General features: G+C 48.9%; 1 protein-coding gene and 2 long non-coding RNA genes across 4 annotated transcripts; 1 reads left to right on the forward strand and 2 right to left on the reverse strand.

The window, feature by feature from the left end:
* Positions 1–6,590: 6,590 nt before the first annotated feature.
* On the reverse strand, positions 6,591–18,449 carry LOC142862392 (uncharacterized). Of its 2 annotated transcripts, XR_012913443.1 has the most exons (5): positions 18,187–18,449; positions 14,585–14,637; positions 13,937–14,284; positions 9,812–9,927; positions 6,591–7,132 (listed from the first exon to the last, which is right to left on the reverse strand). It is a non-coding gene; the product is annotated as an uncharacterized LOC142862392 (long non-coding RNA). The 2 variants fall into 2 exon arrangements; XR_012913444.1 differs by lacking the exons at positions 13,937–14,284; positions 14,585–14,637.
* Positions 18,450–18,590: 141 nt separating this feature from the next.
* On the forward strand, positions 18,591–19,740 carry LOC105868511 (uncharacterized). Its single transcript, XR_012913445.1, has 3 exons — positions 18,591–18,776; positions 19,006–19,094; positions 19,300–19,740. It is a non-coding gene; the product is annotated as an uncharacterized LOC105868511 (long non-coding RNA).
* Positions 19,741–23,026: 3,286 nt separating this feature from the next.
* CARD11 (caspase recruitment domain family member 11) lies at positions 23,027–129,438 on the reverse strand. Its single transcript, XM_020281496.2, has 25 exons — positions 129,222–129,438; positions 65,319–65,463; positions 54,517–54,729; positions 52,763–52,900; positions 51,592–51,917; positions 48,510–48,689; positions 47,399–47,551; positions 46,803–46,928; positions 45,956–46,153; positions 43,708–43,884; positions 42,344–42,395; positions 40,405–40,496; positions 39,251–39,348; positions 39,004–39,056; positions 37,126–37,258; positions 36,678–36,879; positions 36,220–36,346; positions 33,719–33,959; positions 32,930–33,026; positions 32,341–32,436; positions 30,625–30,760; positions 29,537–29,716; positions 26,843–26,967; positions 25,420–25,535; positions 23,027–24,928 (listed from the first exon to the last, which is right to left on the reverse strand). Exons 2-25 carry the CDS (start codon positions 65,323–65,325, stop codon positions 24,724–24,726), a joined length of 3,471 nt encoding a protein of 1,156 aa, XP_020137085.1. The 5' UTR covers positions 65,326–65,463; positions 129,222–129,438; the 3' UTR covers positions 23,027–24,723.
* Between the last annotated feature and the right edge of the window lie 153,324 nt (positions 129,439–282,762).

Below are 282,762 nucleotides of genomic sequence, written 5' to 3' on the forward strand. Positions count from 1 at the left end.
AGTCACACGCACACATGCACAGCCACACACACCCACGCCTCTGCGTAGTCACACAGCTTCCCCTCACACCTCTGGCTCCCAAGAGGTGGCACATACCCAGGGGAGTCTGCCTTGGTGGGTCCCCCAGGAGGAAGGAGCAGGGCTGTGGTGGCCCCAGGAGTCCCGTGGACAGGGCCTGGCTGCGGTGGGCAGGAGGCTCAGGTGGAGGCGCAGGTGAGGGACAGCCCCAGACACAGCTGAGCGCCTGATCTGGGCCCAGCTGGGCTCCATGGGGGCTTTTTGAGATACTTGAGCCAACAGACTTCACTGCTTTCCTTCCCTTTGTGGGCAAAGAGTGCTTTGTCCCAGTGCTGTTCGTGCCTGTGACCTCTCGCCTGCTCTGGGCCGCCCTTTCCCACATGCCCAAGGAGCGGCTGATGGTCTCCTAGGACCCCTGCTCTGACTCTCAAAGGCAGTGCCCCTTCCCCAGGGTGTCACCACCTCCCTTCCTGTCCCATCCCTCCCTGGGCTTAGCGGGCGGGCAGGTGGGCCTGTGCTCAGTGTCGCCTGGGCAGTCAGACAGCCTGGGTCCTAATCCCTGCTCTGCCACTTCCTGGCTGTGACCTCGGGCAAATTACTGAGCCAAAATCTGCCTCAGCTTGCTCATCTGTAAAATGGGGATAACAGTGGTCCTTAGCTCATAGGGTGTTTGTGAGAATGCAAAGTTAGCAGGATTAGGGGGCACAGCTCAACCAACCCCCCACTGGGTGGCTGAGCTAATGGTTACCATATTGGGCAGAGCAGGTCTAGAATATTCTCTCCTTCTCCTGCCCCCAGCATGCTTTCTCCTCCTCTCTTGCCTGGCTGACTCCTCCCACCCCAGCAGCTCTTACTTCAGGGACTGCTCCCAGCCTCCTCCGCACTCTCCAGCCCCTGGCTGTGGGGCTCTGACCAGGCCACCAAGGGGTGGTGGTGCAGATTTGCTTCACAAATAAATGACTGTGACTTTAAGGGGCGTGGAGAGTCACTTTGGGGATTGGGCCTGGATCTTAAAATGAGGCTGCAGCAAAACACATTTCTGACAAAAGACTTGTATCCAGCATATATAAAGAGCTTGCAAAACTTGGTAATTAAAAAAAAACCTAATAAAAATTGGGCAAAAGATTTGAATAGTCACTTCACTAAAAAAATGATTTTTGGACGGCACATCAGCATGTGAAAAGACATTTGGCATCATTAGCCATTAGTGAAAGGCACCACAGTGAGAGACACATCTGTTATAATGATTAAAATTAAAATTAAAAGAAAAAAAAACTACGGCTAATACTAAGCACTGACAGGGACGCAGAGCAACTGGCAGGAATGCAAAACGACGCAGTCACTTTGGAAAACAATTTGGCATTTTCCTATAAAGTGTCACACAGACACTATATATACCCCAGGGACCCCACTCCTAGATATATACCCAAGAGGGATAGAAACTTATGGTCACACAAAAACCTGCATGGGAGTGTTTACGGTGGCTTAGCACACAACAGCCAAACAGCAGAAACCACGTGCTTCCACCAGGAAACGGACAAACACCCAGGCAGTGGAACACTGCCCAGCAACAAGAAAGGACAAAAAGCTGGCACACAAGACATGGGCTGATCCAGGCCCAAGGGGTGGGTACAGTACGACTCCATTTACATGACATTCTGGAAAGGACAACTGTAGGGACAGAGCAGATGACTGATTGTGTGGGGGTGGGGGAGAGCATGCTGTTTTGGGGTGATGGACTCTTCTGTCGCCTGGTGGTGGCAGTGCTTGTACGTCTGCGTCCATGCCTACCTAGAGCGCTACATCCAAAAGAGTGAATCTTGCGGTGTATGAATTACACTACAATGAAGAATAAAACACAATGAAGCTGTGTGTCCAGCCCAGTTAATATTTCTAGTGTCTCAAGTTTTGGACGTTCACCACATGCTAAGTACTTTATACCCATTTGTTGAGTCTTTACAACAATTCTGCAAGGTCAGTATCATCATCCTCAGTTTACAGATGAAGAAACTGAGGTTCAGAGTGTTCACAAACTTGTCCAAGTTCATCTATCTTATAAGTGAGGGAGTCAGCATCTGAATCCAGGTCCGTACGAAGCCTGTGAGGCCCACGGTCTGCTGCCCCCTGCCTCCTCCCCCGGTGTCCTCATTAACCGGCTGGGTTATGCAGCAGGTGGTTGTTGGCACACACGGCCTGCGGAGCTCTGTGCGAGGTGCTGGGAGTTCAGCGATGAGCGAGAAGGATGCAGGCCCTGCCCTCACAGAGCTCACAGTCTATGGAGGGGACGACTTGAGGAAACTCATCAGAGAGTTACTAACTTGGTTACTTGTGTCAGTTTGGTTGTCTGGGAAGCAGATGCCAGGACAGGTGGATGTGCAAAAGGTCTATGAAAGCCAACACCTGTGCAAGATACAGGCAGAGGGCACAAGGGTGGGGAGGGAGCACCTTTGGGCCGTGATGCAAGGCTGGTAACTGTGGGAGGAGAAGGGGAGGGATCACTGAGAAAATCCCATCCAGGCTCACGGGGAGCTCTAGCGAAGTGCTGGGTAGGGCAGTAATGGCCAGGGCCTGGTCCCCTGCACGTCCCAGGTGCTGCCTCCAGGGGCCATAAGCTCATGACACTCCCATGGCAGTTGGCTACGGAAGGCAGATCTGAGCGGCACACTGCCAGGGTCACCACGGTATGGCAGCATTGCTGCCATGGGAATGATGCAGGGGCTGATACAACACACGTATCAGGGCACTAAAGGTCTGGGAGTCTTCCTGGGGAGGTGGCCATGAGTGTCAGAGGGCCAGGTTTACGCAGAAGGGACCCGGCAGCCCGTGGTGGGCAGGAGGTGTGGTCTGAGGTGAGGCTGTGCAGGTGGCAAGGGCCTATGGGTCCTGTCCATGAATTCAGTATGATTCCAACGCACAGACTGGCTCAAACCCAGCTCCCCCATGGCGGGCCCTAGGCCCACCAGCCAGTGTTGGGAATGCGGCCCAATGCTCCCTCTGGCACTGCAGCCACTCCTGCCTGATGCAGCTGGCTCGAGCCCCAGAAGAGGTGGAAGAGATTTCTGTCCGATGCAGGTAAGAAGGGGTCTGGGGCTGGAGTCCAGAGCGATCTGTAAACCAGTAGCCACACCTGACAGCTTATTAGAAATGCAGATTCTCTGTCCTCATTCCAGACCTATAGAATCAGAATATCTGGAGGTGGAGTCCAGGAATTTGCATTTCACAAGCTTTCGTGATGATTCTTAAGACCCACTCAAGTTTGAAAACACCCTGGTCTAGTGTAATCTCCTCATTTCACTTAGGCTGAGGCTTGCTCTGGGCCCCACACCCAGACAGTGGCCAAATGGGGACAGAGAGCACATTAGGCCTTCAGGCCGTGAGGCATGTAGCCAGGGTCTTCGGTACAAAATGCATCTGGGGACCCAACTTAGGACTTGTCAAAAACCACCTGGGTGATTGTCATCATGAAATAGAGCTCATGTGTTCATTCTGCAGGAAAAGAAATCCATCCATCTGTTCGCAGTCAGAGGAGCATGTTCATGTGGTGCCAGATGTGGCGTTGGGTGCCATGGTAACGGCATGCTTCGGTCAAGATGGTCGGGCCCTACACACAATTTCTGAAACAGACCAAAAAGAAAAAACAGAAAAAACCCAAAAAAATAAAACCAAAAAAACCCAAAACCTGCTATGTAAGCTGTGCATGCTCAGGCCTTGTTCCTGCTCTGCCCAGAACATGCCCTTCTGTTCCCCTCCTCTCCTGCCTGTCAGGCTCCTATGCACCCATTGATACCCAGCCCAAATGTCCCCTCTTCTCGACCTGTGGGCATTGCTTTCCTTACTCTGTCCTTAAGGCTCTGGGGAAGATGGCTGTGTCTTTGTTCCGGAACTGATTTTGTTCCTGCATGGAGAGTGGGCTTCCCTGTCTCCCCCATTAGGCTGTGGCCATGGGAGGCGGTAGGAATCTAATTATTCATTGCCATTGTGAGGTCTGTCACCGTGATGTTCCCAGGGAATGCCATGGATTGAATGGAACAACGTGCTGGTGAAGACTGAGGTTGGGAGTTGCTGACCACAGCATCTCTATCCTTGCAAGAGGCCAGACTAGAGTGACACCCTCCGGGAGAGCAGTCAGGACTTTCTTCCCAAAAAGCTGATCATGCCTGGTCTTAACCGTTGCAAACTCAGTCAGCAAGCTTATGCTTTGATGAGAACTAGAGCAACAGATTCAGGGATCTGCACATGTTGTGGGGTGTGGTAGGTAATATTATCATTCACAACCGTTCACTTGTCTACATCTTGACTTTGGGCTCTGCCAAGAGACTTGCTTTGGCCAGTGGGCTGTGGAGGACGTGGTGAGGGCAGAGGCTTGAGGTGCACTTCATGGTGGGGCTTGCCTTCTTGTCCTCCTCTTTTTTTGCCTTGAGAAGAACAGCCCTGTCTAGCCATAGGCTTGAACCTCACCCATAGCTTGGGACCAGTCCAGGGAACCCAGACTAGATCAGCAGGATACAAGAAATACATACTGTTTTCTGCTGCTGAGGTTTTGGGGCTGTTTGTTATGCAGCCAGAGCTGACTGATGTAAAGGGCCTAAAGTGGTGGTGGACACAGTGACTCAGGCCTGTAATTCCAGGATTTGGGGAGGCTGAGCTGGGAGGATTGCTTGAGGCAGGGAGTTAGAGACTAGCCCGGACAACATAGTCCAACATAGTCCTATCTCTAAAAATAAATAGGAAAATTAGCTGGGCGTGGTGGTGCAGGCCTGTGGTCCCAGCTACTGGGTAGGCTGAGGTGGGAGGGTGGCTTGAACCCAGGAGTTGGAGGTTGCAGTGAGTTGTGATGATGCCACTGCACTTCATCCTGGGTGACAGGGTGAGACCTGGTCTCTAAAATAAAAAAAGAGAAGGACCTAAACTGGGGAATAGCAGAGTCAGATTCACCAGCATGTGGACTTAGAAAATCCTTCTCTTTTCTTTACTCCTCCTAGCTTTAGCCACATCCTCTGATATGCACGGGACACAGGTGTCTTCTGGAAAAGTGGAAGCCAACCTGTGGGGAACAGCAAAGGGGTCCCTCGAGGAAACAAAAACTCCCCACAATTAGGAGAAGAGTTGGGCATCATGGAACACTCAGGAAGCAGGCTTGTGGGAGGTGGCGCAGTGTCCTCAACTGTAGGGGTGCTGAGCTGAGCGAATGGGCCATGTGTGCTCCTGGTCAGGATGCCCCAGAAAGCTTGTGTGGGGACTGCCTGCAGGTGACCTCTGGGTGTGGCCAAGGGGACGTGGGTAGGGCACCAAAAGCATCAGCCACAGGGGGCTAGACCGGTGCACACCTGGATCTACCCTCTGGCTTCCCAGTGGGTGAGCCAGCAAGGCCCTGCCCGTGCACGTGAGCAGCTGATTGGCTCGGCAGAGTCCCAGGCCACACTGACAGGTGTGGCCAGAGGGCACAGTGCATTATCATAAGAGAGCCCGTGTGATTTATGGCAGTGGCAGCCCGGCCAGCCCCGCCTGTGGACAGCGGGAAGATGGAGGAGTGCTGGCAGGATGCTAACAGGATGAGGGATCTGCATTTCATTGAGACAGTGTGTTGGAGTCCACGCAGCTGAGATTAAATAGCCTGTCCCCTGAATGCAGAAAACCAGAGATAAATCAGGCTTTACTGCAAGCAGGGTGGCAGGGAGTTAATTAGGAAAGAGAAAAAAATACATTTCAACTTACAAAAAAGCCAAGTGGGTGAGCAAAGGACAGCTCAGCCCCTCCAGGGTTGCTCCTGGGGAGAGGCTGCCATCCCCCCCTCCCACCAAAGGGCGCACAGGATGGGGAAGGATGTCACCTGGGAGGTGCCAGGGTCTGGTGGAAGGGGGTGGGACTGAGGACTGCCCGGTGGGGCTGAGCTTAGCCTGTGCCCTACCAGCGAGGTTAGTTGGGCCCTGAACGTCCAGGCTGGGGACAAGTTCTCGGGATTGTCCTGGTGCAGGGTCAGGAATCGTGGGCCACGCTGAATTAGTGCTCAGTAATACTCACACGGGGACTTTCACTCTGAATCTCCCAGCTCACCTCTTGCCACTCCCCACCCGGCCAGGCGGGGCCTCTCGCAGCCCAGGCACCCTCTTCCTCTGGCACCTTTCTGCCTCTGTGACTGCCCATGCCGGCCTCCGCCTGGATCACCCTCCTCATCTTCTCCCATCTGATGGCTGCCCCTCGTCCAAATCTGTTTCCAACTCTTGGTTAACTCATACTTTCATCCCTCAGTCACTTACTGAGCCTCCACCTTCTGCTGGGCCCTGGTAGGAGCTAAGACCCCAAGAGGCCAACTCCTTCCTCTTGTGAGGGTACTGTCTGGGGGCATGGACCCGTGCACGGGCAGTTCTAGGACAGGCTGGGGGTGTTAATGGAGGAAGTTCAGGTTGTTCTGTGGTGGGGTGGGAGGGATGGCCATCCAGGAACACTTCTAGGAGGAGATACCACCTGGGCTGGTGTATATGATAGTCAGGTTAGGCTACAGTTATGCTCCATAACAAATGCTCTCAAGCCTTAGTCGCTCAGGACAACAAAACTTCATTTCTTGGTCACACAAGTTGGCCGTGGGTGCCTGCAGCTCTCCAGGGCAGCTGTCCTTGGATTTCTGGTACCTATTGTCAGTGTGTGCTGGTCTTTGGGGGAGATGACACTGGAGGGTCTCACGTGGTCCATTGGCCACATGGTGCAGCCAGACTTCAAGGGGGCAGGAAGTGTGAACTACTTGTGTGTCTAGGAGAGGGAACCTGGGGCAGGTGTCACGGGCAGCCACCACCACTGCTCAGTTTTGAAGGAGCAGGAGATAGCTAGACACAGGAGGGGCATAGCCCAGGCACAGGCAGGAAGGGGAACAGCAAAGAGTTCACCATGGCTGGAGCATGAGTGTAAGTGTGTGTGCATCTGTGCGTGACTTGAGTGTGTTTTTGCATATGTGCAGGTTTGCACATGTGCATGTGTGTCTGTGTGCACATATGCATGTCTATGTGCAGCACACATGTGCTGCCCAAGCTGGGCAGCTGCCCCCCTTGGCGTGAGCTCTCCTGGGTCCTCCTCTGACTCCCTGCAGGTTGGTTCTGCTTCTCCTCCAAGCTATGGGTCCCTGGAAGGCAGGAAGGTAGGGAGGGTGTCTGGAAATTGCTCATAGCCCTCAGGGATACAAAGGAGACCATAATTGACACTGGTGCTCAGAAAAGAAAAATGCCAAATGGGAGGGAACCACCTTTTATTGGCCCCTATACAGGCAAGTACTTGCTGCACGGCCACCAGTCCGGTTGGTGGAAGCTGCAGGCAGAAGTGCAGGCCCAGCCTGGCCACAAATGACTCAGAGTCCACAGTGTATCTGAGGAGGTCAGGAAATGCTGCCTCGGGCTGCACTTTGGATAAGTCCCAGCTTCTCCTGGGGGCCAATGCCCTGAAGGAACCATGAGTCAGCACCCCTTGCCCTGAGGCTGCCAATGGGGTCAGAGGTCAGGGAGCCTGGGCTGGTTGCCCCAGCCCTTGTGGGAGGCGCCCAGTGTCCCAGCAGGTCACACCCTATGTATGGGTGGGAGTCTGGCATGAATAGCTGAGCCTCCTCCATGGACCAGCAGTAAAACATCTGAGGCCCAGATAGGGGTGTGGAAACTTCCAGATGCAGCCAGATGCCCTACGCTGAGGAAATACGAGTCTGGCAAAAATCTTTATGGTTCCCAGAGGTAACTGTGGAATCTATATTTCCGGACTTCTCTGTGCGTGCGCAAGCCTGCACATTCGGCGTATGTGCTTCCTGCGTGCATTGTCCACACGATAGTTGGGCAATGTTCTACTATTGTGTCTCCCTTGGGCCACTGTCTCCAGGACATGCTGGGACCCACCGGGTTGCCCTGCTGTTTTCCACAAGCCCAGAATTCCATGGGTCCCCTGTCCATGTGCTCTGTGGCCTGTTGATGGCTGCTTGTTCTTTTTCTCTGACTTTGGGCTGTTATCAGCAATGCTGCAGTGGGCACTCACAGGCACCACTGCTGTGCCCAGGGGCAGTATTTCTAAGGTGCAGAGGCTTAGCATTGACCCACAGGGTCCTCAGACAATCTCTCTATGCCTCAGTTTGCCGATCTGTGAAATGGGAGGGTGGTTGTCAGGTGTGGGTTGAGTTCTCTGACTGTGGTGTCCTGCCTGGGCGTCGGGGGCTCAGAGCCCTGTCCTAAGAACCCCCTACACCCAGGCCTGGCCAACCAGAGGACAATGCCCAGCTTGGGAAGACAACAGGCCCTTCCCGGGCTGTCAAGCGTGAGGATTAGATGCAGAATAATGCAGTCCCCGATCAAACCTGCAGCTGTAACTCAGGCCCCAGACGCTGCCAGTGCCATAAATTTGGGCGGAAAGTGCAGCTCTAGCAGTTTGCGAACAAGAGCAGGGGAGGCCGAGTGAATTACAGCCATGGAGGCAGCAGAGGCCCCCTGCCCAGCATTGTTAGCTAGAGCCAGGGATTGATTGCTCACTGGCTTTAATGAAATTGAATTTTAATTTATATCCCAGCTCACGGTAGGGGGCAAGGGTGTGCCCAGGCAGGGGTGGGCTCAGCCCCAGAATGGGGATTCCTTCTGCAAGGGGGGCCTGAAGCCAGTCCTATAGAAGGGAAGGATGAGCACCCGGGTGGCGCCTGCACCCCAATGTTTCTAGCACCTGCAAGCCTTGGGCAATGGGCAAAGTGCACCCCCCATCTGGTCACTCCTGCCATGCTTGGGTATAAGCCTCCAGGAGGCTGGGGTGAGGGGTCCTCATCCCTGCCCTCTGCGGGAACTGGAAGCTCTGCCAGGTGAGGGGGAGATGCTGGGGGAGGGGAAGGGTAACACTTCTCGGGACTCATTGGGAACCTCCGACTCCTTCATCTCTCCATGGCATCCAAAATGATGCATTAAAACCCGCTGCTCCTAACTTCGGTATTAGCATGGTGTTTCAGGCTTGTGGAGACTTGGGCGCTGCTCCCAGGGGCATCTGTGTGGCCCTCACCCATCTGCATGTACCTGCTCTGGGGGGATAATGTCTTTGGGGCAGGCTGGCCTGGCTTCAAATCCCAGTGGCACATTTCTTGGCCTTGGGAAGCCCCTTCCGGTCTCTGAACCTCAGTTTCCTCATTTGTAAGTTGGAAAGATGAGAGTATCTGCACTGCAAGCATTTCACAGACGACATGAGTCATGTTGGTGGACATCTGGCCCCAGAGAGACGAGGTTTGCAGTAGCTGTGGTCCCACAGTGGAGCTTTCCCAGACCCTGTGCCAAGCTCACCAGGCAATGTGCCATCAGTGGCCAGGGCTGGGGGCCAGGCCAGCATCCCCCACAATGGTCTCCTCAGGGCCCAGTGAGAAGGCCTCCCAGAGGGGCTGGGAGGTATCCTGGGAGCAGGGATCATCCCTACCTGGCTCACCAGTGTTGCACCTGCCTGGGGCAGGGGCTGCATGGAGGGGCAGAGGTGCCAATGAGGAGCTGTCCCCCACCCCCGACCTGCCTGGGAGGCTGAGGCTTGATCCCTGCCTCTTCCACTGTGGAGACCCCATCAGGGCACCTGGACATTTGTCCGGGCCCTGCCAGTGGCCTCCTGTGTGCCCCTGGACACGCCGTCTCAGCTGCAGGCCACAGGTCCCCATGAGTAGAGTGGGCTTGCCTGGCTCTTGAGGGCCTGTGGGTAGACCCCTCCCCACTCCGTGCTCTCCCACGTGCCACCCATGAGCACCCAGAGCCCCAAGGTCCAAGTGCAGGCCTTGGCTTGGGGCTCCCTGGGCCAGTCCTGCTCTCAGTCCCACCTGTTCTGTGCCAGGGCGGTGGAGAGGCCGGTAGGCAGCACTGTCAGAAAGTTGGGACAGGTTGATTAGGCTGAGGCTGGTGAGCGAGGCATAAATCCATTGGCTCCAGGTGGAATCTGTCAAGGAGAAGCCATTGGTTTAGATGCAGAAACTGGTGGAGAAAGAGAGTCTCAGACTGTTTGTGCTGGAGGCACCTTCAGAACCCACTAGGAATCTTCAGCTCCCACTCTTTGATTTTATAGGTGGAGAGACTCCGGCCCAGAAAAGGAAAGGCACTTGCCTGAGGTCACACAGCCCGAGAGTGGGAGAGCTGGAACCAGCCCAGAGGCATGGGCATGGCGAGGCGTGGTCAGACCTGGGTCTGGGAAGGAAGGGATGGGAAGGAGGTAGGTTGCTCTGGGCCACGAGATGGAAGGGGGCTGGGTTCTCTGCTGTCCCTCTCTTTTCCAGACTTCCAATTCTATCCTCACAATTTTTAGTGAGCAGGTGCTACCTTGGTGTATAGGAAAAGGTGCCAGTTCTCCGGGTGGCCCCACCAGCACCAGGCATGCGCCCGGCCAGCAGGCACAGGCAGGCTTGGGCCCACTCAGACACCTGGCTGTGTGCAAGAACCTTGACTGGCACCGTGTGCCATCTCGACCCTGCTGCATCTTTCTTTAAATCTAATCACTTTGTTTTCCCAATTCAAACAGATTATAAAAGGAAACTTTATAGCCTTGATTTATGGGACAGCAGCAATGCTTGCCAAAACAGATGATAATACAAAAATAAATATGTCTCCAATATACTTCATATTATATTATATGGTATGTAATATATACAGATATGGATATATATTATTTATATATATTACATATATACTTACCTATGTATTATTTTTACAAAGTGTGTGCACCCTCTAAAATCACCTAGCAAGCTGGGAAACACTGCCTTAGCCCAAGCCTGCAACTGAGTTCTTTTGGGCTGAGGTCTGGCAGCAGGCTATTGTTAAAATGTGCAAACCTCAAGTGAAAGCAAACCCATTTGCAAGACTGACTGACCATGGGGCTCTCCTGGGGTTCTGGGAAGGGACTGGGAATAGCTTGGCCTTCACAGGGATGAAGGTCCAGGGTCAGGGCTAGGCCAGGTGCCGTGAGGTGGGGTGCAGGGCCGCAGATAGCAGGGATGGACTGGAACAAGCACCCACTGAGCCAGGCACTGGCTCAATGCTGGCATCCATCCTCCCCGCAGCCTTCAAGGGGGCCTTATGTCCCACTTCCTTTCACTACTGTATCTTCTTGAGAACTAATTCCAACACAGAGCAGCAGAATACACCTGCCTTCTACCTCCGCTGCATTCCAACACTTCCTGTGCAGGTACCTTTTCCGGACTTCCTCAAGGGTAAATGGGACAGACATTCCTGAAGCCTCCTCCCCTCATGTTCTGCCCCAATCCTTCCCTCCTCTGCCTCCTGGGGAACAGCCACATCCTCAATGGATTATTAATTTTTTTCCATGGCAAGAATTTCTAGTTATCACATATGTGCTTAACCATAAGTCACTGCATAAATATGTAATCATATATGCAGTGTTGGTTTTCAATTTCATGCATCTTGGCCCATTTTACAGTTGGAAACCTTGAGGCCCAGGGGACTGAGCCACTTGTTCATTTGCACATGGTCATGAGTGGTAGAGCCAGGCCCGAGCCTGGGACCTTTCCCCCAAAGCCTCTTTCATGGGAGCATTCAGTGACCACACGGCCCCTGGAGATGAATTTCCCCTCCACACAGCCTGCCCTGGCCAGGGATGAGGATGCTTGGATTGCATCCAGGCCTGGGGACTTCCAGGGTGGTATCAGGCCTCAGGAAGCCCAGGTCACTTGGGGGCTGGGAGGAGAAGCAATAAGAACCTGCCCTTTGGCTCCCTGTTGTTTGCAGAAGGGAGATCAATACCTCCTCACTCCAGCAAGCTGGTGCATGAAGTGGTGGCCTGCGTGCGAGGTGACCAGGATTGGGCTGAGTCTTTGCACAACACGGAACAGCTTAATCCTGGGGCATTTATGTCACTAAGGATTACAGGACTCTGGATCAGGGGATGGGGTCCCAGTTGCTCCTTCCTGTTGCTCTGGCTGAAGGTGGGTCATGGGCCTGGGGTGGGGTGGGGTCTACTGAGCTGGGAGCTGGCCTTTTGGGTGAATGTAAAGAGGGTGGGATGCTCTGGGGGGCAGCACAGATTGGAGGGAGCAAGGCCACCAATGGGTGAAGGGAAAGTCAGAGTGGGGTCTTCATGCATGCGTGTGGGATCACAGTGAAGGCCCAGCACTGGCGCGTGCCCGACCACAGACCTGACAGCTCACACTCCAGCAAGCTTGGACACTCCAGTGTGCACAGCCAAACACACATGTGCACATGCACACCTACACAAACTCACAAATGTGTGCAGGCACACTCAGAGCCCAGCGGAGCCCTTCCCACCACTAGAGGGCACTGGCCGTCTTCCCAGCAGAAATTCATTAGCTGAAACTGATGCATGAACACACACAGAGCCCCTAAAAAAAAAAAAAAAAGAAAGAAAAAGAAAAGAAAGTCCCTCAAAAAATATAGCCGTTGATAGTAATTCAAGCAGATGACATCGTAAATCCTGGAGGCTGATAACAATAATAATAAAGTGTGAGCGGCACAGCGCCAGATTAACAGAGATATTTAATGCATTCCCTCCCAGATCAATAAGCCGAGCTGAGCTTTTTCCCGACACTGGCATCCGAGTTGGCCCCTTCTCCAGGTTTGTGGGTATCGTGCACACCTCCTTCCCAACACCCTCCTGCACCACTAAGAGCCGCTTTGGTGGTGGTCGAGGGGTAGGAAATCACATTTCCACAGCAGTATCCCTGTCCCTTAGCTGGCCACTCTGCTCCCCAGCTGTGACCCGAGATGCAGCAGGACATTGGTCCTGCCAGGGTCTCTGTGCAGCTGGCCCAGTCCCTTTCTGTCAGTACCCCAACCTCAGCTGGGCTGGTGCTGCCCCCGGCTCAGCCCTAGGAGGGGCGACTGCAGCAGAGGGACCCCAGCCTGCATCCCCTGCGCTCACTCGTGGGGAAGGACCAGCTCCATCCATTTTCCTTTGACTCCTGTTCACAGCATAACTTCCCTCGCTCTCAACCAGGACAAAAGGCAAATGTGTGTGTCTGTATAGCTGTGAATTTTAAGCTGTCAGGGTCTCCTAGGACAGAGAACGATAGGCTTTTAGGGGTGAGTTCTGAGCCAGACCTCCCAAGCTCGTTTTGTTTGAGCGTCTGTGTTCCTGATTGTTTTGGGGGTCTGGGAAGCCTCCCCCAGCCATGCTCAAGGTCAGAGCCACCTGTGAGATGGCCAGAGGGGCCTCGGGTATGGGGCCCTCAGCCCTCACAAGGCCCTGACTCCAGAGCGTGCCCAGAATGGGCCCTGGCTCGCTGCTCAGTACCTGTCCCCACACCACACCTTGATCTCCGAGCTGTGTGGCAGGGCTGGGCTCCCTGGCCCTGGACCCTATCTCTGTAATGTTCCTTGAGAAGGGTGTGGTGGCTTATGCCCATAGTCTCAGCTACTCAGGAGGCTGAGGTGGGAGGATTGCTTGAGCCTAGGAGATGGAGGCTGCAGTGAGCTATGATGATGCCATTGCACTCCGGCCTGGGCAACAGAGCAAGGCTTGGTCTCAAATAAATAAATAATAAATAAAAAGCAACAAAAAACATTCCTTGATCAAGCACTTCCTACATGCTCCAGGCTCTGCTGGGTGTGGAAAGGGAGGGCGAAGGAGATTCAGGAAGGGTCCCGATGGGGTGGGAGCAGCCGGGCCAATCCTGACTGCAGACCCACATGGTGATGTCTGCGGTGAGGTGGATGCAGTGGCTGGGAGTGTCAGCATTGAGACCCAGGAGGAGGAAACAATGTCTCACATGTGGACGGACGCTTAGGTGTTTGAAAACACATCTACCCTTCTAATAACACTTCCTAAGTCCCTACTGTGTAGCAGGCATGTGAAGCAGTGACTATGAGGCAGGGTCCCTGCTCTTCTGAAGTTTAACTTCTAGTCTGGGTGTGTATGAGCTCCCTGCGGCTGCTGTAACAAATCACTGAAGGCCAGGTGATTTAAAACAATAGAAACTTACCCTCTCACAGTTCCAGAGGCTGGAAGTCTGAGGTCAAGGTGTCAGCAGGACCTCACTCACTCCGAAGTCTTGGGGTAGGGGGATCCCTCCTGCCTCTCCCAGCTTCTGGAGGCTTCTGGGGTTCTTGGCTAGTGGCCACACCACTCCCATCTGTGCCTCCCTCTCAGCTGGGCTTCTCTGGGTCTCTGTGTCCACACCTCCTTCTCTCTCTTATGTGGACATTGCTGCTGGATCGAGGGCCACTCTAACCTTGCATGACCTCACCTAACCTGATTATATCTACAGAGACCCTATTTCCAAATAAGGTCGCAGGCACAGGTGGTGGGGGTGGGTACATAGTTCCATCAGCTGCAGGGTGAGAGACAAAAAGAAAGAAAAACAAGGCATCAAGAAAGAAAGAGAAAGTGCAGGGACAAGCTGGCGCTAAGACCTGCCCTAGGGGGAGGAGACGAAGGGAGAAAGGGCCAGGGAGGGAACACACAGGCCTTGGACAGAAAGAGTTCCCCAACCCAACAGAGGGCCAGGTGGCTGGATGTAGAGGGTAGGAGGAGGAAGGTTCTGGAAGGGGCTGGGCCATGTAGGCAGGGTAAGTTGTTTTCATTTAATTCCAGCAGCTTCCAATCGGAGGGTATAAAGCAGGACAGTGACCTTCCAGTTTGTGTTCCAGAAAGATTCCTTCACCAGGGGTTCTTCACTGGAATCTGTGAATGGAAAACCCAGGGGTCTGTGAATTTCGACTGGAAAAAATGACATCTTTATGTTCCCTGACCCCTCATTGAAAGTTGGCATTTCCTGCCACAATGGATGGAGGCAACAAACCACAGGGTGTGGGGCAGCACCTGGAACTTGTTCCCCCCACAGAACACGGGTTCTTCCTATCCCACCGCAGCTGTCGCAGGTACCTCTGAATGAACACCACTTATGCTCGTCACGACTTTGAAGTAACGACAGATGTTGGCCCCGTCACTAGAGCTTGTTATTGAATCTTGTTATTTAATGCATTCACAAAAAAGCACATAAATTACCAGATCGCGAATTTGCTCTTTAAATATTTTGATAACTGTATTTCAACAAAGCTGGTTTTCTTTGCAATCCTATGTGTTTTACTTTACACATGTAAAAAGGGGTCCCTGGGCTTTCACATTTCCAAGGGGTTCATGGCTCATATGGGGCAGGTGGTGGGGCTGGGGAGAGGCAGGGGATTCGAAGCTTCTGTCTGGGGTCAGCTGGGAACCGGGGCTGAGTCTTGGGTTTCCAGCCTGAGTGGCTGGCGGGTCAGGGTGCCATTTGTGAAAGGGGAAGAGGAATAGATTTCCTCTTTCCAGGGAGAAAATATCGAGTTTGTTTGGTTTTGGATGTTGATTTTGAGGAAATCCATGTGGAGAAGTCAAGGGGCCCTGGCTTCTCTAGGCTGGCAGTTTAACCCAGCTGGGCTGGAGGTGCCAATTTGGCAGTTTGCTTGCATGAGCTCACTTGGTCCTCACGGAAAGTTGTCTCAGAGCTCAGATGTCCCCTTCCCATTCCTAGGATCCCCGTCATCCCACGTCACAGGTATCTCCCAGCCCACACACACCTGAGGACTCCTTACTGCAAAGTGATGCATGGCCAAGCACAGCTGGGGCCAGTTCTCATGTCACCAAGATGCCTACAGTCCACCTTGTGCTGGGCCTCTGGCTGGGGACACGGTGTGGTAAGAGCTAGTCTTGTTCTTGGGGAGCTAATGGCTTCCCTGATTCTGTGTCTGTCTCTTTTTGTTTTTCTCTCTCTGTTCTCTTTCCCTCCCTTCCTCTCTCCCTCTCTGTCTGTCTGTCTCTCTCACACACACACGCACAGGCGAATGCAATTTCACAGCCTTGTACCCACATTCACATCCCACCCCTCAGACAGGCTGGGGGAGGCATGCAGCATCGGTCAAAACAAGATCAGAAGCAAATATGATATGCGATAGGAAAGAAAGAAATTCCTGTATTAGAGATTCATTTCTAGTCACCCCAACCAACGTGGAAACTTTCAATACAATTTTTAGCCAAGCACCTGGGGCTTCAAAGCAGCCTGTGCTGAGAGGAGAGGGCGTGCGCTCTGGCTCCCTCATTCACAAACGGCTAATTTTAGTATCCACACAAACCAGAAAGCCAAAAATCTTTTCTCCTCTTCTCCCCATGCCCCCTCCTCACCCACCTCTGCCTGGTGCAGATGCAACTCCTGCCTACGCCCAGGAGCCCGTGGATTCCCGATGCTGGCCAGGACAGCCTTGTGTGGCCCTGCCTGGAGGGAAAAGCCTAGGTGCTCCTGGGGGCAGAGGGCGTAGTTGACACCAGGAGCAAGGCAGGAAGTGGACATGTGGGGACACTCAGCCGCAAGGAGGAGTGGCTGGGGGGGAAAGGCTGAGCCAAGTCCCCACCTGCAGCCCAGTATCATGGCCCATCCCCCTCCTTTTTCAGCACTGCTTTCTCAATTTTGTCTGACCTTGGCCTCTGCCCTTGGAAGGAAGCCAGATGAGCCTGTGCCAAGGAAACCCCGAGGCAGGGGTGGGAAGCACTTGGAGGTTCCCCTCTTTGAGTCTTAACTCTGTTTCCAGCTGTGAGACACACCCATGAGCCTCAGTTTCCCCAGCTTTAAAATGAGGGTGATGAACACCAGGTTTGGAAAGGACACATGTGAATGAGCCAGACACACAGTAGGTGCATTAGTCCCTGGGAGGAGATGTCTCTCTTTGACTAGTTTGGAGGGTCTTCTTCAAGGCTAGAAGACCCAGAGGCCCAGAGAGGGTGGTCCCTGCCCTCCTCACCCAAAGTAGGCGCTCTGAGATGCACGAAAGTGATGGACGGGGCTGGAGTATGGAGGCAGGTCAGTGGGACCTTGGGCAGCTGCCTGTGCAGGGTTGAAGCTCCTCCAACCCGAGGCCAGGCCAGGTGCCAGGGTGGGAGGGGACCTGCTGAGGGCACAGGGACCCAGGCCTGTGGGGAGGGAGGCCCTGTGACCCCTTAGGTGGAGGACAGCTCGGCCCTGCTCCCCAGAAGCCCCTGTGAGCTGGCTAGGGGCAAAAATGCCCTCTGCTTTCAGTTTCTGATTTTTTAAAAAGTGCACAGAAAGTCAATGAAATAGTTGTATCAGGAGAAAAGTTAGATGTGAGCCAAGGAAAGGTCACCGAGGGAGCTATCTATTGCGTGCGTGCTCACTCTCTCTCTCTGAGCTGCCAACATATAATGTCATCCTTCTGGTGTTTTTCTTGGATTTTTTCTCCTCCTCCTCAGCATACTTACTGGTCGGCTAAGGCTTCAGGGAATGAGACCAGCCATGAGAAAGGCCTGAATCACGGAGCAGGGATGGCCTTGTGGACTCTCAGGAGTGGGTGTCCCTGGGGTGCCCCCCAGCAGTGACCTCTGAGAAGGGCCAGTTCCTTCTGGAAGCCACCTTCTGCCATGTGAACCTGCTGCACCCAGAGTGGGTCAAGCCTGAAGCAGGCTGGTCCAATACTATTCCTCCTGCAGGGATGGGAAGCTGAGGTCCCAGGCTGGAAGGCATCTGGATGTGAGTGACTCAAAGTGGACTGAGAGGAACCCAGACTGCAAAAGGCAGAGATGTCCCCTGGCTGGGAGACAGGTGTAGGCAGAGATATGCCAGGAAAGGTCCAACACCACGATCGGATCGCAGTGGGGGAAAAGCCCAATTCCCAAGTACAAACGTTCCTGCCACACCAATACAGGGCTACTAATGTAACCTCACTAAGTCAGGAGCTGGGAAGAGACACCACACTCAGCCCTGGCTGGGGCAGGCAGTCTCTACCACACTGCAGGTTTCCCTGTCCCCATGGGGCCTGGCTGCTGTCCACCCCCTGGCTGTGCACATTCTCAGCCCCTTTAAAACTGAGACCCAAAGGCAGTCTCTCAGAAGTGTCTGAAGCCAAGAAACATAGTCCAGCCACCAAAAAATGAATCCCAAGACTTGTTTCTTGAATATTATGAAGCAAACACATCATTCATAGTCACACTCGAAAATGTGCTCCTCTCCTCTTCGCGTACACGTCTCTCACACTGCCCTGCCTCCTCTTCTCTTGGGAAATTCCCCCCAGACTTTCACCCCCGTTTTTGCCCAAATGCCTCTCGCCCTCCTCCCGGCATAAACGCCCCAGACTGAGGGTAGAGCCTCCGCAGAGGGGTGGCAGAGGGGAAGCAGCCGACCGGGCAAAGCCAGAACCTCAGCAGCGGGGGGAAATCTCCCCTGCGTGTGGGCGCCCTGCCCCGTTTCACCTGCGTTTGCCTGGACGGGCTGTGTGTCTGCCTCGGACCGCTGCACTCGTCTCCGGTGCTGAGTGCTCTTCCCCGCGCTGTTGCGCTGCTTCCACTCCTCGTGGGCCTCTGCTCCGATGTCACCGCCTCAAAGAAACCATGCCATCTAAACACGCTCCCCTGTGGCAGATATGTTGTTTGCCTCCCCAGAGACCAGTCCTGCTTTCCGCGTCAGCATGGTAACGCGCAGAGCTCCAGCGGGAGAATCGTGCTTGGTCAAAGCCTGTCATGGCTGCTCCTTCCCCTTGCCAGTGATTGGCCCAGGGGCGGGCATGTGACTCGGTGTTGGCCAATGAGATGGCAGGGAAGGACTGGGGGCTGCTGGGAAGGCTGTTCCTCCGTGGTGAAGGAGAGACTGCACGCGAAGAGGAAGGTCTCCATTTCCCTCCCTCCCTGCTGTGGGCACCGCATGTGGGGATGTGATGCCTGGATCTGTGGCAGACATCTTGTAGTGATGAGGCAACAGGCCTGGCAGAGCAAACCAACACTTTTCTTGAACAGTCAGCTCTGGCGAGACAGAGCTGCTGCCTGCATGGCGCCAAGCACTCGAGGTCGAGTACTGGTCGAGGTCGAGCCCCTTTTATATGGGTCGTGCGCTCCAGTTTGCCAGGGCCCTTCTGTCCCTACTTCATTACTCTGGCTCACTTCACTCATTTGCATCCTTGCTGGCCCCTGGGCCCCTCCAATAGCTGTGCAACGGCTTGTTTAATTGTGTCTGTCCCAGCAAGCTGCGGGCACCCTGAGAGTAGGTACTGGGGCTGATAATTTCCTGTGTTCCAGGACCCAGCACTGCGCCAGGCAAGTGGCAGGAATGTGGCAACTGTCTGAGGCAGCGGTCCAATAGAACTTCTCGCAGTGATGGACATGTTGTGAGCTGCACTGCCCGATACAGTACCCCCCGGCCCCATGAGGCTACTGAACGTTTGAGATGTGGCTAGTCTGGATTTTTAATTTTATTTACTTTTAATTGATTTAAACTTAAATAGCCATTTGTGCCTAATGGCTGCCATTAGTGTAGTAGAGAATCACGCCCATCTCTGTAGCTTCTGAAGCCTTTTCTGCTCCTGTTTTCAGAGCCTGTTGGGCTGGTGAGGTGATGAATGAAACTGCTTCCAGACACCCTGGGGCTCTTCTTTTTCCCCATCTCCCTTGCCTGGTATTGTTTGAGCAGAAGGAGACCTCCAGCCTTTCTGAGTTCTGAGAAGCTGGCATTCCACACAGCGCACCCAGCAGGCCCAAGCCCTCTCTACACAGCTAGGATCACCTGTCAGGCAAGTGACACTTTGCCCTGAGCAGCTACAGTTTGTAGAAAACAATCTGTTGGCTCTGTAACTGGCTTAGGACATTTACTACTATTTCAGCCCAGAAGTTCCCAGAATATGGGCTTTGGGGATGAGGTGGATTAAAAGAGGCTTCAAGTTCTTTGGGACTCCCCCGATAGAGTAGGAATTTATTTTCCTTTTCCTTGAATCTGGGCTGGTCCTCCTGACTCTCTTGGGGATGTGTTGTTCTGAGACTCCTGAGGCTAGGTCATAAGCAGCTTCTGGGGACGCTGTTTCTGGAAGCCTGAGTTGCCATTAAGAAATCCAAAACCCTGAAGCTACCAAGCTGGGGATGGCATGTGTGGGCACTGCGATTGCCAGCCCCAGCTGAGCCTGGCTTCCAGCCATCCCCACAGCAGCACCACCAAGGACCACCTGCGTGGACTAGTGTTCCTGAGGGTGGGAGGAGGAGAGGATCAAGCTGTGTCCTGCAGAGGTGGGGTAGTCCCAGCACCAAGTGTCCCTCCAGACCCCCAGGAGAACCACAGTTCACAAACCACACACACCACTTTGCAGTTTAAAAGAGCAGCTCCTGGGTCAGGTTCTTAGAACTCAAAGCACGACTGGGGCATGGAGGGGGACAGGTGAGTCCACCATCCATTCATGACACCTGACTCCATGAGCCAGACAGGCCAAATGGAAACCCACCTGCCTGTGTCCAGGGGTGCCACCCCATGGAGGGCTATGGGGCTCCATCCAAGGGAATAAGCATGTAGTCCTTGGTCCAGTTTACCCTGCAGAGAGACTGCACAGATGGATGCTCAGGCAGTTACTCCCTGGAGACAACCAGACGTTCATCAGCAAGGCCGGTGAAGCAAAGGTGGACAGCCCTTGGCGGGACACCAGACTGCTGTCAAAAGGAGGAAGTACATTTGTTTGCTCCAATTTGAGCCCCAAGATATGCACTGATCAGAGCTCCAAGATACACGTTTAAACAGACCAACCCAAGCAAGGTAGAGCACAGCATGTACAATGTGCTCTCTGTGGTATCATGACGAGAGGAGGGAATGGAGTTGGTACGTGAATATGGTTTGTGTGAGCATGAAGAGCTCTGGAAGGACGCGCTGATGCTAATAAATTTGGTTTCTTGTGTGTGTTGGGGAAGGATGGGGCTGAGGGATGGGGAGAGGCGAGGATTTTAAATGTAAGCCTTTATAACGAGCAGCTTTTGAACTTTGTGTTTTACCTATTAAAAGTGGATACAAAATTTCAAATAAAAACAAAGCCTCTCTACCTTGAAGCTTCTTTCCTCTCTGAGGTTCCTGGTGCTGCGCACTTTTTGCCGTGACTTCTATAGATGGTAGGGCCAGTCTGAGAAATGATAGGCCAATACTCTGTGTCCTGTGGCCACTGTGGATGGTCCTGGGTTCTACACCTGCAGCTTCATTCGATCTCATGACAACCTCCTGAGGTTGTCATAACTGTTATTGGTGTCTCTCTTCTCCTTTTTCCCAGCAACCAGCAGCATGGTGACCACAGAGGGACCACCTGGGCCTATAGCACCAAGAGGAGCTGGCCAGGGTGAGCATCCTGGTCGGCATGGCGGAACTACCACAGAAAAATCCCGTGGAGAAAGGGAAGTAGGGGTGACTAGGACGCCAATTCAGAGAGAAGCACTTCCAGGAAAATGAGGCCAGTGGATATGGTGGCTTTTGAGGGCAGCATGGTGGCATGATGCCAAAGCTCAAAGACTTTCCCTTCCTGCATTTGCCCCTCCCCAAAGCAGCTCCTTCCTGGCTTGAGCTAGAGAGCCTGCGTCCCCAGATTTGTGGCCTGCTTAGGTAGAAGCCCAGGGCCTGCTGGGCTGGTGCTGCAGGGGCTGAGCAGCTGCCTTGTCTGAGAGAGTCTCAATCTGTCATCTTGTGACCCCAGCCCCACGCCAGCCACTGCCCAGGACAGCAACCACTTCCCCAGTTACTGGAAGAGCAGAGGAGATGCATGACCAACACTCCCGGGCCCCAGACAGCAGCTCTGGATCGGAAGATCCAGCTGAGAGACTGTGGTTGGCAAATCCACCAGACCTGAATGCAGTTCCAATATACTGGCTGTGTGACCTCGGTCAAGTTACTTAACCTATCTGAGCCTCACTTGTCTCCTGTATAAAACAGAGAAGAGTTTGGGAGGTAAGTAAAGTAAAATAACATTTACAAAGTGCTTGGCACACAGAATAGAAGCTCAAAAAAATATTTGTTCGTATTTGCCAAACCCAACAGCAATGGTTCTTAACCTTTTTGGGATTACAGGACCCTTTGGGAATCTGAGAAAACCTGGACAGAAAAGTGTGCACGTGCACATAGGACACGATTGCTGGGGCTTGCGTCTTGCAGTGGCTCTGAGCTGCTTGGCTAGGTCCTGTGAGGTGGACCAAGCACCGTCGAGGTGTTATCAGCCTGGCACAGGCTCCGGCTTGCTGTGCGGGCAGCCTCCCTGCACCCTGGGCCGGCTCCAAAGAGCAAGCTCGGCGTGCAGACCCTTGTGCGATAATTGGAGCTGCAGCCAGACCTTGCAGGGAGCTCTGTGCAGTCTTTCCCTGGGACCCCAGGCCCTGCTTGGTCCTGCAGGCAGCTGCAGGGGTTGTCAGTAGCTGACGAACAGGACCCGGGAGCTAGAGCAGATGTTGAAGATCTCCTTTGAAATCCGCATGTGGACAGGTTCCTCGGGCGCCAATCCCAGCCTCCTGCTAATTTCACCAGTGCATCGGGGGAGAGCCGGGCACAGGGAGCCTCATTCCTGCCCTGCTCTGGTCTCCTCCCACCCCTTCTCATTAGCAAGTATCCACCCCCCAGCCCTGCAATCTGGGGCCTGGTTACAATCACCTGGGCCAAGGGGATAAAAACCCACCACAAATTCTTTTCAGATATCTTTCCCCATGGCCTGTCTTCACCCCCTCCCCCCAAATTACATGCAAGCCACGAGTTTGCACGACAAGCCCAAGAATTCTGAAGTTAAAGAAATAAATATAAATCAATCAACAGGCCTTTTATCTGGGACTCTTTTCCAGTCACGTCTGTCCACTCGGCACTAAGCACTTTACAAGGAAGCCCGGCTTGCAGGGAGAAACGCGATGGCCTCGGCTTGGGGGAAATTTACTGTTTCACTTAGGGCTTTAACAAGATGGACGCAGAGGCCTTCCAGCCCCCGCATCTCCTGGCATAGCGGCTTCCCCGGCCCTAAATAACTGCAGCTGGGCCGAGGAATCATGGCCTCTCTATACCCGGTGCATCCAACTTGTTTCCGGGGGCTGTGTTGGAAAAAGCTGCATTGCTAAGTGGCTGTTGGAGGGATGCTTTTGTTTTCAGAGGCCTCGCGTTCCCTGCAAGCTCAGAATCGGTGACGTAGGGATGCATCTTTAGAGAGAACAAGGTGCCCTCTTAGGACCCCTGTCCATTTACTCCCATCTCCCAGTGCTTTGGTGTGCTTGTTTGTCTTCCAGGGGTCAAAATGCCAGAAAATGCTACAGGCCACACAGTATTGTTTTTTAGGTTGGGTCTTTATTGAGTTCTTTTATAAACAATTCATACCTTGCCTATGTGGCAAAAACCTAGCAGAGGACCAACTCCCATGCTTGTGGTATTTGAAACCATTGAGAAAAGGGCTGCTCCTATTATTTTTGAGGAATTGCTGTAGGCTGCAAGTAACAGAGAACTGAACTAACAGCCACTGAACACAATATAAAAACTTCTTTGTCTCATGTGAAAGAAATCCAAGCAGTAGTCCTGGGCTCCTGAGTGTCACCAACGACTGTGACTCCTTTCATCTTTTTGCTCCACCATCCCCTGCTCAGGGTTCCTGTTTTTCACCATCACCTCAAGATCCAAGATCACTGCTGGAGCTCCAGCCATCATGTCTGCATCCCAGGCAGAAAAGTGGTGTTTGTCTGCTTTGTCTCTCCCTAAAATCTCCCCCTTCGTTTCCTTGATTACCCTACCTGCAAGGGAGGCTAGGAAATATGTCTTTTTAGCTGTACACAGATTCTCAGAATAAATCTGGATTCTGTTAGGAAGAAAGAGAGTGTGGATATCGGGCTGTCAACTAGCACTTGCTCCCACAGTTCCCACAAATGGACCAGCAGACCTGGGTTTGAATCCAAGCCTGCCTCCTACCAGCTTCCTGTCTATACAGTATGGTGCTTGGCCAAGAGTATGACCTGGTCTGGTTTGGCTATGCCCGTGAGGTCCATTCTTGGCAAGGTTGCACCAAGGGGTTCAAGGAGAGGAATGGTTCTAGAACCCCTAGGGCCTTTGCTACCTGCTGCTGAGGAAACACAGCTCTCCTGCACTCCCCCGGCTCCTGGGCAATGGGGCACAGACCCCCTCCTGAACTGGAGGATGAAGTGAGGCTGCATGGCAGGGACACTAAATGCAAAGGGACAGGGACAACAGTGTGCGGCAAAGTGCTGAGTAAGCGGGTCCTGCCTCGTGGCAGGGGGGTGCAGGGCACAGACAGCAAGAACTCCCCAGAGCCTACAGAAGGACAGGCCCTTCCCAGGTGAAGGTATAATTTAGCGTCCAAATCAGGACGTGCTGGTCAAAGTGGGTGCTTTCGTAAGCATGCCCCAAGCCCAGTGCCAATCAGGCCTGTCCGGGGAAGCTGGGATGCATAGTCACCCCACCTTCATCCCACCAGTGAACGTGGGGCCGGAGCCCTTCTGGGTGTCAACTAAGCTTGCTGGGAGTGGTTTTCAGGTTAGGAAGGTGACAAGAACTGAAAACCTCTGCAAACTATTAAATACTAACAACAACTTAAAAAATCAAAAACAAAGAAATGGAGAAGTTTTAATGCAAGAAAGAAATAATAGCACGGTGTACTCCCCCTTCCCCGATCTGTCCCGCCTGGGAATGTGCTCACGGTGTGTCCCCAGGTCCTGTGGGGAGCACTCCTGTCCCATGCGTTACATTCAACTGCTGCTCCGGCTTTTGAGGGGCCAGCTGGCCTCGGGCCTCTGGCTGGCGCCCCCTGCGCCCCGTCTCCCTGCTCGGCCAGCAGGGCCGAACGGCTGGGCCCGGCCTGCCCCAGGTGGAATAAACTACGCCCTGCTCCGCCCCCGCCTGGTGTATCTGTCCCCGGGGGCTCCAAGGAGGGCTCCACCACCGGTAGGACAGAGCCCCTGGCCGGGCAGCTCCGTGGGCAGCAGGAGGGCCGCGTGCCCCCGCGGTGTCACAGACTGGGGCCTGCCTCACAGCTGGTCCTCGTCCACCCAGATGGTCTTGCGCTGCTCCTCGCCGATCTTGTCCTTGATGACGCGGAGCAGCTCCTCCACGCTGCCCCACATGTCGGCCTCCACCGTGGCGTACAGGCACGGCAGCGCCTCCAGCTCCTTCTCCTTCAGCCGGCACACGCGCAGGAACTCCTCCTCCGTGTCCGGCCGCGGCAGCAGCTTCCTGCAGGGGGACACTCGTCTGCTCAGAGCGTCAGTGGCTTCCCACTGCATCTGGAGTAAGGAGCCACATCCATCCCGAGGCCAGCGTGGCCTGGCCCAGTCTGGGTCCGCCTCCTTTCCCCATGCGCCCAAACTCTGGCCCGCTTGGGGCCGTCCCTGCCTCGGGGCCTGGGCCAGCGGGTCCTCCAGCATCCATCTGCGGGGCCCCTCCCCGCAGTGGTGGTCGCAGGTTTGTCCTGAGGTCTTCCGCCACCCCGGGTCATGCAGTGCGCCGCCCTGTCCCATCAGCACTTGTCCCACACGTGTGAGTTACTGTCTCTGAGGCTGCGCTTAGTGTCAGCTCTGTGATCGGGCCGGGTCTGCCTGGGACTTGGGTCCTGTACTCAATGAGGACTTGCTAAGGGGATGGGTGGGTGGGGGAACAAAGGCTCGGGGAGCCAGGGGCCTGGCGGGTGTGTGGGGGAGGGGCAGCCGGGACTCTGGGAGCCCTACCTGAACCTCTTGACGTTCTTCTCCGACACCCGGACGAAGAGCACGATGGGGAAGATGTTGGACTTGATCAAGTCTCTCACGCAGCCGATGCCGGCCTCCAGCAGACAGTGCTTGTTCTGCGAGCACAGTGGCTGCGGTCAGCGGGGGCCCACCTGCTCTCCCCAACCTGTGCGGGCTCTTGGGCGGGCTGGGACGCAGGGCCAGGCTGCACAGGTGAGACCTGGCCTCTGTGAGGCGAGCCGTAGGACTCTGCCGGGCACAGCAGTGTGCTGTTGGCAAAGGCCAGGCCCCTCACCTGGGTGAATAAAACACCTGCTACTCTTGCAGGCCTGCAAGGGCATCCTTGGCACTAGGCAAGAGGATGGAAAATGCACGAAGGTGAGGGGCCAGGCTGGGAGCATCTGCTAGGGTTCTTAACAGTGAGAAAAAGGACAACCCCTGCTCCAACAGAGGCATCACTTTAAAAAGCCACCAAACTTTGCACTGAAAGAGAACATACGTACAGCGTCCTAAGCGTGCAGCTCAGTGAAGCTCACATGCCCAGGCCCAGCGGTGGAAACGGCCAGCCCGGCGCCCCCCAGACCTCCTGCCACTCACTACCCCCACACCCCACGCTCTCCACACCCCACGGCGTGGCCAGTGCCCAGTGTCTAGCAGCACCGCGCCGGACAGCATCGCCTTCTCAGCCAACACGAGCTCTCGGCTCCAGCTCTGCCAACTCATTTTCTAGCCACTCCAGCTGTCAGAATTTCCTAAACTGCTGCGGCCCAGACTTTAAAAAACAACAGACTGTTCCAGGATGGCTGAGGGCTCTGCCTGTGCTCTTATCTGCATGTGTATCGCAAGGAGCGGGCAGGAGTGACCGCTGGCTAGACGGAGGTCCTGGCTGGGTGCCTGCTCCTGCCCTCCCCAAGGTTCTTGTCCCCACAGAGCTGCTCCCCCGCCCCGCTAGGACGCTGAGGTCACACTGCCCTGTCTCGGATCTGTCAACTGCTAGGACAAGAGAAAACTCCTTCAAGGCACCTGGCTCCAAGAGACTCGGCCTTGCATGGGGACAAGGTCTCTGCCGCCCCGACAGCAACCTTTCTGACGCCCCATTTTCCCGTTCGGTGAACGCGGCGCCTGTCACCTGCTTGCTCGCCCTGTCTCTCACCCTGACACGCTCGCCCTCTATGTCTGGCCCTTGTTATCACAACCAGACACACACACGTCCCTGAACAATGTGAGCCAGCACACCAGCACCAGGAAGCCACCAAAAATAGAAGGTGGCTCCAAAATATAAACCCACATCAGAGCCCAGAGAACAAGGGCGGAGAGAGAAAGTTAACAGGGGCCATGGGGAGGTGAGAGCAGCTCTCCATCCCACCCTTGCTGGGGACAGGGGGCTTCCCGGCCCCGCCCAGGCCCCCAGCGCCCACCTCACCTTGGCTGCCACAGCCTCGATGTTGGCCGGAACGATGCACTCAAAAGTGTTGGGGTTCTTCTCTCGGGAGTAGATGATGGTCTCCGTCTTCTGCTTTCTGAGGAACTCATCCCTCGTGACAATGTCTGCAGACAGAGGGACGAGTCCTGAGGCAGCACGAGGGGGGCTTGGGCTGATCGTCCCACCCAGGCCCTGCCCGCCCCTGATGGGCTCTACACGACTCGGTGTCTGACCCCCTTCCAGCCATGTTTAAATGAACTCTGTCTCCTCCACTGGACTGTGAAGCCCCTTGAGGGCAGGACCAAGGTCACACGTCCTCACACTCCCCATGGCAGCCCCCAGGGCAGGTGTTTAGTAAATACTCATGGACCACGTAGCTCAGACACTGGTGCAGTGCTGATCTCCAGTCACCAACCATGAAGAATTTCCTGTGCCACCCCTGATCATCTGTCCACCCCCCATTCGCATCATCCACCGATACATCCACCCACCCATCATCATCCGTTTATCCATCTGTTTATCTAACTACCCATCTACTCACCCACCTATCCATCCACCCATCATTCGTTTGTTTATGCATGTGTTTATTCACCCATCCATCTATTCATCATCTATCCATCAATCCATTTTCCTACCCACCTACCCAACCATCATCTGCCCACCCATTCTCCCATCCATCCATCCATCCATCCATCCGCCAATCTATTCACCCACCTATCCATCCACCCATCATTCATTTGTTTATGCATGTGTTTATTCACGCATCCATCTATTCATCATCTATCCATCAATCCATTTTCCTACCCACCTCCCAACCATCATCTGCCCACCCATTCTCCCATCCATCCATCCATCCATCCATCCATCCATCCATCCATCCACCCACCCACCCACCAATCTATTCACCCACCTATCTATCCTCCCATCATCCACCCACCCAATCAACCCTACTAAGGGTCAGGCAGTAGAAAGAAAAATATGTTAAAAACACAGCTGTTGTACTAACAAATCTGCAATCTAGCTGGGTAGAAGAATGTGGGTGACAAGATAATTATATAATAAAACTTAGTGGGTACAGTGATGGGCTATTTAATGTGGGGGCACTGAGGAAGTGTGGGGGAGAGGTGTGCAGGCAGGCTCCCTGGAGGAGATGGTGTGTATCAGAGGCCTTACCTACTTGTTGGATGACCCTGAACATGTCTTTAACCTCTCTGGGCCTCAGGTTCTCCACTGGCTAAAGGAGGAGTGTGGAGTAAGTTCAGTTCTGAAATTCTCTGCTCAGGTCCAGTCTGGCCCAGGGGAGCTCACGCCAGCTCCCAGGTACCAACTGCAAACTCAGAGCATGCAGGGAACCAACAATAGCCTCTGGCAGTGAAGACACAAGGCAAAGACGAGATATGTCTGCAGAGTTTAAAAAGGCTAAGTGGGGTTTTCAAATAAGGCTTTTTACCAAGCCTCCCATCGGCCAAGGTGCCAGGGGAAAAGTGCTTGGGGCTTTAGGCAGGAGTGAAATCCCTCTCCCTGAGCCTGTCCCTGAAGCGGCAAGTGGCTCCCAGGGGTCAGGCAGGAAAATGGCATTGGTACACGCCCTCCAAAGATTCCTGTGCTCCCGAATGCTGGGGCCTGGAGGCTGCAGGGCCACTGAACCCTGCTAAGAAGGGAGGTGGGCTGCAGCCACCACTCAGAGAGCTGTGGAACCCATGTCTGTGCCCTGTCTGCTCCACCCAGGGGGCACAACCTGAGACCTAGGCTGGACTCTGCCACCTGCAACCTCTATGAGAAGTGCCTGCTGGGTTTTACAGAGGAGAAACAGGTTGATGACTTACCCCCAGGCACAGAGACAGAAAGTATAACTGCTGTTATACCTGGGGCTAGGGAAGGGGATGGAGAGTGTTTAATGTGGACAGGGTTTCAGTTTGCAGGTGAAGAATTCTGGAGATGGAAGGTAGCCATCAGGCTGCACAATAATGAGAATGTACTTAATGCCACTGAACTGTACACTTAAAATTGCTAAGATGGTAAATTTTGTGTTATGCTTATTTTACCACCATTAAAAAAAAGAAAAACCCCTAGACATCTGATGTTTAACTGGTCTGAGTGGGCATGGGCATCCAGTTTGTTTTGAGACAGGGTCTTGCTCTGTTGCCCAGGCTGGGGTGCAGTGGTTCGATCACAGCTCACCGCAGCCTTGAATTCCTGGCCTCAAGCGATTGGCCCTCCAAAGTGCTGGGGTCACAGGCTGGAGCCATCACGCCCGGCCTGGCATCCCTGTGCTTAAACACCAATGGTTCTGATGACGGGTCTAGCACAGCAGGGCTGGGCCTCGCGATCTGCGCCACCTCGGGTGGGCGCCATCGCCCTGCTGTGCATGAGGACACCAAGCAGCTGGCTAGCCTCGAGCCTAGGGCCTTGAGTGGGGACCTGAACTCCTGGCTGACCCTGTGACCTTCGCCCTCTCCCCCTGAGGTGAAGGGAGGCAGCTCTCTCGGCTTGCTGGGCCACGGGGACAATGTGGGAGTGGATTCACTCCCTCACGGTCTACACCTGGCGAGGAGGAAGCAGCTTCTCCATGCCCAGGGATGGAGGAGGAGGAGGAGGAGGAAGGGGGTGGGAGGGGTGGGGGTGGAGAGGGAAGGGGTGGTCGCCTTGTCCACAGCTTCCCTCGGGGCCCCCAAGGCAGCCACCTCTGCTCACCCGACTTGCATATGGTGAACTCCATGGCGCCCCCCGAGTTGAGCAGCTTCTGGACCAGCGTCTTGGCCAGCACGGTGGGCGTGAAGAGCACGGGCCGGCGGCGCTCGCAGTGGAAGGCGCGCACCAGGCTGTAGGGGATGAGGCTGAGGTTCTTGCCGAGCTCGCTCTCTGGGTCCAGCTCTGGTGGGGGCAGGAGAGAGTGGCTGTCAGGACCCTGCCCCCCACCTCCAGGGTGCCCCCTCAGCCCTAGGGCCCGGGAGGCCTTCGGGGGGATGTGCCACCTGGGGCTGGGGCCCAGAGGCCACTGCAAAGGGCAGCAGCCGAGCTCCGCTGGCCGTGAGCCATGAGGCTTGGCCGGAGCCCTGGGTATCCAGCCCTGTCTTCAGGAGCCACATCTGTGGGGACCTCGTGCGGGGGTGAAAGGTGGGCGGAGGCAGACAAGGAGCACATGGATCCTCGGGAGGGAGGGGTTGCTGTAGCAGCTGGTCAAGGCTGCTTCTTGGAGGAGGGGCACGGCCTGCGACCGGCAGGCGCCATCCGGCAGGGAAGGGTGAGGTGTGGGAGCCAGGCCGTGGCAGGTGGTGGTGACGTTTTGCCAGTTCCACTTTGTCAAGCCCCATCTGGCTGGTGTGTGGGGTGCTGGGCAGAGACTCGGGACTGGGGGTCTGTTAATGTTCCCCAGAATCCAGTGCCTCGTCCCTTGACTTCTTCCCTGGCTTCTTTCTGATTTTCCCCTGGGGCCTTGGCCTACCTTCCCCTGAGCTCAGGGCCTGGCTGGCCATTGGCCGGGCCTTGCTGTGGGGGATGGTGTCCCGGTGTCCCCTGGTTGGATGGCTAAATAGCAAGAGGTGCTCAGTGGGTGGAGAAATCAGTCCCTGACACTTCACAGCAAATAGCCCCGTTAATGTGGCATCTGGGCTCAGAGTGACCACAGCGCCATGAGGGGTGAGCTTGGTGGACGTCACCCCGGGAGGCTGCGTGGTCCTCCTGGTCAGGCCAAGTTTTAGGCCCCTCACAAGACCAATGTGCCCTCAGGGGGTGCTGTGTGGCCCAAGGCGGTGGGGAGGGGTCTCGCAGTCACCATGTACCTTCCTGCTTCTCGGTCAAGAGCTTGGTGGCGTCCAGCGAGTTTCGGGCCAGGCTGCCCAGCGGGCTCCCCGAGATGATGCGGACCCGCTCGTTGCTGTTCATTCGCTTGTACTTGTTTTCGGACCTGCTGACGAACTGGAGGAACACAGGGAGGGATCAGTCGGTCTCCTGCTTCTGACCAGGCGGAGCTGCCTTGATCCTGACAAAGCCAGACCTCTCTTCAAATCCCAGCCCTGCCCGGGGGTCCCTGGCCCAGTCAGTTCCCTGTAAGAACTGGAGCTGCCCAGCAGGTGGCTCGAGTAGGTAGTAGGTCAGTAAGTGAACAAATGCTCGAGCTCCCAAGCCTCTTTCCCAGCCAGACCCTTGATAGCATCTCCATCAGTCCCACCTACACTCCTGTGGGGACTTTGGGTGTAGCCTCTGCTGGCACTTGGGACCCGCTGTGCCCTGGCTGGTGAGGACCCCTGACGGACAGCCCACACACTGTACATGTGGTGGTCATGCTCTGGACAGCTCTGTCTCCCTCGACACTGCTCACCATGGCCTGACCCCTGCCTCAGTATCCCTGAGTCTTTTGGGGGGCACCCACTTCCTGCTACAACTCACAGGGTTCAGTCCTAGAGGGCAGACAGGACGCCCCAGCGGTGGGCAGAGAGGCCAGGTTCACACCATGTTCCCAGGGCTACACTGTCCCCCCACACCCTTCCTTTGCAGGAAGGAGAATGCAGGCGAGCTGGGGTCTCAGCCCAGCCCTGGTGCTGGCTGGCGGCACGCCCTTGTATGAGACTCAAGGTTTCCAGACTTATGCATGACATGTGGGCGAAATGGTGTGTCACTGTAGATGTCCTCCCTTGAGGAATATCTCAGACTTTGCCAGGGTCCCCTCCCACCTGGTGTCTCTCTGCCACCTGTTTGTGTCCACCTGGGTTTTAGGTCCCACCAGGAACCATTGCTCTGGGTTTCCTCTGTTCCAATGTCAGGATGGAGCAGTGGAGTGTCACACTGGCTCTGCTGGGGCCCAATTAGCATGGCAACTACCCAGATACACGCTCATGGGACTACATTTTAATATAACTAAAACTTAGCTATTGTCAACTGGTAACATAAGAAATGGTCATAAAAAGGCTCCCGTACTTATGTGAACTCACTTCTGAACATACCACACATTGTGCTAATCAATTTTTTAAATGTAATTATCCATGCAAAAAAAAAGTTTGTTTTTGTTTCCTTTTAGAATTAAGTAAAAGGGAAAAATCCTTTCTGGTCCTGAAGAGCTAAAATGTTTCTGTAGATAGCACCTGCTGGGGTTCCCTTTTCTCCTTGGCTTCCAGGATGCTCAGATAAATTTAATGGTTAAACCAAGGAGCTATGCTGGCCTAGATATTGGGAATGTTTGTTTTCTTCCCCTGATACACTGTTGCTGATTTTTCTATTAATATTTGAACAGCTGACTTAAGTTTCTTTTGGCCACAAGTTTCCTCAAATCTTTTATGAAAGTGGGACTTGCTTCCAACAGTCACTGTCTACCGACTGTCTACCGACCTGTCGCTGAGAGGATAAAACGGGACAGCAGATGTGAGGCCCTGTGAAAAGTTGCAAGTGGTGTACAAACACAAAGCATTGTGATTCTGATGCAGGCGTCTGGTCTCAGTAGGCAGAGGGCAAGGCCACAGCCAGCGTGATTGCAAAGTCAGTGGCTCGCTGGAGAGCTTTACCTGAAGGAGTTGGCCGAAGAGGAAACTCGCTCGGGAGAGGCGGGGACTGACCCGGGGGTCGCTTGTTGAAAGCAGCTCTTCGGGCTGCAGGGTGTTCTGAAACGAGTTTATCAATCAGTCAGACCCGGCTGGGCTTGGCAGGGCTGGTGAGATCAGTGATGCTGTTGAGAACCGGCGACCTGTCGCCAAGCCCCTCTGTGCCGAAGCTTCAGTTGTGGGATCAAAGGGTTTCAGAAGGGGGTGGACGGGGAGGGGTAAGAGGAGTCATGAGACTTGGAGAAGGTGACTGTTTGACAGAGGCCAGAGACAGCAGAGCCGACAGTCCAGCCGGAATGGGAAACTGGCTCAGCCACCACCCTTTTCCCTGGCAAAGCTGGAGCCTGGGGAAGGGCACAAGAGGATGGGGCTCCATCTAGAGAAGGTGTCCCCTTCCTAAAGATCCGTGCCCCTGTAAGTCACTGTCTCAATAATATGAATGGATCCCGCCGCCCCCTGCTGTTATTCCCGCCAACAAAGACCTGGGGAGGCGGGTTTGAGGCTGGCGAGGTCCCTGTCCTTGCTGCCCTGCAGGGCCAAGGGGCAGACCTACCCGGAGGGCCCGGAGGGTGTGATGGGCAGGGTCTGCCTCCTCGCGGCCGCCCCGGTGCATCAGGCGCTGCAGCTTGACCAGGAGGAGTTGCTGGGCTCTGGGGAGGCAAGCGGGGCAGAGCCTCAGGCCGGGCCTGGGCCAGCAGCGGCTCTGCATGGTGCCCGTGCGGGTGGGGCCGTGCCCGGCCCTGTGGATGGTGTGAGCTCCGAGCCCCAGGGCACCCCGGGGAGAAGACAGTGCCTCGAATCTGAGTCTGAATCCTGCCTCTGGCTCCGACTGACTGTGGGGCTGTGGCAAAGTGGCTTCACTTGTCTGAGCCTTGTTTCCCTCGCCTGCAGGCCTGCCTGGCGACGCCTGCCTGGCGGGACTGGCCCGGGAAGCAGTTTCCAGTCTCACAGACACTAAGGTCTCACAGATGCTTTCCAGATGCCTGCTGTGCTACCTGACGCGCCACCTGCACTCAGGACAGCCAGGCCTGCTACAGCCACCTAGCGTGGCTGGCACGTGGCCTACGGAGGAGAAGTGACTAGGGGACACAGCGAGGGCACAGAATCGAGTGCCAAGCTGTCTGGTTACCACCAGCCTGCAGGAGGTGCTGGGCGAGAGAAACGTCCCTGCGGAGGCAGGAAAGGCTTCCTGGGGAGGAGGGACTGGGGGACCTCCCTGTTCAACAGCCACAGGCGTGGCCTTTCTGTGGCCTGGGCTCCTCTGTGGCCCCTTTGCCGATGCTCACGGCTTCCTCAGCCCCTGCCCTGCCTGGTCCTCCTCGCGGTCAGGCTCTGGCCTCACCGGCTGTAGCTGGGTATCGTGCCCACGTCCAGGTCCTGGTCCGTGAAGAGGTCCACCCGCGCACACAGCCACTCGTGCCTGTCCTGATACATGGTGTCTCGGACGTGCACGACGTCGTCACACTTCAGGGACATGGTGCAGGCGTCCAGCTGGCTGGAGATGTTCAGGTTCAGCCGGATGTAGAACGAGTCCCCCGACGTGATCAGGCCCTCCTCCACGTCCTTCAGCAGCTTCCGGTACCCTGCGGGGGGAGGGGGGAGAAGAGCCGGCTGGCTGTGGGAGCAGCTCCCAGAGCAAAGTCACTCACCACCGCCCTGAGATAATGTGCCCAGGTGACACGTGCCTCTAGAGTTCATGGCTAGGGAAAAGTTCTTCCCTGATGAATGGGCAGCCGTGTCATTTACCTGTTTTCCTTTTTCTCTTGGCTGCCAGGCAGTGCGGAGCTAAAATCTGTGCAAAGCTGCAGCCATCGCCTCTACTAGCATTTCCACTACGACCTCCACGCCTTTCCCAGCATGGCACAGCATTTGCTTTTTTAATTTTTTTAAATTGATGTACAACTTACATATGGCAAACTGCATACATTCTTAAGTATTTAGTTTGATGAATTTTCACAGATGTATACACGGGGTAGCCGCCACCCAGAGAGCTCTCTGTCAATGCCCTTCCAAAGGCGCCTGTCCCCTAACCGCTGTCACGGCGGATAAGCTGCGTCTCGCGTCACGTACAGGGAACCCTAACAGTACTCGCTCTTTTGCTTCTGGCTTCGGCTGCTCAACATCACCCCCCTTGGGTTTGTCCCTGACGCTGCCGTGTATTGGGAGTGCGTGCGTTTGCATGGGTGTGTTACACTCCACACTATGCGTTTATCCATTCTCCTGTGCGCACATCTGTATTTTGCAGTTTTTGGCCACTGTGGATAACTTACAGTGAATTATTCTTACAGGTTGCTTTTGGTGCAATATGCTCATTTCTCTTGGATATGGTGGAATTACTAGGTCATGGAGTGCATATATATTGAGCCTTAGCAGATACTGCCAAATGGTTTTCCAAAGAGATAGGACCATGGTACGTGTTGTTTTAACCTTACGTGTCATTGTCTTTGCAAGTAAAGTTTTGCAAATGTTTTGGAAGGAAGCAAGCAAGGTGTAAACCATGAGTACAATAAATACAGCAAGCTCTCTGCAAATGTCCATGATATAAATTCACAATATAAATCCCCAAATCAGCCCCCCATGCAGAGGGCTGTGTAACGCAGCAGAAGCTAAACCAGTTCTAACAGCCAGGCCCAGAGTAACCCGCCAGGTGTCTATACCACACATTCCAGGGACGTTTCAGCCAGCAGTTGTCTGGCCCATGTCCCCACTGTGTGTCGTGGAGGAACACGGGTTCTCTGGTGGGTCCTTCTGGGGGGTCTGACTTTGTCCAGTGCATGTCAGCGTCCTTCCTACCCACCCAGCTGGGTCAACAGCCATCACTCTCTGAGCTCTCTGCCCCCTGTGAGCAAAGGGCCTACAAGCAGGTCCCTGCAGAGTGAACCTTCTCTTCCTGGAGTTCCAACTGCGGGGCTCTGCCCCCGCCCACCGCTGGGGGGCGCTGCCCACATCACAGTCTGTGGTGCTACCCGCCAGTGGGCAGGGCACTGCCCAGAGATTTTCCGCCTGGCCGGAAAGCCAGGCCTCGGGAGCGGGGAGCAGCCTGCCCTGCGTGTGGGGCGACTCGGCCTGCGATTGGGGACAGAGTGTCATTATCGTTTTCCCCATGGGCAGGACGCTGCTGGGAAGGAGCCGAGCAGGCGGCACTGGAGGGCGGCTAGAAAGAAACGGCTATTTATGCTCTGTTGAAACATTCATGAGCCCTGGTGGTTAAAAATAAAATCCAGCTGCAGAGATGATCATGCAGGAAAGCCCAGCGGTGAGAGATAGAACTCAGACCTCAGGGACACAGGAAATGGAAAACAAAGCTCAGGGCTCTGTCCTGGAGATAACAGAGGAGATAAGGAATCAAAGGCTGCTGGGCCCAGATGGGAAGGGAGGGTAAGGCCCACCGTCCTGGGGGGGTGGGGACCACACAGCAAAAGGCCTGGGGTAGGGGATGTGGCTCGAGGGCCTTGCTCAGAGGTGACGCCACCCTGTGGGGCCACCCCAGAGCTGCTGCCACCCATGAACTTCACCCTGGCAGGGAGGATTGATCCAGGCCAGGGGCACTGCCTCCTCCTGCCTGGGTCTGACACGTGTGCTTGAGGCTGGGGATGCTGTGTCCCCTGTGCCAGGGCAGGTGCGTGGGGACTTGGCGACAGAGCCCAGTATGAGACAGCAAAGCCATGATCTGGTTGCCAGCATCCTGTCTGCTCTCCCAGACCTGCTCCCCGGACCCTCCTGATGGAGGGTGAGGGTGAGGAGTCGGGGCTCTGGGCGGTGGGGTCACTTGTTTGGTCCGGGACCTGCCCCGACCCTTGGCCAGGTCTGGAGTCTCCTAGTCTCTTGTCGGCCAAGCCTCACCTTCCTGGTTGACCTTGTAATGCAGCGTGACGGGGCCGCTGCACCTCTGGATGGTCCAGTGGGCCTCTTCCTTTGTGCACGTGTCCAGGGGGACACTCTGCCGCTCGCCTCTGATGTAGCCTTCCAGCTAGACAGCAAAGACACACCGTTCTGCCCCAGCTCCGTGGGCAGCAGAGTCTCGGGGTGAGACTACTCCCCTCGGGGAGTCAAACATCCCACTCAGGCTGCCGAGGGCAGAAGCATCCTGGGAGCAGGCATGTGCTGTGTGTGTGCACGGGCTCCAGGAACACGCGTGGGGAGTTGGGGAGAGGAGCGCCTGGAGGCTGATGGTAAGGGCTGCTTCCAGCTCCCACCTCCCACCCAGGGGTCTGCAGCTGGACACAGGGCTCAGGGGCTCCTGTCAGCAGGGGGCATGCGTTGTGACCTCTGGCCCCCCCCCCCAGCCCCCAGCGCCTCACCAGCAGCAGCTGGTGGCCCTTGTGGAGGCCCGCCTTCTCGGCCAGGGAGCCCGGCTTGACTGAATGCACGAAGCTGCCCCGGGCGTTGCCCCCCAGCAGGGTGAGCTGGGTGATGAGGCCGTCACCGTTCAGTGTCGTGTGCAGCACTGAGGGCCCGGGGCCCCGCACGTGCCCCACAGACGTGACCGAGGGCCGGAAAGGTCTGCGGCAGGAAATGAAACGGCAGTTAGGCAGCTGCGCTGAGGAGAGAAAGGCTCCACCAGGACACGCCAGGGTGAGAGGGGCGCGGGGACCCTGGTGGCACAGCCTCCTGCGTCCATCAGGGGCTGGGGCGTCCTGGCCCCCTTGCTGGCCACGTGGCGTGACATGTGGGGGAGCGAGGGGATGAGGGGCCTTTGTCCCGCCCCTGCCCCACCCCGGCTTCCCCTGTGCGCGATGGCAGAGGCACCTTTCCAGAGAGAACTTCCTGAACATGAGGTTGACCTGCTCCAGATCGTAGGCGTCCAGGCCCTCAGACTGGTGGGAGGAGGAGGAGGAGTGGACGGAGGGGGGTCCAAAAGAGCAGCGCTCGTGACTGTCGTCTGCAAGGGAGCAAGGGCCTGTCAGCACCCGAATGGAGGGAGGTTGGCCCTCCCACCCCTGCCTGTCCCTGAGAGTCCCCGAGGCCCGGGGGCACAGGCAGTCCAGCCCTGCGTCCTTTCCGCGAGAGCCATTCCTGCCTCTAGGAGTGCCCGCTTACTAGGGATATGGTTTTTAAGAATCCTTTTTTATCCTTTTCTTGTATCTGGAAAGGTGGTGGGGTTTGGGGGGGTGTCTTTCCATTAGCAGTAGCTGGTTCTGCCTTTCAATTGAGTCCTCAGATTTTCATTTTGGGGCCACCCTGGGTCTCCCCAACACCCACCAGCTTCCACCCTCTGGGCCTGAGCAGGGCAGAAAGAGGAGGCTCTGGGCCGGACACAGAGGCCCCTCCCCACATTCTCACATGGCCTGACTGGGGGGCCCTGGGGGAGAGACCCCTACTCCACACACCCTGGACCTGCGAATGCTGCTCGGGGCTGATAACAAAGGCTTCTTCTCTGCAGAGGGATTTTTCCCCGACACTGCAAAATACCTTGGATGGTTGCCCAGGCCTCTCCTCCCAGCTCTCCCCTTTCCAAACTCTTTCAATTCTTCTCATTACCCAGCCTCAATGAGGTGCTAACCTCTCTTTAACACTTGGTGGCTCCAATGGTCCCCATTAAGGAGGACCACTAATCTTGCCTCTCATCTGCTGGCAGCCTTGGTTGGCACGGGGTGGGGGCAGAGTGGGGCAGCCTGGACCCAAGGGGGCTGGCAGGACATGCCTGGGGGCTTCTGAGCTGCAGCCTCCTGCTGCCACCCTCCGGAGGCGAATGTGGAGTCATCTCCAGAGAGCCCCGATCAGCACTTCCTCCTTCTCTCCCTCCCACTGACCCATCCAGATGCTCCTCGGGTCTGGGAGCCTGCATCCGTCTGCCCCACTGGCTCACAGCTGTAACCTCACTGTCTCTGCCAAGGCAGGGACTTGGGGACGTGAGTTTGTGTGTCTCCTAACGTGAGTTTGTGCATTTGTGTGCTCCTAGCACGAGGCGGGGAGAGGGGTGCTGGGCCGAGCTGGACTTCCTGGCTGGGGGGAGGGTGGCTGGTGCCTCACACACGCTCTGCCCTGGAGACCGAGCCCACGGTCCTGGCTCTGTGCGGCCTCCTCACAGCACCAGCCCTGCCTGCGAGGGTGTTTTAGGACCATCCCATAGCCTCAGCCCTGTCTGTGTCAGCCTGCCTTACACCCCCCCATTTCAGGGAATGAAAAATAACCTGGTCCCCTCACCCTATACTCATTTTATGCAGGTTGGTTACCAGCTTAACGTACGGATTTCTTATGAGCACTCCCTGCGTCCGCGCCACCCTCCACCCTACTGTTCTTGCGTGTCTCTAAGACTCCCTTTCCTCATCTGCGGAATGTGATAACAATAGTATTTCCAGAAGCAGCCGTTGGATTAAACTGGAGCTGGTACATGGGCCAAGCATCTCTGCAGGGCTTGGCCACGACTCACGAGAGCATTCCTCCTAATTGTGTCCCCACTGCCCATGAGACAGAGAATGTGCTCCCAGGGCGTCTCTGGCCACAGGCAAGCCTGGGGACAGAGGCTCATCTCCTTCTCTTTGTCATTCCACAGGCATTTCCCGAGGACCTACTATGTGCAGGGCCCCTTCCTAGGCAGGCCCTGCTGTCGGTCAGAGGTGTGTGCAAGGTGCCCTGCTCTCGAGAGAGGCAACTGTGACCCTCCCAGACCCGACAGACACCTACCGTCCAGGTCTAAGGCGTCGAAGCCACCGCTGTCGTTGTCTTCTTCGACTGTGCTGCAAAACATGAGGGGGGCAGGGAGGGCACTCGTGTGAGTTGAGTGTGTGTGAGTGTGCATGTGTGTACATGGGTTGGGGGAGGGAAGGACGGCTGAGTTCTTGGGCCCAGACTAGCCGGGGGCAGGGTGAGCAAACTGGCACATGGTGGGGCCCTGCAGATGTCCCACCTCCTCCCTCCACCTGCCACCCACCTGCGATGAGGCGCATCTTCCTTGTAGCGCCTGACGATGGAGTCGTTTCCCGGGGGCTCGGCGGTGATTGACATGATGCTGCTGCGGCTCCGGTGGGGCTGCTTCAGACACACACAGACGTGTTGCTGGAGCCGGATATGCATGCGCCCGGGCTCCGCGGGCATAAATACCATATACACAGGGACTAAATTTAACTCGGATTGGTTCTGCCCCCTGACTCAGGCAGTGTGGGCGCAGCGACCCGGTTCTCGGCAGCGACCTTGGCTGGAGAAGGCTCGCGCTCTGCCTGGGGTGCCGCAGCCGCCGAGCTAGGAGCACATCTGCTCACACATCTGCTCACAGGGAGGATGCAGGCGGGAGGGAACCAGCCAAGGCCCTGGAGGCCACGGGGTGTCTTGCCACCCGCACAGGCTGAGCGCGATGTCCCCCAGCTGCGCCTGCTGTGGGCATGATGGACACTGTGGGGCTGGAGTGTGGTCGGGAGGGCAGCGGATGCCCCTGGACAGCACAGCTGCTGGAGGGTGACCTCTGAAACCAGGCCTGCCGGCTCCTGGCAAGGGCTGCCTTAAATAAGAGCCTTGGATTTTGCCACTCAGAGCCGCCATCAGACAGGCATCATTCGTTATGAAATCTCTGCCTCCCTTAGGGGCTGATTTTGTAAGCTGAGCCGACAAGCTTCCTAGGGCTTCCCCTCGGGGTTAGAATTTCCAATCCTGTGCCTTCTGTTGCCTGGCTGGGGGCGAGTGGCACTGGATGCAGTGGCTGGGACCCTGCCTGGCTCTGGCCAGGTGGGCTGCAGCTGGGGAGTGGGGGACGCTGGGCCAGGAGGGGGCCCAGCCTGGGCTCTGTGGCGGCTCCTGCAGCTTGCACTGCCCCCACCCCCAGCCCTGAGCCCCCAGGCCTCCGGAGCCGCCAGGGGCGAAGCTGTGGCAGAATTTTCAGCTGCCTGCTCGATTTGCTACAGCCCCTCGGAGGCCGGCTCCTCCTCCCACCAAGTGTTAAATTGGGAAAGCAGGCGGCAGGAAGGTGTAAATACATTGTGAGGCTGTGGAAAGGTCTTTAAATAAACATAAGGCAGGCTGGGCTGCAACCCAGGAGGGCGAGGTGGGGACCTGGGCCGGGTGCTGGGGGTGGGCGGCAGGGCGGAGACGCACCATCTTGGAGAAGGAGCTGCTGACGGGCAGGGAGGGCAGGGAGTTGGAGGAGCGGGGGATGGCGTCGGCGCCTTCCTCTTCATGTCCCTTGACTGTCCCCAAGATGCCGGAGAGATGGAGAAGGGAAGTGTCCAGGGGGGTTGAGGTGGAAAAGAGAGAGGAGAGAGAGAGAAAAGGGAGGGAAAGGAAATCAGAGCAAGGCGCACGGAGGGCAGGGCTCTCCCACCAGGCCGTACACCCTGAGCCGCCTCCTGCCAGGTGGGGCACGGACCCCCCTCTGGCATCTGCAGGAGGAAGAGTGCTCGAAACCTTCTCTTCCCATCCCACCCTACATGGAGGCTCCTGGGAGGGCCTTCTTCACCAACATGCCCCTGCCCCCTGCCAGGGCCAGCCCCAGCAGCCCGGGTCAAGGGGGATGACGTCATTTGCCTCTGGGGACATGCTGCGCATTCTCTGGGGACAATGGACAGCTGGGGGCACAGGTCCCCCTGCCCAATTCTCCATCCTCAGAATGGATTCCAATTCACCCTGACAGGCAGGGCTGGCCAACCAGCGAACCAGGGCAAGTGGGGACGGGGCAGGTTTGTCCCCCCTCAGTAAAGCCTCCCTTGGCGTTGCCCCTGCTGCCTGGGAACTCTGCACACTCCTCTCGGCTCTCATCTGATGGCTTTGTCATCTGTGTTCTCCTGGTCACCTCCTGTCGTGCTGTGCGTGCGTGTGTGCGCACAGACACAGACAGCCATAGACAGATGCACATACGCACCTCGGTTGGTGTGCACCTTGTTGTCCTCCCCCGGGTCCCTGGCACCTTCCAGTGGGAAGCCTGCCAGGGTCTGGTGAGGAGCAATGAAGCCCTGTGGCTGGATGCACCTCTCCCTTCCCTTTGGGACAAATGCCCTCTCTACTTCCCACGGGCCCCAGGCCCTTTGCACTTCCCTCCTGATAGGAGGGCCACTGAGATTCCTGACGAAGCCATGAGGGATCTGGACTGGGCCCCAGCTCTGGGCCTCTCCCCTGCCCTCCAGGCTTGACGAGAACTGCCTGAAACGAGGGCTTCCTCATTCTCTTGCCTTCCCCCGAGCCATCTAGAGGTCCTCCCTGTGCAGGATGGGCCATGTCTCCAGCACGGTGCCTGAGGTCTCAGCCCCGGCACTCTCCTGCTCTGTGCGCCACGTCTGCAGGGCAGCTTCTGTGCTGCACACTTCCTGGTCCACACCTCTGTTTACGTGCTAAGATCCGTCCTGAGGAGTCTCTCCGGAGACTGCCCGTTGGCCAAAATGCTGCCTTTTCCAGGCCCTGTTTAAATGTTCCCTTCACGAGGGATCTTTCTCCAACCTTCCTCCACATGCTCTCTCAGTGTCCCACGCACGTTCCGCCTCCTGGCTATGGCCCTGCCTGAGTGTGTGGGCTCCATGGGCATCTACCAAGACCTTCCAGCACCTGGCACATAGTAGGTGCTTGATTTGCCTGCACCAAGCCTTGCTGGCCGATCACGCAGACCAGCACGAGTGGGAGGGAGGATGCTGGAAGCAGTGTGTCTTGGAGGACCAGAGGCTTGCGGGTGAACAGGCAGCCTCATGAATCTGGGGACCACCCAGACCAAAGTCTTAAGGGAAGGGCACACAGTCCTCCAGCTGACAACCTGTGAGCAGAGACGCACAGTCAGCAGAAGAGTCAGGGGCTCTGGACAGACCCACCAGGTACAGTGGGGTGGGGTGGAGGGAACCACAGAGGCGATATGCCTGCCATCCAGGCTCCTGCTCGCTTTGAATACCGATAAACATTAGTTGCTATCTGGGCAGACCCCACCACCGGGGGACCCCCAAGGCCTCTCCAGGTTAACCCTGCAGGACTGATGGCCCCAGTGGGAGAAACAGATGGACCGAGAGAGCTGGAGTGACGGATGAGATGGCGAGAGGGATTCAGGCGTCTCACTAACCTTGAAAATCTGATGCTCGCTTCAGGCTGATGGGGGATTTGGCTCTCTGCAGCTGAAGAGAGGGGAGGGGAAGAAACAAGACGCAGGACACAAATCAAACAAGGCCCCAGACACATGTCACCAGAGCTAAGGAAAAAATGAAACGAGGTGCGCCATCCTGCCCCTTGTCACGTGGCCGCCTGGGTTGGCACAGAACGAACGCAATGCCATCTCCCGTGGCCGGGATGACAAGACGCAGCGGCTCCCCTGGGCTCGAGTCAGGCAGCTGCTGGTGCAGGCAAACAGCCTCCCAGGGAGGCCGTGCAACACGGTGCTGGCAGAAGACAGGACGAGAGCCAAGAGCGGCCGAGGGGAAGGGGTGACGCACGGGGACACGAGGCTGAGCAGAGCTGGGTACGCAAGGAACTGCCAGGACAGGAGGAGGCTCTCCCGCAGCTGCCCGCCACCCTCAGCATGAGGTGCTAAGGGTTCCCCGGTTGGGCTCCGATGTGCTGCTTCAGGGCCCTGGCTCATGCGTGCGGGGCTGGGAGAGGCCAGGGCACCGCCTGGGAGATGGCCTCCCTCCCTCGCTCCCTCTCTCCCTCCCTTCCTGCGTCCTTATCAGGAGCCGGCCTCTGCCACGACTGCACCAGGTCCTGAGGAAAGCCACAGGATTACTGCTGTCACTCCGGCTCCCCAAATGGTGCCTGGCAAGTGATGGCACTCCATACTTATTTGGTGGATAAACAAATGAATGTGGACATGATGCTTATTTCATTCTCTTTCTCTCTCTCTCTCTCCTTTTTTTTTTTTTTTTTTTTTTGAGACAGAGTCTCACTTTGTTGCCCAGGCTAGAGTGAGTGCCGTGGTGTCAGCCTAGCTCACAGCAACTTCAATCTCCTGGGCTCAAGTGATCCTACTTGCCTCAGCCTCCCCAGTAGCTGGGACTACAGGCATGCACCACCATGCCGCCTAATATTTTTCTCTCTATATATTAGTTGGCCAATTAATTTCTTTCTATTTATAGTAGAGACGGGGTCTCCCTCTTGCTCAGGCTGGTTTCAAACTCCTGACCTTGAGCAATCCGCCCACCTCGGCCTCCCAGAGTGCTAGGATTATAGGCATGAGCCATCGCACCCGGCCTCTCTTTCTCTCTTAACTTCGAGAGGGATTTAGCAAAAGTAAATAAATAAGCAAAAAGCATAAGTGGCGTGATTTCTGTTCACAGGGCTGGAACTGGTGGAGCCACATCTGAGTCCCGAGCCCCGCCCAGAACAGGCATGGTCGTGACACGCCCTTGTCTGCCTGTAGGGCTGGCTCCCCCGTGCCTCCCGCCCAGGGGCCTGACGCGGGCACCTGTGCCGCCTGCCCTCCACGCCCAGTACCTGGATGCCCTTCAGGTTCATCCTGCGCCGGGGCGGGTGGTAGGGCAGGAAGTACTTGCTGTCTTCAGGTGACTCCTCCGAGGTTGAAGAATCATCTGCTTCTTGGCCATTGGTCCTGGGGCTGGCGTCCCCGAAGCTCTGTGAGATGATGGTTACGGGCAGGTTCCTGGGCAGGCTCTGAGGACAAAGAGAAGGTGGCGCTGGTGACATAGCTTGATGGGCAGCTACTACTGGTTGGCAAAATAGTGAGGCCTCCCAAGCCTGACACTCAGGACGGCCACTCTTTTCTGAGCCCGCCGTCCCTGAGGCCTCTCATTCCGGCCCGACTGGCCGCCTCCTCCTAGGCCTCTTGTCCTTGCCGCCCACCCACCTGCGGGGGCCTGGACCAGGCTCTCGTCTTCTTTAACAACAGGAAGGACATCGCCTCCTACCTGGTCTTGGTCACTTAAAGCTGATGCCATCACTATATTTCCAATTTCTAGCTCTGTTCCTAAGCTAAAAATATTACAGATATTGCTGAATGACTGAACAATGATAAAGAACAGTGCCAGGTACCGTCCTGAGGGCTTCACATCTATTATCTCACTTAATCCTCCCTGACAAGTACACACAGTTTTTTTTTTTTTTTTTTTTTTTGAGACAGAGTCTCACTCTGTTGCCCAGGCTAGAGTGCTGTGACATCAGCCTAGCTCACAGTAACCTCAAACTCCTGGGCTCAAGCAATCCTTCTGCCTCAGCCTCCTGAGTAGCTGGGACTACAGGCATGCACCACCATGCCCGGCTAATTTTTTTCTATATATTTTTAGTTGGCCACTTAATTTCTTCTATTTTTAGTAGAGCGGGGTCTTACTCTTGCTCAGGCTGGTTTCAAACTCCTGACCTTGAGTGATCCGTTCGCCTCAGCCTCCCAGAGTGCTAGGATTACAGGTCTGAGCCACCTCACCCAGCCTACACACAGTTTTTAATAATCACTTTTTACAAAATAGGAAGCTGAGGTGCAAGCGCCTTAAGGAGCTTCTGTGTGACCCCCAAAGCCACACAATGCTCTCATGCTATGCTGCCTCCAAACCCAAAGCTTTCTGTCCTATTTTCCTGCATGAACCTTGCGGTATGGAATCAGAGCTCCCCTAACCAGGTGCCATCACAGCCTTCCTGTGTGGATTTGGAAGGTGCTCCCCAAGAGCCCACCCTGTGCTTGGCACCATGCTGGGCGTTGGAATCAGAGGGCCCTTCATGGAGCTCATGCATGATGACAAACTGTGGCACATACTCATGTCACAGAGGGCCCTGGTTCCCATGATGGGGGCCAAGGTCTCCCAGGGGAAGTGGCATATCAGCCAAGAGCAGAAGGTGAGTGGACCTGGCCAGGTGAGGTTGGGAGAAGAGCATCCAGGTAGAGGTCCTGGGGCCACTGAGAGCCCCCTGCCTGCTGCAGGGGGTCCTTCCTGAAACCCAGAGGGAAGGAAGACCTCCTCCCCTGAGCTCCCTGGAGCCCCTTTAACCTGGAGTTTACAGCATTGCATTGAAATGTCATGCTGCTGCATGTGTTCCCAGTGCTGGGCTCTGAGTCCTCTGAGGGCAGGGGTGTGCTTTATCACAGCACCCCCAGGCCACTGAGGAGCTGGGACCCCTGGCAATCCCCCCAGCTACATGTATCTGGGTCTCTTTCTTTATAAATAAGGATAGTGTATGCCTTCCTTGCAAGACAGTTCTCTGTGTTAAATGAGACAATGCACAGAAAGCACTTTGCACTGCGCCTGAGTGACGGCACCATTCGTTTATTTCTGAGCACCTGGGCCCTGCTGAGAAGTGCACGCTGCAGTTCACACTGTCCATAACGGAGAGTTTGTTCATGGGAACCAGCAACTCTAACAAGAGCAGGGTAGCTTAAACCCAGCGATGGTTCAGAAGGTGGGGGAAGCTCCACTGGGGGTCAGTGGCTGGCTGTGGTCAACAGAAAGGGTGCCGAAGCCCGTATGGGAGAAGATGCCCAGCTAGGAAGTGGCCAGGCCAGGCTTCACCCTGCATCTCCTAACTTGCAAATGAGTGGCTCCTATGTGTCACTACACAGACAAGTACAGAGGGTTAAAGGACGTGGATTGTCCAGGGTGTGAGAGGGAAGGGTGTACTTCTGGCTCCCAGCGTACGAAAAGCCATTGCACGGGGAGGTGGTGACCCTGGCCAGCTGTCCACTGGTGCAGGGAGGGTACCAGCTTTAGCGAGTGGGACCCAGCCCAGCCCGGCCCACCTGGTCGAGGCAGCCGCTGTCCTTGGAGAGGCGCCGGAGCTTGCTCTCCAGGTTGACGATGCAGGCTTCCCGCCGCACCATCTCGATGCGCATCTCGTCGTTCTTCTCCTCCAGCTCGCGGATCTGCTTCCGGTACTTGTCCTTTTCAATCAAGCACTGCGAGTACTGCGTCTGGGCTGCGTCTCGGGAGTGGAAGGCCTGCAGGGAGAAGCGGGGCGAGGGCTGCTTGGCGCATCACCTCAACCCACTCAGATCACGCCCGGGGACACCCAGGGTCTCCCAGCCAGGGGACAGCCACATCGGCGTGGCTTCTGTCTTGACCTTGACTCTCGGGCGTTTCAGTCACTGCCTCCTTCGTCAATACCATCACAGAGCTGTTTGTCCAGCCCGGAGACGCACCAGGCACTGTGCTGAGAAATGTGACACAGCATCTCCAGGAGCCCACGCTCCGAGCCAGCGATACTGTGATTATCCCCATTTTACAGATGAGGGCACTGAGGTGTCAAGGTGGTGACAGCTAGCCTGCGGGCACACACCTTATGAAGGTGGGGCTGGGATCTGAACCTGTCTCTCTCACTTGAGATATCATGCATTTAAGGACCACACTTGGTTTTGGAAGCCACTAGAGCCCAGCTGAGACCTCTGTGATACCTGAGGGGGTATGAATTCTGAGAGGCTCTAAGAGTGGAATTCATCTTTGGAACAGAAATAGGAAAGAGAGATTCATGAGGAATCCCTGCATAGTCAGTGACTTTACACTGGACAAAACACACTGACAGGCCCTGTGGCCTGGGGCCTAGGCCCTGCTGTGCGACTTTGGGCTCCCTGTGCTCAGGGATGTCCCTACCTGGTCCCGCTCGTGCTCCACCTCCTCCAGCTGCAGCATGACCGTGTTCATGCGGTGCTTGTACATCTCGCAGTCCTTCCCCAGGGTCGAGCACTTGAGCTCCAGGTCTTCCTTCTCCTCCAGGTACTGTGAGTGACACGGAGAAATCAATACGTGCACTAGGCAATCGATAGGTCAGGGCTCACGGCTGTTTTCTGGTCATGCCTTCCCACTGGCTGGAGCTGGCTCTTCCCTCCCTGAGCCGGTATGGTCAGGACATGGCCTGTCCCTCCGAGAGCCAGCTGTCTGAGTGCAGGGGACCACGGTAGTATGTGCCAGGTAAGGTAGGGAGGACAGGACAGGGTAGTTACGGCACTGGCCCTCCTGTGGCCTTTGGCCAGGAGGGGAGGACAGGTGCTGAGCTAACACGATGACTCACACATAACTGAAAGGAGCGAGATGCTGGGAAGTAGAGGGAATTTATACCAGGGGTCAGACCGGTCCCTGGAAAGGAGTGTGGGGTCAGTAGTTCCTGCTGACACACATCAGTCAGTGCACCCTGGTGCAAAGGGGCCAGCTCGAGGGCACTGGCTGGGGACACTGTCCCCCACTCCCACCTTGTCTCGCAGCTCCTCTGCCTGGCGGACCTCCGCCTGCAGGTTGTAGATCTTGTTGACCAGCTCCTGTCGGTCCTCCAGGGCTTCCTTACGGTCGTGCTCCAAGATGTCCAGGATGGCCTTGTCTGAGTCTGGCAGGCTGCGCTTCCCGGCCTGGGCGGGCAGGTGGGAGGTTTGACAGTGTCGGGGTGAGGGGTGGGGAGCAAGGTGGCCCTGGAAGGCGGGGGACAGAAGAGCCAGCAACAGACACTGACACAGCAGAAGGTTTTGTGCCAGAAAGGCAGAGGCGAGAAGAGATGTCTCTGGGGGTCTCTAAGCAGCTTATCATTTAAGAAGTTTATCACCTGGAAAGAAGCAGAAAACCCGCTTCCGCTCGGGAGCATCTGCTCAGGAATATGCCGAGCCTATTGTTCTGCCGGCTCTTATCAGAGCCCAGAGAAGCAGTTGCTGCTCCCCAAACACTGCACAGGTGACAACAAAGGGAGGGCTGACCTGCATTCCAGAGATGCCCCCCCCCCCGAAATATCACTCAATTGTTCCGATTAAACCAGGATTCATCCTCTGCTCGGAAACAGAATCCGAAACCCAGGCAGCCAGTCCAGGGGATGGGGGTGGGGTGGGAGGGGGACAATTTTAGAGAAAGGAGGGGATGCACTCTGTTTCTCTCCCTGCAGATGTGTTCTGGGATGCTACTCCTCGGTAACTTCCTCCCCCACACTGACAAGTGATTCTCTGATGACAACTGTGGGGGCACCTGAAGTTTGAACAAGTGGCAAGGATTTAAAGTCGAGTTTCTTGAAATCTCTAAGAGCAAATAGGTTTCCTGGGTGGACTTTTGTCTTCTCACAGTGCTCAGGGCATTGTTTGCCACGTGCATGGTGATTTTCACAGAGGGCTTCAAATTCATAAATATTATCTCACAGAATGCCATATCTCCACAAGTGGGTGATGTGGTCACCTCTTTACAGAGGAGGAAAGTAAGGAACCCAGGGATGACATGCATGTCTGTGGCCCTGCAGTCAGCAAGGTTCGGGGCAGGACTCTGGGACTGACACCCTAGCAGGAAGTTTGTCCCCTGCCTGTCCCCATCCTGCCCCACCCAGGCCCTCACCTGTATGATGGACTGCAGCTCCTGGTTTTTGGTCTTCAGCATCTCATTCTCCCGCTCCAGTTCCAGAACCTGCTCCTTCTTGGGCCGATTCTCGATGTCGTTCTTCAGTTTCAGCGACTGGTTTCTCTCCAGCTTACACTCCTCCTCCATCTTATTCAATCGGTGCTTTAGTTGATCGATCTGAAACACCCCAAGGGTACCCAGGGGAAAATGCAGCTGGCAAGAAACACTCAGAAAAGGCAATGTGTCCCCAGATCCCACTGGACTTCCAGCATAACCTGCGTGTGCCCCTCCTTCCTTGCAGTTGGTGGCAGAGAAGGGCTCACAGAAACCTTCTCCAGTGAAACAAATCACCATCTCCTTGTTGATGGAGAGTTCCTGATGAGTCAGTTTAGAACAGTTTTAAAGAGGCTATATATCTCAGAGAAAATTCCCTTGGGTAACTTTTATGGGGTGGGAGAGGTTACAGATTAGGATAAAAGACACTCAAGCTGGTGTTTCATCAAGGTATGGGTTTCGAATTCTGATCCTCAGAACTCAAGGATTCCACAAAGAACCCCAGGGTTATGGAAGGGAATGAAGAGAGGGTGGAGAAGTCAGGGTTTGGGGCTCCCCACTCAATTTTATCCCCCAGAGAAGCTCTGTTTGTATGCTTTGTCCTCTTGGACTTCACATAAGATTTTATTTGAACAAATGGCACTGCTGCTAAAAAAAAAAAAAGGCCTGCCTGAAACCCATCAGATTGTAAGTTTGCAGGATCTCTGGCCTAAAGGACCTGCCCAGATTTAGTGCCAGAAAGAGGGGGTTCCTGGAGGAAGCAGCTACTGCATTTGAAAATGGGACAAGCAGAGGTGTGCTGATTTTCACCCTTGAGTTTAATATCAGGAACTGGGACTATCAGAAAACTTCTTGAACCTTTGTGACTAAGCCTGTCTGCTTCTCCAAACTAATTGGCTTTGGTAAAATACCCCCAACATGAAGGCTGTGCTCAGGGCTGCAAGGAGGCACCAAAGGGGAAGGTGTCATCTTTCAAATCTAGGGTTGTGGGAAGAACAGTCTCAAAAATCTGACAGTTAGAGGGTGGTGACTGTAGCAAGGAAAGTACTGCTGCACCCCAATGGCCTGAGATAATGAAGAAAGGGGCACGCAGGGAAGCCGCCTGGGGCTGAGACATGGCCCAGGGACTCCACTGGCCAGATGTTCTTCTAAGTTCTACATGCTTTCTCACTAATAACATATCTCCTGGGAAATGTAATACACGAGGAAGTTCTAGGAAATTTATAAGTCCCTACCACAGGTTAACTTTTCCAAATCCTAGGTAAAATAGCACAGATCTCTCTCTTCCTGGGCGCACGGCACATACACATACACACACACAAGAAAGAAAGAAGAAACTCTCAGCATCTTCAAAGATCAACACACGCATCTTGTGCTAGGTCCAGATCCTGAGTTCCACACAAGGGGGCATGGGGTTCTACCAATGTGGGGTGCTTACTGGGTCAGCCACTCTTCCAAAGACTTATGGTTCACTATCTCAGCAATCCTAGGGCAGAGATATTATTTTCATTATTGCCATTTACAAATGAGGAAATTGAGGCCAATAGCTAAGTAAGTAGTAAAGATAGACGTCAGAATTTGAACTCAAAACTATCGGACTTAAAAGCTCATGCTCTTAATGGAAACACTCCATTGCCTGCTATACCACTGACTCAATTTGCCTGAATTCTAGGGGATTGTTTACTGATCTGTCTACTTCACTAAATTGTAAGTGACCTGAGCAGAGCTCAGGTTATTTATCCCTGTGTCTCCCACAGCGCTTAGCACAGTGCCTTACACATGGCAGGTGCTTAATAAATATTCTGAGAGTTTATTTTCCACCCAGCAGCCAGAGTGATCCTTCTATGATATAAATCAATTGCCACTCCTCAGCTTTCAATCCTTCAGTGGCTTCCCATTATGACTAGAATAAATTCCAAAGTTCTTACCATGCCTCCATAATCTGGACCCTGGCCATCTCTCCCACCTCCTTTTGTACCATTTGTGCATTTGACTCCAGCCTCACTGGCTCTCCTGCTATTTCTCAAAATAAAATAAAAATAAACCCTGCTCCCTACGTGGGGCCTTTGCATGTGCTTTCTTCTTGAGACTTATGTGGCTGGCTCCCGCCTTTTCTTCAGATCTCTGCTCATGTGTCTCCTTCTCAGAGACCTTTCCTGACCACCCTATTTAAAACAGCACACCTTGTTCTCTGTCCTCATACTCTGTCTTCTCTTGATAGCACTTATTACTAACAGGCATTTATGTATTTGTTTTCTGATTACAATGTGAGCTCCGTGACAGCATGGCTTTAGTCTTGAGTTATGCATCGCTGGAAAAGAGCCTGGTGCAAGGTGGCACTCAAAAAATAGAAAGAAAGCATGGATGAAGCAAATCCAGTTTGGAAGTAAACTCATTAATGACATCAATCATTTAGTAGGTGGGGCCTTCATTGGCAGATGTATCGACTATCTCACTGGGCCAGGCACCATGCTGAGCTTTGTGGATACAACGATGAAGATCAGAGTCCTGGCCCCAAGAAGTTCATGCAACCAAGGAACAGGTGCTACGTCCATTTCCACGCTAATTTTCCCAAACGCCGCAGTTCGCGCCCGGGGGGCCGCCATGTCCCCTGACGCAGGGCTTGCGTGCGCATGTCTGCACATGCGCATTGGTGGAGCTAGCCACACTAACACCCCCGCGTGGGTCTGCCCGCGCGCTACCAAGCGCAGAATGGATCTGGGCTTCAAGCTAGCGTTGGAAAGCCTGGCTGGGTCCGTGTCAGCTTGTCTGCACATGCGCACAGCAGATGGAGGCTGCTGAGCCAGTGGCGCTAAGCGCTACAGAGGACACACGCATGCGCATGGTGGATCTAGGCGCCACATGGCGGAACCCCTGTGTCCTGCATTCCCACTCAGCCGGTGGGCACTAAGCTTGGGCAGCTAGGGAGTACATGTCTGCCCGTGCCTGTATAGGGGTCTTTAGCCCCAGCGACATCTGTTTCCCCCTCGCTCAGCTTGGCCGTGCAGCCCCGGGCGCCCCTCACCTCGAGTTGGAGATCGCGGCTCCTCATCACCGCCATGTTTTTTTCCTCACTGAGCTGGGCGTAGCGCAGGGCTAAGTTGTAGTTGTCATCCTTCACCTTGACCAGCTCGTCGTTGTAGCTGTCCCGCTCCTCCTTCATCTTGTAGTACCGCTCCTGGAAGGTCAGCAGCTCCACCCGGGTCAGCGTCAGCTGCTTCTTCTCATCCTCCAGCTGCCGAGACTTGGCCAGCAGCTCGCACCGCTGCAGGTCCTTGGCCTTCATCTGCTGCTGCAGCTTGATGACCTCGTTCATCAGGAAGTGCGTGAGGCCCTCGTGGCCCTCCTCCACTGTGGAGAGGGGGCACCCAGTCAGGCCTGAGGACTGGGAAGGGGAAAAAGGAGGTTCCAGACGCAGGGCAGGTGTCATTCGTTCACTCATTCACTCACCAGCGTTTTACTGAGCTCCTACTACCTGTTAGGCATTGGGGATTCAGAGTGAGTGAAATGGCCTTGGTCCCGGTAGAGCTTATGGCTTAGTAACAGAGAGACAGACATTAACAAAATCAATGATCACCCGCAAATGTAACTACATATTATGAGGACTTCACAGTGTAAAGGTATAGGGAGCTACCAGGGTGTGTAGGAGAGAGAGAAAATAGGGGCTGGACCATGTAGGGTCTTTACATGGAAGCAATGGCAAACCACCGAAGGATTTCAAACGGGAGGGTATTGAAGGAATGGAGAAAACACTGGAACAGATGAGGAGTGGATGTGGGGCGTTCATGGTTTGTGTGAGTCTGGAGTAGGGGGTAGTGGTGGAGATGGAGAGAAAACTGACTCAATATTGTTTAGGAAGGAAAATTAAGAAGACAAGATGCCTAAAGGCTCTGTCTCATGGTACACTGGCCAGAGAGCAGCCAAAGTAAGGAGAAGATCCAGAGGGTAAAATAAACTTTTGTTCCACCCCAGCACACCCATTTCTCTCATCCCCTGCTTCAGTTTGTCCCTCTGTCACCTACCTTTCATCATCAGGCAAAATAAGTGGTTGGCAGTCCCCAAATCCTACATGTCACAGGCTCAGAGATTTAGAACTGTCCCTCTACTGAGGACACACACAAACACACACACAGACACAGACACACACATCCATCTCCTCTTAGAGTGCGTATGTTCCTGATGGCAAAGCCACTTACCCACAATAGTAGAGAACCTCCGGGTAGGCTCCTTCCCAGTCACCAGCTTGTACAGTTCTGGGTAGTAAAATTCCAGGCTCTCCAAGAAGACCACATAGCCCCTTTGCCCTTTGGTATGTAGGATGTCCAACAATCGGCCTAGGGGAGAGACCATGTGAGAGGAATGCATGTCTGAATGGAAGCAAGTCTCCATGTCTGGTCTTATCCTAAACTTAAATCCCTCAATAAACTCTAAGAAGACAATGTCGCCACATTCTGTCACTCCTAAGTTGTATCCTGAAGTCCACAAAATGTATTATTATAATAAATCAAGGTGCCAGGTACTGAGCAGGGGTTCAGTGAATGTTCATTTCCTTTCTATAATAAATTGGTAGAACCAGGATAAATGGACTCGCAGCTGCAGGAAACCAACAGTTTTAAAGAGCTTCCCAATTGACCAAGGCTAAAATGAACCATACAGGCATCATCTCTTCTGTGAATGAAGGAGGCTAGAATCGAAATAACAGTTATGGGATAAAATGTGGTGCTCTGGGATTCAGAGCAGGAAGGCAAATATTTGGTTCGGGAGCTAGAAAAAGTCATGGGAAGCAGGCATAGCTCTATGTTCTTCTTTGGGATTATTAGAGTATGGAAACATCATTAACCTAAATGTAATTTCCCCAGCAGTTTCCAATGTCTATACTACTGGTTCCACTTATTGCTTATGTTTCTTGGCCTTTCCTTAAGCATTTTATTTTCAGATACATCTTTACTTGAGGTCCTAAAACTCAACCTTTTTCTGTAGGACAGACATAATAAATAAGTTTTATGTTATGTCAACTCTAATTGTTTGGTGAAGCTGCTTGGAGCACTGTTTTGAGAAGGATTCTAAAGTTACACACAAACTCAGTGGGAACCCATGCTGTGTTTGATTAGTGGTGTCTGCCATTGAGTCACAGTTTAGAAGCTACTCACCACCAGCCAAGCTGGGGGACAGTGATTCTCAAACCTTTTAAACTGTTACCCACAGAAAGAAATACAGTTTACATTGTGTTATAGTGTCCATATATAAAGTCTATAAACATATATATGTGTATATACATGTACATATATAAAACTAAAACAAGTTTCAGAAACTATACCTATTATCTTTACCGAATCTGATAAACTGCCATAGGCCCCAAGTCAGGCTGGAAAAGCCTAAGGACCCCTTCTCAGAATATTTTTAAACAGATAAAATACATCAGATTACAAACGAAACCAATTATAATAAAATACAGTTATCAAATATTAAACAAATTTGTGATTCAGTAATAAATGTACTTCTTTATTAATACATTAAATAACAAGATCTCTTGGCAGGTCTAATAAGTACTGTAATTTCAAAAGAGAGATGAGTGTAAATGGTATTTTGAGAGATCTGCAACAGCTGTAATGTGATATGAAGATATCTGTAATTTTTATTGTTGACTAAATCACAGGAATTACTAATCACTACTGTAATTTGTTGCCTACTGACATTGTTAATTGAAAGCAATGCTAATTTCAGTTTAGGCTGTAAAATAAAGATGTGATTCTCTCCCCCTCTCTCAAGTTCATGGATCCTCTAAGCTCTACACACAGGCAGCTTGGTTGGGGGGACAAGGGTGGATGGTGGTCTATGGACCCCAGTTTAAAACTCCCTGACCTAGAAGAACCTCATTTTGGTACAGCTAAGGAGGGGTATGTCCTGAAGCTGCCCACCCTCTTCCCCAAAAAAGCACTTCTAAGGTTACCTGCCCGGTTGATCTTGGATGGCAGCATGGGAGCATTGAGCACTTCATCTTCATCTTGCTCGTCAATGACCTTGCACTGGCGCAGGTAGGGGGTGAGCTTGGCGGGGTTGATGTAGCGACTCAGCATGTGCCGGTTGCACTCCACATTCTCCCACAAGGCGTCCTCCTCATCCTTCAGCGTCTCCATGTAGTCATCCATCTCTGGCCCTCCTCCTTTTAGACATAAACCCCAACAAGCTTAATAAAAGAGCCTCAGAGGAACAGCTCTATAAACTCCTTTGGAGTGATCTCTAGAATATATTGTTAAGTTAAAAAAAAAAAGTACTGAAGAGAAAAGTATATATGGCATTCTACCTTTTATCTAAGAAAGGAAGGGGATATGAATATAAAAAATATATATTTCCTTATATACTAAACATAAACAATGGAAGGTAAAGCCATAAAACATTTAAAAGATTATTTATAGGGGAGAGAGGGAAAATCCTGCAGTTGGAGTATACCTTTTCCATCTGAGTTTTTATGTCTTACTAAGAATGTTTTGCTCCCAAAACAATATATAATGATACTATTGTTTTTTTGTTTTAAAATTTCACATAAATGGTGTTATACTGTAGGTTTCCTTTCTCAATGTGCCTTTTCCCCTCCACATTTTTTGTGATCTTTCCTGTTGGATACATATAGATCTAATTCATTCATTTTAAAAAACAGCTTTAATGAGATATAATTCACACAGCATATAATTGCTGACTTAAAGCAGACAATTCAATGTTTTTTAAATATACTTGTGAGGTGTGCAATCATCACAGTTTAATATTTTAGAATATTTCTGTCCTCACTAAAAGAAACCCCATTCCCATTAGTATTCTTTATTTTTTTAGACAGGGTCTCACTCTGTTGCCAGGGTTAGAGTGCAGTGGTGTCATTGTAGCTCACTGCAATCTTGAACTCTTGTGTTCAAGCGATCCTCCTGCCTCAGCCTCCCAAGTAGCTGGGGCTGTAGGCATGTGCTACCATGCCCAGCTAATTTTTAGTTTTTTAGAGATGGGCTCTCGCTATTGCCCAGGCTGGTCTAGAACTTGAAGTGATCCTCCTCCCTCAGGCTTCCAAAGTGCTAGGATTACGGGTGTTAGCCACTATGCCTGGCAATTAGTCACTCTTGACCTACACCTACCATCTCTCTCATTAGCAACCACAGATTTATTTTCTGTCTGCAGATTTGTGGGGTCTTTTGTCACTAGCATCTTTTACTTAGTTTAATGTTTCCAAGGTTCATCCAGGTTGAAGCATGTGTCAATACTTCATTTCTTTCTTTTAAAAAGCAGCTTCATTGAGATATAATTCACATACCATACAATTCACCTTTTAAAAGTGTACAATTCAATGGTTTCGGTATATTCACAGAGTTGTACAACCATTACCACAGTCAATTTTAAAACATTTTCATCATTTCAAACAGAACCCCATACCCTTTATTAGTCACTCCCAATATCCCTCCAATACCTGCCTTCAGCCCTTAGGCAACCACTAATCTACTTTCTATCTCTATAGATTTGCCTTTTCTGGACATTTCATACAACGGATGGGCTTTTGTGACTGGCTTCTTTCACTCAGGGTAATGCTTTCAAGGTTCATCCATGTTGTAGCATATATCACTACTTCATTTATTTCAACTTGCCAGGTAATTTTTCATTGTATGGATAGACCATGTTTTGTTTATCCATTCACCCGTTGATGGACAGACATTTGAGTTGTTTCTACCTTTTGTCTACTCTAAATAATGCTGCTATGAACGTTCATGTATGAGTTTTTGTGTGAATGTATGTTTTTATTTCACTTGGGTAGATACACAGGAGTGGAACTGGTGGGCCATATGGTAACTCTATGTTTGACATTTTGAGGACCTGCCATACTATTTTCCAAAGAGATGCATTATTTTACATTTCCACTAGCAATGCATGAGGGTCTTAATTTCTTCCCATTCCTGCTAACACTTGGTATTGTCTGTCTTTTTATTATAGCTATTCTACTGGATGTGAAGTGGTATCTCATTGTGGCTTTGATTTGCATTTTCCTAAAGACTAACAAACATCTTTTCATGTGCCTATTGACCATTTGTATTGAGAAATATCTATTTAAATCCTTCATCCATTTTAAAATTGGATTGTTTGCCATTTTATTATTGAGTTGTAGGAGTTTGTTATGTATTCTGGATGCAAGTCCCTTAACAGATGCATGACTTACAATTATTTTCTCCCATTTGATAGTTGTTTTTTCAATTTCTTAAAGGCATTGTTTATAGTACAAAAGTTTTAAATTTTGATGTCTAATTTATTTCTTTTTTCTTTTTTCACATGTGCTTTTGGCATGTATCTGAAAAACTCAAGGTGCTGAAGACATACTACTGTTTTTTTCTTAGAGTTTTATATTTTAGCTCTTACACTGAAGCCTATGATCCATTTGGAGTTAATTTTTGTGTATGGTGTGAGGTAAGGGTCCAACTGCATTATTTTATGTGTGGGTATCCAGTTGTCCTAGAACAGTGGGTGAAAAGACTGTTCTTTCCTGAATGAATGCTCTTGGCACCCTTATGGAAAATCAACCCACCATAAATGTAAATGTTTGTTTCTGTACTAGCAATTCTATTCCATTGATCTATATGTCTTATTCCAGTACCATATTGTCTTGATTACTGTAGATTTGTAGTATGTTTCCTAATTATGAAGTATGAGTCCTCCAACCTTATTCTTTTTCAAGATTGTTTTGGCCTCTATTAGGTACCCCTTACAATTCCATATGAATTTTAGGATTAGTTTGTCAATTTCTGCAAAAAAGGGAGCTGGTATTTTGATAGTGAATCCACTGAATACGTCAATCAATTTGGGGAGTATTGCTGTGTAATAATATTAAGTTTTTTGATCCATGAACATAGTGTGTCTTTTTGTTTATTTAAATCTTAATTTCTTTCAGCAATGTTTTATAGTTCTCTGTGCACAAGTCTTATACTTCTTTTGTTAAATCTATTTGTAAGTATTTTGGTACTTTTGATGACATTGTAAATAAGAGCTGTTTTCTTAATTTCATTTGTGGAATATTCATTGCTGGTCTATAGATATACAATTGATTTTGTATATTGATCTTATATTTTGCAATCTTGCTGAAATCATTATTAGTTCTAATACTTTGTTAGTAGTTGCCTTATGATATCCTACATGTAAGATCATGTCATCTGCAAATATAGATAGTTTTACTTCTATCTTTCTAATCTATATGCCTTTTCTTTTTCTTTCTTGCCTAATTGCCATGGCTAGAGCCTCCAGCACAATGTTAGATAGAAGTTGTGAGAGCAGACATCCTTATTTGCTCCTGATCTTAGGGGGAGAGCACCCAGTCTTTCATTATGAAGTATGACATTAGGTGTAGATATTTGTTTTTTTTTTTTTTCTTGAGACAGAGTGTCACTCTGTTGCCCAGGCTAGAGTGCCGTGGCATCAGCCTAGCTCACAGCAACCTCAAATTCCTGGGCTCAAGCAATCCTTCTGCCTCAGCCTCCCAAAGAGCTAGGATTACAGGCATGCACCACCATGCCTGGCTAATTTTTTCTATATATTTTCAGTCAGCCAACTAATTTCTTTCTCTTTTTAGTAGAGACGGTGTCTTGCTCTTGCTCAGGCTGGTTTCGAACTCCTGACCTTGAGCGATCCACCTGCCTCAGCCTCCCATAGTGCTAGGATTGCAGGCGTGAGCCACCGGACCCGGCCTTTGTTTTTGTTATGTAACCAGATGTTTTATTTTCATCAGGTTGAGGATGTTTCCTTACATTTGTGGTTTGTTGAATGTTTTTGTCATGAAAATCTGCTTGATTTTTCTGTGTCTACTGAAATTGTCATGTGGTTTTTATTTTATTGATATGATGTATCACACTGTCTGATTTTCGGATGTTAAACAAACTTTGTATTCCTGGCATAAATCCCACTTAGTCATGATGTGTAATTATTTTTATATGTTTCTGGATTCAATTGCTGGGGGTTTTTTTCATCTATATTCCTAACACATATCGGCCTATAGTTTTCTTGTTCTGTGAGGTCATTGTCTGGTTTTGATATCAGTGTAATATTGGCCTCATGAAATGAGTTAGGATGTGTTCCTTTCTCATCTACTTTTTGGAAGAGTTTTTAAAGAATTGGTATTAATTTTTCTTTTGTTGAGTAGGACTTATAAGTGAAGATATCCAGGCATAGGCTATTTGTGAGTTACTATTTTCTTTTTATAAATTCAGTCTCCTTTGTTATTATAGATCTATTTATATTTTCTGTTTTCCTTGACTCAGTTTCAGAAGTTTGTGTCTTTCTAGGAATTTGTCCATTTTTATCTAAGTTATCTAATTTATTGGCAGCAATTGCTCATAGTTACTTTCATAATCCTTTTTATCTCTGTAAGGTCATTTATAGTGTCCTTCATTTATTTCTGATTCCAGTAATTTGAATCTTCTCTCTTTTTTGCCTTAGTTAGTCCAGCTATAGGTTTGTCAATTTTGTTAATATTTCCAAGAACCAACTTTTGGTTTCATTGATTTTCTGTGTATTTATTTCTGCCCTAGTCTTTATTATTTCCTTTTCTTTCCTTGCTTTGGATTTAGTTAGCTCCTCTTCTTTTTCTATTTTTGAAAGGTGGAAGGTTAGGTTATTTATTTGAGATCTTCCTTTCTTTGTTACCCAGGCGAGAGTGTAGTGGTGTGATCATAGCTTACTGTAACTGTGAATTCCTGGGCTCAAGTGATCCTTCTGCCTCAGCCTCCCAAGTAGCTGGAACTGCAGGCATATGCCACCATACCCAACTAATTCAAAAAATTGTTTTTGTAGAGATGGAGTCTTGCTATGTTGCCCAGGCTGGTCTGGAACTCCTGGCCTTATATGATCCTCCCACGTCGGCCTCTCAAAATGCTGCGATTATAGGTGTGAGCCACTGAGCCCGGCCCTTTCTTCTTTGTTAAGACGAGTGATTATAGCTATGATTTTTCCTCTGAGCACTGCTTTAGATGTATCCTATAAGTTTGGGTATGTTATGTTTTCAGAAACATATTTTCTAATTTCTAATTCCCTTGTGATTTTTAAAATTTCCTTGTCGGCCGGGCGCGGTGGCTCACGCCTGTAATCCTAGCTCTTGGGAGGCCGAGGCGGGCGGATTGCTCAAGGTCAGGAGTTCAAAACCAGCCTGAGCAAGAGCGAGACCCCGTCTCTACTATAAATAGAAAGAAATTAATTGGCCAACTGATATATATATATAAAAAATTAGCCGGGCATGGTGGCTCATGCCTGTAGTCCCAGCTACTCGGGAGGCTGAGGCAGAAGGATCGCTTGAGCCCAGGAGTGTGAGGTTGCTGTGAGCTAGGCTGACGCCACGGCACTCACTCTAGCCTGGACAACAAAGCGAGACTCTGTCTCAAAAAAAAAAAAAAAAAAAAAAAAAAAAAAAAAAAAAAATTTCCTTGTCAATTTTTTCTTGATTCATTGGTTATTTAGGAGTATGCTATTTAATTTCCCTGTATTTGTGAATTCCCCAAATTTCTTTCTGTTATTGATGTTTCATTACATTGTGTGGAAAATATACTTTGTATCATCATAATCATTTCAAACTTCTTGAGGGTTATTTATAGCATAGTATACAATCCGTCCTAGGGAATGTTTCAGGTGTGTGCTTGAGAAAAATGTATTATTCTGCTGCAGTTGGAAGAGCATAGTAGCACAGTTGTGTTGTCTGTTAGGTCTAGTTTATTTATAGTCTTGTTCAAGTCTACTATTTCTGGATCTTCTGCCCAGCCGTTCTATTCATTATAGAAAGTAGTGTACTAAAGTTGAATTGGGCATTTCTCCCCCCAATTCTGTCTTTGTTTCATGTATTTGGGGATCTGTTCGGTGAATATATGTTTATAACTATTATATTTTGCTGGTGGATTGACCCCTTTATCATTAGGAAATGTTCTTTATCTCTAGTAATATTTTTGTTATAAAGTCAACTTGGTCTGATATTAATGTAGCCACTCCAGGTCTCTGATGATTGTTGTTAACATGATATATTTTTCTGTCCTTTTACTTTCAACCTCTTCATATGTATATACTGTAGACAGTAGATAGGTGGATCTTGTTTTTTTTTTAAAATCCAATTTCATAATCTGTGCTTTTTAATTGGTTTATTAATCTTTTAACTGTTGTATATTATTTCATTATAAGGATACACTATTTACCCATTCCCCTATTATGAGATATTTAATTTTCCCTTAGTTTTTCACTTGAACACTTAGCACTCTTTGTAATAGGAAAAAATGGCAACAATCTAATTGCCCATCAGCAGATACTCCTGGTCCTTTTGTACTATACTCTATAGCATTTTAAAAGGATGTATTGACACAAAAACATCTCCAGATACGCTGTTTAAAAATAAGTAAATTTCAGAATATATACAATATGAAATCATTTATGTAATCCAACACAAAGCAAGACTATAATTGTATAGATGTATGTGTGTATGTGAGTGTGTGTGTTTGGGGGGTTAGTGGCCAACATTGTTTCAGTAATTTACAACAAGCATGTATGTATGCATTACTTGTATATTCTGAAAAAAAGAAAAGAAAAGTTAACAGAGATGAAAGCCTAGTCTAGGGCAGCAGCCACACCAGTGCCCTCCTACCACATCCTCTCTGAAGGCCACAGCCCTGATACCTTGCTAGTATCAAATAACCTCTCTGGCCACGGCCACCTGTCCTGCTCCAAGGAGGACCAATTGACAAGCTGGGTGGTAACACTCAAATTCCTGGATTCGGAAATTTCCTGGGCAGTGGGACGGGCAAATTTGCTGTGGGAAATTGAGCTGGAAGGTGGCATCAGGGCAGCCCCGGAGGCTGGAACTGAGCCAGGTGAAGAGAGACACAGGCAGGTCAAGGCTGTGGGGGCAGAGAAGGAACAAGCACAAAAAAGAAGCTACCTGCCAAGCAATGCCACAGAGACCACGGGGCTCTGTGAGAAGGGTGGTGGGGTCACCTCTCATGGTGCAGAAGTCAGTCTCTGTCCCCATGAGCCTTGGCCACATGTGGTTTCTGGCCCTTGTAGGCCTTCAGTAACCTCCCCACTAATTTCAGCTATTTTTTTTTTTTTTTTTTTTTTTGAGACAGAGTCTCGCTTTGTTGCCCAGGCTGGAGTGAGTGCCGTGGCGTCAGCCTAGCTCACAGCAACCTCAAACTCCTGGGCTCGAGTGATCCTTCTGCCTCAGCCTCCCAGGTAGCTGGGACTACAGGCATGCGCCACCATGCCCGGCTAATTTTTTATATATATATCAGTTGGCCAATTAATTTCTTTCTATTTATAGTAGAGACGGGGTCTCGCTCTTGCTCAGGCTGGTTTTTGAACTCCTGACCTTGAGCAATCCGCCCGCCTCGGCCTCCCAAGAGCTAGGATTACAGGCGTGAGCCACAGCGCCCGGCCTAATTTCAGCTATTTTAAGTGGAATTTTTTCCCGTGCAACCGAAGAACCTTGAGTGAAAATATCTATTTGCTGCTATGAGCAACAACCAGATTTAAAGCAATTAAAAACAAGGATTTGGGTTCCCATTCAGTCCAGTGAAGTTTGCATAGACGATTACAACTTTGCTTCACAGGCCTAAGTCTTAATTTCTATGAGCCGTTTTGCCAGCATGTGGCACTGGCTACCTGGGTCATCGGTGAGGGTTTACATCCAGTGCAACATAAATATGCCCACGGCGATGGCTCCTTCTGACAATGTGTCAGCACGATCATTTTCATTCAGAAAAGAAAATGTACTTGCTTTTATTATTCTCAAGGAGTTGACATCCTACGAATTTGATTCAACAAATTATTTATGGAGCAGGTGGCAGACACTGCCAGTGTCTCTCCACACCACCCTCCTCCTCTTTCTGCTAACAGAATCCCAATTTTTTTTCCAGGAATCGGGGAGCCTCATGCTTCCGGGAGGCCAGACATCTGAGCTGCAAGGGGTGGATCTCATTTGGCCTCTACTGGTGGTTTAGGAGGAAGCACACGAAGTGATTTTGGCCTGTGCAGCCTGCAGGAAAACGCACTGGGGGCGATTCTGGTGGTTTTCCTTGGTCTTTAACAGGAGCACAAAGGAGGGAGACTCCGACATTGAGCTTATGGGCACTGGTGTGTGAAGGTGTGTGTGACGCTCTGTGTCACTGCACCCAGCCAGTGACGTGAGGACACACCCTCAGGGTGGCAAGGCTGAGAGATGGAAAGACCCTGGATCCTTGATGTCACCTGCTGGACACTGCTCTAACCAACTCTGGACCCCTCCCACCTCCAGACTCTTTCACCTGTAAGGTACTAACTGCCCTTTGCCCTAAGCCGTGTGAAGTTGGGTGTACTGTGATCTGCAGCCAAGGCCTCCTAACTGGAAAGTGTGTCTGCTTTGTGCAAAGACTTGCCCAGCACGGTAGAATCCAAAGTCAGGGGTGGAGATGCTTCTACCTTTTGGGGAGTCAGAAGGCTCGTGCCTCAGAACTGGCTACATGGCAGCTCAGGCAGGAAGACAGGCAGGTTTGGATGGACTGAGAAGCATTTCTCACCTGCCTCTATGGATAAGGAGGTTGTAGTTGGCATGTGTGAACCCCTAGTTCCGAGAGGGCTTGGTGCCACAGAACCGCTCCCTCTCGGGCCTGGGGTGGCCAGTGCAGCCACCAAGCAGCAAATGACCCTCCTAGCTCAGGTGCAATGAAATCACAGACCCTCGATTTCGTTGGAACCTGTCCCATCAGTAACAGCCCCATGCAGCAAAGCCACTTGGCAACCAGCAGTCAAGTCGAACTTGGGGAAGCCGGCCAGTTCCTATGTGCCCAGGTGAGAGGGCCTCCTCATCCTCAGCCGACTTGAGCATCTGCCCCCTGTAAGCCCTGTGCCAGGACGTGGTCCCTGCACTGCGAGGTGCCCACCCAAGCCACTGTAGCGCACAAGGAGGCTGCAGGGGGCGGCAGCACATGTGGCTGGTGGGACGGGACATGTTCTTGCCTGGGTGGCCCAGTGTGCCAGGCACTGTGTCCCACCCTTTCTAGAAATCATCTCATATAATTATCACAGCTGCCCTGAGAGGTGGATATGCTCATCCCTGTTTTGTAGACAAGGAACCCAAGAAACAGAGAGCCTATGCACCTGCTCAGGGGTGCACAGCAAGTCTAACTGGGATTCCCGCCCAGATCTCCTGGAATGAAGGCTCCCCCAAAACCCCCTCATCAGAGAGCAGGTAGCGTTTTGAGCAGAGGAAGAGGTAAAATAAAGCAGCCGAGTGAAGGATTAGAGTTCATGTAGCGAAGAACCCAAGCTGTGAGGAGTGAAGATCTGGGCCCATCTGTTCCCACCTGGAGCGGCAAAGAGCGAGATTGATGGTGCACCTCTTCCCCTGCAGGGGCGCACCTACAGACACCTGTTAGCGGTTGGAAAACCTCGAGGATTGCAAAACAAGTTGGCTGTACCTAGTGGGGTTGAACACACACACCACACAACCATGGGTATAATCCCTTGAAAAATCTACCCACGTGCGCCAGGAGACCTGTGCAAGGATGTTCAACATCGGCATCGTGTATCCAAGAACCTGGAGAGCACACAAGTACCCTACTCGATAGAGTGGGTGGAAAACCTGGAAAATTCAGCAATGGCACACTCTACGGCAGCGAGAGCGCGAAGAAACACAGCCATGTGCGTCAGCAGGGATGGACCTCGGGAACAAGGTGCTGAGTGAAAAAGCAAGTCACAGAAGGCATACGAGATGAAAATGTCTACATAAATTTAGAAAACATACAAAATGAAACTGTGCTGTTAGGGATATACAGCAAACCTATCCTGGCAAGCAAGGAACTGATACAAATCAGGATGGTGGCTCCCCTGGGGAGGGGCAGCCAGGGAGATGTGACCTTGGAAGGGTGCCCAGGTGACACTGCTTCAACCGGGCACACGAGTGTCCCCGTTGCTGTTCTCTGTCTCAGCGATACACGTTACCTATATATATTTTTATATGTACGAAATATTTCATGGGTAAAAACTATGGGGAGCGTAGCCAGCCTCAAAAGGAACAGAATGTCTCAGACACAATTTGAAATGTATTTTCCTTTCCAAACACTTCACTATAACTCAGCCTGATGCAGCTTCATCACCCGGGACGAGCCCAGCGGCTCGTGTCAAGCTCTGGGCAGTTTCTATGAAAGCAATTTGCCCATAAATGCACTGTGAGACGCGGAGGCTCTGCATTTTAACAGCCCCCCGGGCCGGAGGGTCTGTGCCTACCCCTTGGTCTTGGCCAGAGCTGCGGCAGCTCTGACCCAGCCCGCGGCAGGGCTTAGCTTCCAGTCTGAGCCAAATCCTAGATGACACCAGTCTCTCCACAAACAGCCGAAAAGCAAGCTCAGGGCCCCCCGGCTGTGTTGCTCACCTTTACTTGGGAAGCACAGGACACGTTACCCACCCAAGGACAAAGTCTGTGACAGCGGCTGGGCTCACGTCCCTTGCTCATGCATCCAAGACACCTATGGTGTGGCTGCCTCTCGCTCTTACAGTGAAGCTCAACATCTGGATTTTGACATTCAGGCCCTGCATGATTTGCCTCCTGGCAGCCCCACGGTCTCGTCACAGTTGCCTCCCAGGCCCGCCAGCCACTTCTCCATCCACCACGCTCCAGCTGGCGTCAGAGCCTGCTTCCTGCCCTTCCTCCCCTCCCAGCCCCTGTCACGTCCCAGGTGACCCTCGCCTGCTATTTCGTCACGCAGCAGGCTACCATATGCACAGTACCTGGCATGGAGCAGGTGCACAGGGCGCGGGTGCGGGCACGGGCGCTGCTATCCTGTCATTGGGTCTGACTTCTACACCTTCGGGCTGGATCTTGTCTTCCGTCGAGCCAGGCTCCCGCTGGATCCAGAGTGGGGATGGCCAGGATCTGCAAAGAAAGTGAAAATCAGCCTTGGAGCAGGGGCAGAGGTCGGAGAGAGGGGGCCCACTCAAGTATCGAAGGGACGCTCTGCTTTGGAAGAAAAAGCCGGGAAGGCCCGGGGTGCATGCCGCCCCAGGTGAGGTTGATGGGGTGGAGTGCGCCGGGGGCTGCTGAGGGAGGAGGCCTTCTGGCCCACCCAGTGTGTGGACACTTAGAAGGGCGCTGACCGCAGGTCTTGAGACCCTGGGTATGGGGAGAAGGGCAGATGGGAGCCTTGGGGGTCTTCACAGGGCTCTGGGACGAGGACCTGCAGAGTGGAGATGCTCTTATCAGCTCCTAATTCATGAGGTCAAAAGCAGTAAACCCTGTTCCTGAGCCCAGAAGAGGTCCCTGCACTGTGAATTATGTTTTCAGCCTCCAGCTTGCCATGGTTTAGGCAGGCATACGCCATGGCAAGCCCATGCTGTAATTTCCCAAGGGTGACATTCCTTATGGTGACAAGGCCCATTGTCAGTGCCCTGCTTAGCCACTCCAGGAGCCCAGCTGAGTGTAGGTTTTTCGGGGAAGGGCAGAGGGAAAGGCAGTGTTCAGACGCTGGGACGGTGAGGAGGACGGGGCTCGGAGCCCTGTGGGGAGGCCCCAGGCTGTTGCAGCAGGACAGCTCCACTCAGGAGTGACGGGGACCCTGGGACGCCACTGTTTAATCAGGCACTTGCTTGGTTTTGGCTTTGAGGACTAATCACAGGTGACATTAGATCTCACAGGGCTGACAAAGCTGCTCTTGTCTGGTGTCAGCTCAGGTTGAAGCGAGCTGTCAGAGGGCCTTGGCCCCGGGGAGGTGGCATGACGCATGTCTCTGGAGGACACCGTCTCCTTGGTGTCCTCATGGCCTCCCCGCTCTGTGGCTGGGACAGGGGCAGCCGCACAACTGCCCGGGGCTGGGGCGGAGGTGGTCTGCAGAGCCAAGGGCCCCCGAGAAGAGCAGCAGAGAGGTGCATGCGCCCATGATCAAACAAAAAGGGAAGCTAGACTTTCTGCATTTGCATTTTAAAAAAAAGAGAACATGTGTTTCTTTTATCATCAGAAACAAAGCCTTTTAAAAAGATTGTAAGAAAGGTTTTAATTGCAAGAAAGGGAGAACAGGTCTGCCTTGCTAGCCGTGCTGTTCTGCCTTCCCACCACGTCAACACAGGCTGGGAAACTGAGGCACAAGACAACCAATAATAAGGCTGAACTCTGTCTGCCCTTAGAATTTTGATTATAGCATTCAAGAACTTGGTCCTCAGGCCAGGGAAGATTTCCAGGATTGAAAAGTCAATCTCATGATCACTAGAGATACTGGCTGATGTGTCCCACATTCACCTGACCAAACGTCACCTGCCAGGCTGAGAGACTGTCCACGGTGCACCAGGCACTTTGTTACACTTTGTTACACGTAAACCTCAAGAACTCTTTGAGGTAGGTGGTGGTATCATCTGTCATCATCATCATCATCACTGTCTTACAACCAAGAAGGTAAAAGCTTGGAGAAGTTCAAGGTCACATAACTAGCATCAAAGGAAGGATTTGGACCCAAGGTTCTCTGGCTTTCCCTTAATTACGACACCTAGAACTGCTTTTTACAAAAAGTTTACTTTTTTAAAGGGCTGTAACCAGAAAGTGTGCCCACAAAAGCTCCCTGAAATGTCACTTTAACATATAAACTTAAGATATAATGAAAACTGAGCTCAAGGTTAAAAAGAACAACTATCGCTTCTCAAAAGAGGAATCCCTTGCTTGTGGGTGGTAAATGCCGTATCCCTGGTGTTACTCGGGCACGGGCAGTGCCCACTTGCCTGCAGTGGGGCCCCTTAGATGACAAACAGAACCCTGGTTTTTGTCGCCTCCCATTGAAGAACAGAGAACCAAAGATCACTTGATGTTTGAGGAAAGGCTCCATGTGAAAGGCAGAGATGGAAAGGGACAATAATACAAGGAACCCGGGGCAAGCAGACAATGCACAGAGTAAGAGAAAACTTAAAAAATGCATCCAGGTAATTAAGATCCACTGGGGGGTGAGCTAAGACATTGTGTCTAGACAGCAGTTGGCAGCGGGTGCTATGAGGGCAAGAACCAAAGAACAAGAAGGAGGTCTTGGCAATTAAAAATAAGGCAGCAGGAATTTAAAATCAGTAGAAGATTTGGAAGATAAAGTTGAGGAAATTGCCCAAAAAGTTAAATAAAAAGTTAAAGAGGAGGAACAAGACAAAGGGGTAAAAATGATCACTTTGGAAGATTTAATATCCAATAAATAGAAACCCTAAAAGGAGATTTTAGAGATTGTATTTTCTTCCTTGAATATCTTTTGGGGGATGTAATATAAATTAGGGGATGAAATGATCAGAGAAATAATTTTAGAGAATTCTCTGAGTTTAAGAACATGAGTCTTTAGATTTAAAGGACCCTTTGAATGCTTAGTACAATAAGTGGAAAAGAACCTTCTCAGAGCACATCATTGTGAGATTTCGGGCCACCAGCAAATTAGAGAAGACACTAGAAGCTTGCAGAGGGAAAATGTCAGGTGACATGCACAGGAATGGAAACAAGTGTTTCCATTTAATAAGCAATACTGGAAGCTGGGAGACAGTGGGGTGAGGCCTTTACATTTTTTGACAGAAAATACTTTTTAACCTAGAATCCTGAACCCATCCAAAGTACTACATGTGAAAATAGAATAAAATGATTTTCAGAAAGGCAAGAACTCCAAATATTTATCTCCTACATACCTTTTCTTAGGCAGCTACTAGAGGATAAGCTCCAGTGAAATGAGGGAGTAAAGCAAAAAAAGAGGAAGGTATGGAGCTCAGAATGCAAGGAACCTACCTGGAGAGAGCAGCAAGGAAAGTCCCAGATGGAAGTTAAGCAGGAAGGAGCAGCCCGCCAAGATTACAGCAGGATTGGGGTGGGTCCACCGGCCAGAGGTTGCCAGGGGAAAAACACTGAATGGTTTTCTGATATATTTGAAAATTTAGGAAATAATATTGTTTGGCAAAGGACAGATCTGGGAGTCAGAAGGGAACAAGTTTAAAAAAATGAGCTAATGCAAAAAAAAAATAAAAAAAAAAGAGGCAATATTAACTCCAGGAGAAACAAAAATGCAGACAAAAGCAAACAATCACAGCGTACAACTTGCCTCAACATGAACAATATTTACTTAGTCACAACAATGTAACCATCGCAGATGATCTCACCTGAGAATTGTGACCTAATGTAATGAGAGAATGGAGGAACAGGAAGTGCTTGAAGTGGATTATTAGTGAAAGACAGATAAATTCCCATCTACTACCTAACAATATGTCAATTGATAACATCTTAACACTAATATATCAATATACGGCAATGTAAGCATATTGTCTAGAAATAGCAGGCGAATGACAGAAGAAAACAGCACTGAAGAGTTAGAAGTGATTGTCTCTGGGGATCAGGGCTGGGGGTGGTGACGTTGGGGACGGACTGACTTTTTCTTACAAGCCTATTTTACTTTCTAACTTTGCATGACTCATGTATTACTTTGGTTGGAAAAAAACACTAATAAAAAATAACACATGTCAATCATTAGAAATATGGACAATACATTTAAATACGAAGAATCAAAGAGTTACCCTCATTCTCTGCACACACATCATGTTCTATTTTTTATAATGCTTGTAAGACAGCTCACCTCTTCATAAACTGGAAGTGCTGTGTGCCTTGTTTAACCTTCACAGAAGCTCAGTAAGGTAGGTTTTATTATTCCCATTTTATGGATGAGAAGGTAGGATCAGAAAGGTAAACAATGGGGTGAGATCTCACAGCCAGTAAGTGGAAAAGCAGAGATTCCAACTCAGCCCTCCCAGACTCTACATTGTCTGATCTTTATAAAACTAGTAATCATCATAGCCAACATTTATTAAGCATAGCATCTAATCTAACCAATTAGATTCCATATCTTCCTCTTGATTATTTTCATCCCTCATTTTGCTGCAGCGTATACTCTAATAGCTGCCTCCAAAAAGGTACATGGAGTTGCTACATGTCAGATACTGTGCTGAATGCGCTGCATGGATCTTCTCATTTAATACGCACAACCCTATGAGGTAGATACGACTACTGTCCTCATTTTGTAGAAGAGGAAACTGAGGCACAGAGAGGTCCAGCAACTTGCCATGCCTGTCTTATCTCTGTATCCCTGGTAGAACCTAGCATGGAGCCTTGTGCTTTAGTAGGTGTTCAATATATATTTGTTGAGTGAATAAATAAAAATAAATAGCAAATCTTAAATAAAATAAACAATGAGGCTGCTATTGCTTTAGATCTGGAAAGCCCCTTGGAAACGAGTTGTCTTTGGGGGACAGACAACTCTCCTCTCCACGAGCTGCCCCAGCGCAAACGCTTTGAAATCAGAAGGGGGACCAGCAGTCACTGAGATAAACGTTGTCTTTGGTTAATTGATTTGCCTGGATGATTGGAGTGAGTGGCCTGATGTACAGGGTTTAATTATTCCAATGCAAGCTCCACATAATTGAAAGGACTTCTGGCAAAAAAAAAAAAAAAGTGCAAAAGATTATTTAAAAGATGATCTACTGCCCGTGAGAGAGGACTGAAGAGACACAGGTGTACGCCCGGCTTCCAGGCATCACAGCCTTTTCAGCCCTGAAATGACAGCTTTCTGGGAAGGCCCCGAGTCACCCCCCTCATACACCCTCCCACTGAATCTCCTTCCTTCCTACAAAAAGGGCACTTACAGAAGCAGCTAGAAAATCCCCCCTGCTAGACTCTTCCCTCTTATCCCAGTTAACTTTTTAACCTCTATCTATCTCAGCTCATTCAACCGAAATATTGAGATGATAACATTTCCCATCAATTAACATGTGTACAGCAATCAGTAGAGCTTCACTGATACATATTTTGAAAGCAGCAATTATCATTTTAAATTCACAGTGGAGTGGCAGACACTGCCAGCTGCCGACCCAATATCCATTCTCTCGTACTTATTAAAGAGCACCGATTCTGTCTGGGGCAGTACCGTGCCCACCTAAGAAACTATTTCCCGCCTCCCTTGCAGCTAGAGGTGGCTTGCATGGCACAATTCTGGCTAACGAGATGGAAGTGGAAGTTTCTGGGTGAGACGTCTAGGAAGGTGCTTCAACGGGGGCAGAATCGGGTGAAAAGAGCCTCTTACTTGTCTTCCTACCTGGGATGTGCATGTGATGCTCGGAAACAGAGCAGCTATCTTGTGACCACGAAGATAAGGCCACGCTCTAAGGGTGGTCAAATAGGGTGCTACAAGAACCCTGGGTCATGGATGGCAGCCCTGGACAGCTAACGTTTGAGTTCTTGGCCCATGAAAAGAATAAAATCCCTAATTACTAGTAGCTGAAAATAGTCCTAACAGACACACACACACGACACATCTTCTAAGTCACATGGGTCCCGGCCACAGACTTCTGGGCCCTCAAATCTGAGCAACTGCCACATCTCTCTACTCATTCCTGGCCCTTTCTTCCAGGCACAGCACCGGCGTCAGCAAATGATCCAGAAGGACTGAGTACCACCCGAGTATGAAGTGCTGTGGGTGTGAGAAACCAGTGACTCTGGGGGTGCCAACGCCATGAGGAAATCGTAGCTAATGGACAACACCGTCACCCTGGCTCCTGGCACGCAGGCAGGACGATTATTTCCCCTGCCTGCTGTGGTCCTGTCCCAAATCCTCAGCCAGGCCCCTCGTTTTCAGTCAACGCAGTCCTTCTCCAGCCTCTGTGGCGCCCGCTGCACTGCCCACCACCCCCGGCACCTCCTTGGGCCCCAGGTTGCCTCCAACAGTGATACCCCAAACTCCTCACGGGGCTACATCCATCTGCTTTTAGGTGACCCAGCAAAGGAACAATGGGTTTTGTGGATAAAAACGTCTCAAGTTGATATCTTTTGGGAAAGGAGAAAGCACGAGCAGGGAGTGAGGGTGTGCTGGCGTGCACGTTTACTGAGCCCGGAGAGCGAGGGCGCGACCAAGCGTCCACCTCCCCCGCCCTGCCACGCGTCCAGACTTACTCTGTAGTGGCTCCGGGTTTGTACCAAGACCACGGATTTTGGAAGGGCAGACACCTCTTGCATTACCAAAGGATATGGCTTTTTTTTTTCCCCACCTAGTTCTCATTTTTTTTCTAACCACTGCTGAAAAGCTTTCCAAAAAAGCACTATTAGGAACCACAGATTTCAGTTGTTCTGAAATGCAGATCAATTGATCACATCGGCTCTTCATGAACATCTGCTCCACCTGGACCCAGGGCTGTGCACAGAGCAGACCCACAGCTCCGAGGGGCACCGTGAGCCAGGGCTGGACTCCTCCGCCAGACGCAAATCCCAGAGCAAGGTCGCCCTCCCAGACTCCTGTCCAGTGCGGCCTTGCTACAGGACTAGCGGGGGAAACCCGGCCTCGGTGGTACCGAAACTCTGTGCTCTCCTGCTGCTGCCTCGAAAGCCTGGTAAGCACCCCCGCCTTCGCCACAGGAGTGGGGCGCAGCCGAGACCACCAGCTGGTGCCAATTCGGGGCCGCTCCGTGCTGCTTCTGTGGGCCTGATGCCGCTCCTCTTCCTTGGCGTAGTCGTCAACATCTTGGCCATGGTTTTACTGTTTGGGTTGGAAGCGGCGTGGGGAGCCCACTGTCGCTCTCGGAATTCGTCACGTTCGTCTCGGGACGGGTTTGGAACCGTGCTGTCTGACACATATCGGGTTTTCAGTAAACGTTTGCTGAATCCAGTGCTCATTTGATCTAAGGTTCTGTGATTAAACACTCCATTGTCACAGAATTACCTTTCGTATCAGTCCACCAAGCTGAATGCAGTGAGCGTGAGTGACGTGGGCAGCCCAGGCCGCCCCCCTGCGGAGTCTCGTCCCACCACGCCCTTCACGCCGCCAGTGCGCCAGGCATGGGCCGACGTTCCCGCGATTTTTACTCTCTTCCGCCACTGCGCGCATTCCCTCCCGGCTGCGAACTCTCGGGAGGCGGCCCGAGTGCGCCCGCTGGCGTCCTTCCCGCGCGGTGCCCGGCCCCTCCGCAGAGGGGGCGATAAAACGATCTCCCCACAGCCCGGCCTGGGGACTTGGTACAAACACAGCCACGGCGTGCGACACAGAGCATGAGTTTTCGTGCATAAATTATAGACAAATTAAGGTCTGGAAGGGCAGAGGGAGGAAATCACAAGTTACTGTTTGATCTGGGGAACCGGGGAGACAGTTTGGAAGGAGCAAAATCAGGCACGGGAAAGGCACCGGCCGAGACTTAAATCCCGCTCCCGGAGCCTTTGGGGCTGGCGTGGGGACACGTGGGGTGGGCCCAGCAGCCCCAGCAGTCTTCTGAGTGAAAGGGTTGGGCCCTTGAGTTTCACAGGAAAGGTCACCAGCGTCATCAGATCCGAGTCCCCCTCGGAGAGCAGCCAAGAGCCAGGAGCAGGAAGATTCTGCGGGAGCCACAGCCAGACCTTGAATCTTCCCCTGTCATTTCTTCTCATCTCACTCGCTGGCACTGGGGTCCCCCGGGGCAGGCGGCCAGGTTCAAACGAGAGGCCAGGCCGGGACCCGGATGCCTTCGGATGTCCACCCCGGGAATGTCTGCAAAGCGCGGTAACAAGGATAGTCCAGAGTGCATTTGAGGTGGGCAAGTGGGAGCCCCACGCATTCATTCGTTCGTTCATTCATTCATTCATTCATTCACTCACTCGTTTGGTGCAAAGAGCACGACTAGATGCAGAAGGCAGAAGAAAAAGAAAGGAAGAAACTTTGACTATGGCAAGATTCAGAGAAGAAAAGAAGACAAGGACAAGTGAGACAAAGACACAAGTGACAAATATCTGAGTGTTGAGAGCCAAGGGAGGGAGGTGGGGTGGAGAAACTTGAAGGAACGACGGTGAGAAAGGCTCATCGGAAGAGGAAGGAGCCGCAGGAAGGACGGGAGCCGAGGACGTAGGAGGGAACGTGGATGTCGGCCCATCGGGACAGGTGAGCACGAGCCCGGAGGCTCAGGTCCTGTTTACCTGGGCAATGTACAGTGACCACCTGGGCCGCTCCCTGCAGCTCAGAGGACGCTATCTCCAGGGCCAGAGCCGCCCGCCAGCATCGCACGCCTCCTCTGAGGCCTCAGCCGCCAGCGGCTCACAGACCAGCCCCCGCGGCGCGCTTCTGCATTTACGAGGCACACGGAAAATATGCTTAGAATCGATGCAGCGATCCATTCAAAATGCATTTCCCGTTGTCAGGCCATCTACTTCATGAAATATCGTGGGAACGGCTAAATGCAGTAACCTTTCCAAACACATTTCCATGTGTTTGAAAGTAACTCTGCCAACTTCTTCTATCAACTGGAAGGTTCACATCTAAAAAAAATGCAGCTTTCAGGGGGTTCGTATGTGGGAACAGGGTGGTGGGGGTGGCTTCTGCCTTCAGCTTTCTAATCCTCCTGTTATTATCCCAGGATCCACCAACACACTGAGACCGGGGACGTCCCCTCCACCATGGCAGGAAAGCCCCAGGGAGGGGGCTCCAGGCCTGGCCGTCCCACGGGACGCCCAGCTCCTCTTTCTCAAAAGGGCTTCGGGTCTGGCCAAACCACGGTGCCGGAAGCAGCAGACCTGGGTTTTATTTAGGCGTCAGGCTTCCTTATTTTAACCCGGGCTGTTCAAGGCTTGAGATCAAAACTGCACTTTCATGTATCACACATGTCAGTTCAGTGGGCAGATTTCCAGGCAGCAGAAGAAAAAGAAGGAGGTGGTTTTTGAGGGCTAGGCTTGAGTGACTTTGTTAAAACAGGCGGTCTCTGAAGACGCCTTCTGTTGTAGATCTGGAGAGCTGGGTGGCTGGGGGCCATGTATGGGGCACCCCCAAATAAGGAAGAGATAACTCCTGCCCTTAAGAGGTTAAAATAAGTTGTACGTATTGGTGTGAAGAGACATTGTTCCTGCCCTCCCCCACAAAAAAGGGTAAAGGGTATGGGGGAAGCATCTCAGGAATTCTAATCAACTAAAAAGTCACACCAAAAAGAAAAAATTTGCATAAAGAGAAACAACCGACAGGTCCCCTTTGTGTTCTAGCGGGAAGGATATGGCCCTGCAATAAGAGCACCTTGGGTTTAAACTCCAGTTCTGCCATTTGCTGCTGTGTGGCCTTGGGCATGTTGCTTAACCTCTCTGAGCTCCCTTTGACTGGTCTGTGAAATTGGATGAGTAGCCCTAATATCTTAAGGCTGTTGTTGCACATATGGTGGACACTCAATCAATGTCACTTAGTCCACCCCCCTCAGATACCAGCAGGGAACTCGAGACAGAAACTAGAAGTCACTCCCTCCTCACCCTGTGTAACAGCCTCCACACCGAACAGCACTGAGAGGAAAACTTCAAAGACTTATCCTCAATCCTTCTGTCTGGGCTTCTGATTTGAAACTCACCCAGCTGGTGGTGTGCGCATCTTTTTATGCCTTCCCTGGTCCCTGTGATGTCTGGGCATGGACCCACCTCCTATTTCCTTGTACACCCTGTGGCCTAACAAGTCCTTACATAAACAGGCGTTTAATATTTATAAAGTGATTGATTTCCAATGGCTAAATGCCGGCTTTCCTTTCCTTGTTGCGGTTCTTCCCTTCAGCCGATAAGACCTTTATCTCCCCGAGTGTGGTGACAGCTGCCAGCACGACAGCCTGACGGGCTCAGGTGCCCTTCTCGTGCCCCCAGGTGGCTCTGCTGTGCAGCACTTGGAGCCCCGTGCCGAGCCATCCCTCCTCTCGACCAGTCCCGGGTAGCCGCCTAGAAGAGGTGGCTCTCCAGTGTCGGACCCGCCCGGGACAGAGCCACCGCGTCTCAAACCGCTGTTCCTGGGTGAGATGCCGGCAGGCTGGCTGGTCCTGCCTTCTTGCCCCAGGACAGCTTCTACGTGCCGGTGCCCCAGACACGCGTGTTAGGGCCACCACGGGTCTCTGCAGCACGCCCCTTCCCCGGAGCACCGCCAGAACCTGCAGGACCTTCCTGCCTTCCAGGAAAGTGCATTCTAGCCCCGGGGCGTTCTGGAGTTCAGTCCTGTTTGTGGAATTCGCATTCTTTGAAGATTGATAACCTGATACCAGCCATCATTTTGGGGATCACAAGCAACCCGTCACTCCCTCGCTGCGTAAGGGAACAGGTGTGAACGGTAACTGCTTCACCAGGTGACATTCCTGGACGACCAGGACGCAACACCTTGTGCCACGGTGTCTGCACGCAGTGGGCGCTCACCCAATCTCAGAGCCGGGGTGCAGAATGACTCAGTGAGCAAACCGCGGCGAGGCGGAGGCGGAGGCGGAGGCTGGCAGCCCCTGGGAAGGGACCAGGCTCCCAAGACCTAACCTAGGGCCACCCTGGACTGCGGCGGGGCTTCCCAGGAGGAAAACGAAGGATCACAATGCCGGTGATGGAAAACTGCAGGATGCAACAGGGATCTTCAGTTTTAAACTAGACAGGAAAATAGAAGTGTCTCAATCTTTAACAAATCTGCCAATTCAGGACAGATTCAGGTTGCAGGGTTCCCATGCAACCTGCCAGGAGCAACCACCACCTCTCTCGATGCCCAGGACCGGGGACCCAGTTTGTGGAGGTTCCAGAGTCCCGACGTGTCCCCTTTCCCCTCCTTCCGGGTGTCTCATGGTCACATTGCTGCTTACAGGAGGCATTTCTAGAAGAATACAGTGTGATCCCACATCCAGTCCTCCTATTACCACAATTACTATAACAATGAGCGTTTCCATCGAGAATAGGCGAGCACAGAAACGAAATCCAAACCAGCCAGCCCCTCCGCCTCCGACTGCTCTGCCAGGGAGATGCCCAGAGAGCCCGTCAGTTAAAATACATTAATTGAGCATTCACTATGTTGGGAGCAAAATAGGTTTATGATTCCAATTAGACATCAGGCTTCTGAGAGAGAGAAAGGGGGGGGAGAGAGGAATTAGGAAGTGGGGGGTTCTCTTTACTTATAATGAACTACAAAATAAACAGCCCTCTCATGGAACGCCCCCCGCCCCAACCTGCAGCTCCTGCAGCCCCATGTTTCAATGATCTCTGTGTTGTTCCTGTCCCCTATTACTTGGGATAATCAAGGGCGGCTGTAATTAATTGTTGTGATGTACTCAGGAGCACAGCCAGACGGCAGCTCAGCTCGGGAAGGCTGGCCATCCCTGTTCTCCTGCCAAGGCTGTTCCTCCCCCCACGTGCCTTCTGGAAGGCCGGCCCGGAGCTCAGCCTTCACCGACAGGACCGGACTGCCCTGTGGGGTGAGCGAGGGAGGTGGGCGGGGACACTTGGTGCTGGCTTTGGCACCCTCGCTGCCTCTGGGGCTGAGAGGGCCTTCCTCCTCCCCCTCTGCCAGCCGCCTTCACAGCCCTGCCGTCCGGACCCTGAGTGCCAGGGACATTTAACAGACATGCTACCCACGCCACGGAATATTACTCAGCCCTGCAGAGGAATGGCATTCTAACGTCTGCTGTGACATAGATGAACCTTGCAAACCTTGCAAACAGTATGCCCAGGGACATAAGCCAGTCACAAAGCTCACAACTGCGAGATCCGTTTATATGAAATGTCCAGAACAGCAAATCCATAGAGGAAGCAGCTTGGCACCTGCCTGCCAGTGACTGGAGGGGTGACCGCTAAGGGGGACAGGGTTTCCTTTTGGGGTGATGAAGATGTTCTGGAACCACATAGAGCTGGTGGCTGCATGACACTGTGAATGTTCCAAATGCTACTGGGTTGTTGATTTTAAAATGGTGAATTTTATGTGATGTAAATCTTACCTCAATAGCTAAAATTAAATAAAAACAGCTACAATTTCTTGAGCACAGGTGAGCAGGGGCCAGGCCCCGAGCCCATGGTGACACCGACCTTCCAACAGCCCCGCCACTGGGGCTTGGAGAGGGGACATTTCGGGGTGAGAGCTGGGATGGGAGCCCCAGGGGGAAGCCACAAACTCCTCACTGGAGGACTCCCGAGGCTTGTGAACCCGAATCCCCGGAGGAGACGACAGTCCACGTGGGGATTGCAGGAATGACCCGGCAGGGAAAGGAGGAGGGTGATTTAGAAGAGGGGACAGGACACCGGCTGGAGGCAGAGAAAAGGGAACAAGAACTCAGGGTTTTATTTGGTGCCCACAGGTGCAGAGCTGAGAACAGGAAAGAGAAATGCAGACAGGCGACACCGAGAGAGTGGGAGGTGGGCGTGGGCCGGGCACAGGGTGAGAAAGTGAGAGGGCGGGTCCAGCGGGGGTGTGTGTGTGTGTGTGTGTGTGTGTGTGTGTGTGTGTCCGAGAGCGTGTGTGTGATGATCTCAGGCCACACCACAACTCCCGAGAGTTCCTGAGACCGCAAGCAACTTGCACACGAACTGGAGTAATTTCCCGTAAGCCAGCTCACCTGTTTCAAAGCCACTGGTGATCTTGCACTTAAAAATACCTAGACTCACACTTTCCACACATCCGTGCAAGGTGAGAGGAGTCAGGAAGACGGTGCCACACGACATCTCAAAATACGCCCATGTTTTTCTTCTAAGGGGACGGACTCTCTCGGCAGGCCCACCCCCAATCTCTTTTAAGGATCTATTGTGTATGAAAATGTCTTTAAATGAATTTGTTGGTGTTGGGGGCTCGTGGGTGTTTCCTTTCATGTTCTCTGCTCAAATACGAGAACAGCAAACACGAGGCCAGGTTTTTCCGATGCTTTATGCGGCCCACACCGGGGCCGTGATGGAAATGCGCTACCCAGCAGGGACCCGGGACTCTGCAGGCTCAGATCATCGCTAGCTTCTTGCCATGGAAGTGAACGGCGATAAATCAGATGCAAACGGGGAAGCCTTTTTTATGTGTGTGTCGAACGACACGACCACCAATCATGAAATAAGGCACCTGTCAAAGCTGCACCCAGAACCCCTCGATCCGTGTGGACGGAGGCTGTTAGGAACGCGTCTCCTCAGTGGTGGGGTGACCCGGCTGCGCTGTGATCAGCTGTCTCTTCTCGCCTGTGTGCAAGGGGCTCCGGATGTGCCCACGTAGGAAGCCAGGTGTGCAGGTTACACGGACGTGTTGCAGGCCCGTCTCTACCCTGCAGGCGAGACAGCCAGGGATCACCCTGCAATTTCTGCATTGAGGGGTATCATCCACTGTACAACTTCGAGACGCCTTGAATGTATCATTCTGGTTTTCCCTTTAAAGGAGGCCTCTGAGACCTGGCTGACTTTTTCAAACCAGTGAAGTCAGTTTAAACCCACAGAACAAGATCACAGTCTCTCATAAAGCAAAACATCCCAAGGGGCTGCCAAAGTTTTTTCAACCCTGAGGGACTTAAGGAATTCCTGGGCCTGATGCCTTGGCTCAGGCCTGTAATCCTAGCACTTTGGGAGGCCAAGGCGGGAGGATCGCTGGAGCCCAGGAGTTTGAGGCTGCAGTGGTCTGTGATCGTGCCACTACACGCCAGCCTGGGTGACAGAGCAAGACCCTGTCTCAAAAAAAGAAAAAAACAAAAAACGAATTTCTGAAGCATTTCATCAGGAATCCAGAAATCTGCTCAGATGACTTGAAGAGACTCCAGGAGGAGAGGAATGTCCCCCTTGGGGTCCTCGGACCTGCTGCCTCCTTGGGAAGCTCCTGGCCCACAATCACCTGGTTTGTCCTCAGTGTTTCTTGGTCCACTCTGCAGGTGGGTGGGGACTGGGCCTTGGGTGAGCCCCAGTGAGGCACAGGCTCATTTCTTTGCATCTGGAACCTCAAGAAACCCCAGAGGACCCCACTGAAGGGTGCTCTGGGTGGGGGCAGGATCCCTTCCCAGACCCAGGGAGGGCCAGGCTGCAGGACAGCTGCTTCTGACAAAGGCATGGCCCCAGCTTCTGGAAACAGCCACTGCACACACTTCCTCTGCCCTGGCTGGGGACTGGGCACCTCTGTCCTTCCATAAGGCTTCTCTGTGCACTGCCCCCCAACCTCAGCCTGGCACTGTCCTCGGCCAGAAGAAAATGAGACCCAGCACATGACGATAGGAGCACTTACGGAGTGCCTCCTGCATGCTCAGTCTGCGCTCTGTGCTATCCCAGCCGTGGCGTGAAACAGCCGCCCAGCACCGCTGCTGAGATGCCGAGTCTTGTTTAGGAAAGTAAGAGGTGAAAAGGATCAGGCATGAGGCCGTGAGAGCACACGGGTTCAGGCGAGAGCAGCGCGGCAGGTGCAGGGAGGGGGGGTCCCATGGGAGCCCCCCAGGGTGGGGCTTCACCAGCTCTGTACACGCAGGCCTGGCCGGGGGACCCACTGGCTGGGAAATATACTCACTGTTTGGGAGCAAGCGAGGTCCCGGGGTCTCGAGCTGCTCCCGAATCCCTTCTCCTCCAGCCGGGTGCCCGTGCGGCCCCCAGAAGACACCGACGACGTTTCAGGGAACCGCAGCCTCCCCGGAAGCCCACGCCGGCGCCCCACTTAGATGCTGCCTCTATTTTTAGCAGGGGCAGTGGTGGGGGCGGGGGTGCCTACTTCCCCCTTTCTTCTTCTGAGCAGAGCCTGCGAGTGACTGTCCACCCCACGCAGCGGGGAGGCTGGGAGGGCACAGGGGCCCTGTGCTCTGCATGGCAGGCGGGTGCGGCAGAGAACGGGTGGCACATGCCGTCGGGGACAGGAGCCCAGTCTCATCGTCACCATCATTGTGGGCAGTGCTGCTCTTCCTGCCCCGTGCACCTGGCCAGCCCTCACCCAGGAGACAGCTCTGGCCTGCTCCGCCTTCGAACCCCACGGAGGAGGAAGACCACGCAGTGGGAAGTGCGGGGCCTAGAACATTCCAGGGAAGCCACTTCTACGAGCACACATCATATTATAGGCTTTGCTCCTCTGGACTTGTCAGCATTTGCAGTGGGCGCAGAACCCAGAGTACCTCGGACCCGTCTGCAGCCACCACCCGGCGTCTACCTCGGACCACTAAGCGTCTCTGGCAGCCTGTGTCTGCTCTCTGCCACTCTCCAGCAGGGCCCTTGCGCCACAGATACTGCAGAGCTCTGATTACCTCGTTCCCTGGGAGGCCCTGGGGTGTGACACCCCGGGGGCAGATGGGCTGGAACGACCTGTCTTCACAGGGGAATGGGGGCCACAAGTGTCGTGGGAAGGATGGATGGGGCGATGCGTGAAAATCGCCCCTCGGAGCAGCCTGCGCGTGTAGGTAATCTGCAGTTGGCACCGTTCCCTCCCTAAAAGCTGCCAACAGCCCCCAACCCCTTCCTATCACGACTGGACACAAGTTTCTCACCCTGTGCGTCCTGGCCCCACACGAGGGCCCAAATCTACCCTGCTGTCCCGATCCCTCTGCTTCCCAGCCTGTCCCGGTCACAAGATTACTTGATGTTCCCTTTCCTTTTGCCGAAAAGGTGGGGTATGATCAGTAAGCTACATGGCTCTGGGGTATGCGGCGCGGGGAGCACCCCAGTTCCTGTGCATCCCGCCAACACTTGGTATGCCAGGCCCTGTGATCGCAGGCCTTCTGCTCGGGACGGGTGACGTGGCCCCTGGACTTTGCACGCCCCAGCCTCCCCCTGCCTGCTCTCCACCCCTCCTCCCTGGATCATGCATCCTTTTATGCCCCTCCCACTCCAAACCCACTTGGGGGTGAATAGTGCCCCCCAAATTCATGTCCTCTCAGAACCACAGAACATGACCTTATTTGGAAATAAGGCCTTTACAGGTGCAATTAAGTTAGGATGAGGTCCCAATTCCAAGGACGGCTGTCATGCTAAGAGGAGAAGACACACACAGGCACAGAGAGGGCCAAGCGCAGGCGGAGGCCAAGGTACAGTGAAGGTGCTTCTGGCCAGGGGGCCCCGAGGAGGCCACAACCACCCAGAATGGAAGACGCAGGGAGGACCCCCCATGTCCTGGGAAGGAGCTCAGCCCAGGTGACACCTGCATCTTGGACTTCTGGCTTCCCTGACTGTGAGAGAATAAATTCCTATGGTTTTAAGCCACCCAGTTTGGGGGCATTTGTTAAGGCAGCTTCAGGAAACTCACACACCCCACGACTCCTCCACCACCCGCAGACTCCTCCACCACCCGCACGTCAGACACTTGTCCAGTCTCAGGTGTCCTCGGCAGTGCTCCTCGTCCAGGGAGGGGTCCCCGACTGCCCTCTCTTCCCGTGTCCCCCTCCCTGGGTACCCACAGTGGCTTTGGGCAGGGCTTCGACCAGCTGGGTGACCTTGGGCAAGATGCTCCACTCTGACTCAGTCAGGCGCTGGCAGGAGACAGATGCCGCATGAGCTGGGTCTGGGGAGAGTTTAGTAAAGGGACAGTTCACAGAGGTGTGGGCAGGCAGCCCACAGGGAACCGGGCAGCACCCTGGGGCTGGCAACCGAGGCAGGGCTTCTCACTGAGCCTGAAGGGCCAGAGGGAGGGAGGGAGTGGGCACAGTGGCTGCAGGAACTGCCAGACAGGGCCAGGCCACCCACAGACTCCCCCAGAGGTGCCTGGGGGCCTCAACGCCAGACCCCAGTCCGCCCTCTGCTCTCCCTTCAGCCAAACCCAAAAGGCAGGGGGGCCACGGACGCGGCTTACACAGGGCAGGGCCCAGGCCCAGTGGGTGGGGGGGTCTGGGGCACAGGTGGGGACAGTGACAGCACCACCCTCTTGGTGAGCGAGGACACAGGGGTGCTGCTTGGACGAGGCGAGCCCAGCGCTGCATCTAGGCAGAGCTCGGGGCTGGGGGCTGCGTGTTCCCGGGGACGGCCCGGCTTGTGCTGCTCGACGGCACGGCTCCTTCCCGAGGGGAGACAGGGCCGCACATCTCCCTCGGCACTCCCGGGCACTAGCCGCTCACGGCGTGCCCACCGATGCACACTGACGGAGGAGCGGGCGGGGGACAAGCGGCCCTGTTCTCCAGGACTCTGGTCCTGGCAGCTGCCACCTCGGGAACAGCAGAGTGGGGACACCCTGCTTACCCGGTCTCCTTCCACCCTCCCTGTGGTTCTGACTGGGAAACGGGCTCGGAGGTTGTGGGATCTGTTGGGGTCTCACGGTAGGTGGCGGGAGGTTCGTAGGGTGGTGCTGGGTCCCGCTCCAGGGCCAGGACCACACTCTTGTGACCCGCTGTGACTCAGACCTTGTCCAGGGAGGGACGACTCCCAGAGCACATTGGGGAAGGGCACAGGAGAGCGGGAGATGCAACTCTAGTGTCAGAGCGTAAGATGCGGGAGTTCCAGAGCTGGGAGGGGTCGTGGGCGCCATCGCACCCACCCAACCGCTTCTCCTAGCCGGCGGTGGGAGCCCCGAGAGAACAAAACTATCCGGGTCACCCGGTGCCACTGCCTGCAGATCGCACTGGCCCCGCACACGCGTGTTCTCACACTGCCTTTGCTGCCACGGCCCCGTGAACCAGGCCCTGTTGCCACACCCCCATGTCGCAGAAGGTCTGGATGGGGAGGTGTCAAGCCCGGGGAGGCCAGAGGGGTAGGGGAGAGGCAGGGATGGCCCCTCTTCTCGCACCTCTGCTTCCCGATCTTCCTGCCATTCGTGCTTTCTCCTGCGCTGGGAGAGCTGGTCCTTCCCGGCGGGGGCAGGAGACGCAGGAGGCTTAAACCCTCCAAAAAGACACCAGAGGAGCTGCCTTGTCACGAGGCTGGAGATTTCAGGGCAAGGGATGTCCCACATTCAAAGGTGGGGCTGGACCCCCTTAAAAGTCCCTTCCCACTCTGGGATTCAAGAACACTCCTTGTGGGCGAGACCAAAACGTAAATGGTAAAATTCAGGCTTCGTTCCCTTTTCCTCACGAGAGGGTGAGGACATTCCTGTTGGGCTCGTCTGAGGGGCGCCACAAAGGATGCCACCGCGGCAGGGTGGCAGGAGCTGAGCCCTCTCACCTGCCGAGAAGAGGGGGCCACGTGAGGCCACGGAGGAGAAGGCACGTCGGGGACCCCTGGGAGAAGGTGGCAGTGACTAAGTCATACCCGGAAAGGAAGTGGCATCTGAGAGCTTCCGGCATGCTCACCCAGTGAGGGAGGCGTCTGAGCCTGTGGGTGAGGGATGATTTCTCTAGTGTGGTGAGAAAAAGAAAATACAGAACAGCTGGCTCTGCAGCGAAACAGCCCTGCAGGGGCTCGGTGACCCCCGGGACAGAGCACACCTGACTCGGCCTCAGGGGCTTCGGTGCCCCAGCCCTCCCAAAGCCCAGGGTGGCCGGGAGAAAGCTCCGTTTCACAACGCCTGGGCTCCCACAGTGGGCCCGGGACTGTCCCACCGAGGCCCCCAACCCAGTTCCAGCCAGGCTGGTCCAAGGACTGAGGATGCGACTCCTCCCCGGCGTTGTTTGTTTTCTTTATCTCCGCCTCGAAACTGTGGTTCTACACAGTGCCGGCCCCTGACTGCTGATTCAGCTGCCTGAGCCAAAACTCATAAAATCCTATTTCAAAAAGGTCCAATGATTTTATTTTCTGATCATAAATATGAAATTTAATTAGCAGCTTGCTGCTAATGAAGTCACCGTGGAAGCCAGCCTGGAGATGCGGAGAGGGAAGGCGAACATCTGCATAAAACGGAACCCGCTGCCCGGTTAACTCTTCCCGTCCCCCCAGCCCTCACCGGGCCCTTCCCACGGCCACCGGGCCACGCCTGTGGTCAGCCTGGGAATGCAGGGGGCCACGGAGGGGCAGCATCTGGCCTGGGAGGATGAGGAGAAGCTGGTGGCTTAGGGGTCCCCTCTCCTTGGGTCTCCGGAAGCTCCCGGGCACAGCAGCCGTGCACTCCTCGGGATGGTTAATTTTGTGTGTTGACTTCACTGGGCTGAGGGGTGTCCAGAAATCTGGTAAAACATTCTGGGTGTGTCTGTGAAGGCGTTTCTGGAAGGGGTGAGCACTGAATCAGTGGACCGGGTAAAGACCATCCGCCCTCCGTGGTGTGGGCGGGCAGCGTCCCATCTGTTGAGGGCCCAGGTAGAACAAAAAGCTGAGGAAGGGCGAGTTCTCTCTCTGGAGCTGGGACATCCATCTTTCCTGCCCGCAGATGCTGACGCTCTTGGTTCTTGGGCCTTTGGACTCTGGGACTCACACTATTAGCTCCCCTGGGTCTTCGAACGCAGAGAGTATGACACGCCGGCTTCTCCGGTTCTCCAGCTTACAGACGCCAGATCCTGGGACTTCTCAGCCTCCATAATTGCATGAGCCAATTCCCCAAATAAATCCCCTTCATGTAGTCTCTCTCTGTCCTGCTGGTTCTGTTTCTCTGACTAATACTCTCTGCTGCCAGGCAGAGATTCAGAGACAGCCCAGCTACCCACAAGGTGGTGAGCAGCCAGCCTGGACCATTCTGCCCCACAGTGGACAGGGCGGCACGGAGCACGGAGCCCTTCCTGCCACCAGCTGGCCTTCCTGGTGGGAACTGCAATCTCCTCTGCTCACAACCCAAAAGGGCTGCAGGATTTTAGTGGTGCTTAAACACATTTCTAAAGGACATGCCTGGAATATAGTCAGTGCTCAATAAATAGGAGCTTTCATTATTATCACCCTTGCATGAGTTCATTAGTTAAATCCAAAGTCCAGAACTTGCTAAAATCTGAAGTCTTATCGAGAAGAAATTGACTACTCCAAACATGATCCAAGAAGCTGAAGTTTAAACATGATCGTTGATTCCCCAAATGTGCTGGGGAGAAACCCAGTCCCTATGGTCGGTGCTGACATAATGCTACCACCCGCCAAGACGTGCCACCCACCCAGGTATGTGCACACACGGGGCTGAAAACCCCAGCGTGTGTGGATGGTGTGAAGATGTGTCATTGCCTATGCAGAGGTCACACCTGTGCACAACTCCCTGCATGGGTGCTGCGTGCAGGGCCAGGTGCATGGACTCCCCAGACACCAGTCCCCATTCCATGTGACAGGGAGTTTGCAACATAAAAGTTGAGACGTAGTCTATAGTCAAGGCACACAGGATTATATTCTAGTAAAAAGTTTATGATAGAAGGTAATGGAGTTTTTGAGGGTGTTTTTCCTGCTTGCTTGTTTTTTTTTCCTTTTAACTGAAGCACATTGCAGTTCTGCAGGCATTTAGGTTCCGGCTCTGGAACAAGTAGGAACAGCTCATGTTTCAGCTCCTTGTGGCTGTGCAGGGAATTCTCCTAGGGTCACGACTGAGGTTTCTGGGAGGCTGGAGCCAGAACCCCCTCAGGTGTAATTGTCAGCTCCAATAGGTGCAGCTGGCTTCAAGGATTAAATGTTATGAGAAAGCTGAGCTTGTGTAAATCAAACCCTTTTCTCTCCATGCACTGGGCTCAGAGCTGCGGGCTCCCCTCGTGAGGAGCTGCCCCAAGCAAGCCCTCGCTTGCTGACTCAAATTCGTCGCTAATCAGAGTGTTGTCCACCCGAAGCATTGGCATCACCTGCAGCTTGTTAGCCCTACAGCTTTTCAAACCTCACCTCTGACCTTCTGAGTGGATTTTGAGGTTTAACAAGTTCCCTGGGTGATGACAGGCACCCTGGGACACGCCACTCCAACCCACTCCTCGCTGTGCAGAGAGATACAGGCTGCTGGCTTCCCTGTTCCCTCCCTGCCTGAGTCTTTCAGGACTTTGGTTTGAGACCCTGGCTGACCCCTCCTGGCTCACACCTCTGCCTGGGCTCTCACGGTGTTTCTGACTTCCCACCCTGGCTCACACACTCAAGGCTCTTCTGGGTAACCAAGCCCCTACGTGGACCAAGTGTCCACACTTCATTCCGTAGCGGCCCTCACCTTGTTTTGGCCTTGAAGGGCCCAGAAGCTGGGAAATGCGGCAACACGTCAGTGCCACATGAACGTCATTCCTACTGACAACCCCACCTGGAAACACTTCCAGGACGTGGGGCTCTGATGCACATCGCTAGTGATCTGGTAAGTGTGCTAAAGGAGGACTTTGTTTACCTGTTGCTAGTTCTTTTGTAAAGTGCAAAGTAAAGATTAAGCACCACAATTATTTCTTGTAAAAATCTAATAATATTTCATATAAGACTTTTCATTGCACTTGAAGTCTTATGTGGGGACAGGGTGCCCAGCGAATCTCCCCTACAACAAATCCTATCTCATGGCCAATCTTTCATAATACCCTCCTCCTATCTATCTGGCCTTGTGAGTTCGGATCTGTTGTGCGATGTGTGGAAAGTAACATGTCACTATTGACAGTGAGAGTATTAATCAATTATAAAATGGGTCAAGACATTTGAAACAACTGTTTGCAGAAGCTGGACAATAGGTAGCTTGGTCAGACCCTGCTGGAAGGTAAAGCTGTGTGGTGCCAGCACGTTGGCTTCTTCCCCGGATTCACTTTAAACATCTTGGGGCAGAGAGGTGCGGCCCAGAGCACAGCAGCTAACAGAGGTCAGTGTTCACGGCTGCTGGGGGCAAGAATTTGGGCATGACACAGAGAAAGACTGTGTGGATAAAGACTAAACTCTCCACGCACAGGAAAGATGAGCCTGGCAGACAACAGCTTTCAAGAGGCTGTGAACTGCGAGGATTTCAGGTGACACACGGGACTGAGAGATGTTGCAGTTCTAACTGGCCAGACCAGACAGACCTCCCTGAGTTTCCTGGGAATTCAAACACCCAGAAAGTCCACACCTTAGGAGTAAGGCTACTCTAACTCTAGAATAAGGACTACCCTAGATGCACCTAACAAAGCTTAAAACCAAGTTTCAAAAGGATCGAGGCCATTCATACATAAATCATTTGCCAGATTAAGATTTATCACAACTTAAAGAAAGAATAAAATACAGAAAGTCAATAATTGGGTGACTACAATGACCAGAACATAATAAAAATTTTTACAAGACATATGCATAAGCTGGCAAATTTGACCCATAATCAGGAGAAAAAAACAGTCAATAGAAACAGACCCAGCAATTACAGAAATGCTGGAATGAACGTAATAAGGGAACAGAGATGGAATAAAAATTATCAAAAAGAAATTCCAGAAGTAAAGATTAGAATGTCTGCGTTACAAATTCCATGGGTGGACTTAATCACTGGCCATTGCAGAAGAACATATCAGTGAACTTGAGAACGGGGCAGCAGGAACTGTATAACTAGGTGCAGAAGGAAATAAAAGGCTGAAAAGACTGAACATAGAATCAGTCAATTGTGGAACAATATTCAGTGGTCTAATATTCATATAATTAGAATCCTAGAAGAGAACATAGAATTGTAGAAGAGAAACAACTTAAAAAATAATGACCAAATAAAAAAAAAGTAATGACTAAAATTTTTACAAGTCTGATGAAAAATATTAACTCACAGATCCAAGAAACTCTGAATCCTAAGCAAAAAACCATACATAGGCACATCTTCATCAAATTGCTAAACACCAAATGTAAGGAGAAAATCTTAAAAGCAGACAGAGGAAAAAGGACACATTACATATATAATACAATGGAATAGTGATGAGAATCATTGTTCACTCTTAATAACAATGCAAAGAAGAAAACGATGGAACATATGAACAAGTTAACTTGGGATTCTTTTATTTTTTTTTAAAGACAGAGTCTCACTATGTTGTCCAGGCTGGACTGGAACTTCTACACTGCTCAAGGGATCCTCCCTCCTCAGCTTCTTGAGTAGCTGGGACTACAGGCATGCGCCACTGTGCCTGGCTAATTTGGGATTCTTTAAAAAACAGGATGAAATAAAGGCCCTTTCTTTGACAAACCAAAAACTGAAAAAATATATCACCAGCAGACCTGCGATATAAAGAATGTTAAAACCAAAATAAAAACAATAAAGATGAATAACCCAATAAAAAGTGAGCGAAAAACTTAGACATTTTAGAAAGGAAGAAACATAAATGGTTAATAAGCAGATGAAAAAATACTCTATGCCATTAGTCATTGAGGCAATGCACATTAAAGCCAGAATGAGATATCAGCTGCTAAATTAAAACACCAAATGTGGTGAGGATGTGGAGCAACTAGAACACTCCTACGTAGCTGGTGGGGTGTACAATAGTACAACCACTTTAGAAAATGGACTGGCAAATTAGGCTAGTACCTATTGCTGTGACTCCGCAAATATATAGGGTTCTCTGTCCCAGGACCCTGTGTTCTTACTTAAGAAAAATAAAAATATGTCCGCACCAAGACATGTACATGAATGTTTATGACAGATTTATTTGCAATAGCACAAAACTGAAAACAGCCCAATATCCATCAATGGGAGGATGGATGAGCAAATTGTGGTAATAAAAATAAATGAAGAGGAAAGAGCTACAGACACATTCAACAACACGGGAGATCTCAAAAACATGCTGTGCAAAAGAAGCCAGACATGGAGAAGTACACGCTGCACGATGCCAGCCGTGTGACACTCTCAGACAAGCAGGGCTGTCCACTGGGAAGGAAATCAGAACAATGGTTGCTTCTGGTGGACGGGATGGAAACTGACCTGGAGGGGCATGAGGGAACCTTCTAGGGTGTAGAAGATGGTCTGCATCTTGAAGGAGTGTGCGTTACAGGTGTCAAAAAGCATTAAACTATATACTGTACACTGAAGACCTCTGTGCATTTCACTGTGTACAAATTGTCTCAATTTGGGCAAGAAATTAGAATGGATTTGACATGACTCCTCTAATACAATACTGTGCTGCCACATCCTGGCCATCCCAGATGGGTACCTGATCCACTCAGAGGCATTGTGACACCCTGAAGACCCTGAGAAACTTTGAGAACACACCTGTGACGACTGTTAGGTCTACAGGGAAGAGAGGGATGGGAGAAGCTCGTATCCACGGAGAGAGCCAAAGGTCAGGCCCTTTGCTGTGGGTCACAGTCGTTTTTAATTGCCTTTGCCCTTTCTCCACGAAGGAGTTGAGGCCCTTTTGCTTTCTCCATAGAGGAATTAACCTTTAGCAGGATGAATAATTGCTCCTTAGCCGGGGCAGCCTCCTGCAGGTTTTGATGCAGAGCTGGCTCTCGGTGAACCTGACCCTGGCACACCCCATCAAGCTCCCTGCCCCCACTTCCTCCTGTCTGGAGGTGCCCCCGTCCCATCTCACCAAACCCTCGGGCTTCTCCTGTCCCATCAAACTCCCGGAAAAGGCAGGAAGAGCAGACACTCAACGACCAGCTGCTTTCTCCAGGTGTAGCTCATCCACCGCTCACCTGGGATGCAGGTATTTCTGTTTGCAGCAAGCCTCAGAGGCCTGAATTCCCTGCCCGAGGTCGCACAGCGGGGACTGGCCCAGCCTCATTCACACGCAGGTGTGTCTGGCTCCGAGGCAGGGCTTGCGGCCTCTGCACCCTCCTGCGAGGGTTTTGGCACCTGGCTGTGTTTAATACGCCACCTCTTGCACCTGCTCTGAGCAGTGAAAACAGCTATTCCTAACTGAAGGAGACTGCAGGCGTGTGTGCGCAGGGTCAGAACATTCAGGAAAGGGGCCTCGGAATCATAGCACTGTTTACAGACGAGAGAAGATGCGTTTAGAGGGTTGAACGGGATGGGTTCCATGTGCAAGTGCAGTGCCAGACAGCAGCTTGGGAGTCTGCAAAGACGTTTTAAAGAGTCCCTGTTAGAAACGTTCAGTTATCTGCTGGTAACTGTCTGCTTGGACTTCTGTAACAGAACACCCCAGACTGGGAGGCTTAAACAAGAGACCTTCACACAGTTCTGGAGACGGGAGGTTCGAGGTGCGTGCAGAGTTGCTTTCTGCCGAGGTGCTTCGACCTGTCTCGCAGACGCCACCTTCTCTCTGTGCATATGGACCTGGCGTCTCTTCCTCTGCCGATGGGGACACCAGTCCTGTGGGAGCGGGGTCCTGCCTGTCTGCTCTTATTTAAAATTGCCTCCCCAAAGGCCCTGTCTCCAAATACGATCACATGGGGAGTTAGGCTTCATGTTCCAGTTTTGGGGGGAGGGGATGCAATTTGGTCCGTAATAGTAACTATGCATGTTACACCTTCCCCCTCACATTGGGATGTATGAACCTAATTGGACGTTTTTAAAAAAGGGACTTCACCTGATAACGTCCAAATGAACAGTCCTTTGAGAGAGTCTTTCCGACCGTGCTGCAATCCCTCCACGTATTTTATGGAGTTTTCTCCTCTCAGTTGCTACAGCTCTGAAGCTTGCAAAACCGTGGCCAAGGGTGGGGACATGCATCCTTCTGGGAGCCATGACGCTATCCCTGGGACAGGCAGAGCACACGCAGCAGCCACGCCTGACAACCGTGCACTTCCCATGTCTCTGCGCATTTGCCCATGCTGTTCCCTGTGTCTGCAGTGCCCTTCCCCACCATATCCACGTCACGTGGACGACTCCTACACATCCCTTGGTGCTCAGTGCCACCACTGCCTGAACGTGCCAGCAGTTTCCTGGTTCCTTCCTCCACGGCTCCCAAGCCCCGACTTCCAGAACAGCACTTGTCACGTCTGACTGTGCTTCTCAGCTCGCTCGTGTGTCTCCTCCACTGGCGACTTGCCCTTGAAGCCGGGAGACCTGTCTCGTCACCAGCAGAACCAGGACCTCGGCCACAGCAGGTGTCAAACCTTGTCCCAGTGACGTTCTAGCAAGCTCTCCCCAATGTCACCCAACCCCAAAGCTGCTGCCACAGCCCGATTTTGTCCCAAAGATAAAAGGGAAGTAAAGTGGATGTACCGCTGCATTTGCATCTCTGTGCCCAAAGCCTTTCTTCCAGAACTACCTTAGACCACCAAGCCTGGGCGTGTGACAAGCTGGAGGAGCTGCCTTGACCCTCAGCAAGGCTGTGCGGGGCAGGTGAATAAATGCCTTGGCTGATGATTCTTAGGTGGGGAGCCCCTGGGGCGTCTGTTGAGCTTTCCGTAGGATGAAGTTCCTGCTGCCACAGTGGGGACAGGCTTCCTAACACCCTTCATCCCCCACCCTCCCTTCCCCGCCCCATTTCCCTACTCCACAATCCTTGTCCCCTGCAGCTCCCACGTGAACTAGTTGTTGCAAATCCTTTTCTCACAGACTGCTTTAGGGGCACCCAAACCAAGCCACAGTCTGGAACAGAAGACAGCTCTGGACAGGGGAAGCTGCGCTCAAACTCCCACTCTGACAAAGGCTCATCTGAGCTAGCTGGGTTCAAATCAAACAAGCAGAACGGCCTGGTCCCCAATATCAAACCACAGCCTGGCAGACGGACGTGCACTGTGTCTCAGGAGCGGGAAGGGCAGAGGCCGGCCCAGGAGCTCCCGCAGCACAGCCTTGTGGGAGTGGACAGGGCCCGGGCTGGCGGTTGCGTGCGAGCAGCCCCAGGCACAGCTCCGCCCCAGGGCTCGTGGCAGGCTGTGTTAGACAGTCCTGAGATGCTCAGGCCCACACCACCGACAGCAGTAGCTGTCACATGCCCCGTGTTGTGAAAAAATAAGCTGCCTAGACCTGAGACATCCCGACATCCCACCCTACTGCTCCCGGGGGCTCCGGGAACAGGATGGTAGTCTGGGCCCTGGGCTCTCAGCTCACACTGTAAAGTGAAAACAGGAGGTTCTTTTTATTCTTATACAGAATCAAGCTGACAGGGTGTAATTTTTCCTCCAAGGAATGATCAAGGGGGAAGTTTGAGCTTGACATGGTAGAAAGAGCTCTGTGCTGGGAAAATCTATGTTTAAATCCCAGTTCTCCTAAAGGCTACCTGTGGTAGTTTTAAAACATGACACTAAAACTCTCTGCTATCATGGATAGGTAGGGCTTGTATCTCCTCCCCTTGGATCTGGGCTCTGAAACTGCTTGACCTACAGAAATAACTGGAAGTCTGGGCCTAGGCCTTAAGAAACTGGCAGCTTCCACTGCCTGTGCCTTGGGACACTCACTCTTAAAACCCAGACACCATGCTGCAAGGAAGCTCAAGCAGCCTGAGGAGAGGAACCGAGGTTCCCAGCCCTCAGCCCCAGCAGAGCTCCCAGCCAACAGCTGGCAGCAACTTGCCAGCTGTGGGCCTGTGCTACCTTGGACATGGGTCCCTCACCCCCCAGGTGAGCTGCCCAGGTGTCTCTGCCCACATGGGACAGAGATAAGCTTTCTTTGCCAACCTCTGCCCAAATCGCAGATTCGTGAGCTCAATAAATTGTTTTTGTTTGAAGTCACTAAATTTAGGGGTGCTTTTTACACAACAACACACAACCAGAGCACCACCTCTGTGGCCTCGGTCAAACGCTTAACCTTGCTGGACCTGGTTTCCTCATCTGTAAAGAGAGTAGGATTCAAAGACTTCCAAAGTGCATTTCAGCCCAAATGCTCAATAAATTCTTTTGACATTAATGAATCTTTTTCCTGGTTTTATCATAACACTTTACACCCTTTCTTCAATTCACTAAAAAATTCCCTAAAAGCACAAAAACACTTTATGTTAGTGCTTCTTAAACACTGATGTCCATATGATTCCCCTGGGACCCTGGTGAATGCAGATTCTAACATGGATGGTCAGAGGGGGCCTTGGAACCTGCATTTTTACTGTGATGCTGGCCCACTGATAGCATTTCGTGTAGCAAGGCCCCTCCTTGCCCATGAGACTAAACCTGTAAAAGCAGCCTCTCATTTAATCCTAGAGCAACTCTGTGAGGAAGGTTCTAGAACCACGTGCTCTTCACAGATTGGAGGCCCACCACTTGGAGAGGTCAGGTGACTTGTCTGACAGCCAGGTCAGCGAGGGGTATGGCCAAAATTCAGACTGAACTCAGTCCCCAGACGCTCTATCCCCTCCCACCCTCTTCTGAGCACTGGGTGATGTGCGATTATCCATTTTTAAAGAAAAAAAATCTTGCCCCTTCGTGCCTGCAGCGAGGCAGCCGGGGATGAAAATCTATCACAGAAGGACAGAAGTGGGGGCTCAGTAACACACCAGGAATAACAAAACAGCGTTAACAAAGATAGAGGTGACTTTTTCAGGTTTCCTAGCCCCAGCTGTGATTAATTTACAGCTTTTTACATGCTAATGTTTTCTTGCCTTCTGCCAGTAATAAATAACCAATATGCTTTAATACCTAGTTATTATTCACCCCTTTCAGATACTTGGATTTTGATTCTTCGCTGCAGTTCAATCACATTGAATTTCTTTAACCAGGACAGCTCCATTAAGAGTCCCCTGCAAGGACATCCTGGCGGGAGGTGACAGTAATGGATAACGGGTGACAAGAGAGTGGGGAGCTGCCACACGAAATATTGGCAGCCACGGGGAAGGGAAGGGGAAACTGCAATAAAAAACACGACCAAACTACATTTAAGGAACGCGGAGGTTATGACACGGACCAATAAAACCGGGGAATGCACAGTTAAGGCTGACGCGCCATCCTTAACGCGCCTCCTTTGCCCGTTTCTGCAACAGAGATGCGGGTCCATTCAGCCACCTTCCTGACACGGCACGGTCCCCTCTCGTCGTACTGGGATGAGTTAGGAACGGCTCGCCCACCCTGACTGTGTATTTCAGAAAGTGACACGGAACTTTCTCCATCTTCACTTCCTCAAAGTGTTTTTCAGGCACAGAAAGCCAACCCTACGAGAAAGGCTGTAACTGGAATTGCTTCCTGCCAAAGAAGGCGTTCGTTCTCCTACAGTCCAAGAACTTTCTGTCCATCCTGCTGCTCGCCATGGCAACTCACATGGAGACAATCCTCATGTGAGTATGTGACAATCCTCATGCTGCCCTGAGCCTGCACTGGGAACGGGAGCATCACTCTCGAGGCCATTGGACAGCCGCCTTCCTTGGACAGCCACCTGGGCCGGCACCTGCCAGTCCTCTGCCTCGCCACTCCCTCCACCGCCGGAGCCATCTGGGAAGTTTCCAGTATAAGAAGCCCCTTCTCAGGGGCAGCGCTTCTTAGCTTTCTTGAATGTTAATCCATCTGAGATCACTTCCAGAATAATTTTTTTTAGAGATGGGGTCTCGCTATGTTGCCCAAGCTGGAGTGCAGTGGCTTTTCACAGGGGCGGTTACAGTGTACTACAGCCTCGAACTCCTGGGCTCAAAGTGATCCTCCGGCCTCGGCCTCCCCAGTAACTGGGACTACAGGCACATGCCACTGTGCCTGTCTCAGAATAATGTTTTTAAATACATAAAATAACATATGGAAGATTATTACCAAGCAAAGTAATGATATTAAAATATAGTTATCATGTATTTTTTAAATTATAATATTAGAATACACATGCCTTTTTATTCATGTATCAAATAATATCTAGCACTAAGGTCTAACAATTACCCTAACTTTGAAATAGGGATCTGTAAACAATATTTTGCGGCATCTGCAAAAACCGTAATGGAATATGAAAATATCTGTGATTTCTGTTTATGACAAAGTCACAGGTACTGCTGACATCACCGTGGGTTGCCACCTCCATTCAGAATTGAAGGAAATGATAAATTTGAATTAGTGTTAGCAAAAATAAAGATGTAATTTCTTCCATCCAAGTTCATGGGTCTCCTGAATTTTATCCATGCATCCCCTGAGGGGTCTCTGGGCTCCAGGTTCAGAGCCTCTGCCCCAGGGTCACATTCTCCTACAGGCACTTGTGGAACCACCTGTCTTCCCTGCTGGACCTCAGAGGACAGGATCCATGTCGGTCTAACTCATGGCAGCAACACGGTGCCTGGCACAGTGCCCGGCGTATTTGCAGAAGCATGAGACCATTTGATGAATGAACGACTAGGGTTCAACTTTGCTTTGTATCTGTGCATAGCATTTCTGGACGGCTCTTTGAGAAAGCTGCTGAATCTTGGGTTTTCACGTCTGCCTCTGTGCTAATTTATTCAATCTACACAATAGCTATTTATTTACTTTAATTGAGATATAATTCACATACTGTAAAATCCGCCACTTTAAAGGGTACAATTCAGTTGTTTTTAGTATTTTCACAATATTGTGCAACCGTTGCCACTATTTCCAGAACATTTCTATCACTCCAGGAAAGCCCCCATGCCTGTTAGTAGCCACTCCCATTCCCCTTCTCCCCAACCCCTGACACCTACTCACCTAACTTTCTGCCTCTATGGGTTCCCTATTTGGACATTTCATACACACAGAATTGTATAAGACGTTTTAAAGAGTCCCTGTTAGAAACGTTCAGTTATCTGCTGGTAACTGTCTGCTTGGGCTTCTGTAACAGAACACCCCAGACTGGGAGGCTCAAACAAGAGACCTTCACACAGTTCTGGAGACGGGAAGTTCGAGGTGCGTGCAGAGTTGCTTTCTGCTGAGGTGCTTCGACCTGTCTCGCAGACGCCACCTTCTCTCTGTGCATGTGGACCTGGCGTCTCTTCCTCTGCCGACGGGGACATCAGTCCTGCGGGAGCGGGGTCCTGCCTGTCTGCTCTTATTTAAAATTGCCTCCCCAAAGGCCCTGTCTCCAAATACGATCACATGGGGAGTTAGGCTTTCGTGTCTGGCTTCCTTCATTTAGCATAATGTTTCCAAGGTTTATCCACACGGCAGCATGTATTAGTGCTCCTTCCCTTCCATGGCTGAATATTATTTCATATATATATATATATCTCACATTTTATTTACCTGTTCATCAATGATGGTCGCTTGGTGATTATAATTTTTTTTTTTTTAGAGACAGGTCTTGCTCTGTCATCCAGGCTGGAGTGCAGTGGTGTCATCATAGCTCACTGTAACCTTAAACTCCTGGGCTCAAGCGATCCTCCCACCTCAGCCTCAGGAATAGCTGCAACTATAGGCGTGTGCCATCACGCCCTACTAATTTTTTCTATTTTTAGTAGAGACAGGGTCTCACTCTTGCTCAGGTTGGTCTTGAACTCACTCCTGACCTCAAGTGATCCTCCCACCCTGGCCTCCTAGAGTGCTAGGATCATAGGCATAAGTCACTGCGCCTGGCCAAGTGTTCACAAATATTTATTTGTCACCAACATGGGCCAAACCGGAACACAGGGAAAGGGTGTCCCTGCCCCTGCCTGGAACTTACTCTGGGTCGGACCTGCAGCTTGAGGCCAGGCCTGAGGTCAGAATCCCTGTGTCTCACCTGTAAAATGAGTAAGTATCTATCTGTCAGGGCTGTGGTGGGGCTTCAAAAATCTAATCCACGTGAAAGGCTTGGTGCATCCTAAGTGTGGTTGGAGAGTCAGTAGGTAAACAATGACGCAGTGTGATTAATGCCAAAAAAACAAACAGGTGCTGACAGAGGAGAGTGTGAGCCTCTAGGGGAACGGGCGCATAGGTGAGGCAGGCAGGGAAGGCCCCAGTGATGGCCCCAGAAGGCCCCACCTGTCTGGGGACCAGGGACCTGGCAGACGGAGCAGCAGACAGACAGACATGCAGGAAGACAAAGTCTTGAAGGATTCCAGGACAGCGAGATCCAGTAGGAGGATCCCGAGAGCCACAGACAAGGACCATAGATGGGATTTTAAGTTTTCCAGCAGCCACGAAAGAAAGTCAAGAGAAATAGGTACAATGAATTGTACTAAGGTGTGGAATTTCATGCACTATATCCAAAATATGATCCTTTGGACATGCGATTCACATAAAAATTGCTAATGAGATATTTTGCATTCTATTTTTTCATCCTCACGCTCTGAAACCCAGAGTGTATTTTACACGTTCCATCTCGGTTTGGATCTGCCATTATAGGGACCTATCGGAAGGTGTGGGGGCGGGGGAGTAGAGTTGTAGGGACCAAGGGGAGAAGAGATGTCACAAGGGATGGCAGGGCCAGATCCTGGGGCCTTGAGAGTCTTGGGGAGGGGAATGGAGGGGAAACCAAGAGAGGATTTTAGGTCTGAGAAGGACAACAATGTGGTTTGCATTTCAAACAGATCGGGACCAATTAGACAGATTTAAACTGCTCTCTGAGAACAGACTCAGGGGAGACATGGGTGAAAGCTGGGGGATGATTTTGGAGGTGATGGCTCAAGCCAGGCGAGGGATGACGGTGACCTTAGACATTAGAGTGGACAGTGGAAATGGAAGGGCTGACCATTCCTACCTCATGGAGAAACTAAAGGACCTCTTTGAGGGACAGATGGTAGATGCATGCAAGCTAGTATTGTTGTCGCCACCCTGAATGTTTCTTGACATTAGGGACCATGTCTGTCTTATTCACCCTGTGAAAGTCGATCATACGGACTGAGTCATTCTTGTCACACTCAACTGAAACAAGAGTCGAGGGGCCAGGGGGAAAATGTACTCAGGGCACACAGCACGGCTCCAAAAATGTCATTCTCTGCAAGCCTGGCTGCTGAAACTGCCTGTCGCAACCTTCAACCAGTTTTGTCCAAGGGCTAGTGAAATAACCTGCTGCAACTCTAAGACTAGTTGTACCAACCACTGTGGCTCACCAGTTGGAGCTCGCCAGCCCCCCAAAACCTGACTGGTGCCAGTAAACTTTCTCAAAGAGCAACATATAACACTTCTCTCTCTCTCTCTCTTTTTCATCAAACTTCCAACCCAGTCTTTGTTCCTTACACATACTGAAAACGTGAACACACATACCGAAAACCACTTTGTGTGGATGCCCCAAACTGTAAGTCTTTCTTTGCAAATAAAACGTTTTAATTTCAGAGAGTCACCTCTATATATTTGACTTGGACAACTCTTATATCCCCAGCACCTGGCCCCGAGCTCAATAAGCAATCACCAACTAGGTGACAAAGTCTCACCTGATTCTGCCCCTACTGGATAGGAGCCGCAAGGTCATCCATGTTGGAGCAGATGGCGCAAGTCTACCCAAGGTGGTCTGTTATCCTCCCGCCTAACTATTCACAGTCACCACAGCCTGGCCATGAACAACAAGTCCTTGCCAGAATGGCCTCTCACTGGACCTGATCCACAGTCTCATCAGCGTAGTGATATGTTTTGGCAAGAACCCAAAGTCAAGAAGGGCACAGGAACGTCTCCATGTAAGACCAGCCCTAGAAGGCACTGAGACCTCTCCATCCCCATGCCCCAGGTCACTTCTTCCCCGCCTGGACGCCCTCTGTGGGAAGAGACAGCGCCCAAGGCCTGCAATATGTTCCACGCCAGACCCCCATTCACCATGAGCTTCCTCCATCCCATGGAGATGGGATGTCAGGTCCCCACTGGGATGGGACATTCACAGAGTCCCCAGGCGAAGGAGTATTATAGGGTGAGGATCTCGGAACTCCAAGCAGGCTGAGAAGAAAACTGCAAGAGGCCAGAAGGGACGAAGTAGCTGAGAGCAGCTGCTGGACGTGCGGGGAACCCAGGGTCGCGTCCTGGAGATGGTGAAGGGTAATTATCGACAGCGGGACACAGAAACCAGACCCCAACTGTGACACAGAAGTTTGGGCCAGGACAGAGGTCAGAACTGCCTATGCCCAACACAAAGACACCACGTGCCTTCCCAGGTAGGGACACATCTTGCTAATCTCAATCGTCGCTTATGTGGCTATCTAAGGCATGCCTCTGATGGGCCTGGCAGCCCCCCAAGAAAGGTGAGCGGTGGGGTGTGCAATGTGACCAAATTGATGGGTAAGCCTGGTATTGTAGAACTTCTCAGAGCCTTAGCACATGAATCTCCACAGGGGAGGTGCACATGCAGCATTTCCCAACTTCTCTGACCATGGAATCCTTGCCTCATGGAGCAACTCAAGGACTAGCGTTCCGTGGCACACACTTTGAGAAACGCCATCTCAAGCCATGTGTCCACTCACTTGGAGGGGCCTGATGAGCTCATGTGCACTCTAGGGTGGCCTCTGTTCAGAGAATGGGGAATGGCAGTTGCAGTGGGTCATGCCCTCCCCAGGACAGCAGAGTAAAAAGCACAGGGACAGCTTTTACTCTTGGGTGAGAACACCCCCCCTTCGGTCACAGCACCAACAGCCATCACAGACAAGCGCAATAAAGGAGACCACTTTGCGTTCAGTTACGTTCTGGCTCGGGGTCTACCGATGAGGTCTGGGAGGGACCCAGTCACCCAAGCAACCTGGTTCAATTAATCCTTTCCAGTGGGGAATCCCTGCCGGGAATCATCTTGTTCATTTCTCTTCAATTCTTCCCAGGTAGAATTTCAGAGGATGGCATTTCCTGAGCCTGCTCCCAAATTCTGGAAGGGCAGGGGAGTGTGTGCAACGAAGAGGGCCTGGGCTTGGGATCAGATAAACACCATAACCAGCTGGGAGACTTACTCGAGGCATTTCCCAGTCTATGAAATCAAAGCTGGAGCATCTCCACTGTGGTGCAGTGAGTTAGTATTTACAAAGCGTGGAACACAACGACGCCCATGTCGGAGTGCGCATGCGTAATGACAGGGTAAGCGCTCACCTGACAGTGCGCATGCGTAATGACAGGGTAAGCTCTCACCTGACATTGCCGATAGGTTCTTGGGAACCGTGACTTTAAGTGAAACAACGTGTAACGAAACCAATTGACCACAGGCTAAGATACAAACAAGAGTTAATTCCTACCGCAGATTTCTGGTCACAAAAGTATCACCAAGCTTCTGATTAAAGAGCAAAACACTTATAGTGTCAAACATGGAAATAAATGTGAGCTACACATGCATTAAAGAAATATTAATAAAAACCAGTAATAAGCTAATTATTTACCCATTTATTCCAGTTTAAGGTCATGAGTGGCCAGAGCCCATCCCAGCAGCTTGGCATGCAAGGCGGGAGCCCGCCCTGGCCGGGACACCATCCCGTTGTAGAGCAATCATGTGCACATTCACACTTGCTCAGACTGGGACAATGGAGACACGCACATTTCACGTGCACATCTTTGTGACGTGGGGGGAAACGAAGTGCTGGCAGAAAACCCACGCAAACCCACGCAGACAGTGGCTCTGTCTGGGAATCAACTTCGTTTTCTCATCGTCGTTATAACAAAATGATGTTGGACTACATGACGTTATTTGAGGACCTGCTGCACATCCCCCTCAAGAAAATGACATCAGTGACCTCCTCTGAGAAACTCGTACTTTGGCTCGGAAGACAAACCAACACGCAACAGCAATCAGGAAACAATAAGATAATTACACACTGATTTGCCGGGACTAGCGGTACATCCTGATTTTAGCTTCTGACCAATTTTCTATGATAACCTTGAGAATAAGAAGACAGAATTTGGACTGACTGGTTTCCTTGACAGGCACACTCGCAGGTAGTTGAATAGCGTTACCTAAAGAGTATTGATAATGGCATTATCTTTACGTTTGCTGCATAAATTTTTAAAACCTTGGAGAAGGTCTGAAGTGGGGAGACCAAAGAGCTCATTTCTGGGCCCCGTGTTGTTCGACGCTTTTGGCAACGATGTGAGTGACACTAAAAAAGAGAATCTTATCAGATTGGCAGGTCACACGAAATTGAGGAGACAGTTAATAGGATAAATGCAGTCATCAATATTCAAAAAGACAGGCGAGAATATAGGGCCCAAACCACAAGGTGGAATTCAACAGAAATGAATGTAAAGTGCTGAATTTTGCCTTAAAAATGTGTGCAGGGACAGGATGGGGGAGAATTGGCATGGCTGAGGCTTGTGCCAAATAAAAGGAAAGATGGAAGGAAGCGAGAAGGGGGGAGTGAGGGAGGGAAAGGAAAAGATTAAAAACTCTCCAGCTTTTGATTAACTAAAGGTTCAATGTGACCCGATAATGTAATGTCGATATCTAAACAATAAGGTGAGATTATATGAAGAAGGCAAACTCTGTATATGCTGCAATTTCTCCCGTCTCTCCCACTCCCAGCCCAGTGGACTGGAAAATATGAGAAATCTTTTGACAGCTAGTAGACAGGATCAGGCTGAAAGAGAAAACCGAAGTCCAAATGGCTGCAGGAAAGAAAGAGCAACTCTAAGACAGGAGGTGCCAGACACCAAGGATGCCTCCAGGGTGGCCAGTCAGATCCCCGCCTAAGACAGGAGCAGCTACGCAGACGCCAGTTGACACTTCTGCAAACTCCCTCACCCCGCCCATGGCCTGGCAGCAAACCGCAGAGTTGTCCCACAGGCAGACCGACTGTGTGCCTGATGGTCGGGGAGGCAGGGCAGTGCTCTGAGCGAGGGACAGACAGGCTGTGCTGGCCAGACCAGGAGGAAGAGGAGGGCTCGGATCCAGGAGGAGGCGTTCCCGAAGCATCTTCCCCTGCAGCACAGCTGGGATGTGTCACCTGCACTAAAAGACTGAAGGGAATAGGTGTAGTCATAGCTGACAGAATACACGGAGAATGTCCGATGTGTAACACCAGGAAACGCTAGACATCTGAAGACAGTCAACACCGTAAAAGAAACAACCAAGTGCAGCAGAAGCACCCCCTACCAAGGAATTGCTCACAGAGCCGGCAGAACAAGCCATTAGAACATGCACACCTAATGTCCTCAGAGAGATGCAGCGAATATGGGCTCAACCAATAGAAATTTAGAACGTCACTGAAACAAACAAACTGCAAGTGGACTGAATTTACAGAACGGACACAGCTCATGATCAAATTGCCAAGCTAGCGGATGGAACTGAGGAATTTGTCTAGAATCTAGGGGAAAAAAGTAGGGGGGGTGGGGAGCAGGGACTGGAAAGAATGAAAGAAAAGTTAAGAGAAGTGGCAGAAAAATCCAGAAGTCCCAACATTTGTCTTGTATGTGATCCAGGAGGTGACAATTTCAAAAATGGAGAGGAAGGTACACTGAAAGAAATTCTAGAAAAAAAATTTCCAGAATTGAAAAAAGATCTGAACCCTGAGCTCGAAAGGACACACAGAGTGCCAGACGACACAGGAGGGAAGATCTACCGACTCCCACTGGGATGAGGTCTCAGAACACCAGGCTCGCAAGAGAAAAGCCTGAGGGCGTGCAGAGATGTATTTCTTACCAACGGACACGTACACTGGATGGATCAACCGATGACACACGATGTAAGAAGACGATATCTTTAACGTTCTAAGGAAAAATAATTTTGAAACTAGAATCCCACATTCAGCTAAACAATGCCTCAAGTGTAAAAAAAGAAAAGATAATTTTTTCGCCCATATGAGGACTCAAAGTTTTCCATCCACAGACCTTCGATGAAATAGTTCCCAAGTGTCACATGTGCCGATGCAGTCAGGAAAGTAGAGACTGCAGGGAAGAAACAGGATGGCAGGAACAACGGTGGCTGCCTGCGATGGGTGGAATTGTGTGCCCCTTTGTGTACTTGAAAATGTACACGTTCAAGTCCCAGCCCCTGGAACCGCAGAATATGACTGTATTTGGAGACAGGGTCTTTAAAGAGGTGATTAAGTTAAAATGAGCCTAAGGAGGGTCCTAATCTGGTAGTCCTGCTGTCCTTATATGAGAACATAGAATTTAAGGAAAAAAACATTGAAAGGGACAACTAAGATTTTTATGCTATTAAGAGGAAACATCAACAACCACGAATGTTTGCATGCCTTACAGCCTGGCTCTGAAGCACAGAGAGCAAAACTAATAGAAATAGAGAGGAAATTGGTAAAGATATTGCCATGGTACGAAGACTTCACGTAACCCCCTTCCCCCCGCGCCATAGTACAGTCACAGATGATTAAAAATAATCAATATGTTTGCACTAACAGAGCTACAGAACTCAGTACCCCACAATTAGGGGAGACAAACTCTCTTCAATTACACATGGAAGTTTTACAAGAATTCAACATGTATTAGCCACAAAGGAAATTGCAAGCCCTAATGAAAAGCAGAAATAACACAGGGCATATTTGCTGGTGCAGACATAATAAAATTTTTAACATTGCCAAAGAATACTGCCTCTCATCTAGACACCAGAAAATTTAAAAACACAAATTAAATATTATTTTAAAATGTACGATAATGAGAGCAGAAACTGCTGGAACCAATATAAGAAGCTCAGCAAGGTGGCTACATGAGAGGTCAACCGACATCTCTCCAGTTATTAAAACATGTTATAACGCAACAGGCCACAGCAGTGTAGAAACAGATAATTAGGTCAATGAACAAAGGTCTAGTACACAACCCACATATGTGTAAAAATTTAGTGTATGATTAGGGCGACATTTCACACCAATGTAGAAAATAAAAGGAGCGTTCGAGAACTGTTGGATAATTTGCTAACAATTTGGAAAGCATTATGTTCCTACTTGCCCCTTTGCAAAAATAATTTGCAGATAGACGAATGACTTAGAAAGTAAATAATACATTCCAAAAGTATTAGAAGAAAACAAATTTTTAGAAAAATGCTTATAAGCTTGGGATAGGAAAGCCCTTCATAAACAAGGCATACTATGCTAACGTCATGTAGGGAAATGTTGATACATTTGAGTACATCATGATTTAAAGATTAAGGTGCAGACAAGATAAGAAAAAGACAAGGCACATGGTAGGAAGGAAAGGAAGAAAATGAGTCAGCGAATCACAGGAGTTTATGTGACCAATAAACACGCAGCAGCGATAATTAGGCTTGCTAATAATCAAGGAAATGAGTTGAAACGAGATTCCACTTGGCTCTTGAGTTTCCTCAGCTGTGAAACAGGGAGATAAAAGAACCCACCTTGCGGGGTTGTCGGGGGACTCAGTGAACCAATGTAAGTGAAGCTTTTGGAACAGTGCCTGGAACGGGATCCGCTGCCAATAAGCAAAAGCGATTGTTGTCATTACCATCCACGTGTTTCAGCCATCCGAGTGGCAAAGATTTTCAACCTAGATCACATAAGGTGTTAGCAAGGGTGCAGGGAAGAAAGTGCTCTCCCACTGTCTTGCTGGGAACATGAACTGGTCCAGGCAGTTTTTGCAGGGCATTTGGCAATACTCATTAACACACACACAATCACACACCTGACACTTGGTGCTATGGTCTGAGTGTTTATATTCCCCCCAGATCCATAGGTTGAGATCCTAATCCCCAGGTAATGGTGTTAGGAGGTGAGGTAGCACACCTCACCTTTGGGAGTTGATTAGGTCATGGTGGCAGAAGCCTTATGGGTGGGGTTAGTACTCTTATAAAAGAGGTGTCAGAGTGTTGTCCCTAAGAGACCCCTCGACCCTTCCACCATGGGAAGACACAGCCAGAAGGTGTCATCTATGACAAAGTGGGCCCTCATCAGACACTTAGTCTTGGACATCTCAGCCTCCGGAACTGTGAGAAACAAATGGTTGTTGTTTATAAGCCGCCCACTCTGTGGTATTTTGGCATAGCAGCCCAAACAGACTAAGACACCTAGCAATTCCATGTTGGCACCCAACCTGGAGAAACAGTCACCCCTCTTCAAACAAAGAAGAATGAAAGATTGGCACCCATCCTAGATGTCCAGCCACAGGGAGCATGGTGCTTTTGCCTGTGGAGTACTTTGCAACTGTTGATTAGAATGAAGTAGAGCTTGTACTAACATGGAAAGATCTCCATGACATATTTTTAAGTGAAGAAAACAAGTTGCAGAACAATAAGCATTAAATGATGCCACTTAGGAAAACAATAACCACAAAACACAAACCTGTATTTCCGTCATTGCCTACCTATGCCTGGGAAGAGCTCCGGAAGGCAACGCACCCAGTTGACAGTGCTGGTGTCCTTAGGGGACCACACTGGGATTGGCGCTATGCATGTAAAAAAAGACTTCATGGCTTTGTCTTTGGCATTTGAAAATTTTACAAGAATGTTCCCATGTATGATTTTTAGAAACAAAACAAAATGTAAAACAAACCCTCAAACCAATGCAATCTTTGGCTACTCCATCATCCTGAGAGTTAACTGTCGAGGTCATACACTCTGCATTAGCAGGTAAGACCACATCTGGGCTTTGTGTCCACTCTGAGCATCATGACTTCAGAGAGGCAGTCACAGCTGGAGTGCACTATCCATAGGATACCTTCCAATTTGCCCAGGACAGCCCTGGTTTATGCCTATTGCTCTGATGTAATCATCAATGGAGCCTCTCAATAGTTTCCTGATTTGATTTAAAGAAGCTCCTCTCCCCCCACCCAAAGAAACCCCCCTCCCCCAAACCAACTTAAGTATAAATCTCGCATAGCAGGTACAGGATCTGTTTACTGAGAACTATAAAACACTGATGAAAGAAATCAAAGAAGACCTAAATAAATTCTCCCCAAACCGATCTATGGATTTGACTCAATTACAATAAAAGTCACAGCAGGATTTGTTTTCTGCAGATATAGACAAGCAGATTCTAAAGTTTATATGGAAAGGCAAAGAAACTAGAACAGTCAAAACAATTCTGAAAACCTGATTTTAAGACTCACAATAAAGCTATAATAGTCACCGGAGTGTGGGTTTAGTGAAGGGACAGACACACAGGCAGAGGAAGTATAGTCTGTGCAATAAATGGTGCTGGAGCAATTGGATCTCCTTATTTTAAAAAAGGACCTCAACAAATACACCTTGCACAAAAGTGAACTCAAAATGGGTCATGTGCTTAAATATAAAACATAGAGCTACAAAACTTTTAGAAGACAACATAGGAGAAAATACTTGTGCTAATGGGTTATACAAAGAGATTGTAGTAGGTACAACACCAAAAGCACAGTCTATGAAAGAAAAAAATTGACAAGTTGGACTTGAAAATTAAAAACTTTGCTCTGCAAAAGGCACTGCTAAAAGAATGAAAAGACAAGCTACAGAATGGGAGAAAACATGTGCATATCACAGATCTGACAAAAGATGTGTATCCAAAATATATAAGGAACTCTCAAAAGTCAGGACTAGACTGGGTGCAGTGGCTCATGCCTATGTTCCCAGCACTCTGGGAGGCTAAGGTGGGAGGATCACTTGAGCCCAAGAGTTTGAGGTTGCAGTGAGCTATGATGACATCACTGCACTCTAGCCCAGGTGACAGAGTGAGACCCTGTCTCAAAAAATAAAAAATAAAAAAGTCTGTAGGCTGGGCGTGGTGGCTCACGCCTGTAATCCTAGCACTTTGGGAGGCCGAGGCGGGTGGATTGCTCAAGGTCAGGAGTTCGAAACCAGCCTGAGGGAGACCCCGTCTCTACCAAAAATAGAAATAAATTAATTGACCAACTAAAAATATATATACAAAAAATTAGCCGGGCATCGTGGCGTATGCCTGTAGTCCCAGCTACTCAAGAGGCTGAGGCAGTAGGATCACTGAGCCCCGGAGATTGAGGTTGCTGTGAGCCAGGCTGATGCCACGGCACTCACTCTAGCCTGGGCAACAAAGTGAGACTCGGTCTCAAAAAAAAAAAAGAAAAAAGAAAAGTCTGTAGTAAGAAAACAACCCAATATGAAAACGGATAAACAACTTGAACAGATACTTTACCAAAAAGGCTATATGGATGCTAAATAAAAGACATTAAAAATTGTTAGCCACTAGGGAAATGCAAATTAAAACCATAATGAGCTGCCATTACACAACGATTAGCATGGCGAAAATAAAAGAAAATATGGACAATACCAAGTACTGGGGAAGATGTGGAGTATCTACTAGTAGGACTGCAAAATGGTATCTATGGCTACCCTGGGAAAAAGTTTGGCAGTTTTATAAAACTAAGCAATCCTACACCTAAGTATTTGCCCTAGAAAAACGAAAACACCTTCACATAAAAGCCTGTACACTAATGTTTATAACAATTCTATACATCATCACTGAAAACTGAGCAAAACCCAGATGTCCACCAACAGGTGAATAGACAGACACGGTGCATCCCATAATTAAAAGGATCAAACCACTGATACACGCAATAACATGGATGAATCCCAATGGCATTATGCTGCATGAATGAAGCCGGATCTCAAAAGGCTGCACACTGCATGACTGCATTGACACGATATTCTTGAAAAGAGACAACTTAGCGCCAGAGCACGGCGGCAGCTGTCAGGGTCGGGGCGAAGGGTGGCTGTGCTGCAAAGGACTCTTTTAGGGTAATGAAGCTATTCTGAATCTGGATCGTGGTGGCAGTTAAATGAATTCATCATATACATGTTAAAATGCATAGAACGACACACCAAAGGGAGGCAATTTTCTGCATGTTGATTGAAACAGAAAGTGTCCTGGTTCAGACAGTAAATCGTATGGCCACCCAACTATCCAGGGAGGAGGCCGAGTTGGTGATTAATATGAAAGCCCGCACAAGGACAGTGGCGGGAACTGGGGTCGTAAATATCAGTAGTGAGTAGCCTCGTCAGCTGACGCTGTGCCAGGCGTGGCCCTAAGCATCTCACAACCCGTGTCTTATTTAAACCCATCAAGGAGATACCAACATCCTCCTCGCCTCACAGACAAGGGATTGGAGCATAGAGAAGTTGGGAATCTGCCACCAGCACGGAGCCCCTTTTGGTAGAGGCCAGATTGAAACCCCAGCTGTCCGGCTCCAAAGTCCAAAGACTTAACCACTGAGTTAGGCTGCTTCTGTCCAATGTCACGGTTGGAAAGTGACAGGCTAAAGTAAGACATGAGAATGTCCCCAAGACTGTTGAACGAAGGAGGGAAGGAAGGAGGAAGGGAGACTGAGGGGCTGGGGGGCTGGGGGACTAGGGGACTGGCCTCCTGCACTCACCCGAATGGCTGTCACCTGGGAGCAGGCGTCATTTGCCTGGGCTACTTGTCCGGATCAGGTGCCGCCTGTCACACATTGAGGTCCTCAGGTAGGAGGACTGTTGGGGACACCCTACAGAGGATTCTTGCATCACCTGTAAGGTTGATGTGGATTAAAGTCCCTATGGCTTTAAGAACCCATGATTGCTTTCTTTTTATCGAGATGAAAATCTTGTCACAAAAAATTTAACCCTTTAAAGTATATAATTTAGTGGTTTTTAGTACATTCATAATGGACCTTTACCCAAGACATTTTCACCACCCCTAAAGGGGACCCTGTACCCATTAAGTCAAGCCTTATTCTGCCCTCCCTGGCACGTTTCATATAAATGGAATCACATCCTGCACGACCTTTTACGTCTGGCTCCTCTCACCAAGCCTATCGTTTACAAGGGTGAGGTTCGCCTCCCCAAGGGTGCATGTGTGTGCACTCCATTCCCTGGGATGGCTGAATAACAGCCCCCGGTATGGACTGACCACATTTTGCTCATCGATTCATCTGCTGCTGGGTTATGGTGAACACCTGTGCACGGGGATCTGCTAGAGTCCCTGCTTCCGATCCTCTCGGGTGTGCACCTGGGTGGAGTTGCTGGTCACATGGTGATTCTCTGTTTAACTTTCCGTGGAGCCAACAGCTGTTTTCCATTCACACCACAATTTCTCTTTTAATGAGAAAATGCAATAGCAATTCAGAGAAGGAGCAGGAGGGGCAGAGAACACAGCCAGAAAATGTTTCGTGGGGCTTCAGCAAGAGCACAGGTGGGTGGGATTTGCAGGGGCTGCGAGGAAGGCGGGCAGGGGCGTTGCAGGGAGGGGACGGGCCAGGCCCCGCCTGGCCAAGGAGCCAGCTGGAGTGCATGTGTGACGTCGTGGGCGTCTGCGTGATGCTTGGGAGGCTGAGGCCCTGTATGCAGAGGCTGGCCCCAGGCACAGGGCCCACCCTACTGTCCCGTCCCCCCACGAGGAGCCCCTACTCCTGTAGGCGCGTCCTGGGAAATCTGCCATCGGAGGCGGAGAGTGGGAGGGCACGGCGGGCCCGCTAATGAGGTCGCTCGTCCTGACCCTCCAGTGCAGAGGCAGGGCACCGGAGCTGTCACCGTCCGCTCCCGACTGTCATAAAAGAGATGTGCCGAGCGGGGAAGATACCAAACTAGATTTAACGTGCAATTGAAGCAGGGAATCAGCCCGCGCCTGCTTCTTCTCTCTCTGACTTTAAAATGAACTCCCAGAAGCTCCTGTGGTGGGTCGGGCAGAGCCAATTTAAAAAAAATTAACTCAGCACTGTGCCCACCAAGGTGCTCAATAATAGTGGGAATGACAGCGGCGGTGGCGCGGGCACAGAACTGAACTGCAAACCTCCAGCGCGGCTCTGGAGACCTGAGGCCGCATGTGCAGAAGAAAAATCTCCGCCAGCCCCAGACGCCTGCATTGCGGGCGGTGGGAAAACAGAGTGTCACACCCAGGTTTCTGGTGGCCGGGGCAGGGCCCGGCTCCTGTCCTCTGGACTTGCGACGTGGAGGCAGAGAGTCAAAGAGGAGAAGGGTGGGTCGGCCACTGAGCCCCCGTATTGGTGTCCTGGGGCTGTTTAACCCAGCACCCACGCTGGGCGGCTGGAAGAGACATTTACTCCTCCGTCCTGTAGGCTGGACGTCCGAGGTCACGGTGTCGGCAGGGTTGGCTTCTCCTGAGGCCTCTCTCCTTGGCTTGTAGATGGCTGCCTTCTCGGTGTCCTCACATGGCTGTCCCTATGTGTGTGTCTGTGCCCTAATCTCCTCTTCTCATGAAGACACCAGTCACACGGGATTAGGCCCATCCTAAAGACCTCATTTAATCACCTCTTTAAATACCGTTTCTCCAAATACAGTCACATTCTGACGCACTGGGAGTTAGGACTCCAACATACGGACTGAGAGGAGACACAATTCAGCCTGCAACAGCCCATGGGGGCTGCAGCCCTGGAGTAGCTCCCATGCCTACTCTCTCCTCGCCTGGCCATGCCAGGTAACTCTGGCTGGTGGCACTTCCCGACTCTCATTCTAGAACCACCCCAGGGAAGTAATAAAATGTGTTCGACTCTTAAGACAGTGTTAGGCGCTTGCCCCCTGCAGACAGCATCCAAGAGCCTCACAGCACCTCCGTGGAAATTTAGGTGATGTGTCCAGTTGGCAGGTAAGAACCGGTGGTCCCGGAGAACCGAACACGGATTGTCCCCATCTGCCAGGAGCATGTGGACTGATGGCATGTAGATGCATGTGTGGCTTTGCCTCTGAGGCTGCCCAGCTCACGTTGCTTGGGATGGAGGGGGCAGGGGCCACCTCAACCTGTGGATTGAAGAGGACGTCGGATGGGCCAAGATGTCAGTGCCTGCGGGGGAACGTCTGGAGGAAATGGGGTCTGTGGTGCCCTTGTTTTGTGTTTCTTCCCACATCAGGCCTGGGTCCCACTCAGGCTACTGGGCCAAATGACTGAGCTCGGTTGACACTATGGTCACCAGGCCAAGGCTGCTATTGAGGGGGGCTGAGTGAGAGGCCCCCAGAAAATGGACATCTGTGACCAGCATGGGCTCATGGCCAAGAACACAGCGCAGCCATCCTCACACACTATGACTCACACGCACAGAAGCGCAAGGGGACAGCCAGGGAGGGGAGGCAGATGCCTACTCCTCTTCGAGCTATGCCAAATCCTGCCAAACCTTCAAACTTTTGGCAACCCATTGGGTGACCCACAACGCTGAGAACTGTGACTGAACCCAAGGTCCAGGTAACAAAGCTCTGAGATTTTCACCAGAAGTACATGTATTTGACTTGAAAATAATTCTGTGCTCCTGTAACTATATAAATTTTACATTGAATGCTCAGAAATCTACTTTTTGCCCTCAAAGCCTATTTCCTGATCTCCAGAACATTCTCCCAAATGCAGACTGGAAACTTCTTAAGGGCAGGGACTGTTTTGTACTATTTTTGCATTTCCTTGGTCCACATAAGAATCACTTATGGAGCTTTTAAAAAACCATGCTCAGGGGCCTGTCCCAAATAATGAAGTAATTGGCTGTGGTGGGACCTGGCAGTGGCAATTTTAAAAGTTGGTGTTAACCTACAGCCGGGGCTGAGAGCCACTGCCCCAGCAGGGGCCCTAGGGACGGGGAGCAAGGAGAAAGGGGTCCGGGCAGAGCTTCTCCAGGTGTCCTGGGCATGGGAACCCCCAGGCTCTTGTGGAAGTGATGGAAAGATCTGGGGTGGGGGTCTGAGAATCTGCATTTCTGACACCTGCCTGAGGGACGTCAGTGCTGCTGGTCTGAGGACCACACTTCGAGGAGCAAGAGAAACTGCACCGGCAGAAAAGGGCTTGGCAAACACAGAGAGGATAAAAGCTTACTCATGATGTGTCTAGCTGGATCTCTAGTTAAATCCATACACATTTCTCTTCACTCCCTCCTGAAACTGCCCTAATTCACCAGTTAAGGAATGAAACGCGTGGATGCGTGTGTCTTCACATCGACATAAAGAACGGAGAAGACTACAGTGGATGAGGGATGTCAATAATATTTTAGAAGATGGAAAGCAGATAGAGACCATTTCTGGGGAGACTCCTGCTATGGTCCGAATGTTTATATCCCTCCAAAATTCATATGTTGAAATACCCCCAAGGTGATGCTATTTGGAAGCGGGGCCTTTGGGAGGTGATCAGGTCATGAGGGTGGAGCCTTCACAAATGGGATTAGTGCCCTTGTAAAGAGACACCAGCAGGCTCCCTTCCCCGAGGGAACAGCAAGAAGGTGGCAGTCTATGAACCAGGAAGTGGACCTCACCAGACACAGAATCTGCAGTTGCCTTGATCTTGGACTTACCAGCTTGGACTTACCAGAACTGTGAGAAATAAATGTTTGTTGTTTGTAAGCCACTCTGCCTATAATATTTTGTCATAGCAGCCTGAATGGACTAATATACCTACATAGTCTAAAAACACTTTCACCATTACATATCTAAAATGCCAGATAAAATATTTTAAAGTAGTTGCTAAAGTGCATGAGTGACCTGGCAGGACACTCAGAGACACCCTCAGAGGCCAAAAGTGAAACTGGAGCAGGAGCCAGAAAAGTCAGGGGGCGACCACTAAGGCTGCAGGCTACTCTGAAGACCTCCAGATCCAGAGTGGGGGTCAGACCAGAGACCCCGCATAACATTCGGGGCCCTCCAGGGTAATGACAAACTATGAAACCCACAACTGGAGACAGTGAGGACACTTGTCTGTCTCAGCCATAGCTCTGAGTGGAGGGGAATGTGTCTGCCCTTAATTTGTAGCCACCAGTTTCCTGCAGCTTTAGGATCTTAATTCACCCAACTTCATGGACCAAAAAGCACCAAGCTGAGGATGTAGTTTAAATCATCTCACACACATTGTGCTGCTGGTGGAAATATAATTTAGTACAAAGACGTTGGAAAACTTTTTATCAGCATTAGAGCAGAACGTACCCGTATCCTGTGGTTCCCGATTCCATTCCCAGGAAACTTAACAGCAAAGCACAATATGTTCACACAAGACCTGCCCAAGAAGTGCATAGCAGCACTGTTCATCATTGCTCCCAAGTGGAAACCACCTGAGTGCTCACCAGCCATAGAACAGATAAACAAATTGGAATACTATACGGCAAGGCAAGCCAACACTACAGCTGCATGCAGCTACATGGATGGATCTTACAGGTGTATACTGGGTGAAAGAGGACAGATACAAAAAAAAGAATACAGAATGGATGATTCTATTTATATGAAAGCAGGCAAAACTCTATGTCCAGGTTAGTGGTCATTTTAAAAATTCCATTCTCTTTTTCTTTGAGTGTACAACTAGAGTATATTTCCTTTGCAGTCAGGCTGTGGCCATGTGACTAAGTTCGTTTCAAGGCAATATGTGCAAAAGTGATGTGTTTTGCTTCTGAGTCTGGTCCATAATAAATCTCCCATATGTGTGCCTTTGCACACTTTCTCCTTCTGCTGCCTGGATGCAGATGACACCATTGCCTTAGGATATGGTGAGGAGCATGTTAAAAATAACCTGGGTCCCTGAATGACTTCATGGAGGAGAGCTGTCCTGCTGACCTGGAAACCTACCCTGAATGTTACATGAGAGAAAAAAAATACACTTCCTATTCTTTAGGACATTGATATTTTGGGGTCTATTTGTTATATAGTATAGCCTCCCCTGACTAATGCACAATGGTAATTAAAATATTGACCTCTGGTAAGCTAGACAAACTGAAAATTAATAATTTTCTTGAACTCATTAGAGAACTAAATTCACAGGGCTAGCTGCCACCTTAAAAACTTGAAAGTCTGGGACATCTTGAGAGATACAGCAACTGAGATATGTGTATATGGAGCAGAAATCACAGGTACCATACACTCGCAAAAACACTTAGGTGGTAATTCTAATAAATTGCTGGAGGCTGAGTGTAGACTAGTGTGAGAGTGCAAAACTCGGGGGGGCAGGGCACAGTCTTAGGGGCCACCATACTTTTTTGGGCTTTCCCTCTAGGAACCCCACTAGGTTCTCACTGTGAGGATCCCAGAAAGTTCCCCGGTGGCTCTGGCAGAGTGACAGGAGCAGTAACTATTGTGAAATACACCCAGAGCCTTTTCTATAACAAAGCCCTCGTTCTCTAAGCCAGAGGACTTCGCCAGAGTGGGATTCGGAAACACTGTCCCACCTAGGGGAGGGGGATTGTCCTCTCTCTAGCCTTCTCCAGCCTTCCTGTCTCACCTGGGGTTGGGGGGACATAGTCAATAGGGGTTGGGGTCAAGGAAATACAGGGTGTCCCAAAAGTCTCCATACAAAGGAAAAATTTTGTAATGTATATTTTGTAAATAAAGGTGCATTTAGCTACAACTTCCCATTTTTCCTATATATGACAATTCTGGGGACACCCTGTAGATTGGGAATGCTGCAGCCAGGAAAGGGAGTAGGGAGCTTGGGGGGGCAACTTTATCACTGGAAAATCATTTGTGAATGTCACAGCTCTGAGACACAGGCCCACCAAAAGACTGAAATTTAATCACAGATTATAGAACATTTCCCCTCCCCAGGCTTGCCCACAACACCAACAGGGCTGCAGTATAACAACAGTGGATGATAGCTGCAAGAGCTGCACAACACAGACTTGCTTTAAGGAGGAGTATATAGGGAAGCCCAAAGTCAAGAGAGAAGACAAAAACAAGGATGCTCGAGGAATTTGAAACTTCTAGTACCTCTAAATACAACAAACATCAAACAGAACCTGAATCTTAGCAAGGTTAACATAAATCCTCACCCTAAAGGCCTATTTACCTTAGTTCCTATTACCCAAGACAGCATGTATGGCTATCAACAAAAAAAGTACAAGGTACACTAAAAGGTAAGAAAAAAAATACATTTAAAAAGACAGTGATTGTCAGAACCAGACTCAGATATGACACAGATGCTGGAATTATCAGACAGGGAATTAAAAATAATTATGACTAATATGTTGAGGGCTCTAATGGAAAAAGGTAAATAGAATGTAGGAACAGATGGGTAAGGTAAACAGACAAATGGAAACTCTATGAAGGAATCAAAAGGACATGCTAGAAATAAAAAACACAGAGTAGAAATGAAGAATTCCTTACACAAGTTCATCAGTAGACTGGACATGCTGAGGAAAGAATCAATGAGCTTGAATCAAGTCAACATAACTTCCCAAATTGAAATGCAGAGAAAACAGAATGGAAAAATAAATAGAACATAACATCCAAGAAGCACCAGATACCGGTGAAAGTGAAGTATATACATACTTGGATGAACAGAGGGAAGAAAAAAGGAAAAGGAAGCAAAAGAAATGTTTGAATCATAATGGCCAAGAATGTTCCAAAATGAGTGACACAGATCCAGGAAGTTCAGAGAATACCCAAAGCAGGATAAATAACAAAAACACACCAAACTGCAGAAAACCAAAGAGGAAGAGCAAATCTTGAAAGACAAACACCTTACCTATAAAGGCATAATGACAAGAATGACTACAGACTTCTCACTTCTCTCTTCCTTCTCATGCACACAAGAAGGAAGTGGAGCAAAAGATAGGTAGTATTCAGGAAGAACACACCACCTTAGACTAGAATTCAGTAAAATTGTCCTCAAACTTGAAAATGAAATAAAAACTTTCTTAGATACACAAAAACTGTGAGACTTCATAGCCAGCAGACTTACTCTGCTAGATGTGTTAAAAGGGAGTCTTCAGGCAGAAGAGAAGTGATAAAAAAAAAAAGGAAGAACAGTGAAAGAATAAATAAAAGTAAAATAAGATCTTCTATTTTTCTTATTCTTAATTGATCCAAAAGATAACTTTTTTAAAGTAGTAAGAGTGACATATGTCAGGTAATTGTAGCATATGGATAAGTGGAGTGATTGGTGGGCGTCTCCCAGGGTCAGGCAGGAGGGTCGGCGCCACAAGGCACTGACGCCACACGTGAAACAGTAGAGTGTTATTTGAAGGTGAACTTGAGCTAGTTAAAAATGTATTTTCTAAACTCTAGGGCAACCACTAAAAATTTTTTAAAAGAAGTATAATTGATATGCTAAGAGAGAACATAAAGAGAAATCATAAAATGCTCAATTGAAAACCGAGAAGGCAGAAAACGAGGGTGGGGTGCAATACTTTGGTATTTGTTCAAAGAAAGACAAGTAGATCTAAGGAACAAAACAGAGCTCGGATTTAGAGCCATGATAATTTGAAAATGTGATATGTAAAGAGAGTTGGCTTTGCAGGTCAGCGGAGAAAGGACAGTATTAAGCAGGATGACTGGAGATCCCTTTGGAAGTAAATTTAATTGGCTGTCTCCCACAAACCATTCACATAAATAGATCTTATGCACTCTAATGTGAAATATTACTGCTAGTATCCTTTATTTTATGCATATAAATGTAAATATATGTGTGTATACACACACACACAGATGGTCCCCAATTTACGAAGGTTCAACTTACACATTTTCGACTTTACGATGGTACGAAAGCCACAGGCATTCAGTAGAAACTGTACTGCAAGTACTCACTCGTACAACCATTCTGTTTTTCATTTTCAGTACAATACTCAATAAATTACATGAGATATTCAACACTGTATTATAAAATAGGCTCTGTGTTAGATGATTTTGCCCAGCTGCAGCCTAATGTAAGTGTTCTGAGCACACTTAAGGTAGGCTAGGCTAAGCTAGGATGTTTGGCAGGTTAGGTGGATTAGGTGAATTTTTGACTTACAGTGCTTTTAACTTATAAGGGATTTATCAGGGACGATACCCTATCCTAAGTCAAGGAGTGTTTGCATATTCTTTTGTTTGAATTTTTTTTTTAAAGAAATTTAATTTATAGCTTGAAATGTTTCCAGACTTAAGAGTAGATGTTCAGGGTGAACCCCAAGTGCCTGACAGTAGCAGACTGGCGAGAGGAGAGCCAGTTTGCTCCCCAGAACCCCAGACGCACCCTGCACCGCAGGAGCCGGGGTGTGTGGGGCAGGGCTAAGACCAGAGGATCAGTGGAGGATGTGCCAAAGGAACAGTTAAGGTTCCAGATTTCCTGCTGTGCCCCGGCAGGAGGAGCAAGGTTTACTCCCCGGAAGGCACTGGGAGCAACTGTGTGAGGAATGGGATGCCATCCGGAAAGGCAGGTTGATTAAAAAATTGGACAATTGGATCCTAAGTGGGGAGGGGCTGGCTGGGGGGCTGCTAGGTTTTATCATAAGGCATGTAGTAGCGTTTGGCTATTTAAACCAAGCACATAATATTATTTCGATAAAAATAAAAGTTAAACTTAAAAAGAAAGCAACAACAAAGACAATTCCAAATTAAGGTCTCTTCTGGACTTGGCCTCTGGGCTGCTTCCTTCGCTGTGGTCCGGAACACAGACCAGAAAGCAGCCCCCGCCAAAGCTCCCAGTGTCCCCAGTGGCAAACCTTACCCCTCCAACTCACAGGTCTTACGCCCGGCTGTGACATCAGTGGCCTCGTGGAGAGGAAGTGTTTGGTCCGGGGAATAAAGAGTGTTCTCATAATGACTTCACATTCCTTCCCGACTGAGCCTTTCTCTCTTTTTTTCCCCCTAAACTCAATAATCCATCATTTACCTTGGACTTGCTTGAGGCTATGCTATTTATAACAATAGAAACAGCATTTCTGGCTTGTCATCTTTCTCCAAAGGAGCTCTGATTGTCTCTAAATCTTTAATGTGCTTACAGAGCATCTGGGAATCTTGTTAAAATGCAGATTCTAACTCAGTAGGTCTGGGGTGGGGTGAGAGTCCGCATTTCTAGTGGCTCCCAGGTGAGGATGCCGCTACGGGTCTATGGACCACACCCTGGGTAGCAGAGGGCCATGCGGGGCTTTTTGTGGTGATCAAAACATTCTACATCTTGATTATGGCTACATGGATATATACATAAATCAAAACTCACTGAGTTTATTGTACATAAATTATGCCTTAATAAAGTAAAATTTTAAAGGAAAGCAATCCATTCTAGGTGAATTATAGATATAAATGTAAAAGATGAAACAATAAAGCTTTTTTATTTTTTTATGGGTCTTGCTATTGCCCAGGTTGGTCTGTAACTCCTAGCCTCAAGCAATCCTCCCGCCTCAGTCTCCCAAAGTGATGAGATTACAGATGTGAGCCACCATGCCTGGCCTAATAAAGCTATTAGAAGAAAACATAAACTTTAGGATAGGCAAATCTTTCTTAAACAGTACTCAAAATGAGTTAACCATAAGAAAAAATATATATACGTGAATCCAACTACATTAAAATTAAAAACTTCTGTTTATCATTAAGAGAATTAAAAGGTAAGCCAGAAACTGAAGAAAGATGTCTGCAATACATCCCATCTGACAAAGGACTCATATCTTCATATATAAAGAACAATCACAATTCAATAAGAAAAAGACAACCCAATAGAAACATGGGCAAAACACTTGAACAGGAGGATATCCAAAATGACCAGTAAACACATGAAAAGGCACTCAATTTAATTAGTCATAGGTGAAAAGCAAATTAAAGTCATACAGTTGTTTGTTTTGACTAAACACTCACCAAAATGGCTAAAATAGACAGACAATACTGTGTGTGAGCCAGGAGGTGGAGCAACTAGAACTCTCATCCATCACTGAAGGGAACATAGATTGGAACAACATCCTTGGAAAACTATTTGGCAGTATTTTTTAGAGCAGAACATAAACATAGTCTAGGATCCAGCAAATCTACTCTTGGGTGGACAAATACATGTTTCCAAAAGATATTAATATGCAGAAGAATAGCAGCATTATTCATAATAGCCCAAAATTGGAAACCACTCAAATATCCATCAATAGTAGTATACATAAAATGTGGAATATTCATAAAATGAACTATCATTGGCAATAAAAAATGAACTCTTCTGCATGCAACAACATGGATGAAGCTAGGGATGCCAGATAAAATATGAGACACCAAACTAAATTTGTGTTTTGAATTAAAAATGAATAATTTTTTAGTGTAAGAATGTCCTATGCAATATTTGGGGCATAGTTATAGTAAAAATCCTTATTATATCAGAAGTTATTATTATTATATTGCAACATTGTTTTTTAAGTGGTCATGTTCTAGTTCTTGATCTGGCTGCGCCTGGGTGACGTGAGTGTGTTCAATCTGTGAAAATTCACTGAGCTGCACACCTAGGACTTGTGTGTGTCTCTCATGTGTACGCTATACTTCAACACAAAGCTTATCTAAAATAACAATAAAACTAGCCCTGGCCCGTGTCCCATTAAATGAGGGCCTGCCTCTTGCCTTGAGGGTCCCATCTGTTGTCCCCGCTGCTGCCTGCGATCTCTGTAACCTGTACATCCGTCCTGGCTCGCAGCCCCTGCTCAGAACGCCCACAGGACAGCATCTGCCCTCCTTGGCACGGCATCCCAGGGCTCTCGGGGCCTCTCCCGCCCTATCCCCACGTCCCCACATCTTTTTTTCAGCGCTGACACTAACCGCACCTTCACCAGCTTTGCGCATGCTGTTTCCCCTACTTCTCTGCCAGGGAAAAGCCTATTTATTTTCCCAGTCTCATCTCAGCTTCCACCTGCTCTGGGAGGTCCTTCTGATTCCTCCAGGCAGACCTGTCTGCTCCTCTCGCTACAGCCCAGCTTCATGTCGTGCCTCCTTTATAGCCGCTGCTATGGACTTTATAGCCACTGCTAATGGACTGTTTATATGGCTCTCTCCTCCCCAGAAGGGCTTGTTGGAGGCTTGTTGGAGGACCCTGTCTTTTTGTCTTTTTATCCCCAGCACCTAGCGGGGTGCCTGAGCATGGTTGATGCCGGCTATGTGTTAAAGGGATGAACATGTGTGGGTAACGATGGTAATGGGTGCTAATGGATGGAGATCAGACAAAAGAATAGAAGAAAAGGCTTTGCAAAGGGTTCACACTGCATTTTAGATTGGGAAGGGACCCTTGAGAAGGTGCTCTAAGTCGCTCTGCTAATGAGAGGCAGGCAGCCACCAAGGGCTGGCCGCTGATCACTGTGGCAACGCCTACCCCGAGGGAGGTGCCTGCTGCACGTGCTGGCGCCGGTAGGTGGTGTCTCATTTAATTTCCTGTGAGAAGGATGCGGGTCTCATCTCCATGTGATAGGTAGGAACAGAGGTGCAGAGCAGTTAGCTCAATGACTTGGCCAAAGCCACGTGGCTGGTACACAGCAGAATCCACACTTGCTACACTTGTGATTCTGTGAATAACACCAGGTGTTGAATCACTAAACGCCCTCATGGAACAGCCCAGTCAAAGGAGGAAGTGCCAGGTGCCCACTCTGCCCTGGGCAGCATTTTAACTCTGGCAACCTTCCTGGTACCTCTCAAATCAGTCCCTGTGGGTGGCCACCCCCTCTCCCATGGAATGGCCCGCTGGGAAGGGGGTGACACCTCAAACACCTCAACACAGCATTCAGCTCTAGCCAGAGACTCTCGACTCCTGTCTGAGATTTTCAGGTTTTAAACAAAACAAAAATCTGATTCACTATTTCCAGTCCTACAGGAAACTCGAGTCCTTTATTTATCTGCCACTAAAACAGAAAAAAAAAAAAAAAGGAAGAAAAGAAAAAAAAATCACACCAGGAAAAAAAAAAACCCTTTATGTCTTAGAAGAGTTTTGAATGCATCTCATTTCACACAGCACCAAACATTGTTCATGACAGAGGCTGCAGAATGAAGCCCAAAGTAAAAGACAGAAGGAAATGAAACGCATTACAATAAAACACACACGCTAATAAATAAGAGCCCAGGCAATGAATCCAACTCGGAATATACCACTGGCAAGAAGAAATGCCCCAAAGCTTTGCTTAAACCAAATAACAGAAGAACAGATGGCTCCCCTGGGTCTCTGGGAAAAGTTAATACATACAGGAGGCTGCAAATAGAGGCTGTGTTTGGGATTTTGGCGGAAAACACAGGGCATTAACAACATTCAAGGTGAAAGAAAGAGGGCTTGTAGATTCGGGGACAGGAACATTGTCATCAGATAACAAAAATAGGTATATCTAGATAACGCCACTGGATTCCCGCAGGCTGCAGGGCGCGTGCTCACTCCAGAAATTAACCAGGGCTGAACCCGCAGCACTCCAGGGAGACCGACCACTCCTAACTGCCCAACTGGAGAATTAATATAACTCCAGAGATTTGGATAATAAGGATGAATCCTTAAGGGAGATAAAAATTTGTTTTGAGAACATTTTTCTCCCCCCCCCACCCCAACCCGTTGTGCACAAGCATCAATTAAGCGGTAAGGACCACGGGTGGGAACCGGAGCTCTGGGTTCCATTATGCAAGACTCACATCACTGATTCTCTGAGTGACCCCGAAAAAACCCCTCCTGACTGCCACCTGCCCAGGAGCTGTTAAAGACGCTGAGATCTTCCAAGCACAGAAGGATCACATCCGACATCCAACATCCGTGTTAATTCCCTTTCTCATCATCACCAGGGAAATCCACATGGCTTTGTCTTGCCAGGGAAACAAAGGCATTTTGCATTCCCATGAGGACGGCGGGAGCTCTGACCCAACCCAGGAATCAGGGCTAGAGAGGGCAATTAATAAAAATAAGACCTCCCCTTTCTAGAATGTGTTGTTATTTCCAGCGCCGTTTTTCATCCACTTATCTCACATGCTCCTCAGAGCAATTCTGCGTGCAGCAAGGCAGGCTTTATTTATCTCCATCTTGTTGGTGAAGAAACAAAATCTTGGGACAGTGAAGTGATTTGCTCAAGGTCTCGAGGTCATCATGGATTTTAAAGCTGGAGGGGCTCTTGGTCCTGCAGGGCAAGGGCAGGGATGACAGAGGGGGGCCACCAGGCTTCAGTGGTCAGTTCCATGCCCATGCAGACACTGGCATCGATCACAGAAGCCTCTTCCCAGAGCCCAGATCCCCACCCTCACCCCCACGGGCTCCAGCAAGCCCTTGCGAGCTGACTGGACTGGCCTCTGAAATGAAACCCTTTGCCATGCTGAGCCCCGTCTAATCTTCCGCCTCAACATGTGAGGAAACTGAGTCCCCGTCAGGAAAGGAAACTTGGGCAAGACGGTGCAATGGGTCAGTGGCCCAAACTCCAAACTGCCACTTGCTGAGCCGGGCGGACTCTCCAGCATGCCTGCTGTGCCCCACCTGCTGCACGAAGATGTCCCCCTTAAAAGACGAATTCACAAGGCACGAGAATGACATGCTTCGTGACCTGGCCAGAGCAAACTGTTCTCTCTGTGCTGAGCAAGCGGACAAATTAACCAAGAGAGGAGTCGGTCACCGACGGAGCCGCCATCTTAAACCTGAGCCACTGGCAGGATGGAAGAGAGGGTCTAGGGCTCGAACAATCACAGGTTTGGTTTTGGATCCACTGTGTGTCCGGGTGGATGGGTCAAGAGAGTTAGAAATGAAAGCTGAAGTTCAGGAGAGCAGTCTGGGCAGGAGATGTCAACTTGGGAGTCGTTGGCATATCGGTGACTTAAAGCAAGGAGGCTGCACGAGGACACCCAGGGCAGGAGGCTCATGGACTCAGGCTCCAGGGACTGCACACTGTGACCTTGGAGGAGAGGGACATGAGAGGGACATGGAGGACTCAGAGAAGTGTGGCTGGGAAGGAGTGGCTAGTACGGTGGGAGAAAACCAAGAGAGAGGGCGCCCCAAAGTCACGCTCATGTGTTCCGGAGAGGAGAGAAGGGAGCCCATTAGATGCTGCTGAGGGGTCAAGGGCATCAGCGTCCTTGACAAGAGCTGTTTACACTGAGTGCTGGGACAAAAGTCTGACTGAAGTGGGTTCAAGACAGAAGGGGAAGAGAGAAACTGAGGTAGTGGGTGTAGACGACACTTTGCTGCAAAGGTGTCATGGGCTGAATCTTGTGCCCCCCCAATTCGTACCTTGAAGTCCTGACCAGAGGTACCTTGGAATGTGACTGTATTTGGAGACAGGGTCTTTAAAAACCCTGTTTTTAAAGGTAAAATCGGGCTATGGGGTGGTCCTAATCCAATCGGACTGGCGTCCTTATGAAAAGAGGACACTGGACACACAGAGACAGAAGGGACACACACAGGGAAGAGACCAGGTGAGGACACAGTGAGAAGATGGCTGTCTGCAAACCAAGGAGAGGCCCCAGGATCACCTTGATCTTGGACTTCCAGCCTCCAGAACGGCAAGAGAACACACGTCTGCTGTTGAGACCTCCCCCACCCCCCTTCTGCGGTATTTGGTTATGGCAACCCTAGCGAATTAATCCAAAAGGGGTGCAGAGAAATGCAGCAATCGCTGGAGGGGAATGTAAAATCAAGACAGGTTTGTTTGCTGGTTTTAAAGAGGGGTGAAATTGCGTCTATCTGATGGGAATGATCCCCGTAGAGAGGGAATAAAAAATCAATGGTGCTGCAGAGAAAGAGACAATCGCTGCAGAAGTGTCTTTGGTTGGGGAGTCAAGGGGGGCTCTGGTGCCTGGCAGGGTACAGCCGGGCAGGTGACAAAGCAGCATCTCAGGGACAGAGCAGGGGCTGAAGGAGGTTGGGCCACTGCTTAGGGCTAGGAGGGCCTCTCAGGCCCAGAGAGTCTGACTCTGCCACAAGACACAAAAGGGCGGGTTTACAAAAGGTATTTTAAAATTAGTTAAAAAGACACAAAATTATATACAATTTCTATATAAAATTAATGGGGAAACAGGTCGAGCCACTCCCTGCAAACAACCTCTGCTTGTGTGGTGGCTGCGCTGTGGCCTTTCCGACATGGAACAGTGGGAGAAAGTCCCCCTTTCCCTGCTGGGCCACACTCCTCACCCGTCTACACCTCCCCAAACTCGCAACACTCAGCACAGGGCCCCGTGAAAAAGGACGTCCCTTCCCAACACTTCAAAGATCAGAGCTCCCATGAGGAGCGGGAATCCCAGCGCCCCTCTATGTACCCCCAAACAGGACCACCGTGGCGGCTCCCAGAGGAGCTGCGGAGTGGAGTGACGTTAGCAAGTTGGTTTTGCAAAAGCATCTGAGAACTGAAGATGGGAGGCTTGGAAAAAAGGGGGAGATGTCATTATTATTCAACTGAACGTTTCCTCCTCGACCAACCATCCTCGAATCCCTTTAAAAACAGGCCATTTCTACGCAGAAGACGCCAGTGGGTCCCACAATCCTTACCAGGAAGCAGGAAACGGGCACTGATGTCCACAAAGCGCAGTTTTACTTCATGCCAAGTGCATGCCCAGAAACAAAAATCTACCAAACCCCAGACAATGCCAGCACGGGGCTTCCATGGGCCCTCGGATTTAAATAAAAGGGGCCGTGGCCACCTCGACGTGTATGAGAATGTTCACAGCAGTTTCGTCATAACAGCCCGGAACCTCAAGCAACACGAATGTTTACCAGGCATAGAGTGGACAGACAAATCGTGGCAAATTTCTACAACATGATATGACCGGGTGTCACCACTGCCACCAAACACAACAAACTACAGCCGCACATGACACGGCGAGTCTCACACATGCAGCCGAGTGACAGAAATGAGAGATCGGGGAGAACAGATGCCCCAGATGACACCCTCCATGGGAAGTCCAAGGAAGGTGACCAAGACAGAGGTCGGAAGAGTCCTTGGGGGGCATGAGACCCCCGGGACCCCCAAGGACTCATGTCTTTTTTTTTTTTTTTGAGAGAGTCTTGCTTTGTTGCCCAGGCTAGAGTGAGTGCCATGGCATCAGCCCAGCTCATAGCAACCTCAAACTCCTGGGCTCAGGCAATCCTCCTGCGTCAGCCTCCCGAGTAGCTGGGACTACAGCCATGAGCCACCATGCCCAGCTAATTTTTTCTATATATATTAGTTGGCCAATTAATTTCTTTCTATTTATATAGTAGAGATGGGGTCTCGCTCTTGCTCAGGCTGGTTTCGAACTCCTGACCTCGAGCAATCTGCCCGCCTCGGCCTCCCAGAGTGCTAGGATTACAGGCGTGAGCCACCTCGCCCGGCCTGGACTCATGTCTTGTTCTGGGGATTGGCTCCAGGGTGTACGGGAAAGCTCATCAAGCTGTATGCTTAAGACTGTACCATGAGTGTTATACCTTAATAAAATAATTCCTTCAGTGGAGCGCTGAGGCCTGTGATTTCTAACACTGCCCTCTCTCGCTAGGGTGCAGTGGAAATTGGAACTCACTACAAAAAGAGGCAAACGTATTTGCCGTTGGGATTAGGACTCACAGGGGAAATTATATATATATATATATATTCTGTAATAAAAGAGAAGGGGACAAAATACATACCAAATTTCTTTCCCCAGAGGTCACTACGATAAAGTACTTACTTATAGGCACTAGAGTTTTCTTCCTAAAACTCTCCCTTTGTCTGCACAGACACCCCCATTCCCAGCAACGGGGATTCCCTTGCACGGACGACCTTGCTCTGGAGGAGCACTGACGCCCTTCCAGGCATTTCCCTATGACAGATCGCAGATGCTCCCACCAGGAACATCGGTGTGCGAAAGCATCTGCACACTTCCACAAGTATACAGGTGTATACAGATCGTTTCTTAGACGCAGAATTCCCACACCAGAGGGTTTACTCGTTTGCGATGCTGGCGAGCATCACGTAATCCACAGCGTGTGAGAACACCCGCTTCCCCGCCCTTGCCACCACCAGGTTTTATCAAACTTTTTGATCTTTGCCAGAAAGATGGTATGTTCCTCTTGCACCTCTTTACGTTGGTTTAATTATAAATTAAATGTTAAAAGTATTAAAATAAATTTAATCATAAAACATGTTGATTGGCCTGTTCACAGTCCATGTGTTTGCAACCTGTCACCATTTTTCCACTGGGGTGAATTCTCTAATTCTGGAGTCTGCAGACTCCCGATGAGGGCCCAGCCCCACACCGCCCACACTCGTTCCCGCCTGCCTCTACTCCACGACAGAGCTGAGTGGCTTCGACAGAGACCATCTGGCTCCCAAGGCCTAAAACATTTACCATTCGGACCTTTCAAGAAAAGGCTGTCTGATCCCTGCATCTGATTGGTTTACAAGATGTGCCTAAATCAAGGCACTAGCTCTTCACCACATATATTCCGTTCTGCAGTAACTCATCACTCTCTGTTCTCCCACCTTCAAAATAACCAAGTCAGAAGTAAAACTTAAAAAGCAGAAGCCCTCAGAGCAGTTTAACATGCGCAGGACATTTGGAAACTCTTTGGTCGACCTTCATTTCGGGGCAGTATTTTCACACCCATTTTATACAGGTGTCTATTGAGGCTCAAAGTCATGGGTGACTTTGCTGAGCTCACACAGATAGTAGGTGTCAGAGCCGGGACACACACCCTGTCTGTCTGGCTCCAAGTCCGTAGATGTCCCCAGCAGAGCATCTTGTCTTTTAACGGACAAGGCCAGTCCCAGGGGAAAGCGAAGTCCTGGCGGGTGCTGCCTGTGACACCACCAGGGTCTGTGAGGTTGGTGGGACAAAGTACCGAGGAGCCCCCTCCCTGCTGCTGCCACGCTTGTGTCTAAAGACGGCACCTTCCCGAGTCCCACAGGGGCAGTAAGGAAGATTACATGCTAGAAACCACACTGGGGAGACTGGGGCTCTCTTTTGGGCTTCAGATACTGCCCCCGGCTTTGGCTCCCACACTGTAAGCAGCCCACAGAGGAATGGCCCCAGCTGAGCCAGGAGGACCAGAGCACTTTGGTGGAACGGATGTGCATGGGGAAGCCAGAGAGAAGAAGTGAGAGCTGAGCACAGGAGCAGAACTTTTATTGCCCCCTGGCACGGGGCCACGGACACCCATTACACAAATATGACAGCGACCATTATAATCTCCGAGCCCTTGAACAAATCACAACCCCAAAGGTTACCCTCCTGAAAATAATCACCCCATTAAACCACTGGCCCAGAGAGCAGAAGTCCCTCAAGGAGAGTGCGGGGACAAGTCATGGGATGTGTGTTCTTTGTATGTAACATGCACTGGCCGTGTTCTTCCCATGTGGCACAGGAAGAGGCTGGCATCTGGGATCTGCTCCTTCTAATTTTCCTTTAGCAGAAGAGTGTTTTGAAGGGAATTCCTTGAAAGTTGTCTTTTCCTTTTCTTTCTCTTCCCCTATTTCAATTGATCCCAGTATTTTCCAGACTGATTGGATAACTACCACAAGAGGAGTTTATCTACAAATGGATTTACTGAGTGTGCTCCATGGTTTACTGGAAACCTCACAATCCCCCTGTAAGATTGGGATTGCAGACAAAGAAACTGAAGCTGAACCGGAAAAAGTAAGGCAGGCTACCCACCTGGGCACTGCAGCCCGGTCTGGACTCCAAAGTCCAGCCTCTGCCCTGTGCACATCTCAGTAATAACAGCAAAGGCAATCACATGTCATATGTCGTCTTTTCTCATTTTATGCTTGATGTAACTGACAGTACTGAAAATAATCAGTATTAATATCCTGATTGCATTAGAGAAATGACTCTCAGAGAGCTCTCGTAACGACCAGCCTGTCCAAGGTCACGCAGGTCGCACAGATGGGCAGTCATGCCTCGAACCTCTGTCTTCGTGGCCTCAGCCCCCAAAGATGGAATGCTGCCAGGGGCACCGTCTTCGAAGCAGAGTGTGCAGGGGCCAGGCAAGAAGGAATTGAAGGCGGTTGTAAAAATGGATTTGAGGCTCCATTCTTCAGCATCTGACACTCCTTTCCATCATAATCATCTGAAAATTGGGACTCCATTTGGCCTTTCATGCGTGACATGCTATGGGGAGCTGTAATCACAGGAGCCCTTCATCCCAGCCACCACCAAACCACAGACACACCTCCCTTCAGTCCCGGGAAGCAAGTCTTTGATCGGAAGGGTGGGGACACACTACATAGGGGAGTGGAGAAAGAAGTCCGGACACGGGCCTTCCGGCACAATCTCAGCCTGGAAGCTTCTATGAATCCCTAGTCCTGGCCCCCCACCGTCATCCTCCCTCTCAATTCTCTTCCACCTAGTGCACATCTCAGCCACACTCGGACTGTACAGCAGGACCTACTGGGGGGAGGACCGTGCCTCGCATTCCTTCAATGTATCCCTGATGGCGCCGAGCAAAAGCCACCGCACAGTGCCCACTGACGGATTAGAACAAGCGCCGCCGACTTTAGAAGAGTTAGGTTTAGAAGCCCTTTCTAAAAGGCACATATAGGATGAGTGGATAAACAAAATATAGTCTATCCAGACAGTGGAATACTACTCAGCTTTAAAAAGGAAGGACATTCTGACACCTGCTACAACATGGATGAACCTTGAGGACATTATGCCCAGCAACATAAAGCAGTCACACAAGGACAAATACTGTGTGATTCCACTCATAGGAGGTCCCTGCAGTAGTCTGATTCATAGAGACAGAGAGTAGGAGGGGTGTGGGGAGGGACTGCGGTCTGGAGTCCCAGTTTTCGAAGATGAACGACGTTCTGGAGACGGACGGGTGGTGAAGGCTGCATGACAATGTGAATGTGCTTAATGCCACCGACTGTACACTTAAACACAGTATTATGATGGTACATGTTATGTTATGTGTATTTTACTGCAGTTTTTTTTTTTAATCACATAAAGGATCATTCTTGCACTCACTCAAGACTGCTGGGACAGGCGGGTGCACCGCCTGCCTTTTTGACACCTGTATAGGAAACCCGCACAGGTCCACACCCTTCACTGGAGGTGACCAGACTGAGTCCACGTCTCCCCTTGCCCTCACAGCATCCTAGGCCCCCGGCAGGACCATCACCCCTTTACAGATGCGTCCGGAGTAGAGAGAACTGGCGTTTCAGGGAAAGCACAAAAGTGGACACTTTGAGCGAAATTCCTGTCCTCGCATTAATTCACTGCTCCCGGGATTTCCCGCACACATTACGCAGTGGGTAAGCACTCGATAAATGCTGAGAGACTGACCGACATTTTTTCCCCTTTCTGGTAGGTTGGTAACCTTTTACCTTCAAGAGAAGTCATAAATGTCAGGAGAAATTCTTCTAAACTACAAATCAAAGGCTTTGAGAGCGGGCCAGACACAGAGAGGTCAGTGTGGTCCAAGACCAAGTGTGTATCAGCGGTCCTCTGCGGAGACCAGGGGCAGGTGACCTGAAGCTTCAGCTTAGACCACCTCTGAGACCTGCTGTGACCCTGTGACTCCCTCCAGCTCTGCTCAGAACCCCCAAGGGACAGAACAGTCCCCCTGCTCTCCCTGCTGGACAGCTAAGCAGAACTCCTGGTGGCCCCATCGGCCTGGGAGTCTCCTGGGGGAGGTGACTTCAGGCCTGAGGCCAGGAGGGCCCCCTCCCCAGCTGCTGCCACCAGCCCCATCACTCCCATGGGAGGGGCTGTCCTCCCCCTCCCCTCCTGAGCCAGGCCCCGCCTTCTGGGGAGCCTCTGAGTCAGGCGGGGCTGTGGGCTGCACACTTCCGGGCCTTTCAGGTGTCAGAAAAGTTTCTCTTCCTCCCTTGGGGGCAGGTGCACCCTGAGATGCCCTGGCGGTTCATCCCTGTCCTCTCTGAGGAGCCGGGACTTTGCCAGGCGGTGACACTCAAGAGCGGGTCAGAGAGACAGGGAGGAGAGACCCAAGGAGGTGGAAAGCGAGAAAGGAAAGGTTTGGAAGGGACAGGACAGGAGAAGAGAGGAGATGAGAGAGAGAAGGAGGAAGGAGCTGGCGAGGGAAAAACCAGGGCCCACCGACGCCCCCGGCCCCGCCGCGCCCCTGCCCCGCGCCCTCCCCGCGCTGCCCTGGGCGCGCCCCCTCCAGCAGCCTCCATCCCCGCCAGCCTACCTGGAGTGCTCATGCTCCACCCGCCGCGCGGGCGCCTCCTCCACGCAGCCCACCGGCTTCCTCCGGGCGCCGGGCCCTCCGTCCCCTCCGTCCCCGCGGCCCGCACCCGTCCGGGGGCGCTGCCCGCCCAGGGGCTGCAGGGCCGGGAGGGGGCTGCGCGCGCCCCGGGGAGAAGCGCGAAGGCCAGAGGAGGCCAAAGAGAAAAAAGGAGAGAAAGTGTGTCATAGGCTGGGAGGGGCGGCGGGGGAGGGAAATGCAAAACCCGACAGGAAATGAGACGAAAAATGCAAAAGGTTAGAAAAGGAGATAAGGAAGAGGGGGAAGGGGCGGAGTTCTGTCCAGGCCGCGGAGCGCCTGGGGCGGGTGTGCAGGGCAGATCAGTGGCTGGAATGGGGGGCCCAGGAGGGGCGAGGCCGTCTGGTCGCCCCCGCCCAGCTCTGACCCCCAGTGGGGCGTCCAGGTGTAACTTGGGAGGGGGCTGCCCTGGCTAGCTTCCCGGGGGCTGTGGTCCTAGAGGAATCAGCTACGTTCTGAAGAAATTCCAGACTCTGTCATTGCAACATGTGTATGTGGGGGTCCCACGAATAAGTGGGAAGCAACAAATATTGCAGCCTCCTACACCCCAAGCCTCTTCCCTCCCTCACCTGTTGTTCTGGAAGCTTCCTGGGGGTGCCTGGTGGTCAGCAGCCCCCTCCTCCAAGGGACTTCCTCACCCCCACCGCATGAGGCCCCCCCAAATCTCACTTCACGTGTGCTCTCAAAGTTCTGGTGGACAATACGTGTAAGACACTGTGATTTGGATGTCATCATTGTAATCATTTGCCCCAAATGGCCATGGTGGTGGCTCTCTGGCTGCTCTTTCACAGCAAGTACTGCCTGGGGGGACAGTCCCAAGGGTTTACCTGAACGGTGGACCCAGAGATCTGGAGAGCCAGGCACACCCAGAGTGTCTGGTCTTCTTACCCTGCCCCCCATCCGTGTTCCCGCAGCCTCCGCAGGCCTCGTTCTCCTCTGCCTCGGTTTACCTCTCCCTTCTCTTTCTCCCCCTTTGGAGTTCCCCTATGACAGCTAGAGAATGTACCCTTCTGTTTTATGTTTTAAGTGCTCTGGGGAGAGTTTCTTGAGCTCCTAGAGGAAAACGCATTCAATAAGTTAAACAACTAAGCAAGAAAGTAAATACACAATGGGACTGTGCTGCAGGCACAGAAGAATTTGAAATCTTGGCAGTTTTGAGGCCCATGGTGTGTACTGATGCACTCGGGCCAGGGACTGAGGAAGACCAGGGTCTGCCTTCTGCGAAGCACGTTCAGAAATGTAACCAAGAACCGTCACGAGAGAAAGTTCATGAAATAAATACCCAGGCCCGCAGCATCCAAGTCCTCAGGCCCCAGCGACACATCTCACTGCCCGCCAGGGAAGTGCAGCGCTTGCGTTCCGTGGAACCTCTACACCAGGCGGTGCCATTTTACAGGAGAGCACAGGTTTCCCTTATGCAGGGTATGGAGGTCGGCATGCCTTAAAACAGCAGAGTGCTTACTAGGATGTGTATTCCTTAAAGAACACAGATTCTGCATGTTTGAATTTTCACAAAGTGAACACAATCAGGTAACCCACCCCCCCAACGCCATATTCTGTCAAAACATAGAACTTCACCCACTCCCCTGAAACTGCCCAGCGAGGGCAGCCACACTCTGACCTCTGACAGCATCGGTCAGGTTTGCCTGTTGGTGAACTTTGTGCAGATGGAAGCAGGTGAAGGTTCTTTTTGGAGTCGGGCCTCGTTCACCCGATGTTATGTTTTTGAGATTGATGCATGGGGTTGTGTGCAAGTACGGTTCATTAAGAGAAGTCTTTTTCTCCACTAACATCTCATTAAAATTTTTAAACACTCAGAAAAGCTAGAAGAATTGTATAGTGAATGCCCATATACCTCACCACCTGATTCTACAATCACTAACATCTGGCTGTATTCATTTTGTCACGTATCTATCCATCTATTCCTCCATCCTCCTCCTCTGTTTTGGGATGCATTTCCAAGTAAGCTGCAGACATCAGTTCATGTCACTGTTAAACATTTCATCATACACATCATTAAGTGGAGAGGTTTTTTGATGAAATTTTACACACAGGTTTTAACCATATGATGCAATGAGTGTGGGTAAATGTGCATACTTTGCGATCCAAACCCTTATGAATGTGGAGAATTTTGTGATCCAAAACCACAACCACCACCCGCACTTGACTTTGGAGCCCTTGACAGAAGGCTGGTGTGAATGGGAACTGAATTTTTAATTCTCTTTAATTTTAATTCATTTTAATCTAAATCTAAAAACTGATACTTGATTCTGCTATTGAAAACCCTTTAAGTATGTCTGGAGCAATTTGAGTGTGCTAACCTACTTTTTTTTTTCTTTTTTGAGACAGGGTTTCGCTCTGTCGCCTGGGCTAGAGTACAGTGGCATCATCATAGCTCACTGCAGCCTTGAACTCATGGGCTCAAGCAATCCTCCTGTCTCGGCCTCCCAAGTAGCTGAGACTATAGGTGTGCACCACCAAGCCTGGTTAGTTTTTTCTGTTTTTTGTAGAGATGGGGTCTTGTTCTTGCTCAAGCTGGTCTTGAACTCCTGAGCTCAAGCGATCCTCCTGCCTCAGCCTCCCAAAATGCTAGGATCACAGGCCTGAACCACTACAACTGGTCTACTTTTTCAACTGTAAATTTTATGAAATCCTAACTATGGCAAAATTTAGTGACTACACTGATGTGTTATAAGTGTTAAAGACACCAGGTTTTGAAGACTTTGTATATAAAAAAGAATGCAAAGGGTCTTGTTAATAATTTTTATATTGATTACATGTGGAAATAATACTTTAGATGAGTTGGATTAGTAAAATGTATTATTAAAATGAATTTCACCCGTTCCTTTTTTTGTGTTGCCACTAGATTTCAAATTGCACGTTTTGTTTCTACTGGGCAGTGCTGGTGCGACGCAGAACAGCACCATCCCCCCACTGAGTTCCCTCACACGCTGGGCACACCCTTGTTGTAGCTCCAGTCCTGTGTGATCCAGGGAGAAGTTAATCCCAGAGCTGTTGAATGAGGACTTCTGGTTCAAGACGGTGAACTAAACACAAAGTTTACCTCCTCTTTTGAAGACCTGCGGAAAGAACAGCAAACCGCAGCGGGGGGTGGGTTTGAAGACCGCAGATCAGAGGTGTGCTATATTTCTGGGAGGCAGGAGGCAAGAGGCAGGTGGACAGGAGCCCCAGCTCAGAGCCTGCAGGGGAGGCAGTTGCCAAGCTGGGGGTCTTTGTGCCGCTGCGGGGCCCCTCAGATCTGGTGGGTTTGAAGTGAGGCAGGCACAGAAGGAAGGGCACACGCTGCGTGGCGAGTGGAAGCGCAGGCTGTAGAGTCGCTGGGACAGGTAAGGCGGTGCCTCTTCCCTCCACCAAACCCTCCGCTGTGCATCTTTGATCTTTGGCTTCTCCCCTAGGCCGAAGCCAAGAGAAATCTTTCTAACGAAAACTGCTCAGAGAGGTGACTGCTCTCGGAAGAAGGAGCAGCAGCCCGAGGAGCCCCTCCTCGTGTGACATTTCACAGCGGGGCGAGCCTTGTTGCCCCCTCCCTGCCTGGGCTCCCTAACGCGGTGCTTCCAGAACTATCTGTAGTGCAAGACACCTCCCCACCACCTGCCTTTTAAAAAAAATTTCTAATCTGTTACGGATTGATACTTTCGTAAGATATAATAAAAATTAATTACTAGAAAATAGAATCTAAAAAAAAGAGAGAGACTCAAGATGCAAGCTGGCCGATCACGCTTGGTAATCGTGGCAATGTCAAAAGTGCCATAAAAGTCTCTAAATGCTTAGTCTCAATTTCTGCTCTTCTCTTGTGGCAGACGTATGCATGGAAGGACACGGGTCCACGGGCCAGATTTTTACGGAGCACTGGCCCGGAGTGTGGGTGGCATGTTGACTGACGCCCGGCGTCTGCTCCCAGACGGCCCAGCCAGCTTGGCCTGGGGTAGGGGTCAGGGGGAGGCTGGAAAAGGCGAGAGGAGCTTCCTATTAGCCAATGGGGACCTTTGCAAACGCGGACAGAAGTCGGCAGCTTGACAGACGGGGACTTAGATGCACAAATAGGACAACTGTCTCCCAAGGGCGGGAAGGGAACAGCGATGCTGGGAAGGGAATGAGGCATAATGATCCAAAAACAATCTGATGCGTGTCCTCAGAGAGATTCCAGCAGGGCTCGAATCCGTAAAATAAGAGCAAACGACTATGAAATAGGCTGCCTGAATAAAGGAACAGTTCATGGAAATTTAGAATATGATTGCGAAAATAATAAAATAAATTTCAAAGTTCAATAGGAGGGCCAGAAGAAGATGTTGCTCAGGTCTGTCTCCCAGGCCAGAAAGCCAAAACAAAACAAAACCCCAAACAGCAATGGAAAGTGAGAGAGAAAAGTTGAGACATATGTGATCAATTCAGAAAGACCAGTGTCCGCTTAGAAATAGTTTCCAGCAGGACGAGAGAAAACGGAGGGAGGATTTAATCACGAAATGTGATCTTCGTATGTCGGTGCTGAGGAATGACGTGACTCTTCCCCACGAGTGGGCCCGCTGGGAACCGGGTAGGATGAATGAATAAAGATCTGCACCTAGATAGATCCTCGTGAAATTTCAGGAAGGGAAAAGAAGACGGGTAATGAGAAGATTCTAAAATCGTTTAGAGAGAGAAAAAAAAAAAAAACAAAAAAAAAACATGCGTGCTGGTGCCAAGGAGCAAATTCGATTTGGAGCTCTCACCTGCAGCGTGGGGCGCCAAGCAACAGAGAAGTGAACGAAGCCTCCATTCTGTATGCAACCGAAACATCAGTCACGTGCAAGAGCAAAATCAACATTCTTAGGCATGCGGGGAACTGGGGACCTTTAGTCCCCAAGTGTTCCTCAAGAGAAAAGTCACTTGAGAAAAGACTATGATGAAATAAAGAAGAAACCTAAGAAGAAGACATAGGATCTGAGAAAGGCTAAAATAAATCAAAGAATTTTTTAAAATATAAAAAAAAATAGGTAAAATAACATAAAATTAAACGAAATTAAAAATAGAAATAAAATAAAGAAATAAAAATAGAAATAAAATAAATAGGACAATTAAAAAATAGTAATTGTGCAGAGGCCTAGGAAAAAAGTCAGCATATAGCTGTGTGTTCGGTAAAGACCCCAGCTAGCTAGTGGGAGGACCCCAGCTCCCAAAAGAACTGAGAAGAACTGTTGAACTAAGTCCTGGATTGGAGTAAGTTTTAAGCCAGAACCATCTAGAAGTCTTACTGAGTCAAAAGTGGTCATTTCTAAGGTGTTTGACTAGGAAGGGTGAAAGCAGGGTCCAGACCGGTGTATTCCATCTTCACTGGGTATCCTTCTGTCCTGACAATGTCCATTTCCATGTCCCTGTCAGTCTTTCTTAATAAAGAGAACTAATTTCTCTGAGAAGCATGTGTCTGCATGCATGCGTGCGTGTGTATGCGTGTGTGTGTGTGTGTGTGTGTGTGTGTGTGTGTGTGTGTGTGTGGTGCTTTGCTGAATAATAAAACCCAGGGCCGGAACTGATGGGTTTCATTTCCTACCTCCCTGCATCCCAGTGGCCAAGTGATCAGAGCATGGTCTGTGCTGGGGTGTAGAGTCACTCTCACAACTACATGTGTGTTTACAGAAGATGCCTGTTTTATCCCGAACTAATCTTGTCTTTCTTCTGGGCTCCTCCTCCATGTTAGTAGGAAAAATAACACTTTTGGCACTGTCTGGCTCAAAATGTAGCTGAATCCAGTAATTTAGCAGTGTTTTTAGGTGGTGCTCAGTCTTTCTGGCATAACAATGTTTAGTCTCTCTTATAGCTGTCCCTTCCTCTGCTTTGGCCTAGGCTGGCATCTGGGTGTGTGGGAGGAGAGGGGCATAGGGGACCTGGCGGGCCTGGAGGAAGCTGTGGGGTCCTGTGCCTCTGACCTCCAGTTTTGGGGTCCCCCGGCCAATGCCCTTCCTTGCTTTGCAGCTGTGCTCCCTGCTGGGCTCCCGTGTGACTCCCCGTCTGCCCTCTCTCAGCATGGTTGAGTATCTGCTGCATTCTTACCCAGCCCGACGTGCACCTGCTGCCTCTGCTGAGGGGTCACCTCGGGTGCCTTGGGCTCTCAGCTCACCAACCATAGTGTGGGGGTCCTAAAAGCAGCTTAGGAATGCCCATGCCCACGCCTCTCTGCAGGACATGAAGCGGCACTCAGTGTCTGCAAGGGCAGCCTGAGACTCAAGTCTATCCCCTCTCTGTGTCTGCTCCGTCCACCCACTGGGGGAGCCCCGGTAGACCCCATCTCTCCCCGTGGGAAGCTGAGAAAGAAAAGCGACATCTGCCCCTGAGATGGGGATTCTTGTGTGAGCGATTCACTGTGGGGTGCCCTCGGGGGAAGGGGAGTGAGGGGAGTGGAAGAGCAGAGAAGGAAAGCTGGACAGGGAGGTGACGTTGTTGGTTGACATCATTCCCAGAGGAGCTCTGGAGCCCCGAATGTCCCCAGAGATGGCTCCACTGTCAGCCGGTCGTTGGCTGTGGGCTGCCTGGAGGAGGGGTGTGCACGTGTTCTCTGGAGACGGGTCACCCTGAGCTGAGATCGTCTCAGAAACAGAAAGGACAAAGCAGAGATCTGTGCTGTAGCTGCAGGATCGGATGCGGTTCACTACATTAGTTCCATTTTCGGAACTGTCAGCTGGGATGCTGCAGCCCCCTTTCCTCACTATTGTTCCCTGATAGGTCTTGAAATGTTTACTGAAATATTCTCCCCGACTGTTCTCCCCCTGATAAACTTTACTATGTAGAGCGGTGTGAGAGTTGCCTGAGCCCCCAACACCCCTAGAGGTCATAAATGCGGGGATGGGGTGGGGGGAAGCTGAGGCTGTACTTGGAGCCGAGCCTCGGTCCCCACGCTGTGTTTGGAGACATCTCTGTATTGCACTGACAGCAAAATGGGATGAGAGAGGGAAGCTGGGGGAGAGTGAGGTCCTGTCTCTTAAACGACCCCTCCTTTGTCCGTGCTCCCCCTGCCCTCCCCTCCAGAGAGCCATCTCAGCCTGCCGCGCTGCCTTTAACTCCAGGAAAATCATTCCTTATCAGCGGAGCAGTCACACGCTTGGGACAGCAAAAAGGCATTTCACAAACTATTGATCTGAGAATTAATATATTGCTCTTTTCCCAGATGCCACACCTCACTGCCATTATATATATTAATACCCCCCAAAATAGCATCTGGAGCAAAACAGAACCTTCCAGGCCTTTAATTATGTTTTACGTACTTTATACTCTGATGCTGTTATTGCTCTCTCTGCCCCTGCAAGCTCATGTCTCTTAATTTCAGATCGTTTCCATGCCGTCTCCCTATGCAGAGATGATTCCAGAAAAAGGCATAAATGTGTCTACATTATTCCACACTGATTAAAAAAAAATAACCCAATAGAAGGTCCATTTACTTTCCTGTATGCTGAATACCTTAAACGACCCTTGACTTGTTTTTTGTTTTTTTTTTTTTTTTTCTTCCTTCTTTTAATTCTTGCAGAAAGCATGGTTTTCATCCAGGGGGAAAATATTTCCATCTGTGGGCTGGTAATAGACATTCAACAGTTTTCAATTGCTTGAGCTATGAAATATGATGATAGCCATTGATATATCTCATGGGGGAAAAGATACCTTGAAATTCCCTCCACCGCAGTACTGGCGTGGAGGCGTTTCCGCGAGAAATGTGCAAAATGACCGTGGGCTCAGGGCAGCACCACCGCTGAAATGAACTTGGGGCTTTTGGTCTACGCCCCGGAGGACAGCTCCACGTCGGCCCACAGGGGTGCTATCTTTTGCACGAGGCAGATGTCGGGAAAATGTAGAATCATCCCATTCGCTGCAGACTGCGGGGCTTCGTCCATTTTTTCCTTTCCGAGGGGAGAAATGCCAGACCCCGAAACTTGACCGCCATTTTCTTTCTCAGTTAATCAACATTAGGGTAATTGGCACGTTACATCCATTTTACAGTGTGGTATGTGTGCTCACGGCTCCATATAAATAATGAAAATTCACAGTAATGACCAGAAATGTGTGCGAGCTATTGTGGCAAGCACATAATGGATGCCTTGTTTGTCTTCGGGGACTGTATTACCAGCATGTAACTGATTAGGCTTTGAAACGCTCTGGGTTACCTGAGGCCTGAAGGGTGCTCCATCAAATTCCAGTCTGCTCCCCTCCTCGTGGACCTTGACGGCGGTCCAGTATTTGCTTTTGGTGCACCCCCTGTTTAAAGATGGAAAATATTTAGCCCTGCTCATCAATCACCAGGCTTGCCGATTGCTTTTTTTCCTCCCTTTGCTTTTAGAGAAAGCAACTGGAAACACCCAAGCCATATAAACAGTTCTGAGTTATGCCTGTTTTTAGCACACGATGTTTGAGCACGGAAGTCAGGGCTCATTAAAAATACGAATGTTGTAGCTTATAGAATTGGCCACTTTAAACACAGTCATCTATACCCCAGTGGTTCTCAAACTGTTTTATAGTAGTGTGGGTTTTATGAGGCATCTCTGAGTATCTACGTGCATAACCCACTCCAGTGTATCTCCCGGAGGTTCAGCGGGGCACCGCGGCATTCGTAAGATCGCTCCAGGCAACAAAGAAGTCAGCGTCCCACGATTAATGTGGAAACCACCTGTCACTTCATCAGTGTTGACACCCACGTGTGACAGTTCAGTTGCAACTATTTAGAATAATTATATGAATTTCTGAGCACACACTTATTTATACGTTTTAACTTTAGCCAATATTTTACATCCTGTAAAATTAAGTGCGTAGTTGGCTACTTTGATCTTTCCCCTGCGTACAGTGTTTGGAAATGGATGTGTTTCTGACTCTCAGTCTTCTCAGAGAATCGTGTCCATGTGAAATGTTTGTGTTAAAACGGCTGAGTGAGAACACAGAGAAACTGCACAACTGCCAGTAAAGGATTAGGCGAGGGAAGGAAACTTTAAAGGGAGGGCGTCAGACAGGGAGCGTTGGAGAAAGAAAAGAACGGTTAGAACAGTGAGGAGAAGAACAAATCGCTGTGATCAGGCAGAAGCAAATGCTGGGGATGTTAATAAGGTTAGGTAATATTCAGCACAAAATACCAAGGCCAAGAGATAAATACACCACATAAACACACTAACCACTGTCGAGGTGGAAGGGTTTCATTTGACATATAGTCTACGACCCCATCCTGAGCCCTGCCAACAGGGGGTACATATAGAGCAAGATCGAAACAAAACAAAAACAACCTAACACACATTCACTATACACACACACACACTCACACAACATTGGTTTTCAGAGCTGGCTTTTGTATCAGGGGATGCTGAGATTAAATTACTGTATGAAAATGGCCCATACAATTTTAGAGTACTTGACTAGAGAAATGAAATATATCAATATTTTATTAATAACTCTCTCTGGTAGCACGACCAGCATATTTGACATCTGGAACAGATAATTTTGAGTAACTTCTTCTACATTTCAAAATTATTTTCAGTATTAAGTCTATACTAATCTCTAATAAACATTATTTTTACTTATTCTATAGTTTTAAAAAATAATTTGTGGTTATAAAAACAATGGATTTTTCAATTTTAAAGGTATTATTCAAATTCAGGAAATTACTCCAAGTACACACTGAAATTTGTACCTACAAAACAAAAATATTGCAGCTTGCAATTCACCTTCCGTTTCACCATTTTAAATTTTAAACATAAATAAAAACTCCAAGTGGGCACAAAAATGGCAGAAATGAAGAAGCTCAAGTTCTGTTTGGTTGTCTTTATAATCATTGTGCTGTTGTCATTTATCTGGAATCTACTGTTAACCACAGGAACACGTAGTACCACAGGGGTTGGACACAAGGATCAGCCTGAAATGAGCCCAAACAATTCTGAAACTTTAGGAACTTACACTTTTATTTTAAATAGTTTTATTGAGATGCAATTTACATATCATAAAGTTTGCCCATTTAAAGTGTGCAATTCAATGGTTTTTATTAACAGTGTATCTATGGAGTTGTGTAAGCACACCATTACCTCATTCAGAACATTTCCATCATCCTCCAAACAAACCTTGTATTCATCAGCATTTTCCATGCTTTTGAAAAAAATGAGATAATTCTCTCACTCTTTTTGTTTTTTTGTTGACACTGAGTCTCGCTCGGTTGCCTGAGCTAGACAGTGTGGTGTCATTGTAGCTCACAGCGACTTCAAGCTCCTGGGCTCAAGCCATTTTCCTGCCTCAGTCTCCCAAGTAGCTGGGACTACAGGCATGTGCCACCATCACACCAGCTAATTTTTCTATTTTTACTAGAGACGGGGTCTCACTCTTGCTCAGGCTGGTCTTGAACTTCTGTCCTCAAGGGATCCTCCAGCCTTGGGCACACAGAGTATTAGGATTGCAGGCATGAGCCACGGAGCTGGGTATCAGCATTCTCCATTCTTTTCTCTCAAATCTCCCCCTCCATCTCCCTCCCCGCCCCAGGCCAACCACTAATCTCTGTGTTTCTATGGAGTTGCCTAGGCTGGACATTTCCTATAATGGAATCATACAAAATGTGGGCTTTTGTGTTTGGCTTCTTTTACTTAGTGTAAAATTTTCAAGGTTCACCTGAGCACGTATTAGTACTCCATTTCTTTTATTAATATTTTCAAATATTACTCCTTTCTAGAAACATACTGCATTTTTTATCTGTTTATTAATTGATGGACATTTGTGTTATCTCCACTTTTTGGCTATTATGAATTATACTATGAAGATTTGTGTACAAGCTTTGTGTTGTCAATGTCAACATATGTCAATATGTTTCCATTTCTCTGGAGTAAATACTGGTACCTAAGAGTGGAACTTCTGGGTCATATGCTAACTGTATGTTTAACGTTTTGAGGAACTGCCAAACTGCTTTCCAAAGCAGCAACACCATTTTACATTCCCACCAGGAGCAGAAGAGGGTTCTAATGTCCACATACTCCCCAGCACTTGTTACTGCCCGGCTTTTTGATTATAGCCATCTTAGTGGGTGTGACGTGGTATCTATCTCTTTGTGGTTTTGATTTGCATTTACTGAATGGCGAATGATGTTGAGAATCTTTTTACATGTTTACTGGCCATTCATGTATCTTCTTTAGAGAAATGTCTATTAAATTCTTCGCCCATTTAAAAAATAGGGATATTTGTTTTTTTATCATTGAGTTGTAAGAGTTCTTGATATATTGTGGATACAAGTCCCTTAACAGGTTTACGATTTGCATATATTTTCTCCCATTCTGTGGGTTGTCTTCACTTTCTTGATGATATTGTTTATGGCATAGGAATTATTATTTTGATGTAGTCTGATTTATCTTTTCTTTTGTCATTGTGCATTTATTTGGTGAAACAGCTAAGAAATCATTGACTAACTCAAGGTCACAAATAACCACTCCCATGTTTTCTTGTGAGACTTTTATAGTTTTAACCCTTATGTTTAGGTCTGTCATCCACTTTGATGTGATATTTATGAGGTAGAGATTCAAATCCATTCTTTTGCAAGTGGATGGATATCCAGTTGTCCCAGGACCATAATTGAAATGACTGTTCTTTCCTTAACGAATTGTCTTTACCTCCTTGTCAAAAATCCATTATTTTTGGACCCTGAATTTTATTCCATTGGCTATATGTCTATCCTTATGCTAGTACCACCCTATCTTGATTACTGTTGTTTTGCAGTAAGTTTTGAAATCAGGAAGTATGAGCCCTTCAACTTTGTTCATTTTTAAGATTATCTTGAATATGCTGGGTTCCTTAAATTTCCATGTGAATTTTAGGGTCAGCTTGTCAACTTCTGCAAAAAAGCCAGCTAGGATTTTGATAGGAATTGTGTAGATCAATTTGAGGAATAAGAACATGGAATGTGTTTCCATTTATTTAGATTTTCTTCAATTGCTTTCAACAATGCTTTGTAGTTTTCAATGTACAAATCTTGCACTTATTTTTATTTTATTATTATTACTTTTTTAGAGATGGGGGTCTTACTCTGTTGCCCAGGCTGGAGTGCTGTGGTGCTATCATAGCTCACTGCAGCCTCAAATTCCTGGCCTTTTTATTCTTTTTGATGCTACTGTAAATGAATTGCTTTCTTAATTTTATATTTGGATTGTTTATTGCTAGTGTCTAGAAACACAGTTGATTTTTGTATGTTGATCTCGTATCCTTCAACCTGCTGAACTCACTGATTAGTTTCACTAGTTCTTAGTGGGCTCCTTGAGATTTTCTACAAAATTATGTCATCTTCTTCTTTCCCAATCTGGATGCCTTTTCTTTCTTTTTCTTTCCTAATTGCCCTGGCTAGAGCCTCCAGGAGAAGTGGCCTGAGTGGACAACCTTGTCTTGTTGCTATAGGAACTTACTCTTGAAACTAAGGTGCGTAGCTGAATTGGTGTGTTGGAACAAATTGTAGAACTAGGAGTTCTCTGAATTAACTGCCATGCAGAACACAATATTTAACTTCAAGTAATAAAAAATATGCTAATTTCAGGCACACACATATATTATTAAAACCCAACGGTAACCACAGCAATTGTTTGGAACTCAGACCAATCAAAGATTTTTTTGGGGAAAGGAATAGCTGATCACAGTAATTGTGTAGAATCGTTGGTGCATGGTGCTAATAGAAACAGACCCACATTCAGCTGGTTTTATTGTTCATTTTAAATTCTCTACAATGCAGTCCCCTCTTTTGCCTGCGTCCAGAGTAGACAGCACCCAGCACTCCAGCCTTGGGGCACCAATGCCCACCCTGCTTTTCTGGCAGGCTCTGAGCCCTGTTTGGACACACAGCTATTTCTGACATGTGCCCCCCGGGCACGGCCTGGGTCATGTCTGCTCTTGCCTCCCTCACAACACTGTGCACACGAGCCTCAGCATGGAATGGGGGTGACCTGGGGACCCGCTGAGTGGCACTCCATGCTCTCTGCCTCACACTGGGGGCCTAGGGCTGCTGCATTTGAGTCAGAGAACCGTTGAGTGGTGCAAACACAAGCGAGAACCTCCCCATCTGAGTGTCTCAGCTCTACTGTGCTCACACTGTACCGTGGCATCCTGGGCGGGCGGCAGCTCTTTCGGTTTCTCTTCTGTAAAACGGGGACAGTGGTGCAGGCTCCACCTGCTGCCACCACCCCGGCCTCCTCTCTTTCCTCTCTGCCTCCTTCTCTGCCCACCCTGGGGTAGAAAGTTTTGTGCAGGTGGCTACATTTTGTAGCTTTGGGAGGAGAGAGGTGTTACGAATAAAAAGGGAGAGAAACAACCTGCTTACATCATTCCTACCCTCTAGGGGCTCCCATTCTGGGCTTTATACAAACACATATATTTTAAAATGTGTGGCATGTTTTACATGAATTAGGGGGAAACTGAGACCGTGTGGTTTCCTTATATGAGCCCACTGATTGAGATCTGCTATTTCTAGGGAAAAAAAAGAGATGGCGAATTGTTTTGAATAAGGAAGTGCAAGCTCACTCATGAAGAAGTGTTAAACAGGGGTGCTGCCAACCCCCCCTCATGCCCTGGTACTCACCACCTCTGGGTGCGAAGGCCCCTCCTGCACCGGCTGCACCCACCTGGCGCTCCCTGCCTGCTTTATAGGAGCAGCCCAGGAGCAGCTGATAACTGGTGGGAGTGGGCAGATAAGTGCCCCGGCTCACTCACCTGTCTGGGAGGGTGGCTCCAAGGTGTGTGCTGCCCCCGTCTCCAGAGGTCCCCAGGAGGACTGAGCACGGTGGCCCACCATGGTGACCGGATCCAGAACAAACCCTTAATTGTCGGTCCACCCTTTCCCATCTCACCTCCTCGCTCCCGTGCCGGGGGATTCTAGAACCATCTCCTCTATAAACAACCTGCCCTCAAACCTTTGTTTCAAGGTCTGCTGGGTTCCCCAACCCAAGACAGGACAAAAGGCAAAGGGATGAGGTCCAAGTGAGGAGTAGGCCAGGACCACCTCCGCTTTCTACGGTTCCCGCAATTCCTAGCATGAGACAACGTGCCAAAATAGTCACAGAGTTGCATATATTTAGAATATATTGCCGAAAAAAATATACTCTTTGAACACACAATGCAATATAATTGTGCTTTTCTCAAGTTGAATAGAGGATTTGTTTTATAAACATTTTGATCAGTTCCACAGGAGGGGAACAGGTGGTGTGGGCCGAGCAAGGGGGCACCGTCCACAGTTACACGGAGAAAGTCGTCTCCTTCCAAACACGCAGGTGTATCTCTGTGACCGTGTGAGTGTGACCTCATTTGGAGATAACGGCACAAATCCATGTGGGAAACCCAGGTCAAATGGCCTTGAGTGGAGAAACCAGGAAATTCACTTTGGGGAAGCTCTTTTCTGTGTCTGTGAAATGGGAATATAACTGCCCCCTGGCTGGAGTGTTGTGAGTTTAACTCAGGGCGTGGCCCCGGGGCTGGCGAGTGTGTGTGAGCTGTTTCCTCCCCTTCCCCCTCCCTTGCCTTTGAGATTAGGGAGGAGAAAAGTAGAGCTTGTTGTGTGGCTTCTTTAAAGTTTCCAGAGTCTTTGGTGAGCGTTAAACCAGGGCTGGATGAAAGGCGGCTTATAAATATAAAACACTGCTCTGATTACAATAAGGCTTTATGTGCAAAGCAATATAAACAACAGTGAGGGCAATAAAGGAAGGAAAAAAGAACAGACTAGGTGAACAGGTCCACCTCTCCTACCTGAACTGCAGGCTCTGGGGAGACAATAGATCAACGGGTCTCGGAGGGGTGAGGGTGACAGACCTTGATGCGGAGGGGACCACAGAGCTAGGGGCCAGGGGCACAGCTTTGAGGAATTAAGTCAATTCCTGCTGGGTATGAGGGATTTAGGAGAGTAACCAGCCCTCTGACCCCTGGCTCCTCTCCCTCCCACCCCCAGCCTTTGTGCCCTCCCCCGGTGACTTCCTGCATCCTGGGGTCCAGCTGTCTCTTCTACCTGCATGATGTCAACTCTCCCTCCAAGGCTACCCCCAAATGAAGCCTCCACACAGTCCTTCCAAATCCCACCCATCGCAAGGTGGCATTGAGCAACTGCATCTGCTATTTAAGGAGGCTTCTTATGTGCCAGCGCTGTGCCCAGCCCTTTGTGTAGAATCTCAATTATTCCTCACAATAGCGTCACATCTTCGCTGGGGCTTCCCCAGAAGCCGACCCTGAGACAAAGACGTCTGTGCAGGTGGTTTGTTGGAGAGGTGCTTCCAGGAAACACTGGGGAGGGGAAGGGGAATGAGACGGGATGGAAGGCAGCCAACATACGGTGTGTGGAAGGGCAGGTCATGGAGTGCTTGAGCATCGTGGCTTAGGAAGGAATCTATTTTAATTTCTCTCGACTGTGCACCTGTGCTTTTAAATACCTTCTCCCTGCAGAGATTGGACTTACCATTGACGAGCAAAGGCAGGTGCTGGGGTGTTTACATCACTGCTCTGTGCACGTGTGCCTCCCATCCATGGCCCATGCCCAGCACCAAGAGGAACCAAATTATAGAGGAAAGAGCATGAATGACATTCTCGACCAAACCACCAGCCCCACAGCCCCAGGGCCTTTGCTTTTTCACCTGCGTGCGCCTCTGAGGGCCAGCACCTGCCTAACTGGCCTGCCCCTTGAGCTTGAAGCACGTGGTCACTTGGAACTGGCTTCCACTTGTAATGTGAAGATGGGGTATAATAAAAGAAAAGAAGGCTGCTATATGGATAAAATAATGAAAAACCCCGGGGGATGAGTCCCAACTCAGTCTCTACAGGGAGAAGATATTTAAAAGCACAGGTGCACTGTCAAAAGAAATTAAAATGAATTTCATACTGAAGCCCTGTCTCTCCAAACATGTTACAAGGGCTCCAACTTAAAACCTTCATGAACATTTCTTAAAGCCCCCTCCTCTGGTCCTCAACCCAGCTGCTGCCAAGGCTCTTGTGTGGCACTCCCAAACCTCCTTCCCAAATCCTAGCTCTCAGGCCCCTTTCCACTCTTCCCAGCTTGTCCCATAAGTTGGAGTCCAGCAAGCAAGAATCTCTTCTTTTTACAGCTTAAAAATGGATCCAGTGACAAAAGATCTTTATTAACAGGAGAAGAAAAAAAAAAAGAATACTTTATTAATCTCAGCCCCATGGGTTATATATATGTATGCTGTGTAATAAAGAATTTGGCTAAGCTTTGTTTCTGGGTCCTGGGAGGGAGCTTCTAAATCCTTGGAATGTCTCATGTGCTAGGATTGTCTTTATTATTCATGGTGGGCCCCTCAGACCGCACCTGAGTATATGCCAACAAGATGACCCAGCCACCCTGGAAAGATCAACCATGTGATCAGAGGGAGGGTTGGGATGTTGAGTCAGGTAATTCAGCCCAGTCTTTGGGGAGTGGAGGAGCTGGAGACTGAGTTCAATCATGGGGCCGATGGGGAGTGGAGGAGCTGGAGATTGAGTTCAATCATGGGGCCGATGATTCGATTCGAATAAGCATGCCTGTTGCAATGAAACCACAGTAAAAACTCTGAACACTGAAGCTCAGTTGAGCCTCCCTTGCTGGGAATCATACATCTGCATGCTGGGCGGGTGGCGCATCTTGAGGACACACAGAAGCCCTGTGTTTGGAAACCTCCCAGCTCTCACTGTGTGGGCCTCTCTTTCACATACTCTCTCTTCTTGCTGGTACTGATTTGGACTTTTTTAAATAAACAATTATAGAAAGTATAGTACTTACCTGGGTGAGTTCTGTGAGCTGGTCAAGTTACTGAACTTGAGGGAGTGATGGGAGACGCTAGATTTGTGATTAGTTGGTTGGAAGTGTGGGTGGTCTGGGAGCCCTGGGGCTTGAGGCTGGTGTCTGAAGTGAGGGCTAGTCTAGGGAGGACTATGCCCTTAACCTGTGAAGTTTGACCTAGCTCCAGGTAGCTGGTGTCAGACTTAAATTGCAACCTGTTTCCTCCTCATACTGAGGCTGTTGATGATGTGATATAGATGAGAATCTATCATTTTTGCCTGGGATGCGATTAATTTTTGCTCTGGGACCCAGTTTTCCTCCTAGAGTTCAGAGTTCTGCCCGTGTGTTTTGTTTTCCGCTTTTGACTAAAGATGAGAATAAGGGTGGAAAATTATCTGGGGATGGAAAATCAGGTCACAATGAGGTTTAGCCCCAAAGCCTAAAGTCCTGTCTATATTTCTCTCTTATGATTATGAGGAGATTGGCAGTTGGGGTCAGAGGCCACATTCATAAAGAATCTCAATTTTCTTCCACAGTTTGTGCTACTTAATGGCCCTGCATAAATACTTCCACAAGAGCCAACAAATTAATGACTCATAAGACCCTTTAAAGCCTTGTAAGCAGCAAAGAAACGAAAAAGAAGACCCAATTTGTCTGGTTTAGAGTTATTGGGATCAAGCTGGGTTCGGTTTCTTTTGTTTACTCATTTGTTTCCAAAAATAAATTTTGGGAAAACAGACCATTAAGGATAAAAGATGCTCTAGTGTACTTGAAACTGTTTGAGAAACAGGTAAAGGGGCAATAAAATATAAAATTTATTGTGGCCGAGGGTTTTTCTAATGCCAAGCACAACGGCAGTAGATGGAGCACAAACTGTGGACAATTGACCTTGGCCAGATCATGCCTTTCTCCCAATTTTCCAGCACAAAAAGTCCCATTATGTAGAAATGAAAGAGAAATATATTATTTGTGTTGAGAGCCTGGAACTTAGAGACCTTTGGGAATATTCATTTCAGTTATGCAACAAATATTTATTGAGCCTGCATTGTGTCTGCCCCACGTTGAGCTAATTTTGCTAGGGGCCTTTTCTCAGAGGCTTCAAATCTCTCTACAGCCAACATGCAGCAGGTCGGGGGAAAGCTCCAGCACTCTGATGTCACATAAACCTGGGCTGAAGGCATCCGTGCCCCAACCCCCCAGCTCTGCGACCTTGGGCAATCTCGGTTTCCTCATTTGTAAAAATGAGTTGTAGTAGATTAAATAATACCCTCCCCCAATTCACGTCCACGGGACCCTCAGAATGTGACCTTATTGGAAATAAGGTCTTTCCAGATGTGATTAGTTAAGGATCTCATAATGAAATCATCCTGGATTTGGGGTTGGCCCTACATCCAATTATAGGTTTCCTTATGGAAGAGGAGAGGGTGCAGGGAGACACCCAGGGGAGAGTCCAGGTGAAGAGGGGGGAATCCAAGGATTGCCAATATCCACCAGAAGCTGGGAGGGAGGCATGGATTCTCCTTCAGAACCAGGAGGAAGGGATCCCGCCAACACCTCAATGTCAGGCTCCTGGCTGTGTGAGAATGTGTTTCTGTTGCTTCGAGTCCCCCAGCTTGTGGAAATCTGTTACAGCAGCCCTGGGAAACTAATACACTGCTCAGACAGAATTATGGTGCAGTGTATGAAAAGATAGATGCGAGTGCTTGACCAACGTAGACGCTCCACCAGTGCTAATTCTTCTTTCCATTCTAGGCTGATTTAATAGGTACCATTGGAGCTGTGGGTTAATATTCAGCAACATCTATCATCCTCCTGATTTATTCACGGAAAAAGGTCTCAATGCAGGTTCAACATTTTTGCCCCAGTTTGGGTATTCACTTTTGAACTTTTCCATTTATTTTCGTATGTGTAGCAGACATCATCGGTGCCCTGGCCACCTGCCCTCAGCACTCCTCATTTCCATGCACGCTGGCTCACCCGGTGGCTTTAACTTAGGCAGCAGGTGTAGCTCTGAGAACCAGCCCAAGGGGTCCAGCCTCTCTCTCCTCTCCTCCTGCTCCCTCCAAATGCCTTGCTGCCTCTCTGCTGTTTGTAGCAGTCTCTGAACCACAAAAGCTACATTTCCCATGGACTTGCCTGCCAGGGCGTCCTCCCACCAGCAGACAAGTTCCATCCTCTGACAAGCTTGTTGGCTCTCTGGCTTCTGCTGCCTGCATCCCAGAATTATTATGCACAGACTCTTTCTAGATAAACTCACTCAAAAATTCTAAACTGTCCCTCTGTTGCCCCACATTGCCTACACACTTACAGCAATTCCCCAACCAAATGAATGTCACTGGTACATTATGCAGACAGACCAAATTAGCATTTCGCAGAGAAAGGGGCTTCTTCTTGTTCTTTTTTTTTTTTTCAAATCATATAACTCTAAATTACCTTCAATTTCCTAAATGGAATTTGGCTTGAGATTCATTCTGGTATGGAGTAGTCTGTAATGAGATTATATTATGTTTGGGGGAAAACATTCAAATGACCAAGATAATTAATTTTGCATAACAACCAACATATAGCACTAGATCCAGAGCTGTAACTCAAAGCCTGTACCCTGCAGGGGCCCCTGAGGGTGATAATGTTTCTTTCAAAATATAGCAACAAAGGCAGTTCTGGGGACCCGTACAATGCTGAGGTTTTATAGCTGGAAATGTTGGGTTCTTTCTGTTCTGGCCACAGTCGTATTTTCTCGGCAGCTGTCATTTACCATAGGAGCTCTCCTGGGTTTGAGAAGATGAAAGAAGCCCTGATGCTCAAAAGAGCACCTTAGAGGGGCTTTGCTGGGAGAACCATCCACAAGTATTCAAAATGCTTGGCGTTGTTTCAGGGCCCAGCTGATGGTAGGGTGGTGTGTGTGTGTGCATGTGTATGTGTGTATGTGTGTATGTGTGTGCGTGCTTGTCTTTAAAAGGAAGGAATGAGATCAAATGCTCTTTGATTCTTTGAATCCTCATTGCCAGGTGGCTTTATTTGTGTGATATTAGCCTTGTCTGAACATCTGGGAAGGACCCGATGTAGCAGCAATTTTCTGGTTCTGATTCATTGTTAAAATCACCTCTGAAATAGCCAGGACCTGGCATGCTGCCCACCTCCACCCCCTGTACCTCTTGGCTGTGTCTAGTTCTAACAGTCTAGGAATATACGTTAGCTTGGGAGCCGGAGAGTCTACATTTTCACTTAGGACCTGCCTCGAGCTGCCTGTGTGGGCTCAAATATAAATTCCTGTACTCTAACAAATCCTGGCACACAAATGCTCACAGCAGCACTAGTCACAATAACCAGAAGGTGGGGACAACCTAAATGTCCACCGAGGGGTGAGTGGATGAATAAGTTGTGGAATACCCTACAATGAAATATCAGTCAGCTGTACAAAGGAAGGAAGCATTGATACACGCTACATACAACACAGACGAGCCTCACAAACATGCTTGGTGAGGGAAACCAGACACAACACTTCACATATTGTACGATTTCATTACATGAAATTCCCAGGAGAGGCAAATCAATAGAGATGGAAACCAGATTAGTGGGTGCCAGGGGCTGGGAGAGGGGGAATTGGGGAGTGACAGCTTAATGAGTGTGGGGCTTTATTTTGGGGTGATGAAATGTTTTGGAATTATATAGAGGCGGTGGTTGCCCAACATTGTGAATGTGCTAAATGCCACTGAACTCTTCTCTTCAAATTTTAAAGTGAAGTGTGCATATAAAATGATTAATTGTATATTATGTGAATTTCACCTCACTTAAAAAAATTTCCTTCCTTCCCAATTTTTTTTTTTTTTTTTTTTACCAGATCTTGGGGTCTTCACTTGGGAAAATTATGGTGTCGGACCAGAAAAAGATTTTAAACTTTCAGTCTGTAGGCCAAATTTGGCCAGCAGATATTTAACTGGGCCTTTTAAAACAGTATTTTAAAAAAATTTTAAATTTGAATTTTCTTGTGTGGTAGTTAGTTTGAAAATGAGATCACCTCCACAGTGAGCTATACCTCCTAGGGTAGACCCCTCCCACACTGAATCCCGACTAGCCCATGATTGGCTTTGACCAATACAGAATGCAGCAGAAGAAACACTATGCAACTTCCAAAGCTGGACTTTGAGACATCTGCAGCTTTGCCTTCATCCCAAGGGATGCTTCCTCTCAGAACCCAGACACCATGTTGTGAGCCAGCCCAAGCTGCAAGAGGAGCCACATGGGGGTGCTCCCAGGCAGCAGTCCATGCCAACTGAGTGAGTCCAGCCATGTGAATGAGCTGCAGATAATACAACCCTAGCTGACAGACATGGAGCAGAACCACCACCCAGCTGAGCCCAAGCAACCCACAGAATCATGAGAGATAACACAATGATTACTGTGTGAGCCACCAACTTTTGGGACAGTTTGTCATGCAGCAACAGATAACTAGAACAGCTTTGGCTGCTGCTTCAGCTTGCCATAGTCCTCATCCTATCTCCTGTATCTGGCCACCTCACGCATCTGTACTACCTGCCTGGCCCCTGGAGGCAAATGGTTTTGAATCCCTGGGTGTGGTGTTGATCTCTAAGTTCCCATCTAAGTTTGGCACATTCAGATTCTCCCCGTCCCAGTCTAAGCACACTGAGAGTTCATAGCTAAGACCTTTTAGGGGGTGTATTAGTCTAGGTCCTCTACAGAGACAGAACCAATAGGATATACAATGTATGTGTGTATATATGTGTACATATAGATGTATGCATGTGTATAGATGTATGTAGGTACTGTATGTAGATACATGTTTATGTGAGACAGACACACACACACACACACACACACACACACACACACACACACACACACACACAGGGAGAGAGAGATATATTTTAAGAAATCGGCTCATGCATTTGTGGAGGCTGGTAAGTCCAATATCTGCAGGGTAGGCCAGCAAGCTTGAGTTCTAGGGAAGAGTTGATGTTTTGTCAATAGTTCAGACCATCCAAAGACAGTGTGCAGACAGAATTCCCTCTTCCTTGGGGGATGTCAATCTTTTTTCTCTTAAGACCTTCCATGAGGTCTTACATATTATAGGGTATAATCTGCTTTACTCAAAGCCTACTGCTTTAAATATTCATCTCATCTAAGAAATACCTTTACATCAACATCCAGACTGGCATTTGACCACATATCTGGGTACCATGGTCTGGCCAAGTTGACACATAAAATTAACCACCCAGGGGGTAATGTACCAACCTTGAGTTACTCCTGTTTAGCATGCAGGCTCCCAAATTAAACCTATGCCCAGGTACCCTCAGATCCATTTTGCATTTAGCTTCAGTGCTCTTTTGCCTCCCACAGGCCTGGACCTCACCTCTTCGCTGGGGAACTGCCCTTGGGAGATGCTGCACCTGAGGGCACGGTGGCCAGAGCACCTGGCGGGGATGCTCTCCAGAGTGGCACTTGACCATGGCGTGCAGAGGCCAGCAGTGGGAAGTCAGCCCCCTCACCTCAGACCAGTACCACTCAGAGGGTGGTCCTCCTTTGCCCCCCAGCGCCTCCCCTCCCTCCGCAGGGCTGGCTGAAGCCATCCTCCACAGTGCCTCCCCGGACCTGGCAGCCTCGCTGGGCTCCCTCCCATTTCTCGCCTGCTGCCCTCTCACCCCTGCTCCCCCACTCGCTCCTCCTGGGACCCCAGAATCCTCATCTCAGGATCTGCGTCTGGAGAGCCCCACCTAAGACAGACCCTGCTTCGAAGGAAGCGTGACAGCGTCTCGTGCACTCATTGAGAAAGGATTATGCGCTCTGCTCTGTGCGAGGCACCCTCTCCCAGCACTGGAGACAGAGCAGCAGCCCAGACAGACAAAATCCCTCCACCCCGGGTGGGCATCCTTCCGTGTGGCTGGTGCCTGGAGGTTTCTCTAGGCTAAGGGTGGGACGTGTACCTCTGTTTTGAGAGTGCTTGCCCTACTTTGGGACTGTTAGTCTAGCTTCATCCCCACAGGGCCTTGGTGAGAGAGTGATCCCCAACCCCCCAGTTTCAGTTCAATTTGATTTGATCTCTCTGTTACCATTCCAGTTTCTTGCTCTTGCAAATAAAGGAGTAAAGTGCACATTACAGGCAGCTGCCAGCACCACACAGCTCTCAGCCGTTATGTGGCATTATCCAGCCTTGAAGGCCACCTGTGCTCCTTGTGCTGGGAGGGCGGAGTCACGGCCTCCCACGTGTCCAGACTCTCCCGGTCTCGTCCCATGTTCCGCCTGCGGCCCCCACCCTGGTCCCGCCTATGCAAGATCTAAACACCAATAACTCTCGATGTGGGCGTGCACTTTCTCCCTGTGAGCAAGGTCACGTGTGACCCACAGCACCATGCCGTGTGATCCCTGACTTTATAGACACACGCAAAGGTGTGTTGGTGTTTGGTGATGAATATGGAAATTCAATAAAAGGCAAGTTAATTAAAATAGAACAAGCTGTTGTTGCCTGGGGCTGCAAAATGTAACTGCTTATTACGTGACTGAAAGCTAAGATAGAGGGAGTGCGACACTTTCCCTCGTTCTCTCTGTTTCTTTGGGGTCTTTTGGCAAAGGCAGAGCACGTGTGTGAGGACAGGGATGAATGAATAGTTCCAGACCGGGCTGTGTGCACATTGTGCACACAAGCATGGTTGGCCATGGTACAGGGCTTCGTATGAAGAAAACCCCACGGACAGGGAGCTCCTTGGCAAGTCAGGGGTCCCGGTTTGTCCTTGCTTATGATCCCAGTGCAAATGCAGTGCCTGGCACTTACGAGGAGTATTTCTTTCTTACTGCCACAGTGATGCCGTGAAACAGAACACCCTGGTGTGGGCTGAATTGTGCCACAGCCCTCCGCTCGTGTGTTCACAGCCTAAGCCCCAGGACCGTCGAATGTGCCTGTATTTGGAGATGGGGTCTTTAACGAGGGAATTAAGGCAAAAGTGAGGTCATGAGGCTGGGCCCTGATCCAATATCACTGGGGTCCTTATGAGAAAAGAAGATTAGGGCACAGACACAAACAGAGGGACGACCACGTGAGGACAGAGGAGAAGGCAGCCACCTGCAAGCCTAGGAGAGAGGCCTCAGGAGAAATAAACCCTGTGACACCTTGAACTTGGACTTCCAGCCTCCAGAATTGTGAGAAGATAAACTTCTGTGGCTTAAGCCACCTGTTCTGTGGTATGCTGTGATGGTGGCCCCAGCAAACTCATCTGCATCCGTTTATCACCCCCTGGGGCCTGCAGGGGTCTGGGTGGTCCTGCTGACCTGTGCTGGATTATGTGGCTGTTGGCACATGCTCAGTGGCCTTGCTCCACAGGGTCTCTCATGCTCTAGCAGGGAACCTGGGCTGTTGTCATGGTGATGCAGGGTCGCCATAAGGCCTGGACTCCCAGGGCACGCCATCACTTCTGCTGCATCTTATTGGCCAAAGCAAATCACGTGACCAGCCTAGATTCAAGGAGTGGGAAACAGACCCCTTACCCCCCGACCCTTGGTGGGAGATGCTACAGACCCATGAGCGAAGGTTGTGGGTTTAGACGCGTGGAGAACTGGGGTTATTTTTGCAATCAGTCTAGAGGATCGCTAAACATTTTGTGTTAAATGTAAAAGTCTGAACTTACAGTCTCAATAATCTCGAAGCCGCCTTAAAAAATGATTCTTGGCTTTACAGAAGATTCGCCACAGGATCTCTCAATTCCAGAACCATAGTGGTATGTCCACGGATCGCTGCCAGGTTACTCTCACCTGGTTGGGAAAGAGGAGATTAGGGGTACCTAAGAGGGACAGAAATGCATAGACACACAGAGGCAGGAGACCCTGCCCATCGGAGAGGACGATAAGGCTCCCTGAAATTAAGTCCAAAGAAAGACTTGGAATCGATCCACGAAATTTCTCGTGACAAGGCTTTTAAGGTTTATAGTGTATCCCAGGAAATCCATACATGTTAAATAATAGAGGTGGTGATAATCCCTGGTTTGAGCACAAGAGAGAAAACCCTGCCTTGGCTGCTAGGGTCCAAATTTCAGGCCACAGCTGAACTGTCACTTCCTCAGAAAGCCCTTGCCCAGATCCCCAGCCTAAAGGGGGTAACCCTGCTCTTATTTCTTAGAGACTCCTGAACTTTTCTCCAGAGTGACACTTCTTGCAGCTGTCACTGTGTGTGCACCTGCCAGCTTCCTGGTTTGGTAGGTTGCAAACTGCAGGAGGATGGGGACCAAGCCTGGGATGGTTTCCCAGCATGTGGTGAGTCTGCCATGTGGTAAAGATCTGTTGATTGACTTCCGGGGCCCCTTCCCCAGAGCACAGGGCTTTATTGCTTTCTGGGGGGAAACTGAGAATAACCTTGTTGAGCAAAGTACAAAGTCCCTCGTTGGCAGCCCCATTCCTTTTGGGAAGCCTTGGAAAGAAGCAGAGATTTATTTACAAGGAAATAAAAAGGTTTGCATTTCTAATGGGCTAGGAACCATTAAGTTGATGCCATCCTCAGCCCGCCTGCCAGGGATGTGAGCGAGCAGATGGTAAAACTGTGACCACCTTTGGAAGCCAAAACGAATGCACTGCCCCCCTCCCCAAGTCCTGTGGCGGCACCAAGGTGCCCGCTCTCTGGGGGGTCCTCGAGCTAACTAGGGTTTGGTTTATAGCTTAGATTGAACTCGGCTCTGTCCAGCAAGATGTTTCTCAACAGCTCTGAAATACGTGAGTACATTCCTTGAACACTTGTAATTTAGTTCCAATTGCTGCTTGCTGGTGGAACACTGCAAATGAAAATCAACAAGACTCGTACTTATTTTCAAGCATGTTGTGATATGAGCAGAATTAACTTTGGTGAATAAGACCCTCCTGAAAAAAAGATCGAGTTGGTAGAAACTGCTCTGCACCCTGAAAACTAATTCTGAGGCTGAAAAGACCCAGTAATCAAGGCAAGAATAGCAATTTTCAGGACGGGAAGACGGCGGGCAGCAGGAGCCGGGCCAGGGAGTGTGGCGTTCTCTCAGGAGTCCAATACAATACGGTGCAATTTATTTTTCTCTAGCATCCTTCACACAGAAGTTTAACAGAATGCTCTACAGCTAATTACCGACTTCCTATGCAAATACAAGCAGAGCATGTAGTTTGCAATTCATCAAATAGATGGAGTCAGAAGACGTCATGGGACAATTGCGGAGACGGGGAGATGGCCCAAGGAGAGCGCTGACGGTGCCGCGGACCAGGAGCTGAGTGGTCACCTGGAGGGGGCCAGGGGGGCCAGGGGTGTCTGGGTATCACCAGGGAGCTGAACACGGACAGGTCAAGACGTCCTGGAGAGAACCAGGGATCGGGCATCTATCGGACATAAGGAATGCCAGTCCCACTGGGCAAGTCCTGGGGAGGATGTTTTGATTAAAATTCTGACATGACAAGAAACCATAAAGGTTTGTGGTGACGGCAGATGGTACACACACACACACACACACACACGTCTGGCTGAACATGGAGGTGAATGAGTGTGGGTGTCCAGGGATGGGGGCACTGCCAAGAGAGGTGACAAAGGTCAGCCCAAGAGAGGTGGCAAACAGACCCCCTACATGTGGCAACAGTGACAGGTGGGTGTGGGACACTTGGGTCGGGGGGTCCAGTCCAATCAAAGCCCCATTCATGTTCCTGACATCAGAGAAAGACAAGAGGACCAAGAGTGAGGTGGGGAGTTTTAGGTGACAAGAGTCTATTGACACATCGGGGGTGACATGGGTGGGATCCTGAAGTCACCAAGGGCTAGGTGGGGACAGAGACTGGAGGCTTACAGTTCACAAAGGACTTTCAGTCTTTGGGAGACAGGCGAGCTTGAAGAGCTGCTGTCCCCCGTCTCATCTGCGGATGAGAAAATCGGGCTCAGAGGAGGGCAATTGCTGGAAAGACTCACGGAGCTGCCCCAGGAGTTCAGGCCCCTGATTCTAAATCCCGGCTTCTCGGGGTGGAAACAACTTCCAGCTTAAGCCTGACAAATTGATCTGAAACGAACCCACTGAAAGCAGAGATAGAAATTAATGCATGAAAACCCCAATGTGTTCAGAATGCAAAGCATTCTGGAAATAATGGAGGAAATCAGTCAAATCAGTGGTTGTCATCTCATAGATCAAAAAGAAAGAAAAAAAAAGAGAGAGAGAGAGAAAACAAACCAAAACAGAAGCCCGATGAATGGGCTGGTATTTTCCCTTTGCGTCTGCTGTTTTGGTGTCACTGTTTCAGAGCCGTCGCCGCCAGGAGAGCACGGTTCTGACTAATGTAAGCAGGTTTAGCGCATTTTCATTTTGGAAAAAGTAAAGAGGCGCTCGGAGGTTTGCAGACAAGCCTAGTGGCACCGTGTCCTCACCTGCAGGCCGCACAGGGCCGTGCAGCCTCCTGCTTTAACGTGTCAAAGCCCCTCCGCTTTGAAACGGCTGGAAGACAGAGGCAGGCACACTCGAGAGTCAAGGTCAGGCTTAGATAATATCCTCGAGGTAATGCTTTTCACCTTCATAAAGAAAAGAATTACGACGCTCTTTTCCTTCTTGTCCTCAGCCGATGGCCAGAGAAGAGGGAGATAATATTTACTATTTTGTCCTTACAACACACGGACAGAGATGCCGGCCATATATTTGAAAAGCAGGGACTTCGTATTTTGAGATGGGGGTGCGGGGCCAGAACAAAGTGGACGATCTCACCTTAGTAATGTATTTAAATGTGACCGTGGAACCTTCTCCCAAGGAACTCAATGTCGCGCCTGCAAGACGCCCAGGCGAGAGACAAGGCCGTTGTTAACAAGGGGGAGAATTAGTTCTGATGCGTTAGCCAGGCAAAAGAGTCAGGGGAAGAGGCAGAAAACCACGAGCTGTCAGCATTAGTTGCTTGTTGGCTGAGTTTAGTCCAAAATGACAGCTTTGCCTGGAGGCTACAGAGCGAGCGTTCGGAGAGATTCAGGAGTGAGTGGTCGGTCTTTCGTATTTCGCTGAGCTGAAGAGTCATTTTACATTTTTGTGTTTTAGACGCTCACGTCCACTCCTCCTCGTTAGCCTGGCTGCCTCTCCCCCGAGAGAAGTCTGGGCACCCTAGGTTGCGACGGCCAGGTGGGCTCTTCCTACCTGGGGGAGACCTGGGCTCCAAGCCCAGCAGGAGCAGCCGCGTGCTGTTGGGGTGACACCCATGGGCTGCGGTGTGCGGAGACCCACATCTCTTTCCACCTTGAGGGAGAGCGCCAGGGCCAGTCCGCCCTCCGTGGGATTCTCCCGGCGATGCTGTCACGCGCCTGCCCTGGCAGAACCTCCCAGAAACAGGTGTATGCTTTCAGCTACAGCGCTTTGCCAGGAGCTCGGGAAACCTGCACCCTCCCTTCCTGGCGTTGATGGATGATCCTGCCGGTTGGGGGAAAGGCTGTGGTCGTGCACTGCTGATGTGTTGGGAAAGAAATCGCCGCATAGCGCTTACTTTCCAGCTGGGAGCAGAAGGCCCCAGGAGGCGAGGGGGGTTTCGTCTCCCTGTCAGGTGGCTCTCAGCTTGACCTGCCATCTATGCAGGGCGGGGACGCAAAGAAAATACTCCGGGGCTCCCGAGGGCCTGTCTCATGTCCAAGCTGTGCCCGGGGCCAGGAACGGCAGTGAGGCGGCTAGTCTGGTCCCAGACCCAGGCATGGGGAGAACTTCCTCCAAAGGGTTGGTGAGGTCTTTGTCTCAGTGCAGCAGCAACTAAGAATGAGAAAAAAGGCGGGGAGAGGAGGTGGTAGTTACTGTCGGCGCAGAGGAACTGACAGAGGTTTCTGGCAGAAGCAGCCAGCCACCGGCCTGTGTCACCAAGGACTTGTGTGTCACCTCTGGGCTGTTTCATGCTGCAGCTCTGCAGAAAGACCAGTGTCCAGCGTTCCTTGCGCCACTCGGAGGCCTTAGACGGCAGAGTGATTGCGGAGTGCAGGCATCAAACACTGATGCCTGCTGTCCCTGCTGCTCCTCAGACCCCCCTCCTGGAACCGTCTCTTTCTCACAGTCCCCCGCCCTCAGCAGTTTCTGTGCAGGTGGGTCAGTGCCCGTGGGGGACATGTGAGAAGACCACAGACTGAGCAGGGTTCGAGCCCTGGCAAGTCGCTTGGCCTCAGCTTCCCCCCTCTGTTGAGTGGGAAGCCCTACCTGGCTGGGTGGCTGCGCACAGCAGAGGGTAGTGCCTGCTGGGACAATCGCTGGGGGCTGTTAGTGCCAGTGGAGGGCTTGGGGACCAAGAGGAAGCAGGGATGAAGACAAGGTTTGACAGAAAGGGGGTGGCTCTGCTGACAGGGGAGGCCGGAGAGGGCACCTCCCCGGCAATGGACTGGGAGCCCGGCCAACCCCAGGGGCTCCACGTGAACGGGACTCTGAGCATCATGTGTCGTGCAGAGAACCCCCGCCCACCCTCGTTCTGGCTCTGGCTGTATACCCAGGGCGTGCATGATGGGGATGTAAAGCCATTGGCCAGGATCTCTGGTTGGTGGCACAGGCAGACAGCGGTGGTACGCCCTCCCTGCCTCCATCAGAAGACCCCCCACCCAGAGGCGGCTGGGTGGGGCCCGTCTCTGCATCAGGAGAGGGGACCCGAGGGAAGGCAGAGCGGCCGGGGGCTCTGAGTCAGGCGAGGGGCGCTGGCGGCCTGCACTGGGGTGGTGGGAAGAGAGAGACAGGAAGGACCTGTTAGGAATTAAATCGTGTCTTCCCAAAAGACATTGAACCCTCAAAAGGTGATGCTCTACTCCCTCCCGTACCTGTGGCTGTGACCGTATTTGGAAACAGGGTCTTTGCACATGATCAAGTTAGGATGAGGTTATTAGGGCAGCCCTAACCCAATATGACAATGTCCCCATAAAAAAGGGGAAATATGGACTCAGAGACAGACACGCACACGGGGTGATGCCGTGTGAAGGTGAAGGCAGAGATCAGGTGCACGTGCAAGTCAGGGAAAGCCAAAGATTGACGCAGCCCCCAGACTCCCCCACCTATGGCCCCCAGGAAGAACCGACCCTGCCCACACCTTGATCTCAGACTTCTGACCTCCAGAGCCGTGAGACAATACATTTCTTTTGTTTAATCCAACCCGTCTGGAGTACTTTGTCACAGCAGGCCTAGCAGACTAATATAGGACCCAAGCTGTGTGCATTTCATCATTACTCAGCTCAAAAGTTCAAAAAGAAGCCCAAACTTAAAATATTGCTAAGTATGAAAAAAAAAAAAAAAGCATGGTGCTTTAAAAAAAAAATCTGTTGCTGCTAAAGGAAGCAGGGTAGGGCTTCTCCACCTCCAACAGCCCAAGAAAGAGGCCCGTGCCATGGCTGCGAGACTCACTTCCTGCGCTGCCGGCTCAGGGTGTGTGCAGTGTCTGTGCACGCAGCTCAAGGGGCCGGCTGCCCCGAGCGCTGGCACGTGCAGGAGCCGCCGGGAGCACAGCCACGCTGCCTTGGAGCTGCAGCCACACCTGCCTGTCCTGACCCACGTCCCAGGAGGCAGGCACCCGCCACCCAAAGCCCCCAGAAGTGGGGTGCCGGAGGTGGTGGGAGCTGCATTGGTTGATCTATTTCAGGAATGCTCAACATCGTACTCAAAGGAGGGAGATTGCTGCAAACGAAACATGAAAACATGAAAGCATTTTCAAGCTAGAAGTAGACTTTTCGTTCCCGCCAAGTCCATAGCAGATTCCTGTATGTCTCGTGCATAACCATTATTAAAGCTACAATATCTCCCTGTTGAAAGAATTCAGAATGTCACTAGAATAGTCTGAAGATAAAAGGCCAAAAAAGAAACCAAAAACCTCAAACCTCACAATAAACAGAACACAACCAACCCTTATCTTCGGAACAGAATAAGGCTTTAAAAAGATTAAAATAATCACAAAGATATGATTTAATCCTTACAAGGTTATAAATATTAATATTAATACAAAAAAGACTTTATATTCGGAAATGCTATTATACAGTATAATGTTAATTTTATGAAAATCAATTCATTTAGCGCTCATACATTTTTTCACTTCTCTCTTTGGCTTTTGCTGACGATTTAAGTCTTACGGTCCAGATGAATGTTTCATACCTCGACAACTACCACCTTGCGTTGGGGAGTAGTGCGGGATTCTGACACTACAATTATTTCTCTGATAATGCCCCACAGATAAGAACAGGAGGTTGCTGAATTAGGACAAGCGACTGAGCTGCAAGTTGGGTGTTTTTAATCATAAGCATGATTTGATTTAAACCACCCCCTTCAGAAACGCTAAGGCCTCAGACGCCAAACCAAAGGGAGAACTGCCGCAAGTATGAGAGGCTAGCAGGCTGGTCACTCTGGGCCAGCACAGCACTGGCCCCGATATGTGCCCCATCTCCTTTAATCCCACAGTAGCCCCAGAAGGTAGGTTTGTGATTATCCTCACTCTACAGATAAGAAAGCTGATACCCCTTGGAAGTGGCCAGAACCAGTTGGAAACCCAAGTCCACGCACGTAGCTCTGTGGTCTGGCTCCACGTGGACTAAGACATCAGTTACCACCCAGGACTGGAATTTCAGGGTGCCGACAGCATGTTGTATTCCCTGATGAGTCCAGAACTGATCCCAGTGGGTCCTCCTCTGTGGATACCTGGCCATCCTCACCGAAGTGAATTATCTGTACAATATCAGTGGCCAGAGATGCATTGAGATGGTGTCCACAGAAGCACTTTTTTGAAAGCTTCATTAATGGTACAACTGAATACCCTATTCCAATTTCCACGAGGTGGGTTACTCGGTACAATTCTTTTTAAAAAATGTAGCACGGTGACAATGTTGAGGGAAGGGAGGATCAAACACGAAGTTACGTTTGGAGCCAATTTCAACTCACATAGAAAGATCCGGAAGCCTGGGGACGAGACCATCACAGTCATCCAGCGTGAGAGCGCCGAGATGTAGCTGCTGGAATCATCGCCCATTTTTCCAATTTGTGAACCAAGAGCTGATCGTGCAACCTTGTTAGGGAGCTAATATGGGATGAAAGCGGGACAAGTCGGTGTCAAGAGTCGCAAGCTGGCTCCTTAGCGGAGGTCGGGAGCACGATCGAGCTGAATTAATCTCGACAAGGCCCCGTGACAGATTCCTGATTATGAACCCCAATTAGGGAGGCCTTGGTTTCGTTTTTGTTTAATGTCAGGAAGTTAAGAGGCTGCGGGCAGATGGCTGTGAGAGGCGCCGCGTGCCGCAGCCGCGCCTCGCTGGAGCCCTGCGGGGAAGCGGCTGGTTTCCTTTCATGCCTTCTCCAAAGAGGAAGTCGCGAAATCTGTGCGATTCAGTCAATGCCCAAAGAGGGAGACGCTACGATGAGAAGATAAAGGGGTGCGGTTCATTCTGGAGCCCACAGAGGCTTAAAATGGGGGGAAAAATCTGTTATATGAAAAAGGGAATGATTCAGTCTTGGACCAAATAAATGTGCCTGGTGGAAAGGGGCCACAGAGACAGAGGGTCCAGACAGAACCTTCCTTCCTTCCTTTGGGCTCTTCCCAAATTAATAGCGTCCTCGGTTGATGGGACCCAGGGAGAGAGCAGTGCATGGGAGGGGAGCCACATTCTCCAGGTCTGTCTGGGGTATCCTGAGGGGATGCGAGAAGGTCACGGGGCCGGGACCTGGAGAGGTGCCCCTGCCGGTGAGGGGGACACCAGGGAGGAACAGCCCAGGTGTAGAACCTGGTTTCCAAGGGCAGAGGGACAAGCTCTAGGACTGGCTTGTGGGTCGTGCAGCAGCAGGACAAGGGGGGGCATGTCTTAGTCCAATTTCTGTGCTTGTAATGGAATACTTGAAACTGGGTACTTTATAAAGAAAAGGAATTTATTTCTTACAGTTATGGAGCCTGAGAAGTCCAAGGTCAAGGGGCCACATCCGGCAAGAGCTGCTGGGACTCCGCAGGGCACCACGTGGCCAGCGGCTGGGTGTGCTAGCTCAGGTCTCTCCTTCTCCCCTTGCAAACCACAGTCTCACTGCCACCATAGCCCATTAGCCCAATAACCTTTAATTCATAATCCATGAATAGATTACTCCATTTGTGACCCAGTCACCTCTTAAAGACCCCCCCAATACTGCCACGTTGGGGATTAAATTTCAACATGAGTTTTTGGGGGGACAAATATTCAAACCACAGCAGGGCAGGAGCCCGACCCAGGGGCGCACAAGCCATCAGCACCAGGGAAGCCCAGCAGGAAGGGGAGCATCCCAGCCAGTGTGCAGGGCTTAGGGACAACACCCTACAGTCTGGGAAGGGATAAGTTGAGATTCCTAACCCTGGCTGCTGGGGGGCAGTGCAAAGTTAGGGGGCAGTCCACAGACCCTCTCACTTCTGACACCAATCACAAGTTTGAGGGTGTATGAGACCACCCTTAAATTCTGTAATTCACTCAAAGGACTCACAGAACTCACTGAAAGCTACTGTTCTCATATTATGGTTTTTACAGGGAAAGGACTCAGGTTAGAGCCAGCCAAGGGAAGAGGCACAGGGGGTAGAGTCCAGGAAAGTTCCAGACAGGGAGCTTCCAGTTGTCCCCTCCTGGAGGAGCTGTGGACAGCGTTACTGTCCGGGCCATGATGTGTAATAATACGCAGGAAATGTTGCTGACCAGGGACTCCCTGAGCCTTGGTGTGCAGAGTCTTTACTGGGGCTCTGTCATGCCATGTGTTGACTGTCCACATGGCTGACCTCCGTCTCCAGCCCCCTGGGGGCTGAGCTCATACTGCGTGGCCCAGAGCCCCCATGAATCACATTGTTAGATTTCCTAGTGTGGCCTGAGGCCCCAGGAAAACAGAGACACTCCTATTAAGCAGGACATTCCCAGGACTGAGAGATCGTCTCCCAGCAGTGGAGGGAAAAAGCCAGGCTTCCCCTTGGGCAAGGTTAAACTCTTTACCGCACAGGGGCAAAGGTGGGTCCCAGGACGGAGAGGCAGGCTCAGGGCACAGGACCGGGACTCAGAGCCTGGCACTGGCACAGGCAGAGATCTGGGCCGCAGCTGGGGTTGGGGGAGGAGCGAGGTCACACTCAGAGGTGACTCCTGAGTACCAAAGGGCCCGGAATCCCCTCTCTCTCTCAGGAGAGGACTGGTACGCAGGAGTGGGTGTGGGAAGGGAGAAGGGGATCCCCAAGCAGATACTGGGAGCAAGGCAGGTTGCCCTGGGCCACAGGGTGGGCTGGGGGTGCAGAGAGGGGCTGCGCTGGCCCACAGGGAGCGGCGAGGCATTTCTTCCAGGAGGAGGACTGCTTACCTAAGAAGGGATAAAGCCCCTACGGTGTCAGACTCCTCTCAGACAAGTGTTAAAAATCCAGATTGGTTCATCCTGCCCTAGCCCCAGGAGTTAGAATCTTGAGGGGGCAGGGGGAGGGGTGGGAGTGTGGGGGTGTGGGGTGGACCCAGGAATCTGCATTTAAAAAAGCATCTAGCAGCAGACTTAGAAGGTGGACCTCAGAAATGTTGGCTAGGGGTGATCTTAGCCACCTGGGAGGCAGAATCAGCCTACAGGCAAGTAGAAAGTGGGATTTTAATACCTGCCAGTGGGCTGTAGGGGGATTAATGGAGACGCCCTGTGGGCATTCAGCACACATTTCTTTAAAATCCATGTGCAGGTGTTTTTCTGGGGTGATGAAACTAGAGAGAGGCGGCAGCTGCACAACATTGTACATGCACCAAATGCCACCGAGCTGCACACTTTAACATGGTTAATTGTATGCCACACGAATTTCACCTCAATCATAATTTTAAAACATATCCAGGGTATAGAATGTTCCACCAGTATATGGCTACCTCTCCAGGTAAGGGATCTTTGGGTGCTTTGTGATGTCTGGGCTTCCATGCCCCTCCCCCACAGCTCTGCACACCCATGTGTGTGCATGTGCGCGTGTACACACACAGCCCCTGACATCTGAAGTTGTGATAGAACTCGCCTGACCTCTAAGTCTGCCATGGGGAAGAACCCCACCCTTTGAGAATAAACAATATTTGTAAATTTGTGATATTGTTCCTAGGCAGGGTATGCAAAAAGGTTGCCGCATTCTTTTCTGAAAAGGCTAGGTTTGCAAAATTACTTAAGCAGAGCCCAGGCCTCTGCAGAGATAGTAGGTCTGGGTCCCATGTCCCCCAGCCCCACCCACTGAGAATGATTAGAGGACTTGTGCTAAGGTCTGTTAAGGCTGCCTGGGCAGAGAGCTATGCCCAGCAAGGACTAACTGGGTCACACCCAGAAAGGCTGTGGGCAAATCTCACCAGGAAGACACCACTTCTGCCCACCCAGGTTATAAAATAGGACCAGGGTCCCCCTTGCTGTTATTGGATCAGAAAGGCCTGGCGGTCACCCGCAGAGGCTGAGCTATAGGCACAGGGTAGCAACCCCAGCCTGGGCGCTCGGGACCCCCAAGCACGTGATGCTTTCCCCCTTCATGGTGAAGGCAGAAGGGTTTGCATTAAAACCTGAGTCGTGTGGCCCAAACTAAGCTTGCTCTGGGCATTGCATGCAGTGGGCATGAAAAAAATACAGCAGGGAAGAAATTTTTACCCACTTTCGGTCTCTTGGGGTCTCGATGCTATTCAATAATCAAAGCGCAGCCTGGTCTAGACAGGGACACCGTTTTGGGGCAGATCACACAATAAAGTCCAAGATGTGGCTGTTGCTGTGAACGGCCTCACAAGGCAGGGAGGCCACCCTGGTGAGAAGACAAAAGTGACTCACTGCAAAGACACTCAAGCTCCAACGTGAAGTGTCAGCCTCTTAAAAGACCTCCCTGACCCGCTCCCCCCAAAGCAGAGGCTGCCTGGAAAATAGGCATATTTTCTCAATATTGCCTATTGGGAAAAAAGCGTATCCAGCCAACGTGTTACAGTGTTACAGAAAAGCGAATTACTCTCTACCCGGTAGAGACGCTTCTCACCAGGCAGCACACATGAATCACACATCTGAGTGTGACAGTACCGGTCACGTTCCTGCCCCTGTTCCACGCCCAGGTTTGCTGCGTCCTCCCAGAGTGCGATCTCAGGCAGGAAAGAGTCAGAAAACCATATGAGTCCCCCACCAGGGTGGAGGGGCCCAGGGACAGGGTGAGCTGCTTACCCGGGTGGATCTCGGCTGCTGAGAAAATCGGCCTCCTTCCTTTTGTCTCAGAATACCTCAACAAGGAAGTAGGAGGGTCACGATCCCCACGTATCAGGACAAATGAAGAACTCACCTCCTTAGTGGTGCTGGGATTTGAACCCGGGAGTCTCAGGCTGGTGTTCCGGCACAAAGGACCTTTGTTTGGACTTTATAATCCACAGACATCTTCTTGGCAGGCTTTTGTGACAGTAATAATTCGAAAACGCTGCCTTTGTTTCTGCTGTGAAATGATCTGCTCATAAAGTTAATATTAAATACAAAACTGAGAATCTGCTTTTTTGTGTCTCACTGAAGCTGCAATGTTCTTCTAGAAGAACACGGAAGTGACATAGGATAAAGTGGGTGGGCTTTTGAGTCCTTCAATCGTGGAAAGGTCATCTAAAAAAAGCTAGAGGACCGTTGCTCTGGACCAGTGCTGCCAAGGCAAGTTCGGGGCCTGTGTCCGCTGGGCAGCCCCAGGCAGGTGAGCTTCTGACGGCCAGGGTCACGGCTCCGGAATTCTCTATCAGTGAGGGATCCGCGCCTTGGACGCCTGTCTTCCCTGATACGTGCGGGATCTCCAAGGGCAGGGGCTGTATCCACTGCGTTCATTATCATCGTCCCTTATTCATGATGCTTCTCGGCACAAAGTAGGTATAAAATAAAATATTGGAGGATTGAAGGCAGGAGATTCTCCATGAAGAAAGGATTCCATGGTCAAGAAAGTTTGGAACTAGATAAAGGGCCTTTCTTTGTGAGAGTCACAGAATACTGCTGGCTAAGACGTAGATTTAAAAAAAAAAAGCAGATGAGATGTTCGCATTGGCTTTTTGTTGTTCACACTGCAGGACTTGTCAGAACGTTTAACGTGCTGACGTGTATTGCGTCACATTGTAGCCCCGAGATGGGCAGCCCAACACAGACAGCCCAGGAAACTGATCATTCCTTCACCCTGATGACAGATGTTTCTATTTCTTTTAAAAGAGGATCAATTCCTTTTCCAATCTTAAAAATACCAAGTGTATACGGAAACCTCATGCCTGTCTTAAGCACTGTATCCCAAGTTCAACAAATATTTGCTGAATGAATAAATATGTGGTACATTAAATGGTAGAGTATTATCACAGAGACAACACGTTCCAGCACCAAACCACCCTGGGCGCTCTCTTCTGCAACTATTTACCACGAGTAAGAATCACTTGCTGGGGCTTATGAAACATAGATGGTTATGGGTTCTTGGGCCTCCCTGGGAGGGGCACAGAAATGAATCTGTCTTCTACAAGCCTCCCCCAGTGATGGTGCCGCAGGGAGCCTTGGTCTGAGAACCAGAGAGATCTGAGTTCAAAACCAAGCTCTGACATTTCTCAGGAAGTAGTTGGGGGACCCTAGGCGGGTCATCAGGGTTTGCGTCCTGAGACGCAAGGGAAGAAGGAGCAGGCAGGGGAGGTGGGGGCATCTCAGTCTGGATTCCCCTAGAAGCAAACTTCCAGATGGAAATTAAAGTACAAGAAGTTTTTGTGGGTGGGAGGTGACCCAGGAAATAGCATTAGAGCAGGGAGTGGGATGGGGGACAGAAGGGAGCCCATGAAACAGCATCTGTGACTTAATGCCACCCGAGGGGCCCAGGCGAGGCTGCTTCTCCACTGTCTCTTGTGACTCTTTGCTAAGGGACAGTGGATGTGGTTGAGGACGGCACCTCCTCTCCCTGGCACTCTGGCCTGCACACTGGCAGCACGTGGTGACCAGAGAACATCCTCGGGTATAACATGTGGTCCTGGCAGTTGGACGGTGGGAGCCTGAGTTCACCAACAGTTAAGGGGCTCTAAGCGGGTAGCTGGCGGCATCTGCTATGGGAGGCGGGGGTGCTCCACGCTAAAGGACTTCAAGATACAAAAGCCCCAGACATAAGAGCTTGCTGTGTTCAAGGAACAAAAGGTCGGTGTGGGCAGACCATGGCGAGTGAAGCAGACCATGGCAGGAGCTCAGGCGGCGTGTGCTGGTAAATATTTACAACCAGCTCCAAGAAGAAAGAAAGCTCTGACTTGTTGGTTTGCCAATTTCCGTGGTGTAAATACTCACGTCATGGCTGACTTCAAGCTCCTAACCTGCACCCTGAGCGCAGAGTTGGGAAGAGACATGCACATTCCCGTTTACACAGGAAAGCTATTAGAAGGGTTTTAAGCAGAGGGCAAAAGCGATGACCTAATTTATGTTTGTCAATGAGCCCTGAAGGCAGAAAAAAATGGGGTGAACTGGAACATTCAGGAGCAGACCTAAGGCCTGTCCAAGTCAGAACCTTGGCGGTGGGTGTCCCAGACTTACCCTGGTACAGAGAGAAGAGATAGAAAATCCATCATTAGACCTTCTCATGCAGGGCTGGGACCCATTCTTCCATTCAGGTGGCATTAAAAGTCTTCTATAAATTAACAAAACATGAGGAGCTACAAATAAAAGTCTAGACGCCGCACGGCCGTGGGCAGCTGCGCTTTTCCCGACGGTTCCCATTCGCCGGAATAAGTTAAAGACGGTGTCAGCCTTAACACAAGCTTTGGTGACTTTTGTCAGTTTAAGTGAGACCTTTAATACTCCTTAAACATATTTTTCTGTAAGTGATAGAATCGCGGCGGAGAAATGAAGCTATCTGTCATGTGAACGCCAGCGCAGAAGGAACAGGAGTGTAGTAATGGGGGTGCCAGGCTACCGGGACGCCTGCGCAAATGAAAATTGATTTTCTGGAGAATTCTCCTCCTGATGAAATAAATTAAATCTACATTTACTTCTATTTGTTTAAAAACCTCTTTGTTAAAATAAGTACAGCAGTATATAGACATAATCTAATAAATTAGAGGAGGATAAATTATACCTAATAACATTCCGCACAAAGCGCACGCACAGAGGAAGCCCGCAGACGGGAGGCTTAAGTGTTTGGATTCGTTCCATTTGCGATGGTGAAACCGACAAACAGATATGTCTGGGGCTCCTCAAGCTAATTTTCTTTTATTTTTTCCAAATCAGTTTTATTATGATTTTAATTTGGAAAAAATAATCTACCAAGTTTCCACTTAGCCTGAAGAAATGCAAGTTTAACTAGGTCTTAAAATTTAACTCAGCGTGAACGGCGCACCAATAGGAGCCGACAACTGCTGGCCGTACGTGAAAACACATTCTGCGAAGCCCCGTCTTCTAGCCGGAGCACGCCTTCCCGCCTCTCAGATCTGCCACTTTCCCTCACAATAAAAGGGGAATTTGAAAAGCAGCAAGTGTTTATTGAACGCCCAGGAGGTGCCTAGCACCTGCCATCACGGGTGCATCCCAGGGCGGTGCTGGGATGGGTGCAGAGGCGGGTTTTTGCTTATTGGCTGCATGTATTAACACGCATATCCCGTGACAGGGTATCGGTGGGTGCACAGAAAAATGAGATTGTTGTCACTGTGGCTGCTCTAAATTAACCAGGGATTATGAGAACAACTCAGTAAGGGTGGTCAACGTTGTGTTCAGATGCACCAAGGAAGGGGAGTTACACCAGGCTCTGAGCACGCTCCTCATTTAACCCTAAAACAACTCTGCTCCCATTTTACAGAAGAGGACGTTGAGGATTACAGTGGAAAGTCACGGCCGGCAAGGCTGACTTGCTGTGCTTCCACTCGACCTCTTCATCTCCCTGTTGGAAGGATCAGCTGAAGAAACCATGTGTATATTTTTCCTCCCTAAGGGTTTTCTTGTTTCTTAAGAGATGATGAAACTGACCGACTATGGGTTGCTCACTTCCCATTCCCTATTTTTGACCTCGGCCTTTCTGGATTCCTTTTGTGCTGTCAGTAGAAATGGGAAGTTTATGTACTTTTGACTTTCAAGTCATGGTCCAGCCAGAAATTGACCATTGCCCAGTGGCATCGGAGGAACTTGCAATTCTTCACTCGTTGGAACTGGACAGTGGAGCAGAAGAAGTGTGGAGCTAACAACCTCCTGCAGAAGCCAAGTGACATGGATTTGTTAGATGTCCCCAAGCTCCGACCCCAGATCCCCATAGGTTCCATGTCCCCAGGACTGACCCTGACCCCCCAAGCCCTCACTGAGTGCCCACCAGAGCCCTGGACTTGGCCAAGCGACTCTGACGACTCCGTCCTCCACATTTGCAAACATGATTAAGCGTAAACACGAGATGGGGAGGTTATGTCGGATTATCTGGTTGCTGATCATTCTGTGAATTCAGGCCTACACGTGTCACAGCAGTGACACTGGGAGCGCACAGGTCCGAGGGGCTGACAGATAAATCCCATAGATTGCAGTGAGATGGTGGCCAGGACCTGGGCCTGGAGGAAGTGACCTCTCAACTGAGTCCTGAAGAGTGGCAGGGAGGTGGCCAGGCCAGCAGCCCAGGAGAAGATATAGATTTGAGAGAGTGAGAAATTTCTGGGTGCTCTGGAGTCACTCCAAGGGGTTGGGGGTGCAGGAAGGTGGGGGGTGAGGGGATCAGGAAGACGTCCATATAGGCCAAGCCCAGGAGAGGGACCAGCCTGTCTCTGCAGAGCAAAGGGGCCTCCCGGAGGGCTCCCAGCAGGAAGCGACTTGATTGGATTTGCGGCTTACAAGGGCTTGAGAAGGACGCCCCTTGCACAGCAGGTGGCAGCCCCTCGTGGGGCCTGCCTGGCCGAAGCCCGTGTGTGCTCAGGCTCAGCGCGCAGGGTTCGCCCTCCCTTCCTCTCCTCCCTCCCTCTGCAAGCTCGGTTCAGTGAATTAGCGAGTCCTCAGAGCTCCCCTTGAAAACACATCCCGTCCTGGTCTTCTCCTCCTCATCCCACCCAGCCGCCTTCTGCCGGGTCCAAGCCACCCTTCGCCTCTCCCTGGAACTCCTCCCCGTCTACCCGCCTTCATGGTTGTGCCCCCTCCTCTGCCACTGCAGCCCGTGGGCCTCCTAAGCGCATATCCACCCCCATGATCTCCCGCTGCCCCCCCCCCCCGGGGGTCCTGTGTGTCCTGGCTTCTCCCACCTCCCACCCGCGCTTCCCTCCCCACCCGCTCTGCTGTAGGGCCTCAGTCTCCCACGGCTGCACCCTCCGCACCCTCCTGCCTGGCACGCCCTTTCTCTGCCACAGTCGACCTCCGCCCACCCTCTTTCCTCCAGCTCATTCCCGTTTCTTCTTCAGTGTCCAGCTTAGACAGTGATTCCGCTCAAGGCTTTCCTGAGCCCCACATCCTGTCCAGGCCCCGGTGGCCAACACTGCCACATTCTCTTTTCCAAGGGTGACCTCAACAAGACCTCTCGCTTCAACCCGCGCTTCTGCAATGCGACCTTGCCATGTCCCCGTCTAACTCCTTTGCCCTGGAATTTGGCTGGGCCTTAGCGACATACCCATAACCAATAGAATGTGACAGAAGTGACACAGTGTGACTCCAAGACTAGGTCAGATGATGCCATGCAGCTGCCACCTGCTTTCTCAGAAAGCTCACTCTGTGGACACCCATCTCAGTGGCTCCCACTGGGAGCTCAGCCGCCATGTTGTGAGGAAGCCCAAGCCACATGGAGAGGCCAGCCTTCAAGATATTCCACCCCAGAGACTAGACACGATGAAAGAAGCTTCCAGGTGATTCCAGCCCTCAGCGTTTGAGCCACCCCCAGTCATCTCCCCAGACATCAGAGAGCAGAGACGAGCCTGCAGTGCCCTGTCCAGATTTCTGATCCACAAAGCCACTCAGCACATAAAATTGTTTTATGTCCTTATGTTTGCGGTAGTTTTTTACACAACAATAGATAACTGGAACACTGGCTACCAAATACCCATTCCCCATCCCCTCTCCCTTGCTAAAAGAATTCTGGTTTTGTCAGAGGTAGCCAGGTGCTCAGCTACAGACTGGCTCTCTCAGCCTGCCTTGCAGCTGCATGGTCATGTGAAACAGTGGAGCGTCCTGAGAAAGCATTTTCTTTTAAGAGGGAACAGTGCAGCTTGAACCCTCTTTCCTTCCCTTTTCTGCCCAGAGTGAGAATGCAATGGCTGGAGCTGCAGCAGTCATGTTGCAATTCTGAGGCAAAGACCGAAAGATTTGTTAATATCTCAAATGTGGGTCTCAATATTACTGAGTGGCTGAATCAACATAAGCAGCCATCACTTGAGCCTTCTTGTTAGATGGGAAAAATGCCTCCCTTTTGCTGTGAGCCTCTGTATCCAGAATTGTGTTCCTGAGTGGGCCCAGGCTCCTCATCCATGTCACTCATCTATGCTCAGAGGTCACCTCCTCCTCAGACCATAAGCTCTGTGAGTGCAGGGACCCTGGCTGTCTTGTTCCCCACCATGTGGCCTCGCCCTGAGCCTGACACACAGGAGATTATCGAATATTTGTTGAACAGCATGGGGTCAACGAAGGACATTAGGGTTTTCTGGATGTCTGGAAGTGGAGTCTCAGACACGTTTCCAGCCTGACAATTTCATGGGTGAGGAACCTGTAGGAGGAAGGGCTGGGACAGGTCACCTGGTCTCATCCAGGGACATCCTGCTCCCAAGGTCACTGGAGGCCTCTTTGCAGCTGGACTGGACTGAGGTGGAAACTGTCTGTGTTGGAAGTCACTGCCCATCCCTCCCTGGTACTAATGGGTGTTAATTGGAGACAATGATCATTGGCCTTTAATGTGCCCTTTATGCTACTGTAATTTTGTGACTCCACGGCACAAAACCAACCTTGTAATTTTACTTGGCCTTGAGAGATTCCTTGGAGGATATGTTCTAAGGCAAGAGTAAGTCCAGATATTAGGTTTTTTTTTTTTTGCTTGTGGGGTTTATTCTGCTTTGCATACGGATTCAGGTTGCACGTGTGACATCTCGTACTTACTTTAACGTGGAATAAATGTGGTAGCCGATTTTACAGCCATCTCACCCCACTGCATTTCTTTCTGACATCCTTCGATCACAAATGGCCAGTTACATAGTCAGTTTCACACTTGCTTTTGGGCTAAATGCCCTTTAGTGTACTTGTGACTTGGTAACAGCCGGTAAAAATCTGCTCTTTTATTTTCCTTTGCATTGTGGAGAAATCCTTAGAAAATTTGGTCGAGCAGATGAGCAGATGGAAACCTCATGGCTCTACCCACGGGCTTCCTCCAGCCTTGGGCTCTGGCGCGCCTGGTCTGTGCACCTTGTCACAAATCATTCCTAGACACCATCAGCTACCGTGCGAGACATAGCTGGGTTTTTGTGGCTCTCCTGCCTGGGTTTGGCTCCTGGCTCTGCCTCTCACTAGCTCTGTGTCCTTGGGCAATTTTGTTAGCCTATCTGTGACTCATGGCATCCACTCGGAACACACGGAACACACGGGGCTGTGGTTGAGGATTAGCCTCGTTAACGTGTGAAAGGTGCTGAGAGCAACACCTGGCACGCACTGTGTGAAAACAATCAGTGGTGGATGGTGTCACCAGCAGAGGGCTGTGTTTGGAGCAAGCCCTGGGGGGCGGGAGGCCCTCAGCAACATAACCTGTCACAGGTGTCTTCGAGCCTTGATTTCTCCGCTTGTAAAATGAAGGAGATGATATCGTAGTTTGTGAAACCTCGAAACGAGTGACGAGGATGTGGAGTGTTGCAATTACGCGGTTACAATCTCTGCAGGGCAGGGAGGCAGAGGCTGGCAGGGCGCTGCCGCCAGCTGCACTCCGGAGGAGTTTTTGTGTGTATGTGAGGTTTCTACTGAAAACAGGACTCACAAAGGCAGCATAGCCAGCAGTCCTAGTCCTGCATGCAAGATAACAAGAAGATACAGCACAGAGTACCGGGGAGGCTACGCACAGAGAGTCAGTTAATAAATCCATCTAAAGCCCTTCCCCAAACACCGAAGTCGAATTTCATCTCAGAACACTTTGCATAACAAGCAATTTAAGGTATGGCAGCCCCTGAGAGCTACAGAACTTTTAAATGACAGGCAAATATTTCTGCTTGGTTGTTAGGGAGAATGACTTTTTGAACTCCATTCTTAGAGCCAAAGAATTTGGACCAGCTATAAACAGATTCAAACTAATTATTTGCTTTTGCAGAGATTCCATTTCATTTTCCTGTGGGTGGAGAGTGGCAGGAGATGGCTTTGTGGGATAAAGAGCTATAGAAGTTGAAACAGGAAGCTACAACGTTGGGTTGACCGATTCGGAAACTAAGACCCACGCTGCCCTCGGGCCTGTTCTGTTGGGCAACAAGAGCCCTGGCACCAGGGGTGCCGGCCACCTCGATCCCCATCTGGAGAGGAATCTTGGCATGAGCCGTTGTGAATAGGGGGCTGCGATTTTAATATTAAATTTCAGAGATTCGAAGTGGTTTGTGTAATCTGGGGAGATCTACAAGCGTTGAAAACCATGCCATTTCTAAGTCACACCTTCAACCTTCAAAAGGCCCAGGTGAGGCCTGTCCTCCTGTCCTCAGCCCAGACACCGGGCCCTGGGAGGTGGAGGCTCACTGTCTCTTTCCAGAGGGGAGGAAGGAGCTGCATTTTGCCCTCTGCCTGGAACACGGGAGAAGTGTTCTCCGTCTCCCAGTCAGTCCCATAATTCAAACAATCATTTAAAGACATCTGTTCAAATGAAACTTGACTTCTGTACAGGAAACTTAATTCAAGATGGGTCATAGACCAAAAGGTGAAACCCAGAACCATAGAAGCTTCCACAACAGAGGTCAGCAAACGTTTTCTGTAAAGAGCCAGGTAGTCGATATTTTAGGCTTTGCAGATCACCTGGCCTCCAACTAGCCACAGGTGTGAAAGCCATAGATGAGTGGGCGTGGCTGGATGCCAATAAAGCCTTATTTGTGGACATGGAAATTTGAATTTCATATACTTTTCACATGTAACAAAATATTATTCTGCTATTGATTTTTTTCCCCAGCCATTTAAAAATGTAAAAACATTCTTAGCTCACGAGCTGTATAAACACAGGTGGCAGTCGGAGTCTGGCTTGCAAGCTCTGGTTTGCTGATCCCTGTTCTAAAAGAAAAAATAGCAGGTCGGCAAAGATGTGAAGAAGGTCACATCTTGAGGCTGACAAAGATTTTCTGGTCAGGATGCAAAAAGCACTAACTATAAAGGGAAAAAATGGATAAATTGGACTTCATCAAAGTTAAAAATGTCTGCCCATCGAAAGATAGTGTTAAATAAAAGGATGACATCATTAAGATAAGCCACAGACTGAAAATACAATATTTGCAGTATAATATAGCTGACAAACTCTCACAAATGAATCCTAAAGAGGCAACTCCATTTAAAAAATGAACAAAAGACTTGATCAGACACCCCCACAAAAGGAGATCTAAGAATGGCCAATATATATATATATGGATCCCAACATCTTGAGTCGTCAAGGAAATGCACATTATAACCACAGTGGATAGAATGGCTAAATTAAAAACAATACTAAATGTTGGCAAAGAAGTGAAGAAGCTGGAACTCTAGAATATTGCTGGCGAAATGTGAAATGGTGTGATCTCTTTGGAGAACTGTTTATTACAAAATTAAACCTGTACCTACTCTGTGACTCAGCATTAACCTCCTTGGCTGTGGCCCTGACCAGTTCCCTGGTGGCTTCATTCTCTCCTGTGTCTCAACAGTCACTGGCTGGGGTCCTGCTGGAACAAACCACCACCCAGAACCCCTTACCAAACACTTAGCATACAGGACCCCACTTATCGTAACTCCAAAATAGTCTCTTATAGCAGCTATTCTCACCTTCATTCTACAGGACAGAAGACAGATGTAAATTAAATCACTTGCATGAGTTTGCACTGCTAGCGCCAGAGCCTCTACTTGGACCCACGTCTGGAAGACCGAAGCTCAAATCCTTCACCTCTTCCTCATCTGCTCCCTGGTCATTCTCTCCACCTGCTGCCCAGCTCTGCCCGCAGGTCTGACCCTCCCAAAGAGGGAACTGGCTGGGGAGAGAGCTGACATTGGCCATCACTCCTTGTGCTGCCAGCCACCCTACCCTGTGGCCCGCTCCTGTCTTCCTGTCCCTCCATGCCCATGGTGGTGAAACTCCAGCGTGTATCTGCACTTCCTGCCGGAACCAGCCTGGAGTTGTGTTCACTCTGGCCAGGACATGCAGATCAAAGTGATTAACGCTGCCCTTTGCCACATGGTCACCCAAGCCCTGCCACCCTGCCTTCTGGAAGTCCACGTACCTCATGTCACTTAGCACCTGGCCTGGCTGCAGCAGATGGAAGGGCTTCTTCTTGGTCAAAAGATTTTGCACCCTTGAAAGTTGGTTGTGAGCCCAAGAATGTGGGTGCTTGGGTTTCTCTTTGAGGACTAGTCTGAGGGCAGGGAGGGGCGGCACAGCACACTGGGCTGCACCAAGGGAAGGGAGCTGAGCTGCTAGCAGGACCGAGGTCTCAGGTGTAGGGCAAGTGGCCCCCTGCACGTAGAGACAAGGGTTGAGGGATGCCAGGGCTGGGAGGAACTGCAAAACTTTCTTGCTTGTAAAACACAAGGGCTCCCATGGCAGCACGCTACCTAATTAGCGGGTTGTTCTGCATAAATTTCCGTCTTAAATTCAAGACACTCACACTCCGTGGACTCACCATAAAGCCAGGTTCAATTTTAAAGTTAAACTCCCATAAAGAAAAAGAACATTCCAGTTCCCCTCATTTTCTTTCTCGGCCACTGCCCGATTTCTAATACCATATGTGCGTCAGGCAGGGATCATGTGTGTGTCATTTTCTGATTGAACTATAATTAACACACAGTAAAACACACAGATTTTAGGCATTTGGTTCAATGAGTTTTGAGAATGGCCTACCCGGTTACCCAGGTAACCACCACCCAAAATGAGGTATAGACCAGCTTTGTCCCATTGCAAGGTAATGAGAGCCACACGTGTAATTTTAAAGTTTCTGGTAGCCACATTAGGAGAAGTAAAAAGAAACAGGTGAAAATAACTTTAATACTATATTTTTAACACAGTGTATTTAAAACATTTCATTTCAATACAAAATCATAATAAGAAATTTTTCTTTATTGTTTTGTAACATGTCTTTGAAACTCTGTATATGTTTTATACTTATAGAATATCTCAATTTGGATGCTACCTTTTTAAATGATTAAACTGAAATATAATCCTTCCAAAACAATAAATTTGTGCTAAAGGGGAAAATATCTTCTAACACTTCAGTTTTTAAATTTAAATTAATTAGAATCAAATAAAATTAAAATTTCAGTCCCTCAGTCATGCCAGCCACAGTTCAAGTCACAGTTCAAGTGCATGTGGCTGGTGGCCACCGTGTCAAACAACGAAGATTAGACATTTACAGCAGCCCAGAAAGTTCCCGCTTCCCTTTTATCCAATCAATTTCCTTCCCAGGCTCCAGAACCGCAAGCCAATCAATTTCTGTTCTTTATCAATTTTCCAGTCTCAGGTATCTCATTGTAGCAGCACAAAATGGACTATGACACCCTCGTAGCCACATTAGTTTCCAAAGTAGATGAATACATTTCCAGGGCTCAGAATCCTGAGAACTCTGGTGCTTGGGAACTGAAATGGATTTCAGAATTCAGAGGTAACACACGGCCTCAGATCACAGACTTGCAGCTTCCTTCATGTAACGTACTTTATTGATTTCTATTTAATAATGACTGATGCAGCTCTTAGGCCCTTTCTCTGATGAATCCAAGCTGTCTGTCAAATGGGAGAGACAGGGCAGGAGAGAAGCATTATTATTCCAAAGCACAGTCATTAGATTAATAGTAAGCTCCAGCAACACCATTAACCGGAGAATCAATGAAAGAACAGAGACAAGGCTGTGTCCAGATGAGATTGCTGCTCCTCAAGCATGTGTCCTATTTATAGATCTTATGTGTTCATTGCATCCTGGGCCCTTTCTTCCCTTGAGCGCTCCCAGGAGAGCTGATTATCATCTTTAAGACTATGTGTCAGCGCCATAAACCACCGTCACCAACACTCTTCATCTCTGACCTGACTTCTTCCACCTGCCCACCAGGAAGATTGGACAACACTCTGTTGCTTCGTGTTGGGGCAAAGATATTTTTCAGGACTTTTCCAAAAGAAATTTTTATCTCACCACCATCCATCTTTTCCTACAACCTGGGAAAATAAAAACTTGAAGGCCATAAGTAGACAGCAAACTTTGGAAATAATTTCCCCAAATGGATTTCCCTGTGCTCTCCTATTCACAAACTGTTCAGCTTTCCCAAGTCATAACTTGTCAGCAAAGTGACTCTGTTTTGATGTCTTTAATTTTTAGAGTCTAGACTTATTATTCAGAATAGGAGGTGCAGAGGAGGGAGCTTTCTCTGGAGGGCGTTCCTTTGTAAATGTAAGGAAATGATTCTCTATTTCTGTATCAGAGGGAGTTGAGTGGGACTAAAGGTGGCGGTGTCAGGAACGTGGCAAGGCAGTAGCTGACAGCTGTCTGAGAATCTCAAGCGTGGTATGAAATTTGAAACAGAGAAAGAAAAGAGGCTGAGAGATGAAATGTGCAGAGGCTAAGGGCAACGTGAAAGGCGGCCAGCCTCGAAAAGATCCCTTCTGGCCCTCACGTCCTCCCCGGCATCCTGGGCAACCCTCCTCTGCACAGAAGGACTCCGAAATTCTCTCCCTGTTCACCGGCTCATTCCGAAACACAGCTTCTCCTGCCCCTCGCCCTGCCTGCCATCCTGGTTTGAACCCTCCAAGCGGCTGAGCTCATTGATCCTCATTGATTATTTTTCTGTTTCTAACCTCGATCTGCCTTTTGGACTTGATGCTTTGAAAAGACTCCAGTTTTTGTCTTGAGCTATTGTTGACCTAGATCAATTTCCCTCTTGGTTCAACTAAGGTGCAGCACTCTGCTTCTGTCCTCGGTGCCAGCCCCTCCTCCCCGCCCCAAGAAGGACCCTCTTACTTTTCCCTTGTACCGTGCATGGGACCTAGAGAGAGACCAGTGGTAGAGTCAGAACAGGCTAGAGCCTCCTTTGGCCCAGGCTGGCTTCTCTTTTTCTAGGAAGTTATCTCTCTACTGTTGTCCCTCCGTAACTGTAGGTTTGCAAAGGCAGCATTTAGGAAACTAGTTTCCTCTCACACCTGCCTCTGTATTGGCCATCGTTGCCGTTCAGATGGTTTGTGATCTATCCCCCATCCCCACTCTTCCTTTAAGCTCCAGTTCCGAACGATGGACTGTCCATTGATGGCCTGTTAAAATGCATCTTTTGATTAAAATCTACAGCTTGTCACCAAACATGCTAAGCCACAATAACACTCGAGGGGTAAAACTTAAACACGGCTCATAAATCCCTGTTATGACTCCATTTTTCTTTCCCTTGGAGAATTTAAGATCAGAAATCCTATAAAATTAGAAACAATATAAATGGTCAACAATAGGGGATGGGCAAAGAAATGGCTTCATCCTAGCAAGCAATGAACAATTGTGCTTTTGAAGAAGACTTAGTAGCTCAAGGAAATGCTGCCTCATGTGGAAAAGGTGGGGTCCAAAGGTGTAGCTCCCCCTAAGCCTGATGCCTCTGTGCCCTGCAGCCTCGCCAGGGCCCTGGACGTGGGGCTTCATTCCAAGTCCTGCTGGGGGGGCAGGCAAAGGCAGCTATGGGAGCCCAGCCTCCCATGATGAGCTCCCAGGGTGGGGCCGTCAGCGGGACAGCAGCTGAGGCCACAGTGACCACAGAAGAAGGGCTGCTACTGTAAGCCAGGGGCTAGGGTGGGAAAAGCCTGTGTGTGTGTGTGTGTGTGTGTTTCTCACGTGTGTAGTGGGGAAAGCAGGATGGGAGGAGGGTGGGGAGGTGGGGGTGGGGTGGCAGTCCATAGTCGCTGCAATGAGAGCTAGTAATGGCAAATCTCTTCAGAAGATGGTGTTCAACGCTTATCTTTATTCTTTGGAGCCTATCTTGATTTTTTTTTTTTAAATGTGATTTTTACTGAGGCACAGAATAAATAGAATCCTGCCACGCTGACAATTTGCAAGGCTGATTTCCTGTCTGTTCGGTCTCGCATTCTATCACGTCCCAAGCGTGCACACATGTTCACCCCGCAGAGATTGGGGAGCAGCCACGGGGATGGGGGGGTGGGGGCGGTGGCTGGCGCTGTCAGGGACAGGTCCTAGACCCACCCCCACTCCCGGCCACTGTGGCCTGAGGGCTGCTGGGTTAAATTTGTATTTCAAAAAAACAACAAACACCTTTTTTAGTACAAATGTTTTTTTTTTTTTTTTTTGAGACAGAGTCTCGCTTTGTTGCCCAGGCTAGAGTGAGTGCCGTGGCATCAGCCTAGCTCACAGCAACCTCAAACTCCTGGGCTCAAGCGATCCTCCTGCCTCAGCCTCCTGAGTAGCTGGGACTACAGGCATGTGCCACCATGCCCGGCTAATTTTTTCTATATATATTAGTTGGCCAATTAATTTCTTTCTATTTTTTTTTTTTTATAGTTGAGACGGGGTCTCGCTCAGGCTGGTTTTGAACTCCTGACCTTGAGCAATCCTCCTGCCTCGGCCTCCCAGAGTGCTGGGATTACAGGCATGAGCCACTCCGCCCAGCCTAGTACAAATATTTTTATTGACTATATCTGGCAACCCTAACTGGACCCCTGATTCATCAGAGGACAAGATTGTTAGGATTTGCTACTTCTCTGGAGAGACGCAGACAGTCGCGCCCTGACAGCGTCTGCCCGGCTCCCTGAGCCCAAAGTCCTTCTCAGTCACAAACTTTCTCTGCCCATTTACTTTCTCATCTCTCCCGAATTTGTCCCTTTTGGAGACAGCCTGCTCGTCTCTCCTGTTTGGCTGGAACTGACGTGTAAAGAGCTCCTTGCAGCTCCTGGGCACCCGGGCTCACCTGCAACTCTCTCCGCCGCCCCTGCAGAAAGTCTGCAGAGCTTCATGCTCTGTCCTAAACGCACTGGCTCTGCTTCCGGGCCAACAGTTTCTAAGCGACATTTGTGCATGCCTTTGGAAACTGGTTCCATCACCTACTCACGTCTCCCTTTTTCATTTTGAGGAAAAGGTCCACCGACATTTATCTCATACAGAGTAGTGTGAATGTGCTTAATGCCCCTCAACCATGCTCTTAGAAATGGTCGATATGGGAAAGTTTGTCTTATGTGTATTTTACCGCACTAAAAAAAATCAATGCAGGAAATTTTACTAGAAACAAAACAAATCCCAGTGCTCCCTCAGATACTTGCCTTGGAAAACGCACGAACACTTTGTTCTCTGTCTGGTATGGGGTTCAAAGCGCTCATTTCCACCCTGGCCCCCTCATTCCGGGTCCTCTGGGGTCTCCAGGACACCTCCGGGGGGACCGGCTGAATGCAGTTGAAGTGGCTTCTGCTCCTGGGGCTGGCGCTGCTCTGCTATGGCAAGGACATGGGACAGGCACGGCCTTCTGCTCACCGCAGTCGAGATAAAGCATGAATTTTGGTGTCTCAGGAGTTAAAGCTACAGGGCCCCAGTCAGAAGCTCGGAAGTGGAGACAAGTGGCGCACCCAAACCGGGAAGACCAGGTCTCACATTTCTCTGGGAAGGAACTATTTCCAGATCGCATACATTAACATTCAAGCCTCCCCTAAAACATTCACTGTGTCACCAAGGTACTGATTTGGGGAGGTTCTCTCCTTTCCCTAAGTGAAAATGTCACCGCTCTGCCTCCTGAAGGACGCTCACAGCTCACATCCTCTCTGCCCCGGCAGCACCGAGCCTCTTAATCACGTTAAAGCGTTTACACGCTGTTCCTCCTCCTTGAAGGTTCGGGGTGCGAGGATTCAAGCTGTGAGTTGCCCATTTCCTTCTTGGTGGCAGGGGCGTGAGTGTTGAAGGGAAAGCAAAGAGAATGTCCCTCCCCGGGGGGTTATAGCAGACCTGTCTAGTGTGAGGATATGCAGAGAAAGAGACACAGGCTCATTTAGGACGGTGGTTCTCCACCCTGGCTGCCCCGTGGGGTCCTCTGGAGAACTCTGCCAAACGCTCAGGCCACGCCCATGACAAATTAAATGACAACCTCTGTGAGGGAACCCAGGCATCGCTGGTTTTCCAGATTTCCTCAGGTGATTCCGCTTTGCAGCCGAACGTGGAAGCCTTTGCGCCCTCGCTGGTCAGCCCGCGTCCCGTGGGGCACAGTAGCAGCTTCACCTGCGAGCCGGCCAGAGAAGCAGCATCCTAGGCCCTGCCCAGGCCCCCTGAGTCATCGGGGTCACCTGACTGAGAATCTGCACACCAACGGGCGTCCCGGTAGATCCACGTGCGCGTCCGAGTTGGGAGGCACCGGATCAGCCGGCAGCCAGGAGGATCCCGGGTGATCACCAGCAACTCCAAGCCCCATCGCCCTCAACCTTGCCACCCTTGCTGCCTGGCTCCTCCCACCTTCAGGGAGGTGTGGGCCAGAGATGTCGGCCACGCCAGGGTGGGGTGGTGCCCCCAAGCCAACCCTGACACAGAAGGGTTGATTGTATGCAGAGCTTGACAAACGGTTCTAATACCAAATGCTGCCTGTCCGGCCAGCTAATGCCAAGATAATAATGACGAGTAATACTGGTTGCATTTATTGCTAACCTACTCTGTGCCTGGCTTCATTTAATCCTTCTGGCAGGCGTGTCAACATTAGCATCCCCGACTTACAGACGAGTTGAAGAGACTCAGAGAATGAAGTCACTTGTCCAGAAAGCTCTTGCAGCTGGGAAGCAGCGGTGGCACCAAGGCTGGTTTCCCTTTACCTGGCTGTACCTGGATGCCTAAGGGTAGGGTGGCAGAATGAAGGGAAGGGAAATAGCAGAGGAGGCGAGGGGAAGGAGGAGGGGGAGGAGAGAGAATGCAGAGTGGCGAGTCCCGGCGAATTAGAAACAGTGTGGAAGTCAGGACTCTGGGCTGTAAGTGACAGAAACCCACCAGGCCCTGATGTAGTTGTTGGGGAGTAGAGGGAGTTGTTGGCACATCTGAAATGTCCAGGAGAGGGTGGTCCTCAAGACAGCGTCTTCCTCCCTTTTCTCCTCCTCTCAGCTCTGCTTCTCTCTGTGATTACTTCTTTCCCGACAGACTCTTCCCGGCAGTGGCAAAGATGTTCTCCAACAGTGCCGGCCCTAGGCTTGTCTGCTTAGCAACGTACGTGGGGCACTAACTCCCCCAAACTCTGAGTCTTGCGGATTGACAGTGGTTGGCCGGGCCATGGTCATGCACTTCTGCAGGCAGGAGGCGAGGAATCACGTGGCTGGATTGAGTAGGAGGCACGGTTCCCGCAAGGAAAATTGGAGTGCTGTTATGGAAAAGGGGGAAGAACACAGGGTGGACAGGAATCATGAGTTGAACTGGGTATTCTACGTTAGCCTCTCCAGACCTACTCTCCACCCTCTGCCACACTTCTCCCTGGCCTGAGGCTGGTTTCTATGGATAGCACATGGCTATTCTTTTCTTCTTAAAGCTTTATTACGGTATAATGTGCATACCATAAAGTTAATCCGTCACAAGTATACAATTCAATGATTCTTGGGAACTTTATAACAAGATGCAACCATCACCACAATCTTATTTCAGAAAACTTCTTTACACCCCCAAATTCATTCGAGTCTTGCTTGCAACAGCTCCAGGCAATGCCCAGAATTTGGCTTTTCTGGACATTTCATAAAAATGGAATCCTACTATATATATAATATTCGATGTTCTTCTTCTTTCACTTAGGACAGTAGTTTAGAGGTTTATCCATGCTATAGCATGTGCCCGTATTTTGTTCCTTTTTACTGCTGGGTTGTATTCTATCGTACCAATATACCACATTCTGTTTATATATTCACCAGCCGATGGACACGTGAGCTGTTTACAGTTTGGGGTATTACGAATAAAGCTGTTATAAACATTTGTGTACAAGTCTTTGTGTGGACATGTGTTTTCAATTCTCTAGGATAGATTCTTAGGAGTGGACTTGTTGTATCGTCTGGCAAGTTTATGTTTAACATTTTAAGAAACTGCCAAACTGTTTTCCAAATGTGCTATGCCATTTCTACATTTTCATCAGCAATGAATCAGAGTTCTAATTTCTCTACATCCTCACCTATACTTAGTATTTTCGGATTTTTAAAAATTATTGCCACTTAGTAGGTGCATACCATTATGGTTAATACGGTTAACCATGATTAACCATGGTTAATATGGCTAATATGGCTAATACGCATATCATATTATGGTTTTAATTTGCATTTCCCTAATTACTAATAGTGAGCACCTTTTGTATGTTTTTTAGTCATTTTTAGTGAAATGTCCATTCAAGTCTTTTGCTGATTCTTTATTTGGGTTGCTTGTCTTCTTCTTCTTAGTTGCAAGAGTTCTTTATATATTCTGGGCATGTGACTGGAAGATATTTTCACCCAGTCTGTAGCTTGTCCTTTTATTTTCTTAATGGTGTCTTTTAAAGTTTTTAATTTTAATGGCATTACCAATTCCTAATTGGCTCATACTTTGGGTGTCATGTCTAAGGACTCTTTGCTTAACCCAAAGCCATGAAAATTATGGTTTCTCCTAGAAGTTTTATAAGTGTAGCTCTTACATTTAGGTCCATGATCCATTTGGAGTTCATTTTTATTTTTGGTGTATGATAAGAGCCTAAGATCACTTTTTTTATATGAATGTCCAATTGTTACAACACCATTTTTTTTTTTTTTTTTTTTGAGACAGAGTCTCACTTTGTTGCCCAGGCTAGAGTGCCATGGCATCAGCCTCGTTCACAGCAACCTCAAAGTCCTGGGCTCAAGTGATCCTCCTGCCTCAGCCTCCCGAGTAGCTGGCACTATAGGCATGCACCACCATGCCCGGCTAACTTTTTCTATTTTTAGTGGAGAAGGGTGTTTCACTCTTGCTCAGGCTGGAGCTCAAGTGATCCTCCCGCCTCAGCCTCCCAGAGTGCTAGGATTACAGGCATGAGCCACCGTACCAGGCCACAACGCCATTTTTAAAGAGTATCTTGCACTCATTGAATTGTCTTGACATCTTTGTCAAAAAATCAATTGACTGTATAGGTAAGAGCTTACGCTGAACTCTCACTTGTGCTCCATCATCAATATGCCCGTCCTTACCCCACTGTCACATGCCTTGATCACTGCAACTTCATAGTAAGCTTTGAAACTGGGTAGTATAAGCCCTCCAACTTTGTTTTTCTTTTTCCAAATGGTTTTGGCAATTCTATGTCTTTTGCATTTCTATATTCATTTTAGGACCAGCTTGTCACTTTCTTTAAAAAACTCTGCTGGTATTTTAATAAGGATTTCATTGACTCTATAGATCAATCTGAGGAGATTGACATCTTAATAATATTAAATCTTCTAATCTGTTAACATAGAACATCTTTCTGTTTATTCACATTTTCTCTAATTTCTCTCAGCAATGTGTCATGGTTTTCAGTGTACAAATCTTACACTTTTTCTTATTAAATTCATTCCAAAGTGTTTTATTCTTTTTGATGCTATTGTGAATGAACTTAAAAAAAATTTCATTCTCAAATTGTTGATGACTAGTATAGAAAATTCAATTGATTTTTGCATTTTGGTCTTGTATCCTGCAAGCTTGCTAAATTTATTAGTTCTAGGAGGATATTTTTGTGGATTCCTTAAGATTTTCTACATATAGGATGATGCCATCTGTGAATAAAAACAGTTTTACTTTTTCCTTTCCAATCTGGATGTCTTTAAATATTTTGGTGGGGGGCCTTATTTCACTGGCTAAAATCTGCAGTATAGTCCTAAATAGAAGTGTTGAGAATCTTTTGGCTTCACTTCCGAGCTTTGGGGAATGCATTCAGTCTTTCACCATTAAGTATAATGTTAGCTATGGGTTTTTTGTGGTGCTCTTCATCAGGTTGAAGAAGTTCGCTTATACTCCTAGATTGTTGATGGTTTTTGTCATGAATGGGTGTCGGATTTTGTCAATTGCTTTTTTTGTGTCTACTGAGATAATTCACCATCTGAGTGTGCCATCTGTTTTCTGCCAGGACCCTAACTGGTAAAAATACTCACTGCAAAGTAAAATGTACATGATTGAGTTGGGTTCCCTAGTTCCTACTCAGTGAATTACTGTTGCATTGACTTGGTGCCTATTCTCCCAGCGTTTTGGTGTCAAGAGATTTGGTTTTAAAATGTATCCACAAATAGTTCGATACTCCTTCCTTCAAAAGCGGAGCTTAATTCTCCTCCCTCTGAGTGTGGACAGGACTTAGTGACTCACTTCTAATGAATAGAATGTGGCAGAAATGATGGTGTGTGGTTTCTGGGACTAGGTCTTAATAGGCATTGGCTTCTGCCTTGCTCTCTGTCTCTGATCACTCACTCTGGGGGAAGCCAGCCGCCATGTTGTGAGGTCACCCAAGCAGCTCTGCAGAAAGGCCTACGGAGTGAAGCTTCTGTGAGTGAGCCATTTGGGGAAAGATTCTGTAAGCCTCTGACAGCAGCTCCAGCCAACATCTGACTGCAAACCCATGAGACACCCTGAGCCAGAATCACCCAGCTCAGCTGCTCCTGAATTCCTGACCTCCAGAAACTGTAAGATAATAAATGATTATTGTTTTAAGCCACTATGCAGCAGTTGAAAATACAAGGGACTTTGCTACTTTCTCTCAGAATTTGTTTGACTCTCTAAAAATGATGAAGATGGGTCTGAAGGAATAAGGCTATCTGGACCTGGGGACTCTTTTAGAAGTTAGGTCCCATAAGAATGGGGAATTGCTTTAAGAAGAAGGGGTTGGAAAGCACTATATGTGAAAACACTCCATGGATGATAAACACTGCATAAATGAATTATTACTACTATGAGTATCATCGTATTAATAGTATCCACGCTTACACTCAATGTCATTTTGTCTACCATCCTTCTTTCTATTCCCACATGTCAGGTCTTTAATAATTTACATTCTTCTTCTAACGAAAGAACCCTGGGGTCACGCCCTCCAGCACTGTCATGCTGACCAGGTACCTGATGCAGACACACGAGGCCACCCACATTCTGCTGCCGCCACCCACATTCTGCTGCCGCCAGTTGTTCTTTCTAGAATGCCAGCCAGGAGGAACCAGCACGCTCTGAATTTTGATCACACGTGGGGGGATGATCTGCCTTCTAATTAATGTTCCCTGCCCTGCCCCTTCTGCGGACAGATTCACCCAGGAGAAAAGACCTGAAGCCATGGTGTCAAAGGTTACAGAAGCATTTACACAGCCAGTGAGGTCTTGCTTAGCAATTGGGGGTGGGGTGTGAAGAGAAACATTTGGCTCAGGCAGCCTTCCTGAACCATATCACTTGTGCAACGCTGAACTTAAGTCTCTGTGTTCTGAAAAGAGGACAAGTGGCTGCTGATAAGCAGGAGGTCGCCATCCATCTCCATTTGCATACAAATTACTTTCTCCTCTTCTTTTCAAGTGGGAGGAAGAGCTGGCATCTTGTTCTAAGAAGCAAACTCTTCTCAAGTCGCCTTGTATATATTTGTCAGAGCATTTTGGGTGCAAGTGACAGAAACCCAACCCAACCCAAAGTAGCTGAAGCAAAGCTGGTAACTTTCTAATCTATCTAATCAAACCACAAAAGCAGACAAGACTTTAGCTGCAAAAGGGGGTGCAAACACCATCTTCCATCTTATCTCCTCTTTTTTGTAAATTCACGCTCCACAGGGCCAAACCCACGGCCAGAGGGATGTCTCCAAACCTGAATGCAGCCTCTCAGCTGTCCACGTGAGCTGGCTATTTGGACCTGGTAGGGCTCTCAAGCTAAGAGTGTTAAAACTTGGTTTAGGCTCTTGCCCTTGTCACCTGCTCCTCCTCGTCCTGTGTTTTCCTACCGGAGCGGATGGGTCCACTCACTGTCTCCTCAGCCAGCTGTGCACGCAGGAACCTGGGCTTCGCTCCTGACTCACTCATTCCCGCACAGCGACCGGGAAATACCTCTCAGGTCCAGTTGCTTCTTTTTATCCCTTTTTTCATCCTTCCCACATGGGCTAGTCACCTTCTAATGGGCCCCTCTCTCATCTACCCCTGCCTCCCTCTCACTCATTCTCCATATAATTGCTGTCAATGTCCTTAAAAAAATGCACACTGGATCCTGTCAGTCCCCTGCTATGCACCCTTCTCTCACTATTAGGATAAACCCCCAAATCCTTGCTGTGCCTGAGCCTACCCAGCCCCATTGAGAGCCTCTTTCCTTTTTACTCTTTGTTCTTCAGACACCTGGCTCCTTCCCACTCTGCAGTCTTTACACAAATTGTTTCCTCTTCCAGGAATGAAGGTTTCCCCTTTACCTACTTTAGTTCCCCTTCACACCTCAGGGCTAGTAGGGGAGATTTAAAACAATCCCATGAGTTGATTGACTTTCCTCTCTTGAAAATGGAGCCTAAGTCACCTCCCCTTGAGTGCGGGCTCTACTTAGTGACTCACATCTCATAAATCGAAGGTGGTGGGAGTGACAATGTGTGCCTTCTGAAACTAGATGGTAAGAGAAAGGCATTGCAGCTTCCTCTCTGTTTTCTCTCTTGGATTACCTTCTGGGGGAAGCCAGCGGCCATGTTGTGAGGATGCTCAAGCAGCCCTCTGCAGAGGCCCACGTGGTGAGGAACTGAGGCCTCCTGCCAATGGCCATATGCGTCAGTTTGGAAGTGGATCCTCCAGCCCCAGTGGAGCCTTCAGATGATGCAGCCCTGGCCAACATCTTGACTATGACCTCATGGAAGACCCTGAGCCAGAACCAGAACCACCCAGCTAAGTCAGCCACAAATTTCTGACCCACAGAAACTGAGATAACAAGTGTTTATTTTTTAAGCCACTAAGTTTCGTGGTAATTTGTTACACAGTAATAGACAACTCATATAGTAATTTCCTACATTATTTTTTCTCATAGTGTTTGTGACATTTATAATTAAGTAATTAACTGTGGAGTCAACTGTTTAGAGATGTCTGTTGCCATCCCTGCTGTGGTCACAGGGCCTGGACCTGGGTAAATGCTTACAGAATTGAGGTCACAACGTGCACCCAACTGGTGGTGAGTTGAGTCTGCGCTGGGAAGCAGTGGTGTGCCAAGCCAAACAGGCACCCGAAGCCTGTCATTTCCAACAATCTTTCCACCGTAGGACAAAATTATTTTCTATCACAACCATGCATATTGTTTGAATTCAGTAAAATATCTCTTGTGTGCACTAAAATTTGCACATGTCAAACAAAAATATGATACTTCTCAGTTCTCCTTCTGTTTTGCTGTTTTAAATGTTAAACAAATAAAAACTCCAAGTGGTCACAATGAAAGGCAGAATTAAAGTAACTCAAATTCTGTTTGTCTTCGTCATAACTGCGCTATTGTTTATTTTGAATCTACTGCTTAAACACTGTAGATATGTAGTATGTAACACAACAGGGATTGGAGACCGGAGCTGCACCCCGAGTGAGCCCATCTATTCAGCACCTTGGTGACCTTCCCCTTAACATGAACACGTGCAGCTGAGTCCCTGCGTGTTGGGGAGGGGTCGACTGTATAACTGGGGTCTCTCCAAATTAACCTCCATGTCAAATACAATGTTTATTTGGAGGACAATTCATTCGATGTGCTAATCTGAAGCTGTATTATTAAAATCAACAGGAACTGCAGCAGTTGTCTAGAAATTAAACCAACCAAAAGATTTTGGGGGGTGGGGAGGTGTATGTTACCACTGGCATTGTGTAGAACTGAGCATATGGTGAGAAGGAAAAGCAGATCAACTTTGAGTTGGTTTTATTATTGTTTTAAAATTGTCTACAGACAACGTGCCCCTTCTGGTGGCTCCCTGAGGTGGGCAGCTCCCGTTCTTGGTCCTGGAGTGCCAGGGAAAGATTCGCTGGGTTGTGATCTATGAGCAAGACTCTGAAGCAGCAGGGCTGGTGCCAGCTGTCTGGTGGTGCTGTGGCATCCTTGCGGACGTGGTCTTTGAGGGTCTTTGCTGTCCGCAAGGACAGTGCTTTGGGAGGCAGTGTCCTGGGATGACTCTGGGTCCCCCGTGACGGCCCAGATGTGTGTGTTGGTCCATCCCTGCATCCGGCTGCTGCTGTTTATGCAGCTCATGCGTCACACTGCTGGAGCTTGGGCGCCAAACAGCAAAGCCCTCCCGGAGCAGAGCACGGGCTTGCGAAAGACACTTTGGATGTTGTCAGGTTATAGCTCTGTTTCCTACGTAGAGGCTTTAAAACGCATTTAAATATTTCAAATCGTCTCTAAATTTTTTAGAATTCATAAATTTGAAATAGTAACAAGATCATAAAAGAAAAAGCCCGCTCCCAACCAATAGGAAACAGAGCTGATGTATTTATACGTTTATCATTTATTTCCATTTCCCACCCGGATAGTCCCTGGAGATTTGATTTCTTGTTTCCTGGAGAACCCAAAGACAGAAAGCAGAACTCGGTGTTAAATAATCTTTACTCTACACCTGTTCAAACTACCTGCAAGACACTAGTCATTTGTCCTTATGCACAAACATCAATCCAGGGAACATGAAATTTTAACTATCAATAAATATTCTGACATCCGCACACATGGAGCATCTAAGTCCAGCATCAGAATGCAGATAGGCATGAATAGATATTTGGATTTATGACAAAAGGGGTGTCATCTGGAAACCCCTCCCAGAAAGGTCTAGTGAGTGGGTTGGGGGTGAAGTATTTGGGATGTTGCCTGCTTCCCTCCGCCCCTGTCTACCAAGTTGGTCCTGTAATCCTGTTTAATTAATAATAAACATTGCAGTATTTTTTTCCCCATTTGAATTATGTTTGAAATGAGATGGCTGGATGCTTCTTATAAAAATGCTTTGAAAAATAAGCCATGTCAGAAATGAGTGATTTATTATCACTCAGAATGCTGGCAGGGGAAATCTCAGAAGAGGAGAGAATTGATGTTGCTTCCTGCCGGCATTTCTACTCCAAAGCCAGTCCAATTTGCTTTCTTCCCGGGCCCATGCATGGGGCAGGTTCTGCATGAGCCGTCCCCTCTCCTGTTTCGTGCCTTGTTCTTCCTTCCTCCCAGAATTTGCCCAGGACTTTGGAGGCCACTGTCCCCCCCCCCCCCCATGGCATAGGGTGGAAGGAGAGCCCAGGCCCTCGGGACGCTTCCCACTGTGCATGCCGGCCATTAGCCAAAGTCACAGGTCAGGAGAATGAAGCTGTTGAAGTCTGGAAGATTTCAAATGAGCTGCATTACACGGTGAAACATTTGCAGTTTGGCAGCTTCCAGGCCAAAGTTCTTACACAGATTCTACCCAAATCACAAGGTAGCTCTGCTCATAGTAATTTGCTGTGTTAGAAATATAAGCAATTATTTACTGGGCCCTTACTATGTATCATGCAGTGTTCTAAGTCCTTTGCATACCCAACACCACTCTGGCTTCACAACAGTCTTTAATAAGAGCATCCCACTTTACAGGGGAGAAAACCAAAGCACACACACAGCAAAGCAGGAAAGAAACCCACGCAGTCGATTCCGGGAGCCAGACTCCGCACCATCTAGCTCACTGTACTATTCGCTATTATTAACCACAGCCCTTTCTGAGCACTCCACGCCAAGCCGTGTGCTCAGCCCGGCACGGGATCCCTTCCTCACTCCCCCTGGGATATGCAGGGCGGGGACTTTCGTCCTTTGACAGTGGAGGAAACCAAGGTTGAGAGAGTGAAGCCAGTTGTCTAAAGAACGCCTTAGAGCCAGTGTGCATTCCCAAGTCAGCAGCTCACTTTCAAATCACTTACGACGTCGTGTTACTCTGCTTGGTGGCAGTGACAGCCGGGTGATGGGGACTGGGACCTGGTGCTGAGCTCCGCGGGGTTCACCTTCAGGACTGTGGCAACTCCAGCTTCAGGTTTTTGCATCTGGGTTCTGTTCTGGTTTTCTTCCCTTTGCTGCATTTCAGTAGCCCCCACGGAGAGGTCCACAGAGTGACAATATGAAAACCACCATGCTGTCCCCTTCCCCAACCCTTGCTCATCAGACTATTTGCAATAAGGAAGAAAAGCTGGAAGCTGGGCAGTATTTAATGTCAGAGACGATGTGGCGGGAAAGGGACTCTCAAGCCTGGTTGACAGGAACGCAAATCTACCCAGCCTTGGAGAGCAACGTGGCAGTATCCAGGGAGGTTGGGATGCCACGTGCACCAGGAGACACACGGGATGCTCATTGTTTGTAAATGGGAAACCATGGAAGATGCTACCATGCCCATTAACAGGGGGGTGTTTTCGTATACTGGACTTCTGTGAGCAATCGAAGTGGATGAACTACATGTACATAGATCAACATGGGCAATTATCAAAAACATAATGTCAAGTGACAAAAAGCAAGTCCTAGGAAACTTAAGCAGTCGAACAACAATCTTATAGATTGTTCTTGGGTACACCCATGGCAGTGTGAGGGCACATCCCACATTCGAGGGGGGGTGTGTGGCCCTGTGAGTGGGACTGAAAGGGTCTTTACTTGATCTGTAATGTTTTGTTCATTTTCTATTTTAAGAAACCCAGAAGACAAAAGATGCTGGCATTTGTCAGTTTTGGGTGGTAGGAATCTGGGAATTTGTTTGGTTATTCTCTGCACTTTTCTGTGTTTTAAACATCTCTAAAAAAACACATTCCAGTGCGAAACTACACACTGAATTTACATGGTCTTCTTCAATGAGTCTGTTTTGTAGCAGGTCTGGTGGCAGAAGGGGACTGAAAGGATCTCCTCAAACGAGCGAATTTCCTGCCAACATGCTTTGCCCGGCAGCGTGGGCACAGGAAGAAAGCAAAGAGCTGGCTGCGTTAACAGTTGCATCTAGGGGCTTCAAAAAAAAAAAGTCTGGCCACGGTAGGCAATATTGATTACTGCACACACAGAGGCACACATGGGGCCAAGGGGCAAAAAGGGAGTCAGTCAATAAATGCATTTCTTCTGCTCCTGACCTCAGATAATGTGTGTTGATTAAGGGGCTTGTCACTTATTTTTAAAACCAGTGTTAAATATTAATTACGAGTCATACAGGTTGACCCCAGGAGGGATCACCCCTCCTCTGCCTTAGGGTTCCCCTGGAGCTCCAAAAGCCCCCCCCCCCCCCCCGCCACCTGGGAACCAGGCGGATTTAGACTGAAAATCACCATGAGGCTTGCTCTCTCCCCCAGTGTGGCTGTGGACAGGACAATTATGGAAACAGAATTCATTGTTCGAACAAGCTGAGCTCATAATATTAGTGTAGATTTAAAAAAAAAAAAACACATTTCTTGGCCAGGAATTAAAAATAGCTCATTCTCTCCCCACTCCCCCCACCCCTCTCTTTCTTTCTCCCGCCAGATTTAGAACCTGAGGGAACTCGATAGGTTCCCTCCTAGTTAGTATTCCTACAGCAGCGCGTTTGCAACATGCCTGAGAATCATTTTATTTTAAACCCCAATTCTTTACGACATTTCTGCAAGGAAGTTCCGAGTTATTAGCTCGGTTTTAAATGCAAGGAGAGGGGAGCAGACGGGCACAGGACCTACCCATGGAGTCTTGGGGACTAATTTGGAGATTCCACCCAAACCTAGGTCCTTGCCCCAAAATCTGGGCTCTCGACGAGAGAGGAATTGCAGCCCCTTCACCTCATCCCTTTTCATTCATCCTCAATGGGTTTTATGCCACCTTAGAATTTTACAAATTTCAATAATGGCCTGTTTTTATACACATGAAAACAGAGGCCCATAGAGCGTGCCCAGCCAGGAGCTGAACTCGGGCGTCCCAAAGTCCCGTCTGATTCCTGCCACTCTGCCTCCTCTGCACTGTGTTGAACAGTGTCTCCCCTCCCCCCAAATTCAAGTCCACTAGGAACCTCAGAATGTGACCCAGCTGGAAATAGGGCCTTTGCAGATGTAAACAGCTAAGACGGGGTCATCTGGGTCCCTGCGTCACATCCCAGGGCTGCCGTTTGCCCTGTGTTCCTATCCTTCTCTTGGTTTTATTGTGCTTTTGAGAAGCTGTTTTCTACAACCTGTTCTTCTCAAACTTGAGTGTGCGAATGGGCCACCTGCACATCTTGTTCCATTGCAGTTTCTGATGCCACAGGCCTGGGATTCTGCATCTCTAACAACACCTAAGAAGCTCCCAGGGGATGCCCAGGTGGCTGGTCTGGGGACCACACTTTGAGTAGTCTCCTCTTCCCATCTGGCCCCTCAGTGACTTCCTGGCCGCCTGTCTCACCTCCACCAAACCGACAGGTTGCTAACACCACCTCATGGCCTCGGAGCAAAGTACACATTGACAGCACGTGATGAACGAAGCAAAACCTCTGGGGGCAGTGACGTTAAGCTCTTCTGTTGTTGAGGCTTTTTATTTCCTCTCTATATTTGGGAGCTTGGGGATTTCATTAGTGGTGTAGAGGACTGCTGAAAGAATTCCTCGGTGGCCCCTCAGACCTTTCAATAAACAAACATTTTGAATGTAATAATGTTAATAGTATTACCACCGTAAAGAATGATATTATAGTTCGAGATGATACGAGCTGCCCCAAACCTTAATGATCGCGCTGCCTTTGTCTGGAACTATTGTTTCCTGAATCCGGCAGTATTTTTATTCCAAAGCAGCGCTTGCCCTCTGAGCAATCTGTGTGCTATTTGCTTTATTCCTATAAGATCTTTACATACGTCCCTTCTGTTTTGCTGACATCATCCTTTTTGCACGCAGCACGGCTACTAGAGTTCCGGGGGAAATCTTCATGTGCGAGGAGAGCTGGGGGGAAGCTACGAGAAAACTGAGGAATTATAAGAGGAAATAATTATTACAACAGAGAAGAAATATCACACTAGTCCACACTAATGCACTTAACTGTCAAACAAAGAGATCTTTAAGATGATGGAGCATCCCCCACACAGCAGAAAGATGAGGAGGAAAAATGTGGCTGCAATTTGTTCTGAGTAATCTCGCTCACAGAAGGAAGGGAGCTCGTCCTGCTCCGTAGCTGGTGACTGAGAAAGTCCTTGCAGATCAGGAAGGAAGGATGCGGGCTATGGACATCAGCTTAAGGTCAGGTGGCACTGTGTCGCCGGTGTGTGGGATCCACGAAGGGGGACCCTGTTCACGCCCGCCATGGCGCAGAGATTCCAGGCACGATTGAGAGAGAGGGGGTGGAGAGGAGATCCTCGCTCCTGCAGGGGCCGAATATTTAATACCTGCAAGGTCAAAAGTAAGAACTGGTGGCCTGATAAGAGCTTGTTAAAAAAAAAATCAATAAATAATAAGTAGTATGAGAAGGAAGACAACGATAACCCTTGTGGAGTGATTTCACCGGGTCTGGGCTACATCCTGTGGGGTAGTTTGTACTGCATTTGGAGCTGGGGAAATAGGTGGATCAAATATCCCCACGAGGCCACTCAACTCGTGTCGGTAGACGCTTAATGCCCCTGTGCGCGTCTCACCATCCCACGGCTGCGTGGATAAATGGATCCACATCCTGAGTAGTAACGGTAAAACCGAGTATCTCCGTAAAGACGTTTGTCATGTACAGCTATCGTCAGGTTTTCCTTAATGCCAGGTGTGGGCCGGTACCCTGATGCTCTAAACAAGTTTCGGGGAGGAGGGAAGGGAGAGAGACTGGAGAGGCAGGCGGGGTTGGTTGGCCAGGCTGGCCCGTGCCGATGAGAATCCATCCACCGCAGGCGCTTCTAGACGCCCTTGACTACATGCAGGGTGCCTTGTTCTCACATGGGGCATCTGCTCCCAAACCCGGTGCTGTCCCAGGCCTGTTCCCAGGAGATGCCTCCGCGCCCGCCCAGCGTCCACAACCAGGAGCTGCCCGGCCCATGGCTCACCCAGCACACACACATTTCAGCCACCCAGTCCTGGCCCCAAGCCTGGTGTCTGGCTTTCTCCCCGACTGTGACATCTGCAGACGCACATGCTCCCTGGGCGAGGCACTGATCGCCCACTCCGCCCTCGGTGACCGAGCAGATCCACCTGAAACTGGCGCCAGCCCTGCTGAACCACAGCGCGGCGTCCTGTTCCCAACCCCACTCTGCCCACTCCTTCCTGGGAAGCCCCGATGAGGCTCCTGCCCACCCAGCTCCCCCCCTCTGCCTTCTGACCGGCCCTGGGGCTTCTCCCTCCGTGTGGCCCTGCATGGACTCCCTCCTCATTCCAGGGATCAGTGAGTATAAACTTCCTCCTTCATGACAGTCATCTCCATGTCTGTGTGTCTTGTTGTCCCAGATTAAAACAAACCCCAGGTACTGTTACAACGTCAGCCTGTTCTCCAGGCAGAGTGCTGGCCGGTAGGAGCAGCAGGAGAGGGCCACCGTCCTTCCCAGAGCTCCCTCTGCGGTGGCAGAACAGATGTGGAAAGAGCAAGTAGAATGCAGTGTGCGGCACCCTGCACCAGGGAGGGGCGTGTCAGCAGCCCTGGGAGCCCAGGGGAAGCACAGCCACCCGGCTGCAGGCCAGAGAAAGCTCAAAGGGCTTCCCCATGGAAGGATGCTGGGAATGCATCAAAAGGGATGGACAGATGGCCATCAGGGACACCCACAAAGGAAGGATGAGATGCAGAAGGAGACATTGAGGCTGGGAAATTGAGGCCCGTTCAGAGACTGGCAGGTGAGAAGGAGAGCGGCTGTTCGGATCAGTTCGTGTCTTGGCTGTGCACATCCCCACGGGAGCTACTAGAACTCCAGGATCCTGCCCTCTGGACCAGAGAGCCAATGACCCACAGGGATCAGTTGTCAGGTGCAGGCTGCCCCAAGAAGGGGCAAGGCGGTGGGGGCCCTTGTCTCCCCGGAAGCAGCTGCTCCTGAGGGCTCTGCGATGAAGGCTGGGTGCCCACGGCACTGCAAGCAGCTGCAGAGTGACATCCGGGAGACATGTGGTGGCCATCACGTCTCCCACCCAGCTCTCTGATCAGTAAAATGCCATTATTAAAATAGCCTCTTGTTTGTTTCATTTTGCTAAGTCTTACTTGCATTCCTTGTGTATCTTTAACATATCATTTCCCTATTTGCTGATGTTACAGGGTACATTAATTACAGTGAAGAAGGAAAACATTACTGTGGAATGTGTACACACATACCCTCTACTGAGTTCATTCTCTGTTAAATAATTAGGTTATTGGCATTTTAAATGCTCAATTTTATGCAAAAATACTTGGTGGATTGTTATATGCGTGTTGGGGAGAGTTTTAATAATTTTCAGAAATTGCCGGGGTGTTTTGAATGGGCTGAGAATGCAGCATGATATTTTCCCACTTAAAATGATGGTGTACAGTCTCTCTTATCCAAAGCGAGCCTCTATGACATGTTTCAAAGAGTGGGTTAGGTTGGTTTTTCACTCAGCTATATGGTATGTAGAGTTTTCATTCATTCTTTTAAACTGCTGCATAGTATTCCGTAACATGGATACGCCGAAATGTATCCAGCTACTCTACTGGTGAAAATTTAGTTTTGTTTCCATTTCAAATAATACCATAATACCTCTGAGCTGTTGCCATTTTTCCTCCACTACAAACAATGCTGTAAGAACCATTCCTTTTTTTCTGTCCCAGATAGTGCTACAATACACATCCTTGTTCATGTCTTTCATGCATTGTTGACTTTATATGTGTAGGATACATTTCCCAAAGTGGGGCTTCTTGCTCAAAGGGCATGCATTTAAAATTTTAATAGACATTGTAAGGTTAATTTGTGTAAAGGTCGAAGCAATTCACACCCATGAACAAGGTATGCAAGTACCCGGTTTCCTGTATTCTTGCCAGCATTGGAAGCTATTGCTCTTTTAATCATTTGCTAATCTAATCTGTGAAAAAATAGTATCTCATGATTAATTTAATTTGCGTTGCCTTGGCTACTTGTGAGGTTGCACGCCTCTCCCTGAGCCAGGTAGGCAGTTTTGATTTTTTCTTCTGTGAATTGCCCGTTTATATTTTTTTGGACTCTTTTTCTCCAAAGTCTTGATTTCCTCATCCATAAAATGGGGAAAGGATAGTATGTATCTCATGAGAGTTGTGAGGATTTAATGAGTCAATGCACATAAAGAGTTTCAAGAAGCAGAGAAAATATTATTATTATCATTACACACATTACACACTGGGTACCAAACACAGGGTGGCTATTTTCATCTTTGTTTTTTGTTTGTTTTTGTTTTTCCGTACTCTCCACGCAGAAGGTTGTGCTTGGGAAGGGAAAAGACCAAGTTAAGAGAAGGACCATATCCTGGGATGCTTGAAGGTAAGACCCAGCTGCAAAGGGACCTAGACTAGCCAGCGGAGATTGTCAGGAGCTAAGCCTGGAGAACTGGAAGAGGGGGTGACATAGGTGGGGTACTTTTTGGGGTCAAGAAAAATGGATCTGATCCTCAGAGTAACCACGGGAATAGCGTGGATGGAGCATTTCCCATATTCCAGGGACATTGCCTCAACAACATCCCAGTGAGAGAGGACCAATCATTTATCTCCATCTTCAGGCCCAGAGAGGCTGAGCAATTTGCCCAAGGTCACACAGCATGTGAGTGGCAGGGCAGAAATATGAACCCAAGACTTTCTGACACTCCAGGTCCCCGACGCCCCACTATCCCATCTTCAGATATTAAAATGACTGGTTTCCCAGTGACCCTACCCTAGGGTTGAGGGACCTCTGATCACCTGGGTCAGGCCATGAAGCCTAACCATTGCCATTTCTAGATTTCTTTGCTAGAATGTTAGGAAGAAATTTGAAAGCTCCTGAAGTCATTGGCAGACTTGTTCGTTTCTATATCGAGCAGGAGATGCATTTGTTACCACACTAATTAGAGCAGAAATTAACTGAAATGCTGAGTTTTAGCAGAGAGCGATTCAGCTGCAGGTGTCAGTAATTAGCGAAAAATGAGTCATTTGATGTTTGTAGACACACAGCCTTCCCAACTTTTATTCAAAAATAAACTTCGTGGGCATATTGTTCTGAATTGCTCCTGCTAATGCATGTGTCTGTCTTAATGTTGTAATTCAGTATAAATATTTTAAATAAATCAGTAACGTTGGTTTCCAGCGGCAGCACACAAATGAAATTTTCTGTACAAAAATAAAATAAGAATGAAATATTTTTAGTGAGATCGGCAGAAAGCTGAAAAACAGCCATACAGAAATTACTGTTTCCTAGCTCTTTCTTTCTTTCTTTTTTTTCTCTCCCTCTTTCTTTTGGTTTCTTGGGGCATAAATAATTCACCTCCAATATCCTGTCCTGAGCAGATAAAATAAACAGAATGCCAACGGATACCTGCAGGATTTGGAAACAGCATTAGAAGTCCCTCCTAAACTAGACATTCACTTGCTAGTCCCGGATTTCACTGCTTTCAGCAGCCTGAGTCCTGAGGCAGAAGGGGTAAAAAAGGCAAACTTACATAGAGATAGAGGTAGCTGTGCCTTAAAAGGCAAAATCTATTCCTTTATCAAACCAGATAAGTTGGCCAATTATGAGATACGAGAGCATCTGTGTGTATAGCAGGTGGGAATAGAAGCCTGGAAATTAGTTTTCCTCTTGAACAGCAGTTGCGTGCATGTATTGGTGTATGTGATGTGTGTGTGTGTGTGTGTGTGTGTGTGAAGTGTGCATGTGTGTGTTTGTGTGTGGGTGCATTTGAAGGTTTAGAATCAGCGCCTGCATCAACCAGAGCCGACAAGGCACATCCCCACCATGGGAAGCTGAACGCAGGTGTCTCACCCTTGACCGGGAGAGGTGCCTGGCCCTTCCCGCCACCTGGCTGGGTTCTAGAGCATTCTGCTGCGCTCTCCAGGCATCATGCATCTGGACATAAGCAGATCTTTGATTGAGCAGGGTGAGATGCTGGAGTAGGCTCTCCTGCAGGCTGTGGCAAGGTGAGGGGACCCTGTCTGTCCCCAGCAAGCCTGATGGCTCTTGTGCTCAGAAGCTGGCTATTCGAGGGTATAGGGGGAGTTGGTCCAACAGATTCTCTTCAACATTTGGCATCCTTAAGAATAACTAGCACATTGGACCAAAACACTCCAAACAGGTTTAAGTCCATGAGTTCATGATATTTAAAAAAGAAATATCACTGACTGACTACCTTTGGAGTATACTAGGGTATCCACTCATTATTTTGAAAATTGGTCAATAAAGGGGAAAATATTTAAACATTTATCCCATCTTTCCCATAGCTACAATACCTCAGGCCACGTGGCCAAATGGTTCATGAAGGGAAGGTCCTCATTATAGAAATGTTCCAGCTAATTAATCAAAAGAATATAGAATTCAACATTTGCATTTTTCACCCCCTAATGAGCAAATAATGGATCTAAGCAATGACCATTAAAGGCTACAAATGCCCTCCAAAAAGACACAAACCAAGCACTCTGTACCCCAATGGAAGGACATGACACCACATAATGAAATATTCTTGCCAAACACCCAAACCTGAATCTAATCCAGACTCTCGCTCCAACCACCAATTTATAGGAAGTACAGAGGACAGAGGAACATGTTAACTGACATCACGAAGATGTCATCGTCAAAATTACATTATCCTGGATAGAGCTTGAGCCCATCCTCCGAGGTAAGGCATCACAAGAATGGAAGAATAAGCACTGCACGTACTCGCCATCAAATTGGCACGAATTGATCAACACTAAGGTGCTCACATGGTAGTAATATTCATTGGGGGTTGGGGGGGTAAACTCACAACTAATGGACATGGTGAGCATTATATGGGGGAAGGGCACACCTCTAATTCTGGCTTGAGTAAGGCAAAGTCATAACATGTAACCAAAATGTTTGTACCCCCATAACATCCTGAAATAAAAAGAAAAAAATTTCCAGACTGTGGCAAACTCTATAGGACAGATGACCCAATTTCTTCAGTAAATAAATGGCAAGGAAGAGAGGGAGGGGGTATAGATCAAAGGACACATAGAGACAGATTGAACAATTGCAATGTCTGTTAAAGCGATAACAGAAAAAATATCTATGAGACAATTAGGGAACTTTGAATGGCAACTGGATACTTGATGACATTAAGGAATTATTGTGAATATCTTTAGCTATGATCAAGCATCGTGCCTATGTTTTTGAAAGACGCATACTGAACTATTAACAGATTAAATGATGGAATGCCTGGGATTTGCTTCAAACGAATGCAGGGCTCCCCTGGAGTGGCTAGAAGAACAAAGGAAGAGGGACTGGCCCTGAGCTGAAAATTGCTGAAACTGGGTGAGGGTCCCTTAGGGGTTGGTGCCTTGCTGTCTTTGCCTTTATGGGTGTTTCAAATTTTCCTCCATGGAAAGTATCTCTGGAAGGAGGGCATTGTGACCTCCCAGGGCTCTAGCAGGAAGCAGTATAGCACAGTGGTCAAAAGACGGATTTGGCTTCAGACACAGATCTGGGAATGCACATCTGTAAAATGTTTGATACCAGCACCATCTCACAGGGCTGCTGGGAAGGTTCCATGCGCTAATGTTGGTCTGGGTCTGGTGCGGGGATCAATACATTTGCTATTACTATTTCTGGGCTCTTTCTTTTCAAAGGGTCCTGTGAACTTGACCCATTAGAGCTCACTGAAGGGAGAGACAGGAAGTGCAAAGTAGACCCAATCAAAGGGGCTCAGATGCCAGCCCCCCTGCTTTCCAGCACCCAGCCCTGTCTCTGGGATCCCAGAGAAGAGGGGCATGTCAACTGGGTGGCAGCGGGACCTTCTTTCAGCAGCTAGAACAGACAGTGGGGGGCTGGTGTAGACTGAGAATAGAGAGAAAGCTGCTACAGTGGGACAGGAGGGGCAATCACCTTTTTAATAAAAGAACTACATTTCCTTTCTGGAAATACACAGGCAAATGTGTTCAATTTATCCCGGTAGCCTGAGGTAGGGAGAGGTGAGATTTCTGCAGTTTGGGGTCATTCTAGGCCTCTCTGAGTGATACTGAGAAGTTAGAGATTTAGCATCTTCTAGAGAAGGGATCAGCACACTTTCCGTAACAGACCAGATAGTGAATATTTCAGGCTTTGTGGCCATATGGTCTCTCAGAGCTGTGCCTTCGGCATGAAGGCAGCCAAAGACAACACACAAAGGCATGGGTGTGGCTGTGTTCCAACAAAACTTTATTTACAAAAGCAGCCTGTGGACTGCGTTTGGCCCAAGGGCCGTAGTTGGATCAGCGCTGTTCTGTTGTTCTGCTGCAGTCCAGCAGAACTTTCTGTGATGACTGAAGTGTGCTTTCTGTGCCGTCCAATGTGGGAACTGTTAGCCACATATGGTTACTAAGCACTGAAAATGGGGCTGGTTGGACCCAGGAACTAATTTTTAATTTTTATTTAATTTGAATTAGCTTCAATTTTTTAAAAAGTCACATGTAGCTAGTTACTCCCACACTGGACAGTCCAGCCCTGCCATGAAAGGAAGAGGAGACGCAGCACAAAGAAAGTGATTTGCTTGAGATCTGGCTCCAACCTTTGGGTCCCTGCCTTGCCCCTCGAAGATGTGAAGCAGACCAAGCCTGAGACCCACCTGAGCAATGAGGCAGAGACCTGGGCGCGGAGCCTCGCCACCTGCCAAGGCTGAGGGACCTCAGGAAGGTCATTGACCTTGTCCTCCTATTTCTCCAGTTGTGCAGTGGGGACCACACTCCAACCTCAGGCCTTTGCCCATTTACCTGCGAGGGCTGCCCAGAGGTTCACACAGATAATGTAAGCAAAGGCCCTTTGAATACTTCAAAGCACCCCAGGAGGGGCAGGATGTTCTGCATTAATTTATCTAACCCGAGGTAGGAATGTGAAACGTTGGCTATGAAAGACGGAAAGACGGGAGGGGAGCCGCGTGATTCATCACTCGCTGAAACTCTCCAGGTTAAATCTCTCTTTCAGTGCATTTCCTGGGGAGAATTCAGGGCTGTGTTCCAGCTAACAAATTCATCCCTTTGCTTTGACTCTGAACCAAATTCTGGGATGGCATCAAAGCCAGCCTCCCAGGAGTGGCCTGGGAACCGCCTGGGCCACCGGCCCTCCAAGCTCTCCCCACTCCGTGCTGCAGACAGTCCTGCCCCGCTCTCCGCAGACCACACCGTGCCCCTGGCCCTGCCCCGCCCCACCGCCCTCCCTGCGGCTGGTCCCACTCATTAAATCAGTGCCCACTCAGTCCTGCCAGGGGAGGGAACTCCCAGGCCCGTTTTTTTGTTTCCCCGAAGAGGATCTGGGGAAGGTGGGGAAGGCGGGGAGGGGCAAAGCCTCGTGTCCTGAATTGATTCCCCGGTGGGGAGAGAAGAGGAGGTGAACTGGGGAGAAGGAAACATGTCCCTGAAGGGGACATTAAAACTCTCAGCAAGACCCTCGGGCTGAAGTTCCTCCCTAGTCAATGGTCAGGCCCAGGCCAGGGAAGTATCTCCAAGACCCAAGACCCAGAGCACAAGACACCCCAGCGCCAGGCTTCTTCGGAGAGATACAGATGATTCCAGAGGGAAGGGAGAGGGGCCTTGGGAAGGGGAGGTTACCGCCCTTGGGAACAAATCTGTGCCTTTTACACTCTGGTGAGCTCTGTGGGTGAACTGGTTCATTTTTAAAAGAAAAGGCCTCTGAATCCCACCATTCCTCTCTTGCCTGGTGGTATCATTTAAGAGAGACAATTAAGAATTTTAAAAGGAACCAAATGGGAGATGAGGTCATAGGTCATGGTCTGGAAATGCTTTTGCCAGAACCGGAGACCCTAGGCAGGGTCTTCCCCAGCTTCCATGAGGCTTCGATTTCTACCTGGTCCCTGAGAGGTCACTGACCTTTCCCTGGGGCAAAGGAAGTTGATGAGCTCACCTGCAGGAAGGATGGGGGAGCTTCCCTCAAGGGCTCAGAGGTCTCTGGGTGAACGCCTTTCTGGACTTTTCCTTACCTGCAACAGGAGGCCAGCATCACAGAGAGAAGGGTCCAGCGGAGGCTTGGCGCTGGCCGGTTCTGAGGGGCACCGGTGGGCGTCCAGGTAAACAGAGTCAGGAGCGTCTCCCTCAAGGGCTGCCTGGCTCACTGGCTCAGAACCCAAACCTGCTGCCTTTGGCTCCCCTGCCAAGGGGCTGTGACCAGCAAGCGTGACAGCAGCTCAGACAGGGGTGGCTCACTGACCAACGCCCAGTCGGCAGGTCTCCGCAGCCAGGGGGGAAGCGTGGACGCGCCTTCCGCGCGGGCCCGGGAGGAGTGGCCGCACCTCCCGCTTCCTGAAACCTCCCTTAAGCAGCTGCTGCGGCTGTTGCTGTTACGGGTTCCCTCCTTTCCTTCCTTCCTTCGTTCCTTTTCTTTCTTTCTAATTTAAATTTTATGTTTTAAATTTGTTCGAGGTCAAATTCCAAAAAAATAAAAAAATAAAAAAATAAGAATGTATGGGGGCAATGTTTCCTTTCACAAATTTTATTTTTTAATATTAGAGATTGCAGTATCTGCTTTTGTGCCTCACCCTACCCGTTGTCTAGCAGGAAAACACTGAAGGATTTTAGGCTTAGGTTTAGTTCAACTCAGCTAAACTGAAAAAGCAGAGACCTCACTCGTCTGAGGAACCGAGAGCTGTCCGATTCAGGGGGACGGACAGTGGGAAACAGCTCGCCAGGAGCCGGGGACCGGGAGGAGAGGAGTGCAAGGGACCGAGTGTCGGTTTGGGAAGACGAAGACGTCCCTGAGGCGGGTGGCGGTGATGGCTGCACATCGATGTGAATGTGCTTAATGTCCCTCAACTGTACCCTTAGAAATGGTAAAAACGGTAAATTCTATGTTATGTGTATTTTACCACAATTTAAAGAAAAGCATAAACAAAACGAGCAGGCGCTGGCGTCCTACTCAGACGCTGCGCGTTTAAGCGGCTGTGCGGCCGGGGCGTGCGCATGCGTGTTCTGTGTTGCTGCTGTGCCGTGTTCCGTTTTCCCTGACTGACTCGGGGAGCTCTTAGTTGAAAAACTGGTCTTTCGGTGCCTATTAATATTATGTCCTTTAATTCTGAGGGGAAATTGTGTTAACATTATAGCTTTTGAAACAAGATTTTTCATGGCTTGCGAGATGAACAGCCGAAGTTCACAGAGCTGCGCTTTGGTTCACTCTCTTTGAAACACAGTTTTGCTCAATCACTTTTCTCCTCTTTGAATGTTCTCTGCACACAGGCCCTCCCCTCGCACAGCCGCTGTCCCCTCCCCTCCCGCACCCCTAGCTTCCCAGGGGACAGCTCAGGCTCAGGAGCACCCACCACGTGGCGTCTTCCTCCACCTGCTGGTGCTCCCCGCAGAGCTCCAAAGCACCGGATCCCAAGGCCACCGGGCAGTGTCAGAGGCCACAGGGTCCCCATTTGCAAAATAAATGGGTCCCTCAAATCCGATGGTGGCCACAGAGCAAGCTGAGAGCAAGCAGCTCAACACTGGGGTACCATGGAGCCCACGTCATAGTGGCTGTGAGAATTAAATGGGTTAATATTTGAAGGCCCCAGAATAACGCCTGGAACAGAGAGTTTCTCATTAAATGTGGGCTATTATTATCCTTGCCTTTGTTGTTGTTCTTGAAATTACCACTGGGTCTGACTGGACTCCACGTCATGATGCACCCCTCTCCCCCGCCACCAGTTGTATTTCCTGTGGAGCCCAGCAGGGGGCAATAGCTCAAGGTCACCACAGATCCACAGATGGGGGTGTGGGGGAGGGCATGGGACAGGATGCAGGGAGGATCTCTTTCTCTTTTGTGTTCCCAGCGCTCTTGGTTTCTCTTCCGGAGGGCATCGTTGCTCACCCAAGCTGTGGGGTACACCCCTCACCTGAGCCTCCAAGAAGCCCCCCTCACAAAGCAGCAATTTTCTATGTGCAGGGGCTGGGAGGGGGCATACCCATGATGGGGTCTTCCCTTTCTGGACGTTTCCTTCAAATTTGGAGATGTCTTCCCTTCTTCCCTCCTTCGGAGGGGGTACTAGATCAGCTCAGGTTGCCGTGCCTCAGAGGAGTGTTTCTCAAGCCACAATGTGCACACAGCTCACCCGAAGGCCTCTAAGAATTACAGATTCTGACTCAGTAGGGATGGGTTGCTACCAAGTTCCAGTGGACGCCAACACTGCTGGTGTGTGGGCCACACTTCAAGTAGCAAGTCCATGTCATTGGCAGTGGCCCCAGGGAACCTCATGTGGCAGGGAAGAGACAAAAGTGGGCTGGCCCCAGACACTGCCCACGGGGAGAAATGGAACACTCCAGCCTGGTCCTGGCTCCGGCAGCCGAGAGACCCCTCTGGGTACGAGAGCCGCACAAGTGTCTCACGGTGAGAGTGGAGTGGGGGACCAGGAGGGTGGTGTGGAAGTGTGTGCAGGGCCAATTAGGAGCTCTCCGCAGATTCCAATCAACTTGACTTGCCTGGAGCAGCAGTAAAGCCCCAGGGAGTGCTCAGGGCGATAGAAAGTTCCAGACACACTTGACAAACACCTTTCTGCTTTCTGTTCTTGGGCACGTTCCCTCCTAACAAGGAAGCAACACTGATTTGCCTTCTCTCTGCCCAGGCCAGGAATCTCACCAGAGATTCTGGTGAGAATCTCGCCTTTCTCAGGCACACACATGCCTTGCGCCCAGGAGTAAGGGGACTGCTTATTTGCTATGGGTGAGGGAACAGGCATTGGAGCCTGACTGCGAGGGGCCCTGCAGACCCACCTTTCTTGGCCCTAGGGGGAATGGCAGATTCACCTGGCAGGAGAGTGCAGCGGGTGGAGGGTTTGGTCCTCTGCTCTCTCCTGCCAGCTCACATGCTCCCCCAGCTCTTTGAAGAGATCTCAGTAATCCACTGAGATCAGCATCTATGCAGATAACACATTCTAGCCCCGAGCCTATTCCAGAATGAAGGGTTAAACTCCCAAGGTAGTTAGCGGAAATCAAAGATCTGCACACTCTCATTATTTCATAACAAACAGATCAGGTTAATAGCTGTCGCTGCTGCTTTGAACCACAATGTGGTTGTGTTTTGCGAACCTGCCAAAGGTGTGTTTGCGTTCCCGTGTCTGCAACTTGACATTATGCTAGTGGTTCAGCACCCGAAGTTACCTCAGTGTTTTGAGTCCTCTTTCCTGAATACTGGTTGAAAGGATTTTTAATAATTACTGAGTTTGATTGGAACTCCTTCCCCATCTCTAATCCCCTCCTGTAGAAAAGTTGGCCCATGTGCCCGTGTGCCGGGGGCCGCCTGCCTGTCTGCCCGGCAGCTGTGGCCGTTTATGCCCAATAGGAATGGACGTGGAGCCGCCACACAGACCTGTGCTTGGCCAGAGCTGGCAGGGGTGAGGTGGGTGCACAGCTGTCCATGTCCATCTCTCTTCCCCCTCTAGCCTCTTCTGTCTGGCTGGCGTCCTGGAGCCAGGATGGAGGTGGGACTGACAGAGAAGGCCCCAGAAGGAAGGTACTGACCACGGAGACATGGAAAAGTCCTGTTAGGCCCCTCCCTTCTGGTCAAGCCTTGAGCAAGGCCAGGGCCCCCAGACAGGTACTCTCAGGGCTCAGGACACAAGAGAGGGTCCAAGGAAGCCCATCTGATACCAACATCCTCAGGCCATGGCCAGGGAGAGTGTCACTTTGGCCCTACACTTTGTCCAATCCAGGGACAGAGTGGCCTTGGGGCCTGGTGTGAGCAAGGCAGCGTGTGGGCCTGGAGGGAGGGGGTGGGCCCCCTTAGAAAGAGCCCCCTGTAAACCTTGCACGTGGAGATGTATTTATACATGCAGTAAGCCTGGAAATCCCACAAAACAATGGTGACAGATATGATAGCAGCATGTCCAACCATGAAATAAGTGCCTGAGGCTTGCTTCAGGCTCCTGGGTGTCCAGTTCCTGCCGCCCCTGGTCTGGGTAGCTCTGGGCCTGCCTGATGTCCTGCTGGCTGTCCTGGCTGGCTCCAGGTTGGGGACCTGCCAGGGAGTGGCAGAAGCCCCCCACCCCACCCTGAGCTTGAGGTCTCGAACGTACCTCCCACAGCACAGCAGCTGGGAGCCCAGTGTTGAAACCCCCAGCCCTCGTTCTTACCAACTGTGTGATCCAAACAATATTCAAAATCTCTTATTGCCATTGTCACGGGTTGAGTCATGTCCCCCAACAAGACATGTTGGAGTCCTAACTCCAGTACCTGTGAATGTGACATTATTTGGAGATAGGATCTTTACAGAGGTGATAAAGATGAGGTCATGGGGGTGGGCCCTAGTCCTACATGACTTATGTAAATAATCCTTATGAAAAGGGAGAATTTGGACAGAGACAGATACACATAGAGAAGATGTAGCCACAAACCAAGGGAAGTCTGGAGCCTCTAGAAGTTGGGAGAAGCAAGGAAGGACCTTCCCCCACAGGTTCAGCAGGAGCTGGCTCTTGGTGTTGGACTTCTGGCCCCAGAACTGCGAGAAAATAGAGATATATTGTTCTAAGCCACCCAGTTTGCGGTGCTTTGTTACGGCAGCCCTAGGAAACTGAGACAGCCATAGCTTCATCACCGCCAAGGAGATTATACCAACGCCAAGGTTGTTGTGGGATGATGTGAGGTCGCAGAAAATGCTTAGCAAGCTGCAGTGCCCTGGGGACAGGCTCTGCCACTGACAGCAGCTCCTGCTCCCCAGGGGCCCAAGGGCCCTTTCCCTAACCTGCTGAATATTAGCTTGACCTTGGAGTTGTGCTACTTCAATTTTATTTCATGATATGTTATTTTGCTGACTGGGAGTGGGAGAAGGGCAGGGAACTTGGAGACCCTGCATGTAAATGCATGTAAAATTTGAAATGCAATTTAGGATGTTGAGCCAAGAGTCCTGAAACTCAAAGAGCTCCCTCCCTCTCTCAATCTCTCTCTCTCAATCACGGATTGTCATTCTGGGTGGAACCTGGCCGTGGCTGGCAGCCAAAGCTCATAAGAGGCACAGGATAGGACCAAGAAGGTGGGGTCTGACTCCTCTCCCAGCTCTCATCACAGGCAGGGGAGCAGCTGCAGATTCCTTTGTAAATAAACCATCCTACCCTCCTTCCCTGCCTCTTTTCTGGAGCCTCTTTCCCCCTCCCCCCAGCCTCTAATCCACCTCCCTTCCTAACAGATCCAACTTGCAAAGATCCCTGGCTCCTGTGCACCTCTTGCAGCATACTAATTAAATGTTTCAAATGCTTCTTATCCACGGTTAAGTGAAGATAAAATTTTAATGATTTAATTAGCAAGCTCTAGGAAAAAAAAATCATAATGAAGAAAAGCATTTGCAACTGTCCCGGGCTTTAAACGTTTCTATGGAATGCAGCATTCCAGTTGCAGGAGGCTGGGCAAATGTTCTTTGCCACACTGCCTGGAAGCAGAGACCTCGCTGGCTCCCCAGAGAGGGAGGGCTGCCTCCAGCCAGGCGGGCTCTTCTCTGGGTGGGAGAAGGCACCCCGGAAAGGGGAGACCCATTAACTTGAAAATCAAGTGGAAGCGCCTGATGCTGTTTTCCAAAGGATACTCTGGAAATGGGTCCATTTTTCACATGTCCTCATGACTTTTTTCCATTTTTCCTTTGGTGTTTGGCTCTCTTATTTGCAACCCGGATAGCTGATTTACTACCAGCCACGTTAATGTTCAGAGTTTACTAAAAGAAAACTCTATGGCTTTGGGGAGGATGAGGTTTGAAATGGAAAAATTAACTGCCTTGTTTGAACAGTTTGGAGGCACCCATCCTTCAAAGTGGATTTTTTTTTTAATGCAAAGAAGCTGACATGGAGAGTCCCTTGTAGAGAGAGGAGCTACCTTGCCCTGCCCACCCCAGCTTTGGAAATCGGGGTCTTCTATGTGTCCCTCTCTGTTCATTGCCAACTGTTTCCCACGTACATCCCCAAATTCTCTGAATGGCCTTGGAAGAGGCAGAGTGAGCCTTGTTCATTCAGGAAAAAACACGTGTCCCGAAAAGCCAGTGGGTGGAGTTTCCCTGGCCAGCTCTGGCACAGCAAGCAGCGGTGTGTGTGCCCAGCTGCTTGGAAAGCTGGCACCGGAAGCAGAGACCCTGGTCCCCACTCCTGGAACTGACCAGACAGGAGACCAGAAATACGCTCCGCATCCTTCTGCCACCCCAGCTGGAATAACTCTGAAGCACGTGTCCTACGGTGACTCACTGAGCACCCAGCAGGATTAAGCCCCAGTTGCCCACAGTGGTGGTGACTTGGGAATGCAGCCTCCATTTGCACATCTCAAAGTGACCTCTCCTGCCTCACTTCTTCACTGCCCTATCTATCAATGCCTCCTGGGACCACCTCCCAAATAAACTACCTGCATGTGCATCATCACCTCTGGATCTGCTCCTAGGAAAATTCAGACTAAGGCAGAATGAATGCATGAGCAAGCATCACTCCCGGATACCTGTCCCACAGCCTCTCCCCAGAAGGAAGCACGCCGTCCTGCCAGACTGGATCTATTCATCCAGAGGCTTGCCAGTGTCCTCTTGTGTCATGTAGTTTGGTTCCAAAAACCTAAAATTGGGGCAATAGGATTCCCTCTTTCTTCAAACAAAGAAACAAGGACTTGATTTGCCACTTGGTGGTGAGACAGAAAGCGCCAGAGCCATGGAAAGCATCTGAGTCGTGTCCATGTCGGAGCTGCTACGGCGACATCTGGAGGAGCCTCAGATCCAGATCTCTTCTCAGCACCACCTTCTCAAAGCCCAGCCCCACACAGCTGCCTTGGGGTGCACTGAAGAGCTACAAATATGCAGGTCTGTTCCTCACCGCAGGAGGCTGATCTGCATGGACAACATCAATGTATTATCCTGTTTTTGGGTTCCCAATAGGCTTACCCAGTGGGGACCCCTAGAAAGAGCCCAGAGGGATAGAAGAGAGCAAGACCAGAGTGTCAGTCCCCTAGCTCCTTTCTTATGGGATCACCTGGGACCAGTTGTGTCCCTCCTCAAGTTAAGGTCATCTCCAAGTGGCTCTCTCTGTGCAACTCTGTCCACCGTGGGTCTGGTAATCAGATCATCCCTTCCTCCCTTGAGCCTGGAGGTGGTGGCCGCCTCGCTGTCACTAGCAACAAGACACTGGATTTTTTCTTGAGGTTCCCTGGCAGCCTTCTCATCCTTTCTAAATACAGTCAGCCCTCACCATCCATGGTCCTGCCAACCACGGGTCCCACCAAACATGAATCAAAAACATTTAAAAAAAATAATAAAAAAACTTAAGTGGACATATAAGAATAACATTTATCAGGTGTCGGGCAGGTGGGAGGAGGGAGGGGGAGCATGGGCAATATACGTAACCTTAACATTTGTACCCCCATAATATGCTGAAATAAAAAAATAACAGCAATAAAAATAGCACAAATTAAAAACAATACAGTATAACAACTACTGACATAGCATTTACACCGTATTAGGTATTGTAAGTTATGTAGACATGATGTAAAGCGTACAGGAAGATGTGCATAGGTTATAGGCAAATACTACACTGTTTTATGTAAGACAGTTCTGAGCATCTGCAGATCTTAGTGTCTGTGGGGGGGTCCTGGAACCAATTCCTCCCTGGATACCTAGGGATGACTGCAGGCTCTTTCTTCAGCCCTTCTTGAATTAACCTGAGTGCCCCATCTTCCCTGCTGGGTGCTGATCGAGGCATCCCTTTCCCTTGAGCTGGCCTGTGTGGGTCGCTGCTCCTTGCAACCAAGTGTATGAGTTTGGGGCTCACCAAACAACGAGGGCATCTGCTGCAGACAGCCCACACTCCACGACAGCGTGGAGCCTGGGGCCCCTTCCAGGGGTGTTGGATCTTGCGTCTGCCCGACCTCCCCACACAACCCCATACTTTTCTTTCAGAGAGAAAGACTTAGGGAGGAGATATTTCTGCCAAAAAGCCTTTTCCTGTCATTAATATGTTAACAAATGCTGTCAAATACCCGTTGCAGTCGACAGAATTTGCCGTTGGCAGATGCACGCTGCCAGACAAGGTTGTGTCTATTCCACCAAGCCCGGCTTCCTCTGCCAGGAGATCTTGGCATCAGAGGTCACGGGGGCCTGCTATGCGACCTTCCTACCCTGTCAACGGTGACAAAGTCTCATGTATGAATAATGCCTTCACAGAGCACTTCTGAATGCCTTCCTGCAAAGGGGGCAGCCATGATTCCTGGGGACCATGGGGATTGGTAAGCACAAGCCCACGCCTGGAGGCAAGGAGGGGGGAAGAGAAGGGAGGCAGAGCAGGTGTGAATGCCAAGTGCAGGGGAGAGGGGACGAGGGCAGGATGAGCTGGGTGCAGATGCAAGATGTACTGTGGACCGAAGAAAGGCTCAAATAGATGGAAATGTTGATGCAAGGGAAATGGGTGGTGCCAAGGGGTCTTAGGAAATCAATATTAGAGTAGCATGCAGAGCAGCAGCATTGTGGAAAGTGCCACACACGTGTGATGAGCAACCCATGGACAGCAGTGTATTGGCTAACTACTGCTATAAAATCGCTGTGTAACAAACCAACCCACAACTCAGTGGCTTAAAACAGCAACTATTAAATATTAATATTATTCTCACAGGTCTGAGAGTTGGCAGAGGTTTGGATGGCCTAGACTGGCTTAGCTGTGGTCGCTCCAATCCATATGTCTCTTATCTTCCTCCTGGAACAGGGGCCGGCCAGGCATGTTCTGCTCACAACAGTGGCAGGATAAGAGAACAAACGCAAATGGGCAAGCACTCTAGAAGCCTGGGCTTGAGTGGGTGCACCATCCACCCTCCCCATTGCACTGGGCAAAGCAAGTCACTCGGGTGAACCCAAAGCCAGGGTGTGGGGAGATACACTCTGTACCTTTAGCAGAAGGACTGCAAAGCCACATGGCCAACAGTGCAGGCACAGGCAGGAGTGATGAATTAGGAGGTGACGAAGTCCATAACGGTGGGCACACGGGAGAGAGGCAGGCATGAAAGTAGAAGCTGGCATGAAAAATCCACACCAGAGTCTGGATTTTCCTGGTTGGCTCCGTCTCTCTGCTCCCTTCTTTCCTTCTTTCTGGCTCTTTCTACTTCCAGTCACTGGATGGTATATTCTTGAAGAGCAGATTCTCCTTACGGCCAGCCGTGGTGTCCCACCAGCCAGCTGTTCTGGCAGGCTACAGAAGATTACTGTGGACTTGTAGATGTGAGTTTCTGTGGAGCAGGAGGATGATTCCTCATTTCTTTATTCATCCAATTAGTTAGTATTCTGAAAGTTTGTGAATGGTTAAAGGAAGGAATGACTGGGTCACGATGTTTAAATTCTTTTAAAAATCTGAGCAGCAATATTAAATTAATCCGATAGGGAACTTCTCTGAGTATTTGAAAAGGTGCATAATTAATCTTTCTTTTTTTCTTGCCTGTGACATAGAAGGCAAGGGCCTTCCATTTCTAAAAAATTTAAAAATTGGTGTTTGTAGAAATTAGGAGGTGGGGGAAATCAGTCTAATTTCAAATTTAAAGCTTCAGACTTTTCCAGAGGAGGTTATTAAAGCTTCCTCAGTTTCTCAAACACAGATATTACTCTGAGACTCTCTACCAAAAATATCCTGTCCTCTAATGTGCATTTTCCAAAACCCCTGTGGCTGTGATGTTAGTGCCCTGTCTCTCGTGTCTCTCTGACTTTACAGTTGGATTCCAAGAACCAGACTGGTTCAAGTCAGGTGAACTTCTGATCTTAAACTTCACAGGTGCAGAGCCTGGAGGTCACAGTGACAAACACTCTCTGCCCAGGTGGACACTGAGTATGACACATCTGCACCAGAATCTTGACACGTCCCCCAAATGCAACCCAAGTTATCTCCCATTCGCCACATATCTCTGTTCAGCATAAGGTCACATTGTCAGAAACAATCCATTAAATGACACTAACAAGAAAAAAAATCCAATATTGAATTTTTTTTCTCTTAAAATATTAAAGGAGATAAAATTATAACCAATAACAGCCCTTTGAAAAAGCCAAAACTAAAAGAAACCAATAAACAAAAGCATTCATTTTTCTTTCCAGCACAAAAGAGAGTCTCCTGTTTGCTTACCTCTCACCCCACCTTCCTTCCTTCCCCAAACTGTCCTGCACACCTGCCACGCACGGTTCTTTCTCCCCATCAGCAGGGCGGCCGCCCTTCCCACACTCCCCCTGCCTGGCTCGGCTGCTCTGGGAAGGCTGCAGGGCTGTGGGCGCCCCATGGCCCTCCGCCCGCAGCCCTCCCCGGGAGGAGTGGTTCTCCTGTCGGTCTGACCCACTTCTTCCTCCCCACCCTGCCCCTGCAAATCCTAACGGGAAACTTCTGGCAAACAGAATTCCTCGCCGTGGTGCCCTCATCGGGCTCTGATGGTGAGCCCTGATTGTGTTCGGATGAACCGTAAACACCCAGCAGTAAATTCTGCTCAGGGATTTTCATCCGGGAGCAAGGAATGTATTCAGGGGATGACACCCTGTTTTCCGAGCGTCATTTGGAAGATTTTCACACAGCTTCCAATCTGTTCACCTCTCGCTTTTCAGCCCCACGCTGCTCCCCGGTGGGAAATTGACTGGGAGAAGTAAGTCAATAAATCAAGAATTGTGCACAACATTTTTGTTTGCTCCATTTAGACTGATATTTACTGGGGAGCCCAGCCCCCTCCCCGGCCCCTGCCGCCACTGCCTCCTGCACGAAGGTGGGTCTTTAAATATCACGTAAATGGGGCGAAACACTTAGGTCCTCATCATGCGAGAGGATAATTGGGTGGAGCAGACGGGGAAATTTCCCGAAGCAAAGCTTCTCAGTCCATCACATATTTTATTGATCGGACTCAGGGGTTCTCTACGTCTCTGTCAGAGCCCCAAGGAGGGGCTTGTTTTCCTGCTTTTGTACGTCTTCAAGTCACTGTCACCATCCTTCTGCATCAGCAGGCAGGGAGGGACCAGGGAAGGTTCCCAGCAGCCCTGTGCCTTCATTTTCCCTGGTGCTGAAGGCCAAGGACTCGGCCAAATTGTAGGGGCTACCAGTCCACAGGGAACCTATTCACCCCCATTGATGGAGAATGGAAAGGGGGTTATAGGGCTGCCGAGAGACTTGGAGACATCCTACCTGTCCCTGGGGGTCACTGGTCGTCTCCAGACTGTTCATCTTGCTGACAGGGCAGAACTAGGCATTCCACGGAGGCTGAGCCTGCACGCCTGGGAATTGAACAGTTTCAGATTCGCCCACTTCCAGGCTCTGCTGTAGGGGAGAGGAAGGCTCTGGTTGGGTGAGGGAGGCCAGAGAGAATGCGCTTCCTCTTGCCCAGCAGAGTTCAGGGTCTGCAGGGCTTTTCGTGGTCGGGAGCCTCCTTCCCTAAGCACAGGCGAGATGCATCCCAAAGCCCTGACCCCCACACAGGGGCCGACACAGAGACCCCAAGCTGGACCTTGGTCTCCGCCGCCCCCGGGGAAACCTCGCCCAAATGCAAAGACAAAAGCAACGGCTGCCTGGCTCTCAAACTTCTAGAGGTCCTTTTCAAGCATAATATTGACTGTACCTGATCTTTACTTTGCAGAAACATTTGAATCTAAGCTCCAGTGAAATGTGACACCACTGTACCAGCCATAGGCAGCAGCAAAGTCTCCTCAAGTGGTGCCCTGGTTTGGGAAACGTGGGAGAGTAGCTCATGATCTCCCCACCCTGTCACCCACTCCCCAGCCCCCTAACCCCCCACCCCCGCCAATGAGTGAGTTCTGGGGGCTTCTGATCAGGGCTGATGAACAAGGTCAGGTGTCAGCAACCGCATGCAAGGCAGCCAGAGGGGTGTCAGGGAGTGGCCCCTTCCTGGATTTCCACCATTTATGTGGGGACTCTGCTACCAAGTATCTGGAGTCTCCCAGAGCAGCAAGGATCAAAACATTTGATGATATCTCTGCTGTGGGTTGAATTGTGTCTCCTCAAAGGTAAGTCAGAGTCCTAATCATCAGTAGCTGTGAACGTAATCTTATTTAGAAATAGGGTCTTTGCAGATGTAACCAGTTTAAGATAAGGTCGCACCAGATCAGAGCGGGCTCTAAACCCAATGACTGGTATCCTTACAAGAAGAGGGAAATCTGGACACACGGACCCACAAGGAGAACCCCTTGTGCAAATGGAGACAGAGACTGGATGTGCCTACCATGCCAAGGAACGCCAAGGATCGCCAGCAACCCCCCCCCCCCCCGAAGGCGGGAGAGGGATATGAAATGGTTTCTCTTGCACAGACTCGGGAGAAAGCAGCCCTGCCAACACCTGGATTTTGGACATCTGGCCTCCAGGAAGTGCGAGAGAAGTTTCTGTTGTTTTAAGTCACAACTTGTGGTAATGACATTCCGCAGCCCTAGCAACTGCTGTAACCTCCGCCTGGGGAATTATGATCCCCATACACTGCGGGGTCAATACACTCTTGGGAGGTGATTTGTGTAGACCCACCTGAATGTCCCATGCCTTGAGCTCCTGATCCAGCCGTTCCTCTACTAGGACTCTGTCCTGCAGAGGTCCCCATGCAGGCACTCAGAAGCATTTGCACAGCATACTCAGAAATTAGCAAAAGATAGAAAACAACCCCAATCAACAGCAGTGTGCTTAAATAATGATGGGTGTTTTCACTGAGTGGATTATTATGCAATCATGAGAAAGAATAAGGAAGTTCTTTATGTGCCAAAATGGACCAATAGCCAAGACATATTTTTAAGTTAAAAATAAAATCGAGGTGCCAGAGTACAGTATATTAACCATTTTGAAATTAAAAGAATTATATACAATGGATATATAATTGATTCTTGTTACTCGTGGTAGTTATGTCCTATAAGGTCATCATGAACCTTGAATTAGCAAATACTGAACCATTGCTCTTCAGGGAAACATAGGGTTGGGTTCCTGCAATCCTCTGGTCACAATGTTTTTTTTCAACCCACCAATATATAACCTTGTTTTATGTATGTTTCTCTTTAATGACACGTGTTTAATGTTATGTTGTTGGTTCATTAACATTGAACACACAGCCAATAACACTATCACTCATGCCTGAACAAAGTGCATCTGACACATGCATTCTTTCCACCAGGCACTTCGCAGCCTCGGGATTAAACAGACCTGGAAAAGGACAGTTGCTCGCAGTATGAGACCCGCAACAAGAAGGCAGCGTGTGACCTGCTCACCTTCAGCTGGGAACTCGCGGGGAGCCTGACTCCAGTCTGCTGCTGCCCCGTGCATGTTTGCCATTGACCTTGAAAACCCCATGAGTATTACTTTGGGTGCTACAAATAAATGTTAGTGAGTAGGTGAATTCCCAAGTATGGGACCCATAAATAATGGGGGTAGACTGTACAGGCATGTGTGTATAAAAATACATAAAGGCATGGTGACAGCTGTAGCTATGTGTAGCGATCTCTTCTGGAAGACACACCGGCATTGGCATTGGTAACAGTCTCTGCTTGGGCAGAAGGAATGGGAGTGGGGAAAGGGTGGGGGACTTCCGTCTCACTGTATTCCCCCTTTGTACTGTTTGAAATTTCTATTCTGTGCAAGCAATACCTAATTTTTAAAAACCTATTTTTTTTACGTTCTTGTGTTCTGCAGTTTGTAATATTATTCTCAGTTCATGAGCTAATTTTCAGTTTTCACAATGTGAAGATGAATTTGGTGATTGTTAAATGAAAAAGAAAAAAACAATTCCGTGCATGTTGCTAGCTGCAGGGAGTGGGGAGTTCAGGATGCCTTAGGGGGACATTCCTTGGTGGAAATATCACCCGAGTCATCCATCTCGTGACACTGCCCCTGTTCAGCTTGACAACTCACAGCTCCACACACATTCCAGATGTGGCCTTGGAAGCCACATCACCAACAATGCCCCAGTTGTCTCACCTGGAGCGGCCACCGGCCCATGTATCACACCCTGCTCCAGCTGGTGCGAGGGGACCTGGGGCAAGAAGTGTTGGCTTCACCCCCAGGACTTAAGAGCGTAAGAGCATCTTTACTTTCAAAGTTTTGCATTTCTGTTCTCTTATTTCTTGCTTAACTCCAGTGAGGGAAGGAGGGCTGCTGTGACTGTCCTCATTTGAAAAATGGGGAAACCGAGGCAGGGTGTTTTCAGTGGCTTTTCCCCAGGTTACAGGCTATGGGTGTTAGAGTGAGAGCTTCTACCGGGGGTCTCCTGACTATGGCTTTGTGCCTGCTCTGTGGGATCCTAAATGGAACTTGAAAATCAGAGACTAAAGCAAGAACTCATTGAGTTGGAAAAAGGAAAATGGAAAATGGCATTTTTTTATAAATGTTATTTTAACCCTTTCCCAATACAGAATATTTTCCACTGAGCAGCAGAGTGGTCCTCCTAAAATGGGGGTCAGATGGTGCACAGCTCTGCTCTGAAGCCCTCAATGGTTCCTCATCTCACTTGAGTCAAAGCCAAGGTCCCCCCCACACTCTTCTGCGTCCACATGACCTGCCCCTGCCCCCACTTGCCGGTCTGACCTCACCTGTCCTCTCTGAACTTTGCTGTCCCGTTGCTCCCACCTCTCCAGACACTTGGTCTTCCGGCTGCTCCTCAGCAGGCCTCAATCTGCACTTCAGGTCCCCGGAGCCCCCTCCCCGGCTCCCTGAGCAGCTGTGTGGCGCTTCCCACACGGACGGCACCGCGCAGGTGGGCCCTCCCAGCTGCTCTCTCTCACTCGGCAACCCCGCCCTGTGCTCCGCCGCCCCTCCCCTGCCGCTCTGTTCGTCATGGCAGCAGCTTGCTTCCAACATTTGACATCGCAGACTTACTAGTTGGTTTGTCTCTCTGCCCCCTTCACCTCGGTTAGAATGTCAGCTCCATGGAGACAGGTGTTCCACGTCTTTTGTTCTCTTTTGTATAACCAGCTGCAAGAAGAGCATTCAATATGTATCTATGAATCTGTGAATTGGGTTCTGGCCCTCATGGGTGGGGTATGCACAGGAGGGTTTTGGGGCTTCTTAGTGTGTCTGGGCACCACGTGCAGAGTCGCTAGTAGGTTGGTGACAATTGTCGCTTTTCCTGCTTCCTCCCCCAGACAATGTTTGTGGGTCTGGCCTGAGCCCTCGTGTCCACTGCGATGGTTCCCCTCCCTGCTTCCACCCCTGGGCAGCTGGTCTCTGAGTTTCTGAGACCAACTGGGACTTTACAGCCCTGTGTCACCAGATGTAACCAGTTACCTTTTAAGTGCTTCGAAGGTGAAAACTTCCAAGAGCTGCCAGTTACCGCCCCGGTGGGGGCTTGTTGCCGTGTCTGACCCCAAGGGCCCCGAGGCAGCCTGTGGCGTGTTCAGATGCAAGCCCTGGAGGAGCCAGCTTGCCTGCTCGGAGCTGGGAACCCGCTGCACTGTGCAAAGTCAAGATCGCAAAGACTGCGCAGGTCACATCCTGCCCAACTCCTGATTGCACGCCACCGTTTATTTTCTGTGCACAGTGCCAAAAAGCAAGACACGTGCCATATGCCCACTTATTTCTGAAGACTCTGCGATCCCACGCACACTGCGGAGTTCACACACACGGGGAGGTGTGATCATCGCCGACACACATAGCTGCTGTGTCTGTGCGCCAGGAGGCTCCCAGATCCTTCCCGGCCACATCCAGCACGCGCATATGGTGTTGAAGGTGCCATAATTCTAGACACAGAACATATGTCCTCGGAGCAGACAGGGCGCTAAATTAATTCTAAACGCCAGTTGTAAGTTTCTTGCCGAAATGCTTCCTCACTGTATAAATAGCCTCTGCGTTGCACATTCCCTACTCCAGGCTTGATGGAAGCCCAGATAACCCGATTTCACCCTTGTTTTGCAGTGTTGAGCATTCTTTAGAATAGTCCCATCTCCTTAAAGGGCAATTATGGAAAAAATGATTAAATGCCAAGCACAGGGACATTAGCCAAGCCTGATGGGAGGTTCTCTCCGGCCCCTGAAGGAAACTCTTCCGAATCTTCGGAGGGCAGCAGCTCGTGCTGGTTCTTTCGTTGCCTGCTCCAGGCGAGGCTGTCTCTCTACTGGAACCCAGAGTCTGGGCTTCTTGGCTGGCTCCTACCTCTTTCTCTACTGCCATGGGTTTGCTACATATTTATGTTGACCTCACAGGTCACCTTGGGGCCACTTGTATGAACTCGGAGTATACTGGCTTTGGGACAAGAACAAACTAGAATCCTGGCCTGAGAAAGCCAAAATCAGGTGGAAAATGACTCTCCTTTGGGATTGTGTGTTTGGGGGGTGGGGTGACACAGCAGCCAGGACCCCTGGGCTTAGGCTGGGTCTTGAGCCTCGGGCCCTCTCTCCCATCTCCCCGCCTCCTGTTCCAGTTTCTAGTTCTCTGCTCATCTTCCCCAGGATGTGATCACCTAGGGCCACAGCTGGTCCACATGGTTATTTTATGGGTACTACTAAAAGGTGCTCCTCTGGGTGGGCACAGCTCTGTGGGTGCTCAGCTTAGCAAGGGGATGGTGCTTTAGTGCAAAGGAAAAGTCCTCTCAGCAGATGCAGCTTCACGCATGAGCACAGCACTCAGTGAATGGAGGACAGGCTGGCTATCAGCTCCTACTTGCCTTCTTAGCTGGGTGCCTTTGTACAGAGCACAAGTTGTACAACAGTCCAAGGCAGTCCAGGGAACACATTACTTTCCCTTTAGTCTAAAATGGATACTTCCTACTTGCTACTGGCCTTTGTGGCAGATTATCATCTCAACAAAAATGGCAGCAACAATACCTCCCACTTCACACCATTTTCTTCCAATGACGCTCCTCTCATGAGGAGGTGGGGTCTATGTGCCATCCCCTTGAATCTGGATGGGCTCGTGACTATAGCAGAAACGATGCTACGTGACTTCTGAGGCTAGGTTATAAAAGGTTATGAAGCTTTCACATGGTTCTCTCAGAGGCTCACTCTTGGAGCCCGGCTGCCATGCTCTGAGGAAGCCCAACTAGCCTGTGCTGAGAAATCACAGAGAGGCCACATGCAGGTTCCAGCTGACGGCCAGCACCCACAGCCAGATAGGGGAGTGAAGACACCTCCAGCTCCCTCCAACCCCAGCCATGGAGTCGGGCCCACCCAACTGCAGTCCTAGACACTGGGGCAGAGATAAGCCAGTCTGTTGCATTTTGTCTGAATTCCTGATTCATGGGTCCATGAACATAATAAAATGTTTCTTAGATGACATTAAGTTTGGAGTTTGTGAAGTTACACAGCAACGGTAGATAGGACAGCCTTCAAAATCGAGTTCATGGCTCCTTCCTCCAGGAAGCCCTCCCTGATGCCTGGTCAGGGTCCACATATCCCTTTCTGTGGCTTCCCTCATCCTCTCAACCCAGGCAACTTGGTCATAGCCCTTTCCACTGTGCACCATCTCCTTTAATCCCCACATCGACTGTGTGAGCCGGCTCTTACCAACCCCACTTCACAGACAAGGAAACGGAACCTCAGGGGTTGGGGATGTTCCCAAGGTCCACAGCCACAGTGGCCAAGAAATGAGGAAATGCATAAAGTGAGATGCATGAAATTCCCTGGTGTCAGGGTCTGTGTCCTTCCACCTGCACCTGTGGAACTCTCAGTGGAGCCCCTGACAGGTAAATGAGGCCTAAAGCACCTCCCGGATTCAGATCCCTCCCACAAAGCTAGATGCCCCCGCCCATCCCCACGCCAGAGCTGCCACAAGATGAAGGAGCAATTTGTGTGGAGCCTCAAAGACCTCCACAAACAAACCACACAGTGAGGGGCGGGTTTCCAGCCACACAGCAGCAAGGTGGCACCGGTGGCTCCAACATGTGGCCGAGGTGCTGGGACCTTCAGGTGAGGCCAGAGCTCCGAGTGACACCAGATGGGAGTACATGGGGAGGGGGCACATGGCCGGCGTTTAGAGGGTGTGAGGCCTGGGGGCTATGGGGCTGCTGGGGCCTCCCTGTGTCCAGGCTCCTCTGGGTGCTCAGCTGAGAAACGGGTTCCTGGTCCTGGTGGCAGCCTGAGGCTCTGAGCCGTGGCAGGTCCCTCTGTGGCCGGGAAACGCACACGTCTGTGAAACAGCGTCGGGTGCCCGGGGAGGGTGCGGGGGCCTGGCAGAACCACCCCTCGAACAATGAAACCCTTTTTGTCCTTAACACATCCCTTTTGTGTAGTGACTTTGAATATCATGGGTGGCTTGCATTTTTTCGAAAAGTCACACAGTACAGTAATACACTGTAAAAAAGGGTTGCAAACAGAACAGAGAATACAAAGTTAAAATTCCCCCTTTATTCCCACCTCCCTGCTCTCTCTTACAGACACAACCACTGTTACTACTTTGGTCTGTACTTTTATGGTCTTTTTTCTATGAGTTTGCATATGTATAGACACTACGCACACGTTCAGACGGAAGGTTTTATGTAAGGTCAGTTACGCTATCTGCAGCCCACTGACGTCGGGAAGGTCCTGGTTCCTTCCATGTTGCCACTCTGCCATCCTCAGAGACATCCCCATCATGGTCCAGGATGTCCGCTGTGGCTCACGTCCTCACTGCCAGGTCCAGAGGCAGAACTGGGGACCTTGCCTTTCAGCGTCTCTTTGGAGGACCGAGGACAAGCTTTCCTAGAAACCTCCTTGTGCCACCCCAACCCAGCAGATAAACAGACGGCATCACCAACGTCACCCGACCCTCTGGCCCCCTGTGCCGAACCCAGACCCTGGCACCGGGGCTGGGACCTCCCCTGAAGCACGTGTCCGGGAGGAGGCGGGGACCTGAGCACACCAGGGCACCCTGGGAAGGAGAGGAGGAGGACCGCTGCCCTTGGACCCCACTCTGCGGCCACCACGCCCATGGCCACGTTCCCGTTGCATTGTTTGTTGTTTTCTTTTTGATAGGTAGGTGCTCTTTAAATATTTTTGAAAGGAATCCTTTTTCGGTGGTAAGTGACGCTATTTTTCCTGGTCTGTTGGTTTGCGTTGTGTGAATTGTGTTTATTTAAGGAGAGCTTAGCTGGAAGTATCCGTTTTTTCCTTCCCACATCTAGACTTCATGAATAACACAGATGCTTCTCTTTTGCTGAAAAACACAACTGGAGGTAGCTGAGCGTGGGCGAGGCCTGAAGACAGTGACCCCTCCCCCCATTCCCCAGCCACACCCCTTGTGGCTAAGTGGTACCATGTGTGCCTGGTTCTGGACAACTGGTGGTGAGCAGATGTGGTTGGTGCCACTTCTGGGTGGAATTTGAGAGCTGATGCAAGATGTTCCTGCCCTCTCTTCTTGCCAGGGCAATTGTGGGTGCCACCTGTTGAGGTGTTAGAGCCACACATGAAAGCAGCCTGGGTCCCTAAGTTCCTGGATGGAAGACGGCTTTAAAACATAGTGTTTCAGCAGAAGATGTGAGGTACAGGGAGGCCGACGGGTCAGGAGACAATTGAGATTGAAAAGGCAGTTTGTTATTCAAAGTTCCCGAGGAGGGGCCCCCTCCACACCATGGGGGTCCACATGGGGAAGCACGAGGGTGGTTCATGAGACAGAAGGAGGGGGAAACTGTGGGCGAGAGCCTTTATTGTGGTTTCCGTGGGAAGGACTGGAAGGGTTGGGAATGGCTGGTTGGAATAACCTCTGCATACTGGGGCACAGGAGTGTCCCGTCACCTGGTGCTGGCCCTGGGGTGATTAGGGTGGGCAGACAGTGGCCTGGAGTGTGAGAGGGATTGGGGGTGTGGCTTCTGGATTGGTTGTTTGCATTTGAAAAGTGTGCTGTTTAGCATCTCTAGCAACTGGCTGACCCTGGAGGGGTCAGCTCCAGATGTCAAAGCATCTGCACACGGGAAATACAAGGCACGCTTAACACGCAGACAGCTGCTGGGGAGGCCACACGATTCGCATCAGACTTTGTGGGAGGTGAAACTAAACTTTGTTATGTTAAGCCATGGAGCTTTGGGGGTTAATTTACCATGGCCACGTACTACTGTAGGCACACAGGAGGAAGCGTGTCACGCGGGTAGACGGCAGAGTCTCGGCACAAGCACGTCATCTGCCACATCTGTGGAGTTCACTCATTCACTCACTCATTCACTCACGTGTTCAGCCAGTGGTCACTCGCACCAGCTGCTGGGGGCTAGACTCACAGAGACCTGGCTCCACGGAGTTCTCAGTCTCTCAAGTAAGTGGACAAGGATCAAAGGACAAGTAGCGCATGAAGACCATGGGTGCCATGGGTAAACAGAGCAGGGAGTGAGGACCTGGCAGAGGATTCAGGGCGGGCTTCTCAGAGTGAAGTGACAATTGTGGCAGGTGTGCATGGAGTTTCGTAGGAGCTCCCCGTGCAGAGACGAGGGGCATGGGTGACCTCGGTGGGCTGGGAAGAGCCTGTGTGAGGCACACCCGGGCTCTGGTAGCGTTCAGTGGGGCAGGAGCGGAGGCACGTCAGGCTGGGGCCAGACATGGCTGGAAAGCCAGATGGGTGAGAGGCTTTGGGTGTGGTGTCAAGGGCTCCCACAGCAGGTCGTTGAGAGCCACAGATGCTCAACAGACCAGGAGGTGACATCAGGAGATGGCAGTCACAGCCGTTCCCTCCCTGTTCCTTCAGTGTCACCTCCTATCAAATGCACAGTATCCAGCCAACCCCTGTTGTTATAGCCGGGAAATCTCTATTGGCTCCTCCACTCTCAGGCCAGGGCAGTAAATACGGTCCTTCCGTCTGGTACCTGTGGCAGACATCACCAATCAATCGACATCCTTTGCATCAGAAGCCAGATTGAGCCTCAGAGCCCTTCTCAACACAACACTTCAGACCACGACGACCCATGTGTCCAGATTGGCATGTGTGTCAAATTATGTGTCACTTCTGTTTAAGGGGTTAAGGCTGTGGTGGTCTCTTTCTAGAAGCATTTTTTACTTTTAAGAAAAAGAACCTGCAGTGGGGGGTGAGGGAACAAAGTTTAATCAAAGGAATGAATAGCTCATGGTGGAATGTTAGTCAGCAGGAGTTTGGGGGCGTCTCCACGAGCCCTCAGCTCATACTCGCCCCCCCCCCACTCAGAAGCTTGTCCTGTGTGGGCACTGAGGATGCTCTTTTTATTTTCACACTTTCCTGTCTCTATTGTCACCAAAGATGTTTCTGTTGTTTATTTTCCAGGCCAAGGTAAACATCACGTGGCCGAGGAGTGTCGTTTCCATGGCAAGCTCCTCCCACGTCGTCTCTCTGTGAGTGGCCCCGAAAAGCCCATGACCATTCAGACGAAGCATAGACGCTCAATAAATGTTTATTGATTGAATCTAAATTGCAATTTTATCTAACGCCCTCAGGGAAGCCAACTGGAAACTAAATTCACCCCATATATTGCTAAAGCACATTGGTTACTGAGAAACCAATGCTGTATGACAGCCCAGGCCCGTGAGTGCATTTTTCCCAAAGCCACAAAAATCCCGACTCACGCAGCCCCTCATCCACTCGGTGACTCGCACCCTGGTCCTTTGCTGTCCACGCCAGCTCCTCGAGGGCAGGAACTTGCTAGTTTTCTCTGCTCAGCCTCCTACCGCGGGCCAACACCAGGAGCGCTGTGTCAGTGCATGAGAACGAATGAATGGAACTGTCCCTCAGCACGGCCAGACACAGGACACCGGATACCTACCCTCCTTCCCAACCTCGTAACCCACGATGGGCGAGGAGGTGTAGACACCTGGTGGGGCAGACGCTGGGAGGAGTTTTGTTCCTCTGGTCAAGGTTGCAGAGTGCCTGGTTGCTGGGTAGGGGTGTGGTGGGAGAGCAGTGTGGAGGGATGGGGACCATGATTTGCTGATGGGACCTGTGTGGGGAGCTGAGGGATGAGGGGAGCAGGACATAAGGACCTGGTTGGGGTGGGGGATGGGGACAGAAATCACACCATTGTCCTAGGAGAGAGTAGCAGAAATTATCCCAGGGAAAGTGTTAGGAGAGGGAAGGGGAGGGAGATGGAATTCAGATTAGGACGAGAAGGCTCAGGCAGAGGAGTGGAAGGGGACCTGGAAGGGACAGCCAAACCTCCAAGGATGGGGAGCAAAGCCACACCTTCCTCAGGAGCCTGGGGAGACAGGGGTCTGGTGGCTGCTGAGAGATGGGTTCACTTAAGTGGCAGGAGTGAGAGTTCACTGGCTGTTGCTTAAGAAGGGAGAGTGGAAAGGCAAGCTATCTAGAAGATTCTTTCAAGAGGTTTAGCAATAAAAGGACTTCATAGGACCCAGAAAAGTAAGTTCTGTCTTTCCTTTCCTTTCCTTTCCTTTCCTTTCCTTTCCTTTCCTTTCCTTTCCTTTCCTTTCCTTTCCTTTCCTTTCCTTTCCTTTCCTTTCCTTTCCCTTTTCTTTTTCTTTTTTTTTTCTTTTTCTCTCTCCCTCAACCTCTCCATCTCTCCCTCTCTTTCTTTCTTATTTGAGGGCAGAGATGAATAGCTGAGGTAGACCCCAGCGTTAGTGAAGACCCTAAGGAAGGAGCCACAGCGGGGGAGAGATTTCAGCAGCAGGGAGGGGGGTTATTCACAGTAGAAAGTCATTCCTCCAATGCCTGTTCGCTGAGCACCTGCTGGGTGCAGAACACTGTGCAGGGTGCTGGAGGAGTTTGGTGAACAAACCGAGTCCCTGCTTCATAGGATGCTTGTTGGGGAGGTGGACGTAGACACTCGACTTAATGCACATGGGTGTCACGTGGCACCCAGGAGCAAGAAGTGCTAGAGACAAGGAGGGTGTGTGCTGGGGGTCATGGGGGGCTGTGCAGGGAGCCCCATGAGAAGGAGATTGGAGCAAAGGCCTGAGGGAGGCAGCCACCGGTTGAGCAGATCTCAGGGTAGCAGGAAGAGCAGAGGCTGCGTACTGGTGTCCTGGGGCTGCCATGGCACAGCGCCACAGACTGGGCGGCTTCAACAGTGCAAGTGTATTCCTCCCAGGCCCGCAGGCTGGACGTCCGAGCTCCGGGCGCAGCAGGGTTGACTTCTCCCGGGGCCTCTCTCCTTGGCTTGCAGACAGCGTCTCCGCCCTGTCTCCTCACAGGGTTGTGCCTCTGTGCCTGTCTGTGTCCTGATCTCTTTTCATAAGGACACCAGTCACGTGGGGCAAGAGCCACCCTCATGACCTAATTTTACATTAATCACCCTTTAAAGGCCTTATCCTTCCATGAGTCCTACTCTAAGGTCCTGGGGCTTAGGGCTTCAACAGGTGAACATTACAGGGACACAGTTCTGTCCAGCACGGCCCCGGACCAGGCTATTATCCAGCGTGGGAGGGGGAACGAGGGTGGTGATGACGAGGCTTGGACGTCAGTGAGGACATCAGGGCCTCTGCAGTGGCCGTCCAGAACCGTGCGGCCAGTCCTTCGGCCCTGCCTTTGCATGGCTGTGTTTTGCACAGTAAAATCGCTAAAGCTCCACAAACAGCAGCTGCCTGGAGAGCCGAAGATTTTCTCCTGCCGATAACCTCGTTCTTGGGTTGCCAGGAGCAGCACCCAGTCCCCAAGCTAAACACTCAGGCTATAATCTTATCAGATGCATCTGGAGCCTTCGAAACCTACACCGGTGTGTGATCTTGACTCATTCTTTCTCTCGGCCTGCTGAGATCTGGTCAGAGGCCCAGAGCGTTTGCAATGACCCACGGCAGGCGGCTGGGGCACGGAAACATTAACTCACGGAGATCAGAGCCAGTCTCAGTCGCAGCTGACCCAGTAGGTGGGACACTTGCTGGAACATGGGTGGGGAGGTGGAGCCCTGGCATGGGCATCACGTGATCCTGGGTGTGGAGGGAGGGGGTGTCGTCCCTCTCCTGGGGTTAATAGGCCGCCTCTGGGGGAACGTAGGTGCCTGGGTCATCTGGTCTGCCGTTTCCCAGCAGCCCAAGGTCAGACCTCTGGCAGCCTCTGGAAACCAGGCTGTTGTGCAGGTAAGGACAGGTGAAAACATCCAGGCGCTGTGGGGGCACAGATGGGGCCCAAAGCCTTGCCAGGGGTCCAGGACGGGTGGGCTGGAGGGAGGAGATGTTGGTAGCAGGAGGCTGGAGAAGCCGCCAGGGACCAGACTACAAAGGCATCAATTGCAGGCTAAGCCATAAGGCTTCCTCCTGTCCTTCTGGAAAACCGTGGGCAGTGTTACATTTGCCTGTTAGGAAGCTGATTCAGGCCACAGCGTGGAGAAGGAGCGGGAGGGGCAGGGAGCGGTCTCCGCAGTTACCCAGGGGCTTGTCCGCAGCCAGTTCCCACACACCCACTGCGCTCTGAGTCTCCAGTTCTGAGCCTGGCGTGGCCTTCGGCTGCTTCCCGGGGGTCTCTCCTGGCAGCTCTGACATCCACCTTCTGCCCTGGGCTCTGGCTGAGCCAAGACATTTCTGGAAGCATGACTGTGGTAGATGGTTTGCAAAATTGTATCCACACTTCTTTGCAGTGTGACTCTGGAGCTCTTCACGTCAACAAGTGGAATCTGATTCTCCACCTCCTGAGTCTGTGGCTGGCGTTGACACGCAGAATGTGGAGAGGTGAGGCTGTGCGGCCCCGAGCTGACGCCCTGAGGGGTTTTGCTTCCACTCTCCTGGAACTCTGCGGCCACCGCAGGAGCAAGTCTGCGATGAGAGACACCACCTCCTGTGTTAGTTATCTCGGGCTGCCGAACACATCACCCAGAGCCAAGCAGCATAACAGCGCATTCACGATCTCACTGTTTCTGTGGGTGGAATCCCCGCGTGGCGTAGGTCCTCCGGCTCAGGCTGTCTCGCGAGGCTTCAGTCAAGGGGTCAGCTGGGCCGCAGTCATTAAAAAGGCCAACCGGGGCAGAATCTGCTTCCAGGATCAGGCAGTGGTTATTGGTAGGATCTGCCAGAGGTGGCCAGAGTCCCTTATACGACTTTCTGTAGGGCAGCATGGCAGCCAGCTCTGTCAGCATAAGAAGGAACGGCCGAGATGGGAGCCACGATCTTCTGTAACCTCATCTCAGAAGTGACATCCTGCCATTTTTGCTGTATTCTGTTCATCAGATGCAAGTTGCTAGGAAAAGCCCCCTCAACGTTGTTAAGAACTGCCTCCTCCGCAAAGCCTCCTGTCTGGGGCTGGGGGGGGGGTGTCCCTTTATCTGAACCATAGCACTCAGCACCTATGCTATCTTTAATGTTTATCAAGAACATCTTGTTGTATATTTGGAATGGCCCCAGTGTTGCTGGTCTTGGTGACACTCTTTGCTCCCTGCAGAATTTTCCTACCACCCCATCCACAGTCTCACTTCCCATGAAAGACTCTGGACCCCAAGTTTCCAATTCTGCATTACTGGCTCACCTAGAATCGTGCCTGTCACTTAGCAAGGATTTTGGAAACGATATAACTTTGAGTACTGCTCTATCTATTACACATGTGTGAACTTTTTTTTTTTTAGTTAAAATTTTGTACTTGGTAAGAGAAGAAAAGAAGGAAAAAAGAAAATTCCACTGTGAGTTCTACCTAACATTTAAGGAAGAAATAATATCAATTCTACACATGTTCTTCCAGAAAAGTAAAGAGTCATAATATTTCCCAAATTTCCCAACTCATTCTATGAGGTTGGCATTACCTTGATACCAAAGCTATCAAAGATATCACAAGAAAAGAAAATTACAGACTAATATTCCTCATGAACAAAGATGTAAAAATTCTAAACAAAATTCTAGGAAATCAAATCCATCAATATAAAGATAACACATCACAATAAAGTTGAGTTTATCCCAGGAAGTCAAGGTTTGGGTTTCTTGTTTTTCATTTTTTTCTTTATTTTTTAAATTTTTTAAAAATTTTTAATTATTATGGCTACATAGTAATTATATATCTTTATAGGGTATATGTGATGTTTTGATAGAGGCATACAATGTGAATTCATTAAATCAAGGTAATTGGGGTATCCATCACCTCAGGCATTTATCATTTCTTTGTGTTAGGAACATTCCAATTCCACTCTTCTAGTTATTTTAAAGTATACTCTAAGTTATCACTGATTACAGTCACTTTGTCACGCTATCAAATATTGCTCATTCTACCTGTCTATCTGCCTATATTTCTGCACCCATGAACCATCCCCACTTTATTTCCCCACCCCCGCTACCCTCCTCAGCCTCGTGCCCCCGCTCTCTCCTGCCATGTGCAATGACATGGATAGAACTGGAGAACATCTATCTGCTAAGTGAAATAAGCCAAGTGCAGAAAGACAAATCTTACACGATCTCACTCACATGCGGGAGCTAAATATTAAAAACAATTGATCGCACGGAGACAGAGGGTAGAAGGACAGTGTGAACTTGTAAAACACTTCTTATTTTGGGACCATTGTAGCTACATCTACAGTGATAAGAAAGGGTGCAGAGAGATCCTGTATACACTTGAGCTGGTTTCCCCAGTGGTGACAACTCGCATAACTATGTTATAAGAGCACAGCCAGGAAATGGAAGTGACACGATCCACCATTATTTGCATTTCATCGATTTCCCATGGGATCATTTGCCTGTGTGTACAGGTGTATATTTGGTTCTATGCAATTTTATAACACGTGTGGATCATGTGACCACTGCCAACCATAGTCAGAAGGCTCCCTCCTGCGCCATTTTATAGCCACAGCCACCTACCTTTCCTGTGTCCCTCCCTCATTCCCTCACTAATCTATTATCCATCTCCATAATTGTATCACTTCAAGAGGGTTATATAAATGGAATGCAATATCTTGAGATGTGACTTTTACCAATCAGCATTATTTCCTCAAGACCCATCTGAGTTATTGCATCTACCAATAGTTTATTATTTTTTCTTGCCAACTGGTATTCTATGGTGCAGATGTACTATCGTCTGTTTAACCGTTCACCCTTTGAAGGACATGTGGGTTGTTTCCAGTTTGGGGCTATTATGAATAAAGCTGCTACGAACATTTGTGTGATTTTTTTTTTTTAGTGTGAACATAAGTTTTCATTTCTCTGGGATAAAGTCCAGGAGTACAATTGCTGGATCAAATGGTAAACACATGTTTGGTTTAGTAAGAGATTGTCATGTTCTTTCTCCAGAGGGGCTATGCTATTTTGTGTTCCCACCGACAATGTGTGAGTGATTCCATTTCTTCACATTCTCACCAGCATTTGGTGTTATCATGATTTTTTATTTTAGCCATTCTGATAAGTATGTAACGGTAGTAGCTCGTTGTGGTCTTGATTTGCGTTTCCCTACTGGCGGATGGTATTGAACATCTTTTCCTGTTGTCATTTGCCTGCTGTAATTCTCTTCAGCGAAATGTCTGTTCATGTCTTTTGCTGATTTTCCAATGAGATTATTATTTTTTTATTTACTGTTGAGATTGTAGAGTTCTTTGTATACTCTAGATATGAGTCTTTTGTCAGACACCTGGTTTACAAATATTTTCTGGGCCCCAGCAACACTATGGTGGCAAAAGCATAGCACTGACTTCCGCTGCTTCCTTGCAGACAGGTGGGTGGCAGTTAGCTCCCTTCTCCACCTCGCTGATTCCTTCCCACTGAAAGTGGAGCATCGGCTTGCACTGTCCTGTATCCCGGCTCCCCCCTCCCCGGCTCTGTGACACAGGACGGGGGAATGTGAAGCTGATGGCACTGCTTTGTTGCTGCAGCTTGGGGCAGAAGCTCCACTCCCCACTGGGCCCTGCTGACGACAGGGAAGGGCAGAAGGCAACTCTTCTTGCGCTTCTTTCTTGTGCCACGTCCAGAGATATTTTTAGTTGTGACAGGGAGGACTGCGAAGGAATGGGGCTGCAGTAGCCATTCTCCATCTTGTCCAGAACTGGACGTTCAGCTTTCGATCCTCTCTGTTTCTCCATCTGTAAAATGGGTACAATAATACCTACTCCACCTACGCTACAGAATTGTTTTGGGAATTAACCGAGAAGTTCTTGTATACGAAAGTACACTGGGAAAATGTTGTGCTGGTAGAGATTATTATTGTAATGATTGTTATTTCTGAGGCTAAGGTCTGGCAAGATGTAGCTTGAGAAGAGATAGGATAAGTGGTAGGAATCGCCCATATTCATCTATCAATTTAATGTTGGTGAAGACAAAGTTGACAGCCTGAAGTCGGTCTTCTGTTGTTTATTTCCTTGTTTCTTTTGAGTCTGTGGCGACCTTTCTCTCGACCAGCAATAACCCTGGGGAAAGCTTGAGGAAAAACGAAGATTAGGGTCACAGCAAGGAGAGAGCAATAAAGTAGCTTTAAAGAGCCTAATAAACCAGGATAATTGAATGTAGTAAGGACAGTGGCTGGGACAGGGGGATGCCGGCAGCACCATCTCCAGGAAACCAATTGCAGAAGAAAAATCACCTGGGAGGGAAGGAACAGGTTGCCAAGGGAACCCAGAGGTGACAGGAACAGCCTCTCAAAATGGTCAGTAGTGGTCTTGGTGTACTTGGGGGTGATGGGACAGGGCTATCCACTGGAGTGACCTCCACATCACCCATCAGGATGACACGGGTCTTGTGGGGTTGTGGGCTTCCTTCCAGGCAGTCAAAGGGCTCAGGCATAAGGCCTGGGTAAACCTCATAACCCCTACGAGCCTCAGTTTCTCATTCCCTAAGACGAAGCTGGGAAAGATGCCCACCCCACCCCATTGCTTGAGGGTCAAAGGTGAAATGGGATGTGGATCATCCAACCTGCCTGAAGTTGGAAATCAGTATGTTTATAGTAGTTCCCTTCCTGACTCCGGGCCCAGGAATTCTGACCTTGCTAGGCTGGGCTCCGGCTGCTGCAGGCGCCTCTTGGAGCTTACATGCTCTGCCATCACTTCCTCCACGTGGCGCCCAAGGTTGGGAAGGGCAAGCCAAGGTGACCTTGCCCTCATCTCCCCTCCTAAAGAGTCTCCCGCCTGTCTTACTTGTTAACATAAGTAAAAATATTATTCATGATTCACGGTGAAATTACTGTCATAGAGCCCGCTGTTAAACATTGGCCAGCACGATGCCATCCCATGCGTCACTTGGCATACTCAGTGATAATTTTGAATGACTAAAGACAGTGGAAACGATCTACAAAGAACATGGGGGGCCACCTCACCTATTTTGCTATAGCAGCAGTGGCCCTACCTCCTCTGGGTGCTGTCCCCCTCCCCTTCTGTGCTCTGTGTGGTCAATGTGTCCCGGCTGTGGTCAACGTGCTCTGACCCAGGGAGTTCTCAGACTGTGGCATGCCATGAGTCACCTGGGGATCTTGTTGAAATGCAGATTCTGACCCAGCAGGTCTGCGGTGGGGACAGATATTTTGCATTTCTCACAAGCTCTCAGGTGGCGATGATGCTGGTCATGAACCACGCTTGAGTGGCAAAGTGCTGGCCACACAGACCTCTTTCCGGCATGCCATGGCCATGTGACCTTGGAACTTGCCACAAACTTTACCAGGAGTGCTGGTCGCCCTGGTCTTCACATGTCCTGCTTTTGTGCATCGCTTAGGTCTCTGCTCAAATGTCATCCTTTAAAAATAAAGTTTGTTCCCCACTACTCCCTCCAACAGAGCAGCCGTCTCAGATCTCTGGGTAAGGCGGGCTAGTAGTTTCTAGTTGACTGCAGCCAGCTCCACTCCCTGAAACGTAAGCTCCATGGGCGCCTCCTGCCCACTCTGTGACTTTAGAATAGCACATGCTCTATAAATGTGCTGAACGATAGTGGCGATGCTGTAACGCTGAGGGCAGAGAGAGCCGCGGTGATGCTGGAGACAGAGGTGGTGCTCGGATGAGGAGGTTTATGGCTCGACTCTATGTAAATGAGTGGTTTTCCCAAATAATAGCAGAACCTCGTATTCAATTATTTTGGTTCCTCCACAGTCGTGACCTACTACCAAGAGTGCAAGCCCCCACCCGCAACACTCCCCTGTTTGCTTCCTCCCCGTGGGGGGGGCTCCCTTGCTGTGCATGGGGGAATCTGAGATGGGACCCAGCTGGGGCTCAGAGTCAGGGCTTGCAGGGTGCTAGCTCTTTAAATGGCTTCTCTAGAGTTTTGCTCAAACACAGGAGCAGGACCACAGACACGTAGCACCCAGAGGCATGTTCTGGCCAGGCCTCGTGCCCAAGGCATGTTTCTCGGCTATGTTTTTCCTTCTGGAACTAAGCTGGGCTGTGGAGTGTGTTGCTCTTCACCTCTGACTCAGCCAGGAGATGTCTGGAGGTCTTCGGGTATTTTGGGGGGGAGGGGGGATAAATCTCTGCACTTTTTGTATAATTACTCTTAACATTAAATCAACACCAGAAATATCTTTTCTTATTTTTCTCCCTATGGAACCAATGTTTTGACTAATATTAGATATCATATGTCAAATACCCCCAGCCGGGCATATGTTTCATCTAGTTTAATCCTCTCAACAATGCTACAGAACAGAATCTTAGGTTGTCCTGTCTTAGACACGAGGCCCTTGAAGCACAGAGAGGTTAAGTCATTGGCCCAAGGTTAAAAAGCAAGTGGGGTTAGTCACTACCCCACAAGTCACAAACACAACTGTCTAGAGCAGGGGTCAGCAAACTTTGTCTGAGGGGCCACATCATAGACATTTTAGGCACTGCAGGCCAACATCCAGCTCTGCCACTGAAGCACCAAATAAGCCACAGACGATCTGTGAGCAAACAAGCATGTTTTCTAATAAAACTTTATTGACAAAAACAAGTGTCAGGCCAGATTGGGCCCATGGGCCATAGTTTGCCAGCCTCTCCCCTAGAGTAGCCAGCAGATATAGGAGAGAAGTAGAACAGGCTGGAAACAGGCCTTGTTCTGGGTTCTCTTCTTCCCAATTTTGACAGAGGCCTGAGGACACAATGCCAGTGCCTGATGCATGGCCATGGCAAAGGTTGGGAGGGGTGGTCCTCGGGTGTCTGGGCAACAACCAACAGCCACTACTCAACTACAGCCAACTGCTGCCCCAGATACATGCCAGTGTGGCCAGGTTTTAGGAGAAGCCACACGTATGGATTTAGGGGGAGGCTCCGTGTGTGTATGTGTGTGAAATATCTCCTTTCCTTGTGTGTTGGCTCAGATCAATAAAACAAAACCAAAATTCCTGTGCAGACCTAGCAGATGATGTCCAGGCATCGGTTTGGGCCCTCAGGCCACCAGTTTACAACCTCTGCACTCTGGAAACCGCCCAAACAACAGTGCATGTATTAAGTAATAATTCATCTCTTCTCCCATATTTTATTTATCAAAGACCTCAGTAACTGTCAAGTAGAACTTCTTATCAGCAGGAACCGATCAGCGGACAAGTGTTACCTCCCAGACCGATTATAAATCTTGGCGAACTGGGAAACCCTGACATTTTAATTAGCTGGAACATTCTTATCAGCAGTCAATTCTGAACCTGCCATTTCACACTGTTTGTGAACCCCTAATTGGGAATCCCTGATTCGGGCCCCTCAGGGCCACCTCGTTCTCGTGGGCTCCTCCTCATTATCTCACTGCCCCGCGGCCCTGAGACACACACAACCAACAGCGCCAGGGTGAGCAGAACTGCCTCGAAATGTGCTCACAGCGCAGCAGCCTGAGTTTGGGAGACTGAAAAAAGAAAAAAAGAGGGTTGTTTGTTGCAGCACCAGGAAAAAAAATGCAGAAAAAATTTTCTGTTCACAGGACAAATAATTATGCCAGGCTAAGCAAGGTGGTAGACAGAAAGTGCCTTCTTATCTGGGGTCGTGGTGGAGGTTCAGAGGCCTGTGGCGGGGACCCACCGTGCCACGTGAAGACGCTTTCAGTTACTCTCAATGCGCCACGTAGCCGCAGGTAAAGATGACACCCAGAGAAGAGGGGAGAGGAAGGAATTAGGTGGTTGGGTTTGGCTCCCACTGGCTTCCAGACAGTCCATTTTTAGTTGATACGAACTTGTCAGCTTTCTCGGCCCTCCTCGAAGGACAGAAGCGGACATAACCATTGCTTGTCCCAGCTCTACCCCCTTTGGAGAGAAACCGCCCTCCCTCCCGCGGCTGCCCAACATGGTCTGCCAGCCAGGTGACTCATCGTGTGGCCTCGCCTGGCCCAGCAGGGGTGAGGGCTTGCCCGAGGGCAGCCTGTCCAGAGGGTGACCAGCATGGACTGGTGAGAGGACGAGGGCAGACCCCCTGTGACGGGAAACACTGAGGGATGTTGTCACCGGCACTGGGCTCAGGGCTGCAAGGCCACGTGAGCCTGGACTGTCTGGAGGCCACGTTCAAGCCAAAGTTATGGAGCAACAAAGGGGGAATGCCAGAGTCAGGGTGAGGCAGGGAGAGAGGCTGGAGGGGCCAGGCAGGGAAGGCGGAGGTGCCCGAAGATGGAAAGAAGGAGTCGCTGTTGTTCACCCAGTGACCATCTTGAGCATGGCTCCTCTGCAGAGTCCCTGTCTTGAGCCTGATCAGGGAGGTGGGGGCGGGGCAGGGGTGTCTCTGTTTCTCATGAACCGGAAAAGCCCCCAGGAACAGAGGAAACCCCAAGCCTTCCGGAGAACCACAGTTCTTGGGCAATCTGGCTCAAGGTGCCCCACCTCAAATAAAAAACAAATTTGGATTTCGTAAGGAGAGACTTTATTCGGAAGGGTTATTGTACTGCAAGGGTGTGTGTGTGGGGGGTGGCTCTTGCAATGGAGAAAGGGGTCCATTCCGACAGGGAGATTGCTCTGACCACAGAGTCTCCAAAAAGGGTCTTTATTTTATAGGTGGGAATGAGGAAGGTGCGAGAGACCCAGTGTGGGGAGTGGGGGGAGGTGGGGGGGTGTTGGTCCGGCCCAAGGGAGGAGAGAAGTTTGACCTGAGCTTGATTCATAAGCACTTTGTTCCCATTGAGCATACGGACAAGCAGTTCTGCTAGTCATTTATGAGGCTCTGGGCCTGGCCTAGTCTCGGGTAAATAAGGGGGCATCCGGGTAGGAAGGGGGCTCCTGGCAGTGAGCCATTTCTCAGAACACAAAAGCATGGGGGCATTTCTTGCCCTGCTGTTTCCTGGGGGCCCAGGGCTCAGGTAAAATTCAACATTGTCACTAGAATATTCCATGGCTCTTGGATATTATAGAATATGGCCACCTTCGCCGGGGGCCATCCAGCGAATCCTTTAGGCCTGTCTCTTTAAAACCCTCACCTCTATCCTCCAAAACAAACTGGTCCCTCAAATTCTGGAAGGGTTGGCAGTTGGAAGCAGGGGCTGAGCAAAGAGGCTTGTCTCAGGCTGCCCTGGAGTTGAGGGCAGCCCCGACTCAAGTCCCTCTGCCTGCCAGCCCCTTGCGTCGGGCCCTGCTGCAATGAGCCTCCAGTGACCCCCCGGCCCTGCAGCCTCTACCCTTCTCCTCGCCTCCCTCACCCCTAATCCCCAGCCCAACAGCAGACTCTGACCCCATCTACCAGGTCAGTTGCTAAACCCCAAAGCTTCTCCACTGAGCAAATCAGCAAATCAGCCTACAAAAGTATTGCCAGGAGCTGTGTGGCCACAGGTGAGGAGAATTCATACCTACTCCCATAGGACAATAAAGTCATATTTATTATTATCATACACATTGTAACTACAAAAAGTTCCACAGGCATGAACCACGTGCCAGGCACTGCTTGAAGCACATTACACACATGAATTGACATATCAGACCCACACAACCGCCTGTGGAAGTAGCGAGTCTTATTCCCATTTTACAGACAAGTAAACTGAGGCCCAGAGAAGTTATTACTGGCCCAAGTCTGCAGAGCGGGGATATGGCCCAGGCATTCTGGCCCCTTGCTGGTCTCTCTGGCTGTGGGGAGGCACCACCTGCTTCCCGTTAAGTGGTCATTCACCACCTCTCAGCAGCTGGGGTGGGAGCCAGACGGACCCTTGTTGTGAGGTTAGTGCCAGTTTTTGCTGCAGAGGTGAGTGGGTATATCTGCTCCCTACAATGCTGCTCAAAGAAGTGTCAGGCCACCCCCAAGGCACTGTTAGACCAGTGTTGGGAACAAAGGTAAAATGTTCCTCTTTCCTTCTTAGAGGTTCTCAGAGTAAATGAACTTGAGATTTCATTAAGATAGCCATTGTGTGCGACAACTGGACAGTCTGGCTGAACAGGTTTTGTGTTTTTGGGTTTTTAAAGAAGTACCTGCTTTAAAATAAGATTAGTATCAATTTGGTTTCCCTTCTCTCTGCAAGCCAGTCACCTCTCTCGGAGCCCCCTACACCTTGCTAGTGGGAGGCATCCTGTGGCTGCTGCCTGCAGAGGCTGGGACTTGGGGGTTCACCCTGGAGATGGAACAGGGACAGTGTGAGGACAGCCATCACAACAGCAATGTCCACCCACTGATTAATGAGCCCTACTATGTGCCGGGCGGGGGACACACATCACCTCCTGTTCTTACAATAACCCTGGAGGCACGTTATGATTAAAAACTTGGGTGTTGGAGTGGCCCAGAATGGGGTTAAGTCCCCACGCTGCACTTAATAACAGTGTGAACATTGGGAGATCGCGGTCACCTCTGTGGCTTTCAGTGTCCTCTAAAAGCGGGTATCCTATTAACATCTGGCTAATAGGGCTCCTGTGAGAGTGAATGAAATCATGCATATAAATAAAGCACACATACAAAGCAAGGACTAAATAAATATTATCTTTTGGATAGTTGTAATTATCCTCATTGTACACCAGAGGAAACTGGGGTTCAGAGAGAGAGAAAATGACCTGCCCCCAAATTGCAAGGCTGGTAGCTGGTGGAGACAGACTTGGCAGATCTGGATCCAGATTCTAGCACAAAGTAAGCAATTAATGAGTGGGCATGGTGATGTGATGGTGAGATTATCACAGGATGGCGGCTGGCTGCGGGTTTGGGAACCTGAGCTGACACCCAATGGTGACAGACACCCTAAGGAGACTGCGTGAAAGGCAGGCTTTAGGCTGACTGTGATAACGTCTGCTAATGAGGATGGGCTTGCATGGTGGTTATCAGAAGCAACATTCGTCTCACACCTTGGTGGTACCCTCTTTACCTGCTGGTGAAGCAGAGGGGAGCCTGACACTCACCTGTGCCCTCAGAGTTCCTCTCAGCTTAGAGGCAACACTGCCACCCCAGCCTGAAATTTTAAGAAGCCCAGCACACATACTCAGGGAGACACAGCAGGAATTTAAAAGACTTTTCAGGGGTGTCATGGGATCATTTGTCTCAATAAAAGTAATAGCAATTACAGAGAGACAGTGTGGCCTAGCGTTTAAGAGAGTCAGCCCCAGTCCTGGGCCGGGAACCCAGCGCCATCACTGACTAGCAGTACAACTTTGAGCAAGTTCCTTAACTTCTCCGAGCCTCAGTTTTCCCGTCCATAAAATGGGGACGATAGTAGTACCTACTTCACAGAGTTGGGGTTGGGACGAAATGAGATCATGCCTGTTAAGTGTCTGGCCTGTAACAAAGCCCACAAATAGGTTTAGCCATTATCTGCAAAGATGAGGTCCCCCCTTGGCTGGGGGAACATTTGCCAGGGGTGGTGGGCTGACGCTGAGGCTCTTACAGTCACACTGTCTTGTCTGTGTGGCAGAAACCTCGGGCCCCACTCCCAACCTCCCAGAAGGAACTGAATAAATGAAGACCCGACAGGCTGCATAGGAAATCGGCCAATTCCCCCACCCCTGCCCCTGCCCCACACCCTTTACCACCCCCCAACGTACACTTGACCTTCTCTTCGGTGAGTCTGACTTCTGCTGTATCCTGGGGAGAAAGCCAAGTTCTTGGCCATGACATTGGCCTTTTTTCCCTTTTGTTAAAAAAAAAAAAAATGGTGAGCAATGTTCTTTTCTTGCATCCCTGCACCGTCTCCTCTTTCTCTTCCTCAATTTCTTAGGAATGAAATCACCCAAGATATAAATAAAATGTTCTAAATAAAGCTCTGCTTGACTGCGGCATAAGACATATCTGTGTACGTATGTGACTGTCAGCCAAAATAAGTTAACCTCCGATGGAAGTCATTTTCATGTAATTAATTATTCTTGTCTCAGCTGAAAGAGACAGGTGCACTCTTGGTGCGCTCTGCCAGGACTTCTCGATGAACTTAGGAAGGCTATGCTGAAAATGCATCAAATGACTGGAGCCCAGCGATGGCTTTTTGTTCTGATATTGTTTCTTGACTTGGAACCTTTATTTTTCAATTACTGCAAACTGAAAAAAATGAAAACAAAAGAACTGACATCAAAGGCATTCTGAAGTACAGGAGGTACACGGACGTGCTAATTAAGCAACAGGAATGCAGCCTCTCCTGCCTCCCCTGATGTTTTCATTCTCCAACTAAGGAAAGGGCTGTAGGTTGTCTGGGGCTTTGCAGAAAAACCACTTGGGTTGTGGTAAGTCTTTTATTAGCAAGAATTCTCTTTGTATATTGGAGGTCGAAGCCCTGGCATGGTAAGATTTTTAGACGAGAAGGGAGAATAGCAAGATGAATGAGAGAATGGCCAGGTGAATTTGCAACTTGTTGAATGAAATTGTCCAAGTAAGGACTGGTAGGGAGTTGAGAGTCTCTAGTGGATTGCCACAGGGCTCTGCCCTCAGCCCTCTGAACCCATTCAGGGCTGAAGGGAGAAATGACATGAAGCTGGAGAAACAATAACTCTACTGGGAGACAAAATCGATTAGTGAACCCCAAAGACTGGTATGATGGGTCTATTGAACAAGTTGTTTTCCAAAGTAAATGTCGATTCTTGCAAAAAATCTACCGCATACTAAAAACTAACTTAAAAGCGACCCTACAATCTTAATCTTTCTAAGTCATTTGATTTTAAGTGTTCTCTTATAAGCAGCATATAACTGTACTCTAAATGTATGTTGATATTTTATAGGTGAGTATAACCCAATCAAATTTATTGTGGTTACCCATATATTGGGATTTAATTCTATCATCCTATTTCATATTTTTCTATTTGTCATGTTTCCCCCCCTTCCTTTTCTTACTTCTATGGATTGATAAAGTTTTTCCTTTATTTTCTTTCCTTTCTTTCTACTGTTTTGGAAATGATAGCTTATATTTCTGTTCTTCTGTTGTTACCTATAAATTTTTGTTCACACATATGCTTTACATTTTTCTTAAAAGCCTAAAGTTACAGCTATGCAGTGTTTTTCTGTTTCCCCCAAGCAAGAAAAGAGCCTTAGAACATTCTACTTCTTCCCTCCCATTTTTCTTATTATTGCTCTATAGAAGTCCACGTCTATCTTTTGTAACAGTTTTTGCTAAAGTCAATAGCTAAGAAGATTTATCAACATTTTTAATGATGTATTTGCTTACTGTTGTTTCCTATATCCCAATTCTTCATCGGAGTGTACTTTTCTTTTTGCTGAAGTACCTCCTTTAGTAGCTCTTTTATGGGAGGGTAGAGCCATCTGTGGACATAAACTCTCTTCATTTTTTTATGTGAAAATATTTTTATTTTGCTCTCATACTTGAATGATAGCTTATCTGTATATAGAATTCTAGAATGATCATTGTTTTTCCTCAGTTTTATGTTTCCTGGCATTTACTATTGCTGATGAGTTGTCTGCTTAATTGTCTTTTCTTTGTGAGTCATCAATGTCTTCTCCCTGGCAACTCTGAACCTTTTTCCTGTCTATCCTTACTATTTTGCAGTTTCGCTAACAATGTCTATGTGTGAATTTATTTGTACTTATCCTGGTCTGCAAAAGATGTGAAATTTCTAATTAAGGATATCTTTTCACAAAAATAAACTTGAGCAGATAGAAGAAGGCCATCCCTTGCTCTTGGACAAGATGATTCAACATCATATAGATGTCAGTTATTCTCAGATTAATATGTACATTTAATACGACCCATAAAAGGGTCAAGTTTTTACCCCTGGAATTAGATAAGTTGATTTGAATGTTCAGATGGAAAGATAAACATGCAAAAATAGAAAAACCGTTACAAAGGGCATAAAAGCTGACTATCCCTCCAGGATTAAAATGTTATACAGCCTCTATAATAAGAGTATATAGTACTAGTGCATAAATAGAAAAACCAGTGGAGCAAAATGGAAAATCCAGAAATAGACACAAAGACATACGAAAATTTAGTATGTGATAAATGTGGCATCTCGAATCACTGGGAAAAAGATAGACTTTATAATAAATGGTTTTGCGATAGGTATATAATATTTGGAAAAAGATAAAATTGGATTCATTCCTCACACCATAAACTAGAATAAATTCAAGATGGATTAGAAATCTAATTGCAAATAACGAAACTACACAGGTGTTTTTAAAATTATGGGTGAATTAATTTGTAATCTGGGTGTGGATAAATCCTTCCTAACTATGATGAGAAATCCAGATGCAAAAATTGAAAAGATTGATAAATTTGATTGCATGAAATGGATTCCTCCTTCTTGGTTAAAAAAATTAATGTAAGCACAGTAAAAAACAAATAACAAATGAGAAACTGGGGAACATAATTATAAACTGTATTACAGATAAAGAGTTAATATCCTTAGTATGTAAAAAGCTTTTTAAAATGGAGGGATAAAAGGCCACAAACTTGATTGCAAAATGAGCAAAAGATATAAACATATTGTTTATAAAAACCAATATGCAATATTCCTTTTAGAAATCTGAAAAGATGTACAACTTTACTCTTAATAAGAGAAATAGAAATCAATACACTGAGTTATCATTTCTAACCTTTCATTTTTGGCAAAAATTTAAGATCTTGACACTTTGTTGGGGAGGACGCCATTTGAGCACCTGTGTATGTCGCTGGTGGGGGTGTAAAACGGACAAACCCTATGGAAGGGAATCCGGCAATAACCAACCACCTACAAAGCATTTGCCCTTTGACCCACCAATCCTTCTTTTAGTAATTCACCCTAAAGACACCCCTCCACAACATGAAACACTGTATGAATAAGCCAGTTATCTCATGCTTGCTTCTAATAGCAAAATATTAGAAATAACCTAAATGCCCATTCATAGGAGGCTGAATAAAATTATGATGCATCGATGCAATAGATCACTATATAGCAAAAAAACAGCAAGGAAGATCTCTAAGAACTCTGCTGGAATGATTTCCAGGGTACACTGTCAAGTGAAAAAAGCAAAGTGCAGAGCAGTATCACAATATGCTTAGTTTTGTGTGTATGTATGTGTGTCTGTTTGATTTCTTTCCTGAAAATGAGCACAGGAAAGATAAATCAGAAATTAATGAAAGCAATTATCTCTAAGTTTTAAGGGACTGGGGTGGAGTAGGAATGAGACTTCTCTGAGTACAATTTTTTATAGTTGGATTACTAATATCTACCATATTTATGACTGTTTTCTATTCGTAGCCCTTGTTCTTTCTTTGTTTTTTTTCTTTCTTCCTTCCTCCTTCCCTCTCTCCCTCCCTTCCTTCCTTCATCTGTCCTTCTTTCCCTGCCTTCTCTGGTTTTAAGTAAGCAATTTACATGATTTCACTTTCTATCTTCTGTTAGCATGAGAATGATAATTCTTTTAAGAAATATTTTAGTTGCTATATGAAGCTATGGGAACTCCAAAATAAAAAGAAAAAAAATAAAATTATCTGTAAAAGTATTTAAATATTTTTTAAAACTTAATAAAAAAAAATAAAAAGAAATATTTTAGTGTTTGCAGCATACACTATGTTTACAACTAATCCAAGTCCACTTTCAAATGACACTCTACTGCTTCATAGGTAGTGCAGGTACTTTAAAACAGAGTTCACCCAACTTCCCCCTCATTCTTTATAACATTGTTGTCACTCACTTTACTTATACATAAGTTATAGTCACCCAATACATTGTTGCTGTTATTATTTTTAACAAAGTTATACATAATATTAGATCAATTAAGAATCAGAAAAATAAAAGATTTTTATTTTATCTTCATTTATTATTCCTTCTCTAATGCTCATCCTTTATGTAGATATGAGTTTCTGACCTATATTATTTTCCTTCTCTCCAAAGAATTTCTTTTAACATTTCTCACAAAGTAGGTCTACTGGTGACAAATTCCATCAGTTTTTGTTTATCTGAAGACTTCTTCATTTTTAAAGGATAATTTTACTGGAGAGAGAATTATATTGGTGAGTTTTTTTCCTTTCAACAGTTTAAATATTTCACTCCACCCTTTCCTTGGATCCTTGCTTGGATATTTTCTAAAGAGAAGTCTGCTGTCATTCTTATCCTTGTTTCTCTATGGGTAAGGTGTTTTCTTCTTCTGGCTTCTCTTATGATTTTGTCTTTGTTTTCTATAGTTTGAATATGATATGCCTGAGTGTTGGGGGGGGTTTGTTTGTTTTTGTTTTTGTTTTGTTTTTCTTGTCCTTCCTGATATTCTGAGGTTCCTGGAACTGTGGTTTGGGGTCTGTCATTAATTTTGGAGAATTCTCATGCATTAGTACTTCAAATATTTCTTCTATTCCTTTCTCTGTTTCTTCTCTTTCTGGTATTCCCATTGCATGTATTTACACCTTTTGTAATTATCCCACCATTCTTGGATATTCTATTCATTTTTTTTCATTCTTTTTTTCTCTTTGCATTTTAGTTTGGGAAGTTTCTGTTGACATTTTTGAAGCATCCTGATTATTTCCACAGCCAGGTCCAGTCTACTATATTCTTCATTTCTGTCATAGTGTTGTTGATTTCTATTAATAGCCTTTTGATTCTTTATTAGCCTGCTCATCTCTCTGCTTACATAACCCATCTGCTCTTGCATGTTGTCCACTTTTTCCATTAGGTCCCTTAGCATATTCATCATAGTTATCTTGAATTCCCAGCCTGGTTATTCCAACAACCGTGCTATATCTGTCTGGTTTCGGTGCCTGCTTTGTCACTTCAGAGTGTGAGGTTTCTTGCCATTTAGCATGCCCGAAATTTTTTGTTGAAAGTCAGATATGATGCATCAGGTACTAGGAACTGAGGTAAATAGGCCTTTAATGTGAGGTTTTATGTTTATCTGGCTGGAAGGGTGTGTTTAATGTTTGCTGTAGCTGCAGGTGTCAGAGGCTTCCTTGGTTTTTTTCTCCCCTGTTGTCTTTGGGTTTCCCTAGAAAATTCCTTTTAAATAGAGTCTACATCTTGCAGCTCTCTCAGTTGTAACCCACTATTATCATTTTAGAGCCCTGTTGATGTGGTGGTAAGTCGCTGAGGAAGGTAAATGTCTATAACCTTATGGTTAATCTTAGTTTTTTTTTTTTTTTAAGGAAGCCTAAGTCCTTGTGCTGTGACCTTCAAAAGAGTTTCTCAGGCTGTTTTCCCCTCCCCTTGTATGAGAAAGGGAAGCTAGAGTGGGATTCAGTTATCTAATTGCCCTTGCTCTAGATCAGGGAGGGTTCAGGAAGTTTCCCTTGAGAACAGGGCTTTGTTGCTGAGAACAGAATGCTCTGGGTATATTTCAAAATGATTATTTCTTGCTTCCTCTTGCCAAAAGCATGAGGGGATTTTTCTCCCATCTTCACTGGGAGAGCCTGGTGGGTCTCCTGGATGTAAAACTCATGAAAGTGTAGGGCCTTCTTCTCCATCTCTTCTTCTTATAAAAACACTTTCACTGTATTTAGGACTCACCCTAAATCTGGGGTGATTTCATCTCGAGCCCCCTAGCTAATTATATATGCAAATACCTCCTTTCCAAATAAAGCCATATTCTGAGGTTTCAGGTAGACATCAATGTTGGGAGGATGTTTTTCAACCCATTCTAGCATCTGTTGATTGTCTTTTCGCATTCAAATTGAGTTTATTTTTATGATGAGCAATATTTGATTGAAACTGAACATCTGAGGTATTATGTTATGAGCCTCTGGATTTTATATAAATCTTCTGTTTTGGTAGACCTTTTCAGACACTTCTTCAGAGGGACAGGTGTTCCTCATTACTGCTGAGTGGGGGTGTGGCTGGAGGGTCCCCACCTGGTCTCCATGACAACACCCTGGCTGATGGGTACATGGATACTTCCTTACTCCTTTCCAGCTGGTGTCCACTTTTATGGCATGGAGATAGACCTGAACTGCTGGACAGTGGTGAATACTCTGATTTTCCACTTGGCTCTTCTAATACTGCTCAACAGGGAGATGGACGGGCATGTCATCCTACCAGGCATGGGTGGAAGTTCAGGCTCCCACATGGTCTCCACTGACACTGTTGGGTTGTGCCTCATTACCACTCAGTGGTGGTGAAAGTTCTGGCTCCCTACTCGGCCTTTGCTGGTGGGAGTATGAGTGGGGCACACCTGCCTGGCCTAGAGTGGTTTCTGTCTAAAAGTTTTCTATCTTGCTAGGTTGCCCCTTTTCAGATCCTCTGGCCTAGAGTGGTTTCTGTCTAAAAGTTTTCTATCTTGCTAGGTTGCCCCTTTTCAGACCCTCTGGCTAGAAAAAGCAGGTTTTCCTTGGGACTTTTGTTTGTGCCTGTTAGTACTTCTGGGTTGCCAGGTTTTCCAACACCCAATCTGGGATATGTGAGGCAAAAAACAAAAACAAAAACAAAAACAAAACTCAAATTGTTCCTTGCCTTGTCATTCTTTGGTTGTGATGTCCCTGAAGGTCTGCTTTCTTCTCTCCACATCCCAGTGTCTTCCTGTTTGTTTTGGACATAATGTCCAGGGTTTTTAAGGAAAGTACCTCTACTTCCTCTTTCAATAAGTGGAAGTTCCTACTCCCAGGATTTTTAATTTTTTTAGATATTTCTTTTTAATTCATTCTTATCTGCCTAGTTTTTGTTCATTATCTTGATCATGTTCTATGGATGTTATTCCCTCCTTTATCTCTGAGAATTATACTTCTACTTATTTAAAGTCCTTTTCAGATTGCTCTAATATTTGCATTTTCTTGGTAGTGACAAATTTGTTGACCATAGTCTATAATATGAGCTTTGGAATTTTAGTTTGAGAGCTCATCTTGAAGAGAAGTTGTGTGTGTACATGTGTGTGTGTCCCCTCCCTGGGGTCACCCCTCCCTGACCAGCAGTTTTGCAGTCATCTCCATGTAGCTCACTGAGCTCCCAAGTAACCAGACCTTGTCTTGGTGGCCCAGGGATTTTGTCCCACAGGGACAGTGATAGGATATGATTTGGCCTCAGCTCAGCTCCGTAGGTGCCTCTGCTCATTCCTGCCACCTCAGGCAATTACCCTGGGCCACTGTTGCAATGTTTTGGTCTCTAGTCACGGGTGGAAAAGTTCTCTCCAGGCTGGACTCAGTCCTGGGATACATGGAAACAATTCTGCCCCTTCCCCACCTTGTAGGATTTAACTCCCGTAAAGAATCCATGTGTTTTTCTAGAACAGTTAAGTCTTAAAATATATTTTTATATTTTATTCATTATTTGTATAATTTTGGAGGTGGAAGGAGGAAAGTATGGTGTGAACCTATGATGCCGTTTTTATGGGAAATAATCTTCTCTTTCCACATATAGCTTTGAAAAGAACCTCAGTTTCATGGAGCATGGGTTGCCTTGGCATTTTGGTTACTATCTTAATTAACTTGTAGTCAGGCAATTGCTTGATAGCTGTATTAAGTTTAGATAATGATAACAATCCTTTTGGAAGATCATTTGCTGATATTTTAGATTTTTCAATCAAAAACCTTAAATTGCAAAATTACATATTTTGGGCCTGTATTAACTTGGGTAATAAAGTAAAGAGGCAACATAGAATCTTTGAACATCATTGAACTTCCTGCTCTGATCCAGAATTATAGTATTTTTGTAAAATCACACAGAAAATAAGAGGATGTGATTTTTTTTTCTCTTAAAGGCATTTTTTCCCCCTAGTATAAACTTGAGTCTGTAATCTTGGAGCCAAGCAGGGTTTCAGCTACCTGTTTGTCCTGATTGTTGTTCACATTCAGTCTGGGTGATCAGCCAAAATATGTTTAGACAAAAATAGCAATTTTGCCCACTCCCAACCCACTTTCTTTTTCTTCCTCCCTCACCACTTCAATTTCACCATAATTGTACCGTTCCCATAACAACAGCCAAATAGCTGGATCTTTGTGGAGGGCTTATAACAGGGTTGTCCGCAAAGCCGCTGGCAACGCTGAACAGACCCCGTATATCAGCACCTCACAAAGAGACGGCCATCAGGGGGAATGGTGCTCGGCGGCTCTGAATCCAACTTGCAGCTCAGCACCCCGTATTTCTCCTACGTTCCTCCCGTGCACTTGGTCTTAGGATTGTCATTCCCTCGAGGCCTGCCTGGGACATCAAAAAATGCACACGCACGGAGGAACACACAACAAAAACTCTTTCTCTGCATAGATTACGCCACATTGCAGCAGAGATCAAGGAACAACATTCTGGCCAAAGTCTCGTGGCTGTGCTTCAGATTATGTGGTAGCGCAACATCAGTGCCAAGAATCAAATCACCTTTACTGGTGTGCGTGTGTGTGTGTGTGTGTGTGTGTGTGTGTGTGTGTATTTCCCTTTTTGCTGAGCCACTGTGTGATTCCGGGGAGTGACTTTGTTGATCATGGTACCAAAGTTGGCTGGATAGGAAGCTGCCTTTGTTCCGGCCTGCAAGGTATGTCAAGTTAAGCTAGATGTTTCCCTACCAACAGATATTTTGATCTCTTGGTAATAAAGACAGCCGCTGAGGGTAAACCTGGAGTTGAATCCTGCATTCTGTCTGAATTTAGGACTGAGACTCTGCAAATTGACAGCTCGCATAACTTTGCCGGTGTGTTGCCAACACGCAGCTCAGCTTCGGTCAAACTCTGAGGGCAGGGAGGGCGAGAGCAGAAGACGGCAGGAACAAGGGGATTGCGAGTCCTGCTTGTCTTCCAACGCGGACTCCCAGGGTTTGGATGTGGCTTCAGTGACATACCTGGAGCTGCAGGTGTAAAAGCCATAGAAGAGAACTGCAAACACAGAGAGTCCAGTCTCCCTCCCATCCCTGGTGTCCCCCAGGGCCGGGGGGAACCTGCCGCCTGGCTGCAAAGTGGGCTCTGACACCCATGGGCCTCAGGTCAGCCCCTTGGAAGTGGGTTTCAAATGCATCACTCTGGCTGAAAATTCAGTTTCTAACCGGACCAGGGACAATGTCAATATTTTACATTTGCAGGAACTACTGTCATTTTCTAAGCAATTTCTTGTGTTTTACTAATGATTTGATCAATCACACGCTTGTCACAGTGCTTTCTGCTGTTTGACTATGCAACGTGTGGAACTCAGGCCAGCTGCGCCATGGTCACCTGGAGCTTGTGAGAGATTCAGACCCCAGGGCCCACCCTAGACATCCTGAGTCAGAATCTGCATTTTAACAAGATGCCCAGGTGATGCAGTGAGAGTTAGAGTTTGGGAAGCACTGTCCTAGGTGCACCCTTGTCAAGTCCTCAAATTGCCCTTGTTTTTGCATTTCCTTGGCAGGGATAAGTCTATTGGTCATCTCCTATAAGATGTGCTTTGGAATTTTAGTTTCAAAGCTCATCTTGAATAAATGTGCATGTGTGGGTGTGTGCATTTGTGCATGTGTGTGTGTTTTCCCCCCCTGACCCCCTTCACCCTGAGGCCCTAGTGAGCTCAGTTGAGAACAGCTCAAGATTCACAGTCAAATCTGCTTGAGTTTGACCATGACTCTCTAACTACCTCATCTCTTTGAATCTAAGTTTGCTCATCTGTTCAGTGGGCATGATGATACCAACTTCATTCAGTTGTAATGAGGATAAAACTAATGTACATAAAGCTGGCCTAGCACCTGGTACATAATGAGTGTTTAATAAATCACCATGTCATTATCTTTATATCATTGTCTTTAGTTTTTATGGAGATATAACATAATACAGTAAAGTGCACAAATCTTATGTGTAGAGCTCAGCAAATATTTGCACACATATATACCTATGCGCCCACTGCCTTGATTAAGGTATAGAATATTTTCAGCCCACCCACCAGAAGACACCTTTGTGTCCTTATTATTTAAGAGAAGTAAAAGAAGCTGTCTTTGCCCTCAGGAAGGCTCAAAATCTCTCTGGGACAAGAAATCTAAAATATTAGTAGTTATTAGGGAATCATTAGGGAATGTATGCTCATGCTATATGTTGGGGTGGGGCGTTAGAATGAGGGAAATGTGGTTATGAGAAGACAGAGCCCAGGGAGCTTTGAGAAAGGCTATATGGGGTGGAAAATTCTGAATTACCTACCTCTCAAGGTGAGGCAGAAATTATTCCTCTTCTTGGATAAAGACCTTGAGTATTAAATTATTAATCATTAAAAAAAGGGGTAGAGATTAGATTTTTCATCTTCTAGAGTTCTTTTTCCTCATTCTATTTAGTATTAGCTTGTCACTGACTTGGAGGATGGCTCCAAATATTATGGCTGCTATTCAGAAGTCCTTTGTAGCCTCATCATGAATTTGGGAGGGTGGTAGTTTCACACATGAGATCAAGGAAGGCTTCCTGGAGGAGGATACATGGGACATGCTTCTTGATGGATGAGGAGGCAGAAATAAACAGGAACAGAACATAGTTCTGGTTCCTACAAAGCAGATCCATCATACCCAGTCCTGTTGGAAATCTTGATTTATATCTCCATGTGTAAATCATCTTTGGATTAAAATAAATTTAAGCAATTTGGAATCTTGGGTGGACATCGGATGGGACTTGAATATCATGAGTTTGATAATCCCAAGGGCATGTTATCCTGTGCTTAACAGGATAACATGTCCAACCCCTCCCAGGATGGCCAACTTCTGACAAAGAGATGATGGCTCAGCAGATGGAACAGTTAGTCCATAGTGTTGCTGTTCCTGAGCTGGGCAAGTCTGAGACATACAAACTACAAGAACAGGGACATTTGTCTGAAGGCAAGAGACAAACCGTCTCTTTCCTCCAGCTTCTCAAGGTTGACCAAGACTGCTAGTCTGCTGGCAAGATGCAGCCTGAGTAAATGGTGATCAACGCTTAACAAATTCAATGCCGTGGATGCTTGCCTGTTTAATTCAATCCCACGAATACCTGATGAGGGGCTGCTGTGGTGGATTAAAGAGGACTGCACCTTCTTTGACAATCCTTTCAAGAGATGAGGTCTATTTCCCTTTCCCTTTAATCTGGGCTGGCCCATGACTGCTTAGAAGGATACATTATGGGAGAAGGGATGCGCATCAGACCCGGCACATCAAACCCTGAGGATGCAGTGGGAACATCACAGAGAGGTCCCTGCCCTCAGCGAGCCTACAGACTCTTTCCAAGTCCTTGCTATAAGATGCCACCTTGCCAGTCATTCATTCAACCTCTGGCTCCATTGTTCAAGTATTTGTTGAGTTCCAGGCACTGGGCTGAATCCTGAAACTAGAGTGCACTGCCAAATCAGGGAAGTTGGGTGACTTGCTCAAGGGGAGAATTGTATGTGAAGCCCAAATCTTCCAGAATGGTTTTTTTAAAGGACCAAATAGTACACATATTATTTATTTAGACAGAGTCTCACTCTGTCACCTAGGCTAGAGTGCGTTAGCCTAGCTCACAGAAACCTCAAACTCTTGGGCTCAAGCGATTTAGTGATTCTTGGAAACAGAGGGTAAGAAACAAGGATAAGTCAAATTTACTTTGTAAGAAGTCTAGTAACTATCTTAAGTTGCTCTTGGTTAGTTGAACATGCGTAATTATTAACCTTCTTTCTACAGTACAGTTTAAAAGTGAGCCTCAAATGGCAACATCCAGTCTCCAAACAACCACCACCACCACCTTGCAAGTGTTCTTGATTATTGCAATGGATTAAAGAGGACTGCACATTCTTTGACAATCCTTTTGGGAGGTGGGGTCTATTTCTCTTTCCATTTAATCTGGGCTGGCCTATGACTGCTTGGACAGATAAATTATGGGAGAAGGGATGTGCATACCTTTCAAAGCTGGTTCATGAGAAGCCTTGCAGCTTCTGTCTGGACCTCTCTGGGATCCCTGAGCTAATGAAAGAGCTCCAACTACCCTGACAGCACCATGCCTGAGAGGCCACATATAAGTGCTCTGTTCAACAGTCCTCAACTTTCAGCTGCACCCAACACATCCCCAGACATGTGTGGGAAGACTTCTTGGATTCTCCAGAGCAGTTCATCTTTGAGCCAACTAACACTGAGTGACCTCAGTCAAAGCCACGTGGAGCAGAAGAATCGCCCAACTGAACCCCACTCTGATACCAAACCCACAATATTATGTGATAGAATAAATAGTGGTTGTTGAAGGCTACTAAGTTTGGGCATGATTTGTTAGGCAGCAATAACTGGAGCACCTGCTCTTCCAGATGCAGTAACAGAATTAATGATTCCTACTCTTCCTCACCCACTCTGACCTGTAGCATAATGCACACCAACAAGGGTGTGTTCTGTGATGTGAAACAGAACCATTTTAGCTATTAGGGGTTGCAGAAAGACAAAACAGCACCCAGTAAGGGCCTTGGTGAGCTAGGCCTCTCTTGACCCATCCCCCTAGCAGGTACCTTATCTCAGCCCGAGAAGTCAAGGCTCGTGTAATGAATGCTCCAAATGACAGCCTGGTCCCTGAGGGGTGCCATGATGCATTGCCTCGTCACCGAGGGTGTTTAAATTACTCACTTTGAACAGTCCTCCCCATGGAAGAGATTAAATCCCAACTAACAGAATGATGCATGAGAATTGAAGGGACAAAAATCTGTCAACAGCGCTATTTCTCATCAAACCTGCACTCTTTGGAATGAGGGCTCCTAAGTGACTATTCAGACTGTGCGAGCATATGCAACTTTAGAGGGGCATGAAATGAGAGAAATAAATGGATGGCTGCACCTGGAAACTCTTAGAAAGCCTGTATGGTCCAGTTATGTTATTCTTTTTAACATTTTCATTGTAAAATGGCGTTTCTTCCCAGGATGAAAGCTCATTGAGACGATGCCTTCCTAGAAACATATGCACAGACTTTACACTCTGCCAATTTTATATCTGATTAAAACTTAAATGCATCAAAACATCCTTTGAAATAATTAAGGGCGTTTTACCAACAGGGGCACGAAGCTAAATGTGTCCGAGTATATCCGAAGTCAGCAGATGGAGCTAAGGGAATTAATACAGTATTATGTCATTTTATAATCATTTTTTAAAAATGGAATTTGGCTTTCAAAGGATATACTTTTTCATTTGGGGTAAAATAAGGTGCATTCTCCGCTCAAAATGAGTGGCCCATTCGTGTAAAGTTAATGTATGAAGTGCCATTTGTCTCCCGGTTGTTGAAGGGAAAGCAATCATTTAGTGGGGTTCTGCCTTTCCCTGGGAAGGGAGCCTCCAAGACAGTTTTGATCCATTGATGAGCGCTGTCTAATATGCTCCCCGAGGTACAGTTTCCCTAAATCTATTAGACTTTTACAGTCCTCCAGGATCTGCAGTCTGGAGATGCTCCATCACACTGTATTAACTTGACAACGTAATGTACGGCTATCTTTTATTTTCATAGGAAGTACTAGGTTTGACCTTGAAACTCTTAACCACACTTTATAATCCTCAGCCCATCCTGGCAAAGAGGCCCCCCTCCCCGCCCCTGCGCCCCGCTAGGGAAAACGCCCTGGCTAGATCTGAGTCTGTAAAACCTTGTGTGGACTCTCGGGCGAGGGGAGGTGGGAGAGTGGGGGTCCTGGCAGCTCTCTCTGCCACTTGACCCCCAGGGGCAAGTGGAGTGGGGAGCTGAGATGACGCCGTATCCGCAGCTACAAGTTTACCGAGCTCCCCCGAGGGCCAGGCACTGTGTTTCACATGGATGGTCCTGTTCACTCTTCATGAGGCTGACGTTATCCTTGTCTCACAGATGAGGAAACTGGGGCTCAGAGAGGTTAAGTAACTTACCCAAGGCCACACAGCTAGTAAATGGCAGAGCCTGGATTCAAACTCAGGTGTTTTTGACTCAAAAGCCAGAGCTCTTAAGCAGGATGCTATGGTGGCTCACTCAGAAATACAATCTCTGCTCCTGAGAAAAGAAAGTTGGCTTGGGCCGTGCTGTCTGATTCGGTCCCTTTGGGTGACGCAGCTCAGTGCTTCCCTTCACTTGCCGTAAGCCAATGGCCTGGCGTTTCCCTCCTGGGTCCTCCCCTAGCAACAGAGTCCCTCCCTGGGGCTGAGGATTTCTCTCCTGCTCTGGAGACATCCCATATGCCCTCAGAGCAGGAAATGAGCAGGGGCTGGAGTGGTGCCTCCATGCAAGCCTGCTGGAGGGGGAGCCCCCTCAGAGCCATCCTCTGCTTCCCAAGACCACCTGGTCTATACTCACACTCCAGGGGACATCTGAAAGGGTGCGGCTTCTGCAGGGAGCAGCACTTCTGGGTGGCTGGATGGAGATCCCCAGAGACCACGTGGGTGTACAGTCACCCAGCTGATGGCAGACACAGACTCTGGCCAAGAGGAGCATTGCACAGGTCCATGGTGGGTGCTCCCAGATTTGCTCCTTCCTGCGAGCCATAAAGGCTTTTAATTATTGAAGAATGATTCTTGCGTCTGGCCAATTTATCAGCCTCTGGCAGGAATAAAGAGTCAACCAGCCATGAATCCTATCTGATTACTAATAAGAACCACATAAAATGACACGAGTGCTGAGGAATGCTCTCAGCTGGGCTCCAGCCAAGGCAGACCTGGATTGGATGAGTCCAGGTTAAGAGAACTACTGCTCTGCCCGGTGGCTCTAAGTGGACAAAGAAGGTTCTGTTCCCAAAAGTCAGATGCTCACAGGTTCTGGCAGGACAGGGACGTAGACCCTCCTCCAGTCTCTCCCCAGGCAACCGGGGCTCTCCTGCCACTGCTCCGGTGCATTTCTGCACCCTCGGGCCTGCGTCCTGGCATCCTGCAAGGGGAACTTGGAGCCGGGATGCCTGGGTTCAAATCACATCATGAACAACCCCCCAAATATCCATCAACAAATGAATGGATAAGCAAAATCTGGCATATACGTAGAATAACATATTATTCATCCGTAAAAAGGGATGAAGTACCCACACATGGTACAACATGGAGGAACCTCAAAAACAAGCCGAGAGAGAAGCCAGGCTCAGAAGGCCACAGAGCGTGTGATCGCCATTATATGAAACATCCAGAACAGGGAAATCCACAGAGACAGACAGAGAGCAGATCGGTGGTTGTGAGGGGCAGGGGGGGGGGCAATGAGGAGTGATTGCTTAAGGGCTGTGGGGTCTGCTTTTGGGGTGACGAAAATGCTTTGGGGCTAGGGGAGATGGTGGTTGCACAACTTCATGGATGTATACAATGCCGCTGAATTGTTCACTTTAAAATGGTGAATTTTATGTTATGGGAATTTCACTCCAATAAAAAACAAAAACAAAAGCAGAAACAGATCGCATCGCCTCATAACGCTGCCTTAAACAAGCAAGCCCTTACTGGGAAATGCTCAGAGACCCGAGAACGGCCCATGAGCCGTAAGTAGGGCTGGGTTCTGGGAAAGCTGTTGTCTCGCCGAGAGAAGTTCAGTCACAGCTGGCTCCGCACCCCTCTGCCCTGCCCTTCCTCTCCTGACCACAGAGGCACCGTCAGGGTCACCGGAGCCACCTGGCAGGGAGGGGGCACCAGCAGAGGCCGGCCCTGCCTCCGTGCGGCTGTGACTCGGTGCCAGTGTCGCCTCACCTCCGGTCTTTGTTACCGAGAAGAACAAATTCATATTTGTTCAAGCCACTCTGAAAACAAACCATCAGAAGCGATCATCTGTACAGAGCTTGCTGTGGCCCTCAGGAGCCTCACAACACGGTGGGAGACAGGTCTAGATGCAAACTGCGGTGGTTTTGTAGGAGCTAGAATCAGGGACGCAGGGGAGCCCTGACCCCCAGCCAGGTGAGGGGTCCGTTCAGTAGGGGAAAGGCCTCCCTGAGCGCCCGAGGAGGAGGAAGCAGCAGAGAAGGTGATGGTCAGGGCAGAGGGAAGAGAAACGTCTGTCTGCAGGAGACACCTTGAGTGGCCCGTGTAGGGACGCTGCCACCTGTGCAGGAAACGCAGCACCAGCTCAGCTTTGCTCCAGTGCAATGTGAATGGCATTTAAAATATGCCAACATCTACACTTGCAGTCTTCTGATCGCCCTCCCTGACGGCCTTGCCCATGCTAATTTGTGCAAAAGGTGGAGAGGACATGGCCAGGCAGCCAGGCCGGCCACGTGGCTCCACCTGGGGAAGCAGAGGAGGTGGCCTCCAAGAGAAGAGGAGGACAAGGCAGTGGCATTTAAGAATTAATGAGGGGAAAGGCAACCGGGGTTGGGGGGTGGAGGGGAGAGGAAAAAAACCAACCTAATGGGCACTGTGAACACTATTTGGGTGATGGGCACACCCATAGCCAGGACTCAAGCATTATAAAAATGATCCATGTAAACTAAAACATTTGTACTCTTTTAATATTTTGAATAAATAAATAAATGAAAAAAAAATTAATGAGGGAGGAAGAGGAAATGGATGAGCAGCTCCCATGAAGACAGGGCCTTGGAGGGGAGAGGTGTGAAAAGCGGGTTTTTAGGACAGCCATCCACGTGCGAAGGCCTTCCCTGAGAGATTGCCAGTGAAGACGCTCACCATAGTTCAGTGCTTTTTGGGGGTGGATTTTCTGTTGCTTGCACTGCTGCTTGTTGGAGGCTGAGTCCCCACTGAGACAGGAAGAAGGCCTCTTTCCCCTTGGGTGACAGGGAGGTGGGAGGCAGAGGACGAAGGGGGCGGGCAGATGGATACATGGTGGAGGGGGTCACACCACAGAGAATCTCCTGAGTCTGGGACCTTATCCTGCAGGCAGGGCTGAGCTTTCAGATCTTGGGACACTTGAGTCTCCCTAATGCTCAGTTGTCTGTTCTTTACAATGGAGACCAGAATGATGCTTGCCCCGTAGTGTCGTTGTGAGTATGGCAAAAACCGCATGTGAGAATTGACACCCGACTTCCCAGCACTGAGCAGGCCCTTCATTAGCACTTAGTGAATCTGGACCTTTTACCCGTCCAAACTGATAAGCCCTGTGCCCTATTCACGAGGGGCCGGCCCTCTCTCTGGAGCTGATCCAAAGTTACAACACAGCATCACAATGACAAGAGCAACAGGACAATGTCTTGCTTCCCAGCAGCCTTTGTTCCTTGGTCCAAAGAAAAGAGCAAAGTGGACATTCTAGCAGGCAGCGGAGAAACACAGAGCTGTGTGTACAGCTCTGTGACTTGAGCTGACTCTTTATGCAGACCAAGATCAAGGCCTTAATGAGGAATGAAAGGCCAAGACACAAATGAAATAAAAGAATAACAAACAGATATTACATATGTACTCTTAAGTGCTGCGGTGCAATACCTGCCTTAATCTTTATAACAGCCCTATGATGTAAGTACCTGTATTTGCTCCTTTGTACTGATAGAGAAACAGCCCAGAGAGGGGAAGTGATTTGCCCAAAGTCACACAGCTAGGAAACAGCAGATCCAAGGCTAGAACCCAGGCTGTGTGCTGTCAGCCTGAGCTCTTGAATTCTAAAATGTGTCACCTCTTGCAGGAAGGCACTTTGCAAATCCTGAAGTGAATATCCAAAAGTACATTAAGCACAGTCATAAACTTACGTCGAAGGACCAGATAATTAGATTCTATAGAGTTAGCATCCAAAAGGAAAAAAAGGAGGTATTTATATGTATGTTCATCCTCACACTCATAACCCCATTTTGTTCAAATAAATTAACTGTGCTCAGCTATGCAGAGAGGCAGGGAGCTACCCTAAATCAGATGGCACCACACACATGCTATTTCTTTTGCAGGATCATTCCTGTAGGAGTTTCCTGCAGCCAAATGACATCGTGTGTGACCATTGCAAAGTACAAACAGGATTAAAAGAAAAACATCTGTGCTTTGCAAGGCCGTGCTAACTCAACACAAACAAGCTGTGTATACCTCCAAATGCTCAGTGACTTTTGCTGCCGAGATGGTTGGTGACTGCCTGGGCTGGCCATTGATTAGCAGAGAATTAGGCATTCCTGTGACTGAATCCTTTAGGTGGTCAGGGGCATGAAGACATATGTTTGATTCCATAAGTCAGTGTGACTTGGAGACCATTTTTTTTTCTTTCGGTTACAGTCATCCACTACATTTCCCTCGGGGGATGAAGTCTTGAGTCCTAGAACAACTCCAACTATGTGCTACTGTTTTATTAACACGCCTTAGATCCCACCCGGGGCTCTGAACTTCAAACAACATTGGCAAGGATTTGATCCTCAAAAGAGGAGATGCAGTCTCATCAAGATGTCCACGTGCCTTAAGCTATTTGTCTGGTCCAAAAAAAAGTCTCGTTTTGGGGGGGAGGGGGGATAAAAAACTTAATTACCAGTGCATATGGTTTTAAGTTTTGCCAAGATTCAAGGCCAACTTATTACTCTATTATTACTGTTGTTGTTAATCTTTACTTGAAAGATGAATAAAGCCACTCAGTAAGTCACTTTCTTGAGGACACCAAAGCTGGGAAATCTCTGAAAAGCAAAACCGAGCAGCGGCCCACCAGTCCGAGGCTCTCTGTGAGCAACAGAGCAGCCAAAACGTTCTTGCCACATATCAACATGAAAGCGCGACTACAAAGAATGTCTTGTAATGGCTTTTTCTCCCCCAACAAAGAAATAGCGCTCTCCTTTGGCAAACCTACTTTGATGCCTCAAAAACTAATTCGCTTTTCTGATTCTGCTTTTGCTCCTTTCCTTCAGCAACTGTGTTCTGCCTGCAATATTTGGAAGGAATGTTTTTCTTTGTTTATACTTCCATGTTTCAGAGCACACGTCATGACTAAAGGAGATGCAATTTGCGAAAAGGCCTATTCTCCAACAGCCAAGGAAAACATGCTTTGAAAATCTTGCAAACACATTAGCTTTGGCATCTTTAAAACTTGTTTTTCTCCTCTCTTTGTTCTCCAGCCCCAACTCTGCTGTCAGTGGACTGCGGTCTCGTGAGTGACCTGGGGCAGAAAGGTACACTGTAGTTCTGTCCCCCAACTGGCAGAAGGTGTCAGTTGCAACATTATTTTCTGTATCCCAACTAGAGAGGACTGAGTGGGACAGAGGGCCATCTGTGTCTATAAACCAGGTCCAAGTTGGGAATATTGGGACTCTATACGTATGAGATGCATTACATCTGCCCAGAGAGCGGACGAGCAGAACAGCTTACCTGGAAATGATGAGTTGGGTTCTAGGGCTGACAGACAGACTAAGGGTTTTAAGAATGACCTTTTCACTTTGTTGACATACAAGTGACCCCTGTGTCCTCTAACTGGTGCAGACCAGGCATCTTTTCTGAGTCCTAATAGTTCCTTCTGCTTTATAAATGGCCAAATCGAAGGGCATTAGTGCTCTCAGGGGGCTAACTCTCTAAATGCTTCCTGCACAATGGGTCTCAAAGGCCACTGTCTCCTTCCTAAATGGGCCTTACTGCAAAACCCTAATGCACTTCCTCACACCGGGGCCTCAGCTGGTTCCCCTGCAGGGTCCTCCCTGCAACACGGGCCCTCTGTGAGGCCGCAGCAGTAACTGCTGAATATTTTATCAGTCGCTATGCCTCTCCATGCAGACGGCATCTGGATGTCATCTTTCCTGTTGTGACAACCTTTTCCCTTAAAGGAGCCACCAGCAATGATGTAGCATGGTCTGTTTAGAAACATGGACTCGGTCAGGCTCCCAGTTAAGCTGGAAAACATTATCCTTTCTGTGGACAGATCTTTGAAAGTTTGTGCAGATAGTGGCAGAAGGGAACACTCCAAGGAGGGCTTTGCTCTCATGAAAGCACCCAGCCTGCCCCCAACTCCCTTGCAGCTAACCCAAAGGAAAAAAAAACAAAAACTAGTGCCTTTTCAAAAGGCACTAGTTTCCAAGCCCACTATTCCTGTCCTTTTGTTTTAGAACTTCGGTGGGTTCATTGATTCCTACAACAAGTGTTTATTTGGTTCCTGCTCCATCAGGCACCAGGCAAGCCACTGGGACTCAGCCCTGAGCAGGAAGAAGCTGACTTTGCCCGCAGAGAACAGAGAGCTCCGTGAAGGATTCGTTTATTCATGTATTCACTCATTAACTCCTGCTTATTGAGTGCCTACTATGTGCCTGACATTGCTCTAGGGGCAGGGATATACAGTTAACAAAAACAAAAATCATTCTGGTGGGAGCTGAACATTTTATCAGATAATCACACAACATATATAATTATAAAATGTGATAAGCACAATGAAGAAAATTCCTTAAAAGTACCCTTTCCTGGGATTCTATATCTAGCTAAACTATCATTCATCAGTAAAGACAAACCAGAGACATTTTCAGCTGCACGATGAGTTTATGACCAGCAAATGCTCATTATTAGAGGAAAGGCATGACAAATAAAAGACAAGAGGCAGCACAAAAACCCATGAAACACCTTGAGAAAGGCAATGAACTACTGCATTTAAATTTTTAAATAGTATTTTAAAATATCATTTTTGTATTTTAAAACAGAAAAAGCTAAAATTACTGAAAATAGTAAAATAGAAAACAGATAAAAGAGAAAGGAATTTTTTAAAAGCTGTTTTTTTAATCAAGCAAAATAAACACGGCTCTAGCAAGATTGACTTTTTAAAGTGGATGAAAAGGCATAAATAATAACAAGGATAGAAGTGAGTAAAGAAACACAGATACAGTTGAGATTTTTTTTTTAAATTGAGAGGGTATAATGAATAACGTATACCCTATAAATAAATTTGAAAACTTAGATGAAATGAATCATTTCATAGAAAAAGATAGGCTACTCATATGAGCTTAAGATTTTAAAATACTAAATAAATCAACAACCACCTAAAAAGTTGAATTGGCAATCAAAAGAACGCCCACCACCACTCTCACCCCCATCCCCCATGCCTTGTACACAGACAAAAGACATAGATCATCTTCCAGGTGAGTTATAACAAAACTTCAAAGACTAGAGAGCCCTCGTCTTATGAAAGCTGTTTCAGAGACTAGAAAAAGAAGGCAAGGTACTGAACTAATTTTTACAAAGTTAGCATAATCATGATACCCAAACTGGAGCCTCGTGGTGCCACAAGGAGGAAAGGCACTACCACCTGTGTTCTGTCAGCCAGTGCCCTGCCCGCCGTTCTAGAAACAGAGGCATCCATTATTCTGCATGTGGAAAGCGTCAGAAAGTCAGGTGATCACTGGTTGCCTTTCACATCGAACTATGTGTTCAAATGAGAACTTCGTCTACTACACACAGGGAAGTTTTCTAGAAGCATAGCTAAATTATATACGAGCATACCTTGCTTTATCGTGCTTCACAGATGTTGTGTTTTTCGACAAGTTGAAGGTCTGTGGCATCCCTGCTTCACGCAAGTCTATTGACATCGCATTTCCGACAGCACGTGCTCACTTCCTGTCTCTGGGTCACATTTCAGTAAGCCTCGCAATATTTTAAACTTTTTCATCGTCACCATATCTGTTATGGTGATCTGTGATCAGTGATCCTTGATGTCACTATTGTAATTGTTTTGGGCCACTATTGTAATTGTTTTGGGCCGTCACAAGCCATGCCCATATGAGACAGAGAACTTAAGTGTGTGGGTGCCGACTGCTCCTCTGACCAGTCATTTATTTCCCCATCTCTGTCCTCCTCGGCCTCCCTATTTCCTCAGACACAACATTGAAATTAAGCCAATTGATAACCCTACAACGGCCTCTCGGTGTTCAAGTGAAAGGAAGATTCATACATCTCTCACTTTAAATTAAAGCCAGAAATGATTAAGCTAGTGAGGGAGGCATGTTGAAAGCCAAGATAGGCCGGAAGCTGGGCTTCTTGCACCAGTTAGCCTAGTTGTGGATGCAAGGGAAAAGTTCTTGAAGGAAATGAAAAGTGCTCCTCTAGTGAACACCTGGTAAGGAAGGGAAACAGCCTTACTACTGATAGGGAGAAAGTTTTAGTGGTGTCTGATTAGAAGTTCAGACAAGCCACAACATCCCCTTAAGCCAAAACCTAATCCAGAGTGAGGCTCTAACTATCTTCAATTCTGTGAAGGCTGAGAGAGGAAGCTGCAGAAGAAAAGTTGGAAGTGAGGTCAGGTCATAAAGTTTAAGGAAAGAAGCCATCTCCATAACATAAAAGTACAAGGTGAAACAGCAAGTGCTGATGGAGAAGCTGCAACAAGTTAGCTAAGATCCTTGATGAAGGTGGCCACACTACACAACAGAGTTTCGACTCAGACAAAACAGACTTCTACTGGAAGAAGATACCACCTAGGACTTTCATAGCTACAGGAAAGTCAATGCCAGACTTCAAAGATTCAAAGGACAGGATGACTCTCTTGTTAGAGGCTAATGCAGCTGGTGACTTTACATTTGAAGCCAATACTCATTACCATTCTGAAAATCCTAGGCCCTTAGAATTATGCTAAATCTACTCTGCCTGTGCTCTGTAAATGGAACAAAGCCTGGATGACAGCACATCTGTTTATAGTGTGGTTTACTGAATATTTTAAGCCCCCTGTTGAGAACTACTGCTCAGAAAAAAAAGATTCCTTTCAAAATATTACTGCTCATTGACAATGTACCTGGTACCCAAGAGGTCTGATGGAGATGCATCAGACCTAATGTTTTCATGCCTGTTAGCACAGCATCCACCCTGCTGCCCACGGATCAAGGAGTAATTTCAACTTTCAAGTCTTCTTATTTAAGAAATACATTTTGTAAGGCCGTACCTGCTATAGACAGTGATTCCTTTGATAGACCTGAGCAAAGTAAAGTGAATACCTTCTGGAAAGGATTTACCTTTCTAGATGCCACTGAGAACATTCACGACTCATGGGAGGAGGTCAAAGCAGCAAAGTTAACAGGAGGTTGGAAGGAGTTGATTTCAACACTGATGGATGACTTTGAAGGCTTCAGGATTTTAGTGGCAGAAGTAACTACAGATGTGGTAGAAATAGCAAGAGAACTAAAATTAGAAGTAGAGCTTAAAGATGTGACTGAATTACTGGAATTTCATAATAAAAACCTTAAAGGACGAGGAGCTGCTTCTTTTGGATGAGCAAAGGAAATGATTTCTTGTGATGGAAACTACTCCCTGTGAAGATGCTGTGAACATTGTTGAAATGACAACAAAGGATTTAGGATATTACGTAAACTCAGTTGATAAAGCAGCAGCAGGGTTTGAGAGGATTAACTCCAATTTTGAAAGAAGTTCTACTGTGGATCTAATACTATCAAGCAGCATCATATGCTTCAGAGAAAACGTTTGTGAAAGGAAGAGCCAATCAATGTGGCAAACTTCATTGTTGTCTTATTTTAAGAAATTTCCACAGCCCCCCAACTTCAGCAACCACCACCCTGATCATTCATCAGCCATCAGCATTGAGGCAAGACCCAACACCAGCAAAGAGATTATGACTCACTGAAGGCTCAGATGATTGTTAGCATTTTTTTTAGCAACAAAATATTTTTAAATTAAGGTTTAAAATAATGTTATTGCATATTTAAAACACTGCAGTATAGTATAAAAATAACTTTTGTATGCAGTAGGAAACCAAAAAATTCACATGACTTGCATTATTGGGATATTCACTTTATTGGCGTGGTCTGGAACTGAACCTGAAATATCTCCAATATTTGCCTGTACAAGCTTGGGAATCCTCAATATAATAAATTTTATTCCATCATAACATTATTATAAAATAATATAATGTGTAATTATGTATAATATAATCATTATTATAATGGAATATAATAATTCTCTTCCAATTAATTCATAAGTCAAATTCAATCTGAACATGGTTTCTCAAGGAACTTCTCAAGCTCATTCAAAATGTCATACGAAGGACAAAAGTCTAGAAATAAATAGTTAATGAAAGAAAACAAATAAAGGAGAACTTGCCCTACTAGATATCGACATTTTTTTACAGGGCTTTGGAGTTTTAAATAATGTGGTAATAACAAAAGATGGACTGATACATCAGCAGACTAGAATAGGAAGAACAGAAACAAACAAATATATATATATATATAGAAACTAATGTTATGAATCAGTGGGGAAAGGGTTTGGGACAATTGATAATCTACATAAAAAATTAGTTCCCTCTCCATAATATATGTGATAATAAATTCCAGGTGGGCTAAAGACTTAAATGTAAAAAATAAGATTGGAAAACTTTTTAATAGAATATAAAGAAAAATATAATTTTCACCTTCCTGGAGGAAAGATTGCTTAAGCAAGACAAAAAAAGGTGCCAGCTGTCAAGAGAAAGATGTATAAATTTGACTACAATAAAATAAAAGTGCTGTACAACAAAAGACAAAGTAAAAATACACCGATAAAAAGAATACCTGATTAAGCTGTGGTTTCTAGAATGTATGAAGAATTCATACAAGTCAAAGAGAAGAAAAAAGAAAAAAAACCTTGCTAGAAATATTGGCAAAGATAGTAAACAGATAATTCATTGACAAGGAAGCCTGCATATGGAAAAATTGCTCAGTCTCACTGGGAATCAGGCAAATGCAAATTTATAATAATTTAATTATCGCCCTAGCTCAGGCAATAGGGTGAGACCCTGTCTCAAAATCAAACAAAAACAAAAAAGAAATAAACAAGATCTTGTTTCACACCCACCAGATAGGCAAAAATGTAAAATCCTGACAATACCAAGAATGGCAATAGACAGAAACAGAAACTCTCAAATATTCTGTGTATGGTCTGTCTGGAAAGTATCCAGCCATGTACGCATTCTCATTATATTAATAAATAAGGGTTTATTCCCTTACATTTAAAAGAAAGTCCAGGGCTGGGATGAAGGCTCCACAAAGTTGTCAATGACCTGGGTCTCGTCTGTCTTCCTCCCTGTCATACCTAACAGGTAGCCTCCCACCTCAGCACCACTACATGGCTTCGTATGGCTGCCAGAGCTCCAGCAATCAAATCCACATTCTCGTCAACAGGAGAGAGAGAGGGAGGAAGAGCAAAAGAGCATGTTCAACCTGTCTCTTTTTGAAGGCGTCTTCTCATATCCTTTCCTGGAAGTCCTGCTTATATTGTAGTGGCCAGAATATATATGTGGCCACACCTAGTAGCAAGAAAGGTGGGGAAAGGTAGCCTTTTAATTGGGCACCTTGCAGCTTTGTATAAATGGGGGCTTCTGTTACTAATAAAGGGAGAAGGGATTTTGGAAGCAACCAACTCTCTTCCCCATACAACCTAAATGTCTATTTCAGGAGAACAGATACATAGATTAATAGCATGTTTCTGCAATGGAGTACTACATAGTGGTCAAAACGAAGGAAACAGAACTACCTGAATCCATATGGATAATTCTCAAAACAAAATCTCTTGACTGAAAAAGCAAGTTGCAGAATCATTCCTAGTATATGATACCATTCATATAAAGTTTAAAAGCCTGCAAAACAACACAATGTATCTTTTATGGCTCAATAAAATACATATGTTGGGAAGGTATAAAAACATAAATGAGAATGAAAAATACTAAACACAGGATAATGTTTAACGCTGGAGAGGGAGGGGGAGAATAATGTGATCAGAAACAGATATGTCAAGGATTTGATTCTACCTACAATAGAATTCTACCTGGAATGATTTATTTCTTCAAAGATAAGAAAAAAAAAAGATTTGGAGGAAACAGCAATAATTAAGAGTTGTTAGATTGTGAGTACACAGTGTGCAAGGCATCATTCCCTATACACTTCTGCATGTTCAACATTTGTCAAGGCATATGAGCTAGGGAGGTCAAGACCCTATAAAGGTATAACTGAACGAGGTGTAACTCACACAGAGTGAATTCCCACACCTCCAGGGTACAGCTGGATGACTTTTTACAAAGCAAACACGTACCAGAGCGTGGTATAGAAGCCAGTGTTCCAGAAGTTTCCCTTCAATGTTAGCCCCAGCAAAGAAAAACTGCTCTTGGGATTTCTGTCACCATCAATTGTGTTTGTTTTATGACTTACCTGCGAAGGAACCGTGCAGAATCATTCTCTTCAATGGCTGGCTTCATTTTCTCAACATTATGTCTACAAAGTTCCTCCTAAAAAGCTAGTTTTTAATCTTCTCCAGTGCTGACCCAATCGGAAAGCGGGACTTCTGCTTGCAACATAAGGAAGGACTTTAGGGTTAACGCCCCAGCCCCTGCAAAGCAGCTGGGAGGGAGATCTAAGTTTTGGGTAGTTTTCAGAATCCTCGGTACCCCCGGCTGTTTAGGGAGCTGCTGTCCCTCCGACAGCTGTAGGTGGATTTGACAACGTTCCCAAACTCCCTCCTGGCTCTCAGTTTCCCGTTTCCCTCCCTCACCTGATGTCTGTTTTAAATAAAGTAACAACCAAGTGTCAGGGGCTGCCGGGAGGCTCCTGAGAATGTTCCCATCTCAGCTCTCAGACAGCTCACCAGGGGTGTTAAAATAATTAAAGCTGAAAAGGGAGATGTAGGCATTATTTTTAGACACGTGTCTAAGGTTTGCTTCTTTTAGGTGCCCCTCGTTTACTTACTGCCAGTGTCTTTTGTTTGTTTGTTTGTTAAATAGAACAAAAATATGTTTTAATAGTCTGGCATGGCTAATTTTAAAGTATTTTAAGTTGACCTCATTTCATAAAGGATTTGTGGTGGGACGACCCGTTGTTTTTGTGTTTGTTTGTTTTCTAATAGACTGTATTTTTTAGAGCAGTTTTAGGTTTCCAGCAGAATTGAGCAGAAGGTACAGAGAGTTCCCATATGCCCCTGGCCCCGAAAACACACTCAGCTTCCCGCATTGTCAACGTGCCCCACCAGAATGCTACATTCCTTACAATTGATGAACCTGTTATACACGGACTCATCATTATCACCCGAAGTCCACAGTTCACATTTGGGCTCACTCTTGGTGTTGCATGTTCTATGGGTTTGGACAGAGCTATAATGATGCATCGTGTCCACTATTATAGTATCACACATACAGGTTTCACCACACTTAAAAATCCTTTGTACTCTCTGCCAGCATTTTTTTAATGTTAACTCCTTCATGTTGTTTTTTTCAAAAATGTTAAATTACTAAACAAAATGCTGAGATACGTTATTGTAAAAGGTAAAGGCTACAGACACATGCTGATGGGGTCTCTCAGCTGGGCTGGAAGGATGCAGCACTTTTAAGGTTTCCTACATGTGATCTGTCCCTGTGTGTTGAGTGTTGGCAGGCTGTGCTCCACCTACCTGCTCCCCCATGTGTGGGGGTCTACAGTGTGGGCCGCTGTCCCTGGGCAGCATCATGCCCAGCCAAAGGCTTCCAGTGACTGCTCACGGTTCCCTGGAATCCGTCAGTGACATTAATGGATTGATGGAAGTCCAAACCAAACTATAAAAATCACAGGGCTGGTATGAAACACACACACACACACACACACACACACACACACACACACACACACCACACCACACTGAGCCCAGCAGAAGTCCATCTTAAATAATTCATTTTTCATGTCCATATTATCATTGTTTTATCTGCAGCAGTGCTGGTGAGGGTCATCAGAGTCTTTTATACTATCTGTGGCTTTCCTGGGAAGATGGATCACAAAAGATGACAGTCTGAATTTGACTGCCAGATCCATTTGCCCAGGCATTTCGACCCCATTTGCAACTTAACCAAAGATGCTATATCATGATGATTTTGTTTTTGCATCCTACAAGAGGATGGAACCAATTAGCCAGGTAAACCAGAGCATGCTGAAGCTCCGAAAATGCTCCTTGAAACAATGCCACGAATAGTCATATCCGTGGGTGGGAAATGCAGAATTGCAAGGTTGACCAGGAGAAAAGGAGCGAGGTTTGTTGCCTCAGTGGAGCTGATGTGCTCTCTGTGCAAGGGAAGTATTGAGCTTATTTCCACAAAGAAACAAAAATGTGGTTGAGTTCATTCCCCATTCTGTTTAACCCGCACTGCGCTCAAGGATGGCGTCTATTCGCTTGTGATCCCTCTTTGACTCGAGAAGGAAGAATCACGACTCCGGAGAGAGGAAGGAGGGGAGAGCCGCGAGGTGCCGATGAGATGCCAACTGAATTATGGAGAGTCTGTCCAGAAAAGGGAGGAGTCGGTGTACTTGAGGATGCAGCCAAGGAGAACAGTGGAAACCCATAAATTATTTTGGCGGCTGAGAATAAGGACCTGTTGGTGGAAAAGGCTCAGAACGGGGTGCCTGGGAAGGGAACGTTGAGTCGGATTTCGATGTGATGCCAGCACCTCTGAAGTTGTAAGAGACAGCTGGCACCGGGGCCGAGGCTCGAATCCCCAGTCTGCAGCTCCCCGGGGCCACACGATGCAGTCCAGCTTCTGTCTTTGCCACCTGGAGTTAGGAGAGAAAAGCTTCTTGTTAAAACTTGAGCCACTTGTACATTTATCAAATCTCAGATCTGCAAGTGTGTGCCCGCACCAGGGATTAGCAAACAACAAAATGCCATTAAAAGCTAAAAAAAAAAAAAAAAAAAAAAAAAAACCCAAAAAACAAAGGAAGGGGGTTGGGGAAGGCTCTCTGCAGCATGCAGGCACCTCTGCAGAGTTCTCATTAAACCAAAGTCCACGGACTTCCAATCTCGTCCAAATCACTACTAATTAATACCTTTTCACTTCCCACTGAAAGAAAAACAATTTACAATTAAGTCAGGCATCCTACGCATAATCACTCTAACACCTTCTATGTATGTTTTGAAACGTGCTCGCACATTTCATGATCCGTTTATTTTACAAGATGGGTAAACTGCAGACAATTATGGCGATAATATGGCTGAGGTGTTTGGTTTTTATCTCTTTGCAGTAAATTGTGGTTGTTCAAGCCTTCTCAGTAATGATTTCTAACCCTCTCAATTTCTTCCTACCACCTGGCAATAAATAGGATTTTTTTTTTTTAAAAAAAAAAGAATGTTAGTTTATTACAATCACATCACCTATTTAACTAGCAATATAATTAAATAATTTCTTGGTAGGCATGACTCAAATTAAATACACTAACAAATATTCTATGGTACATGCCTCTGAAAATAAAATATTAAGTGTATTAACTCTGTTGTGTGTCATTTTTTCTCTGGATAGGCAAAGAGTGCTATCTGGATAATTGAGCAGGCAATTTTGCTTTTGAAAGTTGCTATCAAAGGACACGAGGATTTAATTTCAGGTTTTTTTATTAGAAGACAGTGCATTCCACATGTAATTCTCGGTGGCTGATGCGCTTCAGAGGTGCATGAGCAGCAGCTGGCACAAAGATGAAAATTCAAAGACGGGGCTGTGGGGACAGCTGGTCCACGGAGGGTGTCTTAGCATCTTAGACCTGGGCTCTCGATTGCCTGAGTTCCTTCTGAAACCTTCTTAGGCCACTTTGGCCAGTGGCATTCCTGGACTTAGGAAAGGGGGAAACTGGTAGGCGGTTTGTTGAGGTCTAAAAGGATTAAGATTTGAAGGTCACAGCCCTGTTGGGATAATCTCCCCCAAACCTCTAAACAGTTGACAATAATATCCTTATGCCTTTCACCTGTTGTCTCTCTCCTAGGGGTGGACTCAAAATGGTCTTGAAAAATGTGTTTCAAAAAATTAGGTAACTTATTAGCGTGATTTAAAGATTCCTTCCCAAACCGTCACCTCCTCAGTAGAGCTTAGCAGGGAAATATGGTAATGGCCAGTGAGCCCTGCTCCTCAGCGACATGAGTGGCCTCCCATTAATTAGGTTAGGGAAATGCAGAACTAAATTGCCATTTGGGGAAAGTAAAATGAAATAGACTCTTTTTTTCTTTTCTGCCTCCTGAATTTTGAATTCATGGAACATGGCCACAGCAAGAGCCATTCTTTAAGACCCTCTGACATTTGAAAGTAAGAAACCTGGGGTTTGACTTTATTCTAAAGCTCTACCTCCTTCTTCCAAGTCTCCCACAGCTGTCACACCAGGTCCACAGAGAGAGCCACAACCCTAAATGGTCATTTATATGATAATAATGATAACTAAGCTCTGCCCATAGCCCTCTAAACTTTACAGTATGGCTTTGCAAGTATTAGCTCATTTATTTGTGGAACCTGAGACGCCCTAGCCCTTGGCAGAGGTGGTGCTGGGTGGGTGGGAAGTGTGCTGAGATTGATTTATCTCTTAAAATCAAAACAGGAATCAAAGCAAAGGGAGATCTACCCATTGTGCTTTGTGGAACTTTCTCTGCCCATTTCCCTGTCTCTCTATTAACGCCATGTCTGTATGAGCTCCACGCACCCTGGTCAGATTTTATTTAGGTGCTTCTCTTTCGGCTAATGAGCTTTCTGTAGCAGTTCTGAAGGTCCCCTCAGAATGCCAGGAGGTGGCCCCTTCCCACTTCTCTTGGGATCGCCCATTGTGAAATGTGATCTAGCTCCGTTCTTCTCCGATCGTTATTACTGACGGGGGAACAGATTTACACTGTGAGGCCAGCACAGCTGTTTTGTGACTCACGGGAATATCATATTTAGCATGTTTTCCCCAGTGAAATGTATTTATTTAGATGACACATAATACTGTTTAAAGCCAAGTCTGCCTTGCTCTTAAACTCAGCCTTATGGAAGAAAAGGAGGAGTGAAAAAGGCAGCATGAGCTCATTTGGAAGAACCAGCTGGTCAGAGAGTCCTTTCGGGCCATGCATACAATGAGCTCACACTGGAAATCTACACAACAGGGACATAGCCCCTGAGCGCTGAACTACAGGGCACAAGAATGGGAAGTAGCCTTATAAGCAGCTCATCCTAAGCGTTTGCGACCCACAAATATTGCCACTGGGCATGGGGGACCACTGACGGCACACAGGCATTCTGGAGAGAAAACACAGTCATCTATCACTTGAGTTGAGAGGGAGGCATCTTGGGAATTGATAACAGCTTATGGCTTTTATCCCCTCTGTAGGTCATCCTCTGGAAGGCAACAAGGCCATTAGCACTTGAACAAGCCAGATGGCCCACTCAGCTGATGGCAGGCCCCCCCTTGCCCACCCTTCCGATTCATCTTCCCAGGCATGGCATTACTGTCCCTCACTGGGCTGGGCCTCAAAACATCTCCCCAAATATAGTGAACTGGAGGGAAACTGTGCTAATGAAGTTAACATGTAAAAAAATGGGCAACCCTCCCACTTTGATTTTAATATTCTTCTTGGTGATGTCTGGAGCCTGGGGACTGTGCCGAGATCGCATGCTCAAAGGCTCCCGTTTTATTAAGTGTATCACCTTGAACTTGCTCACATTCGATCTCATCTCCCTCCTTCTTGCCCACCTGCACAGAGCCTTCAGATATTACTGTTTTCCTGTCATCAGTTTCCCACCGCTTGTCCTTTCATCTGCAAACCCAGAGCTCTCTCTGCTCCCCGCAACCCCGCCTCCTTCAGCTCTTGTAAAAGAATATTAAATAAAACCGGGCTGGCATGGATCCTTCCAGAGTCTCACTCTTTACACATGCCTATCCGAGAGAAAGCTCTGTCCCTTTATGGCATGTGTTCCCTGCTCGCTAGCATGCTCTGGTTGTGTCTCTGGTTGTGTCAATTGGTCAGCAGCTCAATTATTTCCCAATTCCTTGAAGTCTTGAAAGTTTAAGTAGGTATTTTTCAAACTTTTTGTAGCAGCCAAAGCCTTAGTTACTCTCCACTGTCATGCCACCACTGGACATCTAGAAGGGTGTGAATGTATAGGTTAAGATCAGAGAAGGTACTCAACTGTCTGGTAGCTGATTATGAATATCAACAGGGGCCTGGGGAATAGTGCAACACAGAAAACAGCCCTTTACTGCTCAGATCGCTTTGTAGTCTTTGCAGAATTGGCCTCAGATGTAGGCTGTAGGGGATCCTGTCTTCCACAGGTAGCTTTGCGTCTTCCCTTGTCTACCCACTCCCCACCCAGGCTCCTGGCTGCCAGCTTTTGGTTTCTGATACAAAGTTATGGAAACTGTGATTCTTTGTTCTGTCCTGGGGGGCAAGGGAGATCATCACAGATTTCTGTGGGTGTAGTGATGATGATGATGGTGGTGATGATGATGAAGATGTGGCTGCTGCTGATGATATTGGTGGTGATCATGATAGTGATAATGATAACAAAGAAGATAATGATGGTGATAGTGATGATGGTGGTGGTTGTGATCATGACGATTAGGATGATGATGGTGATGATGATAATGATGGTGGCAGTGATCGTGATGGCAGTAAGCAGTTGATGGTGCAAGGTGTTGTTGTCAGTGGAACTCATTTAACCCTAATCAGCCAAGTTTTACTATTACGCTCAAGTCCATTTTGCAGATGAGGAAGTTGAGGCACTAAACCATTAAGTAATTAGCCTAGGGTGACCCAGCTAGGACTAGAATTTAGACCCAGACAGTCTAGCTCCAGAGCTCTTGCTCTAAGCCACTGCACTAAAGGTGCAGGTGCTTCAAAGTCTTTGGGATGGTAAATCTAGAAGCAAATGAACTCATGTTTTAAGTAGAACTATCATTGACTATGTTAAGTGATCTCCACAGGCAGTGAGGAGTGGATGGAAGGTGAGGGGACAGAGAATCCCATCCTGCTACACCTTTTCTCAACAGGCATCTTATGAAAAAGGCAATTATAAGCAGAACTGTTTTGGGAAAAGTATGAGGGGGTCTGCGGCCCTGTTTCCTGATTTCCCCAAAGACACTCCATAGTGATCCCAAATGCTCTGCTTCCAGAGACCCCAGGGCTCCCTAGAATTCAGCTAGAATACTCATTGGCTCCAGATATAGTAGATAATACTGGCCATCATTTATTACCTACCTGCTACTTGCCAGGTGCTTTTCCTATTAGTTTTAATCCTCAAAACTGCCTTTGGAGTGAGGTGTGAATCTCCTCATTTTACAGGTGAGAAAATCAAGGCTCTGGCAAGCTTTGCAACCAGTCCCAGTGTACTTGGTGGCAAAGCTGGGATTTGAGCCAGCACAGTGTGACTCAGAAAACCTACTCTTTTCCAGATATATTGGCTGCTTGCTGTACATGACCCCCATGGAAATTAGAGCCATCAGCTTCCCTTTGTACACACACAGTCACTCACCCCCTTGGGTCTTGGAAGACTCTAGTATAGTCATCAAGTATGATTTCTCTGGGCAGCACCTGTGTGACCACTCTTGCTCCCACACCCTGTTCGTTTCCTGCCCTGTAGGTTATTTTTAAGTCCACGGGTTTCTTTCTTTCATTCCGCCTGCCACCAGCTTGGTCCAGATGGAGGCTGAGAGCTGACTCATCTGTGCTGTAATTCCCCAGGCCCTGCTGAGGCGCTCTTACGGCCAGGGTCACATCTGTGAGCTGACATCCTCTCCACTATAGTGGCCATTTGGGCTGACAGGTCCCACACTCCTGCCAACCAACCATCCCAATTTCATCCATGAGCTCCTGCAGCTCTCTCAGGTGGATGCCATCTGCTCGCAGTGATTTATCTGCACTTACTTCTTTCCAATCTGGCTTAGAACATCCTGGTATTGACCACAGTTTGATCTAGTACCTGTCTGCTATAGAAGCTATTCAAATAGCCTCTGTAGACCAAGTCTAGGAGTCCATTCAATCTGTTAACTGTTTTCTTTTTATCCTTTCCCCTGGTAGGGAACATCCATTAGTCACACCATCCTTTCCAAAAATGGGGTGAGCAACTGGTTTGTGCTCTGCTGGCAGGACACTGACCTTGAGCAGTGATTGAGAGGCTGTGTTGTTTAGTGATGGAGAACACTGGTCTTAGAGTTAGACGGACCTGGGCTGAAGCTCTGGCTCCACCGCTTCCCACCTGTGAAGCTTGTCTGGCCAGACCACTCTCTCTTTGGGGAAGTGCTCCCCCCACACTCCATTGTGGTGGTTCTGCTGCAGATCACCAACCATGGTACACAGTCCCCTTGGCCATCGTGAGTGGTCCAGGGATGGGCCCCCAGTACCTTCCCTGAGATTTTTCTAAGTGGAGCCCATAGGGGATGCCCTCTGTACCCATCCAGGCCATTCCAGAGTTGCTTATGGCCCTTTTTTCACATCACCAATGAAAGAACATGTTTGAAGCATGTAAGAATGATGCCAATAAGCCAGAGAACAGGAATCAAGAGACAGGGAGGAAGAGAGACTTAGAGAGTGGTCAGGAAGATTATCTTCCCTAGAGTTCAGTTTCTGTGCTCTCCAAGGTCAGCTCCATCCTTTGCCTTTCCAGGTACCCTGAAGCAACTGTCATTAACAACATTAAAGGTCTCTATGCATGGGATTGGGTTTAAGAGTTTCTTGCAAGCTACACAACAAAGTCTTGGTGGCCAATTATGTCTGGCTGTGCTCAGAGGCCTCTCTACTTCTGTTTAGACCATTTTTTTCTTTCAGTGATCTAAACTATTTGTGAAGCACTTTCACACCCTGTGCCTCATTAAGTGCAGTCAGCCATCCTTTGAGACAGGAATCTATTCATTCAGCCAACAGCCCTACTACGCACCAGTCACTGTTCTTAGCACTGAGAATATATTGGTAAATTAGACAAAGCTTCAACCCTTGTGAGTTTACATTCCAATTGAGGGGGTTGGACAAACAAGTAAGTGAACAAATACATAACCGAACTCCAGGCGGGAGCAAGTCCTATGAAGAACAGGTAGAGTGGCTGGAGTTCGGGTGCCGTTTTAGACACGGTGCTCATGGGTGATCGCAGAAGGCTTTTCTGAAGAGTTGACATTAAATAGAGACCTGAATGAAGTCAGAGAACGAGCCAGTGGGAAGTGCATTATGGGCAGATGCTACAATAAGCCCAATGACCCTGCAGCAGGAACAACACTTGCATAATCTAGATGGTATTAGCCCAGAGAGTAACTTGGTGTTAATTAGACAAAGGTGCCTTGCTTGAGCCCAGCAATTCAAGGTTACAAGGAGCTATGATTGGGCTACTGCACTCCAGTCTTGGAGACAGAGTGAGACCCTGTCTCTAAAAAATTAAAAGAATTTTTTAAAAAGATAGAAAAAAGAAAAGGTACCCTTCCTGGATAGATAATTACCACTGAACATCATTGTTCAGGACACACTGGGACAACTGTACAGGTGATCCTGAGGAAGGGCTTAGGCAACAAGGTCAGGGAGAGACAGGAACAAGGACACAGGATTTTACTCAAGTGAGTGCTGTCCGAGAGAAACGTTAACACAAGCTATACATGTCATTTATAACTTTCCAATAGCCACATTAAAGAAAAATAAAAAGAAACAGGTGACACACTTTTACACTTTAGTTCAGCCAAAAGGCTGACAAGTGATATAATTTTAGTATCTTTTACTTAGCTGATATCTCTAGAATATTAACATTTCAACATGCAATCAATGTAAAAAAATTATGAGATATTTCAAACTCTTTTTTTATACTATTTCTTGAAAATCTAGTGCATATTTTTATACTTACATAACTTCCCAACTCGGGTATCAAATTTTTATCTGAAATAATTGATCCATATTTAGATTTCATAAGTTTATGGTGAAAAAGTAGATTCATATACCCAGGCTGTTCCAATCATACTTAAAAGTTTCCCAATAATAGAATTAGGCATCATAGTTTTAAAATATAAACTAATTAAAACTAAAAGTAAATTAAATATTTCTTCCGTCAAATGAGCCACTTTTCAAGTACTCCACAGTCACATGTGGCTTGTGGCTACGGTATAGGATGAGGCAGCGGAAGTGTTCTGGGAGCCATTGTAGGGCTGAGAACAGGGAGTGACAGCACCTTATTACCTTCTAGAAGGATCTTTCTGGGAGCTGAGTGGAGAACAGACTTGCAGAGAGATCAGAATAAAAGTAGGGACACCAGTTGCAACAGTCCAGGTGGGAGGTGTTGGTGACTTGCAGGAGGGCGGCAAGGCTGGTGTGACAGTGGTCGGATTTGGGATACACTGCAAGGGTCAGGCTCATAGGAATTGCTGCTGAAGCAGATGTCTCATGTGAGAGGAAGGGAGGGATTGAGAATGATTCCCAGCTGTAGGCGGACTTGCTGGGACGCTAATGAACCTTAAGCTTTGAGCCCCCTTTCTGGCACGTGCCTCTCTCCAAGGCTTGGATGTTGTGCTGGGAGTGTATTTGTGTGATGATCTTTTTTTTTTCTCACTCTAGATAAATATTCACTTTCATTTCTGATTTTATTAATAATTTTTTTCTTCTTAAAGACGGCTCTCTGGATTGAATAAGCCTCAAATCCCATAAGAACCTGGATCAGCCTCTACTCTGGAGTACTACTCGCTCATTTTAAAAATGAGAAAACAGAGGCTTAAAGAGGTAAAAATGATTTGACTAAAGCAAATCAATACAGGCTGTCTGCATGTTTTTCTGTAATGAGGCAATTTTTGTCCAGTAAGTTGTCTTGAGATAATCTTCTTGCTTTTATAGTTGTTCACTTTTTAAAATGCTCTCTTTATGTTTTTCTACTTTTGACTGTATTATCCTTCTAAGTGGAGCAGGTAACTAGGTAAGCTAAATCTTGGGTGTGTACTTTTCCCCTGAGACACTGAATTTGTTACGTGGTTAGAGCATGGTCTAACCTGGTGGTAAATTGTGGATTTGCAGTCAGATACCTGATGTTTGAATCCTGACTCTGCCACTAACTTGCTGTGTGACCCTGGGAGAAATACTGTCCCTCTCTGAGACTTGTCAGTAAAACATGAACAGTAGTACCTACTATACAGATGGTTACAAGGAAGAAGTGAGATATTCATGTAAAAATTAGCCATTTGCCTTATAGACAGAAAACACTTAGTAGCTATTATTGTTATTACTATTATTATTTTGTCAATTTTTTGTGCCTTTCCTCCATGACATCCTGACCAGTCACTGTTCATCAGTCAAGGCCAGGGTCCTAACCCACCTATTATAGGAGTCAGTCAGCCCATCATCCCTCGTAAAAACATGACCTTACCCAGTCACCAAAGGTGGGACGGCTGGACATTGTGAGCACTGAGAAGACCACGTCACCTGTGTTGCTGTCAAAGTGTTTAACCTGAATCTACTTGTGAGGAAACAATCAGCAAATCCAGAAAGGGGGTCAGTTTACAGGACAACTGGCCCCAGACTTAATAAAAAAAAAAAAAAAAAGAAACTCAATGACATGAAAACAAGCCAAAAGAGGTGAGGAACTATTCTATAATAGATTAAAAAGAGTCTAAAGAACTAACATGGTCAAATACTGCAGGCAAACCTCAGTGGATCCTGGTCCAAGTAAAACAAAACATTCAGGAAACGAATGGGGACATGTATTGGATAATTAAGTTACTGTAAATTCTTATAGGTGTGATAGTCTATCATAGCTATTACCACTAAAACATAAACAGTAACACCCCCTGTAAAAAAAAACGGAAGGATGTTCTTATTTTTAGGAGATGCATTATGATTAATAGGGGTGAAGTGACATGAATGGTTAACAAGGAGACAGAGAGGGAATTAAGGGGGTGGGGGGAGGGGAGATGAGGGCCAATTGTTAACATTGGTAAACACTGTTTACTGTAACTGTCACCACTATTAAGCATCAAATTTTTAATGCCAGGGAAAAAGTGTATGTGTTTATCATACCATGCTTTCAACTTTTCTGTACATTTGAAAATTAAAAAAGGAAAAGCCAATGACCTTCAAAACCACTTGGCCTTGCCTCTCTGTTTGGTCAGATATCTGGCCTTACCCTGGCCAGGCAGTGGGTAAGGAATAGTTTTCATGAAAATACCAGGACTCATTTGGGCACTTGGCTAATGCCAGTTAGTGTTTCTCTTGGCTCTTTGTCATCCTTGCCAGGGCATGGCAGGGTGCATGGAGGGCAGGGTGTGGATGATGCATGTAGTAAATCCTTCCCATGACACGAGATGGAGTTTCCACTCCTGGGATTCTCTAACACCTCCTTTTTTGGGGTAGATCCGGGTACCCCACTACTGTTTATGTCATCCCTCTCCAAGCAGATTTTCTCCTTCCATTTTTTCCTGTCCCTCTTCTGCCTGTGTAGTTTTTGGCTTAGAAGCTCATTTTGTCAATTGCTCCCCTGCCACCAGATCTCTGAGGTGCCAGCACTGTTAAGATCTTCATTTGCTGCCAAGGATCCACATGAGCCATCTTATTATTTAGGCTCCTGGCACTGGGATGTATATAACCTGGCTTTGTTTATTTGTCTGTTCTTTGCTTACCTAATGTCTCATTGAATGGGTCAGCTTCTGTCTATTCCAATTATTTTCTTAAGAAGGCTACAAGGCTTTCCTTTTGGCCTCTATAACAGAAGCTTCATCAATCTTTATCACATACTTAACCTACGCTTGCTTGCTTTCTCCCATTTTATTTTAAGTTTAGAAAATCCACTGTAATAAATGGTGAATCTTTTTAAAACTCGTGTAAAATAATCTTTATTAGTTGAACTGTAATAGCAGAAGAATCATTTGTATTAGAATTCATTGTCTCTCTGGGTGTAGCCTCTTCTAAGCTATAAGTTCATTGAGGACAGGGATTTATCCTTGTCTTATTCTCTGACTGGGTCTGATACATAGTAGCAACTCAATAAATGTTTGTTGAATAAAAGAAACATCCCTATTGCTAGGACCATAACCTCTTGTTAATTGGACAATCATTCAGAAGCAACAAGCCATTTCCCCCGAGTCAGATAGTTAACAATTCATAAAGACCTCTCTGGCCTCTTAAGTCTTCAATGCCATCTTACGCAAGAAAGAGTTTGCAGGGGATGTTTGTGGGCAACCTGTATTTATTGAGCTACTACTGGTCAAGCCCTCTTGCTTCCATTTAACAAACTGTTTTTGGGAGCCAGGGAGCCAGATATCATGCTGAGTGCCAAGGACAAAGATGAAGGGCCATTAATTGCTTTTAAGGAACATCCAGCATCCTAGGGGAGGATGCCCTCATACACAAGTGACAATCAGGCAAGGCAGAGAAAAATAAATGCTACGAGAAGAAAGGTGAAAACATTACCCAGAGTCCTACTTCTGAAATGATCTCGAAAGCTCTTGGGAAAAGAAATCTACAAAATAAAAAGCACAAGGATATATTTGTAGAGCTCGCTACAATCAAAAAGCATTTTGGCAAGATGTAGATTCTCAACATCCGTGAAGCACAAAACATACTTCTCATTCCATAGCGGAGGAAACCGAGGCTCATGGAGAGAAAGTGACCTGGCCCAGACCTCACAGCCAGGGAGTGGCCGAGCCAGGGCCACTGAATGTCCTGTCTGTGGGGAGTGGGTGTGAGGCTCTGGTTCTCAGTACTGGTTGAACATGAAACTCTCAAACTCCCCCCAAATTCTGACTCTGCTGGCTTGGGGTGCTCTGTTTCTAGAGCTCCTTGAATGATACTAATGAGAATCAGTGTGTATCAAACATATACTTTTTATTCTGTATTTTTGATGCCTTGACTGACATCTTAGGGTCTTGCTGATCCTGGAGGAACTGTTCCCCCATCACTCACCCCCAGAATTAGCCAATTCCTAGAGATGGAAACAATTCACCTGTGAGTACCTTCACATAGAAAACACCCAATCCAGATCCCACACCCCAAACCCCTCCTCTGTGGAGCTCTCACACTCTGGCTACTGTCCACCTGCCCGGTCACCTCAGGGCCAGCTACCAGACAAGCAGGCACAGCGCTGTGCCCTGAGCCTGCTGAAATTATTCAAACTATCTACTCAGCCTCCCCTCTGTCTTCTATGGGAACCACAATAAAGGCTCTTGCCCATGCTTTCCACACCCTCCCTCTGCCTCCTGACAGACCCTGGTGCTCCCCTGGGTGGCCCTGCGTAGTGTGCCGGCCCCTCATCTTGGGAACAAACTGTCTCATCGACAGCAGTTGTCTCCTGATCTGTTGGCCTTGCCACACCTAAATAATAATGAAAGATATATTTTTAAACACACATATAAAGAATGGGTTTTGCAGATCCCCAGGAGTCTGGGATCACCCCATTCATAGGTCTCCTCTTTTTTTTCTTTCTATACCCAGTGGCTTCCTTATTACCTAGTGTACACAATGGACCTTTGCAAACCTTTGCAAACATCATTTGGATCATGACATTTGCTCAAAATACCACCTTGACTCCCCAGAAGCCAGAGTTCTAGTCATGGCCAGGAACACCCTCCTCCCCCCGGACTTGCTGACTTTACCCTGGTTTACCCTGACCTGCTACTGTGGCCTCTTTGCTGCTCCTGGAACCTTCTAGACAGGCTCCCTTTTCAGAGCTGTTCCCTCTGCCTGGAACACGTACATCCACCCCTGATAATCCCATAGCTCAAACCCTTGCCTCTCTCAAATCTTAGCTCAAATGCCACCTTCTCAATGGAGATACCCTGTCTTCCTTGTTCTATTCCATCACTTTTATCACCTGCGAATATACAATATCAATTACTTATTATGCTCATTGATTTCTCTCCTCTCCTCCCTACTTCCCTACTACTGTTTGTCAGCTCCATGGATCAGGAACTTTGGTTCCTTGAATATATTCCAAGGACCTAGAAGAGTGCATGGCACAGAGTGGGCATTAAAATGCATGCTCATTGAATGAGTAAATATCCACATAAGATTTTGTTGAATAAAAGTTCCTCAGTTAAAAAAGAATTTGCAAGCAACTTGCCTAGATCTCTTTGGTCCTCTTCATATTGGACCTGTCGGGTGTCCACTATGAGGGTAAAGAACATTGGTGGCAATGAGTCTCTTGAGCCAGGAAACAGTCAAGGGGAAGTCTTCCAGCAGGGACCCTGGGGACAGCCAAGCAAATGTCACGACTGCTCGTGACAAGATGGCGACTCACAAACAAATAGCGTGATTATCCAACACGAAAGGAAATGAAAGATTCTGGGAGCAAAGCTTTGTTATTTTGGTAGCGGTCATCAGGCCTGATGATAGCTCTTTTAGGGAATAAACCAGCCCATGGTCAAAGAGTCCTTTTCAAAGAGTCCTTGACAAGGTTCTGCACCAAAATCTATTTTTTAAAAATCTCTAGTTAGGACAGTATGAGGTGGGCATTTTTATTAACTGGATAAAAAAATGAGAGGCAGGGAGCCAAGAATGTAACAAAGAGGCAGGGCACCCGGTGAGAGGCACTGGGAGCGTCTGCAAACAATGAGGAAGAAAACATGCCCCCAGGAAGTCAGTGACCCAACAGGTGAGCTTGGACCTTCCTGGGTGGTGAAGTATCAAGGCAATGGAGACAAACATCGGGAAGTCTTCAGGGCTGAGTGCACAGGCAGGGAAGTGGTAAATGAGCTTCACTGGGGCAAACCCTGGAAATGCATCCAGGGAAAAATAACTTGGAGATGTCAGGTGCGACCCAAAGGACCAAGAAGGCACTATGCCTTATGCTGGAACACGTCAGCCAAGAGGTGCATGGAATGCTGGGCATTGCCAGGGGGATCCCACTGCTTTTTGAAATGCCTCATCTTCTGTTGTTCCTTCCATACACCCTGTCCCCCTATGCTGGGGGTTCCCCTTAACTTCTCCTGTCCCCATTTGCAACTGTGCTTTTGAGCCTTGTCTTTCCCTCCCTGGCAAGAGCCACTACCTTGTGAATTCCCAGCACCCTTTAAACCCCAACTCAAAGGCTCCTTCTCTAGCAGAGCTTCCCAGCCTCACACCCACCCATCACAGCTCAGAATGAATCAGAATGCTCTGCTCAGGCCTCCATGGAAAGCATGTTCGAATGATCTGTGTATTGTTTGCGTCATGCTCTGTGGGCTCCTCAAAAGCAAGGGACGTGTCTTACACAGTCAGTGCTCAACAATTATTTACAGGATGGACAGCAGATCTGCTCCATGTATCTCAAGACACTCGCAGAGATGGGGATGGTCTGAAGCCAGCTGCAGTGGCTCTGGGGAGGGAGGAGGCACTGCAGAGAGGCAGGTCTCTGCAGCTAAAATAGACACAAGTGACCCTTCGAAATCTTTGAAAGGTGAATCAGGCCCTGCTCACCAAATCGTAGGATCCTGGAAAGAGGAGGCCACTTTTAATGGGTAAGGAACACTTTACAATGTTTTTCAAGTGAGTGAAAGCTGTCTTGAATCTTTCTGGGTATGAAGCATGGCATTTTTTTTTTAAATCAGCTTTGTTGTGCTAAAACTTACATTCAATTAAATGCACCTATTGTGAGTTCAATGAGTGTTGACAAATGTATACACCCATGTAACCATCATCACCACCAAGATATGGGCCATGTCCACGTCCCAGAAAAGTTCCTCATGCTCCTTTAAAGTCAACCAGCCCGTCCCCAACCCAGGCAACCACCACCAGTGATGGATTTGCTCTCCATCACTATGGGCTAGTTTGTCTGCTCTAGAGCCTCGTGTGTACATTTTGGTATTTGTATTCTTTCCCTCAGCATTGTGTTTTTGAGATTCATCCCCAAGGTTGGTTGTATCAGGAGTTTAATCTTTTTCATTGCTGTATATTATTTCACCATGGGACCATGGCACAGTTTGTTTATCCTTTTACCTATTGAGGATATTTTAGTTGTTTCCAGCTTGGGTCCATTATGAATAAAACTGCTGTGAACATTTATATACAAGTCCTTTTGTGGATAAGACATAGCGTTGTTGCTGTTTGTTTTTGAGAGAAGGTCTTGCTCTGTCACCCAGGCTGGAGTTCAGTGGTGCAATCGTAGCTCACTGCAGCCTTTAACTCCTGGGCTCAAGCAACCCTCTTGCTTCGTTGTTCTGAGTAGCCGGAACTACAGGTGCACACAAACTCGCCCAGCTACTTTTAAAACTTTTTGTAGAGATGGGGTCTCACTATGTTGTTCACGCTAGTCTTGAACTCCTGGCTTCAAGCATTTCTCCTGCCTCGGCCTCCCAAAGTGCTGGGATGACAGGCATGAGCCCCCATGCTGGCCAGGACACAGTGTTAATAAATAAAATAAAAGAGACAGACTCTCAGGGTTGGAAGGCGAAGCTATGAGGAATTTTTACTTGCTGGATCAAACCCTCTGCCTACTGCCTTCCCTCCTCAATCATTCCCCTGGAAACGGGCTATTTGATCTCTATTTGTCCCACCGACAAGGAACTCACTACCTCTCAAAAGTAGCCCATTCGGTGCTTCAATTGTTAGACAGTTTTCCCTGACACTGAATTACAAATGGCCACTGGATATAGCCCACCCTCTGGTGCTGCAATGAGGTCTAGTAACTCATCCATACAGTGAGATATTTAAAAACAGCCCAGATTTGCCTCCAGTGTCCCCCATTTTAGTTGATGTATCTTTTGCTCCGCCAGCCATTGCACTCCAGTTGTGCTCCGGCTTGTGGCCGTTCTCTTGAGCTGCGCCACCAGGAACGGAGCATGTGGCTGCAGCCACGCCATCCCTGCCTCTGCAAGCCACGCTGACCTAACATTAGCCCGGGACCACCACCGCATGCCTCTGACTCCCACAGAGCTCACAGGCAGCGGCAGCACAGCCTCGAGGATTTTCTCACATGTGTTGCTATTAAACCGTGTCCCCCCATCCTGTGTTTCCCACAGTGGGTAGCAGATTTATGGAAATGGCACAGCCTTGAAAATACAAATAGCTTCAAAAATGATTCAGACAACTTCATGGTTGAGAGACCCATAATGGCTTATTATGGCAAACTGGGATGTTCTGTTGTACATTTCTTGTTTTTCTGGCGGACATCAGGATAAATAACTATGTTGGACTAGATGGTTTCTGAAGCCCCTTCCAGCTCTAAAATTTTGTGATTTTTGTCCTCCCACCAAATGTTCTTTGGTGTCACTGTCAGCCCCAGAATGAAGCCAAGTGGACCAGGGGTTGACTCAGTTATAATGTTCTCTTAGAGGAGAAGATGGAGGAGAGAGAAAGGAAGGAGAGGGTGGAAGAGGCAGCATCACTAAAACTTCCAAACATCATTCAGCATGCGTGGGACAAAGTCTGCCCCCCTCCCCTGGGGGAAGACAGTTGCTAGCACCATCTTCACATCAAAACATAACTTATTATAGTTTCCTTATTATTTATTATAAAGTAAAATGCATTCATCTTAGAATTCTTAGAAGGAAAGAAATTTTTTTTAAAAAAAAAAAGAGGATCTGCAATTAATCCACCATTAATATTTTGGTGCATTTCCTTCCAGTCCTTTTTTAATGTTTATTTATCTTTAGGTCTATCTATC

The sequence above is a fragment of the Microcebus murinus genome, chromosome 19, assembly GCF_040939455.1.
Source record: "Microcebus murinus isolate Inina chromosome 19, M.murinus_Inina_mat1.0, whole genome shotgun sequence".
Classification (NCBI taxonomy): Eukaryota; Metazoa; Chordata; class Mammalia; order Primates; family Cheirogaleidae; genus Microcebus; species Microcebus murinus.

What these genes read in the sequence shown, in the direction of transcription:
- CARD11 (XM_020281496.2), bottom strand. An exon ending in ATCCAAGATCAACCGGGCAG is followed by an intron (nt 52,901 to 54,516) that starts GTAACCTTAGAA and finishes TCTCTCCCCTAG; the next exon opens with GCCGATTGTTGGACATCCTA. An exon ending in CGACGCCTTAGACCTGGACG is followed by an intron (nt 37,259 to 39,003) that starts GTAGGTGTCTGT and finishes GCTCCCTTGCAG; the next exon opens with ACGACAGTCACGAGCGCTGC.